General features: G+C 32.1%; 8 protein-coding genes across 15 annotated transcripts; 5 read left to right on the plus strand and 3 right to left on the minus strand.

Annotated features, from left to right (window-relative positions):
* The first annotated feature begins 9,918 nt into the window (after positions 1–9,918).
* On the plus strand, positions 9,919–29,792 carry LOC124362950 (zinc finger protein 358-like). 2 transcript variants are annotated; one of them, XR_006922509.1, is made up of 4 exons: positions 9,919–10,012; positions 21,767–22,200; positions 28,027–28,297; positions 28,835–29,792. XR_006922509.1 is itself a non-coding variant. In XM_046817848.1 (3 exons), the coding sequence occupies exons 2-3, from the start codon at positions 21,794–21,796 to the stop codon at positions 28,229–28,231; spliced, it is 612 nt and encodes a 203-aa protein (XP_046673804.1). In that variant the 5' UTR covers positions 9,919–10,012; positions 21,767–21,793; the 3' UTR covers positions 28,232–28,852. The 2 variants fall into 2 exon arrangements, 1 of the variants encoding a protein (XP_046673804.1); XM_046817848.1 differs by having other exon boundaries at positions 28,027–28,852.
* Positions 29,793–33,176: 3,384 nt separating this feature from the next.
* Positions 33,177–63,536, minus strand: LOC124362951 (glyoxylate reductase/hydroxypyruvate reductase). 3 transcript variants are annotated; one of them, XM_046817849.1, is made up of 8 exons: positions 63,411–63,536; positions 56,717–56,909; positions 52,082–52,215; positions 49,063–49,252; positions 46,299–46,471; positions 42,361–42,528; positions 41,664–41,789; positions 33,177–33,674 (listed from the first exon to the last, which is right to left on the minus strand). In XM_046817849.1, exons 2-8 carry the CDS (start codon positions 56,905–56,907, stop codon positions 33,556–33,558), a joined length of 1,101 nt encoding a protein of 366 aa, XP_046673805.1. In that variant the 5' UTR covers positions 56,908–56,909; positions 63,411–63,536; the 3' UTR covers positions 33,177–33,555. The 3 variants fall into 3 exon arrangements, with proteins under 3 accessions (XP_046673805.1, XP_046673808.1, XP_046673809.1); XM_046817852.1 differs by having other exon boundaries at positions 63,295–63,427; XM_046817853.1 differs by lacking the exon at positions 63,411–63,536 and adding an exon at positions 63,126–63,271.
* A 4,524-nt stretch (positions 63,537–68,060) lies between these two features.
* LOC124362952 (polypeptide N-acetylgalactosaminyltransferase 5) lies at positions 68,061–147,514 on the plus strand. Of its 2 annotated transcripts, none has more exons than XM_046817855.1 (12): positions 68,061–68,228; positions 90,831–91,214; positions 101,752–101,903; positions 109,153–109,319; positions 117,836–118,043; positions 123,939–124,049; positions 127,182–127,359; positions 132,849–133,029; positions 136,946–137,085; positions 138,579–138,677; positions 142,647–142,781; positions 144,747–147,514. In XM_046817855.1, the coding sequence occupies exons 2-12, from the start codon at positions 90,903–90,905 to the stop codon at positions 144,891–144,893; spliced, it is 1,830 nt and encodes a 609-aa protein (XP_046673811.1). In that variant the 5' UTR covers positions 68,061–68,228; positions 90,831–90,902; the 3' UTR covers positions 144,894–147,514. The 2 variants fall into 2 exon arrangements, with proteins under 2 accessions (XP_046673811.1, XP_046673810.1); XM_046817854.1 differs by lacking the exon at positions 132,849–133,029 and adding an exon at positions 129,606–129,786 and having other exon boundaries at positions 68,064–68,228.
* Positions 147,515–155,061: 7,547 nt separating this feature from the next.
* On the plus strand, positions 155,062–196,683 carry LOC124362954 (TAR DNA-binding protein 43). The gene is made up of 6 exons (XM_046817860.1): positions 155,062–155,508; positions 159,811–159,980; positions 164,248–164,388; positions 166,214–172,396; positions 184,819–184,893; positions 196,429–196,683. Exons 1-4 carry the CDS (start codon positions 155,271–155,273, stop codon positions 167,105–167,107), a joined length of 1,443 nt encoding a protein of 480 aa, XP_046673816.1. The 5' UTR covers positions 155,062–155,270; the 3' UTR covers positions 167,108–172,396; positions 184,819–184,893; positions 196,429–196,683.
* On the minus strand, positions 196,210–226,725 carry LOC124362953 (spermidine synthase). 4 transcript variants are annotated; one of them, XM_046817858.1, is made up of 6 exons: positions 226,653–226,725; positions 213,763–213,899; positions 210,061–210,181; positions 204,357–204,603; positions 197,605–197,834; positions 196,210–196,600 (listed from the first exon to the last, which is right to left on the minus strand). In XM_046817858.1, exons 2-6 carry the CDS (start codon positions 213,891–213,893, stop codon positions 196,460–196,462), a joined length of 870 nt encoding a protein of 289 aa, XP_046673814.1. In that variant the 5' UTR covers positions 213,894–213,899; positions 226,653–226,725; the 3' UTR covers positions 196,210–196,459. The 4 variants fall into 4 exon arrangements, with proteins under 4 accessions (XP_046673814.1, XP_046673815.1, XP_046673813.1 ...); XM_046817859.1 differs by having other exon boundaries at positions 213,763–213,911; positions 226,653–226,702; XM_046817857.1 differs by lacking the exon at positions 226,653–226,725 and adding an exon at positions 226,409–226,428.
* Positions 226,726–230,712: 3,987 nt separating this feature from the next.
* Positions 230,713–241,528, plus strand: LOC124362956 (anaphase-promoting complex subunit CDC26-like). The gene is made up of 3 exons (XM_046817861.1): positions 230,713–230,871; positions 234,098–234,164; positions 241,245–241,528. The coding sequence occupies exon 3, from the start codon at positions 241,263–241,265 to the stop codon at positions 241,464–241,466; it is 204 nt and encodes a 67-aa protein (XP_046673817.1). The 5' UTR covers positions 230,713–230,871; positions 234,098–234,164; positions 241,245–241,262; the 3' UTR covers positions 241,467–241,528.
* A 5,715-nt stretch (positions 241,529–247,243) lies between these two features.
* Positions 247,244–255,735, plus strand: LOC124363644 (piggyBac transposable element-derived protein 3-like). Its single transcript, XM_046818905.1, has 3 exons — positions 247,244–247,430; positions 247,997–248,614; positions 255,620–255,735. Exons 1-3 carry the CDS (start codon positions 247,244–247,246, stop codon positions 255,733–255,735), a joined length of 921 nt encoding a protein of 306 aa, XP_046674861.1.
* Positions 255,736–265,865: 10,130 nt separating this feature from the next.
* On the minus strand, positions 265,866–271,578 carry LOC124362957 (gamma-aminobutyric acid receptor-associated protein). The gene is made up of 3 exons (XM_046817862.1): positions 271,378–271,578; positions 267,615–267,812; positions 265,866–266,517 (listed from the first exon to the last, which is right to left on the minus strand). The coding sequence occupies exons 1-3, from the start codon at positions 271,465–271,467 to the stop codon at positions 266,446–266,448; spliced, it is 360 nt and encodes a 119-aa protein (XP_046673818.1). The 5' UTR covers positions 271,468–271,578; the 3' UTR covers positions 265,866–266,445.
* Positions 271,579–274,515: the final 2,937 nt, after the last annotated feature.

Genomic DNA, 274,515 nt, shown 5'->3' on the forward strand with positions numbered 1-274,515 from the left:
AATTGCCATTGGTATGGTGCGGTGGCTGCTGTCTTGGTTGGAAGTGATGTGTGGGCATACCACAAATACCGTTCTTCTAGCGACCCCCCTGCTCCTGGTGTTCCTGTCCCTGCAGAACCTGTTGCAGTCGGTGATAAAGTTGGAGTTGAAGACCCTGCAGCTGATGATCCAGACCCAGTATTTGGCTCCGAAGCTGCTGCCGATGCTGGTTCTGGCAACGAGACTACCACTCCCCGCTCCGTCAATTGGTGATCATTCGCTTGGAGACAGGGAGGAAAGTCAGTACACGATGATAGCAGCTAATGCTTCGGAGGCCAGCATCATACTTTTGGTGGGAAGCGGATAAATGCTGTGATTGGCTGCAGCAATGGGCAGAGAGCACGAAGAAGACGAGGAGTAGCAGCCACCACCACCAACGCCACCACACACCACCACCAACATCACCAATGGCAGAAGAGTTTGAAAGTACGCTGCACCGCCACTGGACTACTGGGAACGTTGACTACGAAGCCAGATCTACGAGTGAGACCTCTGACAATCGTGGTAGCGAGAATATACTTGTCAAACTGGAGTACTCACAATGTATCTAGTTTAGTTTTACGATACAATAAATAAAATACACTGAAAGTTATTTTTTTAAGTATATATAGAACTTCGTCTATAAGATGACGAATTATAAAAAAAGTAAGAAACTTCCTTTAATTTGGCAGTCAACTAGAAATAAAACAAGTTGAGAAAAATTCATAACGTGATCAACAACCAATTTTTATTAGTAATTATTTTTCAAATCAAGATAAAAGAACACCCAACCCTGTCTAAGATAAGAAGAATGTTACCTATCTTTGTATCTAAAATCGAATAAACTTTCAGATAATTACATAAAATACAGCTGAGGTGACTTTGTCCTTTGACTAGTCAATGACAAGAAAACAAAAACAAGGGTTTTGCATTACGACTTTCACTAGTACTTATGTACCACATAAAACCTGTTTTCTTAATTACTTTCAGCGATAAGTACAAAACGTTAAATATATAGCTTTTAAACTATGTTTTTAATTCTATACGAGGGGCGGTTTGTTGGAAAGCAAACATGTCCTCATTGGTGTTCATTCTAGAGGTATATTTGTTTGATTTTACAATTATTATTTCATCTAATTTATTGGCTAAGCGTTAGCGCTAGCGTCCTCTATCTGTTTGCAGACATCTCGAGAAGGAATTGGCCAGTAAAAATCAGTATATACATGTATCCTCATAGAAATCTACATAGGCAACTTCAAGTTTGATGGTAGTGATTGTCCTTCTACGACATGTGGCTGAACTAACGTAAGCTAACGCAGGATATCATTAAAGGAATTAATTTTAAAAAGTTCCTCTATATTTCTGTTTGTCTGTTCGCAGATATATCGAGAACCAATTGGTTGATAAAAATCAGTATATACATGTATACTCATAGAAATCTACATAGGCAACGTCGAGTTTGATGATAGTGATTGTCCTATGAGTTGCGGCTGAGCGTAAACTAACCGACAGCAACTAGTTCACCAATGGACTTAAAATTTTACATGAAACTTAATTTCTATATAGACAACATTGAGTTCGATGGTGGTCCGTGTCTCTTCTTTGTATGTGGCTGAGCATCGTTGAAATCTATTAGACCACTCAGGGTGCTGGACAAATCTATGCTCTGTTTGCTTTTCTGTTTTTCTGTCCCTAGGATATGTCTAGCTACAAAAATTGAATTTTTGATGCAACTTTAGCGAAACCTGTTACGCGACACGTAGAATGGCGTACTCCTGCCTCATTATATGTTACAAACCATTTGACACCGTCCATATAGGATTGAAATATTCTACGGGGGATATTTTTAGTTCATCAATCAAGATATTAACATCCGGAAGCAAATCAAATACGAATAAATTATTATTTATGAAAATTTAAAATAGGCGATCTGTTGTGACTTTTGTTTTAATGTAAGGGTTCAACGTCCGTTCCTAATCTTGTGAGCAAGTGACTTAATATGTGTCAGTATTACACCCAAAACGAGCGTCAATCTAATGGCAATTACAGTTTATCAGCCTTGGGATCTTCGTTTGATTACACGTTAAAACTAAAATACAGTTGGTGGGATAATCCCTTTCCACAGACAAGACTGTACTTGACAGGACAGTACTTTCAACCACACAAAAGAATATGAAACGCTACCTACAAGGTAGAATAAAATTATTTGTAACGCAAAAGATTGATTTTAAAATGGCAAGTAATTAAATCTTGAGAACTAATTGATCTGTAGACTTGAAATTTTACGTGAAGCTTTATTTCTAATAAGTATAATCTAGTTTGATAGTAACAAATAATGTAACTCCATGGGATTTGACTAAGTGCCACCGAAGCTTAAGCCTGTGTCCATGTCCATCTTTATTTTAGCTCCATAACGTCAGTGTTAAACTAGAAACACTTTTGAGTCCTTATTTTTAGTATTATAATTATGTGACATGTCTCATTAAAAAAATGTATGAATGCGCATCCAGATGTAATTTTTTAGGGTTATTTACAAAGAGTAAGAAACTGTTTACTTCACAATGTAAATATTCAAAGATATACCCTTCAGATCACAGTTCAAAAGCGTTGTAAAACTAAAAATAAGAGCTTGAAGTGTTGTCATTGTTCTCATGTGGTATACAACTCAAGTTAGTTTCACTACAACTGGCTCTTAATATGCGCAGAATATATCAAGTAAGAGTAAATTGAGCTATAGACTTAAACGTTTGGAAGACAATTTATGAAAAGGCAAGATTTAGTGTGATAGTGATGGCATCCACACTTCTGACGTCACCGCACCCACCCTAGTTCTCGGAACAGACAGTCGGTTTAACCGACTCTGTACAGTCTCTACACTTGGTGGTGCCTTGTTAGACCTAGAGAATATGGCTGATTTGGAGAACTCTAGGGGTTATTTCCGCAAACAATCAAACTCTAAAGCACAAATTAACCAAGATTACCATATATCGCGCACCATGTAATAAAGTATTTAGACTTGAGAATTTATTTTTGAGACACAGTGATTTTGCTATACGTTGCCACTCAATCTTCTGTTTTATATAGCTTACTATATAGCCTACTCGTACTATACACTATTGTAGTACTAAACAATCTTATTAAAATTTTGACTAACTTTGTGGAAGACTAATATTATAAAATGTGAGTCGCGTTATTATCCTTCAAGCATTATAAATAGAAACGTGTTAGTGAAAATTTGACCCTTAACTGGTGAGGTAGGAAATTTGGATTTGAGTTCTTTTGTAAATCTATGTATTTTTTGCCGCTAACACTATTTTTAAATTCAGGTCAATTGCTCCTGGACAGGGCTACGTGTTATTTGAGATCGTAAGTGCTTATAGCACAAAATCTGTGGCAAACTGGAAATTTGTCATCACCATATACGTTATCTTTTTTATTTTATTACTTTGTTATGGCATCTAGAAACTTCGTGCAAATTGTTGTAACAATTTTAGAGGGGGGTATAGTGAGTTAGATAGTACTAAAGATGACTTACATTATGAGAACAATTCTCATAATACGGAAGTGGTAGTAAGTGTTTTGGATTAGGACGAGGAAAGGTGGAAAAGGGTGTATATTAGGTAGAAGACAAACATACATCTCTGTGTTATGTTATACGCTATATCGAGATGTAACTATCACCAAATATCATTAACAAACTTTTGTCTTCATTTACTAACATTTTAGTTAAACATTATTCAGTTTTTATGTGTCAAAATTTTACATAGCTTAATAAATGTGTAGGATGTTTTTAATTGTTTGTTGAGTCCATTAGAACAACTTGTATGTCATTAATATTATATATTATTTTTTATTAAAGCTACACACTAAGTTTAAAATTATACAGAATTAGTAAAATAAGTTTTGTTTAATATTTGCATTTTCCCCTAAAATGTGTGTGCCTTCCAAAGTTTATTTCAATACTGTGCTAAACAATACGTTATTTTTACATGAACACAGAAGTTAATTATACATCTGAACACAATGAGTACTATAATTTTGTTTCATTTATATCCTCCAGACTAAAAATTCTTTTGCGGGGTCTTTGAGGCCATACCTTACCAACGACGCAAGTCCATTCCTCTTCTTAATGTACCTTTCGCATACGCTTCATAAAAATGTTATTCTTATATCCAAACGTTTTACTTTGAGCCAAATTATAAGATAATTCTACATTATGCGTGAAATGTAGAGTCAATGTATTGATCAATTTATATAGTTTTGTGTAATTTTCCTGACTCTACATTTATAGATGGATAATTTATTTATTAGATGTTAGACTATTTATTCTAACCTAACGGACTCCAATTATGGTAGTGTTATTTTTCTTTTATGTTATCAGAAAAACGATAATTTTTATTATTCTTGTACGTTATGGAAAAAAGAATGCGAAATTTAAAAGCAGGTACTCCAGGTCGCCTAAAGAGACCTCGTTATCAGGGGTTGTTCATTCAATGCACTGTCATTTTCACATCTAACGATGTTTTGAATGGTTTAGCTATTTGAAACTTATTAGTATAACATTATATACGTATTTTCATTCAGAGTGTAATTAAATAAGTGTGCTCAGCTTAACACAAGCAGACTCAGTGAAAATAGCCTTTTTATTTAAAAAAAAGCACAATTCCTGCTTTAAAAATTGAATATACTTCTTCTTCATAAAAGGGTGATGTTAAAAACTACAGGGGGTTGTTCTTTATTGATTGTATTGCAAAAATCTGCAAAAAGAACACAAATGTACGCATGTGGTGTAACGATGTAGTGACTGAAAATTTTGGGACTAAAATAGGCCTCAGACAGGGATGCATTCTCAACCCATTAATGTTCTCATTATTTGTTAATGATTTAACCCGTAGAATTGAAGGCGATTGTAACTTCGGTGGAGTTCGAGGTAACGTACTCCTTTACGCCGATGATATCGTAATTCTGTCTCACACGGCTGCAGGATTGCAACATATGATTAAGAGACTTAAAACTTATTGTGCATCTGGAACCTCCAAGTAAATTTAAACAAAAAGTTTTGTGGATGAATGAAAACAGATTACCACATATTTTAACAAAGGAAATAAAGCCCTATGCAGAAATTGCGACATTGATATAAAATTTTACTAATGTTAATGGATTAGAATTACCAGTGGCGCACCCATATATCTATCTGGGGGGGGGGGGTGTCCGGTAGGCCTTCACCGTTGATTCGGGGGTATGGAAACACCCATAGAGGGGGAGAGATCCATAGGGGGGAGGGCAGAAAGTTTTTAATATGAGACGTCCTAAAATGGTTATTTTCTAGTACTTTTGAACTAATAAAAGGAGGGCAAAGTAGAGGGCCAGAGTGTATAAAGTTTGCAGTAAAGTCACTCTACCACCAATCACCAGTAGGCATATACTGGGATAATTAAAATCTTCTGCAACAAAAAATATCAGCTTATATGAAGTTTGTTTAGGGGAGTCTGTCGTCTTAACCTAATGTTAAATTAGTCATATATCGGTACCAGCTATTTAAAAACTACTTTATTCAGAAAAGCCAAACTTGTTGTAATGACTTAAACTAACTGTTATACCTAAAATTTAAGTTTTTATACCTTCAGAATTTTGTAAAAGATGAATAAAACGTTATGAATAAAAAAAACCGGTTGTCTGTAAAGTCGGTTTACTGACGATAGTTGAACGTGACAACGTCATAAGAAAATACCGATGGAATGGTTGCATTTTAATTGCAAGAAAATTTTAATTTGATTTGTTTGATAGATATTTTGTATGGATATAGAGAGGGAGGTAAATGGAAATCACAATGTAATTGATCAAGTTACATTTATTTGTACGCATAAATACAATTATGTCAAATTTTTTTCAATGTACATAGTTTTTACAAGTATGAATGTGCGTTGAGAGAGCAATTGTTTTACAACTCTTTAACATGTGTGATATTTAACTTCTTACAATTTGTGTTATTCTGTTGAAAATAGGACAATGATAGGAAAAGTAGGAAAATTTACTTAATTATTTTTGCAAAATTTAATTGTAATTTGTTGTAAAAAAAGTAATAATTTTGAATAATTTATTATAAGAATAAACTGTGATTAAATTATTGTTCATAAATCTTAAATTTAAAATTTGGAAACATCATTAAAATGTTTGTAACTCTAGCTTTTCCCGCCTCAATGTGTTTGATATAGGAGAAAATGGTTCCCTTTGACGGCTGGCTGGTCCAACCAGTTGGGTGATTCACAAAATTCTGTATTGGTCACGTCATGAAGCTCTTAGTCGTTGAGCATGTAATTTTGTAAACCGCTATTAAAAACGTTCAATTTACACAAATTAAATTGAGCACATTTTGTTGGTTTACGACAACCCGTAACAGCTCGTTTTAAAAACGCGCAAATCGCCACACTGCCCAGAGCGGTGTTGCCTCGCATTGACAACGAATGACAACAAACTAACACAGTTCAGAACTGCTCAGAGCTTGGCAATATACTACTGTGACAACTGATCATATCGGGACTACTCCAAAAGATACTTTGTACCGGATACACGTCGTCCTAAGAGTACAAGTCATCGCAAATTGAAAGTACTCAGTACAGGTTACTTTTACAACACATACAGGCACTTTACATTTATCGCCGTTCCTGGTACAAAGTACTCGGACTCGTTTAGCAGTAACAGTAATTGGGATATTTTAGGAGTACTCTGCAACGTATGATTTTAAATTGGTACAAGTACATTTTGCACTCGATTACTGAAAGTACCGAGTACAGAGAGAAGCCACTAAAAATAGTAAGAACTAACCTCACTTTCGTAGTTGCTGCGTGATGATGAAATATTTTGCTTTTGAACTAAATTGAATTATATGTGCAGTGTTGTGTATTTTGTAAATAAAAATAGTTTTAAAGTTTGAATTAAAATATTAGATTATAATTTATTTCAAAGGTCCCGCATAAATGTTATTTTTAATAAAAAAATATACTAATAGGGGATTGATTTCTGAATAAAATGCTCTTGAGGGGGGACCGGACCCGTTCGCCCCCCGTCAGTACGCCCCTGACAATCATATTGCTAAGCGTGGCAGAGGCAGTGAGAAGCAGGTAAGTGAGCAGATTGTGCTGGAAGAGCGATAACATCGCCTTATCACCAGGAATATTTAGATCCCGACCTAAGACCTCCACGACAGGAGTTTCTTTCATGACGGCTATGATATCTGTACTATATCTTGGGCAATCAAAGTTTGAGCAGAACTAGTAGATTTGAATTTCAAACTTTGGTTAAAACAAGGCAGCTTAAATTGTTCTCTTTGTAATCTTCAGGAGAATGAAACTGTCTTTCATTTTGTGCGTCAATGTCCGATTTGGCCGCAGTTAGAACGTTTTGGTTTGTTTCAAGGTTATTAAATTGTGATAAATACGATATACTAACGTGATAATCAAGGGGAGTTGGCGGGTCTTTTCATGGTTCATGAAAGAGGCTTGAAAAAGATAGGAATTGGTACAGGAAGTTAATTTTTAACAAACGTTTATTTAAATATAAATTTGCAATGTTTTTGAGCTGAGATCAACCTAGCAAATTGAGCACGCCACTCCTATTATTTCATGTGAAAAGGAATACGTAACACTTTTTAGCTTGTTAGTTTTATTTTCTTCAATCGTTGTTTGTAAATTATACCAAATTAGAGGTTGTGTTTATAAGTTTTGTCCGATTCGCTAATATTGCCATTGAAATCTCGCATAAATTACCACTTATTATTTTATAAAGTAGTTTTTATATTTGTATTTTATCAATTTACATTTACAATTACGTTTATTAAATATGAATATATACGTGTATTTTTTTAATACTTTATACCTTTCAGGATTCGGAAGATGTTTTGTTTTTTCTTAAAATTTTAAAATTGAACAATACTGGAACTATTACGTTCCAATCCATAATACACATTGGTTTTAATTGTGTCACGCTGAGAAAAATGTCCATTCAGATCTTCACCAAAACTAGAGGTTGAAGATCAATGTATTTCTTAGGAAAAACTCTTTCTATCGATATCAAGAAAAAACAGAATGTGTGCTCATGCAATTCAAATTAGCCATTGGCTCCTAGACTGTAGTTTATTTATAATTCATATTAAAATGATAAACACGAATGGTACAAATTAAGCAATGTTCATTTACAAAAATAGGTTATGTTTACTTGTACTTATCATTTGAGTGTAAGTAAAATTTGAAACGTCATTAGAAAAAAATGTATGGAACTTTCGTTTCAACTTTATGTAGGCTACAATTGTTTAGGTGGATATTTAATCATTTCGATGTATTTTAAGTTATTTGTACTCAAATGTAAAATTCATCATCAAAAACCGTCAGCAAGTAGTTTGTCATCTACTTGTATACGACATTAGAATAAAGGATTAAACTCTTCTACACTACAAATAATAATGTTTATAACCTACCTATTTAATTTTTTTAGAAGTTGTTTGTGTGAATTAAAATATTGTTGTGTTTATACAAGAATATGTACGAACAGTTCTTATCAATTTAATATAATTGTATAGTATATAGTAGTAAATGCAAGAAATTATACTATGTAGGGAAACGATCTTGGATTTCTGGAGTGCTGCTATCTGTACAGAAACTCGACGTGGACATTCTTGAGTCTGAGCTTTGATTAAGGATTCTCAGAAGGATTCACAATCAAGGGTGTAAGGCTCACCGCTCAATAAGGTGGCTAGAGAGTGTTTAGTTTATTGCATTATCGTTCCATTACACGACGGGACATTGACAGGTGCAACATGATCGAGATGGCACATATCCATATCCGGTTCTGGTACCATACACTGTCTGTAGCTTTTGCCTCCCACACGTAGTTCCAAAATTTGCCTATCAATGGAGCGCGTCGGTGATCAACAAAATCTACTCTGGATGGAGCTCCCCGTCAATGATTTGCCTAAAGCAGGCTCGTTAAAACGAATGCATTGTAGCAATTATTTCAGCATTAATGTCTGGTTTGTTCTTGCTGCTTTAACAGAATGAGAGTTACAGGCATAGAGTGTGTCTTCAGTTCTCCATTCACAAATATTTTATTTCTATAATTCTCAGTTTTTGTTTTGCTTTGTATTGTTCAATTTTCCAACTATAAGTAAATGTTAGATTTATATACAATTGATATTTCATACGTATACAAAAGTCATACATAATTCATAGCTTTTAGCGATTTCTCTCTATTTTTTCAACCAGGACAGACCATTCTGGTATTTTAACTTTTATAAAAACAATTAAAAACACAACAAAATTAGTTTTATCACCCCTATTGGATCAGTACCTAATTCGGCAGTATACAAGAAGACATGTAGGAAGCTTGAATTTGTGAACGTAGAATTTGTGATAAAATGAGGGCAGTTTTAAAGTATTTTGGCTGGTCATTTTGTTGAAATGGCAGGTTAACTGTCCTTTATGTAATTATGGACAATATCCACCCTAATTAATTACCATCAGCATGGAATCCTGAAATAATAAAAGTTTTATACACTTTTGATACTGTAGGTCTTGATCTTATTACTATATATGGAAAGGCCTAATGCATCATGTGATAAAATGAAACTAAACTACTCATGGCTGGTTGCCACTGAATTTGTAACTTTTAAAATTAGGTACTTAGTTTATAAATTTATCTCCAGGGTCAGTTTTAGACTTTTCAGAATGTCATATATGCATATAAAATATCTGCAGATACTGGTGACAGTAATGGTGCAGCCTTCTCTGCAGGAATGTTGACAGCCTGCTCTTATCAACAATTCCAGACAATGGACACTTGTCTACGTGGCAGCTGGTGTTTGGCTGGAATGAGCTATGAGTAATGCAATGCAATCTGAGAGTTGGCAGCACTGATAAGACACACGGTGCAGTCTGACCTGTGAGGTGCTACTGAATCTCATAACATTTAAGTTTTATTAGCTGATCAGACGATATTACTTGTAAGTAAAATATATATTATTCTTTGGCCTGTTATAAGATGAGTAAATACTTAGAACTAGTTAGCATTTTTGTTACTATTCCAGGAATTGGCTTTAGTTTAAAGTGGGTGTGTCTTGCTTGGTACCATGATGTCTTCCTGAGTGAAGTTCTTCTATCTTGAAATATGTAAACCTGTTCTGTTTTACGTAATTAAGAGAATCATGTTTATTAATTGCAGTATTTAATAGTGTAGGTCTTTATTTTAGTTACTATTAACAATTAAAAATCAAAATATTACTTGAAATCACTAATGCAGACACCACATTTGGTTCTTCTGCTTATCAAGGGATGATATACAGTGGCATAACTATGACTTGACTTGTTGGGGGGGGGGGGATGATTAATGTGATTGAAGAGTATATAACAGTGGAGGTATGGAATAAATCTAAATTTAAATTAATTAGATAGTCCTATTTCAAAGTAAAACATTTAAATAATGTATTTAAAACAAGTTGGGTTGCTGTTAAACATATTAAATTTGTTTTTACTTTTGGATGGGGTTCTACTCCCTTCATATCCCCTTAGCTATGCCACTGATCACCTATATTAAATATATAAGTAATATTAGAGCTGTTAAAGTAAATTTCATTTTTTTTTTAAGTATATAAAAATATATTATTGAAAGGTTCATGGACACGCTTTAAGAATACTACTTTTCATCATGATCTCAAAAAATTTAGGCAATTATCAAAGCAATAAACAAGCATTGAAATTCCAATTTGATAAAATTCTGCTGTATCAGACACACATAGTTCCCACAGTTCTATGTCACCATCAAAGCATTTTGTTGTGAACCACTTTTCATTGTTGAAAACAAGTACTGTTGCTTGGTGTATTATCAAACTGTACGGTGGATGCAGAAACACCTTTCACTTAAAAGCATACAGTAATTAATGTATCATTGATAACTGGCAATTTCCCTTCTAGTTGGAAGCAGAGCGTGGTGGTTCCTCTGCCAAAGAATCTCAATCCTACCTTAGTTTCAGACTTTCGACCTATCTCAATCCTTCCTGTCATCTCCAAAATACTGGAAAAAAGTTGTGGCAGAACAACTAGTCTTATATTTGGAATCTGAAGGATTACTTCCTGAAACACAGTCAGGATTTAGGCAGGGTTTTAGCACTTGCTCAGCACTTCTCAATGTCATTGATGAAATTATTTCAGCTAAAGATAAGGGCCTAGAGAGTATGATTACTTCCCTTGACTTCTCCCAAGCCTTTGACTCGGTGAATTTTGATTTGTTGCTAGCAAAGCTAAGATTTTACCAGTTTGATGATATCTCAGTTAGATGGTTTTCATCTTATTTGTCTGGGCGTACGCAACGTACAAAGGTAAACGGGAAGTTATCGACAGCACTTCCTAGGTTCGTCGGTGTTCCTCAAGGCAGTTGCTTAGGACCGATTCTCTTTCTTATATTCACAGCAGATTTGAAAGATCACTTAAGTCACTGTTCTTTGCATTCCTACGCGGATGATTCACAGCTACTGATTTCTTTTAAACCCTCAGAAACGGCTGAGGCTGTCCGTCATGTCAATACTGATTTAGTGAGTGTAAAGAAATGGTCAGACGATCATGGTTTGCTATTGAATTCTAATACATGTTCTGTGATGCTTGTAGACCGGATATCTTCGAGTAGTCAGTCAGTGAATAGCTGCGCTGAACGGTGTATATTTGTGGACGGTAAGCCTTTGATGGCAAGTAATAGTCTAAAGATTCTTGGTGTTACTATTGACCCCCAACTCGATTTTTCCAATCATGTCAAAGCTATATGTAAAACCGTGACAATGAGATTAAAGGCCCTTTACAGATTAAGCACAATTTTGCCAGAATCTTCCAAGCTGGAAATTGTTCGGTCGGTCAACAATATTTCCTGCTATACATTATGCTCTTCCAGCTTTTGCTTGTTGTCTGACTCAGGAAAATTTGATGATACTTACTCGTCTGCAGAACAGAGCACTGAGATTCGTTACAATCTGAAAAAATTCGACCACATCAGCGAGTACAGATTAAATGCTAAGGTGTTGTCTATCATGGGTGTCTCCGACTTGCAAACCGTCAATCTGGTCCACAAAATTCTTCAGACGGGAAAACCTGAATACCTCAGGAATAAGCTGGTATTCAGGCAAGAAATTAATGTGCGTAGTACCCGTCAGAGCAGCCTATTGCACCTACCAAAGACAAAGCTGGAAACGGGGAAAAAGGGTTTTAGTTACTTTGGACCAAAGAAATACAATGCTTTGCCACCCACTTTAAAAAGTTATAGCTGTAAGAAATTTAAGGGGAGTGTGAAGGTGGTGTTTGCCTAACCCATGCATATGCATCAGGTTAGTTTAGTTTTTATAGTTTAGTGTTTTACGTTTATCTTATGGTTTACGTTATTGTTCTCCATGTGTTCTATATGTCTGACAAGAGTTTTCATGAAAAACAGTTTTTGTACTGATAGACGCTTGCTAAATAAAGACCTTATTTATTTATTTATTTCATTCTTGCATGCTATTTGCCATATGTGGTCAGGGGTGGTCCTACACCTGTACGATCTGTTCCACCACACGGGTGCCATTCAGGTAGTTGCACCAAATCTAAAGAAAGGTTTCAAATATACAAAATATAAAAATAAAAATATAAAAATAAAAATTTTTATATAATATAAAAATGTATATAACTTTAAAATTATATCTGTAACGACAGTTGAAAAGGACGACATCAGTTTAAGAAGGCCCTGGTAGACCTTAAAATAAGGATATAACTAACTTCGGATGAATATTAAGTGAAGAACATAAATTTCTTTAAAACAATTTATAAGTAAAAAAGTTTCCATTAGTTTCTTAATTCTAATGATCTTAAGATGAAACTAGTCCACTTCAATGGCACCATTGACGCAGCTTGGTGGCTGAGTTCTTGGGCAGTTATGATTACATTTAGGTACTTATTCAATCATAACCCAATTTCTTTTCATTGTGAAGATGTTTGCAAATGTCAAAGTTCTCTACAAATAAAACTCATAGGCACGTCTAGGATGACCAAATGGAGGAGTTACCACTACAAATTTGTTGTACCTCCCAGTCTAGCCAGAGGTACGGCATCACTCCCCTGGAATATGCTAATAATATTAAAAATTGTAAGTTTGAGAGCCATCTGAAAGCGTATTATTCTTTATTTTTGCTCTATCAAGACGGCTATAACTGAAGTCAAAATGTAACGTTTTGGAGACCGCCCGATAACAGAAAAGAATTCCAAGAAAGTGATGGCTATATCTTAAGAACTACACACATCTTCCACCTTTTACCTAAAATGTATACATTCTAAACTGGGCTTCTAGGATACACATCTTTTAGTTCAAAATATGGGCATGTATTTGTATTACTTCAATATAATTAAAATGTTTAATTACCAAATCATGCCAATCCTGGTAAAAAATATTGGGGTATAAATGGATTTATTCTTTTATAGAAGAGATATTTACTGTGTATACAACCCCAAAAATTTAGAGACATGAAATTACGGTTTGTTTTTTATTGCCACTGAGCAAATAATTTCCACTGCGTTTATTGTGCATGATGCGACAAGACGCTTGGAGATAAACAAATATTTACAAAGCAAATAAGAATTTCAAGTTGAATATTATTCACTAACTACATTATTTTGTTACTTTGGTCATCTAATTTTTTACAGAAAATTTTTGTCACAAAGTGTGACAGAAACACATTATAGCGATCTGTAAATAACAACCACTATAATTAATAAATGTACACAAATATAAATTAACAAAAAATAAATATTTTGTTCGTTAGCAATTTTAATAGTCGTAAAAAAAGACTAATGCCATATTAAATATTCGTTCGGTTACATTTTTAAACAAACTATTACAGGCATCAACCTGAGATCTTACAGGGGAGGCACGGTGTAGACAACATTTTTGTTAGTATTTCACATAACCAATTATACTTGTAATTTTTAGTAAGAAACTAACTTTATCACCAACTCTGACTGCATTCAAATCTAAATCCTTTTATTCCAGTAAGCAGGCCATTGTCCACTGTTCAATCTAAATATTTTCCATCATTATTATATTCAATTAATTTTTTGTTTCACAGAATCCAGTTATTTGAATCTCTGGATGTATTCCGCTCTCTTAAAATCTCTCTGAAGAGGAGATTTTTGTTATATTCCTGTATCAAACAATACGTTTTGGAGTAATCCCCTTACTTGAATGCTTTGTTCAAATCCTCAGAACACTCAGGGTGTTTTCTCAACTGATTTGAAGATTAGTAAAGCTATCCTAATCCTAAAACTTTTTTATTTTAACCTTGATAGATTGAGGCTAATATTGATTACTCAAAATTCTTTTTAAGTATTAGAGAAAGTGGTACATTTCTGCACAACGTAAAATCTACTATGCATTACTGTAATACTAGTGGCACACCTAGAAATCTTATCTGAGGAGTGTCCTGAACACCTGAGATTCAGGGGTATAGAAAATCCACCAGATCAGTAGGGGAATCTAGGGGCCCTCCCTCGGGAATTTTGATATATAAGGTATAAGGTTTTTTGAAAGATTTGTTGAAAAATATTGTAAGGGGAAAGGAGCTAGTTCACACAGTGTCTTTAGTATTTTTAAAGATATTTCATCTACAACAATGGAGTTTTTTGTTTTAAATTGGAGATGATTTCCTTTATTTCTGTTATATTTGTATCTGAAAAGACATTGACTTTTTGTATTTGGTGTTTGGGCTGTTAGTAGGTGTATTGCTTTCTTCACAGAATTTGGATTTTTCCTCAGGGTTCTTCTGTTATATTTGCAAAGAATGAATTCATAGCTACGTTTTTTTGGACTAAATATCAAATCTTCATTTATTTGTAGTTAAGAGTTCTGTTATCCTTTTCTCTTTGTTTCGAGCATTGTTTATCACCCCACACTGCCTTTGATTTGTTTCCTACTCTATCTATATAGTTATTTTATGCCTGTTGTCTGAGCACCTTTAGTCTTTTGTTATAGCTTTTCTACTTTGTATTATGTTCTTCTTTATCAGTATGATGACTTTGAGTTATATGTAATTATTTTTTAGTCTAAATGCTTCCTTGCCTACAAATAGTTTTTATTTGCCTTTTCGGGTCTGGTTCGATTACTTCACCGAGCGTTGGCCTAAAGACCCAAACATTAGTTTAGTTTTTAAATAAGAGGGTCGTTGGCCAAACGATCAGTGGTGTAATCGGACCGATTTATTCGATAAAGTAAAACATAATCTAAAAAGGTTGTTGGCCCAACGAACTTTATTTTGCAATTTAAACAGTCAATTTACAATAAAGGTTTGTTGGCCCAATGACCTGAAATTTACTTACAAATACTAATAGCTTATATGGTTCGTTGGGCCAACGGCCCTATTGCAGTAACAAGTACGTTGTAGAATACAGGTTCGATTACACCACTGTTCGTTGGGCCAACAACCCGTTTTATAATTTATAGAGTTTCAATTAGTCCACTGGGTCGTTGGCCCAACGATCTGGTCAAATAAAACATTGCATTTCAAATGAAAAGGGTTGATTACTCCACTGACCGATTACTCCACTATGGTCAAGGGCAGGCGGCACGGCATCCACTCCTCCTGCACTATAGTAATTTTATCTGCATTATGTGTGTGAATGCATTTTATGAAAATATAATTATTATAAATTATATATTAATTAAATGCAGGTATGAGGTAACTTGTACATTATTATTTTTTAGTCGATAAAGAACATACTACATTTATTGGTTAATATAAATGTAATATATTTTTAGTTCCCATTTCTTCTACATCAATGATGTGACTAAAGACACACACACACACACACACACACACACACACGCACACATGCACGTGTGTGTGTATATATATATATATGTATATACAGGGTGATTCATGAAGTTCTCCCCCACTTCTACAACACATTGTACTAGTAAAAAATAATGAAAAAATTTTATATAAAAACATAGGTCCGAAAACGCTTCTTTAGCGAGTTACAGCTAGTGAAAAGATTTCGCCTGAATTCCTGGGTAAAGAGTAAAATAAAGCCATACTGAACTTTTGGAAAGGTTAATTAAGTAAGAAATATCGTGGATTCTTATGTATTTTTACCTGATAAAGCTAATAAAATAGGTTTCAGAACTGTACCTGTAGTAGTTTTTGAGGGATTGAGGGTTAAATGCAAAAAATTGGGGCACGAAACAATGTTTTTTTTAAGTTTGATGTACAATAACTTTGTTAAATTGGTAATAAATACATAAAATCAACAAAACATTAATTATAGAGAATTTAATTCTGAGAAAATTGATATAATCAAAGTCTAAAATAAAACAGAAATAAGTACCAAAAAATCGATTTTATTCAGTATAATACATTACTAGTTTTAAGCAAAATTAATCAGGTTGGGCCAACCGTTACGCACCTTTTTATAATAGATGTTCGAAAATGAGGCCATCATTATCAATACATTTTGCAGCACGTTTGTGTATTGCTTTTGTTGCGTTTCTTTAATTTTTCAGGACTTCCCTGTATCTGCACAGCCGAATCCATAATACGGGCAATTAATTCATCACGAAAATTCACTTTTGTCTTGTATATACAATGTCTTTCATCCATCCCCAGATGCAATAATCCAATGGAGATAGATCTGGTGATCTTGGTGGCCAAGGGTGAGGCCCTCCACGACCAATCCAGTGTCCAGGAAATGATGATTTAAGTAAGCAGAAAACGGCACGTGAAAAGTGGGGAGGTGCTCCGTCATGCTGGAAGTACAAATTTTGTCTGAGATGTAAAGGAACATTCTCTAACAGCTGCGGCAACTCTTCTTGAAGGAAATGCAAATAGAACTCAGCATTTAGGCGTCCAGGTAATATGAAAGGTCCAATCAGCCGATTTGTGCAAAAGGCCACACCAGACATTGACGCTAAATCAGTGTTTGAAAGTTCTGTTCCACTACCTCATGTGGATTTTCTTCTGCCCATGAGTGTTCATTGTGCAAGTTATTGACACCATCCCGAGTGAATTGTGCCTCATCCGTAAACAAAATACGCTTGTAGAGTTGATTATTAATATTCAAAAAGTTGCAAACTCCAAGCGAAGCGGACCATCACCCTAGCTGTAGATGTTGAACCTTTTGTTTATGGAACGGATTAAAATTTGTTTCGATTAAGTGACCTCCACACCGTTGACTGCGAAAACTCCTATCCGCCTAGAAATACGTCGTGTACTTACACCTGGACTGCGATGAACAGCATTAATAACAATATCATCATCAAGTTGGACAGCTCGTTCATAATTGGTTCTAGTACTTGGTAGTGATCCTGTTTCCCGAAGAGTACGAAAAGTTCCTGAAATTGTTTTTGGTATCTGGAATCCTCCTATTAGGGTAACGTAGTTCATATTTCTTCTACAGCAGCTCTAGCATTACCATTACAGTAACCCAAAATAAAAATCATATCAGCATATTCCTCTGATGTAAATAAGTAAGGCATTTTTTCGCTGAATAAACAATCGAATTATAACTCACAGAAAAATTGCATTTAATAACACGATTCACAGAACCACGATCTCCTGCTGTAGCTTGCAAAACACCACTAATACACAGTTCTAACGTAACAGTACAGAATACCATTGTTGATCAGCTGTTATTCGTGCGTTACCAACTTAGAAATTAATAAAACAAAAAACTGCATTTCGATGATTAGTAAACAATAATGGGGAAAATGTTTGCTTCATTTATTTTCGAAACATTTGATGTAAATTTTTATTTAAAAAAAAAATACAACGTAATAAAACATGATATTTTTATTTACAAACAAATTTATTTAACAGTTAATCTTGTTTTCTCAGTTTATCTCATCATTAAGGAACAAACATTTTGTTTTTGTTTTGTTTTATTTTAACTAAATACCGTATGGTATTTCTTTACAGCTAGTAATGTATTATACTGAATAAAATCGATTTTTTGGTACTTATTTCTGTTTTATTTTAGACTTTGATTATATCAATTTTCTCAGAATTAAATTCTCTATAATTAATGTTTGTTGATTTTATGTATTTATTACCAATTTAACAAAGTTATTGTACATCAAACTTAAAAAAAACATTGTTTCGTGCCCCAATTTTTTGCATTTAACCCTCAATCCCTCAAAAAACTACTACAGGTACAGTTCTGAAAACCTATTTTATTAGCTTTATCAGGTAAAAAATACATAAGAATCCACGATATTTCTTACTTAATTAACCTTTCCAAAAGTTCAGTATGGCTTTATTTTTACTCTTTACTCAGGAATTCAGGCGAAATCTTTCGCTAGCTGTAACTTGCTAACGAAGCGTTTTCGGACCTATGTTTATATAAAATTTTTTCATTATTTTTACTAGTACAATGTGCTGTAGAAGTGGGGGGAGAACTTCCATGAATCACCCTGTATATATATATGTATGTATATAATTTGTATAAACGGCAATAGCCTGATTTAATCTTCATTCAAACTACATTAGTATCGATTGTTGATCATGTATGTACATATACATGTAAAAGGAAAAAAAAAACTGGCCAATTCTCTTCAAAAAGCCGTTGTATAATGTTCTGAAGCATTTACACATTTTCGTGAATCTGGTACATTTCTTCAGATGGATATAAACTACATTTACAGCAAATATTAAAGAAAACTATATCAATATGTTGCCAACTTTAAAATAGAAGCCCCTGATGAAGTAATGTTGATTGTTACATTACATTATCTTATAACGGAAATTCTATATGAGGTAATCTAAAAACGTAATGCAACTGTTAGATGCTATAATTATAATAGTGTAATTTGTGGTACTACATTAGAAATACAATATTATTAGACATGTCGCAAAAAGTTTCACATGCAACTGACCACTACTAGAGCTTTAATTTCCCATAAGTTCAAGATTATTCTTTTCATGGTGTCTTCGTCAGTTTCCTTCTAAGTTGAAAAATGTAAACTTGAATTTCTATCTCAGAGACAAACCTTGTTATAATTATTAATAGTTTTAATTTGAAGTAAAAGTTTTCTTTGGCGTCTTCGTTGTAGCTTTTTACGCTGTGATGGCTGATGAGAATAGTGACAACTGTCGACCGTAACATGAAGTCGCAGTCAACAAGTTTATTTACATGATTTTATTCAGTTTTCACTGAGCCTGGTGGTTTTCTTTCAGTTAATTAACATCATAATATAGTACAAGGATTAGTTCTTCGTTTACATGGCCTGGTGTCGTAACCAACTATTTCGGTCTAACCATGGAAAGCTGGCCTGTCACAATATTGTTCAGGTTTAAGATCTCTTGCCTGAATACAGTTCCTCACAGCAGAACCGATACATTGTAAGAATTTAATTGGTTAAGCAACGTTTCGACGTGGTGTGAACTGCACAACTTAGATGTTACTAAATCATATAGCTCGTGTTTTAGTATTTAAGGTTATTATAATTATATTAACAACTACTGAGAAGTGTTCTATGATATTTTTAAAATTTTCACACACACACACACACACACACACACATATATGTGTGTGTGTGAAAATTTTATAATTGTTACTAAATATAGAGTTATAACTACAGTTAGAAGTATAATTTACATATTTTATGGTGTTTGACATTTTACACAAGTTATTAACACATTATTACACAATAATGCAATTTTGAACGACGGTTATGTACACATAACCACTCAAACTACAGTTCGATGGATGAACCACTTTCACTTAAAGATATTTTGTAATCATTTGAATTTGCAATCTTAAATCTATTTTAATTATTTCTAAACTTGTAAAACATATGCGTCTAAGAACATTTACGGAATTTCAATACGTTTCTCCGACTTCTTAATAACCAAACAAAATATAACTATCAACGAATTTTAATAATCTAATATTTGTTTACATATGAAACCACTTATACTTTATATCAACCTTGTTATATAAGTATTAAAAAGGTAATGATAAAAACAAAATGTCATCTTATAATAGGATTTGTGGATACTAATACTGATATAATACTAAATACACCTACTAATATTTATATCTTTAATTTTTAGTATTTAATATTTATAGGGTTACTTTATCAGTTATGAAATATTTTCTGCATACATTAGTATCTAGAGAACAAAACTAAAACAACATATTAACTGGAGTGCTAAAAAAGTAAAACATTGTCTTGCAAGAGGGCTTAGAAGGAGACGGAGAATGAAGTAGTGGACTAATCGACCCTCTGTCCGCTTTCGTGAGCTAATGCAGCGGCGTGGGTCGTTGGGCTAACGCCTGGTAGTGTAATCAGCCCTCTTCTGAACATCGTAGAATTCATTTCATTTAGGTTCGTTAGCCCAACGACCCCCTTCAAATATTATTGCTTAATATTAATTCATGGTCCAATTACACCACTGATCGTTGGCCCAACGAACCTATACCAGTAAATGAAAAGTATAAGGTTCGTTGGACCAACGACCCTATATTTACAATTTACAGAAATGAAACAAATAGGGTCGTTGGGCCAACGAACCAGTGGAGTAATCGAATCTCTATACATCTGTAAAATAGGTTGTTGGGCCAACGACCCTCTGAAAAAATTTCATTTCTTCCAGGAGGGTCGTTGGGCCAACGATCAGTGGAGTAATCGAACCATCCCGGCCTTTTCTACTTCTAGGGGCACTCTGCATCTATTGCTTGTGAAAGGGTATTTATAAATATATTGGCTGCCTCATTAGTTGGGGCTTTAACCAGATCACCCCATGACTCATTTTAAAGAAGCTATTTAAGTTCATCCAGATTTTCTAGGTGCAATATTATACACACTAAATCAAAATGACTAAAAATCTGAATGAACTTAAGTGCAAGAAGCAGTTAAAATGGCTATCACTGGAAGCAGACTTAAACAAATTCAATATACAATACTGCAAAATATTGTAAAAAATGTTTAAATAAAAATGAAAGTTTGTAAAAAAACAGAGGTGGGTGTAAGGACTTAAATGGAAAGTATTGTTTGAAAAAAATATTTAATAGTTTATTTAGCATAAGAAATCAGAGATAGGAACATTACAATATGCCATCTAAGATTCTTCTTCCTAATCTGTTTGAATTAACTCACAATAAGTAACACAAACAACAGTCAGTAAGTTATGGTTGTATTTTATTGTTAGTTGTTTTATGAAATAAGCATCATTTCAGGATATCTGTAGTAAATTATATGCAAAGTAACAATCAATTAAATATTTCAGTACAAAATCATAATTGTAGGAACCAAATTTTAGACAGAATCCACTGTGTAGGATTTTGAAGAAATATACACCGTACAGTCGAACTTGAATAATTAGAAGCTTAAGGGACTATTTAAAACATTCAAGTTATCCAACATTTAAAATTATACAACTTTATAATATTGTATAGGAATGTCAAGGGATCGAAAAAATTTCACAATATACAAAATTCTGAATTAAAAGACATTTAAATTATCCAAGTTTGACTGCATTTATAAGTATAAACTATGAATACTAGTTCACTTTATAAGCATGTTGTAAAGGACATTAACTCATAAGTGGGTTTATTTGCCATATCAATATGGTCTGTCTCAAATATTTAAAATATCCAAGTATAACATTCTTATAAAAGATATATCTGTATATTTTATGTAAAATGTTTTTAATAGATAAAATGTTATGTTTTTATATTAATTTGCTTTGCAACAGATCACGAAGAACGTTGAATCAAAGTCAATGGATCCCAATCAGGACCTGTCTGGTACAAAACCAGAGTCGCTGGAACCCAATCAGGACCAGTCTGGTACAAAACTAGAGTCGCTGGGACCCAATCAGGACCAGTCTGGTACAAAACCAGAGTCGCTGGAACCCAATCAGGACCAGTCTGGTACAAAACCAGAGTCGCTGGGACCCAATCAGGACCAGTCTGGTACAAAACCAGAGTCGCTGGAACCCAATCAGGACCAGTCTGGCACAAGTCCAGAGTCACTGGAACCCAATCAGGACCAGTCTGACACAACTCCAGAGTCACTGGAACCCAATCAGGACCAGTCTGATACAACTCCAGAGTCACTTGAACCCAATCAGGAACAGTTTGGCACAAGTTCTCATACATCCAATGGTTCCCTAGCCTCAAACAGCAGGTATCAACATAAATCTTCAATTAGCTTTATGTTTTAAGTGTTATAAAGGTGTTTCCACAAAGTTAAAATGTTATATATAAGGGGGAAAAAAACATTACTTAAGATAGAAATTAAGTGCATTATTTTAATAGGTCAATTTGTGTTTTACAGAAAAACAAAATGTGTGAATTTTCTGTAAGTGTATTGCGGGTATTTAAGGGTATACAGCTATCATAAAAATATACCCTATTATTATGCTACAAACTATTAATATGCTATTTATTGTTATTGATTATTTTTATGCCGGTATTATGCCAGTAAAAAGATACGTTTCTCTTTGATCCTCGTGGGTTGCCCCTTACTCAGACAATTTTACCAGGTTCGAGCTGGGCCCCGCCACATGTTTATTTGAAGGGACTGTGTGGTACCTAATTGAACGGACGGTGTGGTGTTAGGACATGAGGGGGCCCAGCTGAATATCTTTTCGGGCCCACCAAAGCTTGGTACAGCCCTGGTTGAGGGAGTAGTTATAATCTAGATAATCCTCCTATTTCTCTACTGTGTTTACTTATAAGCCAAAATCAATTCGTAATAGTGATAGATCTAGGGGAGGGGCCATATTGGCCCCCTCCAAATTTTGGAAAAAACTTAAATCACTCTCATATTGTTACCATACTTAAAAAGGTCATCTTATCTTTATAAACTAAACTGTGAGTATGGGTAGACTTTTTTCTAAACATTTTTTTTGTATCAAAATGCAAAACTTTCTGTCACAGTAATGTTAATATTAACTTAGTTTAACATTTGCATTCCAAGTTAAAATTTTTACAAACTTATTTTAACATCTTTTTTTGCTAAGTTCGCTCCAAAGAGCAATATTTATATTTACTTTACTAAACACTAAATTTTATAAGATCTTAATCTTTTAACTGCCACAATTGAGATATATTGTGTAATACTTGCTAGTTCTGCACTCAACCATCACACCTGAGTAACATAATTTGCTATTCATCACTTGCTTTGTTTCTGTGATGATAAATGGTGTATTATTATGTTTGTTTTATTAATTGGGGTCCTATTAGGTTGTAAACGAGAAGGGTATTGCTATACTCATTGCACATCATGTTTTGGCTGATTTAAAAGCATCATTTGCACTGCACACTCCTTCTCTAACAGACTTCTCTTTTGTTGTCGATTATAGATATCAATTTGCTTTTCTAATGTTGAGATAGGATTCAAGTCTACAATGCTGTGTTTCAGCTCAATGAGTTTATCATCAGTTGGACCTTCACACCATGATGTTAGCTCAATGTTGAGACACTGTACGATTCAAGTCTGGATTTTTTGTATCGGCTCAATGAGTTTATCATCAGTTGGACCTTCACATCATGACCTTAGCTCAATTTTGGCATAGGATTCAAGTCTGCAATGTTTTGTTTCTCCTCAATGAATTTATCATCACCTGGACCTAAACATAATGACCTTAGCTCAATGTTGAGATAAGATTGTCTGCAATATTGCATTTCAGCTCAATGATTTTCTCATCCGGTTGGACCTTCACATCACTACCTTAGAACAATTTTGAAATAGGATTCAAGTCTGCATATTTGTGTTTCGTCTCAATGAATTCATCACCAACTGGATCTAAACATCATGCCCTAGCTCACTGATGAGACAGGATTCAAGTCTGCATATTTGTGTTTCGTCTCAATGAATTTATCATCAGCTAGATCTAAACATCATGACCTTAGCTCAATGATGAGATAGGATTCAAGTCTGCTATGTTGTGTTTCAGCCCAGTTGGAGCTTCATGTTACGGCCCTCAACTAGGACAAGTGGATGAACCACCAACTCCCACATTCCCAAGGCCTATAGAACAACTTCGAGCTGAAGTGCAATTCCTGGAGCCAATAATGTTCACACCTCTCTTAATAGAAGAATTGCTAATGTACCTTCCATATATACGAGGCAACCCATATGTTAGGATATACGACGAGGTACCAAGAGACCGGTTTTGGCGAATGCTGCGGCGCAGGCGCTTTAATCGTCTTTAAGCATCTTAAGCGTCCAATAATATCTTAAACTACTGGAAGGGAATAGTCCCTTCGGTGAACCATTGTTTGATTATATACATTACGAATTTTTGCCTCAACCTTATGCATCCAAATATAAATACAATACCTACTCTCCCTTTGGAAAAATATTTCTCTATGAATAGCATTGTAATGTAATACAGCTCAGGTTTAATTTTATTAAAAATATATGCTTTATAACAAATATGTATTGAAGTGTAACTAACAACACATAGAAAGTGACATGTACTGCTTGTAACGTTTACAAGTATGAGATGAAGTTTTAAATTTGTACTTACCAATTTAAGAGTAAGTATATTATATAGTTTTACAATTATTTTATTATTATTATTATTTTACTGTTTTAAAATGTATTCATAATCCAAACTACTACCTTTAAAAACTAATATTGACAGTAAGGTTAATCAATTTTTTTATCCGTTAAATGTTTTACTATTAATGAATAAAATAAATCACAAGTTCTTTGCAAATGTTGTGGCAATAAAGTTGATTCTATTCTCCCCACTCTATCCACAAACAAATCATAAATATTATTTAATGAATAAGTAGTGTTTATGTAGAACATTGAGATGTTGTGAGTCGAACAAAGATAATAATATGGTATGCAAAGAACTAATTTTATTGGTTCTCTACACTTTTCAGAAATACCTGCGGGCCGCCGATTAGATCGTCTTTTTGATTATTTATTATTCTGTTACTAAATGTTGAGATAAGGCCTTGTACTTAGTCTTATTTTATACATAATGTTTCAAATAAACATGTATTATCTATCTCGATTTGATTTATATTAAGATCAAAAAAACAGTTTTTCTTTATCAACATGTAAAGAATTAAAATTTTGATGTATCAAATTTTAATTTAAAATTGCAACAGATTTTATCATCTAAATAAATATTGTAAGTCAGTAATTTATTATCATCTAAATAAATATTATAAGTCAGTCATGTCATACATTTCTTCCAACACAGTGAAACAAAATCATCCCATTACGGTTGCTTTCGAAAAAGTTGTGAAATATATTTTCATTTCATTTAATCATTTTTATTTGCCACAAAAATGTACAACGTCATTAACAAAGTCATAAATACAGCTCATTATTCTTAAAATGAGCACATATTATGAAATGTCCACATCAAAATCTTAAAATGAACAATAATTAAGTTTATACAGCACAACAGTGATTTTAACAGAATACAAAAGTGCAATCATAAAAATCAATATTTTTAATTTTGAAAAATTCATTTAAGCTTTAAAAAGGATTCTCCAACTGCCAGGAATAAAAGTTATTTTTAAATCTATCAAATGGATATGAGCTTATATGTCTTTCAACAAAATTATAAACCTTCAAAGATTACCACAACATGGCTGTTAAGGATTTTACTTAACCGACATTATCCAACTTCAGCATAATTTTTATTACACGTGTTATGGCTATGAATTTCATGTTCCATTGTTTATTTTGTGGAACACTACACAAATACAAATTTACAAACTCAAAACTCAGTTATAAAAATATCATAACTGAGTTATACAGATACATACTTTTTTTAATGTTGTATGTTTGTTCCTATGCACATGAGGAATAATAAAAAAGATGCATACCAGTCAATTAAGATGACAAAATTGCAATTTTTAATATTCCAAATTTAAAAACAAATAATTTTAGTTTGTATTTAAAAATTTAACATGTTTAACAATTAAAAAATTTAAATAAACATTATTACAATTTATAGCCTACTTTCCCCCTTACAAAATAACAGAAGAATCATCTCATAGTGTGTTTTTTTTTATTTAGTTATGAATTATTTGGCTGAACACTACACAAACATCAAAAGAGTGATTGGTACAGAGAGAGGTGAACTGTCATTAATGCTTGGCACTGACAGCACCACCCCCTCAAAAGTGCTTAGCACTCAAAGGGTTAAAAGAAAGAGTTTTTATTGCTTTTACAATAAAAATGGGTTTACTATGTCATCCACATTTAATATGGATATGTTATATGTATAAATAGCACTATTAAAAAAGCCCTTATCTTGAATACTGTGAAAATTAGTCTGGGCTAACCTAATGTATAATCATAAGATTTGATGTTAGGCATTGACAGTGTGTTGTATAATCTATGTTCTATGTCCAACCTAGTTGTTGGCACGTCCCAATCTGTGCAGGGTTGGGACTAATGAACATTTCTTTTGTGTATCGATGGCCATGCATTGCCCAATGTGGTGTATATTCTATGCTTACTATCCAACCCAGTTGTTGGTACATATCTAAGTCCGCGCTGGGTTGAATAAACTACATTTATATTTTGCCCTATCGAAATGCATAAGGACCTGTCAGAGCAATGATTTTATTTCTGTGTGCGGAGCTCATTATTTTCTAAACTCAGTTCTTGGTTGAATATGCTTTTGTGATATAATATTATTACACTATATTTAGTGGCACAAAAGGAGTCGTTAAAAAATAACCAGTTAGAGAGCAACACATTATTGAGAACTGCTGTCAAAAAACAGAAGGTTCACTAATAACCAACTACAATATTGACTATGTAGAGTTCACCAATTCCCCTATTGAATAATATTTTAATTATCACTTTTTTGCCACATAAGTAAATCCAAATTCATTATATCATTCTATGATTTATAAAAATAATATTTCACTATGAAATGTTGAGATAAAAACATGTGTCATTTCTCTTTTTAATACAAATATAATAGCAAATGTTTATGTTTCCTGTAGTTAACTGAATATAAAATGTAGTAAATTATTATGAAAACAACCGATAATATCCAATTTATTTCAAAAGCATCACAAGCACTGGCCTTTTAAGTTATATAAAATATTAACTTCTTTTTACATTTGCATTCCAAGTAACAATTTTTGCAAATTTATTTAACACCTTTTTTTCTAGGTTAGCTCCAATGAGCAATACTTATATTTAATTTACTAAGCACTTAATTTTGCAAGATCTTTAATCTTTTAACTGTCACAATTGAGATATATTGTGTAATACTTGCTAGTTCTGCAAACGAGTAAACTTGAGTAACCTAATTGGCTATTTATCACTTGCTTTGCTTTTGTGATGATAAATAAATGGTGTATTATTATTTTGTTTGTTTTATTAATGGGGGTCCTATTAGGTTGTAAAAGAGAAGGTATTGCTATAGTCATTGCACATCATGTTTTGGCTGATTTAAAAGCATCATTTGCACACCCCTTCTATAACAGACTTCTCTTTTGTTGTTGATTATAGATATCAATTTGCATTTTTAATGTTGAGATAGGATTCAAGTCTGCAATGTTGTGTTTCAGCTCAATGAGTTTATCATCAGTTGGGCCTTCATATCATGAACTTAGCTCAATGTTGAGATAGGATTCAAGTCTGCAATGTTGTGTTTTAGCTCAATGAGTTTATCATCAGTTGGACCTTCATATCATGAACTTAGCTCAATGTTGAGATAGGATTCAAGTCTGCAATGTTGTGTTTCAGCTCAATGAGTTTATCATCAGTTGGGCCTTCATATCATGAACTTAGTTCAATGTTGAGATAGGATTCAAGTCTGCAATGTTGTGTTTCAGCTCAATGAGTTTATCATCAGTTGGACCTTCATATCATGAACTTAGCTTAATGTTGAGACAGGATTCAAGTCTGCAATGTTGTGTTTCAGCTCAATGAGTTTATCATCAGTTGGACCTTCATATCATCAACTCAGCTCAATGTTGAGGTAGGATTTAAGTATGCAATGTTGTGTTTCAGCTCAATGACTTCATCAGTTAAAGCTTCCCGTAACGACCTCCAACCAGGACTACTGGATGTTCCATTATCTCCCACATTCCCAAGACCCATAGAACAACGCCGAGAAGAATTGCTACGAGGTTATCCAATTTTGATGGTATGTAAGATACGAAGGAGGCGGTGTCAACGGTGTGGGCGACTGCGACGGCACATCATTTTCACATAAGCTTTGACATCAAACGGATAAATGCAAAAACCTTCCATATAAAATTCACTGAGGCACTTTCATTAGGTAGCAACATTATATATTTGACCTTCAAGAGGGCATTACTAGAGCTATTCATTTGATTACCTACCTAAAACATTTTTTAATTTCCCACTAATGTATGACATCAAATCAGAATAATTTATTCTGACAAAGGTACATATGAAAATTGCTTTTAACACGTTGACGATGACGACTAATTTCCAGGCTTTTTTATATGACGTTGAATTTTTCAACAATAATGGCAAAAAAATCGTAATCTTTTTTTAAACGTTAAACGTCTAAGTGTAACAAGAAAAGTGTGTAGGCTTCACAATTTTGCACAAAAAATTTCAATATTTTTAATTTACTCCAAGAGGTACCTAAAAAATTAATTTACCTAAACCATCAGGGGTACACGATATCCAAAATACTAAAAGTGCACAATAAGAAATCCAAAGCAAATGTTTAACCCATCGCATGACTGTGCATTACAAAAGCCTGATGAGTACCCTATTTATATTTTTTAGGCAGTTGTGAAAGATCAGGTATACGTCATCATGAACATGTTAAACATATGGTTAGCTAAAATGTTTAGTTTTTTAAAATTATTATATAAGATGATATCATATTACTTAATCCTTTTCACATAAGCTATTAAGGTTTGTGTGTGAGAACGAGTCACCATAAAATAATTTGTTTCAGTTTTAAACCCAGACATGCTACAGTGATTTAAAGTAAAGAAAGTAACACTAAAGAACGTCAATTTAAGCACATTACAGACACTATTACTGCTCAGATATACTTAAATATAATTACTAATTTTGTTTCCATATATTGTTTTATTTAAATTAATTTTAACAACTTTCATTAGTAACCTATTTTATTTTTTAAGTGTCTATGAGAGGATACGATTCCCAAAATAAAACAAAATTATAACAGCAATGTAACTTGCTATATATATTTATTAGCTTATTAATAAAAAGGCACAGTAAGAAAGAAATATAAACACATCAAATTATTATTTGGCCACGTCGCTTATTCTGTATTGCACGTCAAAGTTTAGAGTATCACAATAAGTGGCATTTATTGTTCTTCCTTATTCCATAAATTCTACTAACAATATTCCATTTCTATCCCAAAACAAGGTTTTTTTTGTTCTCTTAGGACATGAAGCTTATAAATTGCACTTAGTCCTGTAATAACCTTTGCGCTGTTTCCAGAGTAACAAGATATTCAGGGATGGGTAAGGTTAGGGAGTAGGGGCCGCCTCCTATCTAGATCCATGAGGAAGAATTAGGGCACTACATCTCAGTCATGTCTCCCCAGAAGAAGGGGAGGCCAGCTCTGAACCAGCCTCACCAGTCAAAGTAGGCAAGGGGTGCCTCTTGTTGAGGCTAGCAAGAACCTCTGATATTAGGGAACAAACTCCACCAATTCCAACTGTCATCTCCCACAGTAGACTAGATCTATCGAATTGCCCATGAACCCCAGAATCTCGACATTTGCGGTTAGTGATGTGCTGCTCTTGGACATCCATAAGGTTGCCCAGTTTTAAGTGACACGTTGGTTTTTGTTGTGCCCAGTGGTGGGTTCAACTGGAAGGTAATAAACCAGCCAGAAGTGATCCCTGCTGGGTATACCCAAAATAAAACCAAAACAAAGTTGGTGCACCTTGCAGATTTTCATGAATCTTTTCATCAATGACATTGACCAAATCTTCCGTGCTCACTAATGGTTGGCCAGATCACAGCTCATCATAGACATTTTCCTCATCCACTTCCGCACATTTCTGTCACTCATTGGATTAGGACCTCACTCTTCACTTATCTATCTATGAATATCTGCTATTAGAACGCCTCTTGCTGTTAAAGAACCGGATAACTGATCGTATTCGCAATGGTTTTAAACATCTTAAATTGACACAGTAAATGGCACTCTACAATGATTTCACTGCAAATGGCATCATTTCCTATGCAAGGCATGTTGGAGTCAACGCTAATTCCTTAGTAGCTTTTTGCATTACTTTTGTCATATTCTGTAGCTGTTTCTGATGAAAGGGCTATTAATTATTCAGCTTTTTAAATGTTATTTTTAGAGCACTGTGCGTTATCAGAATAACCAAAAGAAGCAGCAAAGGACTTGGTGTTTTCACCAATAAGACCTAAAACTAGTGGAAGGGAATAGTCCCTTCGGTGAACCACTGTTTGACTATATACATTATGATATTTTGCCTCAACCTTGTGTATCCAAATATAAATACAATACCTACTCTCCCTTTGGAAAAAGATTTCTCTATGAATAGCATTGTAATGTAATACAGCTCAGGTTTATTTTTATTAAAAATATATTCTTTATAACAAATATGTATTGCAGTGTGACTAACAAGACTTAATTGAAAGTGTCTTATGTACTGTTGGTAATTTTTTTAAGTATGAAAAGAAGTTTTACATTTGTATTTACCACTTTAAGAGTAAGTATTTTCTATAGTTTTACAATTTTATTATTATTATTATTTTACTGTTTTGGAATGTATTTGTAATTCATAATACTACCATTGATACACTGTTTAAACTGTGTTGAAAGTGTCAATCTGAAATCTTAGATGTAGGTATTCATATACATATATGATACAATGATATTTTAAATTGATGTTAACAATAAGGTTAAACAGTTTTTTTAATGAGTTAAACGTATAGTAAATTGTAGTGTATGAACATACAGTAGGATAGTGTTAAACATTTGTACTATTAATAAAAAAATAAATTAAAGAACTTCTTTGTGAATATTGAGGCAATCGATATGATTCTCCCCACTCATAAATTTTATTTAATGAGTAAGTACTGTTTACTTATAACATTTAGGCATTATGAGCCAAACAATACTAATAATATGGTGGACTGAACAGTGTCAAACATCTGAGAATATCATCACTTGATTCAGATATGTTTATCATTTTAGGTTTCTCTTGAAACAGCTCTTTTAATAAACATTCATAGTGGAAGCTATAACGCTGAACACTGCAATGTTGTGGCATAGTGTTTCAAGCCATGGATTTCTCTAAAGCAATAACCTCAACCTATGCTCCATACTTAACTTATTATGAGGGCTATTCAGAAAGTAAGAAACATTTTTACCTGACACTGACAGGATGGAGTCAATGATGTATATATTGTGGTGTGTGGGTGCTCGGCACCTCAACCAGGGTGCAGCCGTGACAACGGGAACATCTCTGCACTGCCTGTTTTTTTTTTTATATATATATATTCAAATTTGAAACGTGTGCTACAATTGTAAATCCTGCCAGTTGTGCAGTGCAGTCTGTGATTAGTTTTTGGTTGGCAAAAAACTTAAAACAAATAGAAATTCACGGGAACTGTGTGAAGTGTATAGGAATAACGTAATTACTGAAAGTTTTGTCAGGAAGTGGTGCATCAGAGAAACGTTCATGGTCAAGAGAAGACATGGTTGTCCGAGCATTTTGACTGACAATATGGTCGCCAAAGTTGGCGAAAAGACTCATGAAAACCGTTGTTTCACAATAACTGAGCTTTCTCTATGTTTCCCACAAGTTTCACGGACTTTATTGTTTGAAATTGTTTCACAAAAGCTAGACTACTACAAATTTGGTGCAAGATGGGTGCAAAAAATGCTTACAGATCACCATTAAGAACAATGAATGGGGGCAGCTTTTACGTTTTTGGAGGCCTACCACAGTCATGATGATGCACTACTGGATTGAATCGTAACAGGAGACGAAACCTGGATGAAACATGTGAATTGTGAGACAAAATTACAGTCCATGGCACACAAGTTTCCCTAAAAAACCAAGAAAATGTCTGCAAACTTTGTCGGCAACGAAGATCATGGCCAATTCTGGGACAGGCAAGGTGTACTTCTTATTGATTTCCTCGAGCGTGGTGTAGCAATAAACTCTGAGCGGTACTGCCAAACATTGCAAAATCTTAGGAGAGCTGTCCAAAACAAGTGCTGAAGAAAATTGTCACCCAAAATTTTGCTTTTGCATGACAATGCCCGACCTTACATGGCAAACAGTATGAAGGAACTCTTGAACTCGTTCGACTGGGAAGTTTTTCCTCATCCTCATACAGTCCTGATCTTGCTCCAAGTGACTTTTACTTGTTTCTGAAAATGAAGACCTAGCTAGCAACAAAGCGTTTTGACAACAATGAGGAGCTCCAGGTAGGCTACGCGTCCCTAAGTGGTTGAGATCACAGGTGGAGAATTCAATAATGCAGGAATTTCAAAGCTTGTCCACCGCTATAATAAGTGCCTGACTTTGTTTGGTGATCATGTAGAAAAGTATTATTTTTGTCCCTCTTTCAAATATATATAATGAAATGTTTTCTTGTACTTGGTTTAATAAAATTTCAAAACATTCTTTACTTTCTGAATAACCCTCGTACATATAATATTTACATAAAAGAAAATAAAAAATATTTTATACACAATTTTAATAATTATTATTAGTTTATAACGCACCAAAAACTAGGTAAAAAAATACTTTCATCCTCAGATTCTATCTTTTACTTAACCATATTAAGAGACAATGACTATATTTAGCAGTGATTTCAGAAATACGTTTATATAACATGAAATATATTTTAATTTTACATGTACATTTACAAAAATGTACAAATGCACTATTTTCATTTCTAATATTTGAGGTTTTCCCTACACTTTGGCTGATGCAGTTAAGAGTGCGCGCTATAAAGAGTGCCTCAATTTTTTGTTGCCTTCCTTCTATGATATTGCAGTTTTCTCGATAAAGGTTCATAAGTGATAACAAGTGCATCAACAAAAAAATTGTTCCTTTACACAACCTCTTTATATCATAACAATATCTACCCTTATCAGAAACACCCTTCACAATGTAATAACATCAAGGGAATAAAAAATACAAGCATTTATTAACAATTTTAAACTATTTATTATTCAAATTAAACGAAATTCAATAATATAAAATAACCAAACGATGATAACAAAATATGAATCTAATTTGTTAGCAGGTAATCTACTATTATTGTATTGTGTCTACAATTTATTACTTTCTATGGAAGCATCACATTCCATTGAGTCATTGACGAAAATTATCAATGCAATCATTTGGATTAAGCATGAAATTTGAACAGAACTAAACACTATGTCTATTGAAAGCTCTCTACTAAATACTTTACATAGTGGCACTTTGAGATAAAGCTTTTTACACAAAAAGGCTTCTTGTGATCAGTCAGACGGTTTTGATATGGTTACAAATAAATGCAAAACGATGAAAGTCCCGTTTGTTAAATATACTCAGCAGGCATTGTTCGATCTTCGAGAACTGCAATAATGTTCTTGGCTGTCAGTTCGCACATTGTCATACGGGACTGGTAGGTGGCACTGCCGATGTGCGGCAGGAGAACTAGGGCAGACAGAGTTGGGTTAGCTTAAATAACAATACACTTCATCTGCTTCAAGATAATGTATTCAAACCACAGCTCTCAATGTATTAGTATAATTTTACCAGCCAAATCTAATACTGAAGTTAATGACTTAAAAAAACCATTCTATAATTCTAAATGAAAGATTCATCAAATGTTTTATTCTTCCTTTCAAATATACAGAAAAATACTGCTCCTTAACCCTCCGAGTGCCACATATCCACTTCCTTAGTGCCACAGCTTTTTTGGCGTTGTTACAGTTCTCTTTTTAAAAAACCGTATAAAATACAATGTTGTAATTAAATAAATTGTTCATGTTATACATCAATGTATTCACAAAACAATAAGGAATAAAAGAAGTATAACAGTATTGTACTTAACCTCTGTCTGTTCAGGTATGTAGCCCTACGAAGTACAAAAAATGTTTCAAAATTTTGTCATGTCTAACATCCACTACTCAAGATTTCACTATGTACACAAAAACACAGTTTCAAAATAGCCATATTATTCTAAATTTAATAAGTTTTACAAATATGTACACTTTATTTATATTTAAACTAGAAACTAAACTATAAAATTGAAAAAATCACAACTATATACACAATGATTTCCCTGTGTTTACTCCGAGTGTCACTGCTTTGTGATGCCTTTCTTTTTCTCTCAGGGCCTAAGGGGTCTCCAGAAATGTTCTAATAAGTGGAAACATTCCCTGTGCACACCTGTATTACAGCCAGGGCACCAAAATGTGCTTCAACCTTTTTTTTGCTTTAGCAAACTGCACTGGCGTAATTTGACCCTAGGTTGTAAGTTCATTAGGGTCGGGTTCGGTTCGTACTCTTTACTACTGCCACTTTAAAAATCATGAAGTGAAATGTCTGAAGGTATATCAGGAGCTTCAATGTCACTTGCATCATTTTCACTAGATACATATTTATTTAAAGTATCACAATCCATGTTTATAAAATTACGCAACACCGCAGTAACATATCGTCAAAACAAAGTATGCTATAATGCACTGCCTCCACAATTATACATTGTCGTGATTATATGTATTATAACCAAAATCTCCATCTTTCAAGTGATACCGAATTTGACTATTTTGTTGCCATTTTAATATGAATATAATACAAAGCGCTGTTATATAGTTGCGGGCGGGACTTTGGCCGTCATAATAGGCATTAATTAGTCGTGGCCGCGATGAAAAGTGCTCGGAGGGTTAATCAAATTCATCATATTCAAACAAGCAATAATACACAAATTGATTTGTACACTGTAAAATGAACAAGTCACTTATGAGGTCAAACTAATTTCATAACAAAAAAAACTGAGTAGTTTCATAATCACAAGTCAACAATGAAAAATAAAATTTGTACTTAAGCTAATATGTATTAAAGACATGATAATGATACATTTCTCAATTATTAGTACTTAAATATGTCAAAAATAATTTTTAGGTGCAAGAAACTTTAATATGAACAATAAAAGAATATTTATATAAAGAAGCAATACAATATATATATTTTATGTTTCATCCTTACAGGGCTGCTTACAATATGAGTATTACATGAACTAACACAGAGCTGACAGTAGAAGAATTATTGTCCACTGTTTTCAGAAGGTTGGTATCAAAATTTTTATAATTTGACATTTTATAAAGGGATTAAACCATGAGGACAACTCAATCCTTTTGATTTTAAACTGAATGTAATTATTACCTTGTATGGATGTCAATTTAAAATTTTAATTACAATACAACAGGCTTAATTAAATGTAAGGAAACATTATCATTATCTGTGAACCCAATTTAAACTTTCATTATGTGTATTACACAGTTGTCTTTTACATGTACAGATTTTAAATAAAACCAACATGATCTAACTAATTTGTCTACTCTTAAAAATGTTACAAGTGGCAAAGTTATTTATTGATAGCTTATACTCTTATAACTCAAAATGTCTGTGCTTAGTAATTTACCAAGCTTTTCAGCTCAATCTGCTTATAAAACAAAGTTTTGGCATAAAATATATTTTGATCACTTTTTCTGGATACTTGATTCATTACAACTTTAACAAAATATTTTAAATTATGTTTTAAAATATTTAGTAAAAAAATGAATACTACAGTTATACAGGTGATTCACGAAGATATGCAAAAAACTGTGGAAACTCATTCTATATGTAAACAGTTTATATAAAAATGGGTCTGGAAATGTTTTGTTAGCACGCTATGGCTAGTGAAAGATTTCACCCAGATTTCAGCTATCCATGTAAAACAAGGTCTCCCTGAAATTCTGATAAGGTAGGTTTAAGGGGTGAAGCCTGTGAACAGGTTCAATCTGTTTATATGGTTATAAAACAGGTCCCAGAACTGTAAGTTAAGTAGTTTTTAGAAAATCCATGTCAAATACAAAAAAGTAGAATGGAAAACACATTTTTATACCTTTGGGCAACAATAACTTTGTTATTTCACCAAGAAACAGATCAGCTTTTAATCAAACTTATATACAATTTATTCTCAACAAAACTGTGTAAATACAGTACATAAAGCGAATATACTCATAACAGTATAAGGTTAAATTAACTGGAAAACATTAATCTAAACCTATTCAACCAAAATACAGTAAATTTTCAGTAAAAACTACAGTAAAGTGTCTCCGCCGACTTAAATGCATTTTTCTGCTCATTTGAGGATGGTTCTTGTTGCTTTTTAGAGTTTAACAGGGCTTTTCTTTAACTGCGTAAAAGTTTCATACATGTCTAAGTAGCGTCTCACGGGAATTAACTTTGACCACATAAACTTTCTCTTTCATCCATCCCCATATGCAAAAGTCTAACGGCATATGATCTGGTGACCTGGGTGGCCAGTGTAAATGCTGTTGACAGTTATATTAAATTGTTGCATGGGGGTTCACTTCTGCCCATGAATGTTGGTTTCGTAAATTGTTGATACAATCATGAGTGAACTGTGACTCATCAGTAAATAAAATATACTTAACCCTAGAGCTGGCAATGGTGTCACTCTGTACTGGCGGCTCTATTTTAACAGCCTCGCAGACGTTTCTTATAATGTATCACATTTCATAACTGTTAGTCCAAATATAAACTATTATATGTCAATGTATTCACAACTATATGGAGATCATTATAATAACAATATCTTATTGTTTCCATGGAAACATATTTTTATTTTTTTTTACAAAATGTAAGAAAAATGTTTTTTGGAAATTTTTTTGTAAATATTCCGTTGTGTAACTGCTTAGCAATAAGCTTTACATCAAAACCGTAAATTTATAACTTATTCGAAAGTTTATCCTGATTCCAAAAATATATAATTATTGTAAATTTTACCTCAAAACGTATGTGTTACAGGGCTTTGCATGAAAAAGCACCCATACTTACTTATTTTCAAAAATGCGTACATTTCTAAATACATATTACTGTTCGTGGGTAAACATAATCTCTTGACTGCATTTATACTTATATATAAGTATGACAGTTAAAACAAAAATAAAATAATATAATAAATTTTTATTTTACCTTATTTACATATGTTCAATATATACAAAGTTTCATTTTTCACTCAGCGTCACTAGATCCCGCCCTGCGAGCTCTCTAAGATCATTTGATCGGTCTCTAAAGTTTTCACCCATACTGAACAACTAAAACTATAACCTAAGAAAGCTAACAAAACAATAATAACAACACCAAATACTATTGGATTTGTAAACTCAAACACAAAACCCGGCACTTGTTTACAGTTTCACAACAATGTGGTTGACCCGTACTACGTTCACGTCAGCTGTAAAAAAAACGATGTTCTAAGGTAAACAAAGAAGACAATAATCGAAATAAGAACAGTAAATCGGTACTATAGTTATTGCTCTTCCAGAATATATAAAATAAAAATCATTTATATGACCTTAATTGCCTACAATTTCAATAACTGTACATGTCTACTTGGCGACGAATATTCGTCGTTGCCAAATCGGACGGGCCTTTGGCGACGAAAATTCGTTTCATACCAGCTCTAGGGTTAAAGAGTCGACGATGAGTGTTTAACAAAATGCAGAACTCCAAGCGATGGGCATTGTCTCCTGGATGTAAATGCTGTATTTTTTGTTTATGGTAGGGATAGAGCTTGTTATTATTGAGTGTTCTCCATACGTTACTTTGCGTAACTCTGAACCGTTTTGAAATGCGTCTTGTACTAATACCTGGGCTATGATCAACAGTAGCAAAAATGTTTTCCTCTACAATAACTTCATGTTGGCATGTGCGGTCATATCGGAACTTTGCAGTAGGAAATGATCGTGCTTCCCGAAATGTAGCACTAATTATTCTAGTATTTGGAATTCTCCGATAAGTAACATTGTCTGTATTCTTCAGGTGTAAAACTGCCTTCACATGTACCATAAATACACACCATATCGACATATTCTTCACTTGTAAATAAGTGTAGCATTACTATTTCAATAATTTAATAATTACTACTGACAAAACAATACTTACACAGACTGAAACTCAATTACTACAAATAGAACAATACGCACATGGACTGAAACTCAGTTGTTAGCTCTCAAAATTATTTGAATTCTACAATTCAAAATCATAATATTACTGCTTACTCTATTGCCAACTTATGAAATAAACATTTCCCATAAAACATCATTCTGGGTTTTTAAATCAAAGTAAATCAAGACGTTCAGTATGTCAGCAACACCTTAATGAACTGCTAAAATCAATGTACTCTATGAAATAATTTTTAATTTAAGAATTGAAATTTAATTTCTTTAATGGGTAAGTTATTGTCAGTCAAATGTAAAAGACATATTGTACTGTTATCAATAAAAATTCATTTTATCAAATATCTATTCGCTTTCTGTGTCTTTATTTACACCGTTTTGTTCAGAATAAAATTGTTTACAAGTTTTATTAACATTTTGATCTTTTCTTGGAGAAATAGCAAAGTTATTTTTGACCAAAGATTAAAAAATGTGTTTTTTCACTCCATTTGACACGGGATTTCTCAAAAACTACTTACAGTTTATTCAATTTATCAGAACAAAAACCATAAAAAAACAATTGAATTCGCCTATAATTTCAGGAAGAGCTAGTTTCACATGGAGAGTTGAAATTCAGACAATGTAGAATGAGCTTCCACAGTTGTTGCATATCTTTTTGAATCACCCTGTATTATAAAAATAACATATGATTGTAACCTAAAACAAATGGATACGAAAAAATAAAACCAATCTTAGATTGTAGGTTGTAAAATAAAACCTGGAACATCAACCAAAGAATATCGACCAAAGAATAAAAAGCTTCTTTCAGATATAAAGCATAAAAAATGTTTATGATGGGTTAAAAACTAAGAAAACTGTTGTTATGATGACTGAGTAAGATTTTATAACCAAATTCAATTTTGGTACAGGAACTTACAGTTAGATTTGTCCATGCAGATCTAAATAAGCCTGAGTCATCAGTAAAAATCCTTTAAAATACTGGCCAAAAATCTGTTGTGTTGTATGACCTATAATGGATCGGATACCTTTAGTTCTAATAGAAGGAATGATGAATAGTAAAAATACTTTAATTTACTGTAAAGTACATTCAACCATTACTTCCTGAGCTATTTTCAGAACACAATGTAATTTTTAAAACAAGGTTCTGCATCCCATTACAAATAAAAAATACAAGAAATTGTTTTGCTAATACGATTAAGAAAGAAGGGGAAGACTAAATCCATAGTTAGTTAAGTAATCAAAGTATGGTTTCATGATTACAAAATTTTAAAATTATAAACTAAAAACGTATTGCATTAATGCTAAAGTGTTGTGAAGAAGTTATTAAAAAAAGACCACACACACTATCTATTCATCATCATCATCATCGTCAGACGTTTCCGTTCTCACGGGTCGTCGTCGTACACAGCCTCCTCCACTTTAGTCTATCCTTCCAGGTCTCCTCTTCATCCACCTGTATTTTCTGTAGTCCCCTTCTCTCTATGTCTTTCCACACTTGGTCCCTCCCATCTTCCTCTCGGTCTTCCTCTTGGTCTTCTTCCTCCTTCCTCCTTCTCCAGTGCTATTCTAGGCATTCTATTATCTCCCATCCTCTTCACATGCCCCATCCACTGTATTCTTCTTCCTTCCATTGTCTCTTGCAGTGAAACTACCTTCAATCTTTCTCTGGTTATTTCGTTCCTTATTCTATCTCTTCTTGTAGTCTTCTCTATCCCTCTTAAAAATCTCATTTCTGCAGCTTGCAATCTGCTTAAATCATTTTTAGTCCACGTCCACGTCTCTGCTCCATATAATAAAATTGGTTGGAAATAAGATTTATACATCAATACTTTTGATTCTTTCCCAATGTTCCAACTCCACACAATCTTCTTCACCATATTGAAAAAACTTTCCACTCTTCATTATTCTGTTTCCTATCTCTTTCTCTTATTGTGCCCCTATCTGTTATGATACTTCCTAAATAACAGAATTCCTTCACCTTTTCAAGTCTTTTTCCTTCAACTAACACGTCTTTGTTATTTCCATCCCTTCTCTCTACTTTCATTACTTTACATTTTTTGTATGTTCATCTCTAAACCATATTTCTTCGCCACTTTTGCCCATTTGTTTAACTCTCGTTCTAACTCTTCTTCCCTATTTTCCCATATCATTATGTCATCCGCATATGCTATTGTCTTAAGTTCTTCTGCTCCTCCGTTTCCTTGTACTTCTAGAATAATTTCATCCATTATAATATTGAAAAGGAAAGGTGACAATATGCTTCCCTGCCTTACTCCTCTCTCTGTTTTAAAAAGTATCTGTATATTTTTCTTCAATTCTTACCCTGTTTTTACATATGCCATACAGGTTCTTTATTCTTTCTACTATTCCCTCACGCAATCCTCTCTTTCTCATACTCTCCATATCCTTTCTCTCAGTAACCTTATCATATGCCTTCTGTAGGTCTATAAACGCTACCATTGTATCTTTTCCGTATTCCCACCTTCTTTTCTAACACTTGTCTCATCACAAAAATAGCATCCACCGTTGACCTACCTTTCCTAAAACCACATTGCTCCTCTCTTCCTGTTTCTTCCAGTACTGGTCTAATTTTCTGCAACAGTATTTTTTTCATAAATTTTTTGTGTATGGCACAACAAAGTTATTCCCCTGTAATTCTCGCATTTTTTGCTTATTGCCTTTCTTAAAAATCGGTACTATTATTCCCATTTTCCAGTCTTCTGGTATCTTCTTTTCCTTCCAAATCACTCTCATCACTCTGTACAACCATTGAATTTCCCAATGGGCCCGCCGCCTTTATCATCATCTCAGCCGTCAGCTCGTCTATTCCCGCAGATTTCCCCTCTTTCATCTCTTTAACCGGTTTTTCCAATTCGCACATACTAAAATCCTCTTCATCTTCTGTCTCCTCTGTCATATCTCTTCTTTCCTCTTCATTTTCTGTTCCTTCCATAGTTCCTTAAAATACTCTTTCCACGTCTTCAAAACCTCTTTCTTCTCCCATTTGATTTCCCCTGAAACATCCACCACCTTAGTCAACATTTCTTTAGGTTTCGTCTTGTTCCTTATCACCCCATAAAAAATCTTCTTATTTCCTTTGAAGTTTGATTTCAGTTTTTCCTCAAAATCCTTCCATGTCCTCTCCTTTGCCTCCTTCATCATCTTTGCTGATGCCCTTGCAAGTCTCTTCCATTTATCCCTCTTTTTGTTTGACCTATCCTTAAACCATTCTCGCCAAGCTCTATTTTTGTTTTTTGAAAGCAAGAGAAACTTGCTTTCAAAAATAAGAACACTATCTATTATTAGTAAAAATTCTTTTGTTATTAAATTGTGAAAATTCCCAATTCCATGTTAAATCACATCACATTTTGGGCTCCGACTGTTTTACACATTATTACTCTACAAAGCTAATATTATCGATTACCATCATTTTACAAGGGATACTCACCACAATTGGGTAGTTCGAGTAATGGGTGGTTTGTGGGGAGGGGCTCTGGGGTCATCACGTCCAGACCAGCTGCCCACAATTTGTTGTTTTTGAGAGCTGCATACAGAGCATCATGGTCTACCAGGCCTAAAAAAAGAACATTTATTTTTTTAAAGTTTATTATTAACAGTATATGTTTTTAAAGAAAGAAGCGATTTTCTTTAATATTTTATGACTATTTTATATTTGAAATAATTGACATTTGACAAAACTGCAATTTTATGTGGATCTGCTGATGTGATCAAATTAATGCCCAAACTACATAACTTTGGACTTTAGGCATAACATGGCATTTTAGTGTGAATCATCTGTGAGACTAAACTTTTACGCAAACTTCATTACTGTTATAGCTTTTGGAACGCCCACTAAAAGTTTAAATTACCTGATTGTCACAATGATGTATCTATAATTCTATTTTGCACAAATGCTATCTAACACAGAAGTGACACCTGTTAGTAACTTACTTCACTTTTTTTTAAGGACAATTGTTCAGTCTATTGTTCAAGTGAGCACGTAATAAGAAAATTATAAATTTTGCCAATTAATGAACCTTAAGGTGGACTTTTCTTGCATCCTCTTACAAAACTTTAAGTATGTTGAATAGCCCTTTGTGGACTAATAAGGAAAAGTAAGAGCAATCAATTAACATTAGCAGTACCTCCTCTGCCAGTATTGATGAAGATAGCGGTAGGTTTCATGAGGGAGAAGCGCTGGGCAGAGAACATCCCTTGAGTCTTCGGGTTGAGACTGCAAATAGCGATGACAAAGTCCGCGGTCTTCAGCAACTCCTCCAGCTCTACTCTCTGAGCCCCTAACTCTGTTGCCACTACAATACAAACCGTATGTATTATAGCACAACAACATGCATATTTGGCATCGTTAAGTGATACATAAAATCAGTAACACTACGTTTTGAGATCTGCAATCTGATCTCTTTCTCAGGTGAATAACTAACCTAACACTTAATTAAAATCTAGGTTAAAATATAAAAATCATACCAGAGTGTTGTGACATGCTTAAGTCAGAAATCACAACCAACATGTTGTGTGTCAACTTTATTAACTCTGAAACATGCGCCTAATAAAACAAAACACAAAACTGACTATTAAAACTAAACTACAGAATACAGGTCACAATAGATCTGCATTCGCCGACCAACCATGTTGTATAGTAACATTATTTTGTAATCATATTAGTATGTAAGAACATGTAGCCATGATTGTATGTATTATTTAATGTGTATCAATAACTGGAATAGTGTTAGCGTGAGAAGAGTAGACGTTAGATAAGTAATAGATATACAACATTATCATTAACAAATTGTCACTGCTCACACAGCAATCTACAGATCATTAGCACTTTGGACAATGATATGTACAGAGCGATAATCGCTCTTAATGGGTTGTGGTATTTAAGCCTGCGAGGCGCAGCAGTAATCATCAGTCTCCGCAGACTGCACAGCGAGGAACCGGTCGCGGTAGTAGGCAGAATAGTTAGAGGTTGGAATTGTGAAACATAAGTACCACATAGTATAGTGTTAATAGTTTATTCTCAGTAGTAATTTTATACAGGTGTTTTCATTTTACATGTTGTGAACAGAGTTGTGCCAAGTAACTATTTTCAATAAACTTATTTTAACCCGATGTACCGAGTCATCTCTTGAGTTCCTACTCTTCAAGGCGAACATTGTTACGGGTTATCTTGCCACTCGGGTAGCCCGCTAACCGTCCCCGCAACAACCACCTAGGACTGACTAGAGGCTAACAGTAAATGGCAATCATCACAGCAGAAACAAGATGGCGGCAAAAAAGAAGGGAACAGGATCAGGGCTTTTTATTTATTATTAGTTCATTACAAATACTACACATTGTTTTATTACAAATATCTAATCTGTTTGATACTTAAGGTTTTCTTTAAGTTCATTTTTCAGAATTGGCATCAAAACGGTCTAATTTCAAATGATGGTTGACTGATTGGTGGGTCTGCCAATTTAATGTATGAAGCCTCTATTAATTTCCTTTTAAAGAAATGAGGTTCCCGATGTATTATGTTGGCTTCATCCCAATTCATAAGATGAATTATCTTCAGACGAACAATGATGTACAATATTTTACTTTTCTGTTAGCTTCTTTGTTGTGTTTTCTTTGTGGTCTTTTATTCTTACGTTTAATTATCTTTTTGTCCCACCTATGTATTCCCCCTCCTATTGCAACTGCATTTTATACTGTAAACACAGTTTTTGGAATCTTGTGTGCCATTTTTTGCATTTTTTTTTTGAGACTTTGTCTAAGAGTATTGTGTGTTTTAAACGCGTTTCTACTATCCCGGCACATAAGGGATTGACGTCCATACAAATTTATCACTATTCTGATTACTAACTCAGGCATGATTTGAAAAACGAAATGAACCAGAAGAATTTACAAACAGTACGTATTGTAACAGCAACATGTATGTACAAAACAGTATGTATTAGAACACCAACACGTATGTATAATACATATAAAGACGGTAAGTATTGTAATGCATCTCAAAACACGTTTGTCACATCGCAATTCCAATGAGTGATTTAAATTTCCTAAATTAACCCATAAATTTTCTGCTTCTCACTTCTCTAAACAAATTCAACTAAAAGGAGCAAACATTAAAGGGTTTGCTAAGTAAGTCGCAAAAAATTACATTTTAATCGAACTTTAATGTTTGAGGTACGTTTGGTCAGGTTATTTCATTTGTTAGGATGTGAATCAGTAGACAAATTTGTTTTGTGTAAACAAAATAAAAAAATCGTTCAAACACAATCTCAAAGCAAATACTTAGTTTATTAACTAAAACATGTGGTTAAAAGTTAATTAGATATATTATAGTTAAAAAGACTATAATTTGTCAGCCAAATAACAATAGCCGTGAAAAGCCTCTAGAATAACTCAAATATGTTAGCTATTTTAAATTAATTGTAAACCTTAGAGATTGTTGTTTACAATTTATATATCAGATATTGTTATTTATAATTTCAAGATTAAATTGTTTAAAAATTGTACATTAGAGATTGTTTACAACAAAAATTACATGCAAGAATTTTCTTTCATTAAAATAAAATGGTAAAATTGAAATCTACTTACCATAACATATTAAATAATCTTTATTCATACTGAAAATAAAACATGAATGTAGCATAACACATCACACTAAAAAAAGAAAGGTTCTCTGTAAAGTCAAAGTTGTAGAACCCCAATAACATTTCTTGAGAACAATTTCATGTTGCATATCAAAATAAACTTAAATATGAAAATATGGATTTTCTATCTTCAAAAATGCATTCATTATGGTGTAAAATATGCAAAGTCATACAAAGACCTTTAAAATAATAAGGTTATACCGTTGCATTAGTTTACATTTGAAAAACTCGAGAATTGAGCCCCAGGCCTACGGAGTTTGGCATAATACTCCTGTACTTATTAAACGTTCATGTAAATATTTTAAATTATTCTCAAGGGTTTAGTTCACTATTCTATAATAATAAGTTCTTTCACAATCAATCTCATCATCATATGTAACATCCCTACAAACAAATATAAATTATAGATTAAGGTGGTTTAAGGTTTAATTTAATAGGATACGAAAAAATAAAGCCATCAGTACAGTCAGGTTATTAACTCATTTCCAATAAACCAAGAAGATTTGTCTTCTGAACTGGCTAAAAAAGCAACTCTTCTTCCAGAAAGTGGCAGTTGTGGTTGGGTTTGTGAAAACCAGTAACAGGTAAGTATTCACAAAAAAATATTATTTATAGCAATTGATTTTTAATTTTTTATTATTGCGACAAGGAGATCCTTTTAAGGATCTGACCTTGTTCCTAACAAGGCCAAGTGTTGAATGCCACTAGAAATTGCCTAACACGAATGTAAATGATGATGACTGAGGAGAAAACTATGTAACCTACCATATCAGGAGATGTTTCAGGAGACATATGCTCATGCAATATGTGTGTATACTTGTTCTTTACACAGAACAATAATTATTTTTTAATTATAAAACATTTTGTAAACTTTAAATAAAATATAAATAATGTTTGAAACTAAAGTGATTTATTTGTGTTCATAATTTTCTCCACAAAGATCAATAAAAATATTCTAACTTCTTCCCTCTAAACGTAGAACACCTATTAATAAAATTACAATTATTTTAAAGATTATTCATGTTAGATAAACAATCAAAATGACAATTCAATACAGTTCAATATAAATATGCGTACACAATATACATAAAAGGAAAGCATGTTTTACTAAAATTATAAGAAGGGCAAGATTCAATATTTCGCCATCATAATATTTTTCTCAACATTATGTACTATGAATATTGTTAAGGAATTTTTAAGAAACTCTTCAGACAGTTGTGGAGTCCAGATTGCAGAAAACATTCTATATAAGTGACAAATTGCAGTTGCTGCACTAAGAGGTAGGTGAATTTGAGCTTAACCCAATATTTGCACTGAATCAACCCTTCACCACACCACCACCACATTATCTATTGGCAAGAAAGTACAAAAAATGGAAACTCTTTTGGGAAGTCACTGAGAATATATTTACTTTTTAATCTTACCTTCATTTTTTGGCTTTTTCCCAGAATCTGTGTACAAGATTTTGGCAACATTGAAGGCTTTCACTTTGCGTGCCACCTCCTGGCCAACACGCCCAAAGCCAACAAGTCCAACAGTAGAACCCTTGAGGGCTGGACCACACATCCACACCGGTGCCCATGAGGTCCAGCCACCCCTGTAACCAATGTGACTCAGTGATGTTGCTGGATAGTCTTCTTATTCAAATGTTCCTTAATCATTTGACACTTACATAATACCACGCACTGGTGCTGCTAAAGGAAACTAATGAAACTGCAACAATTACTACATTAAAGAACCAGCTGATAGATAATTAACAAATAGTTTTCAAGTTTCCGGAAAATTTGAGAGATACACTTGGTATTCTCTCTATAATGTATATGATACACAAGTGTTTCATTTTGATATGATTGAGGTAATTCAGTAAAATAAAAATTTCACTACTAATAATACAAAAGACTGTTCTTATTCGACAGTACCTGTAAATCCGTGATAATACACTAGAAATATACTTAGCTTTTTTTGTTAAGGTTCATTTTATAATACAATTGTTATTTATTTATGTAAGCAAAAAGAAAACAAAACAACAATAAACCAGTTTACAAGCAGGAGAATATATGTTTGTAACAATTTCATTTTATTTGTTATAAAAAGTTTTGTAACCTTGTAAACAGATTTGTTCAGGTCTAGGGCGAACATATAGGAGTCTACAGCAATGCTGCAAGAGTCACTATTTGTTACCCACCAGTCAACTGTGATTATTTGTAAATACCAGACTAGATATATTTACACTGTTTGGGAGCTGCAGGTAAACATCTTATTTGCATAATAATACAATTATCAAAACTCTCATCAAATTTAATCTTTGAAATCTAGTCTTTTAGTATATAAATTACAGCATATTTATCAAGTATTAAAATATTTTATTTCTTAACATATCATTGGAATCTTTAATTCCCTAAACAATGTTAATTACGTAAAAACATTCAATTCAGCTTATTTTCCCCACTAAGATCCACAATTACCTGTAAAATTATAAAACGTAATTAATGACAAGCAAGTCAGTCAAGATAATTTTGCCTATTTTACACATATTATACATATTACATTGGTGTGAGTAGCATAAAATTTGAATCAGTTGATGAGTCAGTTGTTAAATATCTGATGTAATCATAAAAAAATTGTATTGTGTAACAAGTGTTTATACAATATCAACACATCAAATCTATAGTGGAAAATGGTTCACTGATAATGCTAGCTTAGTTTAAAACTAATTATTAGATTAACATTAAGTAATTGTTTTATAAAATATATTTTTGTTTTTATCTTAACACAAATTTCCTGAATATCTATTTCAAATTACAAGTATAACACTTTTCCTGGCCATTCAGTTTTAGAAGAATAATCATACAAACTATTTTCCACAATAACAGATGGTGCAATTTTTAATATTTATTAGAAGTTTTAAGTTAAAATAAAACATTTCGGAATTTAAAATTTGTGTCTTGGTTTACCTGAAATAAGTCAATAATAAACCAAATAAACCGAAAAAAACCAAAAATAAACCACTTGAAGGAAGATATGAAATATTTTATCCTCAAACTGATAAAACAAAATACAACGTACTGAAATCCAGATGAAAAAGAAGATAATATTTTTTAATCTGGCATTTTTCGAAACAAATGCAAACTAGTCTTGTTAAATTCTTTTGTTGTATGATTTAAAGTAATACTTGATTTTATAGTTGTTTCAAATATAGTTATTTCAAAGCCATTCCTTCAAAGCTGATCTGCTGATGGCTTGGATCGTCAGGAAGCTTTAATAGGCCTACACTTTTTCCCATAAATGTTTTCATATACGGTAAATCCCTGGTTAAACAAACTCAGATTAACTGAGTTAATCGTCGTTATCGTTCCATGAAAGATAACGTGTATATAAATAACCGAGTAAAGTAGTTTATATTCAACAGCAGAACACTGCACCAACCCTCTGCCTCTTGGCAGAAGAGTAGATGCATGCCTGATACATCACTGTAGCCTGGGAAAATTATGTGTCCTTGAGATTCACTCATCGCTGCTATTAGTCATCTTCCCCACTCCTGCCACCATTACCGAAGTATAACTTACAGAAATAGTTTGTATGTAATTAATTTCCCTTACGCACTCTAATAGGTTATTATAGGAAGTATTTGTGTTAACTGAAAAATTGGTTTTAAAATGTGAAATAATTGATCCCCTTTGTTTTGATTAACCAAGGTTTTACTGTAGATCTTATCAAATTAGGAGCTTTGCAATAATCATATGACAATAAATAATCATCTGAGACTAGACCGGATTAATGTATCAGATGATTGTGGGCTGCAGTTTCAAATAATCCACAAAAAAGCGTCCTGAAGCCATGAACAGTAGGAATTAACATTATGCATTCATACTCCTGGATGAGTTTTGTTCTAGATTTTTGACAGTAATATCAATACATTTACTAGATCCTGACAATGATCACAAACTGTTAGTTATTCAAAAAATCAATTTGGACAGAACATATTCACCACCAATTTTATATTGGTCTCCTCAGTTTTAGAGACACTATCATGAATGAGATAACATTAATGTCTGAGTACAATTATTATTAATAGGAGTAGAGAATCAATACCAATTCTACACTAATATTCAATTTCTCACAAAAAAACATTTCTATTTAAAAGTTCATGATTATCATTACAGAGAGATACTAAGGAAATAAACTTACGTCCGTAGCTGTGAGTGGGCCTCGAAAAGTCGTCTAGAAGTGGCCAGTAGAAGGGCTATCGTTAGTTCCGCAGTTGCCTCCGTAAGCACGTAGGGAGTGTATCCAACCTTGATGGACAATTTCCTGCATTCATCGATGTCTATATGCTCCACTCCCACTGACATAGTGCTGACCACCCGCAGTGATGGCCCTAACACAGATAATACATGAACTATAATATTACGGCCATAGCCAGTTCTGCTGTTGCCTCAAGTCAGTCAGCTTGGTAAAGTAGCCAACCTTGATGAACAATTTCCTGCATTCATCAACGTTTATATGCTCCACTCCCATTGAAATAGTGCTGACCACCCGTAGTGATGGCTCTAACACAGATAATACATGAACTATAATATTACAGCCATAATCAGTTCTGCTGTTGCCTCAGTCAGCCAGCTTAGTAGTGTAGCCAACTTTGATGAACAGTTTTCCTTCATTCATCGACGTCTATATGCTTCACTTCCACTGACATCGTGCTGACCATCTGCAATGAAGGAAACAGGATTTTTGCCATCGTTCAGTGAAACAAAAGATCAGTAACACTACGTTTCGAGATCTGCAATCTGATCTCTTCTTTAGGCAAATAAATAACCTTACACTTAATTACAAACCAGGCTAAAATAAACAAATCATACCAGAGCGTTGTGACACGCCTGTCAACTTCACTAACTCTAAAACATGCACTTAATAAAAAAGTAACCACAACACTAATTATCAAGACTGAACTACAGAATACAGGTCACATATATATGTCTGCATTCGACGATCAACCACCTACGACTGACCAAAGGCCAATAGCAAATGGCAATCATCACGGCAGAAAACATGATGGCAGCTATGAAAAGAAAGGTAGACCGGAATCAGCCCTTTTTTTATTTACTTTTATAAATTAAAAATTGTATAAACAATTCATGGATGGTTTTAATCAATTCTGTTTAAGGAAAGGGGAAGAAGTAAAGGAAAATTACATTATCTGATATTTAAGTTATGCACCTCTTTTGTTTTGGTTTTTTTCTTGCAAACGCTTGAATTAAAGCACCACTTTTATGGTAAAATTCAAAAAGTAATAAATATATTTCCATTTATCCTTTTTCCCTTTCCTACATTTAATGTATCCAATATTTTCTTCAAATGTTATGTTCATGGCTAGATGCAACTAGCCACGGGCAGATTGCACACTCTTTCCAGATCTGACAACAATTTTGGCCTGAGCGAAGTTAAGCTCCTGGGATTTATTCTTGACCCAGGGCTTACATGGAGGAGCCATACGAATAGTGTATGCATCAGACTCTCTAGAGCCCTGCATCTACTGCGGAGACTGAAACCTATGCTGACTAATAAGTATCTTTTGACAGTTTACTTCGCCATGTTCCACAGCCATATCAGCTATGGGCTGCACATATGGGGCCATGCTGCTGGATGTAAGGATATTCTTCTCCTCCAAAAGAAAGCTCTTCGTGTCATCTTGCCTCCAGGGTTTCTGGATAGCTGTAGGCCTATCTTTGTGAGTCTTAAAATTCTCACAGTCTATGGTCAGTACATCCTTTCCTGCCTGACCAATTTAAAACTTAACATCTCAGACTTTGCTGAAAGAAACGAACTCCATACCTACAACACCAGGAAGAAGCACCATCTGGATGTACCTTTTTGTAGGCTTAGTAAGAAGAAGAACTGCTATCCTAGCTTAGCGCTTCGCATGTATAATGCCCTTCCAGATAATCTCAAAGAACTCAACCCTCCTCACTTTGAAACCCAACTTAAAAGCTGGCTATTGTGTAGGCCCTTTTATTCAGTCGGGGAGTTCTTCGATGCACTATCATAAGCCCTGGCGCCATGTAAAAATGTAAATATTCTAAAATTCATTTTACTTTGACGCTGTCTATCCAGTTGTACTGGTCATCGACTAAGGTGGAGGTAATTAAGGTAATTAAGGTAATAGACTTTGCAGTATTAAAGTATATTATAGTATTCCTCATTATACTTGCCCTTTTTCAAAATATAATGCCGTTGTAGTATATTCAGTTAGGGCTTTTTATTTAAAAGATTGTATTTACAAAACTACTGGAATAAAACTTATTTATTATTAATTTATTTGGTTGGGTCTATAAAAAAGGAGTTTTTTTTTTATTTTCAGGTAATTTACTTACAATAAATTTTTTTCTTAAATTTAATAATTTCTTTAAAAAAATTTTTAATATTTTAAATATCTTGTAAGGGTGGTCATAAAAAGTTGTGAGTACATGCAATAACATTGTGAACACTATAATGTCTAGTCTATTCAAACTAAACCTGGTTTTCATTTGTGCAAGATTTTTATCTCTTATATTTTACATTTATAAGATAATTTAAACAGATTTTATTCTTATTAATTTTTGTATAATTTCTAGGGGTACAAGATGGTAGTTGTTAAAAAATTTGGATGAAAACGAATCTCTGTTTGCATCACAGACCAAAACAAAGTAGGTTTTAAGAATGTTCAGATAATTTTCAACAAGGTAGGTAATATATTTACATGGTTTTTAATATTTTATGAAATATCATGTAACAGCTGTACAAAAGTTTCAGAAGTATACAATAACATTGAACTTTTATAGATGAATATGTTTATATAGATAATTTCTGATTGATTGTTTCTAAATCAAGTTCACGTTTTTACAAACAAATTTATATGCTTTCAAAGATTCTTGTCCACTAAGGTTTTAATATGATGGAGTTTATAAAGTTTATATTCTGATTCATATTCATCTCATAACAAAAGTAAACCCCTTCTGTAATGAAAAAATGTACAAAAAAATATCACATGAAAAACAAAAAAAAACTAACAAAATATTTTTGATCATTAAGCTGATTTAAAAACTGATATTGTTATATATTGCATGTGCTTATTTAAATGTTTACTGTTGTCAAATGCAGTCTTTGTACAAATATCTCAAAGAACTACGTGCATTGAGTATTAAGAAGTGTTAAACCTACTATCACGTACCTGCAGCTTTCAAAACATCCTTGTCAATTTTATCATTCAAACAACAGAAAATTGCACTCTTTCCTTTGATTCCTTGAATGATATCTTCTTTGCTTGCTGTCGCTTTCCCTTTGCTCAAAATTTCTAGGTCAAACCTGGAAAAATTATTACTTTAATTCGTTTTTAGTTTTACATATAATTATACTTATAATTCTGATCTTGGGAGGGTAGGAAACTCTTATGTAATACAGTATAAAAACAAAATATAAAAAAGAGAATAATTACGTCCCAATTTAAAATGTGTTGCACCATAAATGTTTTGTAATGAGAATAATGTAATTTACTAGTTTTTTATAGGTTTTCCCACTAACGCTTACATTTTATTTTTCAACTAACCAATGAAATTCTACCAGTAAAAATCTAAAAACATTTAATGTCTAAAACAGCCTTGAGGCCAAAGCATGCATCTACAGACTCAATAACTGAAACAAAACATTTTAACACTTTGGAAACCAGTCTATATTACAAGAAATAAACCAGAAATACCGGGCTATTTTTATGGGATTTGCTGAATTTCAGGGAAATGGCTATATTTTAGGAACCACAAATCAAATCCTTTACCTGTTTTTTTTTATATTGTATATTATAAAATGGGCTACCAGAATATATGTCATTAACTTGCAAAAACATATTAGTATGAATTTTAATACTTTAAAATAAGTTATAAGTTGTAAATTTGAAATTATAGAAAAAAATATTTTCAAACCAGTCTTGGCCAGTAATAAAAAATGTTGAGGCATAAAGCCATATGTATTCTAACAGTGAGTATGTCTATATACACTACAAAAAATATGACTCAAGAAAATTCTCAATTAAGAATATTATATATTTATATACATTTTGTACAAAATCCTAAATACCACGTGTTCCAACATTGGATAGATAAAATTGAACTTGTGAATTAAACCAAATGTTTTGCCAGATAGGCCTACTCTAGTTCAGTACACTGATTCATTGTTCTTCACTTAAATCAAACAAAACACAGAAATAAGTAACAGAGCATAAATAACACTATTTATAACACATCTTAGCAACGGTCTGAGTACTTCAGTATTATTCGTACTTCGGTATTATTTAGTGGCCACTATGTTGGATGAGTTTTCCTTATCGGGGACCAAAATAAACTTCAAGACATGTTATTAGTACTTTCCTTGTTTCATAATGAATAAAAAAATACCCGATGAGTTATACTTCCTGTCTCCAAATAGGCCTAGATCAGCAAACCTTCTAGTATGCACAATATCGGAAGTTGGTCTCCAAAGGGCTAAGAAGAATATCAGATTAACAGCTTATGCAGCCTGAGATGATACTATACAGGTAAAACAGTGGTGGTCTTTTCATCAGACACACTAGGCATAGGCCTAGAGGCGCAGCTTTTGAGAAGCAGCAGTCAGCTGAGTAAATTTTTTAAAGTCAAATTTTAGGAGCTACCAAGCAGAATTGGTTTTTGTTATACGGATGGGTCACTTTTTCCCAAATTGAGCTTTATTTGATTTAATGTTGTCAGCAGTGATGAATGTTTTAGAAATCAGAAACTCTTTATTACAAAATTTCTTAGAGAAATGTATAGCGTCAGTTTACAGTGGATACAATTCAAATTGTATACAAAAATAATGTCACTCTTGAATGTCTATTCATCTAGGGTGTAGAAGGGTCTTGATGTCAGCCAGTCATTCAGCGATGCCTTCAGCTTCATTCCTTTAAGAGCTTTTAGTTCTTGTAATATGTTGTACAGCTTCTTGCCAGCATATGACGGTTTTCTTTCATACAGTGTAAGATGGTGGGCTGGTAGTGGGTAGTTTGCAGGATGTCGGGTGTACTAGTCTTGGTGGTCAGCAGCTCGAGGTAGGTTCTTCCCATCAACATACAGTATAACCTCCCGAATATTTATAATCACATTCAATCAGCATCATTGATTGTCGAGGACAGTCCTATGACAACACAAATAATATGTCTCCGATTTAGCTCAACCTACAAGCTTGTATTACAAAAATTAACCTCAAAGCACTTAATGTTCCCCGTGTGCTGCACATTCACTCACCTAAGTGGGCACATGTGCTGCAAGCAAGGTGTTGACAGGACACATACACGTTTAAAAAATATAGTACAAAGTATAGTTTCATTTATATTACAATATCACAAAGAATACATTTTCATTAGGAACACTTAAGTTAGGCTACTAGTTTCTTCTTGTAATATAAATATTAACATCTTCGCTGCGACATGTGTCCTGTACCGACTTTAGAACATGCAATATAGTAGTAAGTTCAATAAAGAGAGTGCTTCATCGTTTTGTAGCCATTTCCGGCCAAAAACTCCAAAGTTTTTGCAGCAGTGTGAGAAGAGGCATTGTAGTAGTGCAAAATTAAACCCTTAATGTTCAAGTCATGAAGAACTTCTAGCAAGCATTGTTCAGTGTAGTTGCTGTGACAGACCTTTGTTGCTCCTGCTTAATAATCTTCACCCAGTCCCATAATTCTGTAGAAAACAGCGTACATAACTTTCTTCACCAAGTTGTTTCTTTGGAGATGGCTCGTTTTTAAACAGCTATACAAGGTGTGTCCAAAAAGTATCCGACCTTGACGTCTGGCATGAACTGACGTTACTCGGCAGCAACAGCAATCTGGTTCCCCTTGAAAGTACTCCCCTCCACAAGCCACTACCTTATTGCAACGCTCCTCCCACTTCCGAAACACTCCTTAAATTCATTTTGCAAAATGGCTAACAGGTCCTTTGTTGCATTTTTTTTTATTTGTTCAACATCGTCAAATCTTTTTCCTTTCAAAGGAATTTTTAATTTCGGAAATAGCCAGAAGTCACAAGGAGCTGTCAGGACTGTAGGGAGGCTGTCGTAGTTGGTTGATGTTGTGTTTGACCAAAAAAACGCTGAATAAGATTTGAGGAATGAGCTGGCGCGTTGTCGTGGTGCAGGATCCAGTCACGGCTTGTCCACAGTTCAGGTCGTTTCCTTAGCACTGCATCTCGTAGCCACCTTAGGACCTCAAGATAATACTCCTTATTCACTGTCTGGCATATTCGTGATGAACAACGCCGTCCTGGTAAAAAAAAACTGTCAACATTGTCTTGACATTGCTTCGACTTTGTCTTACTTTTTTCGGCCGTTGCTCTTTGCAAGTTTTCCACTGTGAAGATTGAGCCTTTGTTTCAGGGTTGTAGCCATAAACCCATGACTCATCACCAGTAATAACTTTTTTGAATAGCCCTGGGTCACTTTTTATCAAATCCAGATTCTCCTGTGCGATTTCAAGTCGACAGTTCTTTTGGTCTTCTGTCGGCAGCCGAGGAACAAATTTTGCCGAAACACAGTTAATTTTTAAATCTTTGTGTAAAATGTTACAAACTGACGATTTTGGTATTTCTAAATCTTCTTCCAGCTCTCGGACAGTCAATCGATGGTTTTCATTAATTGCTGCACGAACACGTTCAACATTTTCAGCGTTTCTGGCCTGCCAGATCGGTCATCACTCTCTACAGATATGCGGCCATTTTTAAACCGCCTAAACCACTCTTTATTTGTGTATTGCCCATAGACACGTCATCATAAACTTTCCATATCATAGTAATTGTCTCTGATGCTGAATGGCCAAGTTTTTGGCAAAATTTAATGCAAATGTGCTGCTTAACACATTCAGTTATAAAATCATATGTACATTTCAGTACATTATCATTAAAAATGTTGGGAATAATCTAATGATGACTTAGGCAGGTGGAGAGTCTGCTGGCTCATTCTCACACATTCAGCTTATTGCTCATCTCTCAAATCCTTAGGTAGCCATTGAAAAACAATTCTCCTGACTTTTAAACCGATCAACGTTTTCTTGAGTGACAACGGAATGTATGGCCTTCCCGAATGTTTATCATTTTGAAACGAATTACAGCCCCTTCAAAATCCAAATATCATCTAAAAACAATAGCACGGGAAGGTACTTCAGACCAAAGGTAATTTTGAGACATTCGATAAGGCCTCCATAAACAGATTACAAATTGTAGAAAATCATAGCCCAAAAATGCTCTCTCTCTCTCTCTTCATGGCTTCAGAAATTGATCTTTCCGTACAGACTACACTGATGAACCCAAGTTGCTGTTAGATACTGACAGGCTCTTGGACAGTCAGATAAGAATGATCAAATTATTGCAGTATGTACTGTCCGTCGAAATCTCAAAACCCTCAGAGTGACCCTTGTATGTAAAAGAATATCTAGTAATACAAAAATATATAAAGAGATCTATTTTCAACTATTTTACACATTCTGCGTAAAGGTTTTTTTACAACACTGACACAAAAAACTAATAAATCAGATTAGATAATAGGTCAGACAATCAAGATTCTCAGACTTGTATAATATATAAAACATTAAGTAGTAAACTCTTCACAACATTTTGAATTTGATCAAATCTTTGGTGAAGATTAGGTTATTTACGGGCATATCGATATTGTGTTACTACACAACTTATGCATTATAATATATTCAGTAGTGTCTAAAACATTCTTGATCATATAATTTCCCCACATTTTCATTGAGTATTTTGCCATTTACATCTTTATAAATAACAAAACCAAACACCATTACTCACTTTTTCTCCAACAATTCCATTCCATTTGCTGGATAGTCGGGTCGAGTCACAAGTATTTTGAGTTTCTTCTCATCTGTAGGACTACAAGCCGTGTCTGCCATTCCTACCCGAGTCAGTAAGGGCAGACCTAGTCTAGACACTGTCTTGGCAGTCTGCCAACAGGATGGTATAGTCCGAAGTATGGAAACCATTCCTAAAACAATCAATTAAGATCATTAAAAATTAAAAGCTATCAACTAGTTGTATGACAATTTATTGTCAAACTTTGTCAATGACTTTTTTTATTGTATACTACTACAACACAGATCAGTAGAACTACTTTTTCATTTACATGGTATGGGTTTCTTCAAGATCTGTAAGGCATCACATCCTCTTGAAGTTCCATACAAATATTGCTGAGAAATCATAATGAAATAAAATCTGAGGACCGCACCCACCTGGTTTTAATTAACCTTTTTTGAAGTTCTTAACCTACATCATATTTCTCTTCACTATTAATTTTCAATTTCAGAGAGGCACGCAATTGAGTCAACTCGGCTTCAATCATGCTTAGCTTTGAACACTCCCAGGAATAAATATATACAGTACACATAAAACACGAACAACTATGATTACATAGTGTTTTAATGTGCAGTATTACCGTGGTTATCTGGCTCACTCCTGGCGTGATTGTAAAATATATAAAGTAAAATATAGTGAATAAGCACTAAACAATGCTTATTGATCTGGTTCACAGTTTATTTCAATAATAATTTTGTCTATTCATTTTTTTAATTGTTCTTTCTTTGTGTGTCTTTGGCAATTTTTTTTATTAAGTTTATAATTATATTTTTCATTACCTAGCCACATTTTGTATTTGTGTTTTTATGTTACAATAATTGAATGAAAACTGTTGAAAATTTCATAAAATTATCCATTTTTCTTTTTTATTAAATACAATAATTGTTTGTGCATTTGGATTAACGAGATAGCAACAATAGAGATAAGTTTACACTATACTTATTAAATCATTTTAAGTAAAAAGTTACTTTCCCAGTGTCAAAGTTATTAGTCATTATATTTTACTTATACTTCTTAGATTATGAATAGTTCATCTTAAAATGGATTGCTATTTTCAAGTAAGAGAACGTGCCAAGATAAATGAGTCTGTTGCAGTAAAAAGGTTAATTGGATAGGATATATAAATTTAATTACTATCAATAAAAAGTAATTAACTATTTCCAAATATATGTAACATAGTTTTTATACAGTACCACATGAACGGCAAAGTAATAAAACAAACACAAAGTAACAATCAATAAAAACATATACAATAACAAAATATATGAATATAAAAAAACAAAGTAATACTGAAAATGCACAATATAACAAGTGACATGCTAGTAAAATAATATATTCTATCAACACTTATGTATGGTGCTAACTTGAACTCTGTCATAAATAGAAACTTGTCTGACATCCAAAATGTTTCATTTCAGAAACTTATGATTTTGTGTCTCAATTTTAATGTATTGTTTGTTTATTTATTAATACTAATGGTTTATGATTTATACACACACACATATATATATATATATATATATATATATATATATATATATATATATATATATATATATACATACACACAAGAGGCGTGTTCAGAAAGTAAGTACCGTTTCATTCTACTGCCACCGTAGCGCTGCAATCGGTGTTCCGCACATGTGCACTAGTCGTCCTTGTTCACTGGCTATCGACTCACGCCATTTTAGTTGTTCTAGTTTTCTCTGAACGTTTAAAATATTTAAGACGATTAGTGATCCCGCCGATTTTGAGAAGCGTTCTGTCAACTTTGAAATGTTTACAGGGAAGATGTAATAAGTGAAGGAATGGTGAGAAAGTAGGTTAGAATGTTCAATGGCATTTGAACAAATGTGCATGATGAGAATTGGAGCAGTCTGCCTTCTCTTGTCACCAATAATGGTAAGGGCAGTTGACGAAACAATCCAAGAGAACAGACGTTTCACCATGACAACACTAAGCTATCTGACGATTTACAACAAATTTCTCGCACTCTTTTGTATGAAATTGTTTTGGACTGCTTAGGTTATTGCAAGCTATGTTCCCGATGGGTTCTAAAAATGCTCACGTGCACAAAATCAAGAGACTCGGAAGTGCTTTTTTCTCACAAGGTACAGTGATGATGCTGTAGATTTTTAAACAAAATTGTGATAGGTGATGAAACATGGGTCCGTCATGTCATACCGAAATCCAAACAACAATCAATGGAGTGGCGACACACGCAATCCCCGAAGAAACAAAAATTCAAGACGACAATGTCTGCACAACATATCATGTGCACTGTCTTTTGGGAACGAAAAGGTATTTTGCTGATTGATTTTCTCCCAAGAGGTGAAACCATTAATGTGGCAAGGTATTGCGAAACCTGAAGAAAACTAAGGCGGGCAATTCAAAACAAACAGAGAGGAATACTCAGTAACGGAATCGTGTTGCTCCATGACAATGCTCGGCCCCATATCGCTGGTGACACTCAAACATTGGTTCAACAGTTCGATCACGCGCCCTACAGCCCGGAATTGGCACCGTCTCACTACCACTTGTTCCTGCACATGAAGCGCGAGTTAGGCGGCCAACACTTTGAAACCGACGATGAAGTCGACGACGAACACGCCTCGTTTATATATATGACCATTGTTCAGAGTTATAATGGGAAAGTGTAACCTCAAGTAGAGATGACATAAATGAGAAACAGAAGGCAGTACTTACGAAGATTTTTGAGATACAATATTCAGTAGGCTAATTTTTTTCTTTCCTGAAATATTATAATATATACGTTTTTACTATTTAAAATGGCAGAAGACTAAATATATCAATAAAAAGTAACATATCTCATTATGAAGATTTTTTTTTAAAGCAACAACATAATTATTCAAATGTCTGTCATCTGTAGGGTCAAATGTGACTATCTACTTGTTGTGTCAATTTCAATATTACGACGAGTCTTCTAACCTTATTTAGATAGTCAAGCCCTCCTTCTACTAGAATCATCCAAACAAAAGTACCAGAATGGCTACAGGGATTTGACACATGCATATTTACAATATGAAAAAGCTAAATTTGGTTTGTTTTCAATTGCGAATCAGAATACCTGCATTACAAAATAAAAATGTAGATTGTCAATAAATACATTAATATTTTAAGTTTTACCGGTATGTTATATACATGATTGAGGTATATTACACCATAATTTTTATAGTGTCTTAACAGACGAATGAGCGACCCTTAAATGCCATGATTTGTAAAAATTTATCTTGATCTGCTTCAGATTCAGAGTCCTATGGGCGGAGGAATTTTACCTCGAATGCCTTACACTAGGTGCAGAAAGAAGTGCTCACACAACTATAATTATTGGTATCAGTAACGGCCATAGTAGGCAATCAAAACTTCAACATTATTAACATATTTTGGTCATCCTTCTGAACAAAAATAAACATGGCTTAAGGGGGTGCTAATCACAAATAACTATGTTTTTTTAATAACTGAAATGTAAATATCAATTTTTGGTTATATTTGTGTACTGTGCTTCTTGATCTATAGTATGATTTTCATTTTTTTATCATTTGTACCGGTCTTGGGGAGACTTTAATAAGTGGCCTGCACTCGTTATTCGATTTTTAATATCGAACTATTCGATATATTATCCAAATTTGATATTATACATCAATTGTACAAAACAAGAGTTATAATACATTAACAACAAGAATAATACATTCATTACAATATTTTAAACATAAATTTACAATAACATTACAAAATAACAAGTTACAAGTTACATTACAATAACATTACAAATTCTAGGGTAGGGTACGATAAGCGGACCCGGTTTTTTATATCGAAGAATGTAATCATCGATACCTAATATTCGCATCTCAAATCCTAGACTATTATTCGATATAAAAGTATCTATTGTCCTCAATAACAATCATATGTTTTAAATTAAAATATGAATTAAATATTTACAGTGATCAAACAAATTATTATAACCAAAATTAGGAAAACTGAACACGACCATATATACTCCTCTTACAGTTACAGTTGTTTCTTTCCCACAATCTTGGTAGTCCAACATGTTGAAGCCATGAAAAACATGTCTTATTATCTTTCAAAGCAATGTTGTGTAGTTTTCTAAAATTGACTGCCATTTTTAATAATCAAATGTTACATATGTAAAATTTAAATATTACCTTACGTGTTTTATTTGAAAGTGTTTACACAGTAGCGTAGCCAGAAATTTTGTTCGGGGGGGGGGGGTCCGAAACCGCGGATCCGGGGGACGTTTTGTGTGTTATTTGCCAATGAGTTCACTGGTAAAAGGTAAATACCAAAAATATGGAACTTTAATAACTATGCCTTATAGAAAGTGGAAAGATGTAATAGGCAAATTCAACTCTCACAGCAACTCTAGTACCACAAATTATCTTGTATAGCTACAGAAACTTTACGAAGTTCGATTCTGGCCGAGTAGAAGGCACCAAAGTGATGTTGGATTCACTGGATAAGAAAGAAAAAGAACAAAACAGAGCTTCACTCAAGCGTATAATTGACACAACTATATTCTGTGGAGAAAATGAAATACCCCTTCGGTGACATTGGGCCATTGAAGGCCGAAAACCCTTTAGAAAAGGAGGGCAATTTTCGAGCGTTGCTCGGGTACAGATCAAACTAACAGTCGGAAAATGCACAGGAAAAACTCTACTGATTAGAAGAAAAGCTCTCTACCGATTCAAGTTATGACGATTTTGGATTTCACTGGTTGAGGTAAAAGTGGTACTTAGAATTATGTTAGGACGTTGATTTTAGGTATTAATTCAACACAAACTAATAAATATATAAATATCGAGAAAAAAACAAAAATAATCACTTCCGATCGGAATATACTAAGGAAAATGAAATAATACCTCAGTTAGTGAAACCCAAAGTAGTCAGATCTTCTTATCAGTAGAGTTTTTCCGGTGTATTATCCGACCGGAAGTGATTTTTTTTCAATTTTTCTTCGATAATTATATAGGTATTAGTCGGCGTTGAATTAATACCTAAAATCACCGTCCTAACATAATTCGAAGTACCACTTTTACCTCAACCAGTGAAATCCAAAATCATCAAAACTTGAATCTGTAGAGAGCTTTTCTTCGGTATTTACCGACCGGAAGTGATTTTTTTCTCGATAATTATATAGGTACAGTGTACAGTTTAATGATAACAAAAATTGTCATCCTAACTCAACCGAAACCACCACGTTTACCTCAATCACTGAAGTCCAAATTAGTTGAAGTTCTAATCAGTAAAATTTTTCAAGTGTATTTTCCAACCGAAAGTGATTTTTTATATTTTTTCGATAATTATAGGCCTAGAACCGTCTAAACTTTAATGACACCTAAAATCAACGTCGTAACTTAATTCTAAGCAGTCATTTTACGTCCCCAAGACGAATTTGAACGAAGTGGTCGCTAATTTAAACCGTTCGCCGTGTTACGGTTCAGGTTACTTTGCGACGTCATGTGACCGCGCCCTATAGAAATACCATGATTACACTACACTATCCGAAAGGCCGAGCCCAAAAGTATCGTTTGATACTTTATGATTTATATGTAAGGACAATTATAGGCTATTTTTAACAACGGTCACTTTAATCAATTAAATCAATCAATTTAATGTTTGTAGACAAGAGTAACAAGAGTAATGATAACTCTCCTTTTTTCTCCTGCTCCATGCTTTATTTTTTAATATGTCTTAAAATTTCGGGGGGGGGTCCGGACCCTCCCTTCGCTTCGCCACTGGTTTACAGCTGGTAATATAGATTATTTAAGTTAATTGTTCAAAATAATTAATCAGTATCGATTGATTATATCGATGGTTATGATTAAGTAATATCGTTTGCCAATTTCGATATAAAAACCGGGTCCGCTTATCGTACCCTACCCAAATTCTCAACAAATTAGTTACTTTAGTTGTTTATTGTTTACATGACAAATGACTGTTACTAATAAGTAGGAATTATAAATTTTGTTAAATAAAGAGTAATATTGAATTATTCATTCGTATAAAAACAATCAAACCATTTGATAAAAACAACCAAATAAAGAGTGTAGGCTGATTATTAAAGTCTACCCCGCTCTAAAAATGTAATATTTTACTTGTGCACCAAAAGTACTAATACCTCTTAAGCCTTGGACCTGACCTCATTTACTTCAGTCTCTTATTGATAGCCTACAAGAAAATTTTACTGATTGATAATTTTGGGCCTAAATTATTATTTCTGATGGTTACAACACATTGATAACACATTACATTTTCTGTTCTGCTGAAATATTTAGAAATTTAGGATGGCTAGAAAACTAATATCACTTACATTATTGCAAGTGTCCTGTGTGATAAGTTGGTTTAATGGAAATTAGATTAAATATTTCTTTATTTAGAACCTTAGATGTTAACACTAAATCAACACCAATTAATAAAATAAACCCGACAAAAAACATGCCACTTTACTTTAAAAATAAAATAAATGATAAGATAACCACCTCCAGTACAATCCAAGCAATAGAACTATAAAGTAATAATATCAGCGGTAAATTTGATAAATTATGAATTAATTAATTCGAACATTATATCAACTAACAAAATTAACTTAACCTACAATCACATTCTAGAGCTAGCTGTCAGTTCGTTCAACAGTTGACATAAGATCAAGATTGCACTCTACAATCTATATACACTACAGCCGGCAAATTATTTATATTTTTTCAATTTAATTAGGTGCAGGTTTTTTATAGTTGGTCATTGTGATCGGGTTAAAAAAAGATCATGCAGCTGCATTGTTCACTTTATTCATGGTTGCCTTTCCAATATGTGAAAGTATAATTTAGGTGCAGGGATAATACCGGACTGAAGCTGAGCTGATTATAGATTTTGCTACTTTTTTGGCCACATTTTTTTGCTCGACCTACCGGGTACAGGCACGAGAAATTAAAATTGTCTGTTAGACGCCACTTCTACAGCACCCCACAAACTACAAATATTTGATAGAACAAGGTAATCTATCTAATAATAATTTGGGCTATTGCGGGTTAAAAATGACATGGAAGGAAATATCCATTTTCAATTAATTATAAAGACTATGGATCTGTACGTATTGTATAGGAATAATGTAAATCCAAAAGGGCCATTAAAATTTTAATTTTCATGCAAATATTTCAAAATAAAGTGCTTATATTGAACTCTATAGATGTAACGAATGGTACTTATAATCAGTTTTATGTTCGCTGGAACATCGTTTGAATTTGATCTTGTTGTATGCTAATAATGAACGACATCAGTTAAAATCACGGTACTTGTAACTGCCATAAGACTTATGTATGCTGGACAATTCGGACAATGGTTCTGCATGAACTGTAGCTATTATATGTTGGCGTGAAAATATATAAGCCATTAAAATTTCAATTTTTGTTGACGTGACAACGTCTTAAATTAGGTTGCGGCTCGGAGTCACTCATGAAAAGTGTAACGCCCGGTAACGTTACGATGCCCGTCCAGTGGGTCCGCCGCACGGGATCCGCACGGGATAAAGCAGATAACTGTGGGTCCGCCGCACGGGATAAAGCAGATAACTATGTTTATTCGTGAAAATGTGGAGTGCTTAGATTCGTCATTTACAACAACTACAACAATAAAGGTAAATAATTGTACACTGATATTTCATTATCGTAAACTATGATTGATTGATTAATTGTTAGATTGACACAAAAGTTGAGAAACTGAGTTTATAGGTTATGTCATACTATTGACAAATGTTGATAGTGTTAAGTAAATTATTAGTTTAAATCACTCTGCAATCAATCGTAATTCAGTCGATTGAGAAGAAACAGCGCGTATTGCTAGTCAAACATTTAAAATAACAAATTATAACCTCTAACCTGTCATAACAGTGCGACCAAACAAACGAACTAAACCGACCAATCACCACGCGCGGAGTTAGAATTTAACTGTGTTTAGCAAGAATTTCAAATTCCAATTTTAGTAAATGTTTTATTCAACTTTACCATTTACAATAACAAATTTATATAATTTCAAATTATGTACAATGTTTTAGTAAACAAAATATATTTCTATAGTTAAAATTTGTGCAATTCTTATTTTCATTCAATTCCTTGTTCCTATTGTGCAATTTAATAATATTCATATCAATAAATATTCTACCGAGAAAAAGACGTTGTCACGTAAAATCTTCGCCCGTAAAACCGACTTTACAGGCAACCATAATTTTTTTAATTTTATCTTTTTTGTGCCTATAATGGTCATCGGTTAAAATCTCGATACAATAAAACTAAAAAAACAGGGATAACTGGTTTAATTATTTAAAAATAATAAATCTTTGTTAGTGGTTTCTTATGACAAGTACAAAGTTTCAATGTCTACATGTGTTAAAGATTGTTATGCCACACTTAAACGGTCTTATCGAGCAGCCATTGTTGAAGCTAAAATAAATTACAATGCTAATCTAATAAAAAACTCAACTAACAAGTGTAAAGCAGCCTGGGCCATTGTTAGTTATATTAATTATACAGTTGAATATAAGTCGAACTGGGACATAAACCCTGATAATATTTTAAGAGTTATTTTTATTGATTCTATAAGTGTAATAAGGTAAATATAAAGAAGCCTAGCTCAGTATTGGCTACTGAAATGTGTGCAATCAAGTGTCAGTCTCTGATGTATGGTCTGGCAAAAAAAAAGAAAAAAAAAAAAAAAAAAAAGGCAGTTCTATGGCCTATCTAGCAATATGTTGAAGGAAATAGTAGATCATATTGCAGAACCACTTATCATTAGTATTAATTTATGCCTGGAGCAGGGTGTATTGCCTGATAGTCACAAATTTCGAAAGTAATACCGGTATTTAAAAAAGAGCCAAAAACAAGACCGGCAAGTTCCTCTCCCATTGCGCTTATTACAGTCTTTGGTAAAGTATTGAACACGTTGTGTATAAGCAGGACCACCTGTACTTGGAAGTACGTGGTATTTTCTCTGATCAACAGTTTGGCTTTAGTCAGGGTAGATTACAATTAGTCGGAAACTACTTTTAGATTATTTATATATAATAGTAACAATTCATGTACGTAAAAATCATTAGATATCAACTAATTATTAGAAGGTACTTTGGGATTATACCTAACACACCAGTATGAAGAACACAAAAATATAAATTTATGGAAAAAACACGATAGAACGAAAAAACAAACTCTTTAATTACAAAATTACAAACTTACAACGATTATCAACTGTTAATGGGGTCAGATTCCGTTATATGCCCTCAACGCTTAAACTGTTTTCAATGAACTTAGAAAGTTATAAAACGATGTAGTTGAGTAACAGAACTAACATTCCATCAATCAACAAGCATTTCCATGTATTGTGATCGGTATTGTTGTCGCTGTTATTTTATCTTTCTCGAGAATCCCGATTATGGCAGGCTGCAGGCCCGTTTTACACCCTGCCCCCTAGGCACAACGAAGAGTTGCGCCCCTTTTTATACCCCTGCCAGCTGACTACGCCCCCCCCCACCAGCCCTACCATAACGCCTATACCCCGTAAATTTAGATTTAGTCTGAAATACCAGTTTTGGTTTGGGAGGAACTTTAGACTTAATATCCCTTAACTTTCCTTTACAAATTATCCTGATTCTTTTCGAGAGCCTTCCCATTATCCACCACTTATGGACCCGCCGTGTCCCGGACTTCCAACCGGTAGCCGTGAGGTATCTACTGGCCTCTGGTGGGAATGTGTGTAACATACCTGTTACACCCATTCTCCCTTCTTTACATTTGAAGTATTTACATTATTTATAGTATTCCTTTAATCACATTTTCTTTGGATTATTTTTGGTTTGTTGGCTTACCACTAGACTGACTAGAGATTCATGCAATAGCTTTTTTCTGGTTTTCCGTATTGCAAAGTCGTCAATAATGTTTATTAGTCTAATTTTAAAGTAATGTCGTTTTGGATGCACAGCAACAATAAGCCATTAATCTTTTCATCAACCATTGATGATCTTATTTCTGACTTCACTCTGAGTTGTATCAGGCGTTCTTTGGCGCAAGCATTGGGCAATGAAACATACCGCAGTACTACAGCCAATTGGTCTGTGTGCGACTCGTCAGGTGTGGAGTCTATGATTAAAGAGAGATAGCGAGCTTGCTTGATTTCAATTAATTTCATTTGTTTCAGTACTTCTTTGCTTATAATCTCAATAAATTCACTGCAAATGTCAGACGAAAGGTATAATACACTACCTTTGCCTTTGTTACCATGTGTTGCTATGTGTTTCGCGAGAAATAGATCAAATTCACTTATCATCTCAAGACAGCCTATAAAAAGTCCGTTTGATGATTATGCGTGCAGATACAACCACGGCAATGTGATTTTCCATTTTTTGCGCCCCCCCCCCCAAAATGCCAATTGCCTAGCGCCCTAGGCACGTGCCTACCGTGCCTATTCGGTAAAACGGGCCTGGCAGGCCGCCCGGCATTACATGATTATTTAAGTTTTTTGCACGGTACATAATTGCCTTTCCATTACAATTCAATTTATATTTCTGATCAGCCCCTCTAGAGTTTGATATTTTACTGATAGGTTTTTTTTTTTTTTGTCTCGAGGGATGTTTTCTTTCGTTGACATCAGCGCTGCCGAAGCCCGCGCTGGAGGCCGGAGGCACTCGCATTTTGGGAGGCGGAGTGTGATCAAGAATAAATACAAGTTTTGAGTGTTTTTTCAATAAAGAGTTTAGTTTTTGTTTGGTAATGTTTGGTTTTGTTGAATTTTTGTGTTTGGAGAAATGTAGGGGTAAAACACGGAAGTACAACAAAGCGACGCACCAGCTGAACGGGCGGTGAGACTCTGCAATCGCGTTATCTACTAGACCGCTCGACTTTGACCTCTGTCTTAGGATGGGGAGGGGTTTGCGATAAGACAATTATTCCTGTTTTATATTGACGAAATATTGTTCTACGCTAATCTAGTAATCAGTAGAAGCAAAATGTCAAATAACGATTCATGTCTGGGTGTGGTCGGTATAATCCCAAAGTACCTATTAGAATAATAACAAGCAATAACTGCGATATTAAAATCACAGATTTTGATTGTGAATGTGCAAAAGTATTCTGTAAATATGTAATGATGGTCTTACTACTATATATTTTGTGCTGGCCTTTATCATTTTCCGAGGCAAATAGAACTTCAGTTCTGTCACGTTGTCTAAACCGTGTTTTTCAGTTAGTAACGTTGACAGATTTGAGAAGAAGAAGCAACAGCAGAATCTTTCAGAATCAGGTGTGCCGTGAATGTGATGGGTATGATGCGGTTGACACGTAAATAATTTGTTTCTCAATGCTTTGAATGAAATTTTGTAATTTATTTGTGTTTTGTAAATAAAATCATATGCAAAATCACCTCCAAATTTAATGTGAGTATTTAAGTTAATTAGTTATTGCGTTCTAAGGTTGTATGGTTTCACAAATTCTAATCTTTAGTAGTGTTGACAGTTTCATTTCAGAATACCACAAAACATCCATTGAAATTATTGTACTGCATACAAATCTTATCTATGAAATTGTTAGCTAACTTATAACATTACTTAACATTCAGAAATGTTAACGAATGGTTAACATTAACAGTATGTAAATTGTTATTGTATTTGGTTTGCTATTGTGGCATTTCTTGAGACATTTTGTAAATTATTTTATTCCATTAATTTTGTATTATTTTCAGGGGCTATTCAGATTAGAGTTTTAAACATCACATTGGCCGATGTATTATTATTTCTCGAATTATCCAATTGCTGTTACCTACATCACAATTGGAGAATAGCCTGTTAGCTTTACCTATGATACTTGATATGGTCTAAAACCACTTTTAACAATTTTTGAAAGCACTAGACTTTATATCTATCAAATTTTGGCATTTAAAATTCACATTTACAAAAATTAATAACATATTTGAAATTAGATAAGGTTATAGGGTAAGGTACGATAAGCGGACCCGGTTTTTTATATCGAAGAATGTAGTCTTCGATACCTAATATTCGCATCTCAAATCCTAGACTATCAATCGATATAAAAGTATCTATAGTCCTCAATAACAATCATATGTTTTAAATTAAAATATGAATTTAATATTTATAGTCATCAAACAAATCATTATAACTAAAATTAGGAAAACTGAAGATGACCATATTTGCTCCTATCACAGTTACAGTTGTTTCTTTCCCAAAAATTTCACATAATGGGGTTTTCGGTACGAGTCCAACATGTTGAAGCCACAAAAACAATATATTTTATTTATGTCATCATCTTTCAAAGCAATGTCGTATAGTTTTCTAAAATTGACTGCCATTTTTAATAATTAAATTTGCTTATATGTAAAATTGAAATATTACCCTACTTGTATTATTTTAAAGTGTTTACAGCTGTTGATATAAACTATTTAAGTTAATAATTCAAAATAATTAATCAGTATCGATTGATTATATCGATGGTTATGATTAAGTAATATCGTTTGCCAATTTCGATTTAAAAAACCGGGTCCGCTTATCGTACCCTATCCAGGTTATATCCCATAAGCTTATCTCTTATTCCATAAGGTCTTATCGACTTCAGCGGTCATGATCAAACTCATATTTTTGATTAAACCTTCTAGAATTGTGATATTCCACTATTAAGTGATATATTGAGGAATGTTTTTTGTTTGTCAACTTCAGCATGGGGCAGCCGTAATCCATTGTGATGGCCATATGCACTTCTGTCAGTCCATTTAATTTCTAGTTTCTTTTTGAGTTTGAACTTTAGTTGACATTCTTTGGACTTTCTGTGCCTTAATTGTTTTTTCTATAAAGTCACTCTCTAAGCATTTCCATATTGCAAAACAACAAATGCTATCTCAGAATCTTTCATTTTAACAACCCTAGATGGCAATTCCTTTGTATCTGTTCCCCTTTCAGCAAATTATTCACGCCAAGTTTTTTTTAAAAGGTAAAATCAAGTCAAAATGTCTATTTATTCAGCACAAATTATGTACCTTAATAGCGTTAAATATTTAATACAAATAATAACACGTAAATGATCATAATTATTATAGCTTACTTACAACTACTAAAAAACTCATGAGAGGATTAATAAGGGTTGTTTAACAGAAAATGTTTCAATGCCTTTTTAAATTTATTCTGATCTGGTTCATTTTTAATCGTAATAGTATTTTCCAAAACTTTGTTCCCATATGTAGTTGTTTTTGTACTAAAAAAATAAAGCCTACTGTGTTTTTTATGTTAAAATTTTTTTATATCTTGTATTTCAAAGCACACACTAAATTTCTTTAGATTATTAAAAAAATAAGATACAATTGAATATATAATGGATTGTACAAAATCAATGTTTCTGAACTAAAATATTTTTTTAAATGATCATCTTGCTTTAGAATATATATATATATATTTTTTCCAGAATGAATTTTTTTAATAAATTTGTTTGGCTATGTGTATGTCCCAACTTAAATTATTATCAACTTGCAATCCCAAAACTTTTGTATTGAAAATTTGGCTGAGATAATCCTGTTTGATACAAATTTTTGGTTTGGTTGTATTTCTATTCTCTTTTGTTTCAGAACTAATATAATTAGTTTTGCTTATCTATAAAAACAAGTTATTGCTTAAGAAATATTCTTATGTTTGAGAGTTGAATTTGAGCAGTTTGTTCAATTTCATTGTGATTATTTACTGAAACGATCAAGTTCGAGTCATCGGCAGAAGGATGAGTTGACTCTTAGTACATGTAATATAATCCAAGATATTAGGAAATCCCTAAAGATAACAGAGAAATAACACAGGTCCGAGAATTGCACCTTGGGGAACTCCTTGCATCACCTTAAGTTTTCTTTATTTGATTTTTCTAATTTCATTGCTTTCAAGGAATGATATTTCTACTTATTGAGATCTATTGGAAAGGTTGGATTTAAACCAATTAAAATTAACCCCTGTGATGTTTTTCTTCAAAATGCTTTATTTTATATATTATTATACACTTACTATTATTAAATTTTTGGGTTTATTTAAACCATCCTACCCAAGGGAATAAATAGGATACATCTGAGTAAGGATACCTAGACAGATTTGGTTTAAAACGTTAAAGTTCATCAAGCTTTTTCTAAACACAAATTGAAACATTTATATTTTTTTATAATATTAATGTCAGAGGTGTGACTGTAGCCAATAAAACAGGCTATGTTGATTCATTGTTTATTGTTACAAAGTCATGGCCCTGCCAAGTCAACAAGACTTATCAGCAAGGTCCAGTAATGTATTAATCAGAGAAAAAAAACATACTAATTAACATTTGTAAGTGCAACACACATACGTACTTAAATGTATTTATTTATTATGTTCTGTTAGAATGTAAATTAGAGGGTTTTATATGTAATTTATTAAGTCTGTCATAAAAATTGTTTCTCTAAAATGTTGATCTAAAACTAAATTAATGATAAACGTTTATCGCTACAAAACAAAATCCACTATTTATTAAGAAATATTGTTTTTAGTTACTCAAATTAGGTAGTACTATAAAGGAAAGTAGATCAAAATGTGAATACCTAGAATCGTTTTCATATAATTTCCATGCAAAAGTATTACTGTACTGTGTGTAATAGTGCACAATAAAATTGAAAACACACTGTACTTTTCATGGAATTGTTTGGATGTTTTGAAACCAATTAATCATTTCTGTTTGAAAACAAGGACAAATTTTCTTGACCTCATTATAGTATGAACTAAAATAAAGAATTCCAAAGTATTTAATGTATATTCTTGGTAACATGAGAGTACATTTTATGTACTTAGTCTCTAATCAGCATTCTCTAAGTGCTCTCTATATTGTGAATTAGTCAGTAATCAGTTCTTATTGATTAAACAAATATCTAAATAACCATTGATTATAATTCTACGTGTTATTCACTATACCACTTGACTATTACTAATTTTAAGTATTTCCAATTGATGTTTAATAATACAATTATTGTTATGTGGTAACTTGTCTTATCAGTTTGGCTTGTATGTGTGACCATACTATTCACTTGCAGTAGTATTTAACTGTTGTACCAAACTATTCACTTAGTATTTAACTGTTGTACCAATAATGGCCCATTGTATACATTAATGTTGCATACCTTCCATAAAGTCATTGAAATTGCAGACTATAAAATCACATTTATGATTTGCTGCTGTTATCTATTACAGACATGATGATACCCACATCATGTTAGAAGAATGTTATTATTTGCCACACACTTGTTGAAACATGTTGGACTATAAATATTGAGTTTTGGTGTTCTACGGAAATATCAATTCTCCATCAGTTAAAGTATCTATTGTTACATGTATGTGGATAAATGTAAACATTATCTGTGACCAAGTAAATGGATTGTGTTAAAGACCAAATTTGATGATTTGATGAGCAGATTGTATATAAATATTCAAATATTTTGTTTGTTTTTAAATACTTAATTATTTTATAGTTTTTCATCTAAAATACTATGTCTTTAATTAAGAAAAGAAGTTTCCTAAAATATTCCTGCTTTCATTCTTGTAATAAAATTCTCATTATGTATAGCACAATTAGATGTGCAACAAAATAGCACAAACTGAATTTTCTCACAAAATTATTGCTCTTAAACTTCATAAAAGATAGAATTAAGCACATTCGTTAGAAATAAGCCAATGGCAATCATCCTTATGATGGAATATTTACGAGTCATTTTTACATTTTTTATTTGTAACTGTTTGTTGTTAACTAGTGAAAGAATGAATATCGCCATTCTGATAGAATTCTAGATGGTAATTGGGATAGAAAGAGTAACAGATGTATGTGAATTCCCTTGGCAAAAAGTAACAACATAAGATTTTACAAGGTTTTACTTCACATTATTGACACAACTTATGATGGTATATTATGATTCTTCAAAATGCACATGAACTCAATTTAGACCTGATCTTCTTGATGGATGCTATTTTTTAAAACAAAATTTGAGTAGAATAGAATAGAATAGAATATATCTTTATTGAACATATTCTTAGAGAATAGAACAAAGGTCAGTGTTTATGTCACAATCAGTGTATGAGTCAGTGTATGTAAATTACAAAGCACTTGTCCTCCACTGAAGGAACTCCTGGACACTGTAGTATGGATGCTCCAGCAGCCAGCTTCTTAAGGAGGTCTTGAAGTTCTTCTCTGGAAGCTTTCTTAGGTAGTCAGGTAGATTGTTAAAGAACATGGCTCCTTTATACAATGGTTTTTTCTCGAACAGAGTCAGATGATGAGGGTCAAGGAGGAAGTTGTTTCTATGTCTGGTGTTGTAGGGGTGGATGTCGCCAGTTCTTGCGTGCCCTGTTTTTGTGGCAAATAAGATCGTCTCTAGGATATAGAGTCCTATGATCGTCAGTATCCCTAGATGTCTGAAAGCTGCTCGGCATGAGTCCATTGGTCCTAATTCACTTAGAGTCCTGACAGCCCTTTTTTGAATAATGAGCACCCTTTTAAGATTTCCAATTGTTGTACCTCCCCAGGCTATCAGTCCATATCTAAGATGATGTTCAAATAGGGAAAGGTATGCTGTCAAAGCTACTTGAGGGCTACTGATTTGTTTTATTCTTCTCACAGCATACAGGATACTATTAAGTTTGTGGCAGAGTTGATTGATGTGAGGTTCCCATGAGAGGTTTTGATCAACAGTTAGACCAAGGTACTTTCCTGATTTAATTGTAGTTATTTCTGGGAGCCCGTCATATTGGTTTGGGTTAGGTGTAAAGACTAGCTGTTGGGTCTTTGAGTCATTTAAGACTAAATCATTGAGGTGGCAGTATTGCTTACCCACATTATATGCAACAAAAGAGTCTATATCTAGCTGAGCTTTGTTCTTATTTGCTAAAATCAAAGCTGTGTCGTCAGCATACATTACAATTTCACAGTGGTTTTGGAGATAATTTGGGAAGTCATTTGTTAGGAGAATGTACAAGACGGGTCCAAGCACGGAGCCTTGAGGTACTCCTCTGCTTACTGGTAGTGGCTTAGATTTTACTTTCGTCACAGTGTTTTTCTCCAAGTAAGTAAGTTCTACTACTTGTTCCCTGTTGCTCAAGTAGCTCTTAAACCAGTCAAGTTCCTTGTCAATAACTCCAAGAGAGTGTAACTTTTTCAGTATGAGTTCATGATCAAGGCAGTCAAACGCTTTACTAAAATCCAAAAATATGCTTGTTGCAATTTGTCCTTTTTCCAGATTGTCGATGATTTCTTCAATTAGTTGAGCTATTGCTGTTGAAGTTGATCTGTCTTTTATAAAATCGTGTTGTCTAGGGGTGAGAAGATCGTGCTGCTTGAGGTGGCCCAGTAGTCTATTTAGTATTACTCGCTTTTAGAAAAAGTAGAGATTAGGGAAATTGGCCTGTAGCTGGTGGCTTCATTTGTTGCTCCACATTTGAATTTCGGATAGATTTTTGCGAGTTTTAGTTCATTTGGAAATATTCCTTGTGAAAGTGATTTATTAATGATGTGAGTCAGTGGGATGATTATTTCGTGTTTGCACTGTTTGATCAATTTTTATGAGATCTCATCCTCCTCTGCTGATGTTTTTGCTTTTAAAGAGTCAATGATTTTTCCAATTTCTTGTTTGTTGGTTTCAGAGAAGGCTAGGTTTGGTGTTTGAAGTGTTTGGTTGATATTGTTTGGTGCTATTACAGGTGTCGATGTTCCATTTCTGAGGAGTGTTCGGTCAGCGACTGTAGCAAAGAAGTAATTTAAATGATTGGTAATAGTTATTGGAGAGTCAACGATTTCTTCCTCTATTTTTAGGCATTCTAGTTGATTTTTTGAAGATATTTCTTTTCTTTCATTATTTATTACATTCCACACAGCTTTTGATTTGTTGTCCGACTGTTCTATGAATGAAGAGTTGTACTGTTACGAAGAGTTTTGAGTTTTATATCATAACATTTTTTCCTTCGAGCTGTTTCTTTTTTGTCATCAGGGTGGCCAGTAATGATTTGTTTATTCAGTGCTTCTAAGTATGATAATTTTAGGGCCTGACTTTCATTGTCCCATATATTTTTGTAGGGGTTTCTTTTCTTCTTTTCTATCTTGAGTGGACATGCTATGTTCAATGCGGTTTGAAAAATTCCACTAAATGCTTTATAAGCAGTTTCTACATTCTCGGTGAGAGTGACTTTAGTCCAGTCTTGGGATTCCAGATTGTACTTCAATTCTTGCACTGTTCTTGCGTTAAACTGTCTTCTTTTTGTTTGGGTCAGTGGCTGTTTCGTAGAATCTGTGAGAATCGTACATAGTTGGGCCGTGTGGTCTGAGAGGCCTGTCTGTGTTATTTTGGTAGCTATATCCGTTTCTTTTATGTTCGTGCATATAAAATCTATAGAGGTCTGGCTATGATTTGTTATTCTGGTTGCGGGTAGATGAAGTCTGCTCAAGCCATGGCTAAGGAGCATTTCATCCAGGTTTCTTCTGTCATTGCTTTCAATAAGATTGTCTACATTCACGTCCACCATCACCAGCACCATGTCATTAATGGCTACAATTTTGTCAAGCTCAGCTGATAAAATGTCTATTGCATTTTCTAAGTTGCTGCAGGGTGGTCTGTAGACGCTTAGCAGTTGTAAAAATCCTTGTCTCAGCTCAATTTTCAGGAGCATCGTTTCACAAATGAGTTCCGATGTATTGCTTGATATTGATACTACTGTAATCTTGTTTTTTAGTCTTAAGCTAGCAAAAACAGCCACTCCACCTTTCCGGTGTTGCTGTCTGGTAAAACCACCTAGTAGACTGTAGCCAGGGATTCTTGTGTTTTCCAACTTTTGACTACTTAAGCCGTGTTCTGTAAGAATTATTAAATCTGGATTAGAGCTGTGTAGGAAGTGTGTCAGTCTCTCGATTTTGTTCTGAAGGCCATCAATGTTTTGGTGAGCAATGATAAATTTGTGTTGTTTACTTTTTCCTGTTACTGGTTTTAATATTTGTACTATGGTTTCACAATCTTTGTCTTGGTTTTTTTCTAAAAAAGTGTATTATTGGTTTGGAGCTTGACCTAGAAAAGCTGTTGAGCATTGGTTACTTGCCTTAAGTGTTATTTGATGAGTTGTAGAACTAATTTGCATATTCCTTTTAAAGAATTCTATGTGTTCATTAAAGAAATCCTCTGTAGTCTAACTTGAAGACCTTATGATGGCTGTTATAGGGGGTGATAGTTTCTTTGTGTATAGTTCTTAGGAGTATACAAATATGGTGATAGTCTACATTAAAGATCTGTGATGGGTACACAGCAGATTGAATCTGTCCAAACTGGACCAAAATGTGAGATGGATATTAATTTTGCTTAAGAGTTTCACCCTTTAATTTAATGTTATTATTTTAGAATAATAGCATAATATTATCAATGAAACAGTTGTTGTAATAGTAATTTTAAAATGTCAAAAGTAGCACTAAAGTGTTTTTGTACCCATAAATTAAAAACCTGTTAATTTAAGAGGAATTGCATTAAAATACTATAAAATGCAACGTGTTTTGTAAGAAAAATTTTAACTATTATATTGGAAAGTGGTGGGCATTTATGAATTGGTAAATTTATATTATTATTACAAATTATATGTAGATTCAAATAATAGGGGCATATTAAAAAAGTGTTCTTGCTTATGAAATGTAACACAGGCTTGTAAACACAATAACTGCTGTAATTCTCAATTGATTAAAACTAAAATTTATATAGAGATAATAAAAAAAATGAATTAAGTTTGTTAGCCAATTTCAACCAATAAAAGTTTCAAGATGGTGGCTGTTCTGATATGTGTAAAATATTTTACTATTTCATAATGTGTGTGTTCACAGGTCATTTACAACATTGTTTGTGCATACATTTTTCTGATTTTGTAAATTTTGGGGAAAGCAGTCTTAAAATGGGTTTGAGAAGTGTAAAATAACAAGTGAATAAGTTCACAGGTTCAATTTATAATTCATTGCAACCAAACTATGTTTTTAGAATCCAATTAATATGTTTATAATGATTTTAATCTTATGAGATTTCAAGATAATGGGATCTAAACAATTTTTAATACTTTATTAACATGGAAACCAAATTTAACGTATTTTAATATTATGTTTGTTGTGTGTTGTTTGTTCTAAAATTCATTTGGAAAGATATTGAATATAGCAGCAGCATATGTAAACTTAGTTTTAGAGAGAGTCGATCTGTGCATTGATTGAGAGAAATCTCTTGTAAAAGTGAATATTATTTTCTTTTCTCGAAAATTCAATCATAATGCATTTTAAAATGTAATGACTCAACATCTTTCGTAGCTTCCTACACTCTGAATGCTCCTCTACAGCTTACTCTAAAGCCTAAAAGTTCATTTTCTGGAGGATGTGTATCTTAACCCATATATGCCCAATGTTTTGGACCTCTCCAAAAGTTGTAATTTTTTTTCTGAGTTACTAGACTTCAATTAACATTAACAATTTTAATCTATGTTTTTTTTTTTCATTCTTAAAATTGACCACCCCAAAAATGGAGTGTTGGGCGGCGCAGGAGGCACCAGGTATAATTCTAATTGACCGCCCAATAATGGGGTGCAGGAGCCTACATGTAGAAACTCTCCTGCTATTCTCTACGCTATAGATAATTGTCAAAGAAAATGATATGGTATTATTACAAAATTAACACATTACACTTCTTTTATTATTATTAAATATTAGGAGACAAAAATATACAAAATGATTTGGTTGATACATAATTGATTTATTTATAATATACAGTGCTGCTTATATTTATTAAGCATTGGAACTAAACAGTTGGTGTGGTATTCTACACCATATTTGGTACATTTCTTAGTCGTTATTTTTTTGACATGCTGCTTATGGTATCTAAGTGGAACTAGACATAATCGTATGTCCAACACCATCTAACCGCACACCACGTGGAACTCGCCTTTTTGCTCGCTTTAGTGGTATTCCCATTGATGGATGAACAACGCTTCTTCCAAGATACACTTAAACAACCTCCCTTATATATCCTAGGAAATCTAAAGCCCCTTTGCTTCTCCCAGTCGGACTTAGTTTGTAGAGTTGGTAGACATTATTCGTACTGCAACTAAGAAGAAAAAAGTTTAAGCTGCCAATACAATTTCTTCATTTTTATGGTTGGCCTGTAGGCTAAATCATTTTGGTCAAGTCTGTCAACTCCCCCATGTACAAATGATATATATTATTATAGGATTGTGGTCTGACACAGATCTTTTTTTCTCCTGGTTACACAAAATATTGCAAGACCCCTTTGGAAGTACTCTATTAGAATGTTACATAACTGTTGTCATTGAATCTAACAAGAGTTGATACAGACTCTGTCCCTGTTAAACTGTTCATAGCATCTTTTTGGACTTTTTTTAGTCAATTAGTGGGGCATGCTCAATTTGGTCTGTTCAAATGGTGCCAGTACAGTCATGCCCATTAGCTTTCAATTCATCAACAAGAGGCACAAATGTAAAATCTGTTGTCTACCAATAGACTGTACTGGTGATCAGTCTATTCATTAGGTCCATCACTATTGAGCTCCCGCAACCTAGGTTTGGATGTTTGTTAGCAGTGGAGGCGTCCTGATATACTTTGGAACCAAACTGTATGTGTTTATTGTGAATGTGTTGTATGGTTCTGTGCCTTCCTCACCGTAGACTCATCAGTACTAAGGGGGTCTTGTGGGTAGTATTAGAACCTTTTCTGATTCAATAACTTCCAAAGTATATACGTACTTTAGTAAATTTGTCAGTTGAATTCTGTTATGTGATATAGCATTTGCAAGATGTATGACTATAGTACATGCTATTTGCAATGTCCCATTTTTTGGAGCTTTAAAAAAGTGAGGCTGTGTTTATACATTGATTGAATTAGTAAAAATAAAGACGTATTTATTATAGTAAACTATAAACAATAACTTTAAAGAAAAAAATTACTTAATTACTAGAAGTAATTAGTAGTAATTCCTTATTTCAATTCCATTTTGAATCTTCATAAATGAGACATGAGAACAACAATATTCACCATCTAGAAGTTTCTCAGAATGTGCAAATCATATTGAATGAACTAAGGGTTGCCAACCTTAAAGTTTCACTACAAGAAAATTACGTAAGAAAAATAAACTTTTCCTTAACAATTTTTCCGTATTGTCCCAAATATGGCTATTAACTATTAAATAATTGGTTGAGGTAATGTGTAGCAGATTTTTAGGTCTAAAATAGTATTTTATTTCCCAAATGAAATTTATTGCGTGTGATCCATTAAAACTAGGTCCTGCAATAGTCCGTAGCAATTTTCACAGACATGTTCGTTTGTAGATTTCCAGTTAATTATTGACAATTAAGAACATGGATTATGTGTACATTATCAATATTCGTAAATAAAATAAAAAGAATAGGACAGAGCAAGGATGCTTCGAACTCATTCATATACTTCAGATATTTAATTTAAAGTTACTGTTATAACAGATGAGCCACCTCAAGAATCTACCTGTTCTGGATACTAGATGGGCTATTTTGCATCTCATTAAAAAGTGTAGGTTTCAGTGCTGCTTGGAACAGTTTATTGTATTATCCTCTTTGTACAGTACAGTCTCCCACTTTACTCCTGATTTTAGAATTCCACGTTATACCTTCCTATTTAGACCATCCTTTACTTCCTTTGGAACACGCAACACAAATATTTTTACAAAAAATCATTAATTTTACGCTTAAAAATAACATTTAAGATTATGAAATTGTATGCGTCTTAGTTATTTATACATTATGTATGAAATACACAGGATAAAAATAGTATCTCTATGGTCATCTTTTAACAAAAATATTTGTTTTATAATCTGAGATGCTGTATTTGTTGATGTAAAATCCAAAGAATTTTAAAATAATTTGTTCTTTAAAGTTTTAAAATACGTTAATGGCTTAACTTGATTCACCATTTTGTAATATACTTCTGTAAACTAGGTCAGAAGATCTCTAGGAATTGGTAGAAGTAAGCCTAGATAAGAAGAATATGTTCTGTTGAATGATCTCTCAAGTGGTGAAGGATGCAGATTTAAATTACAGGAGATGACCTGAGGATATTGTGGGTGGAACTAATGGTTTCCGAACTGTAGCCCGACCAAGATCCGGCAGCACTTTCACTCTGTACACTTCAGTTAGCAGCGTTGCTGCTATTCATCTCAGCCTCGCTAAACTTCCCCGTGGATAATTGTTGTTTCTTATGCTTTTTTTATTAGTTACAGTTTATTTGCATCTAATATATTACATAACAGTGTTTTTAAACTAGAGGTAGCCATCTGTATACTGCTCAAGTATAACAGTTTATTTTTAAATACTCTTGTCGGTTACAGTAAATCTAATGCGACTTTGTTCTCTTTACTAACATCAATGAGCATTCACCGCAACTGAAGACGTTTTATGTTGTAAATCAATTAATTAAAAAAATATGTATTTTTGTAATTAATCTATATTAATGAGAAAAAAATATTTCATTTTCTTTTCAAACAGTTTATTATAATTTACATATGAAGGGTAACACATGTTTATTGTACAATATATAAACATATTTTGTATATGGCTAATTTAATTTTAGGTGTTCAAAGCCATCAATGAAGACTCATTCTAAGAACATGATTACACCAATATGTTAATCTATTCCATATTGTTATTTCTATTCAATGTATTATTTTCGGTATCTGTTTTATTGTCTTTTATAACTGCCTCAATTGTCATCACATTACAAAAATTGTCTATGTTTAAATTTAAAAGTACAAATTTAAAACCTTAATTTTAAATTAAAGCAAAATCTAAGCTTATAAATTATTTTATTAAATAAAAAAAGACCTGCCAATCACTGTGACTTAACGTCTGTTCTGGTTGATACAAATCAATAAAGCAAATTCTTACAATACTATTAACTTAGTAACATATCTAATTTCACAATATGATAACTCCACAATTGTTTCTATCTTTTCTTTTTATAATTTTTGTTAATAAGCAGATAATTTATATTTGACATAATAAAAGTGAATATTAATTTTTTTTTACTGACATGTAGTTCAGATATATTTTCTTTAATGCAACACAGCCGCCTCATAATGTGTGTCTTTATAAGTGTTAAACAATCAACAACTTATATATTCCTTTTTCTTATCTATCTTATGTTTTTTTTTTTTTTTTTTTTTTTTACTAAACTTTAAAAATTGGGATAGTGTTTGAATAGATTGTTAGATTTTTGAATAAACTTTTTATTCATTTCTTTTTGAATAGATGGATAGAATTTTGAATAAACTTTTCGTTTATTAATTTAAAATAATAGAGTACAGGCTGTACTGAATTTTACACCTTTATTCGTATATGGCATGTATTTGTGATTTTGACTTTTGAGTTTAATGCAGAAAAAGGTAATTCTGTAATTACCAGAAAAGGAATTTTGGGAATCTAATGAAGATAGTAAGAGTGGTGTTCATTGTAGAAGTCAATAGAAGTTTGTAACCAAATTAAGTGAATTAATGAGTATAGAATTAAACCAATAAAAACGTAAATAGACTTGAAAGAATGTACTATAGTACTGGAAGAAGTTGTAGAAAAAGACATACACAACTGGAAAATGAAAACTATGACTGAAAAATACTGAGTGTTTCAAGAACTTCGAAGATAAGAACAGGGAAATTGTCTATTAAACATTGTTGACCTTTATTGATATAGAATCTCGATTGTTTTTTTTGGAGGTTGAAAATTCAATTTCACCCATAGGTTGCTTTTTCCAGAATATTTTATTAGAATTCATACTTTTCTGTATAGTGGTGTTAATATAAATTGGGAATTAAACTTTAAATATCTATAACATAATAAAAATAACTGTTTGCTTGAAAAACATTTGGTGTTTTGTTTTCCTTCTAATAAGGCATCATCACAAAAGGGAATGTTCCATTTGAAAATTCATGGTTAGAGAGCACCCTTTGGGGGGCGGGAGGAGCTCAGATTTTATGAATGCAAGTAAAAGTAGTCTACGTAAAGAAACAACTGGGTATCCTGGTGATCATCTTGATTTATCACTGTAAGACCAATGTTAAACTTCAAACACTTTTATATTATTTCAAGCACCACAATTATGTGGTATCAAGTGTGGTACGATAGATATATGGCATTAAATACCATAAGCACATCTTACCTTTCTGGCATGCAAACCAATAAGTGCAAGAACACTATCTGATTCTCGATAAAACAAAGATTATCACTCCTTTTGCAGACCTAAATTACATGGCTCTTGTGCCACAGTCCAATTAGCATTGTATAAAGTCACTGGGCACCACATTCCTTATAGAGTCATAACGTTTACTGTGACCATCACGAATTCTGCAGCAGCTATATATTAATATATTACATGTTGGAACCAGCAGAGCACTAGATATTTAAATGCCATTTTCCACCTGTAGAACTTATTTTTGTAGGGAGAAGTTGATACAAACATGGACAAACTGAGCATTTAATTTCTACGTGGGATTTTGAGATGTAATGATGGAATTTTGTATACTATTGTTGAATTTAGTATAAATCTCTTGCTCAAGCTGATTTCACACACTATGGTACACATTTATACTTAGGATTTTCTTGGAACTGTTATGTTTACTTTGGTAATTACTTTGTTCCATTTCATGAGATATTCTTTATCAGTCAGAAAGTACAATACAATGGGGTCCAAAGTCTTTGTATATTGGTTTTAAAATTTAAGATAGCTTTACTTTTGTAAACATAGTGTTCTAAATTGTTTTCTTATTCGACATTATTGTACTTCAAATTAACATTCCAAAAAGTACAATAATATGAAACAGTAATATCAATTTTATTTATGTTGGAATCTATTAAAAACTGTATTTATGTTCACAAGGTAAAATAGCATTAGTTGGTTAAAATATTTATTTAGTATGTTATTGTAATTCAAAATATAAAAAGTCCTACCAACTAAATGAAAAATATAAAAGCAATCAATAAATAACAATGAAAACTATATTAATATATGATATATAATTGATGATTTTGTTGAAAAATGCCTATGACAGAAAGAGAGAATCTATACTTTTTTATCTGAAAATTTTAATAAGTACTTTTTAACATTTGCAGGTTTTGTATTCACGTTTTATCAATGGCTGTACAAATCTTCTATACCGAATATTTAATAGATTACGAATAGGATATTGTACAAATTGAGATAGAACATTAAAGTACATAAAAGTAATACATTAAAGTTGAAGAAACAAAATGTTTTCAAAATTGTAAGAGTAAATTGTAAATAATATTGTAATAGACTTTTAATAATGGTTATTTAGAAAAACAGATTTTGTTAATTGTTTACTTTAGCCAATTCACAAATTTGTTGATTTTTTCAAAACAAAATGCTTAAAAATTATACAAAAAACAACAGACAGCTGTTAAATTTTGGAAAGATTTTTAATCTCATAAAAAGCACTAGTAGTTAAATAGACCAACAGTAATGCCTCCAGCCACCAGCACAGGCTGTTAGCACCATAGTTGCTGCCCCATTCTGATGGTGACAAAAAAATCCCTCAAGATAGTACTGATTCATAAAATATAAAATTTAAAAAAAACCAATCACTAATGTTCATTAAATATTTAAAAACTCACCTAAAAATTAAACCCGTCTAAAACAACTAAACAACAGTGTATTCTCAGCTAGAAGACAATGGCCGAAAACACAGTTCTCATATATCATAGAAGCTTAACATCACATAAACACAACACAACTTGAATATATAATGGCTAATGGAAATGACAAAATACGTATAAAAACTCCTTTATTTGAAATTTACAACACAGCAAAATCAAACCAATCATTAAATGAGAAAAAATAATTGAATAACTACATAGATATGCAAATACGATGCATGTTGGCAAACAAGATCACAAAATAAAAAAGACAATGAAACCACTATAGAGGTAGAAACTGTTTAAAAAATTACAAAAAAGTACCGGAAAACTCTTATATTATCCGCATTTGCAGGTGGTAGCCCTTCTCTGACCTCTAAAATTGCTTGTAATTGTGTGATTATTGGTATTCCGACTATCCCTTTGACCAATGCCTACCCTCCCCCCCCCCTAGAAACCTCGATTACCCTTGATCCCTAAATTGATGGAATATTTGAGATCACCTTAAAATTTCAAACATCAGTTGCTGTGCAATTATGGACCGCGACTGCCTAAAAGTTTTTCTGGAAACAAGAACATATTATTTTAAGAAATTGATAAAAGCAGTTTTGGATTGTTATAGCTAACATAGCTAATGTAAACATTATCCCAGGTTTTATTATGAAAATAAATGTGCAAAAATATACACACACATGTAAACTTAATATGAAACAAACTCCCTTTTTGTCATAGAAGACATTGAATTTAGCCACTGAATAATGCTGGAAAATTTAGGTTGAGATATCGTTTTAATACATATGGTTTCAGTAATTTTTGTTACAAAATAAAAATAAAATCTTATTTTTAGAGTGATGTATTTATTTAGATGTTTTTTAAGTCATTTTCACCCCTTAATGCTTTAACACAAGTTCCAGTTGAGTGAATTAATTGTCTGCCAATGTAAACAAACTATTTGAGCCACTGTGAATCGGGTTCTTTGTAGTTTTATTGTTGTTTTCATCATAACACAAGTTTGTTTTAGTTTTTAATCTGTTGTAAAATTAGGGTAATGTGCAATTAATTGTAATGTGCAAATAATGTAATGTTTTAAGCCTCATTTTCACATGAAAGTACATAACTTTTATTACTTTGGCTTGAGTTATTAGGTTATAGTGTTGAAACAATGCATGAATTATTCATTTAGTACTATTTATTTGTCTAATGGCTGCAAGTAAAAGTGGGTTAAAAATTAATGATATACTAGATGACGATTTAACATCCACTGATGAATAGACCAATTTGCCTCCTCTACCTGATGTAGGCCTCAATATCCCTAACAATAGTGATTTGTATAAATTTTATTGGAGTAGAAATAATATTACAAAACAAAATAAATAAGATAAAATACACATATTCAATAAGACAAATATGATTTGATGCACCAACAGCTTTAAAATAAACATTAAACTGGGGATTTTGGTTTAAAAAGAAAAGGAAAATATTTATAAAGTAAAAATATAATGGTGTACAAAACTCATTGTTTTATACCTTGTTTTACTCTCCATTTAGTCTAAGAATAAAAAACTCGTGCATTATTCTATTTTTTTCAAAATAAAAAGCGTCAGTATAAAAAATACAACACTGACACTGTACTTTAACTGAACATTAAAATACAACCAGATAGAGAAATTAGCACTTTTTAAATAGTCCAGAAAGGGTTAAGTATTGTAATGGTTTTATAATCAATATTTAATCAGAATTGTAGCAGCTTTTTATTTTAGTTTCATTTATTGCTTTTGGTTTAAAGGTTAAATTTTCAAAATTAAAACAAAAATATGTGATATTTTCTAACTGTATCCATATTACAAACGTGATGAAAGTCAGCTTATTCACTTCGTTATGGCCGTAACTTGTTAAAATTACAGATAAAATAATAATTCATCTCTATTGGATAAATCAAATGACAACAAAAATATTTTTGTCATCAATACTGTACTCTCTTTTTATTATACATGTGGGATAAAGTAAAGTGTGGAGAGCTTTTCTTATATTAACAAATAGATAGTGAATAGTGGTAAGAGTTTCCAAAGTTTCATTTCTAATGTGTTTTAATGAATCTGATAAGTAATTGAAAAATGGTGAAACAAAATAATTGAGTACAGTGAATGCTTCTGTTATGAGTCTCAATCATTATTTTGATTAGATTAATTATTGTTAAAATTAAATCAATTAACAATTTTGTGGTGTAGACATTTTTTTTTAACTTATAGTGAATCAATGCAGTGTATATATTCAAGATAGTCTAGTCAGCATTTAACCTTTGCATGAGGTCAAACCAGTTTTTAAATGTCCTTGCCTCTCTCTCCCTCCCCTCCCCTCCACCCTCCCCCTAGCAGGATGAGCAACAGCTGAGTGACTGAAGGCCACTGCATCTGGAATGTCATCTGGCAACTTTCTGTAATACAGTTGGGCTGGAACCTGGGTACTGTTGCTAAATACTTTCACCATGACTGTCGGCTCTCAGCATTGTGTCAGGTGTTACAGCGGCTGCAGCGTCCCACTATTGTCCTCCCCCACTTCTTGTCCCAGGCAACCGGTCCGTTCCGCACTCTCGGAAGTTCGCTTATGTCAGCCTCGCTAATCTCCTGCTACTCTAATATCATCAGATTTCCTGCTATTGATATTACAGTTACAGAGATGACATTACAAACTGACCCTGAACTAACTTTCTCATCAGTGGTCTCCTGAGGTTATTATGTTTGTATAGTAACAACAAACTGTACCTTATTTTAATCAGGAAACAGTTTCAAGAAGGTTTAAAATCCAAAGGGTTTTAATTAAATTAAATATTTTAACAGAGAAGAAAACAAATAAAATTGGAGGTTTCCTTAGGCATTGTAATGTTGAAATGACAAAACACTTTTAATTCAGGTTTGAAAACCATATTGTTAATACATAGGCTAGGCTATACATACCACATTTCTTCTTGTGAAAATATGTTTCTTCAATTCAGTGCTTTTATTGTTAATTTAAATTATGTAAACAAACTAATATTTTAAGTGGCCAAAAGACTTGCATCGTTGTTATATTTCTTGAGAAACAAATCTTTAAAGAGAAACATTTCACATACATTTTTAAGGTTTTAAAATTTATTTGTGTTGTGGGTTTTTTTATCATCATAGGGTTTTATGGGACTACTTTGGAATTTTTTAAATTGGAACTCAAATTTTTGCCTTGTATTGCTGTAATAAAATAAAACTTGTGCCTGAAAAGAATTTTCTAAGTAATTAATTTAATAAATTTCTTTTAACGTTCAAAAATATTGCAGTGAGATGTAGAATCTTTTTAATTTTTTACACGGTTTATCAGTTTAGGAAATTATTTCTGTAGATTCAGGTTTGCAGAAAACTTTGTATAGATAATAATTTTTCAAAGTGGTTGCTTTACAAAGGAATAATAAATTTTGTTATTTGTTTATATACGTATAAAAATTATTGTATAATAATAAATGAAATAGTAGTATATTTCAAGGATTTCTTTAATTGTCAACACTACTATAATAGATGTACTTTTTATGACATATTGCACATTATGCATATTGTAATTATATTTTTAGCATACTAAAAATCGATAATAAAATAGAATTTCAGAAAACATGTAGGAACTGTTTACAATTTAATCACAAACAAATGTAACTTATCCACTAAGCTCTAATTCATCAAACATTAATAACCAATAAATATTCAATGTTGTCTGATGGAAGATTATACTGGTGATGTTTCTATATTTCAGCATTGAAATCATGTTAACATCACTGAAACTGATGCAAAAAAATCCCACTCCTCTGTTTGTAAAAGATGCAACCCAAAAAGAAGGAAATACGATAATTAAAGTCAGCCAGTCTATTTTCACAGTGAGTTGCCGCAAATTGACTGAAATGAGCGATTCACATCAGGACCGCAGGATGTGTCCGTTTTGCGGCTCTAGTTGATTGTAATCTTTCTTTGTTATCCTGTCAGGTCACTGACAATATCCTGGATTGTATAAGCAACATTGACTCCTTCACTATAGTAGTTCCTTACTGCTGTCAATAGGGCAGAAAGCAGCTAAGAGATAAAATCTACATTTAAGGAAACCATTAAATACAAAATTATTGTTCTCTATCCTCTTAGATTATTTTTCAGTATTAATTTTTAGTATGTTAAATAGCTAATTACAATATGCAGTGTCATAAAACGTATATATTTAAGAATCTACAGCCAATATTTATATAATAACACATTTTAAGTGGAAAATTACCAAATTAAAAAATAATAAAAGAATCTTTAAAAAGATTGAAAGACGCAATTACGCCAATAATTAATTGTTTTTACACCTGTTAATGCGTATTTAAAATGCCTCAGTTTGTTGATGGAATAGCACTCACATGGGTAAAAAGTTGGCAAACTAATGATATTGTACAGAAAGTGAATGATAAAATCAAAATGGAGAGATATTTCACAATTTTTATTTTGTATTTCATGAATGAACAAAACTAAAACAACTATTTTAATCAGTAAACATTGAAGATACTTTCATCTATTGTGAACAGTTAATAATTGCCAAATATAGCTTGACATTTCTTGCATCTACATATTGAGCTATATATACCTGACACTGTATGCACACACTTTGGAGATAAGGTCTTGGCACTGAAAGGGTTAAAAAAACTAAAAACTACACAATAGATTTCTCTGTTGGACTCACAGAGAAACAGGAATGTATAAGTTAATTTATTTATCGTTTATTTAAAAAAAATAATAAAAAACAAATTTAAATAATTAAACAAATTTTTCTATAACATTCGTAGAAGGAATAAAATTGTATATAATGTTCTTGAAGTTTTGGTTTATTTGAACTTTTGATAGTTTTTTATAACAACAAAGTTTCGAGGCTATTTTTCATGTATTAAACATATTTTTGTACGTTTAAAATATGTATGTCTACTTTATATATGTATACAATATAATTTTTGTGTTGTATCAGCTTGATTAAGACATATTCCTCCGTTATAACAAATACAATCCGTGTAAAAAAGAATTGGTAGTTATTCCAATTGAATTAAACGATGAACAAGGAAAGAAAAGGAAACGCCATCCAGTAAGATTCTGCAAGCAAAGATTGTAGTTGAAGTATTTTTGTCTTGACAATCCAATACAGTAGTAACATGAGCCTGAAGTCTGAAGTCTGGCAGGTGTACAATCCAAGGCTAATTGGTGTACAGTTATAATAGAAGGTCTAATGAGTCTTGTCCTGGAGAGATATTTCTGACACCATTCTGACTGTTGCCATCCTAAAATATATATTGTAGTAGTTTAATATAGATTACTTTTCTTTTGTAGTTAAACCAGTGTAAAATCTCACATGGTTAATTGTTATAGAACAACATACAACATGTCTTGTTCTGGACATCCATTAAAAATAATTAATGACCTAATTAAATAATTAATGGTTAATAAATGTTGAATTATTTTAAAGCATACATTTTAAAAGTATATGGCTCTATCTTGTGAGTATGAAATGAGTTAGGTTTAAAAGCTGATAATTGATACTTTAAATTAGTTTTTTTTCTCTTTATTTTATGTAAAATTACATGCAAAGGAGTACCTTCTCTTATAACACATGGAGATTTGGGTTAATGATCTATTATTGCATAATTAAATATCATATTTTAAAGTGTTTTCCAATAAAGAAAGTAACTTAAAATTTTGTAAAAGTAAAGTAATAAAAAATTAAACGTTAAATACTAACTATAAGCTAGAATGTAAGTAAGTGGAGATGATCTTAACATCTGTGGTGGATAGATACTGTGGCTAACTGTTGCCATGGTCTAGTTGCAGTCATTAGCACATTATGGTAACGAGTCGTGTGCCAATTACCTCTTTTAATTGGGCTCCGGTCGCTACTTGTAGGCCCTTCACCGGGAGAGTTACTAATTCATGCTGTCTTCTTGTCATTTCTCACTGTCATTGATTCATTTCGCTTGTCTGTGTACTGTAACTACAATCTATATTGCTACAACTGATCCTCAAGGCACAATCATCAGACCACTGTTCTTTATTGTTCCCATATATCATTTTCCAGTGTTAGAATTGCGATTAGTGCATTTAGTAATTAAAAAATAATTCTCACACGAACTATGTTTAATTTTCGAGAGAAATTATTCATATTATTATTACTACTATATGAGAGGATGAATGAAAGATTATTGAATTAATGTCCTTTGTTAAAGTATTAAAGGCTATTTTGTTTTTCTGAAAGTAGTTAACTATTTGTTACTTATAATGATAATTAAAAAAAACAAACAATAACAAAATGTGGTAAATTAACACTTCTATCTGCAGTCCACACGGGCCACATGGATTTTAATTTTCATGTCAATTAGAACTGATAGCACTGATTTTGATATGACTGTCTTATAATTTCCATCTCTCAATATTAGTGTTAATTTTAACCCGCAATTCTCCACGTTATTTATTTATTGTATGCATGCCAGCAGAGCAATTTTAATTTAATAACTGTGTAATAAATAACATTTACTGGTGTCTGTTACTAAAATGGATAATAAAGTTGAACCTTGGTATTCGAAAATATTTACCATCTAAAACTGTGTAGACTTATAAATTCTAAAAATGATTTAAGGTAGAAATTTTATATCCTGCTTTGTTATAATAACTGTAGCTTTAAAAATATTTTAGTGCACAAATATTTCCATTTATTCCAGTTATGACGATGCACCAACTGGTTGCTTTGTGACATCTGTATATACCCACTTGTGTTATTTGAATATAAATTGTGTGAATTTGAATTTTGAGAAATACCTGAAGTGTTACATGGCCTAATATAATTATATAATACTAAACTAAATTATATCAGGAAAAAGTGTAAATTTTATATAACTTCATACAGTTATAGTTCCACCACTGCAGTTCTTTCATTCTTAATGTATTTTCCTAAGTATTTTGCGATTATGTAATTTTTTAAGCCTTCTAAAGTTTTCAAATTACTAAAAGGAACTTAATAATTAATATTTATTGGCATACCATCAACAGATAACAGTTAGGCTATACAAAGAATAAAAAATTGCAATGGTTTTTCACACGCACAAAAGTTAAACCAGATTATCAGGGGTAAAGTTCAATGTAAAAAACTTTATTCTAATTTCACAGCACTAGCTGAAGTTGTACTTGATACCACCATGCAGTTTAAACGGAAAATGTTATCTTAGTAGTGAGAGTAATGACTTTTGTACTAATTACAACTGATTGTCTGTGGCAGGTCCCACGGAAGGCTGTGATGGTGCCAAGACTACCCCGACATATCCTCAGGTTGTGATGTAGTGTAGTGACCATGTTCCGGACCAAAGTGCGTATCCATACATGTAAGGTGATCTTGGTGACATCACTGGTGTGGTTTCTCGTGGACGTGGTGGTGCTGACGTTCTACTCGGATTGTGTGGGGCGTGGTGGGTGGGGGCGGGGGTGGTGTGGTGTGCCCGAGCCTCCTACCCCACAGGCTCTAGTGGCCACCAGTAGCGGGGAGACGGCCACCAGCAGCAAGGGGCGGGGCAATCTCCATGAGCTCATGCGAGACCGTGGCAAGAAGACCTACTCCCCGTGGGAGCTGATGAAGTGGAAACCTGCCCCCTCTGTCAAAGAACAGGTCTGTATACTATTTATACAAGTTTTAATCCGTTTGTTTTTAAGTTAAATTTGATATTTATAAACATTTTTTAAATGGTATCTATGTATCTTATTATCCTTGTTATCTTCAGTCCTAATTATCATGAGAGATATTATACTATACTATATCTTAACTATAAACTTATTTATCATGATAGTTATTTAACATGGATCATATACCACAATGTAAGTATATAAAGATGCTTTTCACAGCAACCAAAGTAGACAACAACCTACAGGCTTAATCAGTTTGCACTGTAAAACATAGTAAAAAATTGTTGTATTGCAGAATTGAATGGTTAACTTTAGTATGAAAGCTTGTGGATCATCATGACTTCCGTAATGTCATGGGTGGGCATCAATATGCAAGATTATTGATGATTGTGATCTGCAAAGAATTATTAATTACTAGAAGTCATGTGATGCAAACAACTGTGCTAGGATGATGATTCTATTATATTATTGTATTCTATGGATGGTTTAAATAACACAACTTTACTGTAAATATATATATATATATATATATATATATATATAGGCTTATTATTTTTTTTAATCACTCTGGCCCAAGCTCTTCTGGCCTCTAAAGTTGTAAAAAATCCCATCTTTGTATCTACAGTTGAATTACAGCAAATACTATTAATTGAAGGAGCCTGTTAAACGTAATCAACTGTTCTGTGTAAACAATTTTTAATCACAACAGAACCATACTTTTAATGAATTTAACCACTATTTTCACTCGGTTTACAATTATAGTGTGAAAGCATAGATGCTTTGTGCGCTTGACAACAACAACACTGAGCATAGAGTAAGGAAATATCTTGATAAGAAAATTAAAATGTTTAGTGTAAATATACTTTTAACCATACTGTTTTAGCAAGTATTGAGTATTATACATAAAAGACAAAGTTACTATGTAACATTTACTATAAATTTTAACACTGTTATAAAACCCATATTATTGTCTTTTGATAGAAGTAGGGCTGTGTGTGTTTATATTTATTAATGGGGGAAACAAGACAAAATTAACTATGGAACAAAGATAGTAAAACCAGAATAAATTACAACGATCATAAATAAACACTTTTTGTCATATTTTCTTGATTGTGGTAACAAGGAAAATTCAACATTGATATCAGAAATATAATTAAATCAAACTAGAAGTGCTCATACATATGCAAAACTGTGAATAACTGCTATTATGCTTAAACACACACACACACACACACACACACACACACACACACACACCTGTTAACAATCTTTACAGCTTTCATTGTTTTGGATTATCCCTCGATTAACACAAAAATTCGGCTAAATGAATGTGGATTAGATTTTTTTCTGGCTATAAGTTCTGAAAATTATAATTCCTTAAAATCAAGTATTATCATTATGAACTGCTGAATGTCATAAGAGGCATGATTTAATTAAATTTTGATATGCATGTGTAGTAAATGGTGTTCAGATAGTCAATTCCTTGTTCTAATGTTTGAATGGTTGTAATTTTAATAACATTGAAGCTTTCTAGTCACACTGATAGTACTAAGTTGTTTTATCTTCCTCTTTTGTGCATTTTTATTTAATAAATTATGTATTTTATTTCATAAAATTTTAATTTCTACCACTAGATATAGATTAATATTTTTCTTCAGACCACAAATTTGTTAATAATTTAAAGGAAAAGCAATTCAGTTTTAGTTGAATTCTGTGTTAACCCTTTATAACTGACAAGTTCGATATATATATTGTAACTCTAGTTTTGCGAACAATAATCACACCCGAGATATGCCTTACGACTGTATTTTTGTGAAAACCGCCACGCCCGAGTATACTTGTTTTCTTATTATCAGCTGCTTTATTTTTCTTGTATCAGCTGTTATATTGCGTTAATTTGTGTTCTATTATGTTAAAAATGTCTTGAAGATAGCTGTCCAGTTGGTGATTGCAATGATGTGGACATTACTCAAACGTCTTGGATGCTATGTGCTTTATATAGTATACGAGTTTTGCAATGTTTACGTTGATATTTTACAAGGTGTTTTCCAGTGTTTATTTGTAGATAGAGCTGTCATAGTGATAATATGATTCAAGATTCAAGATTTATTTCTGTCATTAAAACTTTAACAAGCAATAGACAAATGTCAATATAGTAATTCAGTACAGTATCAATGTACCTAGAACACAAATTAATATAGTTGCATAACAATGCCTACATGTCATAACTATTTACATAAATGGTTGATTTTGTCGGAAAGTTAAAACAACATTTACAATAAAAACATCTAACTGGTTTAAAACACTAAAATATAGATCAGGCATACATGAAACATTTACAGTACAATAAAATAGACATTTTAAACAACACATCAATAAAACAAGGTAGCCTACAGAAAAAAATGGGCTAGCCCGAACTAAAAGCAGTAATGAATTCCCTAGATGGTAACTCAAAAAATTCCTTAATATCATAAAATGGCCTAAACCACTAGGAAATTGTACACGGAAGACCGAAATTTGCAAAGGCTTACTTGATGAACACAAGGTGGTAACTTATTGAACATTTTAAGACTGACACTATCAAGCCAATTTTTTGTTAGACTTAGCCTACAGAGAAGGGTTCTTGCAACTGATAGTCATTTCTGGTGTTATGTTGGTGGTTTTCACAGATCAAGCTTAAAACTATCAAAATTTTCCTTAACTTTACTAAGACATACATACTATATATATATATATATATATATATATATATATATATATATATATATATATATATACATTTACTACAGTTAAAATTCCCTCAGCAATAAAAAAAGGTTTACAATGAGCATTTAATGACGCCCTTCTCATAATTCTGATTGCTTTTTTTTGTAGTAACAATACACTTTTTAGATGGTGACTTCCACCCCAAACACTTATCCCATACAACAGAATGCTATGGAAAAAAGCAAAATAAGCATTTTTTAATAGTGGCTCTGGTAACTTATTTCTTAAGTTTCTTAATAAGTAGATTACTCTATTTAGTCTAGCACAAACCTTTTGGATGTGTGCACTCCAGTTTAGACAAGGGTCGAGTACAAAGCCAAGGAGATTTACATTTACTGTAATTTTCGTGACTGACATGGGCTCTGCTTAGAGTAAAAACTAAGTGTTGTGTTTTAGTTTGGTTCAAAGATAGGCCATTCGCTTTAAACCAATGTATGCTTTCTTCAAGAGCGTTTGACATAAATAGGCTAAGATTGTTTAGATCCTTATTTGGCATACTATAGTAACAGTGTAGTATCGTCAGCAAAAACTACAGAATTACAGCTTAAACTAGATGGTAAAATCGTTTATCAGGATTTAAAAACAGAAAAGGGCCTAGGACCCGATCCCTGTGGCACGCCACTTACAACCTTCGCAATATCAGAGAGTGAATTTTGAGTATTTACTCTTTGTGTTCGGTTTGCCAAATATGATTCAAACAGTTTGAGCTCCACACCTCTTACTCCATAAAAGTGTAATTTTGAAAGAAGGATGTCGTGCGGCACACAGTCGAAAGCCTTAGAAAGATCGCAAAGGATGGTGTGTGTACTAGCATGATTTTCAAAACTTGTAAGTACAGATCTTATAAGGCCCTCGACGCGTCAACCGTCGACCTACCTTGTCTAAAACCAAATTGGAATTTAGAAAAAAGTGAATTTCTTTCAAAAAACTCACTTACCTGGTGTTTCATTGCTTTTTTTCAAGGATTTTGAAAATATGGGTTACCATCGAGATGGGCCTATAGCTGCTAGCAGATGACTTGTCACCCTTCTTATTTAAGGGTACAACTCTAGATTGCTTGAGGGAGTCTGGAAATGTGCCAGCTTTTAAACACTGGTTTATACATAAACCGTTAAGGGGTAAACTATAACAGGTAGGACTCACATTTTTACTAACACTGCACTAATGTGATATATATCTCTACTGTGACTGCTTCTTCATGCTATTTACAAATTCCACCACCTGCTCACAAGACACTTGTCTGCCACTGGAATTGATCCGTGGCATCTTGGGTACTGGAGAGGAAATCCATAGCTGTAGTAAGTGATTGTCACGACTTCCTTCGCAATATCAGCCACTGCAGAGATGAAGTACGCATTGAAGTCATCAGCAGAGAGAGTAGAGTGAGTGTCTTTGTGGACAGTCTCTTTTCTTGAAGAATTTATTATTTCCCATGCCTTTTTTACTTTGTTAGGCGCTGCTTTTATTGCTTCTGCATTTGCCTGTATCTCCGCTAGATGTAACGATTTTTTTGTATTTTTTCCTAACTGCAGTATACTTATTTTTGGTTTCCTCCACAAGCAGGCGGGTAACGGAGGGCCCATTGTAGCTTATGAAACCAGCTTTCCACTTCTCTCTTCATTTTTTGATGTTCGCTAGTATACCAATTTTTGAGATGTAAGGCTGATTTCTTCCTATTTATTTCTTTAATGGGGAAGCATTCATCCATTCCAAAAATAAAGATTTTTTATGAATGAATCAAAGGACAAAGGTGGGTTTTCGACTATTCTATTCCAATCTATCACACTGAGGAAATCCATAAATTTGCTGATATTTCCTTGAGTAAAGCTGCGGGATTTAATTTTGTAAGGACCATTTTTATCCTCTTCTAAACAGTTTGGCTTACACAAGATCCTAGCTGCCAACGCTAAGTGATCTGAGATAGGTTCCTTAACCTCAACAGACACATATTCCCTAGGAAGGTTTGTAATAACATTATCCAAGCATGCAGACCCTCTGGTAGCGTATTGTTTCCAAAATAACAATTTACGCTTCGTAACATGTTTTGAAGCTTTAATGTTGCCGTGTCGTTTACATTTAGGACATTAATATTTATGTCACCACAAATTAAGATAGGCCACTTCTTGTTTGACATACTTAATATCAACTGTTCAATCGAGTCTAAAAACACTTCAAGGTCACCATTTGGTATGCGGGTATACTGATACAAGTCTTACCCTGCAACTGTTGAAACACAAAGTCACAACCACCACTTCACAATGACTTTCCACACAGAATTTTTCTACGTTTATCATCTGGAAATCAACGCCCATGTTTAATGTAGATTGCAACCCCTCCTCTCAACTTGTTGCTTCTACAATATGCTGCCGCTTGAAAATAACCTCTCAGCTGTGCATAGGCTATGTTCTCAGAGGAACACCAGTGCTCACATACACAGATAGCGATATAGTTTTCATTTTCAAGGATATGTTCTAGTTCAGCAGGCCAATTTATCAGCCAGTGACTGTGTATTAATTACATATATGTCATATTTTAATGTCTGGCCACTAATACTAGGCTTATCTACAGATAACATCACTTTTTGGACCTAAGTTCCGCTTTGCATGCAGATGTCCTGTGAGTTTAAAAGCTCTGGTGTACTATTTAAATTATTCTTTTTAATTTTGTGTTTATAAACAGCAATGTAAAAATTTTTAGGCCAGAACTTAGGATTGTAAATGTCTTCAAATAGGTCTACAGGTATGCCTATTTTAAAAGATGAGTATTCGTCAGGATACTTAGACTGTAATTTTTTCAACTACATAGTTTGCCTCTATCTTACCTTGCATAAAAGATTTTACACTTTCACAACTTATTTTTGGAGCCATGCGGGAGACAAACAAAAACTTTTTTCTGTCAGATGAGGTTAGGTTGTCATCAACATCTGACTGACCAATAATAAAATTTTCCCTCTTCTTCCTGGGAAATTGTGTTAAAGAAGGCCTATGTCTAGTTTCTACATTTAAGCTATTTTTTTGCTCTTGATACCGATTTCGTCTCGTTTGAGCTCGTGACTTCACCAACTGGAAAGGAGGTTTACCCAGAGATTCTTCATTGTCTTCGTCCACAAGAGTAGGCATAATTAATTTTAGCATCGAATCTTGCCCTAAGCTTACCAGTGTTTAAGTTTTGCATCTGGTAAATGGCTTGCATTACAATCAATGCACTTACTAACCTGCTCGACTTTTTGAGGATCCACTGATTTCACTTTCAGAGCATCTGCATATGATTTAAAGTCTTTATCATACCGATTTTGTATCATGTCACTGATAACCTCTGCTTGGGCATTAAGAGCTGATTTTAAGTTAACATTTTCGCCTTGAAAGACTGACAAACTGTAAACTCAAGTTTTTTATAGTTTTCTGAAAGGTTAAAAATTTGATCAGTAAGTAATTTTAAGTGTTCTGGATTTGTAAGTCCATTGTCATCATTTGCTATTTTCTCATTCACACTACAGCACAAACTTACTTCAGCAGTCGCCGGTAGACGACATCTGTCACATATGTACAAAAGTTTACCCTTGAGGGTTTTAATTAGTTCATACTCTTCATTCGATATATTTATGCAAGTAATATGATGCCAAGAATCACAGTTTCCAGCACATAAAAGCGCTTTGCTATTCTTGGCAACATTTTTTATTACACGAACCACACTTTGACTGTTTACTATGTGCCGCCATCTTGATGTGATATGTGGTATTATTTGACAAATTGACATTATGTGAGATGTTTGTAAACATTGTTGATTGTTTACTCCATTCATTAAACTTAAAAAAACTGTTGTTATGTCAAAAACTCCTAAAAATAAGAAAAAATTCTCAGTCCTGGGGTGTCTTAGTGTTTAACTAATCCTGGCGCTCAGGTGTCGCTGCCAATCCAGGAATGAGGCAGTTAAAGGGTTAATAAGGATTGGACTCCAAAAGGAAACCAGACATCTGTAACTCTGCATTTTCAAATAGCAACTCTCGACAAGTTCACAAAAACAAGAATTTTGGCACATATCATATTTTGTTCATTATTTAAATTTATTTTTGATATATTTTATTCAAGATTTAATAGGGTAATGGAATTGTGTGTGTGTGATTGGTAATTTTTAAACTTTGTCCATAGAAAAATAAATGCACTTAGTTAATTGTTAAGCCAGATACCACTAAACAAAATTAAAAACAGTTCAACAGTATAAAGTGACAAGAATAAAGTAGGCATATCTGAAATCAGTAATGTAATTTTTTTTAGTTTAGATTTCATAGATGTAATAGTTCCCAACGAGTTGAAGAGAAAGTAAACAATCCTGGGATTCTGCAAGTGGCAATTTCTATTCATAAGATTCATTTTCTGTCTGAGGGCCTGAACAACTGGCAAAACATGCTGATATAATAAACAATTCTAAACACATAGCCTATACTACTAAAGTAGTGTTCAGATCAATGGAAGTTTCAATCATCAATGCCATATGTTCATATAAACTAATTGAAGCTTCTATTGATTTGAACACTATTACAATAGTACGAGTAGTATGTTGTAGTAGCATGTTCGAGGGTGATTTGGAAAGTTCTTAGAATAGGATGGAAGAAATATTGATTTTTCATAATGGTCTACCTGTACAATAATGCAGTCATAGTCATAGTCATAAATCTTTATTCAAAGCTGTAATATTATAAATACAGTCAGAATAGTGTCACAAATACAGATAGACTAATATCATCACAGATACAGGTTAACTTATCTAAAATCTTATGTTAACTTAACATCATTTCACAGTTCATCCAGTGATGTTCCAATGTCGTGATCTCATCGTAAAAATGAGTTTCCCCAGGTCAAAAATGCCCATACTCTTTGGCAGTCAGTTTTTTAAAGAGAACTTTGTTTACCAAGGACAATTTTGAATTTGGAAAAGAGATAAAAATCTGATGGTGCTGAAACAGTCTGATAAGACGTTGATAGCACCAGTTACATCTTAAATCGTGTATTTTGCCAATTACAATTGTTGTGTATGTGTATGTGTTCTTTGTACAAGATGACTTTTATACTTGCCAAACTTTTTCTTTTTCTTATATCTTGTGCTATTGTTTGTTCAGGAGATAAATGTATGTCAGAACTGTTTTATCAACTTAGAAGATAATCAACAGAATTCCTTTCATATTTCAGGAAACTTATACAACTCCTTTCTGGCTGACTGCATTGCCTTTGCTTTCTTTCTTGGTGATGGATTGACTTCACACTACTGCCTTGAGAATTTTTTGCTTCAGAGGTATAATAATGTGATATCTGCACTACAGCCATGCAGAGCACTGATGCGCCACATGTTTACTGATATAGGATTACCTTGCCAGCGCTGACATGTGACGGTGATTCTAAGGACTTATGAAACCCTCCTTGTATTTAAAAAAACAATGCGCTAAGGTTATTTTGTGACACAGTTATCATTTTCGCAATGGTAAAATATCTAATTTAGAAGCATATACATAAAAAAAACATAAAAATTTATACTGTATATAATTAACCCTCCACCTGCCCATATAGTAACTCAGGTATTGGCGGCAAGCCCATTTTGGATAATTTTTAAAAGTGTTTTTTCTTTCTTCTTTGAATTGTTGTAAAATATACATGTCTCATGCAAAGGTACGTACTATATATATATATATATATATATATATATATATATATATATATATATATATATACACATACAGAATTTATCGTCCAATAAGAAAATATGAAACACTGTGCAAACATATACAAGGTATTAGTATGTCACACCTCGTGTCACGTACCAAGTTCTTCTGAGGTTGCATGCAAACTTCAAATTTATAGCTCATTTAATTCTCGAGATATCCTGCAGAGAGAAAGGTGGACAACCATAGAGAAATTTTTACATATCCCCCAACAGGCAAAAGAGAAACTGTGTCAACCTACCGAATTGTAGCCTTCAATGACGCTCAGCCAAATTGCATGGTTGGACACGCACCATCATAAAACTCATTCTTGTCTATGTAGAAATGAAGTTTCATGCAAAATTTAAAAGTCTACAGATTAAACCTTTCTTGGCCTATCTTTCCACATGATACATTAACATTTGTTCAATGATTAGGTTCCATAGCATTGTTCAAATAATAAACATTCATGAATTTTAAACATTAAAGTTAAATTTTTATTCAAATACTGTAAATCCGTAATGGAATATTAAAAATAATATTCTAAATGATATTGAGAAACGGCTGACTGTGAAAAGTAACATTGTGTTATCAAAATATGGTCTGAATAGAATTATTATCTAAAAATAAATATGAAACAAGGCATATCACTTATTGTAGAATTGTACCTGTGCAGTTCATATTACATAAGGCAGTTTGCAAACAATCAATTAGTTGCAGACTTTACTTTCCTTGTGTGTGTTTTCTTGGCCTTTCTTCTATTATTTTTTCATTTTTGGCTAGAGATAAAGTTATTAGTGTGTAAAGACTACCATTGCAAACAACATAATGGATCATGAAGGTCAAGTTTCAATTTTAGTTTTGGACAGTATTAACATATACTTCTACGGATTATTCAACTATCAAATCCCCCAACAAATATTATATCATCATGATCTCAATGAACTAAACTATCCCAAATAGGTATTACCTGACTATTCTTATAAAATAGTAGAATAGTTAGCGCAAAACACAAAGTTGGGAGATGGGTTTGAGTTTAGAACTTTTCTTAGATGTATAAATAATTGGTCACCTATGACTATGTGCAAGTTTCTCTATAATGACTAACAACTCTTACCTTATAATTTTTGTTTTACAAATAAAAACTTTTATATATATTGTAAAAAAATCAGATCCTGTACTTAGTCCTCAAAGGATCTTTGTGTCTTTTACTTGTATTTAATCCTCAAATCTGAGGCTTCTGCAAAAAAACATATAAATTTGTGGGCTCCTATTCTCTGATATTCTTTGGGCTCAAGAGATAAGCTCCAAAGGTTGTTTCCTGGCTTTTTTCAAATATCAGAACAGTTCAGCCATACGTTCACCTGTAGGTCCCTTGTGTGTGAGCTGCCTGACGCATGTTTATATTGCCATCACTTCTGCTTGGAAAATCATGACTTATTTTCCTAAGGGCATTGCCAATGTAACTCCTAACCCATATTTTAAACCCTGCCCAGGGGTCCAAAAAAAAATCAAAGCTTAGTTTTAAAAAAGATGTATCGGTTTTGGGGCTCTTGAGTCCTACAAGTGTTTTTCAAAAAAGTTTACTTATGTGTTTGGTCTAAAAGACAATCTAAAAATAAAAATACATTCTCGCAATTTTGTTTAAATTTTCATGATATAAAGCACATGGAATTGTTAAAAATGTTGTACGTCATATATATCTGTATACAAATTGTTATATTCTAAATATATTTAATTTTAAAAAAATAATAGGTTAATTGAAACACAATATTCTAACTTAGACTGTTTATGTATAAACATTATTGCACTGCAGATATTTTATTTATTTGATCACAAAATCCAAACACTGCCTACAAGTTTCTGCTGATGTATATTGAGACACACTTATAATTTTCATGAAATTTCATATACTAAAAAAGGAAAAAATTAAAATATAAACAATATATGGTTATAAATAATGATTTTGAACTGAAATATTTCTATGAAAAGTACCAAAATTATAAACAAAGTTATTCTGGTTATATTGTCATGATTTTGTCAATGTTGGTAATGTATCGTATAGGTTGGCAAACCTGGAGAGCTGGGCAAGGCAGTCAACATCCCAGCTGACCAGGAGAGCATCATGAAGGAGAAGTTCAAGTTGAACCAGTTCAATATCCTAGCAAGCGACATGATCTCACTCAACCGTTCTCTGCAGGATGTCCGGCAAGAAGGGTGAGTAGTTGTGGTTATTGGCATGACTAGTAGTTAACTGGACAGGGAAACATTTTGGCTACTCAGTAAAGCATTGGGTAGATAAATGTCAAGTTAAAACAGTGTAAGAATCTACCAATACATGGTTTTACTGAAATGTTCCACAGGATCTCTGATACAGAACAGGAATCTGAGTGGTTTTGCAACTGGCAAGACCGTAGAAATAGACAAAGCTGTTAACATCTCATTAAGCCAGAAAGCATCACGAAGTAGGAGTTCAAGCTTAACCAATTATTCATGTCACCCTAACGTTCCTTGTAGGATGTCTAGCATGAAGTTCATCATAGGTTCACGGTTAACAAGGCTGGAGAAAGTGTAAAATCTCAGGAGATTAGTTGAAACTATGTGAATTATATTTCATTCTCTACAGCAACTTAACAACATGACAAGGAATACAACATTTAATTCATACTACTAAATTATAGCACTACAATCAATTAACAATACAAGATTGCTGTAGGAATACTGTTGCGGTGTAAGAAAGCAATTATTTCTACCTGTCCGTGAATATAAATCATTACCACTCCATTACGTTTATTGGTTAAAGAAGTTTGTCACAAACTTTGAAACAGTGTATTACAATACAATACATTTCATCCAACTTGCATGCACATAGATTGTAACAGATAAACATCGGTCAAATTTAAATTTAAAATGGTTTGCGGCAATATCGGTAAGCGGAAGTTGTCGTGTACGACAAACAACTGATAAAGCAAATCAGATGTTATGTTTTTCATCACATGTTAAGTCTAAAATAATTATTAAAGCAAAAGGTAAGTAAACTTTATACTGGAATCAATTCGAGCTATTTAATTAAGATAATCAATAAAGAAATTTGAAATCTATTGGTGATAATAATTAACATTAAGTAAAATGTATTAGTTTGGGTTGAAGGCTGAAAGAGTTCACGATTTCTGGTCTGTAGACCGAGGCAGTTATAGCAGATTTTCTCAACCTTCTTCCTTCTTCTTGCCTCATCTGTGAATGTGAAAATACGTGCATTGATGTTTGAAAGAAAGCACATGGTCGTGTAAAATTTTGTTGTGAATAAATTCGGTCACATGTTAAAGCAAGTGAGGTTCGTGAGTGAAATTATGTTGAGGTACAAAATATAAATGTAATTGAGTAAAACATGTGAGATTTATTAAGATGGTCATTATTTATATATATATATATATATAGTTGGTGAGAACTGTGTTTTTACTGAGTAGACCTCATTGGAATTGCTTTTTACTCATGTTATTGATTGATCTTAAATAGAATTTTACAAAAAAGTGCAAACAAAATATGCAGTGAATTCAAATTATTAATAAGACTAAATGACATTGGTTTACAACACATGATAGTGACCACATCCTCGGGTTAACGTAACCTCACTTTGAACTAGAACCACATCATATAACATAATTCAACACCTTCATATTATTCTTTGTTTGAAGGTTATTTTTTTCACCTTCATATTAACCTAAATCGGACATTTATTAGATTATTACTATAATAGAACCAACCTCACATTTGGGACTTTATCATATATCATCACCAATCAATCTTGGGGAATGCATCATAACCCGAATACTTGAACTACATCACATGGTGCCAACAACATGGCCAATTAATTAACCTCATGCTGATCATCATCATAGGACACCAACAATGTTGGGCTTTTAAAACAAACACTCATATTTGAACTTCATCAAATGACACAACAACGTGGGACAATTAAATAAACACCCTCAACCTGATTTACCTGGAGATAAACATCTTTACAAACACAAACAGTATGCAAACTCCTGTAAATGCACTCACACATAACCACATGCACATATATGCACTCAGCCATGCATGCAAGTAACAAACACATGCCAAATGTAATTTTAACTCTCATTCAAGTCAAAATTTGTTAGTTACAGCCTAGTTCATTCATTTATTCCAATGGATGCACACTTTTCACTGAGCATTCAATACATAATCTTTTAAATGAAAATACACCCTTGCTTAGTTTAATTTTAATAACGTTACTGTATAAACTCAGTCTCAATTTAAATATTTATTTAAGAATTGTCTGACAATAGTACAGGAAACAATTACGTTATGAAAAATATACACATGGTAGTACAGATTCAGGTGATCCAAATTGGTTAACTTTAAAGCAAAATTTGAAAAAAATCTTGAATGTATTAGTTTAAGGTTAATTTTAGGATTCATGGTATAATATTATAACATTTTAATGGTAATAACCGTACTTGCGCTGTGTTATAATCAATTGGATGTTATACTCTGGTATTATTAAGAAAACTTTTAAAGGTCAACAAACAAGCCAATGAAATTATCTTATCCAAATTGTTCCTGCTGTCCAGCAAGAAGGTTGAATAGATATTTAAGTTGCCTGGCGTACATGGTGCCATACAACCATCTCAGTTTGGGGTATTTATGCACTATAGGTGAATCAATATCCCAAACAAATGATCAATAAGACATAAACATGAAGTTTACAATTTCTAAGACATCCTTCAGTGTATCCCTTTTAGCCCCAAGGATATTGGGCAGGTCACGTCACATAACGCCAGAGTTACCAGTGCAGAGTGTTCTGTCGGGCACCGTGGCTTTGCAGTACGGAGCAGTTTTACGAGTTATGACGCACGTAGACATAAACGTTCTCATTTCGCTAATGATTTTGGTCTTATTTTTTGTTGTTTAAAGGAGAACAATAACATGTAATGAAATGTATAAAATGTTAATCTTAAAAAATGTTACCTTAAAAGTAGATATTTTTTCATTTTATTTTTAATTTGTACAACACCTAAGTATTTTCTTTAAATAAAAGAAAGTCTACAGTAAATAGCACACTTTTTAGAACCTTTAAAAGTATAAGTAAGTAAGGTAAGATAAGATTACAACAACAACACTAATGGCTATTAGTGGTTATCATTTAACCTCAAACGCCACTGCCTTATGAATATTTCAACTTAATTAAACATTATAACTATTATAAAAATTGCATTAACATTACAAATTATATTATATTATTGAAGCAAATGTAGTTCTGCATAGATCAGTACTAATTTTATTGATGTTAATCAATAAATAGATGTGTACTGTATGAAAATATTAAGAGCCTAAATAAAGGCTCTTGGCATCCCACCTTGCGCAAGCCTCTATATATATATATATATATATATATATATATATATATATATATATATATATATATATATATATATATGAAGGTAGGCCTTAGCCAGACTAATGAGTGTAGACTCTGTGGAGATGAGGAGGAGTCAGCAGAGCACATTTGGTTAGATTGTCCTGCCATCGTAGAAACTCGGAAAAGATACCTGAGAGCATATCTCCTCAGCCCCAAGGATATCAGAGAACAGGATCCCTCAAACCTAATTGGCTTTTGCAAAAGCCTCGGACTTTGAGGACACAAAATTAAAGTAAGGGAGGCGTAAAGGTCCTTTTAGGACTAAGCACGGGGACAAACTGTCCTTTTCCCTCAGGAAAGGAAAAAAACCTATATATATATATAGGCTCTTGGAATTTTATAACCAACTAGCTTGAGTCTATATATAGGCTCTTAGGGTTTCTCAACCAAACTAAATTGAGCCTATGTATAAGCTCCTGGCCCTAAAAGGGTTCAAAAAGAACTGTTATTATGCCACAGCCCAACCAGCATTATATAAAACCAAAGATCACTGTGTCGCTTAAAGCATTATGGTAACCAACATAACACATTAGTGACAAATGCTGGAATCTAAATGTTACCTTGCTCTTGTCTTCCCACCAGGAAAGTCCCCGTGCTATGGCATTCTGACTCTTAAGTTCAAAACTAACTGTCCATTAATTCTCTTTCAGGTTTTTTGTTGTATCAAGAATAAAGAATTTTATTGTCAGTAAACACATGGCAATAGACAAAGTTAAAAACAGTTTTATAAGGATACAATCATGAGTGCAAGTTAAATATTTTAAAACGTAAAAAAAAAAAAAACAAATTACTATGACCTAAAATTTAAAATGTAATTGATTCTCTTGTAATCAGTGTAATTTATCAATATATATATATATATATATATATATATATATATATATATATATATATACCTAAATAAACACATACACACATAGATTACACATACATGTAAACAATGTAATTAAAATCTTAATGTACTAATATCACAAGCCAAAAAATCACTGACAGTATAAAATTAATTTACTTTCAACCAATTTGAGAAAATAAGTTTAAATCTACTGAGGTTTACAGATCAGGCCACTTTTAGTAGCTTATTAAAAAGTTTTATTTTTATCAACAGGAGCTTTTTTAGCTTTATGGAAATACAATCAATCAGATAGCTTCTTCTAGTATTTTATGTGTGAATTTCCTTTCTAATTTGAAAGTTATTTAAGTTTTCCTTAACACTAATTAAGGTAAAATATATGTACATAAATGGGGAGTCATTATTTTGTCATTTAAAATGTGGACCACATGACTCACTAGATATTTGCCATTATTCTAATAGCTTTTAGCTCAAAGTGTTATGCCATATAATAAATGTGAATTGGAGAAGGTATAATAAGACCATAGACCTTTGTTAACATTTCCCAGACTTTATCATTTTTTACACAAATTTGTTGATTCCAATTCTTTGATCCATTTTTTTAACAAACAAAAATCGCTGAGTTCATAAAACAATTCTAACTGCAGCAGTTGCCACTGAAAAAGTAAACAATGAATACAGCTTAAAATTTTATTTTACTTCAACAACATGAGTGTCGACATAATAAAAAAATTTGACAATCGGACCCTCCAAACCTACAAAACTTAAAAATTCCCGTTTTTTCTTATCTGCTCCTTTGTTTTGAGTTCTTTACTTAGTCGAAAGTTAGACATTCGTGCCGACATTGACCATATAATAACCCCAATAAGATGGTGATTAAGAAATGTATTAACTCTATGTGTAGCCATTGCCTTTTCTCTTGCCATCAATTGTGACTATTCCAATTTCATATTTTTTATTATTACATTTCTTAAGCAATTTAAACATTCAAACTGGTCAAGAGTTGTGGGTGATTGAACAGAATTTCATATGTGTGGATTGGGAGGAGAAGCAGTTGGAAAAGAGTATAGCTACAATTTTTGGAAGTTTTTTTAAAAATAAAGAGTTATTATTAAGCCCAAGATGCAAAGAGAATATTATGAAAGGAAGTCCAAGCTTCGATGTTTCAATATCCTACCAAGAAATATAATTGATATCACTCAAAAGGATTCCTTAAGGAAGAGACTGGGTGCTGCAGGAGGGTTCATCAGTTTTGTATTTGGCGAGGCATTCAACAATCAACACTAAACAAGAAATGCTCATCAAGGCGAAATTTAAGTTCAACAATTTCGTATCGTAGTTAGAAAAATTATTTCACTCAACCAGGTCTTAGATGTCCAGCACTAAACTAAGCAGGTTCTTGACAATATTGGGGAAGTGAGCAAAGACATTTAATGCTGACTAGGGAGAATAATGAAAGATAAACTAAAGTTTAACCAGTTCAGCGTCAGAACCATATGATGTCAACCTATAATTTCCTGCTGGGTGTTAGACAAGAATAGTTAGTACTTTTATAACTGCATTAACTGGAGAACTGGTCATGGCAACCAACGTCATACCGGAGTATCATGTGTATATATGATTAATCTCAAATTTAACACCCTTATCACCAATCTCATTCAGGTTCTTTACAATGTGTATATAGTTAAGGTTGAGTAGTTGTTAATTATTTGTACTAACATGCCACCAACAGAAAGGAAGTCAATATGAAGTGAGAACTCAAGAGAATTTGAAATGTAATATTGAACAAGGAAAAAGTGACAGAAAGGATTCCATACATGCCTTATCTTAATAGTGACTTGTTATATTATGATTAGACCTAAGAGGAAAACAGTACTATGCAGCATTTATGTTGTTTATCAGGTTGATAATTTGAGTAATAATAGAAGCTCAATGTTTCAGTATTTAGGGTTTTATAAAGCCCAGAATTTGTGTATGGCGCAAAGAGTTTTTCTTTAATTTTTTTGTAATACTCTATCATCTTTTTTGAGCTAGGTTATCATTACGAGTGTACACTCATAGTGCATGTACTACATACATTATCACTTGAGATAATGCTATCAATAAACTGTGACAATTAGCCGTCATATTGATAACAGCTAAATCATTGATAGAAAATTAGTGCCAATATGTTTGTATAAGAGGAATAAAATCAATGTCCATACTTCTACTAAGCCATATTTCATGTGGAAGAAAGGCAAATTCCATTAAATGTTGCTTTACGTCTTATTCCAGTATTGGAGTTAATGGATCATTGTATTAGACGGACATTCAATACAAAATGAGGTGTTATGCAGGCTGTTAGACTACTGTGACGGTTGTCCATGAGGCCAGAGAATCGAGAAAGATCATTTCTGATCTATAAATACAATGTGTTTGTTTCTTGTTAATATTTTAGTCAACTGTTTTACATATAGTATTGAAATATTCTGGAATGGTTTCGAAAAAATTAATTTTTAATTTTTATATAAAATGTGAATTTAATAGGAGAAAACCATTATTTTTCATTGAAGTAGGCCAGTGCTCTTCATCCTGTGAAAAATGTATTCAGCTACTATTCTTTAGTTTTAGCTATGAAACATAATTTTAATACTAAACAAATGTAAAATAGTAAGAGATAAACAATTATGCCTACCTCTTTATGGTTAAATTTCAATCCCTTCTTTTGTTAGAGCAGTGGTACTCCCAAATTTGCACAAATATTACAATCAACTTTGAAACACCACTAACCACTAGCCACTACCACTAAACTTTCAATTTAACTAGAACTAGTATGTAGAATGTTACTAGTATTTTTTAAATCATTAGGGAATTTGCCTATAAACTTCTTTCACAGACATTTTTGATCTGCCATTTTTACATCACTAAACATATTATAAAAACATTGTGTGTTAAAATAATGGGAATGACATGCAGAAATATTGCAAATTGTGCTCCTTCTAACGAATATTGAAAATACTTAAATGAGAATTTTAGATTAGAGTTGAGCCCACCTAGCTGCATTTGGCCATTTGCGTTAGAGAGGGTTTAGAAACATTCATTTTTATAAGTCATTATAAAGTGTAATCATGAGAAATAAAAAATTCATTCAGTCACAAGTAATTGTCTGATTGTAGATGCAAGGACAAGACATATCCCAGCTTGCTACCCACCACGTCTATTGTGATAGTGTTTCACAACGAGGCATGGTCTACCCTTCTACGTACCGTATGGAGTGTCATCAATCGTTCTCCGAAACCTCTCCTCAGGGAGATCATACTGGTTGATGACGCCAGCGAGAGAGGTTTGTAATGATTACACTTGTTGGCACATTGTTCTATCAGTTTGTTCTGGGTTTATTTTATATATGTATAGTGAGAGTTAAAAGTATGGATACATTCTGTGTAGTTTTTTATAATAAAGATAGAGGGATGGAACTTCCCATTTTTGGGACAGCTCAAAATTTTTAAATGTAAAGACGAATTAAGTAACTCAGTACAAAATGGAAGGTTGTTGAAATTAATTAAAAATTAATTAAGGCAAAACATGAACATCCACATGCAGAGTGTAGATAACTTCAAGAGACAACCACTTACCTTACAAACTCAAACCTGATTTACGGTTATTACCTGCTGCAGGGCAGGCCTCCCTTTTCTTAGATAGAATGCTCTAAGTTTTCACTGTTCTTCTTTTCACAAGACCTTTTAAATGAGGTGTCACTTAATGGGTATTTACATTTAAAACTTTTAACCCTCCGAGTGGTGAAAGACGCTGCAGCGTCTATTAAATCTCTTTCGCGAGTGGCAAAGATGCTCTAGGGTCTATTAACGCAAGCCTCTCTTGTTCCGGTATTTCCGGTGTTATGCCGCGACTTAAACGCTATATATTAGGTATGGTTAGAAAGACCAGATTCTAAACTTTAATTTGATATAGTATTTAGATATGCTGGTACTAATGGAACTCTTACAAACGGTTCATCCACCTACTGTACTACCTCCTGGACCAAGTGTAGGTCTTCTTTACGGGATTGCTTATTTACCAGACTTTGTGCAGTGTGTGTACACACCAAAAAAGGGGGTAAAAGTCACTTCTGGTGCCCAACTTGTAATTTTGGGGTTCATAGGGAGTGTTTCCCTTACCTGGAACATTATTGGAGGCCTCTCAAACCAGGAAGAATGATGAGGAATGAGGTTGGCTCTGATACTGACTAAAATGCAGTAAAAAACGTGTACATAAAAGTTTCGATCAGCAAATAGTGCGTTGTTTTTAGGAATAATACATATAACGGATACATATTTTTGTTCATAATTAAATTTTAAACAAAATGGCTATTTTGGATTTGTGTTAAAAAATTAAGTTTAGGAACATTTACTTAGCCTAATATAAAACAAAAAAATTTGAATTTTTATTTTTGGAATTCAACCCATTGGTTTTTTACACCAATCCAAGGTAAGTGTTTCATATTATTACCATTCTACTCTGTGTGTTATGAAGTTTAAATCGATGTATGATATGTCATACTTATATAATATACAGGATTTTATATAAATTTTCTTTTGCGAACATATAAAATCAGTAAAAATGCCCCGCCACTTGGAGAAAAAAGTACCGCTACTCGGAGGGTTAAGCCACTCCCAACAACCCCCCCTCCAAAAAAAAAGAAATCCCATTTTGGGAAAATAGGCAAAGTTGTAACAGTGACTAAAAAATTTACTTATATTTTCTATAAAGGTGTCTCAAGTTCCATCCCTCCATCTTTATCCATCAAAAACTAAACAAGAGTGTATCCATACTTTTAACTCACATTGTTTACATCTTACTTTAATGGATAATGAAAAAGGGTGGTGAAAGTGGAAAATCCTTTTTACTTAGGACAATAAACTGAGGAAATCCCTCATCACACTTAGTCATAAAAGGACCTTTCACTTGCTTCCGGAGTGATAAGATTTTCAGGATGGGTAAAGTTAGTGGTAGGGACCGTTAAATGTAGGTGTATCTCAGTCTCTCTGTATCTTAGTCATCTCACCTTGGAGGAAGTGGAGACCAGCTCTGTTCCAGCCTCTTCCTATCAAACCGGGTAGGGGAAGGTACTCCCTTATGTTCAGACTAGCAACAGACTCTAACACTGAGGGAGTTCCACCTACTCCAACAATCATCCTCCGCAGGAGACTATACCTATTGATCCATTGTTTTAATCCAATATCTTGACATTTGCGGTCTTAGACATCACATCTTGATGTATGTGGTGTGAGTGTGTTGTTACTGTACCTACTGTATGTTCAGCTGCAAGGTATAAGCCAGCCAGAAATGAACCCTCCTGGAGAATGTGAAATGTTGCTGAGTAAAGTAAATTCTAAGCACATGTTTAATGCAAGTGTAATTAAAATAAATTTGCCTGATCATAATGTTCTACTAAGTATTTTACATTGGTATTAGGGACCACTCAATGGATGCTTGACTCTGCATGAAACCACTTTATTTGATTAAAAACTACTACCTGACTGGATTGATTAAGCACCATAAAACGTTGGTATGGTTATCATCCTATGTTCCTCAAGTATGTAAATTTTACATTAAATTCCAGTTAATTATAAGATTCAGATAAATCTGTTCCAATTCTAATTATTCATTTAAGTGATTATACTATGTAAGAAATAAACTTACTAAGCTGTAACCTAAGTAATATTGCATATTGTGTGCAGGAAGACTGTCAATATTGTCGCTGATTATAAAACTGTTCAGTAATTCAAGCTTGAAAATGTAACAAAACCAGTTTAGATTGTAGCAAGGATCATCATTACGTTTAAGGTATAGCCAGAAGTTCTTGGAATTGTTATGTATATTATAGTTCAGTTATGAAGAAGAAGTCATTTTTCTTTCCGTGGTTGGCAGCATTGTTGGCGAAAGTGCAGAGCTATCTACTGCTTTTATCCATTACTGTTAATTGTATGCTGCAAGCCATTTCTGATAAAGAGCTGTTTTTATTCATTGGATTATGGATTGTCATATTTAGAGCAGCATGACTAATGTTTTGAGTGAAGGGTCATAAATAACGCACAATGTATCAATCATCTTTTGCTATTCCCTTCAGAAAGTGGTTATTTTCACCATTCTAACGTATTGTTGAAACTAAAGTATGTTGGACACACTATGAAGGATACTGTGAAAACTCTCATGTAAAATTGGAAATAAATTGCAATTGAGAGCCAGAATAGGATCAATAGCCAATCAACGATACATGTCACAATTCTCTCAAATGTGAACATCCTTGTTTTTTTGATGAGGGGGAAGTGGAGGAATATCTATTTTGATGTTCGTATGACCTTTAAAAAATGTATATGTGTGCCATTGTATCATCCCATCATTTGTACTCTTTTCATCATTCTTAAACAAAAGGCAACATTTGATGTTACTCTAAACACAACTTTAAAAAATTCAACAACCTTTACCAGAAATTACCTGCTACTGTACAATTAAAAGGCATTTTTAAAACAAAACAAAAAAAAATAAAAACCTATATAATTGTATCTTATATAAAAATGTTGTTTTAATCGGACCACAAGTTTCAGATTTATGAATTTTTAAAGTTGCAATCTGATTGAAAAATATCAAGTACTTTTTTTATTCTTACCAACATAAAAACTGGAAGTTATTGTTTGTAAATAATTTTCTTTATATTTGTAATCACAGAAATAAAAAAGCTAAATTAGAATGTAAGCCCCATTATTGGTGCTCTATTAGTTAGTTTGTGGTTAATGTTTAAATTCCGGTATCTATACTTTTTAATCCGAGAGTAATTTTTCTATATTCTATATTTCTATGTATGCATGTGATTAAATATAAGGTTAAATTGAGTTAGGTATCTATACTTTTTAATCCGAGAGTAATTTTTCTATATTTCTATGTATGCTTGTGATTAAATATAAGGTTAAATTGAGTTAAGGTAAAATTTCAAATTTGAATGATCACTTATTTTTATCATGTAAATTGATTTGAATTGTTATAGAATTTAACTAGTAATTTTTAAATAGAACATTTTAAATCTTATGATGTTAAATGTCATTAAAACGAATAATTTCAAGAAAATTGGTAAAAAATAATTTGTTAGCTCTGTAACACAATATGGGTGTTGCTATGGATGATCGGAATAGTTGTCCCTAAAGAACACATTAAACCCCTAATATTTGGCCATTCCGTAACCATGTAAAATAATAGTGAAATATCAGTTATTTAACATGCAAATTTTAATTGTGACTGCTGTCAGTATCCATTTACTTGACTGTTGTTGGTTTCCTTTCAATTTATCATATCACCAGTGAAAGCACCATGCTTATCAGTAGATTTTACAACTAGTTTGTGCTGTGAAACACCTAGTTAGTCTATATTTGTTTTAAATTGTGCCAGTAACTGTTCGAAAATTTATTCATCTAGGCTATTCACTTTTGGACTTGTGGCAAAATAACAGAGCTACTTGTTTTAAAAGTTCATCATTTTCGGGCTAAATATTACTTTAATTATTTGTTGGAAAACAACAGTAAAGTCTCTGGGAAAAGCTCTAGCTGTGTTAAAAAAGAAATCAGTTGTTATGTTGTTAATAAGAACACTTAAAAACAAATGAAGGATTACATTTTCTATACTCCATCAATAGGAAAATGTATTTGTAAATGTCTATTGACATTATAATATATGTAAATGAGCACACCATTTAAAGGCTGGTGTGTCTTGGTCAGAAAATGAGAATATGTATTTGTCAACACATTTAGGTTGTCAAATAAATTTATTGTTATGAGTAAAAAATGCATGTAGAGTATTGCTTTGAAAATAAAATATTAATTGGATTTTGTACATTTGCCATTGTTATGTATATTAATTGGATTTTGTACATTTGCCATTGTTATGTGTTACAAATAGTGTTATACATTATGTAAAATATAACAATTGTAAATGTCCGAAATTCCATTATCCTTTAAAACTTTCCATCATCATTATTTTTAATAACAAAATTAAAGCAAAGAATTAAATTTCCAAAACTATTGAAAGGAAACATTAATTTTAAAAAATGCTTAAACAGTAAAGTGGATTTATAAAAGCCCAATTGTAGAATATTGTACTGGACTAAAAAATGTCATGTGGTTATTCATTAATTAAATCTGCTAATTTATTATATACTGAGTGTTTCAAAACTGTCAGTATGAACTTTGGGATATTGTTTCATGGACCAAAATGAGCCAAAAATAAATGCAAGCAATGGTTCTCTGTTTGTTTACTGCATGACTGTATGTGTTTTTATTTAAAAAATTGTATTTTAAAAATTAATCAACCAACTTTAAACAAACTTTTCTAAGCTTTTCATACTGAACGAGATCTAACGATAAAAAAAGCTTTGGTTGGATTTGCCAATAAATTTTAAAATGTGTGTAATTTAAAAGATTATATATTCACAAATTATACAAAAAATGTGACAACTCAGTTATGTGGTAAACAAAAAAAGAGCAATGGCTTACATTTAGTTTTTGGCTCTTTCTGGCCCATGGAACCATATCCTAAAGTTTGTAGTGAGAGTTCTGAAACACTCTGTATTTGTTAACAGATAATGCCATGACCAATTTGAAATAAGTCACATAAAAACACTTAAAATGAGTATAATTGTTTGAATGATTTTGTGTATGATCATGAATGTTAAAACTAGTAGACTGTGGTTACTTATTGTATATAAAGTTAAGTAAAAAATAAATACAGATTCATAATAAGTATACATTTAAAGTTTTAGCAGTAAGCTTACAGTAATCCTTTTGACTTGATCAGTTATATAGTTAACAGAATATAAAGATATGTAGATTTTAAAATTAAGTAAAACAAACCTTCCAGTAATTTCTAAAAGAATTATAATGAGTTAGGTATTGATATATTCCCATTATTAATGTTTCTGTGTAGCTTGCCATAGACGTGTTGGCTTTCTTTATTTTTTTATTTATTATTTTTAAATGTTATTTAAAAACTGTAATTTTGAAACTTATGAAATTATTTCTTACTAGCACAAATATTAGTGTTGATGGGATGAATTTCAAGAGAGCATTAAAAAGCTATAGTTTAAATCATCATTATTATTTAGTTATTAGTTTTTGAATGGAATGCTAATTTTTCTGAATGACTTCATATTAGATATATTCAAGTAATTAAGTTATATTTAACATTCAAGTAATTCAGAATTCAATACCACCAGGCTGGCTGTGTGATCTGTTTAAAAACACTTGAAAGTACAATCTTGATGTAGTAGTACAATCTTGATGTAGTAGTACAATCTTGATGTAGTGATCTTTGATTCCTCACTTTTATGGTAATCAAACTACTGTCTAGGTCGGTTTGATACTTGTGCAAGCAATCACTGCAGTCACAGTCAACATGAATTTAGTACCAGTTATCGTTATGACTTTCCATTTCTATTTTTTATTTCATCAGAACTCCATAATGAACTTTACTGCTTTGGTAATTTAAAAAGGCAGCCTTTAGATAAACACACAAGTAGAGAGAAATGACCTTCCATTCAAGTAGCTAGGAAAGAATGAGTAATAGTAGTTTGGAAAATCTAACAAAACGGTAGCTATGATTTATCATCATATAAATTAAGTTTTTTATCCAAGAAGAAAAATACTAGATGAAGTAAAAAATCTAATATATACAAACAAATATCAAAGGTGAGGGATTTTTTTTAGGTTCATTTAACATCATGGCACACTCAAAAGTGTTTTGTATTTTAATGCTCGAATCTCTGTTTTGTATAAAAAATGTTTTATATTTTTATTTTAAGAGTATACATTAGTAGGTTGTTAGTTTTCAGTTTTTTTTTGTTAGGCTAATTTAAAAAGAAACTAATTCTAAGTCAATTAATTTTGTTATTGGCAATTTAGTAAAATTTACTTAAGGCTACGTTGCATAAAGGGTGATCAGCCATCAATTAAACCCATCAATATTATAGGTCGTAGGAAATTCCATGTTAAGATTTTCACCCTATGTACTCACTTGTTTGGTGATTCCTAAAAGTCTTCAATATGGTTTTAAACAGTGTATCACGTTCAAGATCCTGTGCCTCAATAATAGTTATGTGAGGTCACAGTTTCTAAACTATGGAAATCGTTTAACTAGATTAGAATCGAACCACTCCTATCCTTAATTACATTATTTACTATAACTTTGGTTTGTTTAACTGGTTAAAAACAAGTTTATAAAATATAAAAACGTATTTAAAAATGTCAAAAAATTGTTATTTGAATCTCTTGCTAAATATACATTAAATCAAGTATTATGTTTTAATGCATGCAGTAAGTGAGCAACTAATGAATCATTAATCAATCTTACAGGTATCTTTGTATTGCTGACAGCAATTTGGAACCTGTGTGTTATGGTTTTAAAATATTGGACTTAACTTACTTGATCGTAATTTATTTCAGACATTTAGTGATTCAATTAAATGCATCATACTAATGATTATCATGGAAGTTTATATAGTGGTTTTTATTTCTGGTTTATATTGTGTCAAACCAATGCTAACACAATTAAAATCCTTAGATATTATAATTGTGTTAAAACATGGGGCCCGAGTATAGGTTGTGTTGGGACTGCAACGCCATCTACCATTGTCTTAGTATAGCTTGGACCTTGTATTTTCTGGTTATGTTTAGTGGCTGTTTAAATTCATATATCTTGATTTTTGAACCCTTAGATCACATTTTAGTAACAAAAAATGTATATTTCTTGTCATATATGTAAAGTCTATTTGCAGTTGTCATGGCCGATTATTGGTCACTGTAAGTCTGTTTTTTAGTGTTTCACATTGTGTGTTGTGTGGCTCCTAATGATGTTTTACTGCATTTTTACAAATCTGCCTACAAATATCTGTTATTATAATATTTTCTAAGAGTGAATGGCCTAACTACATGGACTAATAAATTATGTAACAATTTTTTGTATTTATATTTTTAAATAATATTCAAGTCCATGTAATAGTTTTATTCTGTTTTAATAAATTTTATATACATATACATTTTTAAAAAGCTCATTTCTGTCTGTAAAATGATACATAGTATTATATATTTCTATACATGTTGAAATAACACTGTTTTTTTAACAATGCTTAACTAGAAATCTTCAATGATAGTCATTAGTGTGATGCATGTAATTGAATGAATGGAGAGTGAAGAGTGTGACCTACCTTCTATTGTTACCTTTTTTTCTCCTTCGCCTGGTTTTAGAAAGCAATGATTTAATTATATCAGTGTTTATTGTCACTTATTATATGTACATTTTCCAGTACAATATTTTGATGATTTTTTACTGATGTCCAATCAATTTTGTTAGCCTTTCTGGCCCATAGCCGTTCTCAAATCTTATCCCAGGTATAAAAAGTACTTGGAGTATGGTCATTTTTCCTATAACAGATTTCACTAAGATAACTTCATCTGTCGACTTCTACACATTTTTTTGGTGATATAGTTGAGTTTGTCTTTACTGACCTGATCAAGAAAATACATATATATATATAGGTATGAGAAAACTATTTCATCAAAAATCACCTACTTCCAGCCCTTGTAATCTAATACCAGGTGGAGTGGAATTACACATTTCCGGCTGTGCCTTTACTATTCAATAGTGTTCACTGTATGTGAAACTGTTCTCAAGATAATGGGCAGAAAAACACACGTACATCTACACATACAGAAAAAATACTTTTTGGACCAGTCTGATTTGTTGGCTTACTTAATGTTCAGCCAATAATTTATGTGTTGATTTAAGACCAAGCTGAAACTGTACTCACTATTACAGAACACCTGGGCCAGCAGCTGGAGGACTATGTGGCTACGCTGCCAGTCACTGTCAAAGTGTTACGGACTGAGAAAAGGTCCGGGCTAATCCGAGCCCGGTTGCTGGGAGCCAAGCATGTCAGGGGTCAAGTCATCACCTTCCTGGACGCTCACTGTGAATGTACCGAGGGTTGGCTGGAACCTCTGCTGTCTAGAATAGCCATGGACAGGTATGTAGACTTTCATAATTGTTCTTGTAATTGTATTTTTAAAGTTCATTATTGCCAGTAGATGTTTTAAAAGGATAAAATTTCCTTTTTGTAAAAACAAAATTTTTCCTGAGGTATATTCGTGCATTCAGTGGAAGTTTATTGACAGTTTAATTACCATGACATTTTGCAATAAGGATTGCAGACATTTGCCAACCTTAAAAAGGAGAGTTTCCCCTCAAAAAATATTCATTCAATAGAGGTTTATTTATAGGTTAACCCGCCATGACACTTTGCAGAGAGGATGAAAGAAAAAAGATAATACAATTTTTTAAATAAAAGCAAAAAAACAACACTTTAGTCAGTGGTATATTCTCTTTTTCGCGTACAAGCAAATTTCATACAGATGATTAATGCAACATACACAGCAGTCTGTGATATAATGTGGAAATAATTTAATTTTAGATTCATATTTTTAGGCAAAACTCATTTCTAAAAATCATTTCCTGTTAAGGTTTTGTTTCTTTTATAATAATGTAAATTGAAGGAAATAATGAAATTGAAAAGAGGATAAGACACAATAATTGGAGTAGAGCCTCAGGATTAAGACTATCCAAATTGTTTATCTCTCCTTACGTGAAAGGGTGGACAGCTCTCTTAGACCAGAATAAGGAGGATATAAGACTAATATTAGGAATGTTGACAGGACATGGCCCTCTAAGGAAGCATCTTATGAAGGTAGCTTAGCCAGAGTAACGAGTGTAGACTCTGTGGAGAGAAGGAAGAGTCAGCAGAGCACATTTGGTTAGATTGTCCTGCCATTGTAGAAACTCGGAAAAGATACCTGGGAGCATATCTCCTCAGCCCTAAGGATATCAGAGAACAGGAGCCCTCAAATCTGATTGGTTTTTGCAAAAGCCTTGTACTTTGAGGCCACAAAATTAAAGTAAGGGAGGCGCAAAGGTCCTTTTAGGACTAAGCGGGGACAAACTGCCCTTTTCCCTCAGAAAGAAAATAAAAAATAATAATAAAAAAAAGTTTGCTAATGTGTAAATTTGTATGAGTAAATGAGCTCAGAACTCTGAAGTTGAAAATATTATGTATTTAAAGCAAATTTAGAACTCTGGTTAATTCATGTTATATATCAGGTACATATTTAGAAACAATAAAAGTAGAAAAAAGTACTTAAATATTTTGTTGTTGGCTTTAGATGTGATCTATGTGAGTTTTAACTCTATGATAGGTAGTTACTTAATCATATACAGTGGAACTTGGATAATTCGAATCTCAAGGGACCAATAAAAAATTTGAATTATCCAAAAATTCGAATTAAAAAAAGTTAAGAATTAAAGGCTTAAAATAATGGCACTTTACATCTTTGCTGAAAACCTTTATTGAAAATAACATGAATGGTTGTAAATGTATGATTTTCTGTGTATTTCTACCAAGCAAAGTATGGTAAAACAGTGCAAAATTGAATCATGAATTATCTAAAAAATACACAATTGCATTATTTGTTTTTGAATAAAAGAAAATAAGTTGAATGGTGATAAGGAACATTATACAGTACAATATTATTAAATTTTTTCGAAAGAAGTCGGGTAAATCTTCACTTGTTTTCTAAAGTTAAGTCTTTTGGAAGTGACAAAAGATTCTGCCATATTCAATGAATTGAAAATAGACTCACTTACGTCATTTTTACTTTCAACTTTCAAAAATACGTCCAAGTTCCATGATGTGATGTGCGGCCGCAGTCGGAACGTTTATTTCCGCCCCAACTGATGATTCGCCGTCTTCGTCACCCGATGCCATGTCGCCATCTTGTTTATTGTTGAGCACGTAAGCGATGATCTCCGCGTCTGTTATCATCATACTGCAACATCTTCATCCACGTTGACAAAATCTTCAAACGAGATGGCAGGGTCAGTAATGACGTCCTCCCAGCCGTCAACTGAAGGTACCGCTTCCGCTATAATGTCGTTGGCTTTTCGCCGTAGTCCTCCTTTTTTACAAAACCAGCTTTTTTAAAGCAATGTTTGATCGTTTCGGACGTTACTTTGTACCAAGCTTTCTTGCACATGCAAGAGGCTTGAAGAATGTCTAACTTGATTTTTAGGGCGTCGCTATCTTCAGTCAGTATGTACTCAACCAATAAAAGTCTGTAAAACTGTTTTAGATTTTTTATGATCCCCTGGTCCATTGGCTGGACAACCGAAGTCACGTCTACAAAACAATAGGCGCGGAAGGATAGGGTGCAGCGTCTTTTCGCGGGTTTGCTATAAAAAGTTCGAATTATCCAAAATAAACTTCGAATTAACCACGATATTTTTGCATTACTTATATAGAAAATGCTAGGGACCAATATAAATATTCGAATTAAAGAAGATTTCGAATTATAGAAGTTCGAATTAGCCAGGTTCCACTGTAATAATTAACAACATTGGAAACAGATAGACATACAGTATTAGATTTATAACAGTTTGTAAGTCTATATATATTTTTTGAAGTGATTTCCTATCTATCTTTAATATGATCCATCTTACTTTTAAAATTCTCTCAATTTCTACAGTACCATACAAACATGTAATACTAGAAATTATATAGTTGATCCATTTATTGAAAAAGTCCTGTTGTATGCAGTGATTTGCATACTTAACTTTAAAATATTTTTATCATAATATAATTATCATAAACACAGAAACATGAAAAATATTCATGTGTACAAAATATGCACAGTGGATTCAACCATATACTTTCACACAGATTTTTGAAAAAAAATTTGCACATATGCATGAGTAATAAATTGTCCTTAAATGTTTTACAAGAATTTCTAATTGAAACTGCTTTTATTGGAAGGATTTGGAAGGACCTTAAAATTGTTTTATTGTCTGTCTGTCTGTCTGTGTGATATCTTTTGATAGAAAGGTCGTAGAGACTTGAAACTTGGTCCTTGTGCCCTCTTGGTGGAAGAAAGACCTATTATTTTGAGTCGACAGGTCAAAATTAGAACAAAATTAAATTTCTAACATTTCTACCTTGGTCTTATAGCTAACAATGATGGTTAGAAAATCACAGGATAAACAAATTTAGTACAATCATATGACATTTTATCATGTGAAATAGTAATAAATATGATAACAAGTTACTTTGTTGGATTGGTTTGTAAGACTTGTTACGTTCTAATGGGTCCTTTGATACTCTATTGCATTGATTTATTCTAATAATGAATTTATTGTAAGACGTGCCATCTCACAGGGTTAATACAAATTATATTACATGATATTTATTAACTAATAATTTTTAATTTGTTAACTACAGTTTATTTATTTTCATCTGTTACTTTCTGTAAATGTATCCTGAAGAATCTGTAAAACACTCAAAGGGCATTTCTTTAGATATATGCAAACTATTTTTTATAAGTCTCGTCATTTTGTTTTACTCATTACCAAATAAATCATCTGTATCTGTAAAGTGAAGTGATCCCATCACTTCATGAGCTGAGTGTGAAATGAGCCAGCACAAGTGTCGTGCTTCAATCAACCCCACCCTTGTCACGGCCAGTGGTCATGTCCGTGTCCGTATATAATCGTAGCATTGTTTACCTGGTCAGGAAATGGGACTGACAGGTCATTGCGCCTTGATATCTCTGTACTGTCGCCTTTTACCGGCTATTGTGTGACTACTCATCGTCATGGCTATTGTGATGGATCTCTGCACATAATAACATATTTAACAAGCTTGGATCACCTGTTATATTTAGTTGTCCATACATAAAATTCATAGGAGTTAATTTATTTTCATTAATATTTGTGAAATTTTAGTGTGAAAAGTATTTCAAGGCTATCTATGAAGAGATGTAGATACAAATATGAGCTGATTAGATTGTGGTTAGGTCACCACATGTTTATTATATAGAATTTTAAATTACAATCTCTGGAGGAAACGACTGCCACAAGGATATTTTTTACTTTCTGTAAACAAATTAATTAACACATCTTAAAAACTTAATTTGGTTTACATGTACAGTTAAACATAATTAACTAAATAAAAATTAATATTTACAAAATAAATTATATATTGGTATGTACATGAGATTACATTAGCTCAGTAAATATTACCTTATACTCTTACCCACAATAACAAATAATGCGAATTTACTGGCAAAATTCTAGAATATTTTTTAAATACCTTCTTTGTAGCTATATACTGAGTGATCTTGAGTAGTCTTAACATACAGCAAACACTATAGTGTCAGACATAGTCAACAAATTAATTACTCCTATCAACTCCGTGTTAGTTAAAAAGTGGACTTTCCAAATAATTGGGTTAACGTTTTTAATGATAGCATCTATATTCACTGAAGTTACTCTGCTAGAGCACAAATCATTGGTGATGTCTTCACAATCATTTTTATGCCATTTGAATGCTTCGGATATATTTGCAGCCCATGCTGTAAAAGATTATCACTATCCAGTTGCTGCAGCATTAAAAATGTTCTTACCATAGATTTTATAAGTTTGCATTCAAATTTAATTGTTACATGTTATTCTTCCTGAATGCTAAATATTTGTCTGAGGCAACATCAAATCATGGTTTACTGTAATAGTATACGATCAGTATAAGTGAGCCAGGAAGATAGAACTCTCTGTGAGGAATAACAAGACCAAGTCATAACCAGTCTCAACCATGTTACATTTGTTGTGTTTTAGAAAAATCAAGTTTTTGTAGCATCATTCCCCATATAGTCTCATCTCAGTAATTTGAGCTTGCAGATTTTCTTCCATCTTGTTTATATAATGAAGATGTTGGGAAGCAGAATCTTCAATAACTAGAATTGTACTGACTATAATAATACTGATAATAATAAGTCTTTATTTGTCATACGGATATTTAAAATCATTGACAATTTCACAATACAGCCATAAGCAAAGGGAAAAGTTGACATTAAACATTGAATTTAAATTGGATAATTAATTTTTAATTATAATCTTGAACCTAACATTTTTTCACAAACTAAAATTAGATTTAATGGCCTGTATGCAGTTTAAAGGATTATTTAAATGAACTAGTACCAGATACTTTAAAATAATTAATTATAAAATAGTATTTATATACACATATGCACATACATATAAATGATTAAGCAGCTAAACAATTCAGAGTTTTAGGGAAGAAACTTCTATAATTATAAGTAGATACAATATTATCATGTTGAAACCTGAAACTTCCACCCTGTTTTATGATGTTATTTATCCTCTAGTTGTACATTTAACTAAAGCCCATCTTTTATTACTTCTATGGAGTATCTGTCAGTTCAGTATTCTAGATCTACCGGCGATTGATGACATTTCCTCCTTAGATTCCTTTTGGCCACTGCGTGAAGGAATTGTGCTATGGTGTTCTTTTTTCATTTCTTATTTCCTTGGTATTAGGTTCAAGTAAAGGTTTTGACATAAGACATACAGTATTTGTTCTATTATAAAGTTTTATAAGGCATTTTTAGTTATGTTTTTTATTCTCCGCTTTATTAGGCCTTAACATCTTATGAAGAGAATGGGTACCTGTTCTTCATACATTGTGATTCAGTTTTTTGTAACACTTAACATTGTTAAATGTTTGAAATTCTTTAATTTCAGCAATTTATCAATAAGAATTTTCACAGTCCTAATTATTTCTATTTTAACTCCACCACTAAACTATTTCTTGAAAGTCTTTATAATTAATTGTCATTGTTCATTCAAATTTATATAGTTCTCATGAGGTTTGATTTGTCATGTGGCGCTTGGCAGAATAGTTTATACTGTAAGCGTCATAACAGTTTTAAAAATGAAAAGTTCCATCTCTATTTTTCTTATAATATATAGAAAAAGTACAAAAATAAACAAGAGAAATTAATTTTATCTTTTTATTGTTCAGAAAAACTGTGGTGTGCCCCATCATCGATGTGATATCGGATGAGACCTTCGAGTACATCACAGCCTCGGATATGACATGGGGAGGGTTCAACTGGAAGCTTAACTTTAGGTGGTAAGTGACTGAAAATCTTCATCATTACAATAAGGTTACAAAATAATATGTCACCAATCATATGCCTTCAGTATGCTCCATCCCTATCCAATCACTTTTCTTTTTTGTCAACCTTTGATATATACAATCTAGAAGAGGGTCGTAATAAAAACAGCAATAGACAATAGACAATAGACAACTCTTTATTCACATATTCATCAAGAAACAGTAATGCGTCAAAAATACATAGGTTATAGTTGGTTATTTAAAAAATTCTGCCTCCTGAGTAGAAGGGTCGTTCCAGGAGCCAGGTCGTCAGCTGAAACTTGAAACGTTTTGGTTGTTCTCTCTTGAGGTGTTCTGGCAGGTTGTTGAAGTATAAGGCACCTTTATAGCTGGGTTTTTGTTCAAACAGTCTCAGATGATGTTGCGGGATTGTGAAATCGGTTGCATGTCTGGTGTCGTACTGGTGTTTGATCCCTGTGTCTAGGTTGTGCTGTTGTGAAGGTGTGAAGGATTACTTCTCGGATGTAAAGTGAGATGGCTGTAAGAATTTTCAGTTCCTTGAAAGACTCTCGACAACTGTCCCTGTAGTTTAGGTTAGCCAGGCATCTAATTGCTCTTTTTTGTTTAATGAGTACTTTGTCTAGGTTGTTTTTAGAAGCTCCTCCCCAGGTTGCAATGCCATACCTAAGGTGGGGACTCAAACAGAGCAAAGTAGGCCACTCTGGCTGCCTCTGAGCTGCACACTTGCTTGGTTCTGCGTATGACGTAGATCCCAGAGCATAGTTTCTTGCAGAGCTGGTCTATATGAGGTTTCCATGACAGCTTAGAGTCAATTATGATGCCCAGATATTTCGTGGTGTTTTCAGTTTACAAGTCCAGGTAGCGATACAGCAGTGTCAGTTTGTTTGGTGGTGAAAGTCATCTGTACTGTTTTGTTTTCATTCAGGGCCAGATCGTTGGAGGAGCAGTATTGCTTAGTCCTGTGGAATTGTGTACTGGCCCTTTCATTTAGTAATTCTGGTGTCTTATCGGCAAACGTTAGGACTGTGTCGTCGGCATACATGACGGTATGTCCATCTTCACCAATCCAACTAGGGAAGTCGTTCGTGAGAAGGAGGAAGAGGACTGGTCCCAGTACAGAGCCCTGCGGTACACCCCTTTGTATGTTAACAGCTCTGGATTGGGCCCTTATATCTTGTGCTGTTTTTTGTATAGGCTATTTCCACTATCTGTTTCCTATCACTAAGGTAGCTGTTAAACCATTTTGCTGCTTCCTCTCCCACACCCAAGTTCCTCAGTTTGAGCAGAAGGAGGTCATGGTTCAGGCAGTCAAAAGCCTTGCTGAAATCAAGGAACAGGCTTGTAGAAATGCAGCCATCTTCTAGTTGGTTTAAGATGTGCTCAGTCAGTTGAATTACAGCTGTAGTTGTAGATCTGCCTTTGAGGAACCCGTGCTGCTGTTCAGTGAGGAGTCCCATGCTGATCTAGGTGATGCAGCAGTTTGTTTAACACAATCTTTTCAACGATTTTAGAGAATGTTGAGGTTAGAGAGATTGGTCTGTAGCTATTTCTTTCCGTAGTTGGTCCGCTCTTGTATTTTGGATAGACCTTGGCAATCTTTAGCTTATCTGGAAATATACCCTGTGAAAGTGATTTATTTATTAAGTCTGTTAAAGGTACTAATATTTCAAATTTGATGATTTTTAACATTTTGGCTGAAACCTCATCAATTCCAGCTGAGTCTTTTTTGTTTCAAAGAGTCAATGGATGCTTGGACTTCTTCTCGAGTGATTGGTCCAAAGTAAAGAATATGATGTGTTGTTGGTGGAGAAACTGGTAGGTATTCATTATCGTGTTACAACTGTTCTGTAGTGTTCTTTCAGCTATTGTTTGAGAGATTCATTGAAAGAGTTTGAGACTTTCTTTCTTGGGTCATCTATCATTCTGTTGTTAATTTGAAGGATGAACTGGTTTTCGGTGGTGGGACTGGCTCTTCTTTCACATTTATATAGTATACCATAAAGCTTTTGACCTTGTTTTTCTGAGCTATTGATGTGGGCGGTAGCGTTTTCTCTTCGGAAGTAGTTTTTTTAGATGTTGATCGTACTCTTTCTTTCTTAGCCCATGTTCTAGTTTTTTGTCCTCATCTAATCCGGTTGTTTGCTGTTTATCAAGGGCTTTTACATACTCGTTCTTGAGCCTGGTAACATTCTTGATCCCAGCACTGTTTCTTTTATGTTTAGCTTTAACTCTTGATGTCTTCAATGGGCAGGGCATAATTTAGGGCAGATTGGATTATGCTGTTGAATCTATTGTATGCTTCATTTACATCATGAGTTATTATTACACTTTCCCAGCTTTGGGCTTGTAGTTGTGCTTTAAGGAGCTCTATTGCATTTTTATTGTAGATTCGTTTTTTTTCTTTAATTTTGTCTGTTGTTAGTTTTTTGGAAGTTAGTAGCATGGAAGTAAATTCCAAATTTGTCACACTAATGTTTGTTAACTCTTAAGCGTGGTTTCACATGACCGTCTCGGTCAGCAAACTGCAGAAGTTTCATGTAAACACCACTTTCTGTTGATTCCTATGGGATCTATTGGCGGAAGTCAGAACTATTTCAAACAGTTCCTTCTCCCACTACATGGAGCAAGAATCATCTGTCCTTTTTACATAGCTTGTCTTATACAGCTGTTTTTTTTTTTTTTTTAACTAAACGTATGGTTTAAATCAGCCGATCTTTTCAACATTATATGTAATGTTTATTACTGTTTAGAACTGTTTTAGGTTTACATTGTTTTCATTATACAGTGTTGAAATATCATCGTTTTAGTCAATGCAGATTATATTTCGAGTCAGAATATGTTTTACTGTACAATAAGTGCAAAATAGCGAGCCACAAGTTTAATTGGCTGTATGTGGTTTGTAGGCTGGCGTAATTATGAACATTTGTTCCTATTTTATATATTGTAAACAGTTATGTAATGATTATTTCTATTGTGATATACTATTTTAAAACCTGGTGAAAATGGGGAATAACAGTGTCTGTGTTGTTGACTTACGATGTCAGTGTGTAAGTGTAATAAGTCATTGACATAGCTTATAATGGTGAAATATTAAAAAGTATTTACACAGAAGTGTTATCATGTCAGGTACCGGGTGCCCCAGAGAGAGATGGCAAGGAGAGGTGGTGACAGGACAGCACCACTACGCACTCCCACCATGGCAGGAGGGCTGTTTTCCATAGACAAGGATTACTTCTATGAGTTGGGGGCGTATGATGAGGGCATGGATATTTGGGGTGGAGAGAACCTGGAGATGAGTTTTCGGGTGAGTTAGTGATCCCAGCCAACAGACTGGCTGTTGTGTAGTAGTAGTAGTGTGGTAGATGGGGTGTGTTATGGTCTTTAGTACAAAATATTAAAGAGCTCTTTATGAATTTTGGTTCAGAAACAACCAAAACAGCTGTCTATCCTTCAACAATAATATTGATTGAACATAATACAGACACGATTTAGCAGTCAGTTCAAAATTTCTTTACTGGTATTACGAATTAAAATTCAATATACACCAATATCAGTATTAAATCGAACATTAAACTTGGTCATTACTAGTGTTCATAAAATCTGTCTTGAAAGTGAAAGCAATAGATTGTAGAATCAAGTATATGCTGATGAATTGAAAATCAACATTATCTTGTTATTGTTAACAATCATTGTTATCAATCCACTTCCATAATCGTACATTTTATTCTACCATCTGTAATCGAAACAGTTGTTCCAGTTATTATAATTATATTTTGTCAATATATTTTGGGGTCCTGTAATGATTTATGACTCCAAGTTATATACTGAGTTATCCATGACCCTACACTAATATTTGTTTCTTGATCTTATCGGAACGAACAGAAACATCACAGTGAGGGCAATTGTAATAATATTTAAAACTAAACAATCTCAATCTTACATAAATATAATTTATAACTTTATTGTGATTGTTTAACATAAGTTACTTTATAGTAAAGAAATCAGATTTTGCTTACATGTGAAGGATTATAAGGAGTCTGAGTTGACAATTTGTAGGATATTTATTTATGGCATCAAGACTACATGTGTAATTTGCTCGTTAGTCAACTTCCTAAGTGCACTCAACAAAATTATTGCTTAAATTAGTAAATAATTATTTAATACAATTAAACACACATTATATTCTGTAATTAATTATGTATATATAAATTCTTTTAATGACACAGTTAATTTAAAATTTAGTGGCTTAGAAAACTATATAATTTTACAATTTTGCCACAGAGACACAATTTGGGATGATAAAAAGTATTTTAAACTTGTAAATCCAGTTTAAGTTTTGTATGTTATAAAGAATTTTTAAAACTAAAAGGTTTTTTTTCCAAGAAAAGTAATTATAAGTAAGCAACAAGTAAATTATAAGGCACTTTTAACAATAAATCATTTTTACAATTTAAGGTTTATAAATTTCTACTGTAACTAAGTAAAACTTCAATAAAGAATCATGAAAATCTTGTAAAAAATATTACAAAGTACAGCAGATTCAATAATATACAATCAAATAGAAATGGAAATACGAAAATAATAACTGAAATGAAATCATAAACCACAGCCATGTTAGTAAAATTTTCATCTACAAGAAAAAATGTTTGCCAACATTTAGAAATGTAGAAATATGTATTATTAGACATCAATATTGGCAGACTGATCCATATCTGAAGTGTTAAGGACTGTGTGGTAGAGAATGATATAGAAGGTAGCCACCATTTTGCCGCATCTCACAATGGCCCTCAGTTGTGTTAATTTATTTATTATGTCCTAATTTTCAGTTATGTGAACATTTAAGTAATGTACAAGTTTTAGAAGTGAGAAAAACTCTTTTTGTGGTTTTGAGAAGTGCTTTGGCCCAGGAAGATTAGGGCAGGTAATAAGGATATAAGACTCGCTTAAATGGAGCATGGAGAAGTCAGAAATAGTAAGTCATAATAACACTAATGTTTTTCATTGTGATGGCTGCCTCAGAGCAGGTAAAAGAATGTAAAATTCTGCTTTCAAAGTGAGATCAGAAATTTGTTATACTCTTATCTCCACTGAGGAAACAAACAGTAATTATAAAATATCAGTGTTAATTGTGATTTATTTACGTGTAACTTTAATAGGGCTCAATTTAGGTGCCTTGCTGGTTGTCTATCAACCGACTTAAAGAATTATAATCCACGTTATTTTTAATAAATATATTTATCAGGAGTTTTATTGAAAGTAACGTCTCTATTTGTTAATACTGGTTTATGCATAAAATGTATATCTATGTCCTTAATTCTTTATAAATTTAATTAATTCACAAACCTTGTAAGTAATTAATTTTGACAGCATACTAAAATACTAAATATTTTAGATTTTGTTTAAAAACACACTACATTGTTAGTGATCGTTCTTTTAAAATTTTTTTAGTTCCATTTAGCATCTTACTCTTTTGGAAACTTTCCTACTTTTAGTTAATCATTTTTCAGTTTGTTCTGTTCTCTTGTTTCATGTATCAGAGTCTGTCCGTAGGTATGGCAGTGTGGCGGTATTTTGGAAATCATCCCTTGTTCCCATGTTGGTCACGTATTCCGTGACAAATCCCCCTATACATTCCCCGGAGGCGTGTCCAAAATCGTGTTGCACAACGCGGCACGAGTGGCCGAAGTCTGGATGGACGAATGGCGGGATTTCTATTACGCGATGAATCCAGGTAGAAAGGTGCTTCGCGCGCGCGACAAACATTGCTTACTCACCTGCAGAAATGCACAGAAATTGGGATTGTTACTGGATTTAGCTGTAATCATAAATAATGTTATTTTGTAACTTTATCTTGCATCGTTATGAGGTTGTGTTATATAAAAAATGAAATGATCAATTTAAAAAAATTGTAAGGTTTGAATATTTCAAAACAGAATTAATAACGTAAAATACATCACATTTTTAAAAATTTGAGTAAATTTGGAACTAAAATTATACTTGAGGATATTCTTGGTCCTCAGTCAATAATACTGAAAAGTAGTTAATATCAACAGAAGGCTGCATCAAAATCTTTTTAATCAAATTTTCTGTAAGTTGTATTAAAATATTTAGAACCTTCATTGTGCAAAAGTAAGACATTATTAATGAGTTAATAAATATAACATAGTTTTTTTCAGTTTCTTCAATATAATGCATGTGCTTGATAAACATATTGAATCGTAAGATTAAATAACTGTAAGATATATAATGAGTTTTATACACTCATGTAATCTGTGAATATATAGGCTGAAGAAAATCTATATCAATCAATATTAAATACAGACTAGTTTAAATATGATAAAAGAAGAGCAGAAATAAAATTTGTTATTTAAAGACACTTAAAAAATTCAGTAAAAATCAAAATATTTATCTGTGCATTTCTTAGCCTCAGCATGACATTTGCTTGTTTTGTGATAAAAGTTTTAAACTTAGTTTTACATGTAAAGACGCATAAGTTACAGATTAAACTAACATATTAACAGTGAAGTTTTCTGAGCTTATCGGAATTTGATTTTTATTTACTACAAAGGAAATAAAAATTATTGTGCGTTACGTTTTTGTGACTAACTATTAACCAACCATATAATACATATAGGATGATCAGTTAATGTGTGATTCATGCTTTTTCCCTCCTAATTTATTCCATCCTAGTTCCTTGCTTATGTTTGTTTTGTGTTTCTGTTGGTTTTTGTTATTTATGAATTTTGTTTTGGTTCCCTCTGTTGTGTTGTATAATTTGCGTATGATTTAGAAGTACTTTTTTTATTCTTAGAAGTATAGACAGCTATTACTTTTTTTTTAATCAATAAACTTTGCTAGAAGCATATTCACTAGATTGCAAATAGGTATTGAAAGGTTGAAAAGTCTTATATTCTAAAATGTGACCCATGGAAAATAAAGTGAATGAAACCAGGTAGGTATTCAAACTCCATCAAATGTATTTCATGTGAGATTATAGTAAATGCATTAATCTTCAAAATTGAATCTTTTTAATGAATTGAATAATTTGTTTTCTAATTTACTTAACATTTATTTTTAACGGTTGTTTATTTAAAACATTCAAATTTAGATTTAGAATTAGCCTCTATGAAATTTACAATACAAATGTGTAATTATAATATATTTACAATGCAATATGTAATTGGTTATTGTGTCAAGCTGTCATGTTTCACTAGCAGGCCAATACCAACAGATAGAACTAAATTTCATATTTTTTCCCTTACTGTAAACAAAATTATAAAATAGCATAAGCCGAATGTCATAAAAATTATCTTATAAACTTTTAAAAGTTATAGAATCTATTGACTGTTAGAAAAATAATGTTGATGAGGTATTTTGATTGTATTATGTCATTCATATTGCAGTCACAGAATAATTACCGATTAGCTGAAAATATTTCCCCCAATCTATTGATATATTATTATAGGTTGGTAACAGTGCTGACTCTTGTTGTTTATGAGTGGAATGGTCTCAATCACAATGCTCTCAAATTTACCCATACCACTTTTTTTGCTTCTCAGTTATTTTGGGTCCATAATAATTCAGAAATAGGAATGTAAAATGAACAAATGTAAGGAGAACTGCTATTTTAAATGTTGCTTTTAAAAAATTAATCAAAGATTTTCAATTCCGCAGAAATTGTTACTATAATTATTGTTAATACAACAAAATATTATCTAAATGGTGCAAATTCAGTACGCTACACAAACCAATTTTTGGAAACATTTAGCCAAATCGGTTCTCATAAAAATACTCTTAGATATTAAACTCCTGCTTTTGTTAAATAACTCGTAAAGATAATAGTGTGTTTAATCCCACGAAACTAAATGAAATATTTTTGATTATATACACAAAAATTATGTTACAAAATTTAATTTGTATGAAAATTATAAATAAAACTTCATTCGTGTCATGTAAACATATTTGTATACTATACATTTATCACTTTAACATAATGGTAATTTTCATTTCCTGGTTAAACATATTTAGAGCAAGTTTGTCCAGCTAGTGAGACGATATAGTAAACACAAAATGCTGGATATGGGGTGACCATTTACAACACAGATTAACATTGCACAGATTTACATGTAATAAAAAACAACAGTTCTTTTCCGAATAGAAGCAATGTTTCAAAATATTTAATTTTGGTAAGTCCTTAAGTATTTTCAGTTCATGGTATAAAGAAATTTAAAAATATTGTGTCAATATTTGTGTGCCAGATGAAGAAACATCTATAGAAATAATACCTTGGTTAAAGGACTATGTAGAATCAGCAAAGTCCGTAGGATTGAAGTTTAAAAATTACTCTTTAGGAATTGTTGAAATTATTGTTCCGGAAAAATTATCGTTTTAAAGGATATTATATTAATTTGTATAAAAAAAATAAAAGTTTGAGTTTTTACAAATAATCTCCTTGATCAGCAATAGTGAAATGTTTAGACACATATTCTGCTCAGTGTTATGCAGTTCAGACATTTTTCATAGACTCAGTTTTGCAGTATAACATTTTTCCTTATGATATCATTATTATTATAAAATTGAGACAATGAAATTTATTTCAACATTTTCCTCCCAATACTGTTTTAGAGAAAACTCTTCTTTTTTAGTGTTGATAAGGATATTTTTTTGGATAGATTTTCCTGGCAACGTTGGACAGTAGATATATTCGTTTGTCAGATATTCTTGTCTATAATGTGGTAGAGTAGAGAACTCCTCCTCAGTACTGGTCAGCGATACTGAGGTATGAGTGTGTAGATCTGGATGTGCGGGGGGGTGCTGGAGATCTGCACCTGCTCGCACGTGGGCCACGTGTTCCGCAAGTCCACCCCCTACAGCTTCCCTGGCGGGACCAGCAAAGTGGTCAACCACAACAATGCCCGGCTGGCCGAGGTGTGGCTTGACGACTGGAAACACTTTTACTACAGCATTAACCCAGGTCAGCTGCCTCCCCCTACTGTCCACCCCCACGGGGCAGAGCAGCTCTCACACAATTCATATTCTCCCCTTTGTATTCGTTTTTGTTCATTGGCCTTTTGTTTAACAAATAGTTCATTATCTCCTCTGTATATTTCATAAGTTAATCTCAATTACTGTTGGATGTGTTTGCAATTGCATTAGACACTTTAACAATGTAACCTTTTCTTTGAATTCCTCAGATTTTGTAGGCAATACAAATTAACCCTTTGATTACCACAGTTAAACAGTTTACTATACAATCACTTAACATCAATGGAAGAAAATTACTATAACAATCTGTTGTCACCAAAGTAGATCAGATCATATTCTTATATTCATAGTTTTCTAGTGTTCAACAATTGAATCATTTTTCAAATAGTTTAACTAAAATATTTTATTTTATTTAAAAGACTATCATTATGAAAGAACAAATAAAATATTTATCACCCACCAGCTGTTTTTTAAACTACATTATATGGTGTCATTTTTTTTAATAGAATTAAAAATAGTGTTTAATTAACTTTAGTATAACATTTGTACTGGTTATTATTGTCGCTTCTACAGAGGTGGATTTTTTTACATTTACTACATGGAAAAGGCAGGAAAATTTACAAGACAAATAATGTTTTTAATGAGTGTGGGTATCCTCTGTAATCGTGGTACTTGAAAACTACAATGATCAGTAAGAAATGCCCTTAGGCCAGTTGTGATTATATATTACGTTTTAAATTATTTTAAACTTTTATAGTGTTACAATACCATAAGTATTTGTGAGCTCTAATGAATCTTTGTTTTACAAAAATAATTAGTTTTTTTAATCAATGATTTTTTTGTTATCACTCTTGAGTTTTTTTCGCTTTCAATACTAAACATATTTTTTAAATAAATAGATTTTAACATTTGCAAATTTTTATAATTTAAATTAACCTTTAGTTTGATAAAATAATAAGAGTTTTAGCTTTGTCTAGGAAAAGTGAACTTTTTAACATTAATATATATGGTTATCATGGGTACAACCTGGTACTCTATATACAGTTTTTTACCAAATGTACAGGGTAACTTCTCCATTACTAGGCATGGTATGTTTGATATGCAGAAAAAAATAAATTATGTATAACGAAAATTTTTCTTTGTGACACTCAAAGGGTTAAAGGTCCGCATTTTGACTTAATTTTTCCCTTTATTTCCAAATGTTCATTGTCACTAATTTTTGTTCTGTGTGTCTACAACTTTTGTTTTTGTCATTAGTGAATGTTTTGAACAGTTGTGAATAATTAGTGAAAAACTAATAAATTTCAAAAGTACATAGATTTTACTCTATCCTTTAAAAAGAAAAAATAACAGCTAAGAAATTTTTTAAGTGTTTTTTGCGAGCTGTTCGTTTTGTTTCTAGTGTTTTAAGAAATATGTGAAATTTTGTCTATGCCAGTAATGCTTGTTCAGTTAGTAGGAAACTATTAAAATGTTTATTACTCGAAAGTTTCAATTCTACATACTTTTATGACTTTACAGTACTACAAGTTTGTTCTGATAGATACAAACAGGACAAATGCAGTACAGTCTCATTTATTTGATCTGAATTGGCAGCTGATAAGTTGTTATGTTGGATAATAGGCAAATGCATACACAATCATGCTTAAGTCATTAAAATGTTTTTGTTAACCAAATATGACATGTAATATATACACTGAAATTTAATTATAAAATTTAACTAATTGATGTTATGTAGCAAATAATCACGCTAATGAAAAGTTTAGTTGGTGACTCATCAGCAATTCAACATTGAAACTGGTTGTGTTTGTGTTCATACACATTATGCTATACTCAGCACCCATAAAAACTGTGAATTATTTGTCTTTTTGTTCAGCAACTAAGTTATACTGACTAACAGCTGTGGCAACAAAATAAAAGTGTTCAAACTGCAGTAACTCGTCTACATACAGGCATTTTCCGGATAGTGCACTAGTTTAATATTTTGTATATAACTTTTTTTCATAGAGTAAATTTTTTGCAATTTATACATATTACTTCAAAAACATTTTTTAAATTGGCTATTTTATAATTTTTCTGCCGTTTGTAGTGATTATTTTATGGTTTTGGAAAAATGAATTGAAATGTAACATTTAACATTTTCCATATTCTACATAGTAAACAAATTTTAAAAGTACAATGTTAAAAATATTTATCATATTTGAGCTGTAAGCAATGTTCTGAATAAAATAGTGTACAGTTATGGATATTTTCTCATTAATAGTATTTTTAGCAATAAAAACAATAGTACTACAGATGTTTTGAGGTTTAGTGGTAGAGAGGGCTAAATAGCCCTAACTCCGCCTCTTGAATAAAGGCATATTTCATGTTCATTTTCAAATGTTACACAATTGGCTGAAACATAACCAGTTGTAAAGTGGAGGGTTAAGATTAAAACAGTTATTTTACAGTTTTTGTTTTTAATTTGGACATAATTTAGAAATACAGGGTTTCCGAAAAACAATGCTGGGTTTTTTAGCAGCCGTTACTTAAAAACTATTTAAGATAACAATTTAAACATGATTTTTTCCGTAGCATGGGAGGAAACGTTGATCTTGGTCTGTGCAGAATTAGACCAATTATTTGTGATAGTGCTAACATCGTTTACTACTGAGAGTATAGTATCAATGTGTATTTGTTGAAAACTTTGTTATTTCAACTTCAATTTGACGTTGAAATCATTACTTATCTTAAATAGTATAAAAGTAACGGTCATTCAAAATCCCAGCATTCATTTTTGGAGACCCTGTACTATGTTTCTATTGCATTGTGTTGACCTATAAGATGTATGAATATTGTTCTAATTGATATATTTGTTATTATTACTCTCAGTAGTAAATGTTGTTAGCACTATCATAATTAATTGGTCTAATCCGATCTGTAGTTGTACAATTAGAATTCCAGCAGTTGGATACAAAGTACTAAATGTGGGAGACTGAATGGTGGCACTATACCGTATTCTATAAAATACAACATTGGATTTTGAATGGTCAGGTAAATGGAGACTGTACTGTATGCTGAAGAAAACATTTTGATACAACTGTTTTTAATAAATTGAATGTGTCTTCCCTGTGAAAATTGATTCAGCTCTGCCCCAGTTACTTCTTACAAAAATCCTAACCTCACAAAGATCTTTTGCACTGATCACAAATGTCTCCAACTGAAATCACTGTCTTTTGTTTTTCTCCCGTATCTGTAATATATCTTACAGCGCACCACTTTTACTTTGGTATTGTAATTTCAGAGGCTCGTTCCCTGTAAGGTTTTCTGTTGTAAGGTTGGTAATGTATTAGTGTTGATAAGGTTCTCATCCAAAATCCTCTTTACCCCGGCACCCTGTTTGTTCCAATTAACCAATCTATGCATGCTTCGATAATGATAATGTATTACTGCATGGGGACATTAGGTGTCTTTAATTGCTGTTGGGATTTTGGTGTCGTTTCCTTTCTCTGTGCAAACAAAACAGTAACTAAGTTGTTGATTTTTATATTGCATAACTAACCACTAACAGAGTCTAAGTAGTTATAATATTGATTAGTTAACAGAAAAAAATATTCTTTTACTTCAGATTTGATTGTAGTAAGTGGATTTTTAGTAAAGAAAAACTAATTTGAACGATTGAACATTTATGGGTTGATTTCATAATAATTATCATTTCCTTTCATAAAATGAAAACGTAAAAAATCTTTACATTTACTCATTAAAATAATTATAGATTCCGTAAATATTTTTTTTAAACTACTTTTTAAATTACTAATGGCATTTTTTTGTAAAAGTTACAGATGAATAAGATTTTGTGTTAAAATAAAGTAATTTTTTTAGATAATAAGGTACTAGAGTAAAGAAATTTTGTATCTATCATATAGGAGCAGCTAATGTGGACGTGGGAGATGTGACAGAACGAAGGCAACTACGAGAACAACTCGGTTGCAAGAGTTTCCGTTGGTATCTGGAAAACATTTACCCAGAGTCCCAGATGCCACTTGATTACTTCTACTTGGGAGAGGTTAGTAGAAACAGCCGTCCAACAGAACATTCTTTTTGTGCCTTGATATTTTCTGTGTATATTTGGATTAAATCTCTCAAGTATAATAAATTACAACAGAAATTTTAAAAATATATTTGTCTCTTTTATTAACAGTTCAATTAGTAATAAATAGAAACTAAAGAATTCTGTAATTTTATTTCTCGAAGTAGATATGTTTACAGTTATTATTTTTATTTATGTGAATTGTAATTCGTGTATAATAGGAGTTTTTTAATTTGGAATGAAAGTATTTCTTCTAGCAAAATAAAAAGAAGGTAGTTATCATGTGTAGCTGTAATCTTGAAATTTCAAATTAAACATAAATTAATACTTTTTATGATTAATATGAATACAGTTTTTACTGTAATCTTTTTAAATTTGCAAGTTCTTAATTTTGAAATTTTGCAAGACATTTAAAATTGTATAAACATGTATTTGGCTTCTAAAATTAGAGAAGGTTCAATGGTTCACTTCAGTGATGAGTGCCAGCTCTGATAAAGGTCAATTTAATTCATATCCTTCAATGGTCCAATAAATATTGATTTAAGTGAGACTGATAGTCTCACTGCAGTACGTCACTGTAACAGTGACCTTCATAGAGGTGATTTTAGAAGCTATATATAAAGAAAAAAAGTGTAATTGACATATGTGTGGACCTAATTAAAGCCTTTGGATGAGTTCAGCACAAAATATGTATTTTTAAACTTGCTAAATTAGGAGTCACAGGGATTACATACAAATAAATGGTTTCAGTACTAGTTGGAAACCAGATTTCAATATGTAGAAATAACTTGCAAAAATAATAATAACTTTGAAGTAAAAACTAAAATCTGAGCTAAATAAATTAAAACTGTGTCCTTCAGGGTTCAATATTAGGCCCACTGTTATTTGTATGCTACATTATGGATCTAACTATAAATACTACAACAATACTTGAAATAATTAAAGCATGTTTATTTGCTGTTGATATTAATTTGAAATAAACTGAAATTAAATATAAATCCTGGCATTTTTTTAAATAAAAAACTTGTGAATTGACCATAATCTAACAGTTAACATACCAAAAACTAACACTGTTTCATATCATACAAAAAATAATAGAAATGTAATTAAATTAAGTGTGTTAATGTATTAATGAGGAGGTAAAAGTACATTTCTAGGCCTTACAATAGATGACTGCCTCAGCTGGGATGCACATTCTATAAATATGATAGAAAACTCTTTCTTGAGATAATTACCAGTAGCAATAAAAGAGGGAATAAGAAATTTGAAACATTATTAAAAGACCACTTAATTATTTTAGCTCTTCATTCAATAGACGGATATTTACAAAAGTAATAAACTCAATAATATAAATGATTTAGGTTACATTAGTTATTAAGAACTTTTAGGACACTATTTTTGTATGTACATAATTATGTATGTTGAAGGAATAAAGATATTTTGATTTGATTTGATAAAATATTGTGCAGGTAAGAAATGCAGAAACCCAGAACTGCTTGGACACAATGAGCCGCAAAAGTGGGGAGAATGTCGGCATGAGCTACTGTCATGGATTGGGTGGCAATCAGGTCAGACTATCATAACTTACAACTGTAAACATTGTCTCTGTGTGAATATCATTAGCATGTTTATTACAATCAGTCTGTATAACTGTATTTCAATTATAAAATTGTACCTGTATGGAAATCGTTTAAAAAAAATTGGTGGATGGCAAAAAAGTCAAGTTCACTCTCGTCAAAATGGTTACCAATTTCAAAGTGTGAAAAATTATTAATAAAACTAGCAGTTAACCATGGTTGAGCAATTAAAAATGTAAATAAAATTTTGACTGGTTCTATTTTAGGTTTTGTTGTATGAATAAATATATATACACATGTCTCAAAAACCTAATTTGGTCCAAAAGTTTTAACTTCCGTCTGTTAAGATTACTTTTCTATCTAAAGTATTTCAAGTGATATAGTTGAGTTTGACTTGTGCCCCGATCAAGAAAATGTGTATCTACAAAAACCAACTTTGATTAAAAAGTGTCTATTTTTGGGTCTTTTAGTTTATTTTTGGTCTAAGATTTTCAAGTGCATAGTGATAGATTACTTTTTGTCCTGATAAATAAAATATATAACTTATGCACAACTGAAAAGTTACTGTGGTCCAAGGGAGTCAGATGCAACCGATTAAATTTAGTTCCACTCTAATTTATTTACGTTTCCACAGTTGAGTTTATATTGTTGCATTGATTAAGAAAATAAACATGTATGTCGGTTTTGTAATCCAACTTAGATTTGAGCTCTGCGATGTTTCTGGTGCTATAAGTAATATTGCTTTTTACCCCGATCAAGAAAATATGTGCATATGTAACTTGAACAATACTACTTTAGTCAAAATGCATCTACTTCTGTCGCTAGTATTCTACTTCTGATCTAAGGGGAAGAGTTTGCGACCCCTTTTCTTTTAACCCTAGAACTGGCAATGGTGTCACTCTGTACTGGCGGCTCTATTTTAACAGCCTTGCAGACGTTTCTTATAATGTATCACATTTCATAACTGTTGGTTCAAATATAAACTATTATTATGTCAATGTATTCACAGCTATATGGAGAGCATTATAATAACAATATCTTATTGTTTCCATGGAAACATTTTTTTGTTTTTTTTTTTACAAAATATAAGAAAACATTTTTTGGACATTATTTTTGTAAATATTCCGTTGTGTAACTGCTTAGCAATAAGCTTTACATCAAAACTGTAAATGTATAACTAATTCAAAATTTTGTCCTGATTCCAAAAATATATAATTATTGTAACTTTTACCTCAAAACGTATGTGTTACAGGGCTTTGTATGAAAAATCACGCGTATTTACTTATTTTCAAAAATGCGTAGATTTCTAAATAAATATTATTTTTCGTGGGTAAACATCATCTCATGACTGCATTTTCACTTATATAAGTATGACAGATAAAACAAAAATAAAATAAAATAATAAATTTTAATCTTACTTTATTTACATATGTATAATATATACAAAGTTTCATTTTCACTCAGCGTCACTAGATTTATCGGTCTCTAAAGTTTTCACCCATACTAAAACTATAACCTAAGAAAGCTAAAAAAACAATAATAACAACACTAAAGCACTATAAAATACAATTTCCACAAATACTATTGGATTTGTAACCTCAAACACAAAACCCGGCACTTGTTTACAGTTTCACAACAATGTGGTTGACCCGTACTACGTTCACGTCAGCTGTCCATAGAGAACGATGTTTTACGGTAAACAAAGAAGACAATAATCGAAGTAAGAACAGTAAATCGGTACTATAGTTAATGCTGTTCCAGAATATATCAAACAAAAATCATTTATATGACCTTAATTGCCTAAAATTTCAATAACTGTACATGTCTACTTTGGCGACAAATATTCGTCGTTGCCAAATCGGACGGGCCTTTGGCGACGATAATTCGTTTCATACCAACTGGAGGGTTAACTGCAGTAAAGTTGTTAAGAGAGACAACCAGTTTTGCTAACCTTATATGCAAAACATTCACAGCTTTGTTCATCAAGGTGGGTTTTTAGAACTCCGTTTAAATATTATTTTCAATGCATTAGATGGTTTATTCGTCACTAGTGCAATGTAAAATAAAAATTAGATAGTTAATTTGTCGTAACACTAATGATCAAGCACTGTATAATAATTATTCAATATTTTCTAAAATTTAAGTGTAATAATTGTTTCTTCCACTTTGTTGAGCTTCAGCTGAAAGTATAAACAGCTGTTTAGGGTCAATTAACTTTGGATATGTGTCTTAAATATTTTAAATTAATTTCCAGAATTATTAAATGTTCTGAGAAACTTTTCCAATGTTTCTCACCTTTTGTATCTTTCTTGGACTTCTACAAGTATTTAAAAACCATAATTAGCCAAATTGGTCCAGCCATTCTCGTTTTAGTGAGACTAACAAATAATGTCATCTCATTTTTATATGTAGAGATAGCCAACCAATTATGCGCATTTTAGTAAAACTCTTATTCTTATCTGTAAAATTTAACCCTAGAACTGGCGGTCATTTCATCCTGTAGTGTCGGGCTGTTTTGGAGCTTCGCGCAAGGTTTTTTTAAAAAAATTATTAAAAATATAAAATAAAAGCAATATAAATAAGAGTATATATTTTTGTGTTCAGAATTAAACGTAGAATTGCACTATATTGTAAAATTAACCATCAAAAATTTTTTAATAAACACTTTTTTTAATCAAATATAAAATTTACGAAAAATATTTCTTAAATTTGGGGGGGGGACCATACCTAGCAAATGAAGTTATAGTGAGAAATATTTATAAGTGAGATAGCCATTCTGTGTCAAATTTTATCTAGTTTCAGAAAAACATAAACATTATACACATTTATGAAAGCATCATAAAGCTATAGAACAAAAAGCAGCGATGCGTATAAATTCTGAAAATCGGGTGTACACGTAATACTTTGGTAAAACAAGTTTTGCTAATACATTTATCTATGAATACATGTTATTTTGCATATTTTATTACTTAGAATAAAATAGAATATACAGTAGTAATGAAATAATTACCATAAATTATTTTTTGAAAAGTAAAAAAAGTTAAATTTTGCCATTATTCAAAAATTTAGCGAAAAATTTTCATTCAGCAAAATATAAAATCGTTTCTAAAGCTTGTACTATATCAAAATTTATAAATTTATGGTTTATAAGTAATAGGAAATATTATGTAGTTAGAAAACTATAAATATAACTAAAGATATTGAAAAAATATAGAATAACCCAAACAGTTATTATATATAACCAAAAAAATTACAGGAAATATATATTTTATTGTGAAAACTATCTATTTACCAAAAATAAATAGTTACTTCAGAGCTAAAAGAGTGCTATAAATAACGTTTAGTAAGTGAAAACAATAACAAACTATGTGAAATGAATTTTAGCCAAGTCATTTTGCCATAGCCTACACAAAGCCGGTAATTTCTCAAACATATTTCAGTAAATAGAAATTGATTTATTCTAAAATATATATGTTTACACTACTACGACATCAAACAACACACTACACATTAAATACGACACTAAAACACGCGTAAAACTATTGAAACTTACAAATATCCACAGCTCGGCACGAAAGTGATACAGAACGGCAGCGGCAATATGGCGGTCACAACAAACGGCGTCGCGTTTTCTTTTACGTTCAAAATAACAAGCTTGCTACGTCATAACCATAATACAAAGAGGAATAAAACTCATCTGTTCCTTAGCATTTTTCTTCCCGAATCCAATGGTGCATGAATTATATCGATACGTTACCGGAGTATATTATAAAAAGTAATTATACGAGGGAATGTTTGATCGACAAAATTTTGATGGTTAACACCACAAAAGCGGCATTAACCGACATAATTATGTCGATTAACAGTTCTAGGGTTAAATCCAGGAGTTAGGAGTGAAGTATTGAAACCATATAAATAAAGTTGTAATAGAGAAATGTTAACTGACTGTGTTGTTTGTAGGTGTTTGCTTACACCAAGCGGCAACAAATCATGTCGGATGACAACTGTCTCGACGCGTCTCAACACGATGGTCCTGTCAAACTGGTCAGGTGTCATGGCATGGGTGGCAACCAAGCCTGGATTTACAGTGAGAAGGTAAGTACTGTCTTGATCATTGCTCCATGGCAACAAAATTAAGCCTTATATTATCCCTTTATTTTGTCTCTCTGAAAATCTTATTTAAAGGCTATTATTTGTAATATTCTCTAATATTTTGATATTCTTTAGCGTATATTATGCAAATGAAAAATATATGAGGTTTATTCTTTTAAAACAATGTTAAATACCCTTTTGATAAAACAATTATTAAATATTGTAACAGATCAGCAATAAAGAAGAATCAAATTCAAACGAGTGGATGTTCACAGCAAATTGGTAAGGGGGGGATACAGTTGAATTACGCGACACAACCACGCAGTCACTGTTGGAAGTGACTGCAACGTATAAGTGTAAAAAAGAGTTAAAAATCTATCAAAGTATAAAAATTAATATTGGAATGAATATAAACATGTAAATAATAAAAAGTACTAAATGGATTCGTAGTTTATAAAGAGATTTATTGGATTTTGAACGTGTTGGCGTGGGTTTGAGATTAAACGTGGAAAGCAGCTTCTTCCAGCATTCCCTTTCTTCCACCTTCATCCTCCTTCTTGTTTGGGGTCCTTTCTTGCTTAGTATATGAAGTGAATATACTAAGTGTAAATAAAAAATTTTGTATATAAAAGATAATGGTGTTTTAGTGCACCTGAAAATTTAATTTAATTTTTAAGAAGAATCAAATAATGATTTAAAGCAGATAACAATTTTTATCAGAGTAATGTATATTGAGGACCAATATGATTGATTAGAGTTTGATTGAAGCAAACCCAAGATAGTGTTTTGAACTATATGAAAAACAATGACCTAGTGACCCACATACTTAACACAGTGATTTATGTATTTTTGAATTTTAAAATGTATTATTATAAATGTATTACTAAATTTTGAGCTGAGTGTCTTCATATACAATTGAATTGCACCTTTCCTAATATTTGTGAAATATAAATGGGTTTATGTGTAATAAAAATAACGGTAACATGTAGTCTACAATGACAAAAACATTTTTATTTGGCAACATCAACGTACACACATCCAACTACTTGAACCTATTGTATTTGGCACATATTTTTAGGCTTAAAGTACTTATCCTAAGAGCTTTCCTAAGGTACTTCCAACAAGTTTGGGTCAGCGGTAAAGTCACTTATAATTTTGGAAAACAAATTTTAAATTATTAATGTGCATACATAAATATACCATCTGCGTAAATAATATATACATGAGCTATGCAGAAAAATGTGTATAATACATTTTATATGTATAGGAGCGAGAGTGCTCAGTTGTTTGAATTCTTAAATCATAATTCCAAAAAAAATTTGTTGTAGTACTAACCCTTGGGACACAACATTGAGTAATGCTTTTCATTTCAATTCCTAAAAACCAGTTGACAGCAGAATTGAATGTTTTTTGTGATTTTTTACTAACATGAAACTTTTAACCCAGCAGGGATCACTTCTGGCTGGTTTATACCTACCAGTTGAACCCACCACTGGGCACAGCAAAAACCGATGTGCCACTTCAATCTGGGCAACCTTATGGATGTCCAGTAGCGGCACATCACTAACCGCAAATGTTGAGATTCTGGGGTTCATGGGCAATTCGATAGGTCTAGTCTACTGTGGAAGATGACTGTTGGAGTTGGTGGGGTTTGTTCCCTTACCTCAGAGGCTCTTGTTAACCTCAACAAGGGTGTGCCACCCCCTGCCTACTTTGACTGGAGAGGCTGGTTCAGAGCTTGCCTTCAATTCTTCCGGGATGACTTTGAGATGTAGTGCCCTAATTCTTCCTCATGGATCTCGATAGGAGGCGGCCCCTTCTCCCTAACCTTACCCATCCTGAATATCCTATCACTCCGGAAGCAGCGCAAAGGTTCTTATAGGACTAAGTGCAATTTATAAGCTTCTTGTCCTAAGAGAACAGAAAACAAAAAAAAACAAAACAAAAAAACATGAAACTTTGTTGTAGGAGAGAACAATAAAGCATGTGAACACAGAACAGTGCCTGCAGAAACCAGAGCCGCGCAGCCCATCCACACCACTCCTGCGCAACTGTGACAGCAGCATAGGTCAGGAGTGGATCATGAAGAGTAAATTCAAGTGGCAGGCTTCGTAGACAAGCCACAATCCAACGCTCCCCCAGGCATAGAACTACAGACAGATTCTACAAGAGCCATTCCTCCCTTTCGCCAAATAAAATTACAACACATCAGAATGGCGTTGTCAACTCAAGAGAAAATGTCGGAAAGATGAATTGCTTTTTTTTATTGTAGTTTTATTATACCAATACATAAATTTTCTTAAATTTTGCAACATGTAACAAATCAGGAGTTAATTGAGGAGTCAGTGCAAAAATAAATGCAATAAGTAAAATATTTGTATATTTACAATGTTTGAAAATTTTAATTTTAAGAGTTATTTTTTTATTACGTTTTACTTCTTGATGCCTCAATTAGCTGAATTTGAATATGATTATATCAAATACTAAATAGATATTATCAGTCTAAAATCGTATTTTGGTAAAAAATAACTGTAAAAATTAAATAAATATTTATCATGAGCTTTTTAAAAATAGGAATTTTTTATAGTTAATACATTTGTTGATATATATTTAAATAGGTAACTCTTTGTTTGTTGTGATTGATGACAACAGGCAGGAATACCACACACCATTCTACCAATTATGAGTGTTGGATTGTGAATATTTATGAAAAAATGCCTTACATTACAAAAACGCTAACATCGTTGGCAGGCAGTTATGAGAGATGAACTCCTCCTATGTTTGGTATGTGTCAATGTACGTTATGTTATGTATGTGGTATGTGCTCCTTTAGTTTTATACAAGAATCACCCCTGCCCTTCCCTCCTCCTACATATCACTTTGGCCTTTGGCCTTTAAACCGTGCAATCTTGTACACTTGTTATAAATTACATGAACAAATTTTTACTTAAATGGCTTGTATCATATCTTGGATGTACTTAGATTGTGATGTATCAGTATTTTGTTATATATCTTAAATGGAAATTGCAAAGTTTATGAATGTTTTTATCGGTAGTTTTGTGTGTGTTGCTATATTTATACCATCAGTATTTTAAATGTCTTTTGTATGAGAAAACATCGGAATGGTGAACCTTGACTGCAGTTTTTCTTACTCCCATTCCACATCATAAGACTTTTTGTAGTAATTTTTGGGATATTTAATTGCATAATACACCTTTTTGTTAATATGTATAAAAGTGTTTAAGATTTATTTTTTAATTTTAATTTTTGTGCCACTTGCATTTAATATGTCTTCATCCTTGAGACATAACTCGTTTGCAGTCTTAATATTATAATGCTATAAATTAAGACAATACAATGCTACTAATGTTTCAATTTAAAAATTGTTCATATATTATCGTAAATTTACATTTGTAAGTATCGTACTTGTATTTGAAGTTTGCAGACCTGCGTTACACTGTTGAGGGATGCAGTCTGGTACCAAACTTGTAACCAGTAGCTACAAACTTTTTCGAAATTTTGCAGATTCTAGTTTCGTGCTAACTTAATGTACACATTACAAAGTGCCTTCGCATATTGCCATAACAAAGAAACATAATATCTTGCTTTAACCTCGGTTTATTTTATCAAATTTTTTAAAATATTTATTTTAGAGCTTAAAAAGCGAGGGATAATCATGTTGGTTGTTTAGGAAGAACATATCTATGGAACTGATGAAATTGTTTCGTTGTAGTTGTTGCTTAGTTTATTTTATAAAAACTATTTATTTTATTAAATCTGTACCACAGAGAAATGATTTTATCAAATGTCATATCCACTGTTTGAAATATGAAGCTCAATTTGTTGTAATTTATACAAATTAAATGTTACTTTTACTTTTGGCATGGTTAGTGTAGTACCCGGTGACCTTTCATCATATATTATTCTCATAATTCAGAATGTAAATGGCTTTGTATTATTACAGAACAATTTGTAACTAACAGTTAATTGCAATATTCACTTTTTCAGAGGAGATAAATCTCCCGATTTGCTATATTGACTTGTGAAGAAATAAAATAGCTAGTTTTATGTTGTGATAAATTTTTATTTAAATACATTGTTTGATTTATGTTAGCAAAGTTTTTCAATATTTTATGGTTGTGTAATTTTTACTCTAGTTGGTTAAAATCATGCTGGAACATCTTGTAGTTTTAACTTTTTGATTCTCATTAAATTTGTAAACTAATAAAATGTGATAAGTAATGAATCAAGATTTTGTTGAATACAACAGCTCTCTACTAGATCAAATCTGTCAATAGATATATCAATTCGTGTGAGGTGTATTAATATTTAAAGTCAAAAGGAACGCAAATAGTATAAATGTTATTCATTGAACAAAAGTAAAGCTAAACACTATTATAAAGTTTGAATTTTTATTGAAAACACAAAAATGGATCTGTGATAATTCTGTTGAACATAATTTATTTATTTTTTATCGTTAAACTCTATGAAGCACATGTAGTAGCAACAGTGTCTATGTTATATATATTTGAAGAACGTTGAACCTCTTCCCGAAAGTAAGTAAGTACTTAATATCATATATGAGCGCAATATATTTATATGGAGTAACACTTTTTGTATGTTAACCCTTAAATGTAATAAAGTAACTAGGAGATACTGTATGTACTTTGACATTCCTTAGAAAAAATGTTGTTTTTTTATTATGTATATAAATAAGACACTTGTTACTTTTTAAACTGTGTTATTACTATTTCCTTAATACCCCCAGTAACGATAACTTAAAATATTACAAGATTGTTTCTTCAAGGTAATCCAGAGTGGAAGTTGCATAACAATTTTCTTTGGTTTAAAGTCAAAATTGGATAGAAGAAATCCAAATGTGGGATAGTCCAATTATTGAACGGGCTCCAAAGTTCACAGGAGACATGAATGATGTGCTTTGATGTTTAAGTGTCAATTCAGTTATTTTCCATATTTTTACTTGCAGGAATTGCATTAGTAAGCATTATTTCAGGAGTTCGTTGTATGATTTTTATCTCTTTTTTTTAAATGTCTATACTAGTGAATCTTTGCACTTGCCAACTGATTGAAGCAATTATGAACAATCAGCTTATGAAGTATTTCTAACTCACTAATATGAACTGAATATGAGTTTACAAGTGGCAAATATTTCTATACAGCTGTTAGTGTTCACTGTAGCATGTTTCAAGATATGAGAAGCTGTTCTGATTTCGTGTGATCTTAGCAAGATATATGATTACATTCCGTACCGTACCAAACTGTCCTCACTGACATGGTGAAATGTTGTTGAAGAAGAGGTGCTAGAATTTTATCTCTATAAAGAAGAAAAATTGTCTGTCACTTCTCTGTCAAGTAGATCATTGCATACCTCAGAGTTCAATTTTATCGGATCAACATTGTCACTAATCTTAACTGAATGTGAATTTAGATAGGAAGAAAGTTATTATAGTTTGTGAATGACAGTATTATTATCACCTCTGGGTCAGTTAGCACATTAGGGTGGACAACCCTTTGAGCTCGGTTGGTCGGTAAAACTGACAGCTGACTCTAAGAGAGCTCAGAAAATTATGTATGCTCACAACTCAGATGACCAACAGGATTAGACTGTACAAGTTACGTTTTTTTCACCTGTCATTGGCCTGATCAGCTCAGAGTTAATTTTACTAAAACTGTGTAACATGTGCTTTGTATGTATAATATTGTAGACAGAACAGCACAGAAGACTGACAGTCGGATGGACTTTCCCACGAGATCTTTTGGCTCTAAAATAGACTTCATCCTTGGACAAAGAGACATACAGACTGCCCATTAACCTATTAACCCTTAAATGAATAAGAAAGAGTTTATCCTTTGATCAAAACGTATGTACAAGTTTCAAGTCCCAACCTTTCTATCAAGAGTATTGCATAAATGGATTGCCCTTTAACCTTTTGACTCTAAAATCAATAGGATTTTCTCAGAGAAATCGAAAGACCAAAAGAGGCATGTACTGTACCAAAAAATCATGGTAGGTGTAGACTTGGTGAATCTGATGAACATTGAAACGATTTCAATAAAGCCTTATCAGGTCCTTGATAATACTGTAATAATTTTCCAAACTACTGTATTTCCTACATTGGAATGAAAATTACTCTCATGTTACGAACCATTATCACTAGTAATTTCTTCAAGCATAACATCAACTGAATTTAAAGGATTATTACCATTCTTGTTTATAAAAATATGTTCAGAAAGTGATTCACTCTTTTGGAGTCAAGACTAGTATCTCTGAACTCCAAACTGATAGTTGTTATTGATTACCAACAAAGCATGGGAACTGTTTTATAAAATAAGTTTAATAGTTATCTATTAGAATGTAGCACTAACTAAACAACTACAGTGTCTTTGTGGAAACAGTTTTGATGCCCAGTACAACTGTCAGGGGCATTCAAAAGACTATATACTGGCCAGTGGTGCTGATATTGAGCTGTGAGGAATTTTAGTAAGAAAATCATTCCAGTTCAGAGATAGAAATAGCTAGTCGGTATAGTACAACTGACAATATGAACTGCAAAAACTTATTTTTACTACCTTATCCACGCGCAAGGAATTAGATGGTGCAGTCGATTGTTTGAGTAAATTATTTTTGTATGTTAAATTCTTAGCTCTTTAAGATGACTTCTCTGACTACAAAAGGTTTTTTTCACTCCAAGAGTAATTACAGGCACTTAAAGTAGGAAATTTAGGCATTTTGTAATCAGCCTCAAATAAACGATTGATGATAAAAAAGTGAAATTTTTACAGCATGTAAATGAGTTGTAGCTTAAGGTACTTTTATATGTTATAACTATAACAAATTTAATTTTGTTAAACAACAATAGATTAAGAAAATATATTAAATAAACATCATTTTCCTAAATTATATTTAATTAAGAAATGTAATTTTCTTAAATCATATATGGATAAAAAAGGTTCCTAGCTGAAGCTATAACTAATTTATAGAGTTGTGATTACCCGATTTTTAGGGTACAAATATACCCCTAGGAAATTTCTGCAAAGAATTAAAAACATTCTTTTTGTAAAATTATTCTGTAAAAACGTGTTATGTAATGGAAATATCGTCATGAAATCGTACAAAGAACAAATAGTATTTAGGCTATGTTTTATACATTTATTTTATTGTTATTGCCAAAGCTTAACCCCCTCTCCATTTACACTTACTGCTGGTATATTCGGAGTGAGACTAGCATTATAGACATAATAATAACAAATGATTTGCTTTAGTCGGTCTTTTATATTAAAACACATGGTTATATACTTCATTTTGAAATATTTCTGGCAATTCTCTCCCACGGTAACGGTTCATCAGCTAAAATCTTTGACTTGCGTTACTATATGGTAAACTACTCTTGTACATACTGTAACAATTTCAAGTCTTTATCCTATTTGGGCCTGATTCATTACCTAAATTTTATACTTTTTAATCCCAGTAATTTCAAGTGAAGTTATTAAAAATCTTTTCTCTGTTATGTTGAATTGAATATAAAAAAATTATATAAACTGTAAATCAATTTTGCACAACCATAACTGTTAGCTCTAATAAAGGAATACAAAATTGTTTGTTAAAACAAATATGTAAATCGTGTTTATTTTCCAAAATTATATTTGATTAAAAATACCAATAATAATATCATGCCTTTCCAAAAGCTATAACTTTATTTGCATAATGACAATTTCTTATCCTTTTCTTCTGCCTTTTTTATCTAGGACTGATTACAAAATTGCCTTTATTTCATACTTGAAATACCTTTGATTTCATTTACAGAACCATGAATTTTATATATAAAAAGTGTTCCAAAGTAAAAATCACCTGCAGCACCCTATCCTCCATTAATCCTCCTCAATAGACTAATGGTTATAGTCTCGGCTCTCTAACCGAGAGATCACGGGTTCAAATCCCGGGGAGGTCAAAAAATTTCGAAGCCGGTATAGCTGAGGCTGAGGCTTAAATGAGAGGAAAAAACAAACAAACAAAAACACCTCCATTAGACCTAACACCTATTTGTTAGAACGGAGTTAGTGAGGTAAAAATGCAACATATACAAAGTGTAACAAAACTCTCTACACAAACTTCAGGATATTGTTGTATAGAACAACAGGAGCTATAAAGTAGATGCATTTAATGGTCAATACATTTTTGTTTACCGTTTGTTTTTTTTTTATTTATTTCAACAGCCAGTAAAAATATAAATACACTTTTATGATATTATTAACCATGCATAACATCATTAACGTCCGTTTGGTTTTGGCATTTCATGTATCGGAGTTAGTGTGGATGTAACTTAATTGCGGCTCTATATTGAGTGATCACAAGTAGCCTAAACACCACATGCGCGCTATGGCGTCTGCTTCAATCATGTTAAGGTATTCCTTTCAGGGGTTAACATAAAACTTGAGTTATGGAATAAATCGGTAGTATACAATAAACATAGAAACAAAAAAAAATAATGGAGAGTTGAAGTTGTCATATATTCGAAATTTTTTTCGCCTTCAAGAGTAAAAAAAGATAAAATAACAGTTCGAGATGTAAACAAACTGAACTGAAAATGTAGTAATGAACGTTGAAATGCAAATGAATAATTTATTTGCTCATATTTATTAACAGAAATGTCTTGTGTGTATATTACATATTTAACTTTAACCTGCGGCGGACATCAATAGCAGATGTTGACTGACGTCCGGTAATGGGAACGGACGTTGAAATTCAAATGGAATCATTTATTTTAATGTCCATTCACATAACCTGATGTTAAATTGCAAAAGCGCCATGGTATGTATCCAATAAAACGTTACATCAATATTTGAACATCCTAACAGTCAAAGAAGAAACAATCAAATTCAGTCGCATTTATCTTACAAGATTAGAAGATCATACAAACCACCTTGCGGTAAATCTACTTGATAATTATAAAAATGTGTACAGACTCCAACGAACTGCTCTCCTGGATCTACCTTTTAGGTTCTTGAATTAATTAAGTTAGTGTTAACAATGGTTAACATCTAACTCAATTTTAATTGTTAATGTTGTTTTTGTATATAATATTAACTTATTATTCTTCTCAAAATGAACAGATTGTGAATAAATAAAATGTTGTTAAAAAAAACAACAATCTGATGTCACTCAACATCCGTTTTTGATGTCCGCCTCAGGTTAAAGTGAAGTATATAATAAACACACGAAATTTCTGTTATTAAATGTGGGCGTTGAGGGTCCTTCGTGTGGTAACAAGGCAATGCAGAGTTAAATGATTTGAATTTTCAAAAATCTTGTCTAGTGACAGATACAAGACATGTTATTAACTTACACAATACTTTTTAGGGTACTTTCCGATTAAACGGAGGCCACCCTTTTAACGATTAAAAAAGTAAGTATTTAAGTCATTATGAACACAAAAACTGTACCTTCATTATGTATTTTAACACACAAAATTATAAACACACATTTATATATTTGTGTATTCCAAAACACGACAAGGTCGGTGAAAAGTGTGACGAAAGCGCTGTTGCTTGCACCAACAATATAGAAATCTGACCATTGTGACAAATGACAGACTACTGTGAGAAACTATGTATCCACAGGAAGTCCGATTTTTTCGGCACGATCTAGTGTTACATTACCAAAATGAATTATTAGTAGTAAAATTCAATTTCATGTTATGATAATTCACACATTGTTTCAGCGACGGAAAACATCATCTGTAAAACCGATACAGCTTCTTCCTCCCTCCTTGGCAAATCCCAAATCAAATTAACATCACTCATTGCACTATTTAAAAATCACTAGAACAAATAAGTGTACAGTACGAAAACAAACATAACATTGAGCTACCGAGTTAGGTTATATAAGATAAACCGATACACGAATCTGATAATAGTAGGCCTACTGCAGTTACTCCGGTTAATGACCTTTGACTTGACATACGTTCACTGATTTGACTGTCCGAGCAGATAACAATTCCTGCAAGTGATATTTGTATACAGATAATAACAAATATGTTCCACAGTATTTATTGTGTAACTGCCCACCCAAATTTGCTAAATCCCGTTTATTATCGGTGACCTCTGTTTAATCAGAAATTACCGTTTTTAGTGCTAAACAGTACGAAACAAGCTATAGATACTGAAATAAATTCCGAAGAGGAAGAGCGTAGTTCGTCTGCGGAAATAAACCCTTCTCATATATTTCTCCTAATATTTCCAATATAAGGGATATGATTAGTTGTAAGAATTGAAAACGTTGTTCAAAATGAGAAAACTCGTTCAAAATTTATTAGCAGACACGCGTAACAAATATGACCCTTTGCGATCGGGAGGCCTTTAATGAGGCCAAAACTTAACTCTCGTTCAGTTTGGATGGATGCAGTCTAAGATGGTTGTTCTCTTAGCTCTCAGGGCCGCGAATAGTGGTCGGCTGCGTTCTGCTTGTGTAACCATGTATGTCACTTTATTCGGATTTAAATGGCAGTATTTAATCTTAGTGTCTTTAAATGATTGGGATTTAAATGCAATTCCCGAATAATTTACAAAGTTTATTGACTTTAAGGTTTAAACTTTGTAGATTGGTTACTTTATTAGCTTTTTAAAAAACTAAGTAATACTTAATTTAAGTTATAGGTTGATATGTTTTAAAATTATTTATATTTGCAGAATAAAAAGACAATCAGTTTTAAGTACCAATAGAATATAAACTCATCTAAATTTTGAGATTTGTGTCCACTAAGTGAATTAGTATTTTAATAACTTGATAGGTTGCACTATAGTAATTAAAGTGACACTGACAGTCGAATAAAAAAAATTCTGAACGATGTTTACTGTGACATGTGCTGATATTAGAGATATATTAATTTAATTACTTATTCGACCGAGATAATAAATTCCGATTGGATAAGGATTAAATTTTATAGCTGCGCAATACATAAGTGGGCTACACGTAGTGGCCTAACGTACTGAGGTACATGTGATTATAAATCAATGACCTGATTGAACTGACGCAGTAAACAGCCATGGCCACCCTTGTGGCAAGGTGGTCTGAGAGGATAATCATAAATTTAATGCTGATTGCAAGGGGACTTATGGCCATTGCATACCCCGCGTGTTTTCGTTAAGCACTTATCTGAGAGTTTTAGGTGAGTTTTCATACTTACTAAATAAGAAAAATACAAACAGGGCCTACATGGTTATTCTTAAAATATGCAATTCTCTATTGCGCCACAGGAAATAAAAACAAAAAGCTTATGGTCATACTTATGGTCCACACCACTACACAGTAGTTTATGGGTAAACATTTATAGATGTGTTACAACTAGTAATATCGTGACCACAACCGCATTATACAACGGTTTGTGTTTCCTATACATCTGGAAATGTTTACATTGTACCACATCATTACGTTTATGTAGATGTTCAAATACAATTTTGGCAGTCTATAGGATATGAACTTGAAAATGTCCTTGTTATAAGGCGCAAACTCTAAATCGATAAAAAATATAGATAGAGGATCTTAAGATTAGCACATTTTAGATCCGATACATTTATATTGTATAAACATCTGGACTTTCTAATTTGTTTGGTATAATTTCACAGTAATAGGTATTGATTAAATCGTGGAAGTGAGGGCGGGAAGGGAACAGGGTGTCATGCTTTACCACCAGAGAAGTTTATAAGTTTTCAATTCTAAGTAGAGGAGTAGAGTAGGAGTATGGAAGTAGTATTTATAACGCAGGAGCTTATGGAAAGTTATCAACTCTAGTGGACATAGTTTTGTAAAGTCAAAGCCATTTTTATGGAATATCTTTTGCGCTCCATGTGGGGGCACAAATGAACGTTCTAGAGCCGTTTCTCATCATGGGCCCGTCCTGACGTTACATATACGCTGCTGGTGCTTCCCATGCACTCTGTCCAACCATTGCAGTGCTTGTAATGCTGTTACAATATCTTATAGTGGGAGTATAAAAATTATTACTTTAATTTTTTATTGCGTTTAGTGTAGTATGATATTGACGTGAGTCTTTTAGACGCTCACTCCTATATATAAAAAAACATTCACAATAGAATATTATAATAATTTATTTTTAAATATAATTTAATCATTTTGAATGTAGTATAATTATGTGAGAGTGTAACATTTAGAATTAACTTCCCAAGAAACTTATCAATCCAAAAAAAACTATACGAGAATCCAACGGCCATCCTTCCTAACCTGTACCCGCCCAATCATCATCATCATCATTATAGGCCTACACGACGCAGACGCACGATAGTACTGTTGATCATTTTATTAATTTCAGCCATATTGTTTGTTAGACTGGGATGCGTGATGAATGAATGTGGTTGATTGTTAATTGTGAAGAAAACCAAGTTACAATTGTATGACATTGACTTATAAAGTCACCTAAAAGGTTTGAGTGATTGTTTAGTAACGTGTAAATGAGAATGAGTTCATATTTGCAAGTAGCAGAAGATGAAGGAGAAGAACCTATTGAGTTGCCATCGGAAGATGATGGTACATTATTATTATCAACTCTCTCAGCTCAATTCCCAGGAACATGTGGATTAAAATACCGCAATCCAGAATCACGTACAATGAGAGGTGTTCGTTTGGCGGAAGGAAGACTTCATCCTCCAGACAATGGCTGGGGCAATAATGTTTATTACTGCGTTTTCCCTAAAGGTAGGCCATTATTGAACTTTGTTTAGTTAAATTTAGCCTAGATAAAATCAAAATAGGCTATGGTTTAATAGAAAGAAATGTACATCTTTAGTATTAAACTATGTCTGTTCATTAAGCAGAACAAGTAAATGGTAAATATATCAACTACCTATTAGCTTAAATGGTGTGGAATTGATAGGCTAACTATAGAATGCTTAGGCTTATGAAAATGTAAGTAGCCGATGACTAAACAAACTCTTCTAAATGCTGTTTAACAAACTGCAATGAAAGCCATAGGAAACATAATAGTCATAGCCTACAAGGACAGGAATGTGATTTTTTCAAGGCAATTCCTGCAAGCCATAATGAAAATAGAGATAATTCTAGGTTATAGTAAGACTGCAGGGTAATGTTTACTTGAGCCACATTACTAAAACGAACTGAAACTACTTTTAAAAAGTCGGCTGCAGTATAATAAGAGGCCACCACCACAGTAGAATCATATTTATGATAATCTAAACTATATAAACAAAAATTTTGACACATATTACATTATATAAGCACTAGCCTATCTGTTATGTAGATCTTTAAAATGTAACAAACAAAACAGTTTAACATTTAGTTGCTTTTTACTGTTTTTAAGGATAGGCTATACTATGATTCTACTGTGGTGGTGACCTCTTATTATACTGCAGCCAAAAAGGCTTATCTGTGAAGTTAACAGCCGGAGTTGTTAATCATAATTTCAACGTTATTATCATTGTAAACTGCTTATCCAAAAATATACGACCAAAAATTATATGACCAAAAATATACGTACGATTTTGTGGGGTTGGAAATCACAAATAACTGTGCTATCCTTTTCTATTATTAGGAATGAAAATGTTATATTGTGATTAAATTTGTAGTACTGTGCTTGTGATCTATGTTTTCAGCGTTATCTGTGCCCGATAGCTTATCAGTGTTCTATATAACAACCTAATTCATCTCCAAAAACCATTCTATTATAGTAGCCTTCACGATAACCATGGCATCCATTAACTCAACTACTACAGTGTGTTACCTCTAAATATATGTGTTTCCATTGTATAAGCTGCATTTATATATTGTTCATGATAAGCTCTTATCATGAACACTGTAATAATATGTACCTACAATATACCTACTTCCGTTTCAAAATTACATTGAGCACCATCATTTATTACATCGTATGTGCGTTAACTGAAATCTAATGACTTCGACTTATGACTCCTGTCCATGCTGAGCTAATGTATTTCAATTGTATACAAAAAAGTCATAGAATATTGGAAAAAAATTGAAGTTATTTCACAAGTGCGTATAAAGACTTTATAAAGACCAATTAAAATCTTAAATGGATCATGAGCTTGGAAAATCTTTCAGTGACTATAAGACTATTAATTAATAAGATGGGGTATCAATAAAAAATAAAGAGGCTACTCAAAGTAGTTATTATTGCTTTATATTCTGATATTTCTACTTCCAAGGCATTTCTTATGCTTCCAGAATGAACTTCTTGGTCAGCCAAATTGAAAATGTTAACCAATTATTTATAAAATTATGGAAACAGAACGATACTCTGCTAGAGCTAGCTTACATGTCCACCGGAACTGTTATCACATCACCATAATGATCTGAAATTCAACAGCAAATCCTGCAAATAGTATTATTGAGAGATTTGGGCTAGCAGTACAGCAGGTTTAAAAATTGAATGCTTGCTAAGAAGCACTTTTCAAATATTTAAAAAAATATATGTTTCTGCGGCAGCACTTGGCCTTAAATCAATATAACCAATAATGTAAGTAATTTACAGTTTGCCCAAATGCAAGAGAGAAGAAAATTACTACTTAAGTAAGCTGAAAACCACTTATTAAATTAAATTAGAAGAGGGACTTTTAAAAATCCAATAAGATTTATAAACTTTTTACTGTAATTGTTATTATTGTCTATAATCTGATAGAAATAAATTACCTAATTTAAAGAATCCTTATCTATATTTCTATGTAAATTTATATATATATATATATATATACATATTGTAAATTAACATTATTAAAGTAAACTTTAGAACGCAAGTGAATTATCGAAGACGTCTTATTATAATTTATAGAAAACCACAAAGTAGAAATTTGTTATGTTTATTTAAGGTATTTTTGCCCCATATGCGCGAGGGGCGTACAATTAGTAAATATGGGCATGTCTTTCACCACATAGTACCCAGTTCAAAACCAACTCAATGTTCCTCCTCCTCTGGAACATACTTTTCCTGCGTGAATATCTACCATCACGGATTGTATAGAATAAACCACTTCCATTGAATTAGTAAGTGAGGTGGAATTCTGTCTAATTCCACAATTTGAACAAAATAATCTAGCCCTGTGTAACCGGAAGGAAACATTACCCGTGGGACAGAATTTAGCTGCCAGTCTCAAAATCAGTTGAAAAATTATATTGAAAGCAATATTAGAAAATCATGAGAATTTGAAATTGTTGAAATTAATTCTAAATAAAAGAAATGAAATAAGTTATGTTGTTTATCAACAATGAAAAAAAGGAACTGCTTCATCCGCTATTTAAGAATTTAATTGGCTGAACTTAAGTGAAATCATCCCTCGCGCGACTAGAAAAATTTCATTTCTGTCTGTGTGCCCGCATTATATCTCGAAAACAAACTGACTATAGACTTGAAATTTTACATGATGCTTCATTTCTATATGGGCAACACTTAGTTTCATGATGGTACTCATGGGATTTGGCTGGGCATTAGTGAATATTTGGTACTTTGGGATTATACCGACCACACCAGTATGAAGAACACAAAAATAGAAATTTATAGAAACAAACATGATAGAACGAAAAAACAACTCTTCAATTACAAAATTACAAACTTACAAGCATTTCCAGGTATTGTGATCGGTATTGTTGTCGCTGTTATCTTATCTTTCTCGAGAATCCTGATTACGGCAGGCCGCGCGGCATCACGTGATATGCACGGTACATCATTGCCTTTCCATTACAATTCAATTTATATTTCTGATTAGCCCCTCTAGAATTTGATATTTTACTGATAGGTACTATCTCGAGGGATGTTTTTCTTTCGTCGACATCAGCGCGGGGCAGCACCGAAGGTGCTGTCGAAGCCCGCGCTGATGGCCGGAGGCACTCGCATTTTGGGTGGCGGAATGTGATCAAGAATAAAAACAAGTTTTGAGTGTTTTTTTTAATAAAAAGTTTAGTTTGGTAAATGTTTGTTTTTGTTGAATTTTTGTGTTTGGAGAAATGTAGAGGTAAAACACGGAAGTACAACAAAGCGATGCACCAGCTGAACGGGCGGCGAGACTCTGCAATCACGTTATCTACTAGACGCTCGACTTTGACCTCTGTCTGAGGATGGGGAGGTGTTTGCGATAAGACAATTCCTGTTTTATATTGACGAAATATTGTTCTACGCTAATCTAGTAATCAGTAGAAACGAAATGTGAAATAACGATTCATGTCTGGGTGTGGTCGGTATAATCCCAAAGTACCGAATATTTTTATGTTAAAGCTTAGCATACCCCTAACAGTTTTCACATACCCCTAGTTTCTGATTACTATCATGATACTAACCATGATAGTAATCAGAAAATTGTTGAATAAATAAATATGTAAACAAACTGAGTACAATTATATGAGATTTTAATATGTGACATATATATTCATGCAGTAGAAAAAATAAAATTGGGTGTGGAAAGTCAATGTTCAAAGACAGTGACAGGTTTGATTTCAGTTAATTCTAGCATTTTAGTACTCTCCCTAAGTTACCAGAAATTTTATTGTTTTAAAACTAATATGAAATCTAAGTTAATGAACAAAAATATTAATGTATCTTGTGGCAAGATATCATGAGAAATATTTTATCTGTAGACTTACATTTTGCATGAAACTTCATTTGTATATAAACATGAATCAGTTCTATGATGGTGTATTTGCAAACGAGGGAATTTGGCTGAGTGTCATTGAAGCCTAACACTATTTGTGATCAATCTGGAAAACACCTCGAGAACAAAATGATTTAGATTTGAAATTTTTATACAACCAGTAAAGCCAGTTACGCAACACATGGTATAGCTTACTTCTACATTATTTTAATATCATTCGTGTATACCTTAAAGACCTTTTCTTATTTTTCTTATTAAATTTTTTTTATTATTTGTTTTATTATGCTGTTGGTAAGGTTTACTTAAAACTATAGTAATATCATTAGGCTATGTATTTATACATTACTTTCTCTCAATCTCAATTAATTAATGTTTTTTCGTTTAGAAAATAAGAGGAAGTCTGATGATCATTTGGAGAATTCGACAGCAAAAACAAAGAGAATGGAAACCAAGTTGAAATGTTCGGATCTGATTATATTGGGACTGCCGTGGAAAACTTCAGAGCAACAGTTAAGAGAGTATTTTGAATCTTTTGGAGAAGTTTTGATGGCTCAAGTAAGTTATTTTGGAAACCAAGATGGTGTTATCATTTGATGTAGTTCACCCAATATATATATATATATATATATATATATATATACCCAGAAGGAAACCTGGAAACCTGTGTTTTTTTTATATATTATATATATATATATATATATATATATATATATATATATACATACATAAAACATACTGTAGTTTGCAATTGTGTTAATGTGAATTGTATGTAAATAGTTTTGGAACATAATAAACATCACTATGCTAAGTGTCTAATGAGCTGAGAATCATAGGATCATGAAATCATAGGAGCTGAAAAGACCAATTTCGAGTATAGCATAAGCAAACCATTAATAACATAGCCTGCCAGACCATATAGCATCAGGGTTGTAGACCTATTTCAGACCTCATACCGTAAGTAGGCCTATAGTATATCAGACAATAGCATAGCATAACAAACCTTTGCTTAATATTTTTAATGCATACATCCAGTTCTCCTGTTGTTTATAAAAAATAATTATTAAATGTCACATCTGAAGTTGTTTTTAATAGAAAGAAATTCATATTTGTGTTCAAATACAGAAAGATAGTATACAATAATTGTTATCCACTTCACGCTTGCTGAAATGTGGAATTATGAATTATACAAATGTTAATGATTATTTTAATTCTTTTTAGTGTTCTGTGAGTTCATAAGTGCTTTTTAGTTTATAAATGTGCAAGACTGATTTATACGTAAAAAAATAATTTATTATAACTATGTGAGTTCCCTTTTTGTACATTTTTGAATTATTAAGGTTTAACTTTGTAAAATTGTATACAATTTTTAAATAAACTATTTTAATATTTTGTTTAATTTTGAGGAGTGCAATTTAGTTTATAAATACCTAAGTCTGAAACACATTTTAAAAAAAAACTTACGTGTTGTTTATGTGAGTTGTATATTGTGATTCATATTTATGAATGAAATAATTTACAATACTTCTTTAAAAAAGTCCACAAAAATATGTTTTATAAAGTTATTTCCATGATAAATTTGTTTATTGGTTTAGAAATATGTTGTGTATTAAACCTATCAGGTTTGCAAAAATGAATTAAAAGATTATGGGAAGCATTTTTAAGAGATAGCCTCAATATATTGGTAAATTTGAGATTTGAGGACGTTTTTACAAAAACCACCAAACACAGCTCTGACAAAACTTTAGAATAGAAGTATACATAGACTAATATTTCTACACAATTTTTAAGTAGTTTTAATTTATTGCAAATGAGCTCAAATTATAGAAAAGTAATAAATAGTAACCTAAACCACCATCAGAAAGCATTGCATAGCATTTCTTTCCACATGGAAAAAAAGGAAGCTAACAATGCGATCTAATTCTGGAAAAAAAACCAGGTTACTGAGCAATCCTCAGCAGGGCATTAAATCATAAAACAGCCTTCAACTACTACAAACAAAGATCAAACCCATGCCCTTGTTACAAAAACACAGAACAGGAAAAAATCTCCACTATTTACTGCTCAGTTACCCAGAGAAGGGGAATCAGGAGTTTTTCACAAAAAATATTGACAGGCTTACTGAAAAGCCAGGAGTTTTAACCAGCAGACATAACTCGAAGATGAGTAATCACCACTTGAATGAGGGAGTCAGTGAAACCATGTCCCAAAAAATTGAACAAAACTACTACTGAGGAAGCCAGCCAAATTGTCTAAAAAACTGATAAAAATCACGTTGGCTAACAATTAAATGGCAATTTGGATCAAAATGATTCATCTTTACAGTTTGATACATCCATCCATTCTCCACTTCAAAAGCCAATTCTAACAGAAACCCAACATTTTTATATATAAACCATTCGAGGAGAACCTCGTCCAGAACTTTCCTAAATTCAAATCTGACCCAGACAAAATCTGCCACGAAAATATAGATAGGCTTGGCAAAAAAGTTAAAGATAGTCAGATTCTTCTTGTACCCCATAACAACTACAAAATCCCCAAGCTGCCTAACTTTTTTTCATCTAAATGTGTACAGAATTGGAAATAAGATAGATAGACTTAATTATTTACTTTTAGCATCAAATCCACATTTTGCGATGCTCACAGATCATGGGCTACATGCAGATACAATTTTGACCGTGAAACTAATCAGTTATGACCTTGTAGCTGCATTTGATATAAAGGATCTTTAACAAGGAAGGAGTGACCACATTTAAATCCAGTTTGATTGACAATACAACCAAAGAAATTTTAGCAAATGAACACAGTGTAGACTGTTTTTTTCAAGTGGCAGCACTTAAAGTTCAAGTTCATAAGAACCAAGGCTTTATATAGTTAGTTGGTCTGTACAGGCCTCCAAGCGCTTCTTTAGCCAAAGGACTTCAAGCATTAAATGACTTACTAGAATTTCTACCAACTGAATTCTATTTTATTCAGTTTATACAACAGCTCAATTTGCATTGTTGGAGACTTCAACATTGACTGCTTGAATGGGACATGGCAAAAAGAAAGGGAAAACAACAAACTCAATGAATTAATTTTGTCTTATAACATTCAGAGAACGTCCCTGCCACCAACAATAATTACAAAGAATTCAATCTCATCAATATACCTCTTTTGCTCTAACATGCCCTTAGACCATATTACAGTTGAGATCATGAATACTGGAATTTTGGATCATATAGGTTAATGCTGCAAAATAAAAATTCCCTCCGAACTTAAGGCCATACCAACATCGACTCACCGCAGCTTCAACAAGCGAAATAAAACAGCTTAAGGATGTATTGGAAATACAAACATGGGACAGAGTGAGGGATGCAACAGATGTAGAAGAGACCTGTTCTCAGGTTATAAATACTGTTACGATAGTGATCTAAATAATTTGCCAGAAAAATGTTTCGAGGTCCGAGTAACGATCAGAAGAAATATTTTGATTCAGAGGCGATTGCCTTTAAAAGTGTTGGGTTAGATGCCCAGCAAAAGTACATTCTGAGCGGTAAGGAAAAATATAGACTTGCAGCTAATATAAGTAAGAAGACATATGACTAAAAATTAATAAGCATCCGTAAAAACTTTAATGCAAAACTAATATCTGAAGCATTGAACAAAAGTAAAGCAGTTTGGAGAATCATAAACAGTGAAAGAGCTCCAAAAACTTGTTCTTTCATCCCTCCCTTCCCTAAACATCAATAGAAACATTTTGATTGTACATATTAATGATTACTTTTCTACCATTGCAGAGAAGGCTTTACAGAATAATGGACTGTATCCTAGATCAACTCAAATATACTGTCAAATAATACTCCTTGGAGAGTAGGTAGTAATATCGAAAATCTCACACCTACAACTTATGAAATACATAGCATTTCAACCTCATTGAAACCTACACTGTCTTCAGGTATTGACAACATTCCATCACGGCTGATAAAATATTACAAAGAAGAACTTTCTTATTCCCTGACACAATTATTCAAGAGATCTATGGCATCTGAAGGCATTTGTCCCTCTTGTTTAAAGATCGCAAAAGTGTATCCATTTAACAAACAAAACTCCAAAGAGGTAGTACAAAACTATCGGCCCATCTCCTTACTATCCACTGTTTCTAAGATGTTTGAAAGGGTAGTTTTTATACACTCATTGAGCACTTACCACAAAATAATTTACTAGTCAAAAGGCAACATGGCTTCTTATCAGGCAGATCTATAAATATAGCACTTGCTGATCTTTTAGAGTTCATTGAAAACCTTTATAAACGTTTTGAAATGGCTCCTATTTTTGCGTAAATATGTAACAATTTTAAATGGGGAAACTCATTTTCCACCCATTATTGAATCAGTAGTAAAAAAATGTAATGTTCCAAAACATGAATTATTATTTTCTGCATTAAATACTAGTAGTTAAGAAAATGGATTACGACATTTTTCAATTGAATACTCTCTTGTATCAATGAATGCTGTAACTGGAGACAGAAATGCACAATTATTTTTGTAATTGAATTTTCATATAAGAAATTGTAAAATTAAAGCTTTTAGAAGGATTTTTTTACTGTTTCATATGAAAACAGGAATGTCTTACCTTTGTAGAAAAGGAAGAAAATAGGACAAACTTCCAAAAGAGCTTCAAATATTCTAATTAAATATTTTTATGTTATTTTTATTATTATATGTTATGTAATTGTACAATAGTTTTACTGACTCCTCCCTGAAAAGGTCAATGATTTAGGTTGGGCAGAGTATGCTGTATGTGTTTTACTTCTTAAAAATAAGACTTGTCATGATATCTACAGGTAAAAAAGGACCCAAAAACAGGGCAGTCCAAGGGGTTTGGTTTCATCAGGTTTGCAAGCCATGAGGCACAGATAAGAGTGATGGCTCAAAGACACATGATTGATGGCAGATGGTGTGATGTCAAAGTTCCCAACTCCAAGGTGAGCAAATATTACTTACACACAGTACTGTTTCAGATCTTATGAAGGACCCGACCGGGCGCATTGGAAATCGTGTTATCTATCATCTTGTGCGATAAGTCATAATAGAGAGATCCTAGAGATCTGTACTATCTCGAGGAATGTTTTTCTTTCGTTCCCATCAGTGTGGGGCAGCACCAAAGATGCCGCCTTAGTCCACGCTGATGACCGAAGGCATTACTGTCAAGTTGTTCAACTACTCATCCCTTTTACGAGTTAAAAAGTTTTTTCGGACTTTCCACGTGAAAGGAACTTAGTAACTGAATGGGCTGACAGTAATGCCTTCAGCCATCAGCACTGGGCAGCACCAAAGGTGCGAAAGAAAGAAAGACAGATCGTACAGATTTATAACATATAAAAACTCTAGAGAGTTTAATCGTGAATACTGAAGAGAGGTAATAATATCACAAGATAAAATGTTAGATAAGATCGAGTATTAACGAGTCGTACAGACTGGTTGCTGCAGGGAATATTGTACACATTCTACAATATTCACAGTAAATTTGGCCAACTATAACAATCCCAGTGTGTTCTGAATGGATGGCCTCCAAACATTACAGAACCAACAACAATACTGTGTACTCAGTTACAGGTTTGTTTTGGTTGTTCATCTTTTAATCAGTTGGGCCTTCTGTGAGTTATGAACAAAGCAGTAGATACATGAAATTTGTTTGTTTTTGACATCTGTTAAGTATAATTTTACACACATTATAAAATGTTTTGGAAACTGTTCATTCAAACATGAAGTTTGCAAAAGAGCGTAACATAATATGATCTAAACAGAAAACCCACACAATTTTTACAAAATAGTTTTTAAAAGTTCTGCATTGTTATCAGGTATACAACATAATAAAAAACTTGTTTTCACGATAACAAGTAACATCACATTTTTGACTTGCTCAAAGTGGTATTTTGCTTAAAAAGTTCTTAAATTGCACATTTTGTTACTGTATCAACTTTTTCACACTGATTTGGCTTAAAGTTATTTCGGCATTCTAAAGTGTCTATGTAAAACGATAGACATTCTGGATATCATATTTTAAATATATTTTCTTTGCTGTTTATTTTTGGCATATAAATTTTATAACATAATTGCCAACAAATAAAGCTGTGTACTGTTTGCATTTACAATGAATTAGGAGAGAATACAGTATGACTTGGATTGTTGTGAGGATTGTCTGCTAGTGCTGTGAAAGAAAGTTGTAAAGTTGTAACTAGCCGAACTTAACCCATAAAGTCTGATAGTTTCATATTTAAACTTAACTTATACTTGACTCTCAGCTTATCCTAATCTTCAAAAATTCAGGACTATTTTCTGTGTAAACAATTTTCAGTAGAAAATGGGTGCAAAATAAATACTTTCTACATTCAGTTACTTATTGCTATTAATAGTCAATTTTTGTTAGTTTTACATCAAAACTGTTTATATAATTTCAATAAAACAAATATTTGTTATTGTTTTGGTTTTGTAAGGTTTACTCATTCTTATAGACTATATAATTACGTCAACAACACAAATAATTGTTATTTTGCTTTTGTGTGGTTTCTTCTTAAAAGTCATGTCACAGTGAATTACATGACTTAGGAAATTATTTTCCTATGACGATAAAAAGCAAAGTTATGAATGTTTATGTGAAACACATTACAAATACTGTAATGTCTTCTAACAGGTAAACAAAAATGAAGTTCGGTAAACAAATTCGGGATAGTAAACTGTGACTCCTATATTCCTCAAATCTTATTGAATGTTTGTGCAATGTGACTTGAGTGTTGCGTCTTTCAGGAGGGCTATGTCCAACAAGTACCCTGCAAAGTGTTTGTTGGTCGCTGTACTGAAGAGATCACTGCAGAGGACTTGCGAGAGTACTTCTCCAAGTACGGTGAGGTGACGGATGTGTTCATCCCCAAGCCTTTCCGAGCCTTTGCGTTTGTCACCTTCCTGGACCCAGACATCGCACAGGCTCTGTGTGGCGAGGATCATATCATCAAGGGCGTGTCAGTGCACGTCTCTGAAGCGGCCCCCAAGAGCGACATGAATGGACGGGCGTTTAACCAAGGAATGGGCGGCGGGGGCATTGGGCCACGACCAGGTCCCGGACCCAGGGAACAGAAGAATTACGGCGGACAATACGGAGGTGGGTCGGGCGGGGGGCACATGTACCATCCGCAACATCAGGGGGGGGCTCATGGAGTATGGAACCAACCTCCGGGCAATCGGGGCAACCTAGACATGCCCAACTTACAGGCTCTGGGAATAACAGGTCAAGGCACAGGGGGGCAAGGCGGTGGCCAGAATATGCAGAACCCCTTAGGTATGGGCACCCTGAACCTGAGTGCTTTACCGATGAACCCGGCATTAGTGGCTGCAGCCCTGAACCAAGCCGGGTGGGGCCTGATCAGCAACTTGCAGGGGGGCCCGGGGCCTCAACAGGGCCCGCAAGGGGATGGAAATGCTCCTCAGTTCTCCAACCAGGGGGGCCCGGGGTTTGGGGGCGGGCCCCAACAGGGTGGGGGAACGGGTGGGGCAGGGTTTCTCAACTGGATGAACCAAGGGGGTGGGGGTGGTGACCAAGCTGGACCGCCGGGAGCTGGAGGCTCCAACGGTCCCTCCCAGCAGGGTAGTTGGTCTCAGAATCCAAGAGATATGAAATCTGATCAGAAATTCCTCAATTATAACTGAGAAGTCTGTGAGTATTGTGGGAGTGAGTGTGTTATTGTACGTTTGTTGGTTATCCTAAACCTATAATATTACTTTATTCAATCTGATTTTGTTCTCCGATATATGTGAACTCGTTGACAAATATATAATATGGTATTATTTAGCGAATGGGAGAGGATGGGATGGTCTACGGATAACCGTGGTGAGTGTCCTAGTTAACGTGTAGTACCTATAGTGTGTGTGTGTCGCTCTGAAATTGTATGTATGATGTGTGAACAGTTAGTTTATCAGCGAGTGTGCTCGTAATGTTTTGTTGTTTTATTTTAATAATAATGTTATGTTCCCAGTGAATTTTGCAGTACAAAGTACTTTGTAAGCTTTAGTGATGGTGTATGTTTTTCAGTTGTGGCTGGTTTTTACATTGTAACTGAGCAAATGGATGGAGAATCTGGTGGGAATATATAAAGCGAGTTTATAAAAAAAGATTAAAAAATAAAAATAAAGCTGAATATTATCGATTGGGGGTATTGAAACGTGCTAATCAAAGTTATTTGTACAGTTCTAGAGATATTTTTTGTTGTTTACTGTGAAGTTTAATTATTTTAACTCCTTTCGAGAGTCTAAGTTGAATTATCTTACGAAGACACATTGTACATACAGTTTAAGATTACAGTGTTCATATTATTTTCTGTGTTTCAATGTAACTCGTTTCCTAGGAAGTAGTTAAAATACTTTATTTTATTTAAAACAAAAAGTTGTCATAGCATTAGAAATACCAGATATGCCTTTAGTCCTAGAAACGGCAATCGTTTTCCCAAGGAAAAGGTCAATTTTGGTTTTCTTGTAGAGGGTTATTATACACACAATAGTTTGTTTTATATTTTTTTGCATTTATAAACAATACCAATTATAATATTGCTCAAAATAATTATTTTATTGCTTATTGTTTCAAAATGGATTTTCCCACTTCACAAGTTTTAAAAAACAGCCATAAAAACTGATTTATGTCTAAAATGAAAAGTAAAAAGATTGTTGTATAATGTTCAAGATTTACAATTTTAGAACTTCCCTTTTATAAAAACAATTTGATTATTGAAATACGTCATAAGATCTATTATTCTATGTCGATTTGGAGCAACATCACTGTTACATTTTCAAAACATCGCTACTCATAACAAAGTTCACTATTCATAGAATCTCAAAACTACACAGATGTTTTTCTTTCATTTTTTCAAATAGTGAGAATACCCAACTGAGTTGCAAGATAATGTATTGATGGAGATAAGTAGTATCTTCAAAATTCATTGGACAAGTGAAGAAATGCAGCTTAGAAACCAAAAATGACATGTGATGTCAGCCAAGAAAATTTTTTAGTATTATTTAGCAAGTATTGCGCTGCACAGTATTCTTCTATACAAGTGTATTTGTTAATGGTTGAAAAAAGTAAGCAATAAAACCATAAAAATTCATGATTAATAAGATGTTTCTTAAATACAATATTCATACAATAAATATACAGTGCAATGAATTTTCAAACAAAATACCAAAGAAGGAACAAATTGAACTTCATAAAATATAGTATTTGATGATTCCAAGCATTGGATTAGTAATAAGCAACTAGAACACAAAGCGAAGGTTAGTGCAGTATATATTAAACGAATTTAGAGCAAAGTCAACAACCTCAGATACTGCAAATTGTCATAAGACCTCTAACAATAGTTAGAAAAAGGTGTTCAGTAATATTTTCGTATAAAAGTTCATAATGTTTTGTTTCCACTGGTATAGGGAATTTGTCAAGATTGAAGTTAGAAATAAATGTCAGACTTTGAGTTGAGGATGTTTTATTACTCCTTTGATTATGCCAATTTGCTAGTCAATCATTTGTAATATCTTATTGATTGCCATTTCTAGGATTAAACAATTGATTTCATTCAATTAATTATTAATATTGGTAATGGCTTTAATAATTTGGTCCAATATTAAAATTTTGAAAATTTGTCAAAAGCATGCATTATTATCGTTTCAAATGATACAACAACACAAGGTAGAAAGCATAAAATTATATTATTTTCATTGACTCATGGTTATTCAGTAACTGATTCATACATCTTGAGTGTGAATTGTAACGATGAACCTTTTTAATGCCAGCATCTGTCATTATAAACTGTAAGATAAGTCAAAAAGCTAATTTATGTTTTTTTAAATCACTAATGGAACATTTTTGTAAAAAAGTAAAATCTTTTTAGTGATATGTACTAAAAGTATTCATTAAGAGTTAAACTAATGAATTTTTTTTAACCACCCATATTATTGGTTTCTACTTCCTCAACTGTTCCATTGTTATAATGAACTTATTTTTGTATATAGACTAGTACAGCCAAGATGAACAAAGTCCTCATCAGGGACCTTGTTCCTTGTTCAGGGGGGTTCCTTTTATGCCTGAAGTAAAGATAACTTCAGGCATAAAATTTTCCTTAGAGGTCGAAATAGTCCTTACTATTGGCCTTGAATGTGATCAAAGTAGTCCATACACACAGATTAGGTATTAAAAAAATGCTCTGACACAAGAGTTATTTTTAACCGAGAATTGTAGCAATTAAGTCTGTTGTCACTGCATACTAGAACTCATAATCCCAACTTACTCTTATAAACTTTGTCATTTTGCTTAAATCCTGGTAATCTATAAATCTTTTAGGAGAATAAAATTACTTCATTTTAATTAAAATAAATTACTATTGATTAATCAATTAAAAGAAGTATACAAGGTATAGATGTTTGTAAAACAAAACACTTTGTTCAGAATTTCTTATGTAATCTCCGACTTATTACCTAATCATAATGAATAATCATGAGTCTGTTTTGTTTACTGAATATAGTTTTCCATTTGAGCACTTATCGTACAGTCATTGAAAAAGGTTGCACATGTTTCAAAAATTTAAGTTTAATAAGTATAAAAATAAAAACAAAGCTTGTTTTACCATTTGTTGCAATAAATAGTCTTTTTAAATCCTAATCTGTTTCGATTTGACCATTGTTAGTAGCCCTGGACATCTCAAGTCGATAGTTAACTTCGCCGGCCCATGTGCGCTGGATCATTTCAAACATTACTGGAGCATACTTGACAGCAGTAGCTCATTGTTGAAAATTTCCATGTTCTGAATTTGAATCTGAACACAATGGTTTTTCTAGAAGTCACCAGAAATTTTTATCATTTGGTTAAGTCGAGTTTCTCTGATGGTAAGGTACAATCTTGTCAATTTATCGTAAGAGCAAACTGACAAAAGGCTGAAATGTAATTTTCCAGTGGAATTTTATCAATTTGTGAAAGAGGATACTGCTCTAATTTGTCCAATTTAACATTTTCTTTGATGTTTGGAAATTTCACTGTACTGTAATTTATGATTACATTTTCTTGTTTGATGAGATCCCACAATTCTACAGTTAGGTATGTCTCATATGAAAAGGTTTTGTCCATAAATAACACATGTTTTAAATAACTCATCTCCATGAATATTATTGAGGTTTTCAACTGGAAATGAAGTATGTATAGGACAGTCGGAAGATTTAATGATTTCATTCAACAATACATATAGTATATTTAGATTTTTAGTAAGTTTTAGTTTTAGGTGTAATGTACAAAGAATTGTGGCCTGTGCATACTAAATTATCATCATTGGTTTTTGCCTATCCAGTCACATTACCAGTTTCTGACTGCTTAAAGACCACTTTATTTTGTTAGCAGAGGTTAGATCCTGCAGCACAGAGCTCTCTGTAACTGCAATGCATTTTCTATAGGTTAAATTAGAATTGTTTAATTCACTGTACTTCTTTGGTAGTTATGATTTCTTAAACGTGTCCAACCTTCTTCAATGATCGTAGATAATCTATTACTCTATTGCCAATCCTTTATTATTTAGTTAATTTTATCTCTAAATAAAAGGTTTTTAAACAACATTGCCCATATACCATGGAAACCACAATTTTAAATAAAAAAAATCCTGTTTCATATGGTATCTTACAAAGTTTATGAAACATTCACCATACATGAGAAACAATTTATGTTTTATGAAATATATTTTTTACAAAGTTTTATAGGTTTTTACATGCCTTATGGTTAGTAGAGTACTTTTTTTTTAAATATTTTAGTTGATCAACTTGAAATTTGTTTTATTCAAGCTGTTATCAGTGTCTCAACTCAGACAAGGTACTGTTCCAAGAGAAATTAATTAGCTACTAACTCTATAGCTGACCCTAGTTTTTACCCAATTGTTCTCTAGTGTATACCCCAAATAAATACAACGAATACCTTAGAAGATCTGGATCTGGTTCTATTAATATTTTTCGGCAACTGTATATTTTCACAACTTGTGTAATATTAGTACTTTGTAGAGGAATTGTGCTGTTATGAAATATATAAAAAAAAACCAAATAAATAGAAAATTAGATTTTCAGACTGTCAGATCTTGCTCTAATCCAGATCCATTTACAGTACTGGACAAACATACCTAAACCTGGCTCCAGTTAAGGAATTATACATTTTTAATTTAAAATGTAGTATAATTTGGTTGTTAAGTTTCAGATAACAGCGTTGAAAATCTTTCTGTGAATGTAGTATTATTTATTAATACTTTCCAATATTTTGACTATCCGTCTTATTCTGTTCGAAAAGATCCTCACTCAGAGGACTAAGGCCTATGAGAACAAGCAGATTGAGAAAAAGACTAAGAAGATCAATGTCTCCTTATTTTATTTATTACAAAAATAAATAAAAGGCCCTGTTACAGATTAACAGAGTTTATTACTTTCATCCACTTTCTATTACTCAAGGCATTTCCATGGCATAAAATCAAAGAGATTGCAAATTAGGTTAAAATCCCCTCTCCCCCCCAAAGAAAATAAAACAAATAAAATGGTACAATAATTTATATGAGTATTTTGTGAACACATAATAATATGTTTGTTAGCATAACACAGATTTAAATTTATGTGTGGACCAATAATTGCCGTTTTCAATTGGGTCAGTTTTTTTTTTTTTTAAAGAAAGCTTATTTAGCAGTTATGACAATATGCTATCCAGTTCAAGATTTGAAAAGATAATTTGCCTACAGTAAAGCTTGAAGGAAATCTTGATTCTCCACAAAACTAAATTGTAGAAATTCATGGTAAATGCATCTTTTAGCTGTTAAAACTTATTACAAGATTCCTGTAAGTGGGTAAAAGGTACACACGAGGCGTGGTTGCGAGCGTGTCTGTCTCCTCCAGTGATGTGTGATCGTGATGATGTGAGAAGAGAAGATGGAGCGAAATAAGGTGAGCGAATGAGTTGGAATATTGTTTCAAGTGTTTGAATGTTTATTTATTGCTTGTATTGCTAACTGTTTGGATGAGGGTGGGAGTTGATAACAGAATGTTTTTTTTTCTATTTTAAATAGTTCTACACAAACATTTTTATCAAAGGTTTACAAAATATTTACACACCACTATTGCAAAAATACATTTTAGAATAAATCATTCTATAGTACTAAAAACTAAGATACAAGTGTGTTAATTTTTATTCTGTGTTTCCTCATTGTGTTTGTTTTGAAACTATGTGCATAATATACAGGGTGTGTCCTGCTTACGGGGCCAGCTTAGTAACTTTTATATGAAAAAGACCTTGGGGTTGATCAGTAGGAAAATAAAGGGAATATTTTGTAAAGACCAAATTAAATTACTGTGTTGTAAAACTAGCAACAAAAATTATTTTTCCTCTTTAATTTTTTTTTCTCATAACATTTCAATTGAGCAGAAAAGGTTTTTTACTCTTTAGCATTTCCCCTTGGCTCAAACGTACTCCAAAACCTCTTTAACATTTGTATTTGTTCATGCCAATTTAGTATTCGTAAGACTACTGATTACGAAAATCGGTTTTGGCCTGTCGATCACTACTTGTCTCTAAAGTACTCAGTATAATTATCATCAGTTTACATTTATTCTATAGAAAACCTTATCAATTTTGGTAGGGATTTGTGCAACTATAAGATACCTAGGGTATTTGTATAGAAATGGATTTGGCTCTGGTGATTCATCCCCATTGGGTTTGATTAGTTTCAACAATGAATTTGAACTTGTCTTTTACTATTAGAATAGTCATACAAACTTTCTATGATCTGGTAAGATAATAATCATGATAATACACATATGGAGATATGTTTTTATGAACACAGTGCAGTATACATTTTTTATAAAGTGCTAGTTTTAATCTATCAAAAAAGTAGAGGTTTATTCTGAATTCATATTCGGCTATCATTGTGTTACTTTTTCTATACATTTGTTTGTAATTTTTCTGTGGTACACAAAAACTAGTGTTGAAATGTCATCAGTTTAAAATTATTCTTGACCTAAAGCATATTTCAGGAATTATGTTTCATTGTATAGCTTTAGGTAGTGCAATAGGTTTTTAGTTAGGTTAATTAAATAAAGAAATCATAGTCACAGCTTTTGTATGTTTCTTGAAGACTGGGGAAGAGACTTGAGTAAGATTTTTGATTCTTGAGGAATATTAGTATTTAAAGTAGTAATTTGGGGATGATTTATAATTTCAAAATAATATTTTTACAGTATGTATAATATATCAGCAAAGGACGAGTTAATATATTTTGATATACAGGTATAAACCATGTAATAATATCCTTAAGCCACATTTTGTGTAAAAAAACATTGTTTTAAGTCATATTTCTTTAACAAATAAGTCATTCCAATAAGTCGTAATTCATATAAAAACTGTAAAGAATACATCCTTATCTTCAACCATTTGTCCTTGGGACTTGTTACAAAATTGCCCGCAGTAATTAGCCCACTTAAATGGTATATAATTCGTTGATAAGTGATAACATTTTTTATAACATAATTTTTCCTATCTTCAAGAAAGATTTCTTAAAGGGCTTTGGTTATATAATTTGTAAAAACCAGTTGAAACAAAAATTGAAAGGACCACCTCAAATCAACCTTATTAAATTGTGACGATTCTTTGTCTTTAAGATTGACAAAATTTAAGACTTTTCATTAATATGTTTGTGATAATGTTTATCCTTAAGTTTTATTTATTTTCATGTTTATTATTGAATAGATATCACATTAAATTATAGCTGTCCATATTATTATGATAGTATTTGGAGAATCATTTTTAACAATAAATTAACAATCAAAGGGACTAACAAAAGACTTTGTCGATGGAGTTTTCCCACATTTTTAACTTTGCGTAAGAAACCTAGGTGACGTAACAAAAATAAGAACTATAACTTAATGGTTACGTTAATTTTTAACAGGTTTTTTTCCCATATTTATTCATAGATAGTTGTATGATAGTGGTAATATATTGTAATTATTTGAGAAACTGATATTAGTTTATACGTTTGTAATCATTGTTAATAGTTTACTCTATTTATTAAACTTTAAATAACTTGTTATGTTAAAAAACTTCTAAAAATGGGAAAAATACTCTGTGCTGGGGGGTCTTAGTATGTAACTAAACTCGGTGCTCGGGTGTCAGCGCAAATCAAGGAAGTCGGAGGTTAAAGGGTCAACTGAAACAATGAAATCCTAACTTTAGAAAATGGTCAAAGAATTGCTGTTTGTTAAAGTTATATGCCTCTGCAGATCACAAAACATTTCAGTTACCATTTGTGATAGCAAAGAACTGTCATCAATGGTTCAGTGTTTCCCTGTTTAGTCATTCACAGGGTGGAAAGAAAACGATTACTTGATATTTTAAATTTTGTTACTTTTTTCAGTGGTATTGAAATTAGCATTAGTTTGAGTTTCAAAATGTTTATGTATGAATGGTATAACAAAAATATATATTTTGTACTTAATGCAAATACTATAAACTTATTATTTTGAGTAGAATTTGTATTTATTATGTGAAAACATTTTATGCTCATTTTTACAATGTTTAAAATTCCAATGTAATTATCAGTTTTTAAATACAATTAATTTGTTATAGTTTCAGTATAAAAATTGACTAGTAACTCTTACCCAGTATTTTTGCATTAAAAAATGTAATGTTATTTTTACATTTTAGTTAATAGCACAATTTTCCTGTACAGGATTGAGAGAAGTGCCTGTCTACAAATGTCAGTTGTACAAGTAAAACTACCTTTTGAACCAATCTCTACATACGGTCGTCATTAACTCAGTGGAAAAGGCAGGATGACCTGGAGATCATGGTTTAAGATATTGTAGTGCATCAAACTTTTGTTAAATAGGAAATAAATCTGTCATTTTTATTTTATTTGCTTATTCTCTCCACTTAACCCTAGAAGTGGCACAGTGTTTTAGGTTAACTCTTGCTGTATTACAACAATGTATTTCCAGCTACAGCCAATGTTCCAAATGTTACATATTATACAAAAGTTTTACTCATAAAAGACAAGATACTCACAAAAACACTTTGTGATTCTTTTTACATTAACTGTATTATATTTTTAGAATCCTTCAAAGAGTATGTATAAAAATAAAATTTTACCTCCAAATTCTGTTTTAGAACTTAGAAGTTATAGTGTATAAAGAAACAAATCCGTTACAAAAATTCTATTCAGAATTGTGTGCTGAGTTCTGAAATATAAATTTACATGAATAAGACATATTTTCATTACTGTTTTGTGTTATTTATTTTGTGTTAATTTCAAAGTTAAGTTTTATACTATTTATGTAATGTAAATAAATTTTTTTAACTATGATTTCATTCTTGCAAAATTCACTGAAATCAATCTCAAAATACTTTAATCAAAAAATAATAAAACAACATTGTGCAATAAATACAGTGATATATGTGTCAACTGATGTACCAACTAACTGACATATAAACACTATAGGAAACTTAAAATGAAAGAGAATCTTACGAATCATGATTTGAGAAGCTTTATTCTTCCTCTTTTTTACAATGTACAACCTAACCTTTTGTAACTTCTTTCTAACCTAATGCCTACATGTGTAGCATGTGCCACTTCTAGGATTAATAAATTGACCAGTTTGTACAATTCATAATTTTTTTTATTATTAAAATATATTGTACAAATCATAATTTTATTTTATTAAAATATATTCTATACATCTAAAAAATGAAAAACTCCAAATAACCATCAGGATCGCGTTCCAAAATTGTAAATAATTGCATCCAAGCAGTTTTATTTATTTATTTATTTTATTTTATGTTTAGAAAAAATTATGAATGTAATGTAATAAAATATAATAAGTCTAAGATTGACACTTTGTTGTGATACCAAGCAAACTTAAATTAAAATTGTCCTAATCTGAATTCAACATCAAACTGCAGAAGTAAAATGTCAAAAAATAAAACATGATGCCCTGTAAAATTCTAACAAGAAATTTTTTCTAAGTTGTTCAAGGAAAAATAATTGAAGTTAAAATGTATAGAGCAACAAGAAAATAGGAGCCAAATGTTCCCTCCTAATCATTTGAAGTGCTTACAAGTGATGAAATACAATGCCAAATAACGCCTGTAGTGAGAAAATTCACAGTAAGATAACAAAAATAACATTTTTTTTATGTGTTTATAGTCATGGGCTTGACGTTGAATAGAATACAAAGTAAAGTACATATGATCAGTTGCCTTTGTTTATCCAGGATGCTGAGCTAATCAAGTCTTAAAGTGCAATAGTGTGGAAAGGGAAAATCTTCAACAGGATAATGTATTGGTGCTATTGTATAGGACAGAATGATGTACGAAAAACAAAAAGGTCATAAGGAAATTAGCTTTGTCACAACTTTAGCACACCAACATTGTTTTAGTTAATCTCCCAAAGTCTCATGTGATTTTTGTTTAGGGAGAGGGTTTTTTGTTTGTGTTAACAAAGAAATAAAAAGTCCAGCATCCATTTTGAAGGAACTTGTGAGGCATATGTGAATGTTATAGTGATAAAAGCTAGTAAAGCAAAGAGACTTGTACATACACCGCAATCTTTATTTGAACTTTAGTGGGACAAATAAATAAAAAGTGGATTTCTGGATTCATAGTTAAAGCAGTCATTGCAAGAAAAGGAACAATACCTCAGTCAAGCGACATGCAACCTTCCCCACCAGACAAGTCTTCATCAGAAAATTTCTTAGTCGTCATACTTGACCAGCAGAGAATTCAACAAAACCTCTTAGTATATTTAATTTGAATATTCAGTCACTAAGAGATAAGTTAGACTTATTATATTTATTTTAAGTAATAATAAATGTAATATTTCATAATGAACACTGGTTATAAGAGAAAGAATCTTTATTGTAAACTCCACATGATCATATAATGGTATAATGGCAAATAATTACTATGAAAAAAGTAAATACCATAGGATAAGAAAGTGGTATATGATAAAGTCAAAAGTCCTACAACATGGAATATTTCCTCACAAATAAACTTTATATATAACAGTTTTGAGCCAGAAGTTGTACGATTTGAAAAACTACCTACACGTTTTTTTTGGAATCGCTGTGGTTTTTATATGGGAACCTTTATTTTTCGCTAATTCGTGGTCAAAGCTATGATACTTTAACTTGTTTTGGCCCAATGTGGAGCCAACCAGAGTTGATACATGTTTGGTTAATGAAGATAATAACATTGCCAAGGATGAATTAATTTGATTGTCATGTAATAGATCCTCGTATATATCAGACAATGCATGGTTTTTTGTTTTGTACCTGTGTAGAGCTGCACCATGGCATCAGAATGAGTCATCTTCCGGTTCTTCAAAGTTAGAATAGGTTTCAGTATTCTCTGTTACAGTTAATTACCAAAGAATAACTTGCTGAAACTATTTGTTGGTCAACACATGATTCTATTATTGGTCTGAAGCCAATTAGTTACATTTACCAAATTGACAATTATCAACCTCTTGTGGGTCTCCTACATTGTTAATGTATTGTACGCATTATTCTTAAAGCCTAACGTGTGAAGTGATAATAAATGAGCACTGCAAAACAGATCTGGATGATCCGGAGAACCAGATAAGGTTGTACTGTATCATGATCTCAATTATTTTCACTAACGTAAAAAAACCAATAAATGTTAAATCAGGCCTGTGTTGTAACCTATATGAAAATATTAAATCACTTAGAAATTACGAAAAGTCTAAGTGTATGCTTTTATGAATAAAGCAAAATCTTATTTGTCAAGCAAACAGCAGTATTCTAACTTGCCGAAATACCTCTTCAAATCAAGTAGGCATAATTTATTTAAAATAAATGAGAGAAGTAAAAGAAACCTCAAAACATCTGCTGTTGTCAATAAATGCTCCCAAGCTTGTCTGTCCTCTGTTACCACTGAAGAACAACCTGCTGATATAATTTCTGCATTGGCAAATCTGACGGTTTTGTCAGTCCGAAACCAAACATTTACGTCTTCCAAGTTTACAAAATTATAAATCACTTTTAGCCTTCTTCAGCATTGTTAATTTGTTATTGTATGATACACATTTTGTAACGAATAGGAAGAGTGGTTCCGGAGGAGGAAAGGAAATTACGCTCGGAAAGGATGAATATTGGGTGGATGAAAGAAGAAAGACTAGAAAATATAAAGTGACTAAAGTGGTCCAATGTAGGCCATAAAATTATAAATAAATAAATAAATGATACACATTATTCCGAATGCCAAACTTGTGTTAACAGCAAATTAAATTAGGTTGGAACTTCAACAAAAATGGTTTATTCCTACAAAATTGGATTCCTCCATTCTGTAAAAGAAATTCAGAGAAAACAGATAAACATGGTATACTGTACAGTATACCATTGTCAAGTCTGTGTGAAAGAATCATTAAATAGTTTGATATCCAGAAAAGAAATCCATATTTATTCTACTATAAAAGTAATTTTGCTTTCAGTGAAATTAGAAAAATTTAAGCAGCAAAATTTTTATGATAATTAAAAATTTAACAAATACATGATCTGTACCTTCAGCAACATTTTAAATAGGTATGAGAAGATGGTTAAATATAATATATTATATCTGATTAATCAGTACTTGAATTTTTAACTTGTGTTAATAATATTATAAATTATTTTATTATTTATACTATTTAAAAAAATTTAAATGTTTGATTTATGTGTCTGTTTTATTAATCATAGTATTTATGTTAAAGAAATGCGATCTAATAAATGTTAATTACACTTTTGCTATGTTTATTCCATATATTTTATTATGATATTGACTGAATTTTTAGATTTGTCTGGTTATATTAGTTATTGTTGCTAAACTAGAGAGATTTAATTTCTGTTAATGACTTTGTCCATTAATCTAATCTGTTTAAATACAGTAAAAGTTATTGTTCTTGGGTGGCATAAAATAGAACATATTTTATTGTTATATTATCATTTGTGGCATATTTTGATTTATTTTGAATTGTGGAAAAAATGTATATAAAGTATTGTATTTATATTTATTGAAAAAGTATTGTTTATTTTTATATGTGACATTGAGTTTTTTATTAATTGCTTTTTAGTCATGTGAGTGGTTTTTTGCTGGAGGGGTTTGGATTAACCGGATATTTAGATTAGTGAGAGATAATTTTCTTATTTCAATTAAATGTATTTAGCTGAGTATTTCAATAATTATTGTTCATTTGAGGTTAATAATGTATTGAAAGTTATGCCTCATTTACAGTATGAGTGGTTTTAAGTAAGCCTTAAGAGTCTAAAAACACTTCCGTTGTCTTTAAGATTTTTCAGAACACATTTATTGAAATATACATATGTAAATAGTTGGAACACAGTCTTGATTTAATGGGATGAAGAGGGTGTCCTGTGATTATGTAACTGCAACTGGAAAAATCTTTTCTTCCAAACTGGAACTGGTTTTAGAAACTTTTGTAGTCTTGCATTTACGATTTGGGAAATAGTTTGGAAATTAAGAAGTATAAAGTTTTAATAAATGTGATTACTAAGTACAAATATAATTGTTTTGTATTGAATAAAGTTATTAAAGTAACGAGACAGTAGCAGAGTAGATTAATTTGTAAACAAACTCGGTACACTAATAGGATATTTTAAACTGTGACATATTAACACATGTAGCCAAACTATCCACATACAACACCATCTTATGTGACAATGTGTCAACTTTTATTATTTCAACACTGATATTGATCTCAATTTAATGAATAAATATGTGAATGTATCATGTGGCCAGATATCTGGAGAAAGTTTTGTTTGTAGATTAGAAATTTTGTATGGAACCTCATAGACAAGAGGTTATTCTAATTGTAATTTACATAGACAAGAACGAACTGACCGTGCAAGGAATTTGGCAGAACATCGTTGAAGTCACTCAGTAGGCTAGCACAAATTTCCTTTTCTTTACCTGAGGTGTAAACATTTCTTTTCGTTATGTTTGTCCTATAGACTTGAAATGTTTCACACACATGATTGGCGTACTCCTACCTTGAAAAAAAGCTATATAACTGTGCAGTCTGGGCCATTAGTTCCATACATAACTGATTTCTTGTTTAGTTTTTTTTATAACAAAAAATATACTTCTGGCCATTTAAATTCACTTCCAGTCAAATGTATTTATGATTCCATAGTTGAAATTGCCTTGTTGCTTTGATCAAGAAAATATAGAAATGTGTATGTCTCTGAAACCTACTTCGACCAAAAAGCGTCTACTTTCAATCTAAAATATTTTCAGTGCCACAGTTGTGTTAGCCATGTTTTTCCAAGAAGAAAATATACATTTATACGTAGGACTGAGAAGCCTATCGGAATCAAAGATCATCTATTTCCGGTATAAGGAATATCCTTATTAAGTTCATGCAATATTTCAAAATGTTTATAATAGGCCTTTTTAGAAAGTGTAACAAAATGTATATAGTCTTGTTTTCGGACTGTAGTATAGGAAGGATTGATCTATTGAGCCATATTAATCTTCTTTTCTCCAATTGTCATCAAGCCACTAAGAAAAGATTTGTAAAAAAAGGCATATCACAATGTCAAGGAAGCCACTTATTTTCAATTACTATGTGCTAATTCACAGCTTTTTTCATTAAGGTGGTTTTTATTACAGTGTTTATATAGTATTTCAAATGCATTAGATGCTTTAATTCACCACTGGCTCAATCTGGAGTATAAAATAGATAGTAACTTGTGTTTGCTATTTGCTTTGCACTACTGATCAAGCACTGTATACTGAGAATTTCTAGAATTTAAATGTAAAGATAATATGTTAAAGCTTCTTTGATAAACGTCAGCTGAAAGTGTTAACAGCTGTGTATTGTCAGTTAAATTTGGATTATGATACATAAATTAATAATATTATTATTTTTACCAGTTGTAAAGTTTCCAGGAATTTTTTTCCAAACTTTCTCAGACTTAACAAATATTGACATCCTCGATATTAGTGCCCAGCACGTTTGGCAATTTATTTTATTTATAAGATTTCATAAACCAGTAAAGACAAAGAAACTTGAATTTGACACATATATTTTTCTTACCATCTCAAATCAAGAGAAAAATTAATATATTATCATATTATAGTGTAAAATGGAGGATGGTTCAAAATTTTAAAGCTTAATACCTTAAAAACAAAATGAAATTATTTAAAAAATAATAATAGTTGCTAAATTTAATTATAAACATTTTGACACCTAAAACTTAGTAATCCAGGAAATAGTGTAGATGTAAGCTTTTAACTGTTGTAGTACAAGGCAAAATGTTCATTGTTTACATGTTTATGGCATCATTAACCTTGCATTACAACTGTTCAAAGCTCGCAGTGTTGATCCACTTCTAACCACAACTGCATCATTTCTGGAATATTGAGTAATTAATTACAGTTTATTCAGCCTCGAGTATTGGGAATTATGTTTGATCAACCTCAAATTTTGGAAAGCGGTAGTTAATCCTTTCCTGGCCACCCCAGTAGATCCATCCCAGATAATCAACACTTTCCTCGATGATGGTCTTTTTTTGTTACTTATTATTACTCACAGTGTAACTGTCATGTGAATTCAAAAGATTGCTTGTGTAATTAGTATTGTTTTAGTTAGGTTTATGATCAAAGAAATATTTAAAAATGATCTGTAAAGTCTGCATGACATAACACTTTAAAAAAATATACTTAAGCAGTAATCCCATCACAATTCTTCTCATGATTCACAATTCACTACATACATACAAGGTGTTTGTAAAGTTCCATACCGACTTAATGGCTTAATATTTTCTGAATGATAACAGATAAAGCAATGACACCTGGTACATCGTTACTACACCTAAAAATCTACTTTTTGAAGTAACTATCAGTTTATTGTCATATCAGGAGGATGGCCTGAAAGGAGTTAGAAGAAAATCTTAAACGAGAGCACAGTTCAAGTAGTACATAAAATTAATGTATTAGGCTACTCATGTATTTTCTATAGGGCTCTATTAGGAAATCTGACCTGAAAAGGTTCTCCCTTTAAAAAAGATAGTGGTTTACAGGTTCAAAAAGTTACAATGTAAGTCCTGTTTTAGACGGCTTAATATTCTTGTTGTGTCCAAGTTGGGAAATTTAGAGTTTGTAAATACGGACTGGACCTAAGAAATAATGTTTTAGGGTTGTTAGTGACTCTTCAGCCAAGAAAGAATATTAAGTTATTTAAACCACCACCATTTTTTACTTAAAAAGAGAGAACCTTTTATTTGAGGTCGGATTTGCAACATTGTGTTTTCCTAATTGAGCCCTTTAATTTGATATACTACTTGAACTTTGCTCTCGTTTAAGATTTTCTTCAGACTCTTTTTGGGCTATGCCCTTGATGACAGAAAACTGATAGTTAGTTCAAAAAGTAAGTTTTTAAGTGTAATAATGATGTATTAAGTGTTATTGCTTTATCTGTAATTGTTCAAAAAATATTGAGCCGGTGGGAAACTTTATGAACACCCTGTATAATTATGATCTCATGTTTAATAGTTTTGCATGATTTGGAGTTTACAGTATCATATTGTGTGAAGATTGTGGTTTCAAACACGAAAGTGTAGAGTTTTTTCGTATATTTTGTGGGTTTGTCTTATTTGAAAAGAAAATGGCAACACAATGCCATCTTTAAACGCTTTTTTTTGTAAAATTTAATTTATTTACCCTTTAATTGTTATGAATTGTATTATTTTGGTAAATCTTTGAATGTGGTTATTGTTATTATAGTACAACAAAACAAATAAAATAGTTCAAAATACATAATTTATCAATAAAACATAATTAATTGATCAATTTAAACTTGATGTACTATATGTGCGTTGCTATATACATTTGCTTCACATTGCCTTAGCCTTAGCATTAGTCGACATCCCTAGCTTGTTTTGGCAAAAGCTTAAATAAATAATAGTACTTAGCATGTGTTGAGCTTAAATCTTATAAGTATTCTATCATGGAACAACATTATGTTCAGTGAGAGAGTATTGTAATTTTGTCTTTGTCTTCTTTGAAAATTTCAACACAGTATTATTCTGTTGAATCATTAGAGAAAAAAATATAAAATCACAACTTAATTTACAAGAATGCAAGAGTTAGAGAGTGAGAGAAAGAGAGGTAGTATTTATGAAGTGAAATTGTGAATGACAATGCTTAAACGGTTGGTAACTCTATATTTTATTTGTCCTAATCGGCTTAAACTCGACCATAAGATTCCTCGTAGCAAGGAGTACACACTAAGGCAAACAAGTGAACCTATAGGCAACAAGATAGCAGAGGGAGGTAATAATAATTATTAGTTTCGTGCAAAGTTGTTATACTGTTACAAAAGAATAAAATCTGGTAAATTTGTCATAATAATGAGTGCTGTAGAATTAACAGCAGCGTATAACAAAATTGAAATGCTCAAATAAAAAAAAATAATTGATTGTATTCAAAGAGGTTTACTCGTGTTCGATTTCAGATTTAAAATAATTAGGTTCCCTTACTTATATTATCATATAAAAATTATTAAGCTATTCGAACACCCTGAATAGTATACTAGTTTCAAAAATATTGTAGATCGTTCAAGTAATATTTAGAAATTTTGTTATTAATTTTAAATAATGAATAAATAATCATTATCAGAATAAGTCAATGTTCCTTACTTTTTCTTTGTAAAAAACATAATTTAACAACTTTAACACAAACAAATTTAAATTTGAATAAAATATTTCATAATTTTTTACAGAAGTTTTGTTAGAATTTATTACTTGCTTTTTGTTGTTTGATAGATTTTGCTTGAGTGCTATATTTTGTTATTTACTCATTTTACCTACCTGTACATACAAGAGCTTCAGAGATTGAGAGACAATGTTTCTAACAGGTTTTCGTACTTTCCTATGAAGTAGTCTGAATATTTTAATTACCTTTTCCTATTGCTAAAGTGTATTTTTAATGCAAATATTGGTTTAAATATTTTTGATGTAGCAATTATCCAGTTATTCCTTTAAAAGTCATATTTGTATTTTGAATAGACCCTAAATAAAAGAAATTGCTATAACGGTGAACATTTTCCATATTGATTGTAAATGATATTATTGTCAGACTCCTATTTCAAATGTCCACCATAAGTGCGCTTTACTGTAATTTGCAATGAAACAAAAATTAAATTTACTCTAAAAACAAAACTTGTAAATTAATAGTGGTAATCGTGAGATGTGCTTTATACATTGGTACTATTTTCTGAAGCTTTGTTTCTACCATCAGAATTGGCCCTATGGTAATATTACTGTTTTATCTTGTATAGTAACATTTTATTTCTCTGCAGGTGTTCCTAGGTTTTGGTTCCCAGCAGTGGGCTGAGATGGCGTGACAGAATTCTCTCTTTTCTTCCAACATTGTGGTAAGTTTTAAGCATTTTTATACAACTCAATATTGTCTGTGTGGCTAAACAATTGAACTCTTGCACTATTAACCCTATTATGAATCCTCCAAAACTATTAAATCACACAAAATATTTCTGAAATAAAAGTTAGTAATGCCAAATTTCATATCAATAAAATCGTTTTGGATCTATCAGTAAAATATTTATCGATTTTTCATATTTATACTTTATTAAAGTTTTATGCAATACTTATTGTTTTTTAAAGCAATATTATCCAATACAATACTGAATTATGTACATATTATATCAATTTATTGTCTATTGCTTGTAGATAGTAACAATCCATAAAGCTCCAGATACATGATTGTCATACTAGGAATTAGGGGTTCTCAATTAATGTGATTAATTTTACTTGTGTAATACATGAAATCTGACATAATGACGTCATTTTAACCAATTTTAAAAATGTTGATATTACTTCACTAGGTTTGCTTTTAATCCTATATAAAATATCTAGCTAATTTCTCTTTAACAGGGCTAACAAACTATGACTCTTTTAAGCTTCAATAATACTTCTCACGTTCTATAAGAGTCTTGGGATCAGTGGTTTATTTTATTGAAACGTGTAATATATTGACCACATTTACAATTCCAGTATTACATTGAATAGTTATGACATACTATATAATCAGTGATCACTATCATCTGTGAATTTAGCCTTGAAGGATTTCACTGTTATACAAGTTATCCTGACATCTTATTTTGGCCAAGATGTCAGAATACATCCTTCATGCACCGAAGTCGAACATGTTGTTTTAAGAGCCGTGCAGTGAGGCTCTTGACTTAAAGCCAGAGGCTCTATGGTTTGTCTGACTACACTTCGACTGCATCGTTGTTACAGCATTCACAATTGTAGTCGGATTCAACTCATTTGTTTCTTGTTTAGCCACAGCCATAGCACCAGAAATAGAGCTGATACTCAACCCTGCTTAGTGGCAAGGGACTCGCCTGACTTAAATGTTTAACATCAACACAACATTGAAAATAACCATCCATTTCAGCAATTCTGTCTTGGCGTTAACTTTTAAGAACCAATTAGTATTTTTCCTAGTGATGTGTGGTGTGATCTTCGCTTAGGCTGTGCTAGCGTTAGAATAAAAAAATTGACAGAATTATTACCCATATTCAAGCAAGGGTTCATAGTGAATAAAGTTGTTTTCTTGCAATTGACACCACTGCTGGTGAAAGCGGTGAGCTATTTCCTGCTTCTTGCTGTTACAGTTTTCAAAAGCCACAAGTTATTTTTCACAAAGGGATGTTGAGAGATTTTGAGATTAGAGCAGTTAGATAACAAAGTCCCTCGTGATACATGTTTCATACTGTCAAAAATTGGTTCAAGAAGTTGTTAACTATATCACTCATATCTGAGGACATGTTTAATTCTACTTATTTTAAATCGGGAACGTAATTTTGTGCAAATCATAACACTGCAAACATTTTAATATGAAATTCCAAGTATGTAATTGATAAAATAACAGTTCAGAGGCAACAATAGCATTGTTATTGGACTGTCTTTGTGCACAATTCTTTGATGGTGATCAACATTGTCACCTGTGATAATTTTAAAAGAAATGATAGAAAGGGGATGAAATGTGTTGTGAAATATGTGCACTCTGAAACTGAAGAGTCCCTTACATTCAACTCTAGCCAATAATATTGGCCAATTCCAACAATACTCAACCTGATTCAGCTTAATGAACTTTGCCAGAGTTGTGACAAGCACAACTTTTAATTTCTGACAGGGCATTCAAGTACAGTTCCAGGAGCATGGTGAAGGAGCACACTCTAATAATAGCTTTTGACTTTGTGAGATATTACACACTTTGTACTGAGTGACATATGACAATCTTGTCAGTGACAGTATCAGTTCCGATTGAAACACTTATGTCATCTTTGTAAAAAAATAATGGATTATTCCAAATGGATAAACACTGTATTGCTTTGATTTTGAATGCTTTTACCTTTATCAGTGGAGATTAAGTATCTATTAAGTACTTGCTGGAAAATTTGTGGATTAAAACACTTCTCAGTCAGAATATTTTGAATTAAGGGAAAGATCGATTTCTGCTTCAGTAGCATGAATTACTTTTGCTTCCTTTTGAATTTGGGATCAAATTCATGTTCATCTTCAATAAACTTATTCGTCACAATGTGGAATAATCACTAAATTTGAACCTTGCTAAGATTCTGTGAAGCAACCATATGCATCTTAAAAAGATAGCTAGTAATGTGCAAAGTCAATATTGTGTATTCTTCATATATGTCCTTTTTCTAATATCTGTTCTGCCTGTTTCCGTTTTACTAATATCCAATTGTTGCTGTTCATGAACATCTCATTCACTGGTGTAGATGTCAGAATACATGCTTTTTATTGGTTCTATTAACATTTCTTAACGAGTTGTCTTTTTTACTGCAACATCTACTAAGCAAGTTTATACATAGCATGCCATTGCCCAAGTTAGTGCCATTTAACTTAAAATCTTATCCTATTTGATTTACATTAACCCAAAAACCGGTAATTGAAGGGGGGTTTCCATTCTTTATTTCATGTTTCAATTGGCAATCAATCGAACGCTCATTGTTTTTCAGATGTCATCACTTATTATAATGCTTAAACTGGTGAATGTCGATATGATTTAAATACCGTTGGAAAACTGTAATGCTTTATTTGTCTTTGTCAATTGTGGTGTTTCAGTAATACAATTCAAAATGTAGTTCAAACAAATGTAATTTTCATTCATGCCATTTCAACTCGAGCATTTGTCCTGCTCTCGTTTTGTTATGGTTCAACTTTGAAGGTAAAATATGTTGTGATGTGTTTTGTGCAATAATACAGTTTAGATAAATATTTGTATTAATATTTTTGTAGGCTAGTCAACTACATGGAGACTAGGCTTAGTTTAAATTTATTAGGTATTTATTGTTTTATAGTGATATTTTATGACTATAAATAAAATACTAATATAAAAATATATATTTATTGGCTGCACTAACAATATCAAATAACTTTTGTAACATGTCTGGTGACTTGATAACTAAAAATAATTGTATTTTTTTATGTAAGCATGGTAACTAAAGTTTATTTTGTGCACTAGTTCCAGTTTATGCTAAAAAAGTAATTGACTGAGCGTTAGTGAAACCTATCACTTCTAGGGCTGGAAAAATGTAATTTCTATCTGTTTATCTGTCCAAGTGATATCTCGAAAACGAACTAATCTATAGACAAGTAATTGAGCATGAAGCTTAATTTTGTTATGAGGAAAATCTGAGTTTGATTATCGTGCACCTCACTCCATGGGATCAAAACCAATTTTTTCTGACCGTTTTGCCATGGTACCCAGGCTGGGTTTCCAACACATCTCTTTAAAGAGACCGTGCGATGGCGAGGACCGGCCGAATATCTTTTCCGGGGCCCGCCAAAGCTCAATATGACCCTGCATGGGATTTGGCTGAGTGTTAGTGAATTTGCATTGGATTTATGGCTAACCAGATGGCAACAAGAAAATGTGGCAAGATATCACGTGTTTGGGTTATTGTTCAATTTTTAAGGTAAAATATGATTATTATGAGTTGAAATAAGTGTAGGAATTACTAAATTAATATATTTAATGCAATAATATGTTTTGGTAAATTATTTTTATTTGTGTTTTTGTTGGTCAGTCGAACTACATATAGCTAATTCAGTATAGTAAAAAGAGAAATATAATAATATGGAAAGTCAAATAACAAGATTTTTATTTCAGCGCACTTTTACCTTGTACCGTCCTTACCTCACAGGAACTTTGATTAATTAAACGCTGCTATGAAAGCTAACTTAGTGAATAAAAACGTAAATGTATCATATGACAAAGATTTTGAGACGGTTTAATTTGTAGGTGTTAAATTTTGCATGAAGGTTCAATTATATTTAGACAAGTATGAGTTATATAATAGCGACATATAGTGTGGTATACTCCTATCTTGTTTGTTTATCACATAAAAAAGCTATACATTTTCTAAAACTAAACTAAATTTGGAATGGTTTGGCTACCACATAAATTTTTATTTGTTTATATAACAATTTTTTCTAGGTGTACCCCCACTCTTTAACTTTTTATGTACGGTAAATAATTTTAAATTTTTACGAGTATTATATTTTATAAAAAGACTATGCAAATCACTTAAAAACAGCCTGCCGGTTAGAGAAAAACAGTGTACCAGTTTGAGTTTTAAAGACAAGACAGGCATTTTCACTTAGGCTGCCATTCGAAAGCTTTTCTGAGGTAATCATTTTCAGTAACAATTTGTTCTTTGTGACCATGGCACAGCAGTGTCATGAAAATGACCAGTTGTACGGGCCTCTTGGCACCCAATTGATCATTTTTGCTCCCGCGTCACTATTGATTTGGCAATATTCTGTTGTCTGTGGAAAAATCCAATGCTATCACTCGTCAATACTAAAGTTCAAGCAAGCAGGTTAATCTTCCACTAAAAAAATGACACCCTTGGTATTTCACTTCGAAATTTAAATTAAATTTATCATAACTGTTTCAAAAATACTTTAAAAACTTTTCAGGGTCATCTTGAAGTCTTCAAAAATATTTGACTGTTTTGTTGAATCCAAGTTCTTAGTTGTGCAAGTATGATTAGTTTTTAAGATATAATAATTGACCATGATTGTAAAAATTTGACCATAGTCTATTGCACCATTGTTGCCTAATGGAAATAGAAATCTGAATTTAAATCTGAATATGGCATGAAACTCCCCTATTTTTTTAACTAAAAATAAGAGATGCAACAAGACTTTCTATCACTCACTTTCTAATTAAGTAGGTTATCAGAATCAGAATCGTATTAGGTTAACCAGATTGGTTAACCAAACCAAAACCATGATCATCTGATTAATCAACCCAGAGAGAGACCAGAGACAGAGAATGATTAACCAAACCAAAACCATGATCATCTGATTAATCAACCCAGAGAGAGACCAGAGACAGAGAATGGTTAACCAAACCAAAACCATGATCATCTGATTAATCAACCTAGAGAGAGACCAGAGACTGTTTTATTTACAATCAATTCATTTTTACCTTTTTTCTCCCAATTATAAAAACACTCCTCAAGCTTGTAATTAATTACTGTTGAAAATTCAGGATGTTGGCCACTGCTGTAAAAGGTATATTTTTTATTGCAATGCTTTTTTTATATTTTATTGTTGCTTTGTAAATTAACCGTTTTAGGACCAGCAATGAAAAAAGTGTTTGGGTTTTCATATCATTAGTTTGGAGTTTCAGATTTTGCTTAAATAACTAATAATATGTTGGTAATTTGGATTTTACGTGACAAAATGTTAATCAACTTCAAATAAATCGAATGTTAACGCCAAGTCTGTCAGTAGTAATAATGTTTAAATGTCTTTGATTTGGGTAATGATTCAATCCACAACAGTGTAAGAATCAAGACATAGTGCAGTTGACAACAATTGCTTGTTTCCATGACTGAAAGGCAACAATATTTGCTGGTTATTGTTATTGACATTTCCTAACTTTGAGTTTTTAATAGCTTTTTTAATGTCTGCGGTTTTTATAATTTTTTAAGTGATTGAAATATTATGCAAGTGACTGACACCTGTTATTGCAACTGACACTTGATAGTCAGATGGCTGCTATTGTCCGAAATTTGTTCAGTGGTTTACAATGAATAATCGTGTTTCAAAAATCACTAAAATACACTTAATCAACTACATAAACAACAAAAAAGTTAGTCAACGCCGATATAAATATTTTCTTTCCTGATTCACATAATTATTTTTATTTCTTTCCATATCTTAGTACATTTTTAATAAAATAACACTATTGTATACATTAAATTTGGATGTTAATATTTCTTATAATTTTCTACACGTGTGTAAACTGTGAAAAACAGTTTTTTGAAGGTGTTGGTAGTAAGATTTTGTTCTACACAAAGTATTTATTATGTTATTTCCCCCGGTCTGTACAAAGTATATTGTTTAACCCTTTGATGTAGTTCTTTTAGTGTGTGGTCTCCTACAGTGGGAATTAGATTGAACAAAACTGTTACAAAAACATATGTTTCGTAGAAAGTCTGTGAATATGTCAGATAATTTTTGTAATATCTTTCATTTTTCAATGAAATATCCACAAATAAAATTAAAATAAACTGGTACAAATACTTTTCAGTAAACTTTTTTCATTTTTGGATTTTTTATTTAGCCGCCACCTTGGTGTTGTTTTTAGCTATGGGTTTGTTGTGCTGTTTATCAATAATATCCCTTGCTCTAATTTGAAATAGAAGTCTCAATTGTTTAGTCCAGCACCTTGGTCAAGGTCGTTTTGAATAGGCTTCAGAGCCCTTGGTATTGTAATCATTTTCGGTTATTTGAGGACTGACTGTCAAGAATGTTTTCTTCATAACTTTCCTTACACTTTTGTTTTTCTTGTAACTGAGCAGGTCATTATCAATACTATTACTACCATCCACCCAAGGTCAAGTCCACTATCCTGCCGAAAACTAATCTCAGGATTGAAATAGCATTGCAATCTCAAACAATTTCATAAGATAAGCCAATTCCATTAACGTAAAATGCCCACAAATATCTAGGTAAATAGTGCATGTTTTACTCATGCTGTTACAGTAACTGTGATGATCTTCAATGGTTATGTGGTCAATATAATTCAGTACTTGGCTATAAGGTAGAATCACATGACACGTTGATAGTACATGTTATATGGATGTTAAGGTTTTAAAAGTCATTTGAATATCTATTTGATATCAGTTGCCCCATTAACCATTACAATTTTATAAACTGTACGGTCTTCTAGGCATAGAAAATCTGAAGTCACAGCCTGAATAGGTTAAACAATCATTTCAATAAAAATGTAGTTTTAAATATTAAAGTAGCTATAAAAATAATAGTCTTGGAGGGGTAAGTCTTTTTACGGTATTCTATAATTGGCTAAAAAGACATTACTGATTATTATATGTTTAAGTAAAAAGATGTTTTCCGTAACCTAATTCTTTAAATTTATAAGTAATTTGTCTTATTGTATCCATTTTAAAATTTGTTACAAAAATGTCACATTATTATCCTAATTCAACTGTAAATTTCAGAAATAATTATTAAACTAGAAAGAGATTAAAATTTCACTCCTTTAAGGTCTGTTATAGCTTTCAAATTTGATATGATTCAAGATACTCCCCAGGAAGAAGTCCAGGCTTTCAAAAGTGGGGTTTACAATAGAATCTAATCTCCCATCACCCCATTGTTTTTCATACAAAGAAACATACCCAAAAAAAACCTAAACTCCATAGTGGTCACAGTGATACAAACAATTATGGAATAACAATATTGTTAAGTGGCATTAATAACTATATGCAAGGAGTAAAAAGTGTGATTATAAAATGAAATATAGAGGAATGGTCAAAAATATTATGCAGAAAACATACATTTGTACAAATTATTTATTTACTAAAATAAAAAAATACAAAGTTGGCTGGTGGTGACTGACATTTAATTTGATTGGGAGAACTGTGATGTTGGTTTACATCCATTATGCAAGTGGAAAGCGTTAACTCATTACGCATCTCTCTAGTTTAGTTCTGTAATAATAAAAATAATTCCAAAATTGTAAAAAAAGGAAATGGACTCTATGGTATTTGATTTATGGGCATTAATTGAAATTAGAAACAAAAATCAATTCTGTAGGGATGGAATAATAAATCCTGAAGAGTTACTACTACTAAAGAGAGTCAGTCCAGCAAATCTTGAACCAGTTTAATAGCTTTATGTTTAGGAAACCAGCCTAGCTACAGCAGTGCACTTGACTTGCGAGGTGAATTTTATTTTATACTTAAGTTTTCCGTTTTTAAGAATTAATATATCGGAATATTGCAATAATGATTTGGGTTGCTAATAACGGCTATTTACTCAGGTAAACATGTGTGGTTGGTTTTTAAGTCTGCTTATAATTTCTGTAAAAGAAAGTTTATTACAATTTTATTTAAAGTTTAATTTTGTGCGTGTGTTGTAATTAATCTGTTGTAATTGATTACAGTGTGAGTGTCGGCAGTTGTGTGGCGTGGCCAGCGTAACGTACTCAACACGTCCATGTTTGTATATAGAGTATGGAGTGGGTGAGAGAGTGAGTGAGTGAGTCCGCGTCTGGGGGAATTGGAGAACTGAGGTCCATATCCGTTTCGTTTTTTCCCATCCTTCTGGTGTTTGGGAGTTTTACAAATATTTTATCAGTTTATATTTTAATGTAATTAGTAATGAAGTGGGCTAAGTTATTAGTTTAGAAGTATTTGGATAAGAGTCCCTTAATTTTTACAAAATTTATGTTCAACTAATTCGATAATCATGAACAAATAACTTTGTTAGTGCTTGTTGAAATTGCCATAACGTTAATTTTATTTAGAAAAATGGCTTGTTGGTTCTTGCAGATTCAATACCCAAATATATTCAGATTTTGCTATTTACTTTTTATAATTTATGTTCTGTTATCATAATATTTCTTTATAATTGTTTATATACTAAGTATATTTTAGAAAAAAATTAAACTCCTTATGTTTTTATCTCATAAGATTAAATAGGCTATAACCTTACAGTGTATCATTTTTTATTTTAATATTTTTATGTAAATATTGTAGTCAATTCATATATTTTAATTATCTTATTGTTATGATGAATTTTTATAATAATGATATTTTAAAATGTTTTTTATAAATATTCATAGAGTGAGGTTAATATGCTTCAGAAAATATTTATTGGAAAAATATTTAATGCCAAGCTTGTAGTGACTATGACAGTGACATACATAGATAAATGTTATGTTCATGCACTCAAAGTTTTAAAAACAAGTTGCCTAATACAAGTTTGCCATATATAAGATCGAAGGTTAAATGTAGTTCAAACAAATGTATCACTTTTAGTAACATATCAATTTTGGTCATTAACTGCAAAAAAGTACCAATCCTCTATTGTGCATTTTTGCAGTGTACTAAATTATCTCATAACTTTTTTACAGTAACTGTTTTATTCTTTGTTTTATCGTCGAACATGTTTCATAATTCTCAGGGAGAGACAATCACTTTGTACTTAGTATTTTACAATTTTTATTTGTATTAAAAACACACTTAAAAGCATTTTTAATTTAATACTAAAAAGGAATGAAAAGAATGCTTGTAGAAAAATACTTTTATCTTCAAATGAACATAATTTTGAATAAAATTTCAAATGGTAACAGTTTTTGTTGTAAATAAAGTTGTAAAACTTTCCACAAATTTTATAGTTATTTAAAATTTGTAAGTTTTGACTGCTTGACACAGTATATATTGAACCTTTTTACTTTCCACATTCAGTACCATCCCACTTGCCTGATCTAATTACGTTGCCATAAGACATCTTGCAGAATATCTATTACAATTTAATTTTTATTGTATTGTATTAAAAAAATGTACATGTTAACATAAGTAAATACAATTCTGTAAAGAATCATTACTTATGTGTTTCAGTATAAAACAAGATGTTTTCCAATGGGCCATATATAAATGACAAGAGAATAGAAAAAAATTATTTTATTGCCAAAATGTTTGTAGGCTACACAAACAAGGGCTATTCAGAAAGAAAGGATGTTTTGGCATTTAAAAAAAAGGAACAAGAAAAGCATTTTATTATATACATGTGAAAGAGAAACTAAAATACTATTTTTCTACATAATGACCATACAAATTCAGGCACTTATCATAGCGGTGGACAAGCTTTGAATCTGATCTCAGCCACTCAGTGACACGTACCTGTAGATCCTCATTGTGAAATTGCTGTGTTGCTGGACAAATCTTCTTTTTCGGGAACAAGTGAAAATCACTTGAAGCAAGATCAGGACTGTAGAGGGGATGAGGAAAAACTTCCCAGTTGAATGAGTTCCAAGCACATGGTTTGCTGTGTGATGTCGGGCATTTCATGCAAAAGCAAAATGTTGGATGACAATCTTCTCTGGCGCTTGTTTTGGACATCTCTCCTAAGGTTTTGCAGTGTTTGGTAGTGCCTCTCGGAGTTTATTGTTGCATAAAGTTCGAGAAAATTAATAAGAAGAACACTTTGCCTGTCCCAGAACACTGTTGTAATGATCTGCCCTCTTCATGAAATTTTGCCACCAGTGAATGTAAATTAATCATGACCTTGTCTTTGAAGTTCCTCATTTGTTAGAAAGTGCTGACCTCCAAACCATTTCTTCTGTTTAGGAAAAATAAGGGAATAGTGCTAATAAAGTTGCTTGATACTAGGTCTAGCAACAAACTTTTATTCTTAACCTCCTTCATAATGCTTGTCAGTTCAGCCATCTATTAACTTTTGATACCATTCATGCACAACACAATCACTCCATAATGTTTTCTCCGTAAACACGGCACATTCTCGAATTTCTACTGCACCGTTCCCTTCTGCTTGCTGGAAACGAATAACACTCAAATTTGGTGGGAAAATCAATGGCCATGTTTATCGACTGCAGCTGAGCTTAGCACAAACTGGCCAGTTGAACTCGGGCAATGAAAAATACAGTGAGGAAGATGCATGCTCAACTACTGCGCACTTCTCTGACCTGCCACTTGTCTGGCCATCATGACATGAGATCAGAGGTTAAAAAACCGGTCCCTTATATTAACAAAATTTATATTTAAATAATTGTAATTAAAAAGACACCATTATTAATATTTTGGTTTTGCCAAATATAATTTGGCTTAAGTACAATTTTCAACTGTCATCATTCCAGAAAGATTTTTTATAAAGTTATATGCAAGTAAGGCTTTTTCCAATTCACAACCTACATATAGTATTCACAATCAAAACGTTGTTTGGTTGTTAAAAATTTCTTTCCTTCCACCCAGTTCTTGTTCTAACAAAAGTCCCATTACCAAATCTAGTGACCTTCTAATCATAACCTGAGAGGCAAGTCAGCAGCCTATGTTGGAGTCTTGCTTATGTAATAAATCAGATTCTTCTCTCTTGCTTCTCTTAAAAGTTTCATCAGTAATGATCAATGACCACTAATTTTCTAAACCATGATGATCCCTCATTAGCAAGTTGAACAATCTTGCTGAAATTCCTCTGAAGTCCACATATTTCATTATTACTGAACAATTTTCATTGGATTCAATTTTTAGCACATTTTATTGTTATCATAATTGTGGTACATAGATTTAATTAACTTACAAAAAATTAATTGGTCAGTTGGAATATAGGTCAAAAGCCATCATGAGGAAATAAAAACAATTTTATTTTCTTTCTTAAGTACATTTTATTTCATAAAAATAATAGTGAGGTGGGAACCATGACTTATAACCGAACAACAAGAGATCTCCCCTTTGTAAAGTAAAGTTATTTTAAAACCTTTAACATGAGAACAATATAGACTTATAAAAATAGTGTTATAAAATCTGTATATAAAATAAACTTCATATTTAATATAAAAAAATGTTTGTTCATGTTGTCAGCAGCCTATTACAACATGGGGCGAGGCGGATACTACTAGCGCAAAGAGAGGGCCTGCTGCGCGAACCGAGGTAGACTGAATGCTGCACGATGCACCTCTGCGCTGTAGTAGCGCAGCCCCATCTGGTCCAACTCTTCCTCGGAGAATATCCTCAGTGGCTCCTTAAAATTTGTTTCCTGTAACAAAGTAGATATCTCTTTGAATATAAGTTTCATCTGAAAATGACTCATTACTGGTTTAAATAAAACTGTTAAAAATATTTTTGAGTTTTTTTTTTCCTCAAAATAGTGTCGTAAATTCCCAATTTATTAAAATATTTTTAAATTTTAAACCCTACATTTCATTGTATAGTGTGAAAATGCATTTTATTACATAAAAATGTGTTATTTTTTATTATATTATCAGTCGGGTTAAAAAACATTTCTGGAAAATAACTGTTGATGAAGGAATGACCATTTTAAAATTACCAAAATAAATTGTTTACTAATAATTCTAAACTTTTTGGCACAAATATTCTTAGTCAATATTTCTAAATAGTTTTTGCTCAATTAAAATCAACAAAACATGACTTTAACCACTTCTCCATTTGTTTGATTTTTTTGCAGTGACCATGAGCAGGTGGATAAACACATGGAAAACCCTTTTTTTGTCAACACAGCAAACTCTAAAATTGATATCTCAAACAAAAAAGATTTTCTACCATCACATTACCTTCTTTGTACATAATTACATTATAGAGTAATGTAAGAACTACCAAATATGCAATGGACAGACATTGATACCACAAGTGATAAACATTTTTAGCACCTCTCACGACTCCCCCCAAGTTTTTTATTCTTATTCTATTCTACTCTTGAATCCAGTGGTGTAGTGGAGCGGGAATGCGTGGGAACAGCGTTCTGGATATATAGTCGTTTTGGGCAGATAAAGAAATGGCAAATGTTTTGCTGAATGTTAATTTGGATAAAATGATTGTTCCCTGTAAACTTCCTGAAGACACGTGAGCCTTCAATTTTATGCTCGTAGCTACTCCAGGCATTTAAGAAATCATTCAAATTTCCTTATAATTTGTCAAATGTACCTAGCTTTCGCATAGTAGAAAATTTGTCACTACACCACTGCTTGAACCCATATAAGATTAACAACAAAATATATAGTAAGCTGGTAGTATAACACTCACCTGATTCAAACTGCCCAACACAAATCCAATCTGGCCAGTAGGGTAGGTAGGCACTGAAGTGATGGCATATGCTGTCCTGGGAAATACCTGGTGGCAATGGTTAAACGTCTGACACACGTGGTCTAGGCTAGCCCACACAGTCCCGGCCTGGCTACACACTATACCTCCTGGCCTCAGAGCTTGTTGCATCAATGAGAAATAGCTCTTCTGGAACAGTGATACTGCAGGCCCTGTAACAGACATTGATGGACAATGAGCATGTGATTCTTGATTGCACACCTCTCTATTTGTTACACAAGAACGTAAATCACAAATTTAGTTTCTGCTAGTTTCGTTATTAGAAAGATATGGTTTTGCCCTTTAGAGAGTATAAACTGGTAGTTAATGATGGTCTTTATTAATTTTCAGGTTACAATTTACCATAGACGGAATATATATTTATCACAGTGTATCATAAGAAAATACTGTTTTAAAACCTTTGCCAATACATTATTAACACATGGGTGTGTTGATTTCCATGAGTGATACTCGAATCCCAGTTGTTTTATGGTGTAAAAGTTGTGTGTTTTCTAGTTCTAAAAACTCTGCCGGAAGCATTACTGCTGGTGACACCACATGTTTTGAGGTTATTTTTTGTTAACTTCATAATGTCTACTATTTTTAGACACTTGATATGAAGAGATAATTTGGCAAGTTAGGATACTGTTAATGTTGTTGGCTTAGCTATGATTTGGCATATAAGACCTCTCTTTCTTTTTAAGTGATTTAGTTTTTTTTACTTGTCTAATTAAAATCCCTCAACTTAGTTTGGTGTTACACGGATGCGGATACTAATGCTTGCATTAAGGTTTGGTGTCCATATGACTAATGCATCATCAGCACATCATGTCCAATCATTCAAACTTATCTTGAATTATTTCAACTAAGTATCATAGAGACAATACAAGACAAAAATATCTATATGATTTGATTTTTATATTTTTGTTTCATTTTGCAGAATTTTCACAAAATTCAAAAGCCCTCTGTTAGCTGATTGTACTTATGATGGTGTGAGTAAATAAAGTAGCAAGACTTGTTTACCAAGGCACATTTCTTGGTTTTTTTTTTTATGTTAGTGAAACTAATCATTAATTAAAAACATCTTTTGAGTTTATGAAGTACAATCTTGTTTATCCGGATCTGTTTTTTAGAATGTTAATTTGTTTCTCCTTAACACATGTTTGGCTATCAGAATAATACGTACAATCGGTGGCGTAACTAACGCAAATGCAACCAATGCGGTGCATTGGGGCGCAGGCCTTCAGGGGGCGCAGGCCCTAGAAGGGCGCAAAAGTGTTTTTTTTTTTAATTGAAGCTAAATTTGTGGGTAACAAAACATTTGACCACCGAGTTGTATTCGTTATTCTAACAGTACAATAGTATGAACTATTAATACACTATTTAAAAATATTCTCATGAATGAGTATATTGAAATGAAATATGATTAACTAGTCCACTCAAGTCTAGGTTATCTGCGATGTTACTATGCCGGACTGATACGTTCAGTTTGAATGTTGGGACACTACTGAGCCGCGCGCTGTCCCCACAACTCAGTTTTACTTCCGTAACTGCTGCGCATCTCAAGGTCATGCGGCATGTAGTAGGCCCGCCGCCCCTCCCCTCTCGTGTGCCGGGTGCCTGGGCGAGTCCAAGTCTCGGCGGGGGAGGGGTTGGCCGCTGCGCACTCACAGACTAGTCACCCTGTCCTGGTCAGTCGGTCCTTGTTAGTACGATTGTGCGTTCAGTAGTGTGAGTTTTATTACAAAACAATTTGTCTGTGTATTTGTTATACAATTTAAATCAGTGGACCGTTTTTTACCGTATAAATTTGGTGCGTTTTTAATGGATTTCGTTATGATTGTTTGTGATTGAACGAAATGGACGGAAACAAAAGACCTAGTGGTGCCGAGTTCCGAAAAAGGAAAAAACAAGAAGAAGAAAAAGTGAAGAAACTACCAAAGATTGACACGTTTTTTAAAAAACGGGATTTTGCTGATACCTCTCAAAGTCAATCAGGTGACGATGGTGTTGGTGAGAATGAAAGGTGGGCTTGGGGGTAAAATATCCACGTCAGAAGATATCGTTGAATTGAATGTTCTTGCCGATAACCAAACTTCAGAAGTCCACCAAAATGTGAGTAAGTCTGCTGATTTAAATATTACATATACTGCTCCTTCTATATCAGCAACTGGCGGAAGTATTTCAGTACAAGAAAATACTGATGTCTTTGGGTATAATCTGCAATGATGATGGAGTAGAGAGTACAGACATAGCTCTCTTTTCTCAGAAGATATTAACAATGATGAATTGAAATCTCGGATTTTGAACTCCGAACCGTGTAGACCTCAAGGGCCATTCCCTAAAGACATTAAAAACAAATAGATCCTTTTCGAAAGATTATTATTTTTCCGAAACGAAAAACTGGTCAAAAAATTGAGCGCTTTTGGCTTTGTTACTCTCCGTCTTTAAAATGGCGTGTATTGTGAACCATGTTGGCTGTTTGCTAACAGACTTGATAAAAACTTTAACAATGCATGGTCTACTGGAAAATTAATGATTGGAGAAATCTGTCAACAAAAATTAAAGACCACGAATTGAGTAAGTGCCATATTAATGCATGTATCGCATATGGAATAAGAAAAAATAATAGAGATATCAAAACTCTTTTCTATGACAAAGAAGATAAACTGGTTGAAGTAATAAAGAGAATTTTGGATGTTATCATAACAATGTCAACCTGTAATCTAGCTCTTAGAGGTCATCGATCTGAAAGCATAAAAAATGTTAAGAGTGAGTCAGGAAATTTTCTGAATATTATTGATCTCCTTTCTAGATACGACCCTATTTTAAAGAATCACCTGGAAAACGAAGATAGTAGGGTAAAATACTTAAGCCCTTCAATTCAAAACGAGCTTATTCATTTGACATCTCATCAGATTTTGAGTGTAAATATTGACTGATGTTCAACAGTCCTCCATTTTTTTCTCTCATTTTAGATACTACACAAGACATTTCGAAAATTGATCAGTTATCAATAATCTTAAGATATGTTTTATACAAACCAGACCTAAATCAGCTTGAGATAAATGGAATCCTTTTTAGGCTTTGTGCAAGTACTAGACCAGTCAGCCGAAGGACTAGAGGATCTTGTAGTTAAATTTATAGAAGAAAAGAAAATATCTTTTGATAAGTGCCGAGGTCAAGGATATGATGGCGCTTCTGTCATGAATGGAATTTACACATGACTGCAGACCAGAATAAAATCAAAGTCTCCTAACGCTGAGTATGTCCATTGTGCTAGTCACAATTTAAATTTAGTTTTAAAAACGACAGTGTGAAATCGATTTCAGAGATTTCATCATTCTATGATACAATAAACAGTATTTATGTATTTTTTTCGGCCAAAGCCTACCAAGATGGCAATGTTTAAAAGAGTTGACCGACTCCTGTGTTATCAAGTTAAACCTTGAAAAAACTCTGTCCTACTAGGTGGTCGTCAAGGTACGACGCTTTACTATCATCAATGTAAATTTTGTCGCTGTGCTGAAGTGATCTATCGAAAATAATTTTGACTTCAAGCAAGAACAATGAAGTCGCAGAAGCAACTGGTCTTATAAAGGAAATGTCTTCTTTTGAGTTTGTTTTTGATGTTAGTGTTTCAAAGTTGAATTTTAGAAAGAATCCAGATCACGTCGAAAACCCTACAGAGGTCCGACGTTAATCTAGACGATGCAAAGAATCTCCTTCAGAAGTGTTTTTAAATACTGTGAGCCAACTGCGAGGAGAATTCGACGATGTCCCTAGATCAAGCCAGGAGGTTAGCTGCTAAGTGGAATATTGATTCGTCAATGACCTCCAAAACGTAAAAGAAAAGTAAAGACTTTTTTGACGAACTTTCTAGTGACTATGAGTTTAGTGATCCTGTGCATTGCTTTAAAGTTAGGGTATTTGTGAGAGCTGTTGATATTTTAATTTCACAGTTAAACGAAAAGGTTTAAATCTATGTTATGTATAACTGACAACTTTCAGTTTTTTAAACCCAGATAATTTGTTACGGTTTTCTGACGAACAACTCGTACAGTCAGCCTCTGACTTTTGTAAAAAATATGAATCTGATGTGACTCATGCTTTAGTTAACGAAGTCATTTGCTTTAGAAATATAGTCAAAGACGACATCAGAAGTAATAAAATAAGCAAAATCAGCCAGCTGGCTGATTATCTATTGATTGAAAATAAAGTTTATTTCATCAAGTGTGCCAAACGTATGTACTGCATTCATAATGTTTTCTTACATTACCCTGACTGTGGCAAGTAGTGAAAGGTCTTTTTCCAAACTAAAAATAATTAAGAACTACTTAAGAAATTCTATGTCCAATACTAGACTGTGTGACCTTAGTGTAATTAGTATTGAACATGAGAGAGCTCGGTCTTTAGATGTAAAAAGGTTAGCTAGACGGTTTCCTAGCAACAAAGAGCCGTAGGGGCTTTGTCAGGGAGTGGGAGTAGGAATTAAAACCCTCAATTAAAATGTCTATGTTTTCATGTTTAGCATAAAATTAACATTAAGATAATGTTGGAGCTTCTTACATCATTTATATGTCACTGAATAAATGTAAAATAAATGTAAAAAGTAAAAAGAAGTAGTCTTATTTTATCGTCCTAAAAAGTACAATAATTAATTGAAAGTATGTAATGTGATCCTAGTCTTGTAGTTAGCCCTAATTGAAATGTTTGTACATAATCTTTGACAATCAAAACATGTAAATGTAAACAAAAGATTCATCATTGGTGTTAACATTTACCAGGTGTTTTGCCAAATTTAACATTAGTGTTTACGTTTACCAATTACCAGGTGATTGAATGATTTGATTTAAATTTTACTGTTTTGACCAAGAAATACAAACAGTAAAAAGTCATAACATCATAAGTTTTAATAATCCATTGATTATAAAACATTAAAAAAATTAGAAATACCGTCATTTTTGACAGGATGATAACCTAAATAACCTAGTATATCATATATCTTTCCTCTAATTGGATAGAGATTGTACAATGCCGTATGTAGCGAAGCAGTATCCAGGAAGACTTGCATTGGGCGCAATCAAACTAGTTACGCCACTGCGTACAATACTTTGACAATGTTGTAAGAGACCTAAAAGAGGTTGATAATTGTAAATTTGGAAGTGTAAGGCGGGTATTGGCTGTGGACAACTAGTGGTACAGCTTGTTCTACCAGCGTGACAACTAGTTAACTAGCCCGGTCAACCAGTTGCACAACAGCGTAGTTAAAATTATCTCAGAACAAAAACAGCATATTGAGCTGAACAATGTTTAGTTTGAGTGCTCTAGTCTACTGTGCACGCGTGTTCCAACACTAGTTGTGTCTGACTAATAGGCTGCATATACAGCAATTCCTCTCCAACCCAGCTGAGCAGAGTCTGGACAGTCAACTAGTTGTACAACTATTTTTAGTTGAGCAACCGATCTTGCATGGCTATTGCCTCCAATTTAGTTCAATACACACAACACCACAACTGTCTACAGCTATTAGCAGCCTAAACGATTGGCTTCAGCCCGACAAAATAGAATCAGTGTGTTTATCAGGGTTATCAGCAGGTTGTTACAAAGATCTGAACTAAAATTGTTACAGTAAAATAAATTAAACAATATTTATTTGTAAACAATAAAACTAAAGGAAATCTTTACTTTTATGATCTCATTTTATCAGTAATTTATCTCATTGGGAGTTCTTTTCTACTTGTAATTTTTTTTTAATGCACATGACACTTTTTGCAAACTTTAGTCTGTTTACCACAGTGTTCAATAAAAACAAGTAAATACTTCATTTGAATTCGTGAGAATCAAGTTAGACCAGTTTGTCCCCACATGTTGGTTCTGTTTCAGGAAATATTGTTCATTTGAGGATATACTTAGTTGCTATCTCATAACAACATTTTGAGCTCTATCAGCAAAGTGAGGTAAACATTAGATTAGCCTATCTGTAAACAATGCCTTTATTGTTTTACTCCCAGACAGAAAAAACAAATAGACCTATCACAATATATTGTTATGGGTCAGTTTTAGTAATCTGTACTTTAAACTTTGAAGACAAATTCAAACAAGATATCATTTCTTTCTTTTAAACATTCTTCACAACTTTAATGAAATTAAGATATAAAACTGAAACTAGTATGTTTTACCAATACCTAATTATAATATTGATGCAGCTGCCTTCTATATTGAGAAGAGAAACAAGGAGTGTAACATTTATTGTAGCCTTGTATCTACCAGCTACTAAATGGATAAATATCCATTGTCACTTTCAGTGTGTTACTTTTTATATTAGTGTTGAATATTACTTTTAATTGCATGTTATGAAACAAAAGTAGCATTTAATATTTTGCTTAGTAAACAATATGGATACAGAGCTCCATTATTTAGTACATACAAAATATAATACTGTGTCCAAAGAAAATCATGTTTTGATGTTGAAATCACAAAATGTGTTTATCTGGTCTCTGGTCTGTTACCTTCATAATCAGGACTAGGGGAAAGAGAAGAGAGAAAGGAAGGAAGCTTTGATAGCTAAAATGCAATGGCCATAAGGATTAAAATTTGGTTCCGAGTTCGAAATAACATAGGTTAAAGCCCCACTTGTAACCATTCCATTTCCTATCATGTTGAATAGACCAATCAAAAAGAAGACTCCTTACCTACGGGATCTGAGGAGTCAGTAATGATGACGTCAAACTGCTCCCTGTGGTCGGCCATAAATTTAAAGCCATCTTCAACATATAAAGTGAGCTTGGGATGATCCAGACCACAGCCCATGAATGGGAGATGTTCCCTGGACACTCGCAGAACTCCCTCGTCTATTTCCACTTGTGTGATCTCCTCCACGGCGGGGTGTTTGGCCACCTCCCGGGCCACACCTCCGTCTCCGCCACCCACTATCAGTACCTGCACACAACACAGATACGTTCACTTGACACTCATAGTACTTTATTCATAAGCAACACACTTTTCTCAATACATATTCATTATTTGAAGCTATCAAGTTTATTTGTTAGTCAAGAAATAGCAATATTCTTGTGAAAATAATACAACACATACCCAAACCATTCATTGCTGGTGTTAGCCTGTATTAAACGTTTTGTCCTCAATAATTGAGTCAAAGAGATACATAATTAGTTGTCTAAATGGCATGTTGCTGTAGCCAAAGAGAAGCAATCAAGAGTTGTGTCTGCTTTGATCCTGAACCATTTCATTCTTACATTCACATAAACTTTGACGTAGTCAATAACTTGCCTAAACTAAACCTCACTTCTCAAGGTTAGCTATTAATCAGTCTTAAAATGTATGGCTTCAAGGCTTAAATTTTTCAAATATATATGTATGTATGAAAACATTTCTTACTTAAGTTATTACTGAATAAAATAATTTTTAAAATTTGTAACTAATACAGTTCTGGATTTGATTTGAATTCAATTTCATTATTTAGTTAGTAATAAGTTATATTGAACCACCAACTGTGATATAATATTTTTGTACTGAACCGCATTCATATAATTAGAGTAACTCAAGAAAAATTATTTGGCGTATGCTACTGAAATCTCAAAATAATTTTGTTTGTGAACAAATCAGATAATTAGATAAAAATTAATCAAGTACGTTTACTGCAGATTGGCATGGCTTGTTTGTTAGTAATAAACCAATATAACGGAGAATTGAAATATCCTACAGAACTTAAAGAGTCAGTACATCTTGATAGACTGCCCTGGGGAAAATCAATAGGGTATCTCCTTGGACCAAGAGGAATCTATGTGCCATGTTTCAGGTCTCAAGGATCATTCTATCACAAGTTACTACACAGAAGGATGGACAACAGCCCTGTTGGATTCAAAATTGGCCGGTCATTATCACTTGAGGGGAGGAAAAGAAATTCAATTTTATCTGTCTGTCTGTCCCCATGTTATCTTGGAAACATTACTGACCTGTAGACTTGGAATTTTGCATGAGGCTTCATTTCTATATATATAGGTAACACTGAATTCAGTGATGGTGCATATCATTCCATGGGATTTGGCTGAGTAGCTAATATTTTTACATTTGTTATATGAGTAATCATGACGGCAATTATAAAATTCCAGAATGTAAACAAACAACATGGGAACAAGAAAATAGCAGAATAAATAAAGTTGTAAAGAAGTAGACTACTATAATATGAGATCTTAACACATGACATATTAATACACATGTTGCTTATTCATAAAATAAAAAGTCAGTGACAAGACTTGATTTCAGCCCACTCTTTCATTGTAGTACCATCCCTGTCTCACTGGAACTTTTATTATTCTAACACTGTTACGAAACCTAACCCAATGAACAAAGCATGAATGTACTGTGGGCAAGATATCTCGAAAAATAATTAATCTGTAGACTTTTCTCATTTCTACATGGACAAGAATAAGTTCTATGATGGTGCAAGTTTTGTGGAACTTGTCTGAGCGTCATTTATGCCTATCACTTAATAGGCTGACACAATTTCTCTTCTGTATGCTGGGTGAGATGTAAAATTTCCTTTCATGTATATTGTCTGTCTGTTTATCTGTCCGCAGGAGATTTTGAGAATTAAATGAACTATAGAGGCATACAACCTCAGCAAACCCTGTTACACGTCACATGGTGTGGCATACTCCTACCTTCTATGTACAGGGTTAATGAAAATTATGGTACCACTCAATTAGTAAAAATAACATTTTTTGTTCAAATAATCTAAATATGTATCATATTAAACATATTGCACAGCTTTTATGTTACAAATACAAAATATTAACCCTCAGAACGGTAAGCCTGGGGAGCTTTCCAATCTAATATATTGTTTAACATAACAAGACTCCAAATTTTCAGTCTTAATACGGTAAAAGACAAAATAGTGCACTACTAAATATGCAGATAATCGCTTAAACTTTGATTCATATATTTCATGATCTTAATTGTGCAAAAGATAATCATAGCCATTGTTCAAAGTGAGTTTATATTTATACTTGAAGCTACAAGATGGCCATCATTACACAACTTGACTCAAAATAACCTTCATTCACAGTGTTTATTCACAAATCTGAGAAAGACCATTCTCATATAGATACATCTGGTACAATGGAGAATACAACTAATAATCTTTTGAGTTGTTTCTTCATTAAATTTGTGTATTTTACTACTAAATAACATTTTTTATTACTTTAAATAATTTTATTTTTGTTTAGCAGAAGCCAGAACTTGTTAGCCTTTTGTAAAATATATCATTAATTATTGTCACATTAGTATTAAGAATTCAAACTAGTTTTAATACAAAAGTGATTTTAAATTAATTATAAACTGTTTTTGGTTGGTTCATTGTACATAAAACCCGAGAAATTGTCTAAATTTATTCATAAAGTCTAGCAAAATTTATTAAAAAAAAGCAAATCAATCCACAAATGAATTAAAATTTTCTACATTTAAAATCCTGGTTGTACCCAAGCTGAATATGTGAATGAAATAGATCCAAACTATACAAATATGTAAATAAGGAGAACATCTAAAACTAGCATCTTTATTGCTAGCATATCATCTTTATTACTTGCCACACTATAATATATAGTATGATGCGTGGTAAAACAGTAACAAAGTTTTGAACTATATTTTAATGTGAATAATGTAATACTTTTGTAACAATTTTGAAAAGAAATTTTGTTCAAATTCTAGCAGTTGCTTTTGTTTCAAAAATTTTATAAATTGAACGAACTGAAGAACTTATAAAATGTGCTCTTAAGTGAAATAATCAACATCTTCAGACTTGTAATAAAACTTAAGTGACTTAATAATTATTTTTACATTGAGTTATAAATTTAAAGTTTGATCGATATATTATGTTTGTTTGTAGCATTGTAGGCGCTATTCGTTGTATGCAAGTACAATTTATGAACAATGAATTTTTGTACATTTAAAGCTTATATTTTATTTTATTTAAAAAATATGTAAGTTCAGCTGCTATTAACAAATTTTCAAGACAGTTTTTTAACTCGACAAAATAATTGGAATATATAGCTTTGTTAATTACATAATTATTTTGAAATTTGTATAGACATTTTAAAATTGTCATGCTAAATAGTGCTGAGGTTAAAAAGCTTTCTGTTCATCCACCTTTTTACTAGACAGATAAACCACAGAAGGAATCTGGTTTCTAGTGGTGTGGAAGGAATGCAGGAACTGGTTTTGAATTATACAAAAAACTTGTTTAAAGCACCGTTGTCTATTCCTGCTGCATCCTCACTATCCACACTAGACAGCTACTGTTGAATAACAATATATATGAACTGTTTGTTATATGACTCAACTCTTCATATGAAAGTTAACAAGCTCTGGACAGTGCAACTAATTCTTGATAGTGGGACACTCATTAATAATGGAGATAGAGTGGTTCTTCAGGACTAGAGACCTGATTATAGTGTAAAAATACCAGTTAACAATGATGGTTATAACAACTTTTACAATGATTATGCAATTTTCAGAGTAATTATGTAACCAACAAAACTTTACAGGCAAACAATTACACCCATTCCAAGATTGCCTAACTTGTTTCATTTATTTGTTGGTACTTATATTGCTAGAGATATAATGCATTAATTCTTCCCTTCCTTGGTATGTGATGTGGGATATGATTTTACATGTAGCTCAGAAGTACTAATGTGCTTAATAGAATATAAATTAATAAACCATATTATCTGTAATCAAGTTCTGGTGAACTTGCAACAAAATCAGCTATTTGAAATTATTAATTTTGTCCCTAAAAAAATTAAACCTTTCAATCCCAATATATACAGACAAAACATACATGCTTGAAATCCCAGCATCCAACTGCATAGAGGTACAGAAATAAGTTATTTAAACCATAGAATGTAAAACACTTGCGTTGTACCAAAATGATTATAGAGAATAAATTCTTCTAAAAAATTTGAGAACTAAACTTTATAATTATGTATTTTACAAATGCTATAGAACTTACAATATTATGGTAATCTGCTATGCTTCTATATATAAAATCAGCTGTAAATAACAACTAATTACATGGTTTATTATCGAGAAAGCACTACATTGTTGTTTGATTTTATTACTTACGTCATTTTTAGTATTATTCTCTACATGCTTATTTCTTTCATATCCAGTAAATTAATGGTACATCTATTTAGTTTGACTTTAGTTTACTTGTATCAATTTCTAGAAATCTCATATATTATTTGTTTAGTGGGATAAATTAATGAAATGTGGTATTTTTTATCATATTGACCATACTTTAATATAATAAAAATTTTTAAGTGTGCATGGTTTTCTTTACTCTTAAATACAAATTAAAAAAAGGTTTGAAAGCTGTTTTAGACAAATCTTACTCTATTACACACATTTACTATATATCATGATCAATAAATTAAATATACTATATTGAAGAAAATTGGTTGAAAACGTGTAAAATATTTTTATCTAATGTCTGCAAAATGCGCAAAATAGAGCTGGGTTTCTTAGCAGATACCTTTCACTAAATCACTTAGGTTTCAGGTAGATTTATTTTCAAAAGAGGCGGGGATCTTAGGAATTAACAGCTGTTTTTGTTTTAAACTGGGATTGATGTTCACAGTCTATGGGAATAGGTTGGACCTCACAGTTTTTAAAGGTTTAAAATGCATTACAGATCAAATTAGTGTAAAATTCCAAGAGTCTTGTATGGTACACAAATAGAAGTGTCCAACATCTTTACTAGTATCCTAATATTCAATAATATATTACTCTGGTTTACACAAATATCATATACTGCATTTCTAAAGGAAATTACAATTATGTACGGTCATAGAATACACCAGTAACCAGTAGTTTAATAGTTTATTCAACTGCTATATATTTATTGTCTCGTGGTCAGTGGCTGATTTTGTGGTTATGCTATTTATCTTGAGTTTCACGAGGCAAGCTCCATTTGTACCTCTTCTGTGTTCCAATTTTCTTCTCTACTTATTAGATAGATTTATTTCTATTTTTAGAGCGACTTTTATAGTTATGGTAATCAAAACAGGTGGTAAGTTCTTTTGAAGATAATTTTATGAACCTAGTTTTAGGATATTTAAGCTTGTAGAAAAACAAATGTTTGTTAAAAATATGTATTTAGTAAAATGAATTTTAAACAAATAATATAGCAATATCTTTTAATATTGTCTTATTTTTCGGTGTATAATTAATTGAGTAGTAGAACCTCTAAACCCTAAATATTACTTTTGGTTAGGGTACATGCCTTTATATATTTTTGTAATTTATACCCAATATAAATATTGTCATTCTTCTAATTTTTAATATTACAAATTTTATATCTAAAGTAAAATATTAACATACCTTTTTAGGAGCAGGATGGCTGCATAGAGGCAGGAATGAAATCATTTCTTGATATGAGAACTCGTCAGTTTCCGTGCACTGAATGATGCCATCCAGAATTAAGGCTTTGCCATGGTTTTTCCTAGTAAACCATAACAATTTTCAGTTAAAATAGTGTCAGCTATATGGCTAATATACATCACAAATTTCACATTATAATTATATTGTAGTGGTTCATTAGGTACATATGATGAAATACACATTCCAACTGCCTCTATTGTACTGATGTTTATTTTATTATGAGAGTAGGATTACTAAAGTGAAAATATGCTTAGTACAGTGTCTCACTGATAATTTAAAATCTATTGCTAAACAATTTCCAATAAGCACACAAACTGTTCTTAAAGAAATGTTCAAGGCATGTTGAATGGAAACAGCGCAGTTTGTATTTTTAAATGAGTAATGTTTCCTTTAAATTCAAGAATCATTATACCAAAAAATTGCTTACAAAATAATCTGATGAAGTAAAATCTTTATACGTGGCAAGCCTCCCACTTTTACTATAAAATCTCCTTGGAAGCTTCAGTATCGAGTTTGCTAAATAACTTATATAGCACTTAAAAATAAGGATTTGTTTATGTACGTATGTGTGTTTATATATAAACATTCTCACATGTATTTTTAAGCATGGACGCCAATTGGTGTCCATAGCACACAGCATCAATTTTCTTGCTCTGTGCTGTGGGAGGTCATAGGCATGTTTTGTCTATAAAGAGCTTCCTTTTTATATTGTTGTATTTATATAATATATCCTTTTTCATCATAGCTAGTATACAAATCATATGACAAAACAAACTGATAATAAAGTGTTACTTGCACTAAAGTAATAGTAAACAACACTGGAAAGTCACATACACACACAGTTAACAACCTCAACTCAATAAAATGAAGAACTAATATTGGCACTAAATGAAAATACAAGACAACCTTGCATAGGTGCTTGCTGAACACAGCTTGTTCTTAATGGTGTAAACTAGAACAATAATCAGCCGATTTAAAAAAATTGCATTACCAAAGTTATTTAAACAACGAACAATTAATTATAACACTCAGAAATGCATACAAATACACACACGCACGCGCGTGCACACACACACACACACAAGTTGTCATTGAGTAAAAAAACTCCTGAGTTACAAAAAAACATTTAAAATTACGATGCACGAAGTGTCTGCCACACATAGCTAACGCACACATGAAGTGCCTACAGCATTTAATGTGTTAGTCTTTATTCAAAGTAAAAGACAAAGAAGCTAAAAAGTGAAAGTGAAACATTATTCCTATTATATTGCAAGATAGAATATTTGATGATGACAGAACTTTAGACTTTTTGTTATATGTTGCCTTATAAACCATTGCATCACTAAAATAAAAAGAATCCATATAACATAGTATACAGTAGAGTCCCGTTAATCCGACCTAATTGGGACCGAGCCCTATTCGGATTATGTGATTGTTCGGATTAGCCAGAATTACAGAAAAATACGGTTTTAAACTTGAGAATGGGTCTATTTTGTTATAGAATTATCAACATTGTTTATTAAAACATGTTTTCTGACTGTTGCATTGTATTTCTTGACAAATAAACGTGTTTGCGAATACTAAGCACATTTACCGTATTTACTGTGACAGTTCTATTGTGCAATGTGAGCGTACTGGATATTGTACGGGTCCACGCGTTCAATAGTTGTACGAAACTATGCGTCATCCAATAGACTCTCTTTAATGCGACAGAAGACAATAACTGAATTTATGTCTTTTAACAATTAATATTGTACTCAATAATAATATCAGTACTGTACGTCCAATTTTTGTTTGATTTAACTTCTTAATACAGTAATTTAACTCATACTTAACCTATAAGTTTCAATTTGGTACTGTATTTAACTTCATTATTTATGTACTGTACCGTACACAATTTGTCTTAATAAAATACTGTATGTCTATTTAATTAAAGTTTTCTTTGTTTATGTACGAAATGATGCACCCATTTTCATTTTTTATGAAATTAGTTCCTATAACTGTTCATTATCGTTATAAATAATTCCTCCTGGACCCGTTCGGATTAACCGAGGTTCGGATTACACGTGTTCGGATTAGCGGGACTCCACTGTACCTTCGTCCGTTACAGTACTGATCTTGTTGGCCTCAAAAATTCTTAACTTTTTTAGGAAGGCGCAAAGTTTAGTAACTTTGTATGCTACATAATTTTGAAGTAACTACTTTTACTTAAGCGTGTGATGAAAAAGACACAGGTTAAATTAGGGAAAATGCAAATGTTTTATAACATTTATAATACGTTATAAGTAAAGTATTAAAAATGTTATAGGTCTACATATGTAATTTTTTCATCCTCTTATTCACAATAAATTTGTCTATAATATGATATTATTTAATAATAATTTGATTGGATATAAATTACAAAAAAAATTACTTTGTAGTTTTTTGTTATCACTTCTGTGATCTACTGTTGCTTTACACTATGAGACAAAAAATAATATCACTTTTGGAAAACATCTATTAGTTTCTTACTTAATTTTGCATGAGAGTACAAAATTTGATCTTAATTGGTTGGAAATAAGGATAAAAAACACAATTACAAACAAATACACAACACAATCGTCTGACTGACAATACAACTGGAGTGACACGATGTGACAGCTGTTATGCGATGTGAAAAAGATGTGGATGACATACTATAAATAAGATTGAATACAATATTTCCAGAAAGGTCTACACATTTGCATAGAGCGTCATGATTTTGTGATGTTTTGTGACTCATAAACATTCAAACAAAAAAGTACTGTGAATAGCCCACTCGTTTTTTCTGCAAGACTATGTATAGTCGACATTGTCTTCTTGGACCATGTACTTCTTACTCTATAAATAGCACACTTGTCCTTAAAGGGTTAAGGGTGCTTAAATCTGGGTGCATAAATTGAACTTCCTGAAAAACAGTAGCAGCATTCTATCTTAATCTTAAGATAATGGGTGATTATAAAACTTGATATCTGGAGTTTTTGAGTGTTTCTAAACCTCAATGAGAATCGCCGACCTGAAGTACTTGAGAGTCACTCTTGACATAAGCCCAACTTTCCGAATCCATCACCAAAAGATGGCAGGAAAGACAATAATTGGTTTAGCTTTGAGAGTGAACAAAAAACACAGTTTTTTTATATCAGTTTTGCCTCTACTGCTAAAACTTTGTCAATTTCTTGCTGAAAATTGTTCTTGCAACAAAAAAATATATAATATATATATATATATATAACTTAACAGGATAACAAAAGAGATTAGTGATATTCAATTGGCCCTCTTCAGTAGCCCCAATACAATCTCTCACTGCTATCAGTGAATGGTTATTGTGTGAATGGAGTTAACACAAGGCATGTTTGTTGTGATTCCTAACTAATGTGTGTCACAAAGCTTTAGTATGATTTATGTAGTTTTTTTAAACCTAGTTTGAAGGATATGTTGGGTTAGTTATCCGCCTAAGACAGAAATCAAATTGCAGATCTCAGACCAAAGTGTTAGTGATTTTTGTATTATTGAACGATAGCAAATCTTTAAACATACACGTATAGTATGATATAATATACAACATTGTATATTAGTTTTAAGTAGCTTGATACCATGATATAAAAATAAAATAATAATACTAACGTTTGAAGCACCATGATGTCTTGGTACTTGGACTTCTCCTTGTGCAGAACCTTATCCACCTGCAGTGAGAGGCACATTCCTGGCCAGAGGTCATTGAGTTCACTGAACCATCCTGCCTTCAAACTGTCCATCAGCAACTGTAACAATAACTATCATATATTCATTATTATAACAGGCACAGATGTGATAATAGGTGAAAAGTAACGGTAAGTCACATTGTCAAACAGTTCAAATATAGTTAAGCTACATATAATACCACTGTCGACTGTTTAAATGTGTCTTGCCATAAGGTGTTATAAAAATCTGAGAAAATGCATTTTTACTGATCTTTTACAACCCTTACATCAAACGACATTACACAGAATTTACATCAAGTTCAAGAGTGGATATGGCATCTCTCAATTATTTATCACATGATCACCAAAAAATAGTACTCTATATTTTCCCTTTTACTGGTTAGCTTTTAGATTGCTTGATAAGTTTTTGTTCCTTCATCATTTTTCATAAAACTTGGCACAAATAATAAAACAGCCATCATTGGAAACTAAGAATATTTCTTTATCTTTAGCAGAAATTTTTGTTATAGTAATATAAATAGGCCTACTCATATTATAAAGTGCAACACAATAACTTACATTACTTTAGTGTTATGAATTTATCAGAGAAAACCACAGAGAGACAGATGGAAAATGAAGAATTTGAAAACTATGTTTATCATTTTGATTCCAGGATCAATAGTGCAGTCATTGAAGCGAAAAATACGGTCTTACCTCCGAATCTTTTTACTGTGAACCGATTTGCATGAAATTTTGGAATTAGGCTCATCTTACCCTTAACTTCAAAAGTGAAAATGATCTGAACTCCGCCTATTATTTTTAATGGGTGTAAACAACCCCTTAATGGAAAAATTGACATTGAGCCATTTTATCGCTAGAAAACGTCTAATGGTAAGTGGTGAAATTGTAAAGTGTTTTCTAACACAATTACCTCATATTAAAATCATTTTCAACCCCTTGAAAATCGTACAACCCTTGCAAACAACCCCTAAATTGAAAAAATCACAAAAAAAATACTTTGGTACGACATAAAAAGATGTAAGTATAGAGTAAGTAATATTTTATATTCTCTATAATAATTATCAAATTTTTAACTCCCTTTCAACCCTAGAAAACTACCCCTTGATAAAAAATTGTTAAAAATTTTTTTTTATAAAATGAAAAGGATTTAAATATTATTCCACACTCGAAAATGATTATCATATTCTTAAGCTTTTCTACCCTTAAAACTACCCCTAAATTAAAACCGTAAATATATATGATTACATATTTAAAAATAATTGAATTTAGAGTAAATAATTGCCATTTATTGAATGAAATATTTACAAATTATATGAAATTCACTTAAATGTGTATATATCTTATATATATAAAAATCTTGAGTCACGATGTATGTTGCCAATAAACTCCAAAACGACTGAACCAATTTCAATCAAATTTCACATGTATCCGTAATTTAGTCTAACTTAGAAGATAGGATAGTTATTATCTGAATTATTCGCTTATGTCGTGAATATAAACGAATAAAATGTATTAATTAAATGTTTAATTATAAATCGTTGTTGATGTTAGAGTGTTTTATATTGGATCCGACAGACTGCGCTACGACACATAATACAAAGCGAGCGGATACTTAACAGCTGTTAATACTTTCAGCTGAAGTTCATCAAAGAGGCAGAAACATTTGTTTACATTTAAAATTTAGAAAATTTTTATTGTAAAGTGCTTGATCAGTAGTGTAATGCAGGTTGCATAGAAGACGTCATTGCCTAATTTTAAATTCAGATTGCACCAATGATTAATAAACTATCTAATGCAATGAAAATACTATTAAACGCTATTATGAAAACAACCTCATTGTAAAAATCCGTGAATGTTTGCACATAAGGTAATCGAATTTGGTTACATGGAAGGTAAATGAAGAGTCGAAAGAAGACACTTTATGATCGAAATTGGGTTTCTTTGATACATTTTCTTGAAGGCACACTCCTAAATAATACTGGAAATATCTTAGACAGAAAATTAATTTTAACAGACCGAATTTGATTCTTTATAACCTAATTAGTTTACCGAGATTCATCCATATACATTAATTGTTCTGAATAACTTATCAACACCTAGCAAAAAACCACGAAAGATAGAGGCAGGAATATGGTACATATCTTCATAATGCGTCCAAGAGGCTCACGATGGAACGACTATCAATTATCTCATCAATGTTTAGAATGTGATAGAAAAAGAATAAGTGAATATAGTGTACTGTTTTCAACGGGAAATTGTGTGCGAAGCCGCGGGCAACTGCTAGTATACATATAAGAACGTTGGTATGTATTCATGCCTACGTTTCCAAAATATATGAGCCATATTATGTATATATATACACATTACAATAGTTTTGGGTCTCTATTATACTGCGTACTTTCACATTGCTCCAAATATTCACACTCCGAAATTTTCAGTTACTAAGTAGAAAAAAATATATAACTTTTTGAACCATAACTCCTTCAATTTTCATCCTATCAAAATTTCTAAAAAACCATTGTAAAGTTAATTAAGAGAGCTACAACATCCTTTATTGCAATATATAGTAAAAAACCTTTTTCTCAAACGGTGAAGGGTTAAAGGGCTTAATAGAGGCTGTGATTGCGCTGCCATGCGCTCTTTAAGCAATCATATCTCCGTCAATTTTTGTTTAACAGAAAAAACAAAAAAACCAAATTGTTTGTCAGAAAATTACCTACATTTTTTATCCTTACACTTTTATACATATCTGTCGTCATTTTTGAGATATTATGAAAAAAGGTGGTTTTTTTAAAATTTAAATTTCTTTTTTAATCGTGATTTTTTTGAAAAATATGTGTCCTGAAGCAGCCAAACTGATACAATCTATCAAAACTCTTCATAATAAAGTTAATTCTAGGCGGAATACGATTAATTTTAATTTTGGTGGAAATAGCACTTATGAAACCCATTGATTTAAAAAGAAAAAAAACATTAGATGCTCCTCTTATTTGCAACACAGCTCACTTATTTTACGCGCAAAAGACTTTTAATAGTGCTCATTTTAAAGCTTATTTCAAGCACTACAAAACCATTTTTAATTAGAATGCCTAAAATGCATCTGCTCGCCGCTAGATAGAAATGACCACATCGATTAAATTTCAGACAAAATAAAAAACGGCTTTGATCTTTAATATCTAGCTTAATATTGCACCTAGAATACTTTATAAAAAACCGCATTGTTCATTTTTTTACCTGCTACAATTTTGTTCTACATAAAATTTTCAATAAAACGTATATTTTTGGAGATATTTAAAAAAAACGATGAAAAACGTGAACAAATTGCGAATTTTCAATTGCCAATAACTTGAAAAGTATTGGATTTTTCGAAAAACTTTATAGATGATTTTTTGCTTAAAATTAGGCCTTCAATCGATATCCGAGGTTATTTTGAAAAACAAAAAATCACCCCCGAGAAGGGGTGGCAACCACCCCCAGGGTGGTTGCGGAGTACAAATCATTTTCACTTTTGAAGTTAAGGGTAAGATGAACCTAATTCCAAAATTGTATGCAATTCGGTTCACAGTAAAAAAATTCGGAGCAATAATGCTTCAATGACTGCACTACAATGTGCAAAAGTTATGAAATATAGTTTGGAAATGCTCTTTATACTTAGATGCATGTTTATGTGTGTCACTCATACTGTGATAGCAACTTTATATTTGTGTTTAAAGTACCAATTAGAACAACTCTAAACCAAAGGTTTAGTATGCTAGCACTGTCTATGTATCACTGAACAGAAATAACTTTACGTAGGTATGGTGGAAAGAGTTGATTCCTTAAATGGAAAGTGAATTTGGAGCTAAACTCAACATTCACAGAAATAACTTTACCAAACAAAATTTATGCTACACACTCCCTATGTGGATATAAAGTTTATTCATTTATAAGGACATGTCCTCTAAACCAACTGATAACTTTCTAAATAATATTCTTAAAAATTTAAAATTAATGCTGAAGATGATTAGAATAAAAATAGCGCTGAAATAAAAAAAAATCAAGTATTTTACCACAATTACTGCCCAACCTCCTTAATTGTCATTCTGATTTAAAAAAGGTACACTAAACTAATCTAAGTATTAAAATTATCTTTTTGATTAGTATTTTTTTATTTTGAGGAAATACACTTTGTAAGTACAATGCAAATAAAAGCTTTTGATTAAAATGTGGTTAAAATGCAATGCACAGTAACTACGTACACACACTTTAAATAAACGTATAACTTACTTAACACGTTCGCTGCTAAAAAAATCCCTATATAAGGTTCCATAAATGCTGAAATTTTTAAAATTTATTTTTACTTTTTTTTGGATGAAATATGATATAAATATACGAAAATTACTCATTAGTCACAAAAATTATCACTCTCTATCATTTTGAGAATGCGGTAACTGTGGTTACCGCTAGTTCCTGAGGACAGTCTTCCTCGCCAGCTGGTAACTCTAGTTACCACTCACACTAGGAAAGACCATATTATGGCAGTGGGAATATTCCAAATGAAAACACTGTAGCTAAGTGAACTGTGTTTTATTCGTTTTAGACAAACATAAACAATATTTATACGTAAGTGTGTAATCCAAAATGAATGTAAAAGTTTATAAAAATGTGAAAAAGTTTATATACATCTCCACTATCTCACTCAAATTCAGTTATTATTTACAAATATGTGGTGAGTAATAACAAAATATATTAAAATGTTTACTTGAAATGATTATTACATCTTCTTATAAATAAAAATGAATGGCGAAATTTGTTAGTAAGCACTAATCTCGATAACGACTGGACCAATTCGGCTAATTCTTTTTGTAAAATGTCCATTGAAATCCGGGGAAGGTTTAATAAAAAAAAGTTAAGAAAAGTTACCTGGAATATTTTGGAATTCAGAACAAATTGTAGTTTTTACCTTTCATAATTCAAATTAAACTGGCATTTAACAGCTGTTGACAGCTATAGTTCGACAGACTTTCTGAAACATCTGTTTACATTTAAATTTTATCAATAATAAGTAAACAGTGCTTGATTGGTAGTGTAATGCAGATAGTAAATAAAACATTAATATATAAATTTTACTCCAGATTGCGCCAGTGATGAATTAAAATCATCTAATGCATTAAATATTGTTATAAAACTAACCTTAATGAACCAAGTTATGAATGTTTTCACACAAGTTACTTTAAACTGGTGGGCCTCCTTGACATTACATTACATTTTAACAATGGCTTATGAAAAAACAGAGAAATGAATACTAACATGCCTCAACGATTCATTCTTTCCCTGGCTACAGTCCAAAAAACAAGTGTAACGCAAAACTTTAATAACGATTATTTTGGAATGTTGGATAACCTTAATAAGGATTTTCCTCTTATACCTAAAGTACATAAGAAGTAGATACGACTTCCCCATAGGTCGTAATAGGCTTTTCAGTCCTACTTATGTGTGTATTTTCTTCATCAAGACAAGGCAAACTCAACTATGTCAACACGATTTTGACCAAAATAGATCTCTGAGAACTAGATAATCGAACGTATATAGTATTTTGATCGAGGCAATATGGCAAGCTAAACTGTGACATAGTAGGTAAGTGAATTTAAACGGCCTTAAGCAGGCACTTTTTAACCGAAGTAGGCATCTCGGTCCTACGTAAGTATATATATTTTTTCTTCGTCAGAACAACAAGGCAAACTCTACTATGGTACTGGAAATATCTTAGACCTGAAATATACGAAAAGGACTGGAAATATACTCTTTTTGACCGAAGTAAGTTTCCGAGATCTGTGTGATCCAAGATTTGTGTTTTCTTGATCAGGATGACAAGGCAGATTCAACTGTGACGGTATGTATATAATTAATTAGAACCAGAAATGCTCCTACACGTGCCAAACATGATATAATAATTAATTTAAACTATGATACTATTTACCATGAACTTAAATAATATCTACCTGATGTATGCCTACTTACTTTTCAAAATTTTCATAGGACTCCCATCATATTACATCATAATTGCTTTTACTAAGTAATATAAGGACTTTGGTTCTAAAGATTGCGTGCGAAGCCGTGGGTAACAGCTAGTAAGTTTATAAAAATGTAGAAAAAAGAAGAAATAAGTTTACTAAAATAAAATATTGATACAAATGTACCATAAAGTATTGATACATCCTAACCAACCCACCCAAAAGTTGTTTATTATGTACAAATACACCTAGAACTTGGTTGTTGTACACCACTTGGTCCCAGGGGAACATCCATTGTGTTGCACAATCACTTACTACTATAAACACTTAAAAAATCATAAAAAATAATTAAAAAGTCTAATGTGAAAACAAAGTGCATAAAATTACGGGAAAAGTACCTCTAGAGTAGTGAGAAATACAACGTTGTGATAGCTCGAGTGCTGATCGCACACTGAACTCATTTAAGAACAAAGGTTCTGTGGTAACCATAGTTACCGCCCGCTCCTAGCGCAGTGTAGCAGTGGTAACCAGAGTTACCGCCCGCAGCGAATGTGTTAAAAGTAAAAATAATTACAATAAAAAGTTACAATTATTCTGAAGTTACCCTCTTATTTCATAAATTAAATAGATATTAGTATAAATTGTATTTTAATTTTATGTCTAATAATTGTTTTAAACTTTGAAAAAACTTTCAAATTTTAATTTTAAAATAATCACATATAGAAATTAAAAATAGTCACAAATTAAAATTACACTCCTTCATCGTTTAAACTTAGGAGTCTGGGTCAATCCATTTCAAATCACCCAATAAAAATAAAATTTGTTGCTCAACATTTTTAATTTGCCTAATTTTTATTAGTAGAGTTCCCTATGGGTAGACAATCACAAAACACTATTTTACAAAATTTTAACAAGCCATTCAGTTTTTTATTACCAGGCGGCGCTGGCGGGGGTGGGGCGGGTCGGGGGGAAGGGGCGAGGGCTGTGCAGGGGTGCGAAGGGGGGGAGGGGGTCGCGCTGAGTAAGCGGGGGGGGCGGGGGGCGGGGTCGGGAGAGGCGCGGGAGGAGGGGAGGGTGGCGGAGGGAGGGGGGGGCCGGCGTGGCGGCGGCGGCGGGGGGGGGGCGGTGAGGGGAGGGGGGGGTGGCGGGGGAGGCGTGTGGGGGGGGTGGGGCGGTGGGGGGGAGCGGTCCGCGGGGGCGGGGGGGGCCGCGTGGCGCGGGCGTGAGGGCGTGGGGCGGGGCGGGGCGGGGGGGAGGTTCCAGGCCGGCGGCGTCTGGGGGGGGAATGCGGGGGGCGGTTGTCGGGGGCGGGGCGGCGGGCGCGCGGGCGGGGCGGCGAGGTACCATTTTAAAATGGCGGTTTTTTTTTTTGCAGAAATTTATTAAAATACGCGGTTTTGCAAAAAGTTAAATTGCAAGCTATTTTTAAAGAAATCAAATAATCCCAAAAACCAATGGTTCAGCATAAAAAGGAACTACAATATTGACATTTATAAGAATGTTCTTTTGTGCAAGAAAGTCAGTCCAAAGTTGTTCTGCAAAATCTTGAAGGAAAATCATCAATTTTTACTTTTAAGACCAAAAAAAGTCTTTAAGAAGGAAAAGAGACTCGCTACTAATATTTTATTTCTTTTGTTGAAGAACAAACATAACTACCTACTGAAAAAGATTAGCCCTGAGAATGCTCTCCTTTTTTTTCTAGAGCTTTTTCAAAAATGGCCGAAAGCCTAATAATGTCAATTTTCCTAGGGTTAAAAAACTAAAAAGTGGGACTGAATGAAAAATAAATGAAAAATTTAACAGAAATGTTCTTTAATACAAATAGGAATATCGTCAATAAAGAAATATGACTGAGACATAACTACATTTAGAGATATAACAGCATTGAATTTCAGTTAAAAGCGCTACCCTATTTCTAGCTTGTGCGTACCGAATTAAGCAAACGGTCAAGGGCTTGTTTAAATCAATATTTTAAACTTATATTAATGCTCAAAAAATTATATTCCTTATATAATTAAACCTACTTAGGATTTACAATAAAAATTAAATTAAAACCAGAAAATAATTGTATAAATAAACAATACACAAAACCACAAAATACCACCTTTGCGCACTTAGGAAAAATAATTTTGCTTAGATCTATTATACTGTCAAAGTGTATATCCAATTTAATTTATTTCTCAAATATAAAAAATATTAAATACATTTTTAATAAAATACATGATTTAAAAATATAATTTAGTACATGAGGAAATATTTTAAAATAGTAATAGTAAAGAGGTGAGTGACTTGTCAGCTGAAAGATCAAGTTTTTGCTAAAATTAAGAAATTTGTAAAAAGATTACTATATTGCCACTACCACAAAGATAAGTATTATTAAGACCAAATACAACCACATGTTATGGTGAAAAAACTTTTGAGTGAATAAATGAGAAACTATGTAAAATGAAATATCATCTTTATTTAATTCGCTGATAAAATTTGCAGCCAATAAAGTAATTGAAGACCAATGTTTTAAATCTAAATTCACAGAAGAATCGAGTATTAGTTGGATACAGTAATGCAAGTGTAGTACAAAAATTGTATCGGTAAGTTAAGTTTGAAAGAATTATAATTCTTACCTATTGTCTCACTGTGTAAGATTATGAGTTACTATTTTAAAATTATTCCTCAGAAACTGAACATATATTTTTACATCATTATTTTATAAAATGTAAATTAATAATATTATATTTAGAACATAAATTAAAATGGCATATACGGCTTTGACAGTATATTAATCTCTAAGCAAATTAATTTCCTAAAGTGCGCAAGTGGTTATTTTTGTTGGTTTATGAGTATTGGTTTATTTATACCATTATTTTCTGGTTTTTAAATAATTTTTATTGTAAATCCTAAGTAGGTTTTAAAAAGGAATATAATTTTTGAGCATTTAAATATAGGATATATTGTTAAATAAATGAATTAAACAAGAAGCCCTAGTTTTGCTAACTTTGGTACCGCTCACAAGCAAGAAAAAGGGTAGCGCTTTTAACTGAAATTCAATGCTGTATATATCTAAATGTTAGTCAAGTCTCAGTCCATAATTCTTTTATGAGATATTCCCTATTTGTATAAACACCATTCTGTAAAATTTTCATTTATTTTCAATCAGTCCCTTTTTAGTTATTACCCTAAGGAAAATTTGACATTATTAGGCTTTCGTGCCAATTTTGAAAAAGCGCTAGAAAAAAAAGAGAGCATTCTCAGGGCTAAAACGATTTCGTAGGTAGTTAACTTAGTTTTCAACTAAGAAAAAAATATTAGTTGCGAGTCTCTTTTCCTTCTTATACTTTTATGTCTTAAAAAGTAACAATTGATGATTTTCTTTCCGAATTTTGCAGAACAACTGTTGACTGACTTTCTTGCACAAAAGAAACACAATTAATAATGTCAATTGAAGTTCATTTTATGCTGGAACACACTGGTTTTTTGGATTCTTCTGAAATCTTTAAAAATAGCTGGGCAATTTTTTATTGCAAACCGCGTATTTTACTAAAATCTGCAAAACCGCCATTTTAAAATGGCAGCCAGAAAAAACTATGGCTTGTAAAATTTTTTTCAAATAGTGTTTTTTGGGTGACATTTGTCTACCCATAGGGAACTCATAATAAAAAAATTAGGCAAATTAAATATGTTGAGCAACATGACTGGTGGATTTGAAATGGATAGACCCGGCTTAAAAAGCAACTTAAGTTGTTAAATTTTAGTACAAAACTTTTCATCTATATGAAAACAATTAGGCCAAAATATAAAAATTTTGGGAGCAACTCAACATTTTGAAATATAAACCCCTTCAAGTGTGACTCCTAATTAAAAAAAAAACTAGACAAATGGTCAAAATTATAATCTAATATAAAGATGAAATTTGTATGGTACTGGTCCTGGTATTCATGTTCTGTAGACAAACAATGTTATTTCTTTACAGTAAAAAACTTTCTTTGCAGAATTGGAACATTCGATTTTAACTTTGTGTCTATTTTTAATGGAATAATAGCAATGGAATATTTGTACTTTGCTGGCAATACTGCATACGGGGAAATAAACAGATCAGCTCAGTAACAGCTGACTCAAGTATGTGACCAAAGAATGAGTGTGTAAAATGGTGAAATTGTGCTAACAACCTCACTGAGACATCAGTCATGTACCGATTTTAGGATAACCGGAATAGTAGTATGTTGCGCCCACCGCAGTCAGTGTGTTAAGCCTACTGTGCATAATGTTTTGACCGACAGATATTTTAGACATTCTTCTGAGAGTAAAATGAACCTTTTCTCACTTATTTTAGTTCGATATTTATTTTTAAAATAAATATATATTTGTCTACAGGTAAGACACATTTAATTTATTTTGAAATTAACTAAAAATAAAATAAATTTTTATTGTTTAATACACTAAAAATTAACATTAAGTTTTAAAAAACCTAATTTTATAACATTTGCTATCAAAATTGTAATCTAGGATAGCTATATTAAACTCTGAAGTTTCAATAAAATCTAAAAATCACAACTAAAATTATAGAATTTCCAGCAAATGCCTCCATTTTGGACCAAGTTAATCAGTTTTAATGTACAGTTCAGAGGTTGTATTTAATCTAGTAGGCCAATAGGTTAAAGAAGAGGTCCATTTTGTTATATAATGTAAGGCACAAGCAAATAATAAAATAAGAATATTATTTTAAGAGGAAATTCAACTGAAAATATTTTTATTGAATCACTTACTAAGGATTAATCTTTTAAAGCAATTCCAATTAAAGACAACCAATTATTTTTGAAAAAAAAAACAACCAAACTTAAAAATGGAAGTTTATACACTTTTAGTAGTTGGACATAAAACACTTTCATTGCGGAGTGATACTCATTAGTCATACCAAACATTATTACATTTAAGCCTCAATCGCAGTCAACACAAAGTTAAGCTAAATAATTTGTATCAAAATCTAAAATTTTTCATTTATAGGTTAAATATGCTTTCTGTAAACGATAAATGAAATTGAAATTTATTATTTGTTTCCCATAAATAATAATAAATAAACCGATACAGATTTTTGAACCATAACTAACTTGTATCAACTTTAAACAATTTTTTATATAGTAAAAGTATTATCTTTTAAAGATTAAACACAGTCGAAAGCTGATGGAGGACCATGAAACGAAGTTTAAAAATTGTATATCAGCCAACCTGCTTGCAGATAATCTTTGTAGGTATTTGTACGGTTTAACAGAGAGGATGCTTTCAACAACTTCTTGAAAGTGGTTAATCATTGATTGGTACCGAGGAGAAAACATATATAGGTACGCATATTTTGTATTTTCTGCTATAAAAGTTTGTTATATTGTTATCATTTTATTATTATTCGAGCTTTTCCTAATATGTGTGTGTGTGTGTGTGTGTGTGTGTTAATAGACTAGTATTCGATATATGAATTTTAAGTACCGATGATCATACTAATCAATATAAAAACCGGGTCTGTTTATCATATTCTACCTCATGTCATTTCAATGCATTTTTAAATAAATAAAGCAATCAGTCAGATTTATTAGACTAAGACCATTTATGCTTATTTGCATCTAACGTGCTCTGAAAAATCAGAAGTTGTACCCTAATTACAGTAAAACTACAGTTATTATTTTCAGGAAGGAAATGCTTTACTTTTCTTATCTGGATCCTTCTTAGTGTTTTATAGCGCTTTGTTCACTAAACCAATACTTTTTTTTTCCCCTTGGGACGGCCTACTGCCATGCACAAAAGCCTCAAGAGCTTTTTGCGCACCCCGGAAACACACCATGAGGCCCACCAGTCTACTTGTTTTCTGATACAATAAAATAAGGGTTATAGTTTGTATAGGTAATGATTTAAGTGTTCAAAAATGTAGTGGTAATCATATTTATTTTATTTCTAGGGACGAGTGCACTTACGACATAAGTCTCACAACTAACATAATTTGGATAGTGGTATTAGACTATTTGGTATAGGCTATTGGAAGTTATATATTAATTTTGCAATAGATATTAATATGGTTATTGAATATTTGGACATCTATACTCCCTCCTATATGTCATAACCATGTAAGTCTTGTATGACCTAAGTGACTAGGATCCATCCAACCTTTAATGAGCATGAGAGCTAAAACCAGTAATAAATTACCTAACAAAATATAATTAATATGTAAATTATTGTTGTATAAGGTAATTTTAAGTGGAGGGGCATATCCAATCCTCATCTAATTATAAATATCCCTTTTGCTTTTTGTACAGTCAAATCAGCACAATCTATAATCTTTCTATAGATAATTTAGAATTCTTGCAGGTACAGGCTTGAACAAATTTCATTTAAAAATATACATTTTAAAATTCCAGTGGTATTGTAAAAACAAAACCTATATCCATTTACTGCCACTAGTTTATTATTAACACCAACCAGGGCCTACCTTACCTTATATTAGTGTGTTGGTTTCATATTCTGTTTAAAACTTACAATAAATTATAAAAAGGAGAATGATACCTCTATATTTTGAACCTTCAGTAGTAAAATTACCATATTGTTGAATTTCACATTCCGATTCCGGCTTCGGCTTCATAAGTACCGTAATAAAGTGCTAGCCATAGTTTGTAGAATATTTTCCAATCCAACAAAGTTAAAACCTTAAATAAAACTACACAATCTAATAAAACAATTTTACTGATATTTGGAGAATATATTTTAGTACTCAATGTGAAAGAAACCACCTCAAAAGTCTATTTATAAGTTATTTATATTATTGAAACTAAAATAAACTCACCTGTTACAATAACAAAGTTTAAAGTTTCACGACAAAGTGGCAATAACGCCCAATTCAACAGATGGATCCAACTACGTGGATGGATCGACTGGCCAAGGAGAATATAAAAAACAAAGTAGTTTGAATCTTGTGCTTATTTGTTGATTTGTTGGCAGTGTTGGCAGATCGTACACACACGTGAAGCAGACAGCTTAAAGTGAACACAATGAACAGATGCTACTACACAAACTTTCATTTCCCCTCAGATTCAGCGGATTTAGTTCGTAAACAACAACTGCTACCAACTGCTAATTCTACAAAGAAAATAACAAATACTAGGTTGCTGGTAAATACCTTATCCAATACTTTCAGCTACATGCTATGGTAAAATGGACCACTTGTATAAATTAAATAATTTAATTCCCACTGAAGTAATGTTTACTTATAAATAGGCAATCAGGACATACCAGATTGTATTTATTATTTACACATTGTGTAATTGCAGATATTCAATCATTCCTACTGTAAAATATTACAAATTGTTTATTATACAATGTAAAAAAATTGTAATACCAGCCTCTACGTTAAGTTATCTGAAATACAGCATTATGGCATATGCCATAAGTACATTTGACCCTAAAAGTAAAAGTTATATGATTATTAACATCTGCTAAATGATTCAGGACTCAAAGACGATGTCAAATTGATCCTTAGATACTACTTTGAGTGATGAAATGATACAACGTTACATTTAATTTAATAATACTTTTGTGTGTAATACTTTAATTTAATTTTACGTTTATTATGTTTTTTAAAGTATATATTATTTTTGTAAAAAGAGTTATTTTAGCAATAGCAAGCATAGATTGCGAGTGCTGTGGTGTCGACCAGGTACACAAGAAGATAGCTATGTAGACTGACTGTCAGTGTAAAACACTTAGTTAAGTTTTCTTTGCTCTAGCCATCGCTACTTGTTCAGATGGCTAGTATTTCCACCATTTCATTTATTGTCAATTTGTACAAAGTTTGGAATAAAATTTGGGTGTATTTTAAATATTATAACGTTCGCATGTTAAGTTAAATTAATGGGTTGCACGTTTTGTTTTTTTACATTGCAATTAGTCTACTTAACTTTTTAACTTAATATTTATTTTGAAAAACACTTTTTAACTTATTAACTGTTGCTTTTAACTATCGCTTTTATTCAACGGTATTATGCCCATTATTTAACTATGAGTTTACTGCACGATTGATTACCATTGTTTATATGTGTGTGTGTGTGTGTGTGTGTGTGTGTGTGTGTGTGTGTGTGTGTGTGTGTGTGTGTGTGTGTGTGTGTGTGTACACACACACACACACACACACACACACACACACACACACACACACACACACACACACACACACACGGAAGGATTGTGAAGGAAACAGGATTTTTCCGGACATTTGCCATCGTTCTTGTTTTTGTTCCACTGAACGATGACAAATGTCCGGAAAAATCCTGTTTCTTTCTAATTGCATCATATTGTGACGAGATTCATTGCATGTAAATGTTTAAAGATCAATAAAAATATCTATCTATATATCGGCCATAGCCAATTGATTCGTTGTGTCTTTTCACGGCTCTTCCATAAATATATCCTCATCCTGCAGTGTTACCATTCAATGTACACTCTGCCCCTTCCTTTAAGCAAGTTCCATATCCTTAACCTACCTTCTACCGCTAAACGTACTTTCCTTCCTTCAAAATTTTGTACATTTATATCTTATATTTGTGTTATATTTAAAATTCTTTTCCAAATTCAAGATTTCACTCCCAGTTAGATTTCTTCCATAAGCTTCTGATTTAATTTCTTCGTTCTTAAACTAAGCATATATAGGTATTACCGGTTTCTTCCTCGCCGGTTTTGATGTTCTCATTATAGCTACCTTTAGTGCAGCATTCTGCAGCAGATTCTCTGGTCCTTCTTTGCCTTCCACTTTCAGTATCATTCCAAATCTTATGCTGACCACCCTTTATACTTTTAATCCTAACTTCGCATAGTTAACAATTATTTTCAGCCGTTTACTTACCTTTCCACACTATTTTCCGTCTTGCCTGATCATAACCAGTTTCGGTACTGTCTTGTACTCCTGTCACCTTCTATATTTTAATTTCTGCTTAGCTTCCCTTTGCTGCTTCAGTATACGACTGTCCTCTAGGCCCCATGCTCTTCTGGGTTTTTCCTAACTCCTCTCTTACTTTTTGTATCGTAATTTCCATTACAACTCTTCGTTCCTGCACCTTTATCTCTCGCTGGACTCTTTCTCCTCTTTGCCTGATTACTTCTTCCACATGCACCCATAACCTTTCCAGCGTTTCCGTTTGGAACATTGAAAACTTCTACAATGCTGCTTTTCCAGCTTTGAAACCTATCCCACTGATACTTCTTTGTGTTCCAAAAGATAATTTTCTAATGCATCTCCTTCATCTAATTTCCTATATCCACATAACGGGGAAAAAATGTTCTTCGTTCGTTATGGAATGTTTAAAAAAATTTAATTTTAAAACGCAATATCCTGACGTCGTTAAAGCGAAAATGTAGTTTTTAATTAAAAGTATAATAGCTCATTATTATCCTTTTTGGGAGAACAAGACGACTCCACTTAATGTAAAAGATGTAGTAATGTGGATCTACTAGGAATCATACCAAATTAATTATGATCCTACTTATAAGTATATATAAATAAATTAAGATTGTATTATTAAGGATAAGTCCAACATTAAAACTACACTTTTAAATTTATGCTCACAGTAAAAAATGGAAAGGCAGTCGCGTGACTGACCAACAGAAGATACCACTGCTTATAATGGGTTGTGAACATATAGTTTGATAGTTATTAAATGGTTATTTTTTAAATAATATACGAGACAATTCTATAACATAAAAACGCTTTATATTTTATTTTAATTTTATTTATAATTTTGTAATGTTTTTTATTTCATATATTACATTAATGACTGTTCTTCAACAAAATTTGTATTAAAATCTGTTTTACATCATTTTTTTAAAAGTGAATTTAAGGTAAAGGTTATTATTGTAATCAACAGAAAGACTAATTTTCTTCCAAGCTATACTACGGTTTTGTTAGCTAGAAAAGTTTTAATTAATTTATTTGTAATCCTTGTTAAATCTCGTCATAACGAAACTAGTAGTGAACTGGAAGAGGAATTAATATTAACCATGTTGAGATTCAATTTAGAATTCGGTTAGTTTTAATTAATGATATTAAATTATGCTGTACAGTAATCAGTTTTATGTTTATTTATTAATAAATAAATTAGTAGTTCGTAGCACTACCAAATATAAATAAATAAAAAGTGTATGGTTTGTATGGATTAATAAATAAAAAAGTGTATGGTTTGTATGGTTTTTAGTATTCATTCAAAATACTGCTTTACCATATATTTTAGTCTTTTTGCAACGATTGTTTGGTGTTGGACTTTTTGTTAGGTTGTTAAAGTCAACATAGCTAGTAATAGTCTTGACTTGCGATAGTGTCGTCCCTAGCAAAGAAATGTGACGATATGTTTCGTCACGCGAAACGAAAGTTTTTCCCATATTGCAAAACATACAGTACATCCATAGCCCGCCAAAAGAAGTTGTCACTTCAAAAACCTGTCCACCACAATTGTAATTTAGTTAACTATTTTCACGGTGTAAATCTATAAGATTGACACTCTCCCGACAACAGTATTCAAAAGTATTTAAGGATAAAGGGAATATTTAAAAGTTGTAAATTGTAGATGGACATAATACTGCAAAATAGTAAATCCCAGAAAGTCTTTTAAACAATAAATCACATAGAGAATAATTAAGAATTTTACCATTAGTTGTATATATATTAAAATGGTCAACAATGCAGTATGGAGACTATTTTTGATATTCACGTAAAGCATATAAATAGCCATCTTAGAGTGTAAAATTAAAGCAAATCCAAAGAAACAGAATTAAGTTAAATGATTTAATTATTTATTATGGATTATGAAAGACGTCAAAAACATCAAGACTATTATCTCCATAGCACAGCGGATAAGATGTCGTGACAAAAAAAAGTAATTTTATTATTGATTCGTTTTGTTTTGAGATTTGTTTACTTCTTCCTACAGATTCATACTAGTGCTGGGGAAGAGGAAATCGTTGATTTTAAAGTTTTAGAATCTGCAGTTAGGAGAGAAGTCATTATATCTTTTATAAAGGTAACACAAATCTTTAAACATTAGTTTTCACTAATAACCTTATTATGATTGAAGAGATATTTGATTTTCCCGTAGCCAGGCTAAATTTTGGGAACCAGTCCGTTTTCCAGTCTAATCATGTTATGTAATTTCAAACATAATAAATTTAATTCATATTGAACAATTTCCTTTCAAAATAGTATGATAAATCAAACACATGATCTATCTTTATGATATCGTTTTTATTATATCAGGTTTTAGCCTAAAAACAGTCAACTCCTATTTTTGGGTAAAATTTATTTTGTGAATAAGCAAATACTTGTTAGTATCTCCCAGTGGAATCATACGGGTCATAATATTTTTTACCTATGTCAAACTTGACAATGCTATAAGTTAACTTAGTCCTAACAATAAATTAATTTGTCAACTGTTCGTCTATATTGGATTGTATGGATAATCAATATCTTAACCCTTTCAAGTTTCTAGTAAGTAACATAGTGATAGATAATGTGATAAATATGTGTATTTAAACAATTAAAATACCTGTATGGCTGCAGTATAATAAGCATCCAGCACTCAAATTATCAATATAGGGTATTAATGATTACCGAATCATCGATGTTAGAGTAAAAATTTCTTGATATAACTACCTAAACCAAATTACGATATATATTTAAAATAACATTATAGTTCGGCTGTGTTATATCTTAAAAAAGTAATAATGTTATGATGAATATAAAAACTAATTAACTATCTAGGCTAAGATATGTATTTATAAAATGTAACAAACGAAACATTGTAACATTTACTTATTTTATACTATTTTGAAGAATAAATGCGCCAACAACTTGTGACACAAAACATGAATACATCACCATTGTTGCAGTAATTACAGATGGGCAGCATTAGTGTGTGTAACAGGTCTGTAATCAGTGATAAACTATTACTGCGATACCGTTATTTTAGTATCAGCTGGGCCGATTGATTTGGCGTTCTCATAACGCCTTTTTGGTATTAGGTTACTTGGTTACCAATAACATCCGAGGCGATTTCGTACAAAGAATGAGGCTAGGAATGGAAATATTACACTATGGAATTATTACGTGATGTAAGTAGGTTTAGATAAGGTTATCATAAATATGTTACCAGTTGTATCAAAATTAAAGATAACCTTTAAAAGCACTCTTTGTGATATATGAGCTTGATATGATACCTTTTCCACCAGAAGTGCGAAGTGGTGCCGAGGGCCCACACCGAAAGCACCCGGATGGTCAGAGGCATTTCTGATTGGTACTTTTTCTTATTCCTAAAGTATACACTAATACAAAAGTGTTTAGGTGCATATTAGTTATGAGGTTTAACATAGGAATTAATACATAGGAATGGAGAAAATTCAATACACAACCCAAACCCCGTTATTGTTGCAGGGCTGGCTGTGTGTTATGGATCACTACAGCCAGTTCTCAAACAAAATAGTTATACCAATACAATTCTGTATACCAGTGAGAATTAAGAAGTACATTGAACACTCTAAAAAGTGTGCTCTAATTCATTTTCTCAAGAATAACAATTTTATGGTGCCTTAGCCCAAATAATTTGGTACTTTGGGATTATACCGACCACACCCAGACATGAATCGTTATTTCACATTTCGTTTCTACTGATTACTAGATTAGCGTAGAACAATATTTCGTCAATATAAAACAGGAATTGTCTTATCGCAAACACCTCCCCATCCTCAGACAGAGGTCAAAGTCGAGCGTCTAGTAGATAACGTGATTGCAGAGTCTCGCCGCCCGTTCAGCTGGTGCATCGCTTTGTTGTACTTCCGTGTTTTACCTCTACATTTCTCCAAACACAAAAATTCAACAAAAACAAACATTTACCAAACTAAACTTTTTATTAAAAAAACACTCAAAACTTGTTTTTATTCTTGATCACATTCCGCCACCCAAAATGCGAGTGCCTCCGGCCATCAGCGCGGGCTTCGGCAGCACCTTCGGTGCTGCCCCGCGCTGATGTCGACGAAAGAAAAACATCCCTCGAGATAGTACCTATCAGTAAAATATCAAATTCTAGAGGGGCTAATCAGAAATATAAATTGAATTGTAATGGAAAGGCAATGATGTACCGTGCAAATCACGTGATGCCGCGCGGCCTGCCGTAATCAGGATTCTCGAGAAAGATAAGATAACAGCGACAACAATACCGATCACAATACCTGGAAATGCTTGTAAGTTTGTAATTTTGTTATTGAAGAGTTGTTTTTTCGTTCTATCATGTTTGTTTCTATAAATTTCTATTTTTGTGTTCTTCATACTGGTGTGGTCGGTATAATCCCAAAGTACCAATAATTTTAACAAAAGTTTTTATCTGACAAAAGTATGCGATTTACATTGTGCTTTGAAAATTAAGATGGCTGAATCTTGTAACGAATCATTTAAAAAATATGTATTTTACAACAGTTTACAATAGCTGTATCAATAAATAAATGCTGAACTAAATTTTATTAAAACCATAACTTATTAATTAAAGATGCCAATCATAAAATACATTTATGTAGAATACAACAAATTTCAAAGAGGATTAAAATTGTATTCCAAAGAAGTCACTTTTATACATCATGAAACAGAATTATTATCCTCACAAACCACAATAGTAAATATAAGTAAATACTTTGAGTCAGTTTTGAAAATTCAAAACTCAGCGGTTAATTTTAATAATTACAATGGTTCTTTCTCTATTAGTAATAATAGTCTTGCAAAAATAGATAAGATATAGTCTTGAGGAGTCTTCCAAAAATTAACTTATCACAAGTTAATTTCGAAATTAGTATGATGTGAAATTAGCTATCACGGCCTATGTGGTTTGTCAATTTTGCTGTTTTTAACTATTTAATTTTCTGGAATTTAATTAAAAACTAATTTATCCCTTCCTTGTTGGCTTTTAAGCATTGATAGATTCTAATTTAAAAAAATTATTCTTCACTTCCTTGATAACTAAAATTGACCTCACATTTTATCAAGTCAATGCTTGCAGTTTGTGTTATTCTACTGAATTCTTTCAACTGTACACTATGTATTGCATTAGAATGGACTATAATGAACATTTAACTTTCACTTACACGTAGGCCTAATTAAAGTTTAGAATGTGAAACTGTTAATGGTAATTTAATAAACATTTAGTTTAACTCGACTTCTAAAAAATATTTGAGAATATTTCACCAGTATTTTTTGTTTTGTTTCAGGTTTTGTTGTCATCTTTGGAATATGGTAGACTTCGATCTTCATTCTTTTCCAATTGTTGATTTGAAGGTAAATACAATCCATTTGTACTGTAATTAATTAGTTTCCAACAAAGTATGTTGTACAAGAGTCACTCTGAAAGTTTTGAGATATTGATAACAGTGCATACTTTACTGCAACAATCTTAACATTCTTGTCTGATTGTCCAAGCACCCATTAATACGTGACAGAAATCTGGGTTTGTCAGTGTACTTGTTTTGTGTTTTTTTTTAAAAGATAAATTTTGTGGTCATGGAGTTATCGAGAGAGCATTTCCGAGCTATGATCTTAAAGTTTGTTTTCTAAAGAGGAGTGCACCTAGTGTCAAAATTGGCTTTGGTTCTGAAGCACCATCCTGTGCTACTGTTTTTAGGGGGTATTAAGAATTTTGAACATATGGCTCAGAAAACTGGGTGTTAAGTAAAAAAACAGAAAAACGTTTGATAGTATTAATTTGAGAACAAATTATTGAGAAAAATCTATGGGCCAACCCTTGAAGATGGAGAGTGGAGGATAAAACATAATGTGGAGTTGAGGCAACTATATATGGACCCAGACATAGTGGCCGAGGTGAGAAGTAGGAGAATGAGATGGGCTGGCCATTTACTAAGGAAGGAGGACAACTCCTTAGTCAAGAACGTCCTTGTAAACAATCCGGAGGGCAGAAGACCACCAGGAAGGCCCAAGTTGAGATGGCGAGACCAGATCAGAAGAGACATAAAAAAACTGGGAAGAAGGAAAGAAGAGGCAATGGATAGAGACATCTGGAGGCAGTGTGTTGGCGAGGCAAAGTACCACCTTGGGTACCAAGAGCCACGGCAGTAAGTAAGTAAGTATTAAGAATTTTGAAGAGGTAAAAATTCGCTCTAAGACAAAAAATGTTCAGGAATGCCACGTTCTGCTGTCACTCAAGAAAATGTTAATTGGGCATCCCACTATGATCCAAGAGGATAGTTGTAGTATTTATTAACCTTTCCAGCGTTATTGACGCGGATCCGTGGAGGGCCACTACAAGCTCAAAACGTCATTGCCGTGGATCCGCGTTTTTGCATTTTTTATTTTCTTACTGCTATGTTAATTGAATATTTTGCTGCTAGATGGTTCTAGTAGACATGCGACATACAGACGGGTTGCCCCGCCTCGAATTCTGTTACAATGGGAGTGGCAGTTGCTTCTAATTGGCCAAACACTGTCTAGCGGGCGTTACCCTGCGCCTTTCACAAAGTCATTGACGGGATTTCCCGTCAAGGCATCTAGCCAGTTAGTTAGTGGGAAGCGTCCAGTACACGCATATGTATTTTGGTTATCGCTAATTTTCTGTTGTGTCCTATTCTTTTTAAAGTAAATTATTCATATTATATACAGCAGTTTCCAGTATTTATTTAGTGATTTTTACCATTATTCGTGTGAATGGCGAATCCAGACGATTCGGAATTTGAAGATTCGGTAATTTTGAGCAATTACTTGGTCAACCCCAAACTTTTTCATATTTTACTACGGTCATAAGGATGTTATCAGAAAGCAAGAAACATAATTCAAGCCCCGTAAGGCCGTCCTACAGGTTGCCTAGCGATAAGAAGGTTCAAAGTCCACGCTATAATAGTGGCTTGCGGGAGACGCGCGGAATGTCAGTTGTGACAGCCCGCCACCAAATAAACACCCTTTGTCTACTTTTGTATTTTTCTAATTTTATTGGTTTGTAATATAGTATATGTTTATCTATAAAACTGTGTTTCATTCCCATACTTAGTGAATAAATAAAAAAATATTGGTGACAACTACACTGCTATTCTACGATATTCTCAAAAGTTAAAAATTAGCCTAGGAAATCCAAAAAGGGCTAAACAAATTTTATTCAGCGTTAAATAACTCTATATTGACATACAGAAACGAAAAAAAATTTAACTTTACACATTGGAAATTTAAAAAAATTGTAACTATCAAAGATCAGATCTAATTTTTCATGACGCTTAAAGGGTTAAATTATTGAAGCTTTCTTAGGGATTAGAACCGAAGTAGTGTAATTAATATTGCATAAGTTTTTAAAAGTCAGAAAAAAATATTTATGGGTACATCATGATTTGACAGAGAAGCAAAAAGTTGAGTGTGTGTGAATCAGTCAGCAAACCCTCTGGTTGTTTAGTAATGGTGGTCATCGGATATTTTAAAAATTGTCACTGGTGACGAGACGTATATACCATTTTATGACGTTCCAACTCGAGGGGTCGTGAGTGGGTGTTTGAAGACGATCTGTCACCACAAGTGTCAAAAAAATAAGAGCCAGTGAAGAAAGTAATGTATGCTGTTTTCTTTAGGAGTACAGGACTGATGAAGGCTATCAACCCACATTATTCTACTGGTACATATACAGGACACCATGGTATGGTGTGGTAAACTGTCTTAGGCATGATAGTCTCAGTACTCTACAGTTGTGAGTTCAGCGGGAGAGACAAAGGACTATCACAGCAAGTTGGTTCACTGAACAATACTTGCCAGAAGTTTTTCAGGATTTGAACATTAAGGGTTTAGTTTTGCACCATTGAAATGCCTCTTCTAACACTGCTATAAAAACTTGAGAGGTTATGGCCAAAAATACAACAAAACTCACAATTTTTGACTTCTGGCAGTTCTTCACTGTGAAGGAACATTAGCGCGGTTGTCGCTTTTCTCCAGTAGCTGAAATCGAGATACATAAATATTTTGACTTCATTTTAAAAATTAAGCGGTTGGGTGCTTTCAACAAGTAGAAATCCAAAATCACAAGGGTGTTGACGCTAGATATGATTACTTTGAACATATCTATTGTTTGGTAAGTCTGGCACAAAAGCTCTTCATGTATCCCATAATTTTCAGAGTGACCCTCGTATCATTAAAGTAGGTGTGTGGTACACACTCATTTAGCGTTCTATGTATTTTGCGTTTCATATTCAAACAGAGAAAAAGAAAAATTAGATTGTAATACAAACCTAACATGTGTATTTCGTACTGTACCGTACCAGAAATTAAAATCACGGTCTTGGTCAGTGAAGTGTTGTTAAAGTGTGCCTTTTTTGCTGTAAGCCACTATCGTGTTTATAACTAAGTCTCCATGTGGTTAGTAAATAAGCCAAATTTTTTTAAGTTTGAGATGTTTTTCAGACTTAGAATTTTTATTCTTAGACATGTATAGAATAACACATATAATTATATAATGTAGAAATTAATAAATTTGTTTTGAAACTTCGTTATACAGAAACAAATATAAAAACTTACTAGTTATAAGCTAGAAAAACTTTTTGTTAAATAGTAAAAAATATAGAATAGCACCGTTATATAATTTATATTACATTCAATAAAAATAAATTGCTCAAACCTCTAGAATTTCTTATGTAGTCTTCAAAAACACTGAGTTTGGCCATACATGATAAAACGTACTTCCAATAAACTTCAACTTTTCCTTGTACATCTTCTCTAAACACGTAGACTCAAACTGAATTCACTTGTGTGAAAATCCACAAAGAAAACATAAACTTTGTTATACAGTGATAAACAGTTTATTTTCAGGTGGAGGAAAATATACTCTCTGTTTTAAGGACACTGTCATAGGCATATATATACACTAGTATGAGTAGCCTTCATTTAAGTATTTCAAATTTTAATACAATGTCTTCACAGTGTTAGTTTAATATCAATAAAATATTTAAAGTCAGTAGCTCGTTTCATTCTTGAGATGTTCTCTGGACAAACACACTGATATACAATTGGACAGAAAAAATCTAAATAGCATCTAGAGTGATAGGGTAATTTTGTATCCCATGACAGGTAGGTACCATCATATAACTTATTTTTGGCTGTGTAGAAATGCTGTTTCATGCAAAATTTAAAGTCAACAAATGAAATCTTAATTGAGGTATCTTGCAAATAGGCTGCGGAAACGCTCAGCCAATTCCAATTGAGAGACATACTTATCATCAAAGATGACGTTGCCTATGTAGAATTGAGGTTACTTGCAAAATTTCAAGTCCTTTGCTCAATTCATTCTTGATATATCTAGCAGAAAATATACACACAGGCATATAGGCACATAAACAGAAGATGAATGTGTGAAATATACAACATTTGTACAATTCATTCTCAAGATATTACCCAAAGTTAATAGGCTTTGCTGAAGCTCACCCAGATCCCATGAAGGAACATGCACAATCATAAAACTTGATCTTACAACTTACTTGATATACAACAGGTAGGGATACACAATACCTACCACATGTTGCTTGAACACACTTCACTGAGGTTTTATGTCAATTTCAGGTCTATTAGCTAAATGTGTCATTTCATTGTTAAAATGTGATATTATTGTACTCAGTTTTTTTATAAATTTATTTATTCTACAACTATCTTGTTGCAATCATAAGACCTAAGTAAAAATGTTCCCTATACGCTCAGCCAAATCCCTGCGAGTGACTTGCACCATCATCGAACTCGATGTTAGCTATAAGCTTCATGCAAAATTTCAAGTCTATAGGTCAATTTGTTCTCAAGATATTTCACGGATAGATAGACAGAAATTGGAATTCTTTAGTCCCCTTGAGGCTTTGTTAACGTTCTGCCCAAAGATTAACACAATGGAATATGTAAAGTATTTGACAGAATGTAACGAATATCTTACCAGTAAATCCTCCAAATATAATTTTATTTTACTCAGTTTTGTTATACATTTAGCAATTTTATGATTGGTATTATGATTACCCATTAGACCAGTGTAAAAATGTTCGCTAAACACAACCAAATCCTATGAAGTAACATGTACCATCATTGATACTTACTTACTTGATACTTGATGACTTCGTCTTTGACTGATAAAACCAGAAAAACTGTGTCAATTTTGTTTAAAAACTGTTTGCAATTTGTTCAGAACAATTTTGTCAAGTATTTAAAACTATATACACTATTTACAAAGGTTTATGGTGGCAGGACTAGAACAGTGGGTCATCTTCAAGTTCCTTGAGTGCATAGATAGGCCTACTTGTAAGTCTGGACCATATGGCTTCCTTGAACTTAATAGTGTTCATATTTCTGATGCTTTCCGGTAGGCTGTTGTATAGTTTGACCGCTGCTATTGGAAAACTGTTCAACGATTTTGAAAGTCTACATTTTAGGGTGTTTAGGTCTTTTGCATGGCGGGTGTTGTAGCCATGGACATCTTGTCTTCTCCCAAACAGAGATTCATTCTCCTTTACGTATATAAGCGAGTTCATTACATATTGGCCTTGAACCGTTAATACCCTGAGGCGTTTGAAAATAGGCCTACAATGCTCCAGATGGTCTGAAGATGTAATGATGCGTAGCGCCATTCACATTGAATTTGATGTCGACTCTATAAAAATGGTACTACTTGGAAATTTGAGATCTACGAAGTGTGTTCAAAAAGTAACAAGAATTATCATTTTTTAAATTATTTATTCATCTACTTAAATGTTGTCACTTTTAAAATATTCCCCACTATATATTCTGCACTTGTTCCAATCCTCGAAACACTTCCCAAACTTGATATTTGGGATAGCCTTTAGCTCTTTCAGTGATGCACTTCTAATGTCATCTATACTTGTAAAACCACTAACATTAAAGGTTCTCTTTATTTTTAGAAGTAAAAAAAGTGACATGGGGCCATGTCTGAGAATTTGGAGGCTTGGGCATCGTTACAGTACTGTTTTTGGCCAAAAATGTAAGAACAAGTAATGAAATGTGAGCAGGTGCATTGTCATGGTGCAAAAGCCATGAATGGTTTTGCTACAAATCCTAGTGTTTTTTGGATTGCTTCCACAAACACGTTGAATTTGTAGGTAGTACTTCTTATTGACCATTTCACCTTGTGGAAAGTTCATGATGCACTAAAATCAAAGAATAACCTTCACGTCCATCTGCACTTGGCGAGCCTTTTTCGGTGTTTGTGATCCAGAATGCCTCCATTGATGAAATCTTAGTTTCAACATCATATTTTTAAACCCATGTTCAATCTCCTGTTATAACACGTTTCACTAATTCTGCATCATCAGTGCATTTAGTGACTCCTGAGCAACTTCCATTTGTTGCTGTTTTGTTCAAAATTCTACAAAATTTGGAACAAATTTAGCTGCCACACATTTCATACCCAAAAACATTCGGAAAGATTTCATGGCATGAGGCAATTGATATGCCAACATCATCAGTGACTTCTCTGATCGTAATACAGCGATTGTTCCATTTCCATAACCATTTCTTCCACTTTTTTTTCTTTTTCGAACACAACATCTGTTCATGTTATGGGGCGTTCTGAGTATTCGTCATCTGCAATCTATTCACGGCCATCTTTGAGACGTTTATAGCACTCGTAAATTCTTGTTTCACTCGTAGCAGGCTCATCACGCTTTTCCCACATTTTGTTTGTTACACTTTTTTTTCACATAACATGTGATAAAAAACTCTTTGATCTATTTTTGTAACACATGAAAATCCCTGAGTTGATAAAACACGTCTAATCTTAGCACCTGCCATTGAAAAAGTAAACAATTAATACAGTTGGTCATTTTATTATACTTCAGGAGCATGACTACCAACCTAATAAAAAAATATAACAATAGAACTCTCCGAACCCATGAAACTTAAAAATTCCTTTTAATTTTTGAACACGCCTTGTACAGGTCAGTTTATTCTCAAGATATCGTGCAAACAGACAGAAGAGAAATTTTGCAAGCTCCTCAAGTGATAGGCTTCACTAATGCTCAACCAATAACTTAATACCTACAAATATTTCTTTCTTTTATTAAATTATTTATTTTAAAACTGCATATATGATGTCATAGTCATAGTTACTGTTATATATGTCATTGCAGGTTACCCTCAAAATTATATTTAACTTATATTTACATTTATAATTGTTAATAAAATCATTATTGGTTGTCCCCAGGAAGAGGTAAAAAAGTTACTAATTGTGTATAATAGTTTTGTTCTAGCTCTTGTATTGATGTGCAGAGTTTTATTTTTATGAGTTGAATTTATTTTAATTCCATAATAGCATTGATGATGGAGTCCAAATGTCGATTTGTGATAGTATCGAGAAGCCTGTAATAGGCTAACTGTGGCCTGTTCCAGATGTAAGCTCATAGTAAGATGATAAGACGAAGCCCAACCCGAATCGAGCTGAAGCTGGAGGACCTCACCGAGTACCAGCCGATGCGGCGAGAGTACGAAGCCAACAAAGAGCAGCGACAGGTAGAGCAGCGCAATTGGGGACCAAACAAGCCCAAACAGGACATACAGCAGACAATCCATGACAGGATTGGTTACAACCCACAGCCAAGGCCCTCCTCATAATCCTCCCACACTGTTTTTGTAATTACATTTACTTAAAAAAATAAAATTATTTTGTAAAAATTTATACGTATTTTCTTTTCCAGGCCATCTTTGGTGTCCACTTTATTTTAATAACATGGTATGTAATGCTCTATTTTTAATTGTGAAAGTGCACCTAATCTAGTTTATGTTTATTTAAGTATTTAAAAGGGAAAAAAAGATTAATGAATTAATTTAGAACATTAAATTTTTATATTATAGTTCTAAAAGTGATATGATTTACATAAATATCTAATATTCTTATTCGTAGCAACTCAAAATAAATAAAAAATTACATAGTGATAAAAATAAAAGCAGTATTTCATTCTTGAAATATATATTCATTTCTGAATATAAACAGCATGAATTAAATATAACACTTTAAACATAACTATTAATTAGAGAATTTACACAAAGAACTTATTTTAATTGTATTGAAAGTTTATATTGGTGTTATCTCTCTAATTAGCCCTTTAACTGCTTTGTTCCTGGATCCTGGTGACATTTGAAGCATCAGCTGGCACTTTGTTGATGTGTAGTATGATTATTTTTATATATTTCAATTTACTAACCGAGCGCCGGGCCTAGTTACGTACTACGACCCCCTAGCGCAGAGTATTTTTCCCATGTTTAGCAGTTTTTGACATAAGTTTATTTGAAGTTTAATAAATAGAGTAAACAATGTTTACGAACATATCAAATAATGTCAATTTGTCAAACAATTATAATATATTACCATTTATCACACAACTATTTACGAATAAACATCAGAAAACACCTCATAAAATATGAACATAACCATTTCCAAACTCCTGTATGATGCAAAGAATGTGGCGGCCAAGTAGTAGTTTGAGTAATGTCCACAAGATTGCACCACCAACTGGAGAGCTATCTTCTAGACATTTCTAACATAATAAAAAAACCAAATAACAAAATATATCAGCTGATACAACAGACTAAACCCGCTGATAATATAACAAGTTGTCCAGAGAATGAACTTAACTGGTGGGAGGATTAAGCTCTGTAAAATCACAAGTAAAACTTGCTAATGATAGTAGATTCTTTATTTGTTGTTCTTTGTTTAGGAATGACTGTAATTTTATTCACAGTGTATGTGAAATAAGTCTAATGAAGTCATAACATAATGAAAATGATATAAATCTAAGCAATAATAAATGTAAAGCTGCGTGGAAAATTATCAGCAGCAACACTCGTCAGGTGCCAATTGTAATAGTATCAACATTTTATTGCAATTGCCCCTGATATTTTAAATAATTTTTGTATTAACTCTGTCTCAGAAATTAAAGACGCTTTGGGACATTCCTCTTGTGCTGCAAAAGAATGCTTACAAAAATGTAACATTAAACTATCGCCAGAAACCTTTGAATGGACAGATATCAGACCCGAGGATATAATCGAATCTGTTAACCTAAGCAACTCTGACAGTGGTAACATACACATGTCCAATAATGTCTTAAAAAAAATTATTCCAGATATTATTGTCCCTCTTAAAATATGTTTTAATCTCTGTTTAAATGAGGGCTATTTTCCTGAAGAACTTAAAATTTCAAGAGTTTGTCCAGTGTTTATGATGGGTTCAAAAAATAAATCTGAAAGTTACCACCGCCCCATTTCTATAGTTCTAAACTACTTGAAATCCTGGTTTTTAAGCAAATTTCTAATTATTTTGAAACAAACAACCTTCTAAATTCTATGCAATTCGCTTTTAGGAAAAATAAATCTACCTTTCAAGCCCTAGACAAATTAATTAGAGATGACTCGCAAGCCTTTGAAGAAAAGACAATTGCTCAGGCCACTTTATGTGACCTGAGCAGGGCTTTTGATTGTGTTGATATCAATGATCTTATCATGAAATTATCATCTATGGATTGGGCAGTGTACCTCTCTCATTTCTAAAATTCTATTTAAGCAATAGAAAGCAAAAGGTTTATAACAATGGTAACTGGTCTCAGGAAGTAAATGTCACATATGGCGTCCCCCAGGGATCTATATTAGGTCCTTTGTTATTCTTGGTCTGTATTAATGACTTGCCATCGTCAGTCTCTGCCACAACAATCTTGTGTTCAGATGACTCAGCATTTTTAAATACAGGAAATAGCATTGAGGAACTAAACACTCAAACGCAAAATACTTTATTAGAAGCTTCAAGCTGGTTTAAAAACAATGGTTTCCATCTAAATGTACCTAAAACTCAAAATATCCTGTTCAGTTTACGAAAATCTGTAAACCCTCAAAGCAATCTATCTAATCATGCTAAATTCTTGGGAATCATTATTGACAGAAATTTAAATTGGGATGCCCATATTAATTATCTTTCAACTAAGTTATCTATAGTGATTTATCTTCTCAGATGGCTTACACTCTATGTTAATACAAATTATGTGAGAAAGGCTTATTTTGCCTTTTTTCAATCCATTATAAGGTATGGACTAGTAGTGTGGGGCAAAGCAAGTAAAATTAATAACATTCTTATCCTAAAAAAAAATCTAAGAATTGATGTAAGCCAAATTTGATGAGATGTCAATTTTGATGAGGACCCCTCGTTGCTGCGCCTATTGATGTAGGTCAAATTTGATGCGAGTGTAAATTTGATGAGAGTCCCAGGTTATAACACCAATTTGCTATGTGTCACTCCCACGTTGGTTACGATAATTTGCTGAAAGTCAGTTCTTTAGAATTATTCACTTACCATGTAGTTGTACGCGCCTTGTCACCAGTGGCACGTTGTTATACCATGTTGTTCATCATAGTATCGGTCGCCATCTTGCCCAATGCTAGCTGTATTTCCTCGTATTACTCAAAAATTATTAGATTTGAATGTCTCTGGTGTTATCACCAGAGACAAGTCTGTGTGTATGTCAGGGTTCCAAAATATATTAAGTAATAATTACAAAATTTAACATCACTCCACACTTTTTGTAAAAGGGATATTTAAAGAAAGTCAAAGCAAGTGACTACGAGATTAGTTTATTAAATGTCACACTCTCAACAATATTATAAACTCACTCACCTTGCAGTGCTTTGATAATTTTAAAAGTCTAAACAATATCCCATCCTTGATTAAATTTCAATATACTATACAACAGATCATTACTTTCCCAGGAGAACTAACACAACCTCCTTGCTTCGAGTCTGATGGTAGAAGAACGAATTTCCGTATAATACGACGGATACTGATTCAAAACAACACTCATCACTTCTCTCGTTCAAATCAGCGTCTTCACGAATAAATTTAATTTAATTCTTTCTCATAATTGTCGAAATTTATCACGTTTACTATAATTAATCAATTTAAGTATTTCTATTTTCTTTTTATTAATTTTTCAAAGCTTTTTATTTAAATTTTTAGCAACATGTGCTTTATGACGTCATAAATTTACAAGTCATTCATACCACAATTGGTTCTTCTGCGTAATTTTATTTAATGTTTTTGTAAAACACGAATTTTGGTTATGTTTACTTCATTTTAATTAATCAAATCTTTTCCCGTATAAAGTTCAATAAATGTCTTCGTTATTAAATAAATCTCAATTCCGACAACATGTGATTCACTGATGTCACAGTCTGCCGATTCATTGACGTCACAGTCTGCCAATTCCCCGCGAATATTCAAATGTCGTAATTTGACCTGTTACAGAATTATTACTAACTCACAGCCACTTTAACATTGTAAACCTCTTTTTTACTATTTGTAAAATGCAGATCATAATAAACCTGTATCTTTTTGATCTTATGAAATATATATTTCAAAATCCTCTATTAGTAAAAGCCTAGCAGTATAAAACACCCCCACAATACCAGGAATAAAAATACTGCATCTATTAATTTTAATAAATTGAGCAAAACTCTTGAAAGCCATTGTTTTCTTTTTCTAATGAATCAAAAAGTTCATTTTCGAGTTGTAACAAAATATTTACAGAAAAGACAATTAAATCACTTTGAAAACTATTTATCTTATTTATTAAAATATTGTTCATGTAAATCCTTGCATTGGCCATAGTTATCAGTCCACTGACACAAATTAGTCAAGTGCTATGTTACTATCAGCAGTTATATCCTGAATGAGGCTTGTAGCAAGTAATCACTCCTGACCCACTTACAAAGCTCATTAAAAACCCAACTCATAAATGATTTAAAGATTGCTTTTTTTAGTGAAGCTTCAACAAATTGTCTCTCACAAGATCAACTTGAATACTAATTATGTACAAGCTTGTCACATGCATTTCTTGTTATTATCACATTTAGGAAATATTTCCTTTGTTGATTTTCTTGACCTACTTAACTGTTTATATAAGCAGACCATATCTCTTTGTAGTTGATTAAGTGGTGGGAAGGGGGAATCACATGCGTGACAAAGTTATAACTTCTTTCAACTTATTAAAGTTCATTCAAATTCAATTGATATGTTCGTGTCAATAGGTTTTTTATTTGTTCAAGCTGGCGTTCTTTTAAATGGTCTGAAATAAGTTAGTTTATTTATGTGCTGAATTTGTTTATAACTCCAGAAGCAAAATAAACTGTCCAAAAACTTTAATTTAGCAATTGAAGTTGTATAATGTTTTTACAGGTATGTTTAACGAACTTTTTTGAAAAAATATCATATTTTGAAGAAGTTGCCATGTGAAATTAATTTAAAATAATTTTTTATTTTAACATGCATATTACATTTACTTGCAGTTCAGAAACAAATATTCTCTCTGTATTCTCTGAAATAAATAAAATTAAAAATATTCGAAATTTTTATTAAATTAGGACTAAATTGAAAATGAGTTATAACTTTTTGATATACAACTGTTAAACTGTATAGTAAGTTATGTGTTTCTTTTATAGCAGAGATAGTAATCCCACACATAAAATAAGTTTTGGGTTATGAATGGTGTGCCACTTTAGTCACATCTATATTACATACATTTTTACTTTAATTGTCTCACTATACAGGGGACAGCCCAGTGATATGTGGACACCAGATTAGTTTGACATTCAGAGTAAAGCCTAACAGTTTAGGTTTTCTCCAGAGAGACATCAGGTAGACCTGGAGTTTATGAACCTCTTCAACAAAAGTGCATTTGCTTAGTTTTCAGCGGATTATAGAAGTATAGAGTTTGACATGTAAACTTGAGCTAAAGATACATTCTAAGAGGAGTTATTGAGTGTCGTAACAACACAGTGAAACTCATTAACCCATTGCCTACCACTGTTCATATTTTTAGGACATATTTAAAATATTTTATTTTTTAATATATAAAACTAGGATAATAGTTAAAAACCCTCTTGTGTTATTAATTATATACTGAATTAATATTTTTAACACTTTTATTGTCAAATTTTTAGGTTTAAGCCCTATATTTACTGCTTTTAAATAAGTAAAAAAACTACTTGCGAACCTTTCATGATACATTTATATGTACAATAAATGTTACTTATTTTTATTTGAGCTAAACAACACAAATCTCTTATTTATATAGTCATATTTCAATAAAAGTATAACTTTTCATGAAAAAAGCTTAAACTTAGCTCTCAGCCATGTTTTTGGTAAGCTGTCCTATAAATATGACAGTGGTAAATAGCAGTGGCTTACGCAGTATCTGCTCCAGAGACTAGTTACAACCTGATCTCTCCCCACCAGAGTCTCAATGGAGTGCCTGCAGTTTACTTTTGCTGAACGTTGTCTTTACTGTGATGAATCATTTTAGTTCTGTGTTTTTTTATTGATAAATGTGTATTTTTACTCATAAACAATGGCAAGTACATCTCACATGACGATTGAAGAAATACTTCTTTTATTAGGAGATTTAGAAGAAAGTGAAGCTAATGTAGCTAGTGCTAATGTTGTTGTTTTACCGCCACAAAATGTCGATTGTCTTACTGATGAAGAACAGTTTAATGATGATAATACTGAGGATGTGGATATTTCTGAGGTATGTGGTACTTTAGAATTAGAGTTGAAGCAAAATAATGATCTAGACTGTAAAACGTCAAATGAAAGCAAAACCTACTAAAGGAAAACCCGAGAACACTAACTCTAGAAAAGTATTGAAAAGAAAGTTTAACAAACCACATAAATCCACTGATAGTAAGAAAAAGAAAGTCAGTAGAACTACTACCCCTCGGACTTGGAAAATGTGTCTACCTGAGTTATGGTTTTCCAGCTAAAGGAGATGGTTCTTTACAGTGTCTCAATGATTTAAAAGAAAGGTTTCATAGCAAATCACCAGTTGAAATATTTGAAAGCTTACTAACAACAGACATAATGCAAGACATTGTTACTCAAACTATGAAATACGCTTTAGAAATAAAAAATAACCAGTTGTTTGCCTTTTCAGTTGATGAATTGAAGTTGTTTATTGGCATTCTTCTGTTATCCGGGTACAATTGTTTACCTCAAGTTTCACTTTATTGGAGTACTGCAGAGGATTTAGGTGTCCCCATTGTGGCAAATGCAATGTCAAAAAATCGTTTTTGGCTTATAAAATCTTATATTCATTTTGCAGATAATGCTATGCTCAATGATGAAACAAAGTGTGATAGAGGTTTTAAAGTGAGGCCCCTCCTGGAAAAAATACAGCAATCATTTGCAAAGTTTGGTGTTTTTGAAGATAAACTTGCTGTTGAGATGATAATAAAGTATTTTGGTCGAAATAATTTAAAGCAGTTCATCAGAGGAAAACCAGTACGCTTTGGATATAAGTTTTGGGCATTATGTGGTACAAGTGGTTATTGTTACAATTTTGATCTGTACTGTGGTAAAGATCAAGGATGTGAAGAAAATATTGGATTAGGCAGGAGAGTTGTTCAATCTCTTTTGTTTGTTGTTGATGATCCTTTGAGCTACGAATTATATTTTAACAACTTCTTTACGAGTATAGAATTGCTTGGAGAACTTTTTGACTTAGGATTCAGGGCTAGTGGGACTATAAGAGAAAATCGAACACAAAAATGTCCCCTACCGGACAAAAAGGAAATGAATAAACTAGGTAGAGGAGGCTATGATTACACTAGTGATCTGGATAGTGGAATTATGTTGACAAGGTGGAATGACAATAATATAGTAACAGTTGCAACCAACTTCGACAGTGTTTGTGAACCCCTGGCCAATGTTACTAGGTACAGTAAGGAAGAAAATAAAAAAAGTCCCTTTCCCAGTCCCCAAAAGTATTAAAAATTATAGTAGCTTTATGGGGGGAGTGGATCTTCATGACTGGTTGGCATCTAAATATTGTATCAAAATAAAAGGGAAAAAGTGGTATTGGCCATTATTTACCAGAATTATTGACATGACATTAGTAAATGCCTGGATTATCCACAAGCTTACATCAGACAATCCTGTTCCCTCTCTTAGACTTCAGGCGTGCTATAGCTGTTCCTTATTTGAAGGCAAGTAATAAACGTCTGCCCATTGGAAGACCTTCAGTAATACCCCGTAGTCAACAAAGCAGCGCCTTTTGATGACGCAAGATTTGACGGACGGAAGAGATCATCTTTTACACGTTAGAGACAAGCAAAGAAGATGCCAAATGCGACTGTGTACTTCAAAGCCTCTTACGTTTTGCAAAAAAGTGCAATGTGACCCTTTGTAAGAAATGTTTTGGCCCTTACCACTCTAAGTGAGCGTATATAAGCCATAAGTTTTTAGATTTTAGGTCTTTTTTTATCTTTTTTACAATCATTTATGTAATTTTAAAGTAATATTATTTTCATATCTTAAGAGTTACTGACATAACATTATATTTTGTTAAACAATTTAGCTTGACGTAATGACACTTTACAATACCACTGTCATAATTTTAGGACACCAGGTTATTATACCAAAGACACTATGGACTACCACTGTCATATTTATAGGACACCATTTTTGTGTGTTAAAAATTCATTTTTTTATTAAAAAAACGGTATAACTATAAATGAACCCACCCCCCCCCCCCCCCACCCCCCCCCCCCCCCACCCCCCCCCCCCCCCACCCCCCCCCCCCCCCACCCCCCCCCCCCCCCACCCCCCCCCCCCCCCAACTAACATGTCAAATATAGCTCACACAATTAAACATGTTTTGTTTTGTTCAATATTGTGTTACATGTTACATCTTTTTGTGTTACAATGTTTCAACAAGATGTGAAACCGGAAGAGTTTGATGTTATATTTTGCTCAAATAAATTCTTTAAAGATTAGTGATGTGATCGATATGAGGAGGAGGATCTTAAAGACATGTTGGATTAAAACAATGCATTTTATATTCTGCCAATTTGGTGGAAATTTAAATACAGTACTTTTTCCAATATTGACTCTCCACAGTAGTGTATTGAATGGTAATATATTGTTGTTGCACGGAACTTATCTTGCCCACCACAGTCGGCACACAAGAATACCGTTATCTCACCGCCGATAACTTATCACATTGCTGTTTATGTTGCATTGTTTCAGCTTCTGCCTTTATAAGTTACACTGCACTCTTCTATGAGTATAGACTAAAGGAGTCCTATATTACCATTGTAACTTGGTTTAATTTTAAAATATCTGTTGTATTAAGAAAAAGATATTCATTGTTAGCTGTAATTAAACTAAGGCTAAACAATACTTAGTTCTAAATGAACAGGTACAATTGTCACCTTAACAAAACAAAACAAAAGTGAAATGTGAAGAAATTTTAATCCAAAAGAAAAAATACATTGAAAAAAAATTGCAGCAAAAGCTTTGTACATGTTTCTATCGATCAATACAAAATGAATTATTCAATATACCAACGGTTTGCTGTTCATGAAAAAAGATACTCCAATATGAAAATAAGATTAAAGTAATAATTTCAATAGAGGACGGTTATTACATGTTTTGTACTTTAGCTTGTTAGACAATTGAACATATTTGAATTTCTTTTACTAACCTGATGCAATCTTAAACAAAATGTTAGATGTTCATGTAAGATATTTAAAAAATATTAATAACTTGATATTCCAATTAGGTTTAGGAGAGGTTTAAAATGTAATTTAATGTATCTTATTAAGTAGTTTATAGAATAGCATTTGGTTTCAGATTAAAAAAAAACTTATTACGTATTACTATACAACATTTTTAATAAGACATTAGCAGGTTTCTGCCATTTCTCTTACAGTTAATAAAAAACTGTGAAGAGTGCATTGCGGTATGCAAAGGATTAATTTTTTTGTAATGGGGTAGTGTTGGACACCAAAAATTTAAAATGATCACCTCATATTATGACGCATCAAATAATGGAACTCAAAACCGAAATTCAATGCTGTTTACATAAAAAGCTTGTATCATGACCCAATATGGGGCTGTTTTAAGTTTGGAATTTTTTATTTTTATTTACACAATAAACAACCTTGTTTACAATGTTAACTATTGAAATTTGATTATAAACTGGGAACGATCACTATTTTACATTTAAATATTACTAAATGTTCTCCTTCTAGTAACATGCCAGTCGCACATCTGAGGCTCTGCTTTGAACATTACGATAAAGTTTAAAACTGCGTTATAAATAACAACTCGTTTCAAATCCATAAAGGTTTCACCTCAGAAACTTTGTGTCTTACATGCTAACATATTATTAAAAATATCTGTTAACACTAATAATTTATAATTTATATTTAATATGGAGATTCTTAGGGGAAATTCTATGCTAAATATAAATTATAAACAAAAATCAAAGTTTATGAAGTGAAATATTCATTCATTTGAAATGAATGCTTCTATATTACAGTTTTATAATTTAGCCCAATGTATAAAGCAGAGCCTCATTGTGTGACCGACAGCTTAATTTCATTTTCTCTTATTATGGGTGCTTAATTTTTAAACCCAAAGTAAATCATGTATAATTCGTAATGGTCCATCATTTTTATTGAGAAGAATTAAACACATTTTTATGACTGCATTGAGTTTAGGTTTTAATATCCTTTTTCAGCTAATTAGTTACAAGTACCTAAGTATTTCTGAATTTTGAGTTGCCCTTTTGGAAAAAGGACTCAATACAGAAATACTTTAAAATTAAATTGAAGTTGTTTAATCAAGACATATCAAAGTTTTTTCTTTTACTTTTTTATTAATGTAGCAGATGAAAAATACAGAACAATTAGGTTTATTTATATGGTTTACAATATGTAAAAAACTTATTTTTAATGAGATATTATTTGTTATAGAGACAGTGTAAAAGATTTTTATTTTATGGTTCACAAAATGTGAGTTGCCTTTTAAAATGTTGTTAATATCTAAATTTTGGGGAGTTGCAAAAAGTATATACTTAAAATATACTTCCAGCAATCTAATTATCATTCTTAGTGTTTTGATTTTATTTGTGTAAGTATTATTACAATAAATAAAAGGGGCTTTCTTAAATCTCCATCCTGTACATTTTATGAAGGATGCTTTGAATGACAATTTTATTAGCATTATAATGTAGGATAGACATAGGAAATGTTACATAATGTACAGAAATTGCCAACTACCTCCCACATATTTTTGTAATTTTGCACAATTATTTCAGTCATGTAACCAGTTCACAATATCCAATACGATTTTATTTATCAGTTATTGATAATTATTTTTCCTGTCCTCCTTGCTCTGTTAAATGCTTTATACCTTTAACAATGTTGCCTTTGGTCAGCTAATACATTAGGCTGATAAATTGGTGAATATAGAGTTTATGTTTTTGTATGAAGTATTATAGTTTCATATTTAGATTTCCACAATGTATTACATCTACATTAATTTAGATGAATATATGAATTTAGTGATATTGCTATTGTTGTAAATAATAAACCTTTTAAATTGCCATTCTTTACATTACGTTTAGCTTCTTATATCATTTCTCATAGAAATGTTGCTTATATTCCTTCCAACAATGTAAATCTCCTTGTGTCTTTAATGTAGTTAAATTTTCAATATTGAGAAAGAAAGAGTAATTACTGCTAATTTCAAACCGTAGTAATTTGAAGTATAAATTAGTTTTTTTTTTTATTATTATTAAAGTACTGTGTATATTTTCACTGCAAACATATGTATTTAAAATAATTTTGTAAGTTTTAGGGTATAGTTTAGAACATATTAATCACAAAACATTTGTTCAAATTTAACTTTGTTAAAGAATTTCAACAAACTTCCCATCAAGGATTTTTCTAAAATAATACATTAGATCAAATAACACAACTACACAAAAAACACAGTTGTTTCTGTTATTTTTTATGGTGAAAGATTTTGATAAATTGGTAACATGTTATAGACTTTGCCATCAATTTAACAATGACAGATTATTTTCATGATTCTGTTCCCATAAAAACTTGTAAATTAGCTATTATACAATAATGATTTTCTAACATTTTTGCATGACTGGGAAATATTTCAGTACCTGTACTTAAGGGATTAATTATTTAATTGAATCCACCTGCATGTGCCATGCAATAACAAGGTGCTGCGAGCACTGTGTTTTCTTGCATGTTCCAAAAATAAAATAAAATATTATTTCATTAAAAAATTGAAACTACAACCAATCAAAAATGTTGTAGTCATTAATATTTTCTCTTTAATTGACATAAATAACTATATAAAATCTGGGTGGCTTTTGTTTGTGTAAATTTCAACTTGCTAATTGTTAATTACATTTTATATTAGGCTGAGCTGAAGGATAGATTATTCATATATTGGACGTAGGTCTTATATTTAATTTATGACAGAATGAAGTTGATTTGTTAGTTGTGCAGTAAAATTAAAGCCATGCTACACTATATACTAAATTTCTTTGTTAATTTATTTATTTATTCAATGACATCACCTTACAAATTTAGGTTGCCCTAAGCTCAGGGGACTTGTCGGCAAAACCCGTAATTTCCAAAAACTTTTACATTAAGAACATTACAGTAATATACATACCATGCATTTACATTATTCTATAAAATCAAATAATAATTGCTATTATACAGTAAGCCCCTTGCTCATTAGACATCAGGTGTTGTCTTGCCCACCAATTTTTGTACAGATCATGTAATATTGATAACAAATTCATAATGATCTTAATGTTTTTGCACACCTTATACTGCAAATTCCTGAACGATTTAATTAATATTTCTATTGTCACTTTTAAAAACACTCTTGATGGATGACACTGCTGTTGTGGTTCAATATTGTATGGTTTTTTGTTATTGTTGATTTCACTTCTAAGATGATAACACAAGTAGGACAAACAGTTCTATCACTGTTACTCTAATTACTTATATCTTCATATTATTAGCTAATATAACTTAACTACTGTTCTATGAATTATAAATAGCATTGTTGAATTTTAAACGTTAGTTAATTAATGTTAAACAAGTAAGTATTGGGTACTTATTTTGATGTACCAGAAACATGGAAACAAAAAATTCTTGTAATAAGATTCGGAATAATTTACACTGTTGTTTATTAAAAACAGATGGCATTATAATTATGCATGCACAAATCTATATAAAACTGACTATTTAGAACCATAACACTAATATGACAATGGTGTCAAGACTTAAGATAAGTAAGAGAGATCTAGATAAGAAAAATGTTTAGTTAAAAATGGTGTATTAAATTAAATGGAATAAAACAAGAATTTGAAGTATTGTTTTTGTTATATGGGGAATTATTACATCATTCGATATGTTAAGTGATAATTTTGCACTTTAAATCTTTTTAGATAACAAAGTGAGTATTAATAGAGTAAACCTCAATTTACTTGGAGTTTCTTCTTCTATGAAACCTCTTGTATGAATCACAATAACGTTAATCATAATAAAAAACTATTTATAATTTGATAATGAAATTCACAGTCAATACCCAACATAGCTGAATAAAATGTTTCTCCTCACAAATTTACACAAACAATATTATTATAGTTTATGATATTTATGAACTTGTTTTTGCTTGTATATTCAATTGTCCTTTGGTTTAAGATGGTGTCATTAAACAGATAGACTGATAAGGAAGAGCACACTTGCCAAATCGTATCCAAGCATTGTTTCTTATTAAATTGATTTATTGCAAATTAAGTGTCCATTTGAGGAATAAATAATATGCCACAACAAATCAGGGATATTTATCCTTCCCAAAATCTCTTTCACCCCCCCCCCTTTCAAACTATAAAGTTCCTCTCACAAACTAAAATGTTCTTTATAATGTGAAAACCATTCTAAGAAATGATTATTCATAGATACTTTTATGGTTATAGTATTAACAACAAATATTATATTATAAAAAAAAAACAATATTTACGAAATAATGTCAAAACTATAAACCATATTGAATCACTATATCATAATAAACAATCTTAATTTAACATTGTGGATTATATAATACAAATAAAATATATGTGTATGTAGTTTTTGAAATCTAGGTTTATATCATTACAAGTTAGTTACAATTACACAAACAGAAGTCATCAATAGAATATACAGCTTTAACTTATCACAAGTTAATTAACTTTAAAATCTGTTCGTTCAATACTTTTTATAATTGTTTTAATGCTTACAAGTCTCGATACAATAGGTAACTTTTTTCATAACGATATTTGAACTTATGAGATATTGCATCCAATGCTAAAATCTGTTGCCACTTGAAATGAAATATTTTTGTTATGTGCTATGTAGTAGAAATGAAAGAAACAGTGATTATAAAAAGATCACAGAAAATAATTAAATATGATGTAATGAGAATGAATCCTTTCAATATTATTAAATGTCCAACATTTAAAATTTCATTTATAGAAATTAGGTCATTTCTAGAATATTCAAATGGATTGCTTTTTCTATTTTGAGAGATAATTTGCAAAAAAAAAAAAAAAAAAAAATAGCTGTTAACGAATGGGTTAATTTATTTTGATCGGTATTTTTAGCGAAATAATCCAATGGAAGTAATTTCACTATTCAAAGACAAAGGTAAATAAACATATTTTGGTTTACAATTCTGAATTGCTATATTTATACTCGTATACAAGAAGTCAGTATATTTTTATTCATCTAGGCTACTTAAATTAAATGAAGTAATGGATCTTTATACAGCCTGATCCGTGTTTAATGGATATGTTTACAAAAGTTCTATCATCTGTTACGATGTAGACATATCTTAGAAGAATGTATTGTGGTGTTCACAGGTGAACAGAACAGAGGCACCTACGAAGACATCGAAAGTGCCACAGGACCCACGAGCCGCTTACATCACAACGTCCCCACCACGGAGAGTGCAGATTTCTCCCCCACCTATCAGTAGCGCACAGCATTGCAGTAGCACCTCATTTCAATAATTACAATTTTTATTTACTAAATGTTTATTTAGTTGTGGTTTACAACAGCATTTAATGTAACAACATTCTTAAAAGAAGCAATACATGTATAAGAATTTACTCTTACGTTTCTGTCTGGCCAACTAAAACTATAATTTTATCTAAAGAGTAATAACCTGTTTATAAATAGTTTAATCACATTGAAACTGAGAAAATTTAAAACAAATGAAGTCAGAATATGAAAATGATCAAGTAGAAATAATTTTGTTTTTATTACATACATCTATTAATCACCTTCCTTTGCTCCTTTTGAAATCCAAATGTTTTGTTCTACAGCAATTGTTCCTTACTTGGATGTTTCACTAAACAACTATATATTGGATGATACTCTAAAATGTTCTACTGGCAATAGTAGCATTGTGTATTAGCCGTCACTTTTGAATAGTAAAACGTACTTTTGAAGTACAATAATAGTAGTAATTATACTATTATTGTATTTCGCTTTTTTAATGAACGCCTGTTGTATCAAGTTGGCCATATTCATTGATTATTACTGGATATTACCTACTGGATTTTCTTGGAAGGAAGGATGATTATCCTACAGTAGTACATTGAACTCAATGATGATTTGTTTCCGCTTCTGAGATCAGAGCAGAGTTACTATATGCTGGAGGTGCGTTGTGCCTTGGCAAAGAGTAGTGGTCAGATCTTGCGTCAGTACAATTATTTACTCAAACTACTTTGGAGCTATTTTATGCCCTTCACAGTTCACCACTGTTGGTTACATTCAGCTTCATAGTAAACAACTCAATTTTTTATGCATAAACTGTTTGAAACTCCAGAGATGCATGAAACAACAATTAAAATAGTAGAAATATTTGTTATACACCTCCATGCCTCAATATATTACTATGGAGGCCTATATGCGCCAATTGTGATTCATATTTACAGAAACATCACTAAACAACAGGCACTTCTATTTTTATTCAAAGTTTAATTTGTACTTAGCAATTTTATTTTTAAATGTCTTGTTTTTATATAGGTTACAATTAAGGAGTCTTTTGCTGGTTAAACCAGAACACATTAAGATTAATCGATTTAATATTTGGTTTTTTATTAATACGTTGTGAAAGAAATCAATCTTAAACCGTATTGTTATGTACTTTTATATACTTCAGTACCACTTATACTCTTGTGTACACTTAAATATGTAAAGTGTTATGTTTCTGTCAATTAGATTGTTTTATAATGTATATAGAAAACTAGCTCATTAACCTTTTTTATTATTAATCTGTTTGAACAACTTGAATTTATATTTTCAGTTAGTCTTTAGCAAGTCTTGTTCAGTCTTATGACTGTTGAAGTTGCTGTGATATTTTGTAACTAGAGATTTTATTACAATTATAAAACTCACTTTTATAATGGTTACGCTTTCTAAAATCAATTATTATGAACAGTCTTTCCTTTGTATATCTCATTTCATGATGAAAGAAACATGATAAAAATCAAAATATTAATATATATTTTTAGTTACATAGTTAAATTTGGTTTAAAGATAATGTTTTTAAGAAATCAAAGTTTACATTGTTGTTTATTGTCAAAACATTATGTTAAAAATTGTATGTCACTGTAGTAAATGTAACATGTTTATATTATTTAAACAGTTCATAACTTGCATAAGTACTTTATTTTTAGAACAAGCTCTAGCTGTAAATTTAAAATTAGTGTTTTCAAAACAATGTGAAATATGATTGATATCTAAAGTTATGTGATTGTAATATTAGGAGTAAATTAAAATTAGTAGTAAATGTAATTAAATAAAAAAAGAACTTGCAATGATATTAAAATTATAAACCAGAGTATAGTAATCTTGTTGTGTTAATTTTCTTAATTCAAAGACTGTATCCTAAAATAAAATCTCAAAATGTATTTTAATTTAGTTATAGAAGAATCAAATATTCAATAATTTTTTTATGTTGTATTTGTAATATTATTCAGTATGGTTTGGTCTATTTGGTATGTAATTTAAATATCTGTACTAAAGACTGAAATAATTTGTACATAATTTATTATAAAAAGATGCTACAATTAAGCAACACTACAATCAAACTTAAATTAAGAGTAATCTGTTATTTTCTTAATATTTTCCTCAAAATACATTGCATGAATTTTGAGTAAAATAATTGTAATGCAACTCTAATCTATATGAACTTTACTAAATGGATATCAAGTTAATTTTTATAATGATTACATTATTTTTTATTTAGAGCATAATAATGATGTCTAGTCTAGATTATGTTGTTTGTTTGATTATGACTGTACATTTCACAAAGTCTGATTAAAAGAAATTAAATAAACAAATGATTACTGCCTTATAGCCAAGCTGGTGATGTACTATTTTTATGTATTATTTACCTGTTACTATTCCGACAACACTGAGCTTTTGGTGAAAGGGATCACCAGATTCAAATGCTACAGTAGGGCTCAACATTTTTGTCAATTAAATACTTGAAATTAAAATTGTCTCTGGGATGGCTAATTCCACACAAATAATCTACTAATTCAGATGATCGTAAAATCATATTTATTTGTGGTTATTTGAAGAATGCACTGAGCTAGATTATTCAACTTAATAATAATAATTGTACCTCGTCACTAGTACACTTACACACACCAATCAATTGCTTTTTTTTGTGTAAAAAAATACCCAGAATGGTTTCCCTATGACTTATTTAGTAGGACCTCTAGTTCCAGCAAACATGGATGTTAACCATGTATATTTGGCCAACCAGAATTTTGTGCTAACTTTAATGTCAAAATACAATTCCTCCATTCCCCATACTGACAGTCAATGAGAAATGGGTGGAATAAAGTAAAAAAAGAATTAAGTTTAGGATTTAAATCTTTTTTAAACAAAGAAAAAAGTTTGTATACTATCCAAGTCTTATTAGACACGTTATTTATTCACAGAATTAAGTTGATTGGTCTAGCTTACTGCAGAGGATGACTACTGGGTTGCTTTCTAGCCCCAAAAGCTTCAGTAATCCTAGTCTGGGATATTGCTTTCTTGCCTGCTTTGGCTGAAACAGCAAGAGCCTTCCATTCTTTCACAGTGACAAGGCTGAGACCAAAGACGTAGCCAGTGAGAGTTCAAGAGGTCCGGACCCCCTCTCCCAAATTTTCAATTACTTTTTTAGTAAATGATTATTATTATTATTTAAATAATTCAGTATTACTGACATGTACTGCTGAAAAGATTCTTCTCAACAAAGAACTTTTTAAGGGAAAATATCAGTTGTCTAGACGCCTCCGCCCCAAATGCTTTCCTGGCTACGTTCTTGGCTGAGACTAACAGTATCCTATAGAAGGTATTATAAAGGATCCTGACAGGGTATGCCCCGGTCTTGAATAAGCAGTTACTCTGGAAGCCATACAGAAGATTAAGAGGTTTAAGTGCAATTGAGATTTCCTCAGCTTCTTGCCTGGAAACCTGACTGTTGCATATGAAGCATTCTGGCTCACGAGACGCTTGTTAAAAATTAAAGCATAGGTCAAGTTGTATATCAATCTAATGTTCTTACATGACATTGATGACCGAGAAATTAGATGTGGATAATCCAATAAAACTAGTATTTACAATTACACAGATCTGAATAATATATTTATATCATAATTTATGCTGGTTGGTAAGTAAGAATTAGTTGTTAAAGACGTATCGGTGAGATTAAAACTGTAATACTACGTACTTGTTTGTCGGTTATAGCCACTGTATGCTTAACATTCCATTTTAATACTCATTTTAGTGATTTATTAATTACACTAAGGTTTTATTTCAGATCATTAATACAAAACTACTAGTCCACTTAGTAATAATGTCATCCATTATTTTATTACTCTGAAATAACTCACTATGGTGCTTTAATATGGGGAAACTTGGTATATTTAAAACCTTGGGTAGTTTGTAGTTTATTATTGACCATGGGTGTAGTGCTAAGGTTAACATGTTTTCGGACACAGAATCCTAAGATGAATGAAGCTGACTTTATAATTCCAGAGATGTTGAATACAGTTTTCACATGAAACCAGTAATTTTCAGCATCCTTTAGTTGGGATATTTACATTAGTCTTTTTTACCATACATACCAAGTTTTTTGTACATGTGTGATGTACCAGACGTTGGCAGCAAAAGGCAATTCCGCTGTAAACAAACCTAACATAATTCCAAAAAGCAGGTTATAACCAGTTCAAAGACAATCAATTGAAAATGGGGCATGATTCATATACACAAAAGCTTTCTTAAAAACACTTGTTGAAAAGGCTATGATTAATCCTCAGGTTTGTGTTCCTTGGAGGGTGACCACAAGCCTTTAAGAGCTAAAATCTATTTAAACCATACCTAGGATGTTAGGAAAAATTACTAGTAGTTTGGGGGGTTAGAGTTATCTGTTTAAAAATATTAATCCAACTCTATGAGGAAAACATGAAATTTATTCATTACTTACTGATAGATAAGTAGTAATATGATTCATGAAAGTTTATTGAGATGATAGTATACAAATTTATTATAAGTAATATCTTTGAAATGTTTCATCTTTTGATAATTTAATATTTAATTTATTCTACAGTTCTGTTTCCACATTTATCCATTTGTTCATCTTGTGCTCAACCTTGGACGTGGCAAACATTTGTTGAATGCGAGTTTGAAAGCTCTTTAACAGTAGCAACCATCCATTTAATAAACTTTTGAACATGCCTTTTTGGTTATTTTTTTATATACAGGTATGTATTAACCCAAGGACTGGCAACTAAATTACCTCTATTGGCAGGCCACTTTTCCAGGTTTTGAAAGAATATTTTAAACAAAATATAAGAAATACTAAAAAGTTATTTTATCATCCATTGTCACATATCATTTTGTTGACAGAAGTCTGTATTTTATACATTGCATACTTCTTCTATATATATAAAAGAAGTCGTGTTAGTTACACTATTTATAAGTCAAGAACGGCTGAACCGATTTGGCTGAAAATTGGTAGGGAGGTAGCTAAGAACTAGGAGAAGGACATAGGATACTTTTTATCCCGTTCCCGATTTCAGGATTTCCGCCCCACTGGTCTCTCTAAAATTTACAAAAAATACCCGTAAGAAATGCATTGCAGCAAACATATGTTATTAAGTGAAAGAGCCTGTTCAAATTTAGTCAGCTGTTCTTTGTAAACATATATAATGCGAGAAAATAAATATATGTTTATATCATTTTAATTACTATTTTTAAAATTTCTTTACACATATAGTTTGAAAGCATAGAGTAAAAAAACTGTATCTTGAAAAAACAATAGCCTGAATTCCAAAATGTAAACAAACAACTGTAAATTTGATTGACACTTTGACAGCTGCCTGTGTCATTTTTCTGGGTTACTCAGTCAAACAAAATGAAATCATGGCTACTGATATATAGATTGTCCTTTCAGTTTTACTTAATAATCAGTCAATCATGAAGTGATTTTTTTTTAACCTTTGCAATAATCTGTCGGTTTAAAAAAAAAAAACAAACAACTTATTACTTCGATTGCTTTCGGTTCGGATAACTTTGTTTCGCACGAAATTAAACAATTTGCGAGTGTTTGTGAACATTGAGAGGATTATTATAAAGATGCCGCGACCCAGAAGATCAAATCTGTCTCAACAAAGACGTAATGCAAGAAGGCTTCGTAACGTTGTGAACAATTCTACTGAAGAAGAACGTGAAATCGGACGACAAGAGCGTCGTGTTGGTATGGCCTGACTTTGTGCTTCTCAATCTCAAGAGCAAAGAGAGGAAGCCCTGAAACAGCTCGCTTGGCTATGCGGAATCGGCGAGCTAATCGTACTGATCAACAACTAGATCAAGTTCGAACACGCAAGAAGGAATACATCAGCTGTTGATTTGAATAGAGCATCATTTAGTTATGATTGCACTTATGATTACAGTTCACATGTATCTGTACTTATTGGTCCAATGGATGTTGTTTGTGGGCATTTGTAGTGCATTGAAGTTTGTTGGAGAGTCGCTTGGATTGTGTTGTCTTAATGGCAAAGTAAAATTGCCAATACTGACTCCCCCTCTTGATCCATCACTAAATCACAAAAATAACAATTGGTTGAGTGAGCGAGCATCTTGGCAGCTAAGAACAAGGATGTGGATGACTTGAACTTTTTAATTCAGAGTCAAATTGATGGTACTCTGCAAACATTCAAATCTATTGATTGCGTAACAAATGAAGATGAGGCCACTAACTATCCAACTGAATTTTTAAACTCTTTGGGATGTGCCCGGCTTACCACCCCATAATTTACTTTTGAAGGTTGGTGCAGTAGTCCATAATGCTTCGCAATCTAAATCAACCAAAATTATGCAATGGAAACGCGTTTGGTTGTAAAAAAATTGATGATAAATGTGATTCACGCGACGATTCTTAAAGGAAAATTTAAAGGTGAGGAAGTTTCTTATTCCAAGGATTCCGATGATTTCCTACCGATATGCCTTTTTGAATTTAAACGAACTCAGTTTTTCCGATTCGTCTTACATTTGCCATGACGATCAATAATAAATCACAAAGGCCAATATTTGAGCGTTTGTGGACTAAATTTAGAAAAATCCATGTTTTTCTCATGGACAACTATATGTGGCATGTTCACGTGTCAGCAAACCATCTGCTTTATTCATTCTTGCACCTAATAACAAGACAAAAATGTTGTATATCACAAGGTACTCGACTGAAGAAAGAGAATCAATATTAATAAATTAATGTATCTGTGGCTTTGCTGCTTATTGCGATTTAAATTATTTTAGATAAATTACGAATTGTGTTTTTTTATTTTGTTTTCTATTTAAATTTCAGATTAGTTGTGAAGGAAAAATAATCACATAGGACCTAATTTGATTTATTTTTTACTTTGTCTTTTATTCTGCACATTTCAAGCACCAATGTGGATGCTGTGGACCCTTTAAAAGGCGGTACGAAGTTCGCCGGGTCAGCTAGTTTATAAGTAAAACAGTTTTGTTTTAATTTGAAACTTTTTAATATATATTTTTTGTATTGGGAGGTGAGGGTTGGGCCATACTTATAGAAGTAGCATATTTGTACTAAATCAAAATTCCAAAATATAACAATTGTTTATATATTTCTCTAGATTTAGAAAATATATAGTTTGTTGGACTTATTTCATATTTTTTTTTAAATTTTTATATTGATAAAACTTGCAACAGATTATTTTTTTTATGAAAATTTATATCACCCTGGTAACATAATATATTACATCAATAATAGTTTTTCCATACATGAAACAGTATTATATCATATCAAGAGTTAGCAATATCATATAACTTATCAATAAGAAGCACAAGTACTAAATTATGTAGCAAAACTTGTTATATTTATGAATCCGGAACGCATCAATTTTCATACATGTGAAACTTATTATCTTCAAAGTTAGAAAGGGATTTTCAAATTTTCTTCTTATTTTGAAAAAATAAAATATTATTTATCCACTAATCACATTAATTTGAAGAAATATATCACAATTCTAATTGTTATAGAAATGTATAATAATAAACCTAGTTTATCTCTAACAACTCTCTTATATAACACATCAAATAAATAAAACTTGCTAAAATACAAATTTGACACTTCTAACCTAGGCCTACGTAGATTATGAACATATTATTTGGAAACAAACACTAATTATTTGTCTAACTACATCACTCCCGTGTGAAAGATAAATGCTTTTCAAGACATGTTTATACCACTTGACTAAACAATAACTTCAAATAATATTACATATAAATGAAAACAAACAAACTACCCAATACGTAAACAATAACAAAAATTAAAATGAGATACGATATTCTTTTTCTCTCAGACTTGTATCAAAGATCATAAAGTACTGAACTTCATACTAATCATACATTTATTTATCCACTATGTAATGTTACAGTTACTTTCGTAGAAAATCATTATAATTACTTTATAAAGTGGGTTTTTCAAGGCGATGTTTGACCGTCACAGCATTGATGGTTAACAGTATTTAGAGTGATAGACCGTCGCTGCACCAATCGTCACCAGAACCTCAGTTAACGTACAGTTTCAATTTTATACACCAATAAATTCAAAATGATCTACATCTTCAAAATATGGAACTCATTTTTACTGTTAAAAATAATGAATAGAATGATATGTATATGCTAGTACTTAAAGGGCTTATGAAATCTAATGGGCTTATGAAATCTAATAGCCTAAGTTGACAATTTTGCCCAATTTTTCTTAGGTTATTTATCAAAAGTTTACTCCAAGCTCAAACAAAATGTAAAAATCAATATACTATAGCAACTTTTTACTATTTTACATAAAAAAACTTTTGGTTACCTTCTCTATTGTCCAAACTAGAAGTCTTTCTTTACAAATGTTGTAGGTCGACTCGTGTAATTAATGGATTACATACACTCAACTCAATTTTTATTCATTATTATAAATTTATACAAAACCTCCAAAATATGAATAAGTTTCTTTTCACTATAGTACGTTGACCAAATCATTCCAGGATTAAACTGGGAAATCTCCAAATCTGTACCATCCCCCTTAATTATTGACTAACCAGGTCAATCAGTGTTCAGGGTAGAAAAACACATCTCTGATTTAATCATAAGGTCACAGCATCTCTGGTAATATTCTATAACAATTTTAGAGTTCTCCAAAATTCAACTCTAAATACTTACCATTAATAACATTATATTAATCAAAATATAATTACTCCAGATTTTTTTTTTTTTTTAATTTTAAGACCTTAGAATTTATGAAATTTACATCCTAAGCATTAAAAATACTTAAAACTTCTTATAGGTAGGCTTGACCAATCGTGGGGAAAAAGAATAAAACTGATAATTAAACAATTAGAAACAGAGCACTGATTTGTAATCAAAATTCTCTCTCTCAAGTACCGTTCCAATCATTATAACTGCCACTGAATTTTCAATCAGTTTTAGCACTATGCAGCTCAATTTAATAGTAATTTGTCATTTACAAAAAAAAAAAAAATTGTGTGAATACATTTGGCATCTATTTAAAAATAATGAAACAAATATTTAAGCAGTTTCAAATAACTTGAATACTGGTAGGTTCCTCAAAACTGAAAAATACTTAATCTGTACTTACAAAATTAGCCACTATAAAATAATTACCAAATTGTGTGGTACAATAGGTGTGTAAAGTACAATTTTATACAGAAAAACGCTTAATTTTGAAATAAAATGCTCTGTCACAAGAAGAATAACTTATGAGAATAAGTGCAGTGGAGGAAAGTGGATTTCCAAATAATTTGAAAAGTTTGTTCTTATTCAACTTAAAATAACATTATGTAATATTTATTAGTTATTGATGCGGTATTGTTTTTATTTTTATCCTGCAGAAGGTTTTATCAACATTTTATGGAGTTTTTTGAAAGCTTATTTATTAAATATTTCTTAAAATAGAACACTTTGAGTGGAATACTAAAGATAGAACCAATAGTCAAATTCGTCCGCTTCTATATCCTTTAGAGAAAATACATTTACATACTTAAATTTATAATTACTTTCACTGTGGATTTCTGGAGCATTTTTCTAGCTGGTTTAAAATCACTTCAAATTTTAAATAATTATTGAATATATTCTTTTGTGCAGGCTATGCTATTATACCAATTTAAACACTATCTCACAAAACTGTCTACTGTGTTAGTATTAGCAGTTATATTTGTGGAAAAATTATCTTTATTAATATTTTATAATTCAAATGGTCAACATAGTCTTTTTTGTGGAGCCTTGTATGGTCGCACTTCCCACGTCTGCCCCTGCTTATGTATTACTGAACTAACAGTGGTCAATATCTCCCGTTCATGCCTCTTTAGATGAGAAGCACAAGAATAAGTTTGATGATAACAGGAAGTCTTTATTTGTTTTGACCTAGAAAGAATTATCATGATTCCATATTTTACCTGCAAAATGTCAGCATTACATAGGTAACCCAGCATTCAACGGGTTAATTAGTTATGCTTCAGATGTTCTGGAAGCTTTTTGTTACACACAATACTAAGGGTGAAATAATTCAAATATATATTTACATTTTATTGAAAATCCACTAGTTAGTACACAGATATCAGAACTAAACAGAAAAAGTGCAAATCACACACTTAAATGTCCTAATGGTTAGTTAATTGCTTAAAAAAGGCAATAGTTCATAAAGTAAAGTAAATCATATTTACAGCAACAATGATTTGTGTATTAAGTCATAAATTGTGAAAGACTATAACTAAATATAGACAGTATAAATATAACAAAACAATATAACTCAGACAGAATTAATATTGGTACAAATTGAAAAATACACCAATATTAAATACTCATTGTTGAATGATCAATTACTCGAGTAATATACAAACAAAACAACTTCAACTCAGATAATTCCTAAACTCAATTAAGGTATTTATAAAAGATTTAAAGACACAATCAATTGTGATTTAAAAGAACGATAATTATAGTGAAAGAAGTTTTACTAAATTGAAAATACATAATATTTTATATTTCTGAATACTCAAAAATTTTAATACAAAAACTAATTCATTGATGTCAAAGTTTCAACATTTAATAATTTGGTTATGTTTTCAACCTGAAATCTTGTCTGATCTTAGGCGTCTGTGCCGTAGACATTCTCATCACTGTAGGCAATGTACAAGAAGAAATCTTCTTCGTGGTGTTCCTAAACAACACAAGTATTGTTAAAACAAATAATTAAGTGCTTCTTTTTAGTTTAAACTAGTTACATAACCATCAGCTATTCATCTTAAATAAATTATTTTAACAGATAACATGAAATTTTGCACGTAAGTCCATGTCACCTTTTAGGTCTTTATTAAGCACTAAATAAACCTAGCAATCATAAAATGGTTTTATGGTTTTTGTAGATTACCCATAAAATATTGTAATCTATCCATATACTCGAAAAACTGTGAAACTATTTCTCCTTAACTATTAGGAGCTGACACTTGAAATTAGGAACTTCAGTAACTATAAGCCGTAAGTGTTCACTGTAAAACGGATTTGAAAGTTTCGAAATCTAACAGTGGACATTGGTTAAAACCATTGAAATATTATCACCCATGGATCATAGTTGCTTAAATAAAAATTATTTTCAAAATTTTGCATTACTGTGAATATTTGTCAAATATTACAAGACCAACTTGATCTAACTCATAAGAAGGATCTCAAAAATTGTTAAACAAAATGCTGTGAGTTTTTGCACAAAAAAGTAGGTAACTTAATAGGTGTTCCTTATTATGAAGATTACTCTAAGATTCCATAGCTCCAGTTCATCAGTGATTAACCCTTATTACAGTTCTAGAGTCTCATGTAGACTGTGAGGAACATCTAGATAGTGTCAAGTAGCGTGAGACATTGGCATTCAAGGTGTTTATACTGCAATAGTCAACTAACTATACCATGTGCAGTAAAATACTGCAATGAAAGTGCTATAAAAGCTTACACAGAATCCAGCATAAAATTGTCAATCCTCTCTAAAAAACGGAATTACTCTGTAACTTTAGGTTTTTGCCCCACTGATATTTAAATATATAAGGTAAAACTGACAAATACATCTATAACTATACTTTCTATTATTTTAAATACAAGGTTTTGAATGGGAATAAAACATATATTGACTTCCTTTTTTGATATGACACTGTTTTCTATGCATGACTTAAGACTACTTTATTCCATCTGGTTTGCTAAATAAAGATAAATACATTTAAGAACTACCCTTAAATCAACACAGGTAAGTTATGTATATACTCAACTAACCTGGTACAAGGAACCCATTGTGGCGCTGGTTGGGGGAATGACATTGTTCACAAAGAAGAAAAGAGCATCTTCTGGACGAAGATGGACACGTTTTCGGATCAAGAAGTAAAACTGACCGACAGTCAAGTCTGACGGCACCAAGTACTTCTTCTTGTCCAAGTCTCCGATTCTAGCTTTAGGAGCTTTCTCAACAATCACCTGGAAATGAACCAAATATATAGTGCCATAAAGACAAATAATAACTAAATGTTAACAGCACTAGACATATAGAAACATACAGTATACTGTATATGGTGGCAGAAGTTGACCTCCTGCCTGCTACTGGAAGATTGCCAGGCTAAGGAAATGTATTGAATAAAAAGTAAGTTTTAACACCGCTCCTTTTTCATGTTATTTTTTAAGTACAAGTTTATCCACTTCTATTCTTCTTGCCTAAAAACAGATGTGTACAAAAATAGACGGTACTTTCTGATTACAGAGAGGCCACTTGTTTAACGATTAAAAAAGTAGGTATATATGTAAAATTCAATTATGAACACAAAAACTATACCTTTATTAAGTATTTTACAAAATTATTTAAGTGAAGTGAGTTAAATGCCAAATGTGATAAAGTAGACAAAATTTTTTTCCTCTAATAAAACATTTAATATTTTTGAAATATGGAAAGGTTATTAATTTACGTAATTTGGTATTATCCAGAAGCCACTATTTTTGGACGAGTTTTCCTCATCGAAGGAATGTAGTAACATATAACAAAGTTTTCTTTGGTCCATAGTTTATTAACCCTTTAAGCGTCATGAAAAATTAGACCTCATCTTTGATAAAGTTACAATTTTTTAAAATTTCCAATGTGTAAAGTTAAATTTATTTTCGTTTCTGTATGTCAAAATAGAGTTATTTAACGGTAAATAAAATTTGTTTAGCCTTTTTTAGATTACCTAGGATAATTTTTAACTTTTGAGAATATCGTAGAATAGCAGTGTAGTTGTCACTAATATTTTTATAATTTATTCAGTAAGTATGGGAATGAAACACAGTTTTATAGATAACGTATACTATATTACAATCCAATAAAAATTAGAAAAATACAAAAGTAGACAAAGAGTGTTTATTTGGTGGCGGGCTGTCACAAATGACATTTCGCGCGTCTCCCGCAAGCCACTGTTATCGCGTGGACTTTGAACCTTCTTATCGCTCGGCAACCTGTAGGACAGCCTTGCAGGGCTTGAATTATGTTTCTTGCTTTGTGATAACATCCTTTTGACCGTAGTAAAATATTAAAAAGTTTGGGGTTGACCAAGTAATTGCTCAGAATTACCAAATCTTCAAATTCCGAATCGTCTGGATTCGCCATTCACACGAAAAATGGTAAAAAACACTAAATAAAATACTGGAAACTGCTGTATTTAATATGAATAATTTACTTTAAAAAGAATAAGACACGCCTTGAATTATTGCCTCCCTGTACATCATCTCGCATCTACAGAGAAGAAGCCGACATATGCAGGGGCAAAGCTCTGGAATGCCCTCCCAGAAGAACTGAAGAAGACAGAACGACAGCAGTTTGGACGGCAACTGAAGCACTGGCTCCGAGAACACCCTTACTACACCCTCAAGGAATACTTTGAAAGAACTGACGACTAACAGATTGCTTTTCTGTCTTGTTTTTGTCTTGTTTTCTTATTTATGTATTGACGCATGTACTATTCTCTAAGATTATGTAACAATAAAGAACAATTCATAATAAAGACACAACAGAAAATTAGCGATAACCGAAATACATATGCGTGTACCGGACGCTTCTCACTAACAACTGGCTAGATGCCTTGACGGGAGCTCCCGTCAATGACTTTGTGAAAGGCGCGGGGCCACGCCCGCTAGACAGTGTTTGGCCAATTAGAAGCAACTGCCACTCCCATTGTAACAGAATTCGAGGCAGGGCAACCCGTCTGTATGTCGCATGACTACTAGAACCATCTAGCAGCAAAATATTCAACTAACATAGCAGTAAGAAAATAAAGAATGCAAAAACGCGGATCCACGGCAATAACGTTTTGAGCTTGTAGTGGCCCTCCGCGGATCCGCGTCAATAACGCTGGAAAGGTTAATAGTGGCGTCCAAATAATACCAAAGTAGCAAATTTAATTATTATTTTGTAGCTTTTGTTTTAAAAAACCAGATACATGTTTACACTTTGGGTATTTTGGTATTATCCGGAGGCCCCAATTTTTGGAAGAGTTTCATATCAGGGACCTAAAAAAGAACAGGCTTTAATTGACTTACTGTAAAAATGAAATGTCATTATGACAATCAGTTCTTGTTTTTTTGCCTCCCAAAAGAAAGCGATGATGTCAAGAAGGAGGCTACTATGTTTCTATCTACTTCTTGTTATTACGTGATATACTTAGGTTTAGACTAGAGGTTATCATAAATGTTACTAGTAGTACCAAGGTTAAAGATAACCTGTACGAGCACTCATGTGAACTGAGCTTGACTTTAGGTTCTATCTCAAGTGACTATTTTCTTTTATCAGTAGAAGTGTGGGGTAGTGCCGAAGGTGCCACCAAAGCCCGCACTGATATCCTGGGGCATGTGGAAGAGTATACTTTCTTGACCTCAGATTACGTCACACATTGTCCAACTTTTCTGATGTCAGATAACATTGGTCGACCTGGCACATGATCCGAGGTCAGGAAAGTACTAATCGGAAATGCCTCTGGCCATCAGTGCGGACTTCGGGAGGCCCTGCACTTTTGGCAGAAAAACATTCTTCGGATAGTACCTAAATTCAATTTAAAAGTTAACAAGCGCTCAGATCACATGAGAGCCTATTAACTTTTTATATTTACAATATGTACTTATGAAAATCTACTTCTCTGTTCTAATAACAAATTGTAGATAGGGACAGTGTGCCCTCTTTCTCGCCATCAGTTCCTTTTAGGAGGTAGAAGTTTAGAATTGATTGTTATAGTAACATGTAATATTAACAGTAAATTAATTAAAGTGTTCTTTCTATAATGTGTTTCTTAGGTCCCTGATCTTCCAAAAATAGTGGACTCCAGATTATACCAAAGTACTAAACTTTTTTAATTTTTTAGGTAAATAACATTTATTTAAAAAAAAACAAATGTAGCACTAACAGGTGAATATAGTCAGCACTTACAAGAGTTAATACACTGTCTAAAGATATAAACATTAAACTCTTTATTGGGCCCTTTCTTAGTAATTACTGCTAATTATCAGTTAATGTTTGTAATTAGAGCCTAGGCTATTAATCCATTCTGAATATAGTCACCTTAAAATTATGACAAATTAAACTGGTTTAAAGGTCCCTAAACATATTGTTTGTTAATCAAAAGCCAAGAATGCAAACACCTGAGACCAATTAGTAAAATAAAACTTATTCCATAGTATATAATAAACTGACTAGTTTAAATGTATAACTAAAAATAGACCGTAGCCAAACAATTAAGAATGAGACAGGTCCATAATATTATTTTAATATTATATAGCCTTGAACCAGGCTCAGACTTGGAACAAATAAATTCTTGATTAAAGACATCAAATCATCAACAAGGTTTAGGCAAACATCGTTGATCTCAAAGTCAATTAGCATTTACATTTATTTAGTATTTCGGACACTGTTGAAATAAATGTAAAAGTAATGAAAAAGCAAAATGAATATATTGCACAATAGAAATTGACTCCAACAATGGCTGATACGTAGAAAAATGTATACAAAGACTTTTTGACATTTACTTACAGGTACTCTATCGGGATACTTCTTCCTGATTTTTTCACCTTCAGCTTTCCTTTTCTCAAAAGGATGTTCTTCTTTGTATTGAAATTTCATTTTAAATTAAATTCAAAGATGGATCTGTGCGAAAATAGAAGATACAACACCTTGCAAAACCCAGCAGCTGACTATTTCACTCACTTCCCACTCCACTGTTACTTTAATCCTGATGATTCATTCTCCAAACTAGCTTTGTCTTCTTATTCTTCTTCTTCGAAACAATTTACACAAAAAATGATTAACCAGAAACAGATGTAATAAACGGACAAAATAATAGTTCTACATAATGCAATTTCTTTGCGTTTGTGATTATGTAGGTAAAAAGTACTACATTCAGATTTAAACGGAAAATTCACTATACGTTTTAAATCTTTGTGATAGATTTACTTATCTTCTGATCTTGTTACAAAAAATCTCCCTCCCCTTATATGTAGACTCGTAACGAAAGCTTGATTCGAGGGAGTAGTGCCACATGTCTTTCAGTAATGACCAGGATGAAATGGATTAGGTTAATGATAACGAGAAGTATGATGCATTTGCTGAGTTTTCTCTTTAGTGTTCAAATCATCAATAGACATTCCCTTCCATAACTCCTGTCTCAACATTTACTGCTGTTTAGCTGTAAATTGTCATGCGATGAGATCGAGTATCTTGAACAGCCATGATGTAACAAATTAATTAGGGTTAGATTCCTTTGTCCCTGACGTACTAAGAAACAGGATATCTGTATTATCATATCCTCTCCAGTTATTTAAGGAATCAGTTAGAAAAGGCCAATTTATTCTTCTCCTATGCATTGAAATGTAGCTAATACATAAATATGGGAAAATGACATTATAAGTTGACAACCATCGAGTCTGCTATTGTGTCAAAGTCTTGAAGCACTCATCAAAGTGTTAAAGATCTTTATCTCTAAAACAACATAGGTTTAAGCTTTGGGGACTAACCTCGTCGAATCTAATCGTACTTCAATCAAATTTTGTCAAAGCTTTAAAGGAAAGTTAGCAAGTCGTCGTACAAGTAAGATTTTGTCGTATATATCACTATTTAAAAGCCAAAAAAGCTGGAGGCATATGGCATTTACAAAATAGTTGCTACTCTGGTTCAAAAGCTATCTTCAGAACGGCAACTAATGGTCAAGTATAGTTTTGAAACATCATGGAACTTTAGTTTCACTTTGGGTACATCGTAGTGGCCAGCCTCGTTCCAATTGCAAAGTTCTTTCTCATGTCTTGAATTATTAACGTCTCTTTTTTATTAATAATTTTAAGTTGTAATCGTAGGTATCTTCTCTCATATAAACTTTGTTTCTCTCCAGATCAATGTTATGTTGATATCGGACTGTTGCGAGGTAAATTATATGAAGTTGAACTGGGCAATTTTGGACACCTTAAGACATTGTAGAACAGTATAAAAATCAATACATAGATTAAACCAGTAAGCCAGTATTTCATAAACAAGTGGTGATGCTAATTTTAAAATTTGAGAGATGAGATTATATACATCTAGACTAAAGATTCAAGATTCAAGATTTTTATTGTTGAAGACTGTACAGCATAACAATGGTCAAAGATCACTAATCCTAGAATATTTTCCAATTAAAGTTAGATTTAATTACGCCAAAATACTCACAGACCTCGTATAAACAGTTTTCGACTAGGAAGCTCGACTTAAAACTTATTGTACTGCAATTCCTTGACATATTTGGTAAAAAATTGTAAATTTTCTATACCCATATATTCAAAACTATTTTGTGTACTAGTATACATATATCTTTTCGTGTTTAAATTACCTATGTTTATATCTTGTGTTAAAGCTGTGAATACTGGTTGAGTCATTAAATGTATTAATATTTTCTTTAATATGCAACAAAGTTGACTAGACGTACAGTGATGACAATGAAATTACTCCTAGGTGTATGAATAAAGGTTTACAATGGGTTTGATCCGGAGTGTCACATATTAACCTGACTGCCCTCTTCTGCAATGTAAAAACTTGTTTACACCATCTGGAAATACCTCATAAGGAGATACCGTAGTTAAGATGGCTTTGAATGTAAGCATAGTATATGCTCAGAAGGATGCCAGGAGTAACACTGCTCTTTAGAGATCCCAACAAATAGAGCCCCTTTGCTAGTTTGGTGGCTACATTGTTAGTATGATTTCCCCATTTTAAGTCAGTTTGTAAAAATATGCCCAGGAACTTTAAAGTACAGATTTCTATCCTCTTTGGTGACAAGCTAGGTGCTAAGTCCTACACATTCCCAGCATTCAGACTTAACTTTTAGCACAGCACCAGTCTACAACTATTTTTGTCTTATCTTCTAGAGTGTTATGGGCCTCCATAGTACTGTTCCCCCTGACATTTAAACCTAAGTCATCTGCGAATAAAACATTATTTACATTGGAATAGCTAAGTTGCTAGGTAAGTCGTAATATATCAAATAAACAGCGTAGGCCTCAAGATAGATCCCTGTGGTATACCACGTGGGACTGGGAGAGTCTTAGAAAAAAAATCCATCAATACATACAGCCTGATGTCTACCCCCTAGGTAGGATAAAAAAAGTAACAGCTAAGTTGTCAGACATGAACTGTTACCCTATGATACAATAGCACTATGATCCTGTACAACTGTAACATTAAAAATGAAAAGTCTGATTTTACGTTATACTTTTCATGCACCTGGTTAATCTTAATTTATTTAATTAGTATGACACATCGTGCCTTGTCTGAGGCACTTATTGGACAATTGAACTGACTTTATTAAGAAATAAATAATTAAAACCAGTACTTTTTAGAGACGAATGTATCTTATTAACAGAGAAGCCCTCGTTACCACATAAGCTATCTTTTTTAACTATTGACCAAATGGGCTACCTTTATCTATAACGTTCTTAATATTTTTACCATTGTCCGCTAGTTTAGCTTGCCTTACCTCATCTAGACTTCAGAAATCTGTAGGATTCGTTGAGAAACCTTGATCAGTGTTCTTAAACAAATATGCATTAATAAGTGACCAAGGTCCTTCTTTCTTTAATCTCGGTTGTTCATTATACCATTTTGGCTTTTTAGGCATATTATTAACATCACTCTCATATTTAATTG

This window comes from Homalodisca vitripennis, chromosome 5 (genome assembly GCF_021130785.1).
Source record: "Homalodisca vitripennis isolate AUS2020 chromosome 5, UT_GWSS_2.1, whole genome shotgun sequence".
Taxonomy (NCBI): Eukaryota; Metazoa; Arthropoda; class Insecta; order Hemiptera; family Cicadellidae; genus Homalodisca; species Homalodisca vitripennis.

Coding starts and splice junctions, on each gene's coding strand:
- LOC124362950 (XM_046817848.1), top strand. CDS start 21,794: ATGGATCCCAATCAGGACCTGTCTGGTACAAAACCAGAGTCGCTGGAA. Junction 22,201..28,026: donor TCCCTAGCCTCAAACAGCAG/GTATCAACATAA, acceptor GTTGTGTTTCAG/CTCAATGACTTCATCAGTTA.
- LOC124362951 (XM_046817849.1), bottom strand. CDS start 56,907: ATGGTTTCCATACTTCGGACTATACCATCCTGTTGGCAGACTGCCAAG. Junction 42,529..46,298: donor GAAAAAGCCAAAAAATGAAG/GTAAGATTAAAA, acceptor TTTGTATTGTAG/TGGCAACAGAGTTAGGGGCT. Junction 33,675..41,663: donor ACTCGAACTACCCAATTGTG/GTGAGTATCCCT, acceptor TGTCTGCCCTAG/TTCTCCTGCCGCACATCGGC.
- LOC124362952 (XM_046817855.1), top strand. CDS start 90,903: ATGTTCCGGACCAAAGTGCGTATCCATACATGTAAGGTGATCTTGGTG. Junction 109,320..117,835: donor TGATGACGCCAGCGAGAGAG/GTTTGTAATGAT, acceptor TCACTATTACAG/AACACCTGGGCCAGCAGCTG. Junction 127,360..132,848: donor ACCTGGAGATGAGTTTTCGG/GTGAGTTAGTGA, acceptor ATGAGTGTGTAG/ATCTGGATGTGCGGGGGGGT.
- LOC124362954 (XM_046817860.1), top strand. CDS start 155,271: ATGAGTTCATATTTGCAAGTAGCAGAAGATGAAGGAGAAGAACCTATT. Junction 155,509..159,810: donor TTACTGCGTTTTCCCTAAAG/GTAGGCCATTAT, acceptor TTTTTCGTTTAG/AAAATAAGAGGAAGTCTGAT. Junction 164,389..166,213: donor TCAAAGTTCCCAACTCCAAG/GTGAGCAAATAT, acceptor GTCTTTCAGGAG/GGCTATGTCCAACAAGTACC.
- LOC124362953 (XM_046817857.1), bottom strand. Junction 204,604..210,060: donor GCCATCCTGCTCCTAAAAAG/GTATGTTAATAT, acceptor TGTTGTGTGCAG/GTACTGATAGTGGGTGGCGG. Junction 196,601..197,604: donor TGTTGGGCAGTTTGAATCAG/GTGAGTGTTATA, acceptor ACTTTGTTACAG/GAAACAAATTTTAAGGAGCC.
- LOC124362956 (XM_046817861.1), top strand. CDS start 241,263: ATGATAAGACGAAGCCCAACCCGAATCGAGCTGAAGCTGGAGGACCTC.
- LOC124363644 (XM_046818905.1), top strand. CDS start 247,244: ATGGCAAGTACATCTCACATGACGATTGAAGAAATACTTCTTTTATTA. Junction 247,431..247,996: donor GGATATTTCTGAGGTATGTG/GTACTTTAGAAT, acceptor TTCATTTTGCAG/ATAATGCTATGCTCAATGAT. Junction 248,615..255,619: donor GGCCAATGTTACTAGGTACA/GTAAGGAAGAAA, acceptor TGGTGTTCACAG/GTGAACAGAACAGAGGCACC.
- LOC124362957 (XM_046817862.1), bottom strand. CDS start 271,467: ATGAAATTTCAATACAAAGAAGAACATCCTTTTGAGAAAAGGAAAGCT. Junction 267,813..271,377: donor AGTATCCCGATAGAGTACCT/GTAAGTAAATGT, acceptor GTTCATTTCCAG/GTGATTGTTGAGAAAGCTCC. Junction 266,518..267,614: donor CAATGGGTTCCTTGTACCAG/GTTAGTTGAGTA, acceptor TGTGTTGTTTAG/GAACACCACGAAGAAGATTT.